Here is a 288,358-nt window from a genome sequence, read left to right as displayed (position 1 = left end):
TAGGGGGCACATTTGCTAAATTCGAACTAGGTTGCATAGGAGAAGGAATAGAAGAGGGAGACTACTGTGGAAGTGGAATAAGATCAAGCACATGAATGCCACCTAGGGAAGGTGCCAATTGAATACTCTTATGCAAAAAACCCCATAGGAAACAGTACTAAGTTGGCCCTTCTTTACACATTAAAAATGTTGATCCATTTTAAATAGAAAGGTTGTCCAGTTAAACTTAACCTCCTCAAGGATTTTGCCTAATGCAGTGAATAGTTCCTTGGACAAACATTGGATGTAGCTTGTCCGTGGTCTCAGAGAAATTGGCATAATAGCTTTTATAACGGAGAGGAAATATTGTCCACTAATACTCCTCAACTGGTGATAACCTTATTCGCTACCAAAGGAGTAGAGGTCTCATTCTACAATAGGGTAAGAATCTTTGCAGTGGATACTAAATGATTACCACTAGGCACAAGGGAAGCTGCAAAGGGAAAGAACATGGCCTCATTGATAGTGGCAAGGGATAAATAGAACTAGCGGCCATAAACCAAGCCCGAAAGCTTCTTATAAGTTTCCAAAAAAGAGCAACAAAGTTTCACATCCACTTGAGGAAACTTCAAGGCCACAAAAAGATAAAGATCAGACTTATAAATGCAATCAACGTCTAGCAAGAGAGAACAATCATGGACCAGAAGGGGAAGATGCTAAATCACAAGTGTAGAAGGTAGGTGTCATCCAGACTATTCAAACAAAAACACACAAAACTAGGAAAACAAAGTAGGGAATTCCTGCAAAACACCTGTACACAAACCACAAGTATGATAGAAAATTAAGGGAAAAAACAAGACTGACAAGACTAAACCAGACAACCCCCCCAAGCAAAGCATGGCCTATGGAAAAATTTCAACATGACCTATGCACACATGCAATCGAAAGCTTCATGATATGTAGGCAAACATGTACTCTAACCCCTCATAATCAAGCGATCCAAATTAAACGTAATCACGTCACACCACATCCTTGACTTGAACTTAAGCAAAGAAACCATAACAGAATCATGGTAAAACCACTGATAACATATAAGACTAACAAGAAGACCATTTGACTGATAAACTGCAGCCACCCCGTAAAAGCGCATGTCGTCATTCTAAGGTGTGGTGATGTGGGTGGGTGAGAATTACATAGATTTCTTTTATGGATAAAAATTTTACTTTTTAGTTTATTATTAAATTACCCATTAATGTATGGTGAATCAAATTACGTAACCCAATCCCACTTAGACTTAGATTGAACTTTGGTCTCTACTAATGCACTTCCTTATTACAAACTAGATTATGTTTGGCACAAAAGCGCATCCATGAGTGACGACAAGGGGTTCATTTTGTTTACAAGTTAAATGTGTCTACATCACATGTATATGTGCACTATGAACATTAGGGGTTAATTTTAATATACAAAAATATGTGGATTATTCTGCCATATACTTGTGCAACAACAAGGGTTCTTTTCATAAATTAACTATCGATTTATTTTAATTTAAAAATTTATGGGATGCATTACGTTAATTTTGTGGATGCAACAATCATGTTAATTTTATTTACAAATTACATGTGTGGTATGGTACACGTAAAAAATGAAAAATGAAAATGGAACCTAGTAATGTGTATGTGACACTTGCAAAGTCTATTGGCACTATGGAAAAAGAACCAGCGTGACTTCCATGTCCAAAAAACAATCTGCAAATAGGAGTATAGCAAGTCAATCCGCAACAGTCAGAGAGTCTACCTCCTAGATAATGATAATTTTTTTTAAAAAAAAGGATGACTAATACCCATCATATAAAAAAGACAATAAGAGTGTCTAGTTTTGTTTGGTAGCTATGGTTATTTTTTGTGATTTTTTTTCTTTTTTAAATGTGTTTATGTTTCTTTTTCTTTTTCATTTGTGATTTATAAGGGTGTGACTGTACTATCAATTTGTTTGTTGTGGTTTATTTTATTTATATAAATTGTACGTGAGTTTGATTATGTTTTATTGAGTTTTTATTCTTTTTTTAAAAAAAATGGTATTATGTTTGTGCTGATGTTTGTTTCAATGATGATGTCGTGTTGGTAGAAAGAAATGTTCAATTAAAAATGGGTCAAATTTGTGTAGGGAAGTGTGTTGGAATTTTTAAGAAATTTTTCATCTATTTTCGTGGATTTTGACATATTTTTCGTGAATTTTACCAATTTTGATTGAATTTTTCAAACTTTTTTCACTTTTTTGAAATGTAAAAATTCACGTGAACTGGATTGTCCCAATTTTCAAAAAAATAAATTTTCTTATAAATTTTTCATTCAATTTGAAATTTTTTATACTTTTTGCATTTTTTGGATTTATTTTTTATTTTTCTAAAATAATAAATAATAATATGGATAAAAGGCGTGTGTTAATGGTATTTTGAGAAGACTACAAAAGTGGAAGTGTCGGCTACTATTTTTTGTGGATATTATTTTTATGAAGCTTCAATGCCTTATTTTTGGGCACTTGGATTATATTTGAACTTCATGGAGAGACTAATATCAAATTATCATGGATGTATTACTTTGTGAGAATCGATCTCACTCTTGTGCAGATTGTATTTATCACTCACAATTTCACTTCTTGCAACCGCAATTATTGCATGGGTTGCACACATGTATTTGTAATTAGAATATCTTATGCTTGGTCTAATTAGTCTAAGGTTGAAGTATGCGATGATGATTGACCGACCTGAAGCCCATAAAGTGGGTAGGATGCCCAAGGAAGGGTGCAAACCCTAAACACAAAAGGGGTGCAAACCCTAACCCTAACCCTTATTATTGGTCTATATAAGGGTGGGAGGTCTCAGCTATATTTGACCCTTTTGGCGCATCCATACTGCAGAAGCTCTATCAATGTGTGACTACTCAAGCTTTTTATTCAATCTTTTTAGTCTATCATCGTGCTTCCATTGTGTTGAGAGTGATTGAGAGGCAGAGAGTGAGAGGTGTGTTGAGCGAGAGACGGAGGGAAGGTGAAGCTCTATGCCATTGTCTTGCTTTTCTCATCTTCTCTACTAGCTCTTCAACTCATTAATATGCTTGGTTGTGGATGCAAAGAAGTGATAGCATTAGATCGTGTTGATCATGGTCATGGAACCATCTTTGAGCCTTCAAGTTATCAAATGCAAGAAGGTAAGTTAGGTGAGTTCATTACAACTTGAGCTAGTCTTGTGTTCTTACTTTCTTGGGTTAGAGAGGAGGGTGCTTGGTTAGTCAGAGTGGAGTGTTGAGAGACAAGGTGAAAGGTTATTTTTAAAGTGAGTTACAACTTCTGAGACAATAGAAGTCTGTCCAAAGTCCTGATTGTTGGTGCATTAGGCTTGACATTTTGGTTTTGTTGCCAAGACCAAGGACGGTGCAATCATTGAGGTTCTCACACTCCTACCGTGTGGTGGAATAGGAGGCTTGTATATGGGCATGGATGGGATGGATAGGGTTCCAATCATCCGCATTTGTGGCTAGCATTCTGAAACCCATACAACTAGGTTAGGAAGGTCGAATCGAAAGGAACTGTTTCGTTGGATTGAGATTGCAAGGTAGGCACTGTTAGGGTAGGAAAAAACACAAAACACAAACTAAAGAAAAGCACAAAAAACTCAAAACTCAAATCTTAAACACAAAATGTAAACTCATGCTCTCCTTGTTGGATTTCTTAAGTGGAAAGGTTGGGCATATGCTATTAATTGTTGTGTCTTCCTGGAAAGCTTGCAATTCACCTAATGGTGGAAGAAGTATTCAAAGAAGGTAGGAAAGAAGGGGAGTAGAAGAAGAAGATAGGGTGTGGGAGAAGAAAAGAAGAATATTCGAGAAGAAGATTAGAGGAGAAGAAGAAGAAGGAGGAAGGAGGAAGAGGAAGAGATAGAAGAAGAAGTGAAGGAGAAGAAGTAAGAAGAAAAAGGAAAGAAGATGAAGAAAGAGAAGAGAAGCAAGGAGTGGAAGAGAGAAGACTAGAGGAGAAGAAGAAGAAGAGTAGGAAGGAGGAGGAAGAAGAGATAGAAGAAAGAAGAAGAAAAAGGAAAGAAGAAGAAGAAAGAGAAGAGGAGTAAGGGGTGGAAGAGAAGAACATGGCATGAGGGAGAAGGAGAAAGAAGAAGAAGAAGAGCAAGAAGAAGGTAAAAGAAGAGAAGAAGATAGAGTGAGAAAGAGAGAGAAGAGGTTGAAGAAGAAGAAGAAGAAGAGAGAAGAGAAGAAGATAGAGTGAGAAAGAGAGAGAAGAGGCTGAAGAAGAAGAAGAAGAGAGGAGTAAGAAGAAGAAAGGAAAGGAGGAGGAGAAGAAGAGGAAGAGTACTTGGCGATGGGGCTGATGTGCTCATAGCCATGCAGAGACGCCAAAAGCACCTTGATGTCGCCAGCTCCGCGTGGTGGTTGGCTGGCTGGCAGTGGCTAGCTGGCAGTGACAGTAGGCTGGTGGTGACAACAGCACGATAACCACAGTAGCATTGGATGACCTACCTCCTGCAGGCATTTTCTCTCTGGGCGGCAAGCTTGCAAGAGCTCCGGCGGAGCTGGCGACAGCAAGGTGCTTTTAGCGTCTCTGCATGGCTATGAGACACAGACTCGGGACGCCTAATGATGAGGTAAGTCATAAGCTTTTTAAAAATATTTTTTCCTTTTTTAAAATTTTATGTTATTACTTTCTTCTCACTCCCTATCACTAACACACACACACATACAAACATACACATACACTCCCTTGCTCACAATATTAGCAGTTGCACACACACCCCACCATATACTCTCCCTATCACACTTGCCATTTACACACTAGTATATACACTCCCCCTCACCCATGCAAACTTACATGTGCACTCACCCATTACACACCCGAACTCTCCCATTGCAACCATACTATCTCCACGGCCAAAAATGCACACCTTCGTAAAACCCATTCCCACTCTCACACACTCACACATTAAAACTCACCACTAGCACAAAGCACACACACGCACATACATTCACACACAACCACACACACACATTAATACACACTCATTCACCCATGTAACACCCATTCACACACTCACTCACTCACTCATACCTACCTCATTCACTCACTCATACTCTCACTCACACTCATTCTCTCATCACTCATCCCTCACTCACACCCACTCACTCACACTTATACCTATACTCACTCACTCATATCCATAACACTTAGATATCGCTTATCCTTCACTAACACTCACATCTCACTTATCCTTCACTCACACTCACACCTCACTTATCCCTCATTTATACTCACTCACTCACACTAACCAATCACTCACACACTCACTCACACTCCCACTTACACACACACTATGCCTCAAGGCTCACTCATACTTGTCTTACTCATATTCTAAATTTGAACATATTGCTTTAAGTATTTGCATCAAAGTGTCATCCTTACTTTCCATATTGTCAGCATGACATGCTTGTAATACTTTAAGGAATTGCTTGCACCCATGCACATTGCATTTGAAAGGAAGAAAGCTTGATTTCACACTTTGTATTTCTTTTAACTTTGAAAATGGAAATGATGAAGAGAATGTGTTGTATTTGACCAACATTGAGAGAACCCTTAAGGTACTTCACAATCCCATTCAACAACTAAACCAAACAACAAACAAGGAAATTTTGAAATATTTGACCCATCACTCACTAAAGACCATAGCCAAGGCCTAGGCTAAATTCTCACATTGATTTAATTGTATACACTCGTGAAACGGCAAGGTGATCCTCTCTCCTTCTAGGGAGCAAAGGCCTAGCCTCGAAACACTTAGTGTCCCAACAACCTTCAGAATGGATGAAGCAACATTTCTTGACTCTCTCCCATGAGATGTCCAAGAGTCCTTGGATAGCTACCAACTAGATGCACGTGTGGCTCAATGCAACCCCATGAGACTCTTGGTTGCTACCAACCTGGTCACATATCCACATGGTTCCTGCAAAAACAAGAACAACCAAAGGAGAATGAAGTTGATCAAAGGTGTCTTGAGTGTGGAATCACTCACATGTATTCCGATCGCCCAAAGCAGAAAGCTAGCTCTAACAAAGCTATAATACCCAATGTTCCCTTGACTCTCTTCGTAGTAGAAATGCTGAAAGATGAGGATGTAATTCCCATCCTAATTATTAATTCCATTACCCGAGCACAAGCTAAGCAAGGTGGTGTCAATATCCCTGGCCCATCTCTAGTTACTAGCTCTATCATTGGAAAGAAGAATGCAAAGAAGAAAACTAAGTGTGTTGCTTCAAGCTCAAGAGCGAGGAGGAGACCTTAGTTCTTGTAGTTGCTTCCAGTGTTGAGCAAGCTACATCTGCTCCACACACTGAACTGGATGCATCCACCAAATTAAGTGAACACCCTGACCCTGAGCCAATGGCAATTTACAGCTCCATGGCATCAATAGCACACTTCCCTTGGCCTCATCAATCGGCCTTAACACCTTTGGAAGATCTACTACTGAGCTTAGCACACAATTGCATGCCCAAGATCAGCCAAGAAAGTTATAGTATCAGGAAGTAGACACTAGGCTTTTAGCTGTCCTAGCCTCTACAAGTGTCCCCATCCCATTGGGCATGCTTTTCAAGAATAATCCTGCCATTTGGACAATGTTTAAGACTTGGATTGATGGAAGTAATGAAACCCAACCTATTTCAAACAATCCACTACCTCCATTGCCTAGCTTCCCACTTACGTGGTCCTTGGTGCTCTTGGATTTGCGATGTTCTGGGGGGGTGCTAAACAACATGTAGTTCTACCTGTGGAAGCTTTTGGTGATTCCACAAGAAGAGGTACTATAGATACCATAGCTAGTGTCAGTATTGTGAATTAGGCAGTGCTTAAGATGTGAAGCAACCCTCTGATTGAGCATGTCCACCTTAATCTCACTATTGCCGATGGTTCTAAGGTGTGCCCCTAGGTGTCTTAAAGGATTGGCCAATGAAGGTCACTAGTGTCAAGTTCTCTATCACATTTGTGGTCATGAAAGGAGTTAACTATAACCTCTTGCTCAGCCAACCTTGGATGCATAATGCACAACTCATTGAAGATTGGGGCAAATGCATATTGAAATGAATAGTTGGAAAACTACCTCAATAGACTTGGATGCTATTTCTAGATTGTTGAGTGGTGAATCACCTGTCCCCCAACATAGAAGCCCTTGAACAAATATGTTCCCTGCCCAAAAGATGAGCAAGATTGGCTTCATATTCTTACAACCTTGGAGTTTCCATTCACTAAAGAAGGAGAGTACAAAGAAGCTAATGAATGTTTGAATCAACATGGACTTAAGGAAGCCCCCATAAACAAGCTTAATATTCCTAGTGAACTTCCTTCTATGTCGTCGTTGATGATGCATGCTGGCCATCACGAAAATCTAAGCCAAAAGGCTTCTGTGCGCCCACTAAAAAACTTGAACTCTGTAAAATCCTCTCATTATGGAGACCAACCTTCAAGAATGTGGGCAAGGCTAACCTACTTATCTTTGAAGAGATCTTAACAAGTCCCATTTAGCATTGGACTGAACTACATCAACTTTTGTTTGATCATCATAATATCCTTTTTGTCTCCATGATGCCCCCTCATGACTCGGACACAGAGGAGGATAAAATAACCTTGACTTTGAGGCCACAGTGTGGGCAAGGCTAACCTACTTATCTTTGAAGAGATCTTAATAGGTCCCATTTAGCATTGGACTAAACTACATCAACTTTTGTTTGATCATCATAATATCCTTTTTGTCTCCATGATGCCCCCTCATGACTCAGACACAGAGAAGGATAAAATAACCTTGACTTTGAGGCAGGCTCTCAACGTAAGCCCTAGGATCTCTCTAAAAATTTTAATTCTTTCAAGAAAGAGGATCGAATTGTCATTATGCTTGGTGCCAAGCGCCAGGGTACAAGTAGTGAATCCATTCAAGGCCCAACAAAAGTCAAGGAAGTTGACCTAGTTGAGGAGGGGGAAATGCCTAAACCTGCCATTATTGCTAATGATTTAAGCAAGGGAGATGAGGAGGTGCTCATCCAATTGCTCAAGGAGTTACATGACATGTTTGCTTGGAACTACACGGATCTCAAAGGATTGCCACCTCAGGCACTTACTCGCACTATTCTCACATGGCCAGATGCTAAATGTATCAAACAGAGGTCCTACCCCATGAATCCTTGCTAGGCTCAACATGTGAAGGCAGAATTGGACAAATTGTAGAAAGTAGGATTCATTTATGAGATTGAGCATACTGATTGGGTATCACCCATTGTCATGGTACTAAAAAAGAATGGCAAAATTTGAGTATGTGTCAACTATAAGAAGGTCAATGCAGTGACCAAACGCGATCATTATCCACTGTTGAGCGTGGAAAAAGACTGAATTTTTGATTGATTTTTGTTATTTTTGAGGTCTGAATGATTGATACTGATGGATTTAGAGTGATGTTTGGTTGTTAATGGGAGTGTTTGGGAGTGTTTTGGATGAAATTGATTATTTTTTGGAAGCTCATGATGATTCTTAGTAGAAATATGAGGCTCTATGATGTCCTGATAGGCTCTGTTGAGGTTCCAATTGATTCTGATACCTTCTGTTTAGCTTCTGTTTTGTTCTGATTTTCTTCTGTATGAAGCATGGATTGATGATTGATGAAGGTTGAAGTCTTTTGAAAGCTTATTGAATAGTTTTTTATAGTTTGGAATGGTTTTAGTATGAGTTATGAGGATTTGATGTTCTCTGGTGACCTTCTGTAACCCTCTATAGAGCCTCTGTCTTCTCTGCTCTGTTCCTGTTCTGTAGATCTTCTGTAAGTGTTCTCTAGAATGTATGTGTGACTTTCAAAAAAATTTCTAACTTTTGGAAAGGATGAATCTAAGTTCAAAAGAGCTAAAACAAAGGGAAGAAGTAGATGTTGAAGACTGAAGAGAAGATTGAAGTGACAGTGACAGTAGTGAGCTATGAAGACACACTATAGTGGCTTTGGTGCCCTTTCATACCTCCCATACCTCTTGGGAGATGCATCCACGACCTAAGAAGGATTATTAAGTGCCATTATTGAGTATGGTATTAAGGAGATAATGTATTATTGATAGAGAGAGAGAGAGAGAGAGAGAGTCAAAGATAGCCAATTCTATCAAAACAATGTATATTTTTATGAGAGATCAAGAGATAAAACTGTGAAGACAATGAAGATGAATATTATGTGATTGATTTCCATTCAAAGTGGTGTATTCTTTTATGTTTTTTGTTCTATTGATGGATTCTGTGAAGACGTTGAAGATTATGGTTTATTCCATCAAATCCGTGGGAGGTATCTACTATGATGCCGCGTGAAGATTTATTATTTTCCTTGTTTTGGTAATCAAAAGAATGAAATAAAAGCTTATTGATGTTAAAGATAGATTTTCTTGCAGTAGAATCCCCTTTTACTTGGTGTCTCTCTTGGGGCTCCATGTTTTTGGTGCACAGCCGGGGAAACTTGCCATCAACAAGCATCACAAGAGGCTGAAAAGGAAAGAAATGGCATTGTCAAGAAGAGAAGAATTCAATGGATGTTTGGAAAGTTTCTTCTTCCACTGAAGAGTTGGAAATTCTTATTGCCAAAGCCACTTTCTACAAGAAGTTCATCCCACAATGGGAAAAACATATTACCATCATGATGCAAGCTCTATGTGGTGGACTATTTCCTCTTCCTGTTGAAGCAACAGAGACGGGCATCTTGGTGACAAATTGTCTTTTCCTTTTACATACTGCTTGGCAGCTCTAGGCATATCAGAAATATGCTGAAAACATAAAGTACTTTTAGTGGATACACCATAAACACATGAGAAAAAATTGCCACTGCCAAGAGGCGAGAGCTTCCCGTGACTCGTACCACCATCCTCTCGCAAGGTAGTGGTACCTAGCAAAAATCTAGCTCTCCTGCTAGAAGAGGGGATTCCCTCAAAGAATATTTATTCTGTTGATGATTAATACAAACAATCATGAACTGAACATCTCTCTTCCCATCCTTACTTTGGATCCATGCATAAGCAGATCCATCATCCAGAACTTTAGTCTCCATCCGAGACTCAGCAATAAATGGCTGCCCCAAAATAATAGGATAAGAACAAGAGTTTTGTATAAAGAAGTGATAGGACTCACCCACATCTCCAATGAAAATCTTCAGATTTGGGCAAGCAACATATAGAACCCCTCCAGTGTTGTTGGCCGCATGCATGCGCTAACCATGATCAACATCAACTGACCATCTACCATTATCATATAATCCTCGCACAATTACATTAATCTCGAAACCATGATCCAAAAGTGCAATGCAAGGAGTTTCAGTCTCGCCAAGCTTGACGATAGTTTTTGTAGTTGCACGAGCCCAGTGACCTCGAGAAAAATGACTTTGAGGCACCAATCTAGAGGCATCTTCCTTTGGGAACAAACTGAAGAGTAGAAACATAGAGAATGACCATCCATGGAAGATTTGGAATTCATTGAGAAGTTTCTAGGCATCATTAAGTGGGAGATTTGGAATTCATTGAGAAGTTCACGAAAACAAGAAGGAAAAGAGTTGGAATTTGTTCGTGGATGCTCAACAACAAGATACGTGGGATGCTTGGTGCACTGACAATCTTCTATTTGTCCAATTAGCAACCCACTGGAAGTTGGTAGATAGAGTGTTTTTCACAACATACACTATTGAAACCATCAGAAGCCGGCATTATTATGATGATGGCACAACAACGATCTTAAGAAGAATGAGTTTTGATACTTTCAGAACGGAATATCTCCCCCTCTATAGTGATCTGAAAGCCGAATACAGAGATGTTGAAAAGAAGGAAGTAGAAGAGATGTTGGCGAGAGAATCCTCTAGGGACTGAAGCCCCTCTCTGATTCTATTCTGTTGAGTATAGACCAACTGGTTGGAGCCAACCCCCTGATGAATGATGCAATCAAGAGGCAAGCGTTAGAACGAGTCCAAAGGTACGTGCGAAGAGAGAAGGCAAAAATCAAGGCTAAGAACGAGCTCGCAACAAAAGCCTCCTTTGACGCCCTAAAAGCACTCTTTACAGAAGTCCCCATGGCAACTCAAGGTCCCCTTCCTAGTCAGATTTGTCCTGGAAATATTGATGACAGGCCAACAAATGTAGCCCCATTGCCAATTTTTAAGGGAGAGTACAATGAAGACCCTGATCTTAATGTAGCAGAGTTTATGGTAGCATGTGTGGCTAACAATGCCAAAACCCCTGAGCATTGGTTAGCAATCTTCCCCACCACTTTTAAAGGTACGACGTTTTAGTGGTATGAGAGACAAGCAACAGGAACTTTTGGCACATGGGACGACTTGAAGTTGGTCTTCCTCACTAAATTCAGGCGTGAAGGTTTTGAAGAGCGGATGCGAGAGGAGTTCATGAACCTAAGTCAGTCCTCTGGAGAAAGAGTAGAAGCTTATGTCTCACGAATGGAATCCATCCTGAAGAGATGGACTAACCATCATTTGGAAGAAGGCATCCAGAAAGGAGTGTTCCTCAGAGGCCTACAACTAGAAAAAGTTCGTGGAATTGAGAAGACTAGTCAATTTGCAAGCTGCAGAGGACCCTTTGGATCAACCAAACCATGTATGCAGTAATTACAAAAGCTTCCCAAAACCCTACTACAAGTACTTCAGGAGGCGAAAATCTGAAGGACTGCTTATCCAAATCACTTTCAAGTATCAAGAAAGAGCTTATGGATGTGATTACAGAGCAGGTACAGACGCTGAAGGTGAATATCACCAATACATCCACCCTTGCGGGAGTTGGGAGAGATGTGATGTGTTCTAATACATGGTGCGAAAAGTGCCATCACGAGGGACATTTAGCCACTGAATGTACCCAAAAACCAACCATTCCTGGAGCCTTTTATTCCTATTGTTTGAGGAAGAACCATACAGAGGATATTTGCTCTCTGAAAGAGATGCATGAACGAAGACAGAAAGATGAAAATGCAAGATTCAACTTACTAGAATCTAAAATGACAATGCAAGACATTGGACCAAATCCTAGAGAGTTTGGTCATAATTTTGGTCCAAGGAGGTTTCCCTCTCAAAGTTACAAAGGATGATAGTCTGGCGATGGTCAGAGATTAGAGGTGGAATGTTACAGATGTGGAGAAAAGGGTCATATCTCCCCGAATTGTCCAAACCCTAGATCTATGGATTACAAGCCCTTATACAACCGATGCAAAGGAGAAGGCCACACTGCAAAGGATTGTCCAAGTCCAACCCATGTCAAGGCCAATGTCACTGATAGCCAACAAAAGGCACAAGAGCCTGCCTCCAATTTGGTGGAGTTGGAAGTTGCCGCTATCACACGTGCCAAGAAGAAGAAACTAGTTGTCCAGAAAGAGAATAATTCCCCTCCTAAGACTATGAAGTTCAACCTGCCAACAGAGGGACAGAGTAGTACATGATAGAACAGTGCAGTACAGAGCATTGCAGTGCCACAGAGAGTCACAGAGATAGTCCCAGAAACAGGACCAGAGGTCCAAGAGATAGATGATACAGAGGCACTTCCAAAAACAGAGGAAGTGCCGATGCTGCCATTGCTAGAAGAAAAAGAAATTATGAAAATGGGTGTAGCCCCATTCCCGAGCAGGCTGGAGAAGCCCATGGATCCTATCAAAGAGTATGACTTGGTCAAAGACCTAGACACCTTTAAACCAAACCTAACATTTCGGCAGTTGTTGCTGATACTGTCTCCCAGCTGCCGAAAGAAATTCAAAAGCATCTTGACAAGAAGATGCAGACTAAGGATTGCTCCCCCAATAACAACAAAGTTTAATGGAGCCTCAGAATCTATATAGGAAGTAGATGTGGCTAACGCCTTCCTAGATCCTGGAACCCCAGAGATTAGTGTATGGATAGAAGGATGCTTTATTTCAGATGCATTGATTGATGGAGGCTCATTAGTAAACATAATGACGGATGTGACAATGAAGGACTTAGGTTTGCAAGGAATTCAACCTACACAATGGCTTATCAGATTAGCAGACCAAAGTACAATTAAACCGTTGGGCATCCTCCCATACATAAAAACAACCCTTGCAAGAAAAGATTACTGGCTGATCTATCTGGTGGTCAAACCAAATTCATATAGGATCTCATACCCTCTGCTATTGGGAAGACCTTGGCTTTTTGAAGCGAGAGCCAAGACGGAGTGGTTCAAAGGAACCCTAACCCTAGGCAGAGGACCCAATAAAGTGGTATTGAAATTGTATGGATCGTAAAAAGGCAATGGATCCACATCCATCGAAGTCATAACTAACTCCTCCAACGAAGTAACAGATGGTACATCAGGAGACGAAGAGGCTATTAAATAGATCTTTCCCAAGAAAACAGAGGCACAGTCCCTAATAGTGGGCACTGTAAGCCAACTACCGAGAGAAGCAAAGTCTTTGTCCATGGGAGAATACCTCCTGCCTCAACCCAAATTGACTTCTGAAATCACCTCTAACAGCGAAATATAAGCATGGATGTACTGTTCTCCCTGTTACATGGCAGTTGCAGAGTTAGAGACCGAGTCAGAAGGAGAGACAAAAATAGAGACAGAGCCAGAGACAGAGGTAGAAGCAGAAGCAGACACAAAGACGGAGGACCTATTTTTCTCCTACATAGTCTCTACAGAAGCAAAGACAGAGCCTCCAGAGGAAGAGGATGAAAATAATGAGGAAGAAGAAGAAGCAGGTTATAAAACTATAGTTGAAGAAGTTTCTCTGATAGCGGACGATCTTGTTGATGTCCCTACAGAGACCTCAGAGGCCGAAGATCTTGGAGTGTTGGATGGAATGACCATGGTTCCATTTGGGTTGACCAATGGACCACAAAGTATGCAGAATTTGCATAAGCAATGGATCAAAGGTATAAAAATTAAGTTCACCAGTGGCTTCTATCGCCCTGACCATTCATTCTGGAGAAAAGATGATGATGATGCCCCTTGTCAATAGAAGCCAGAGCCATCAAAGCCACGGCTTATAGAAGGTCCGTGCTATGTGACATTCCTGGACGCATCCTCTGAAGATGAATCCCTAAGTCCAGAAGAAATTACCACTCATACAGAAGCAAAAAAAGCTCTGATACCTTTCTAGCAATCTCAACAGACAAATGAGTCATTTGTTTAGAAGGAGGACACTGGTTCTAGTGGAACATCAGACGATGACACTACTTCCTTGAAAGAGTCAGACCTCTATCCAGAAGCAATCCATGGGACATTTATCCGCAAAGTGGAAGGTGAAAGGCAAGTGGCATTCTTAGATACTGACGGTACTGAACATCACCTGAAAGTGGGTCTCAATTTCCGAAGAAGAACTAGTGGTCTTGCAAGACTTACTAAAGGAGAACTTAGATGTGTTTGCTTGGTCATGCAAAGACCTAAAGGGGATTGATCCCACAGTATGCCAACATCACATTGACCTAGACCCTGATGCCAAACCTGTGAGGTAGAGACAAAGGCGTATGAATCCTAATTATTCAGCAGTGGTGAAGGCCAAATTATTGAAGCTTCTTGAAGTCGAGTCCATTTATCCCGTAGCTAACAGTGAATGGGTTTCGCCCATTGTGTTTGTACCCAAGAAGAACGGGAAACTTCGAATATGTGTGGACTTTTGTATGCTAACCTCGAAGACGAAGAATGATAATTTCCCTATCCCTTTCACAGACCAACTGTTGGACACAGTGGCAGGCCATGAGCTATATTCCCTCTTGGATGGATTCAGGATATAATCAAGTCCAAATCGCAAAGGAGGATCAATCCAAAACAACCCTCACCACAGAATGGGAAACCTATGCCTATGGAGTGATGCCGTTTGGGCTCTGTAATGCTCCTGCCACCTTCCAATGAGTAATGATGGCTGCCTTCTAGAATCATCTGCATGATATCATTGAGGTGTATCTTGATGAATTCTATGTCTATAGCTTAATACATGAGCATTGGGGACACCTAGAGCAATGCTTTGATAATTGCCGAGAGTATGGGATTTCTCTCAACCCCGAAAAATGTGTCTTTGGCATCTCATCAGGAGTTCTTTTGGCCATATTGTCTCTGCACAAGGGATTGCAACAGACCCGGTGAAGATTGAGAAGATTTTTGCCTTGACAGCACCAACAAACCTCAAGCAATTGAGAGGATTTCTTGGCCATGTGGGCTACTACATAAGGTTTATTGCACATTTTGCAACCAAGGCAGCCCCTCTGCACAAGCTCCTAAGGAAAGATATGGATTTCCTTTGGACTGATGATTGCGAAAAAGCCTTTAGTACTCTAAAACAGTGCCTCATCCAAGCACCTATCTTGCAGCCTCCTAGCTGGACGAAGGAGTTCCATGTGCACACAGATGCATCAGTTGAAGGGCTAGGTGTTGTCCTATGTCAAAAGGGCCCCTCTAAATTAGATCAACCAATATCTTATGCAAGCCGAAAGGTCACTGATAGGGAATGAAACTACACAGTGACAGAGCTTGAGTGCTTGGCAATGGTGTTTGCATTGGAGAAGTTTCGACACTATCTACTGTCAACACATTTCAAGTTCTACGTGGATCATGGAGCCTTGTCCTTTCTAAAGAACAAAGCAGATGTTCAAGGAGAGCTGATGAGATGGTTACTCCTATTCCAAGAGTTCGATTTAAAAGTGGTCACTAAGCCTGGGCCATTCCCATATCCTAGCCGATCATCTGTCACGGATCCCTCAAACTGCAAAAGAGGAACAAGACCTTCCTAATGCTTCCTTGTTTCTAGTTGAAATAGCTACTCCCTGGTATGCAGACATAGCCAACCTCCTAGCAACTCAATAGTATCCTCCTGGCATCTCAAGCCATGAGAAGAAGAAGCTTCTGTTAGAATCAGCTCCCTACACCTTGCTAGGCGGTGCACTATACAAGACGAGCAAAGATGAAGTGCTGAGAAGATGTGTCGCAGGAGACGAAATCGGTATAGTATTGAAAGCATGCCATGACAAACCATGTGGTGGACACTTCGCAGGAGAACTGACAGCCAGAAAGGCTTGTCTTGTAGGATATTGGTGGCCAACCCTCCACAAGGATGCATATGACTACTGTAAGAGATGTGATACTCGTCGGCGAATGGGAAAATCCACCAAAACAAGTGCCATGCCACTGCAACCTATTCTTCCCCTAAAGCCATTCAAGAAGTGGGGGATTGATTTCTGGGTTCCATTGATCTGCCTACCAAACAGAAGCAGAACAGATACATCCTGGTATGTACGGATTATGTCACAAAGTGGTATGAAGCTAAAGCTCTAAAGTAGGATGATGGTAACAGCGTAGCCCTGTTCATGTCACCCATTTTGGTAGTCCCCTCCAGCTGGTAAGTGAAAGAGGTACTCATTTCCTTAACAAAATCATGTAGGAGCTGATAGAGTTGTATAAGATCCACCACCATCGCAAGTCCACTCCCTATTACCCCAGAGCCAATGGCCAAGTTGAAGTCACCAATCGCATCCTCTACTCGATCCTGACAAGAACGATTGTCGCACATCGTCGTGACTGGGACGATCGACTTACAGAGGCCCTCTGGGCATACAAAACTTCACATAAGACAGCTACATGATAGACCCCTTTCCAGCTAGTATATGGTATTGAATCCGTCTTCCTTGTTGAATTGGAATTGCCCTCTTTGCGAGTGGCAATTAAAGAGCTTATGAGTCACTACAATGCCATTTCCTGCACTTGGAATGTTTGGATGAGATTCAGTGGATGGTCCTACAATGTATGGAAACCACTCAAGCACAACGTGGGGCCTATCTTGAGAGTTTCATCAAGCACAAGGAGTTTTAAAAAGGTGATATTGTCCTGACCTATGATTCGAGATTTGGCAAGTTTCTTGGCAAGCTTCAAAAATGGTGGGTGGCCCTGTACAAGGTACTTGCTGTCAATCCTAATGGCTATGTCCAAGTGCAAGCTCTCGATACTTCTGAGGATCCCTTTCTGATAAATGGCTATCACATAAAGAAGTACTTCCATCCCTAGGGATCTTGACAATCACAGTCAATCTACCCTTTCCCTTTTGGGTGTCGCACTGTCTTTTTCTTCATGCTCCTGATAGCCTTGATGATCTTCCTCATGAGGCAGTCTCGTTCTGCTAGCCCCTCATAGATACCTCTCAACCCTACCTTGTTTTCTTCTTATCTAATTCAGCAACAGTGGTGAGGTTGGTCCTGACACATGGTGGAGCCCCAAGAGAGACACCAAGGAAAAGGGGATTCTACTCCAAGAAAATCTATCTTGTAACATCAACAAGCTTTTATTTCATTCTTTTGATGACCAAAACAAAGAAAACATCAAATCTTCACGCAGCATCATAGTAGATATCTCCCACGGATCTGATAGAATCAATCATAATCTTCAACATCTTCATAGAATCCTTCAATAGAACAAGGAACATAAAAGAATACACCATTTTTGAATGGAAATCAATCACATAGTATTCATCTTCAATATCTTCATAGTTTTCTCTCTCAATCTCTCATATACAGATACACTGTTTTGATAGAATTGGCTATCTCTGGCTCTCTCTCTCTCTCTCTCTCTATATATATATATATATATATATATATATATATAGTACATTATTTCCTCACTACAATACTCAATAATGACTCTCAATAATCCTTCTTAGGTCGTGGATGCACTTCCCAAGAGGTATGTTCGATGCAAAGAGGCACCAGAGCCACTACAGTGTCTCTTCATAGCTCACTACTATCACTGTCACTCCAGTCTTCTCTTCAGTCTCTTCAGTAGCTACTTCTTCCGTTTGTTTTAGCTCTTTTAAACTTAGATTCATCCTTTTCAAAAGTTAGGAAACTTTCCCAAAGTCACACATACATTCTACAGAACACTTATAGAAGATCTACAAAACAGAATAGAACAGAATAGGAACAGAGCAGAGACAGAACAGAGACAAATGCTCTACAGAAGTTTTATAGAGGGTTACAGAAGGTCATCAAAGAACATCAAATCCTCATAATTCATACTTAAAACCATTCCAAACTATCAAAAACTATTCAATAAGCTTTCAAAAGATTTCAACCTTCATCAATCACATCAATCCATGCTTCATATAGAAGAAAATCAGAACAAAACAGAAGCTATACAAAAGGTATCAGAGCCTCAACAGAACCTATCATAAACATAACAGAGCTTCATACTTCCACTAAAAATCATTATGAGCTTCCAAAACATAATCAATATCATCCAAAACACTCTCAAACACTTCCATTAACAACCATACATCACTCTAAATCCATCAAAAATCAACCATTCAAACCTCAAAAATAACAAAAATCAGTGAAAAATTTAGTCTTTTCCACTCTCAACATATCCCCACACTTAGAAAGGAAGTGTCATCGCGACCTAAGGAAAAGAAGAATATAAGTTCACTAAAGAGCTCAATTTAAGCTTCTGTAGTATCTTCAACAATCACTCCACCACCACCCCAACTTATCACCTGTATCTCTAGAAAAGAATACTACTAAAGGAAAACTTCATTATTCATTAACACTCTGATAAACAATAGAAAGTCATGACAAATTTGTAAAGGATATAAGAGGTTCTTTAGATTTCCATCATAGGCTTGCCATCCACCATCACCATCAATAGTTGAAAAGAGAGCTCTCGAACAAATTATTCAACCAGCATGAACTCATCACATACAAATTATTACAACACAAACACAAACACAACCATCTGAATGGCACCTCCAAAAGATGTCTCATTAAGAAGCACAGAAGATACATCCAGGGGTATCAATGAAGATGATCCCTCTTGAAGGCTTAATGATTTCAAAAGTGATCCAGGGATAAAGACTCATCTACAAAAGATTTTGGAGGATTCTGAAAGAACTGAAGGCAGCACATCCGTTCTAGCAAAACAAGGTATCTGCTAGATAGACAAAGGGCATGAAAATATAGGACATCCAACTGTTGGGAATCAATATTCACATTAACATTCATACAAAGCTTTGAAATGGCCTTTTGATTGTTATGGGAATGCCTATGCATATATGCTAAGTACCAAGCAAAATGGCCTGTCAATCTCACTCAAGGATCTAGAGATTGTGAATATTGTTGAGAAAAGTGGAGGTAATTTTGGTATGCTTGACTAGCAGTTGTCTAGTCCCCTGGAATTAATGGACAATTAATCTGTGGTCTCGTGAGAGAATCATTTGAGCTCCATCCTCTTCTTCTCGGAACCTGTTGATCAAATCCTTCGTACCCACTAACCAACTGAGGGGGTTGAGAAATAGAAGTGGCAAGAGATGAATGTGGAATAAGTAAAAGAGGATAAAGAGATGGGTAGGCTAAATCATAAAATGAGGAATAAGCTAAAGAAGGAGTGGTTGAAAATTTAAGCAAATCAGTTAGGAATGGTGTAAATTGATAAGCAAGAAAAGTAGAAGGTATATGGATAGATGGAGAAGGGCATGGTAGAGAAGGGGAAAAGACTCGATCTTCAATGAAAGAACAATAAGTAAAGATTGGAATTTGAGGAAAACCCTAAAGTTGGAAAATGAGAGGTAAGATAGCTACTGAGTTAGATTGATAAAGGGAAAAATAAGCATCATAGTGATGGGCCATTTGTTGATAGTACAATAAGCTAGGAACAGAGGGACCTAAAACAGATCGTCGATAGTAGGCATCAAAGAAGGATGAATCAAATGGTGGTTCTTTGAAAGATAAGCTAGGAGATCCACTCTCAGTTGGTTAGTTCTCTACACATAAGTAGAAGCTGTGTTCTGGTGTTGGTTCAGGACTACAAAATCAATCATTGAATGCCATGAACTATCAGGGCAAGTAGCCACTTTAGAAGAATAGCACTAGAACATATAATCTATCCTCAACTCCAAATGGTTGACATATAAGGCAGCTTGTAAGACCACATCCCCCACATATCAAGCTAGATCTACATCATCTGAAATTAACAGATTGCCTCGTAGATACATATAAGACAGCAACATGGTATCCGTCTCGAATCTTCAAAGACCATACGGACAACTTCTATCAACAAATCAAAAGACCAAGCCCCACTCCAACCATCCTCTGGAAGAGGGAGATCCATCGTTGAGAGCTTAATATAGAAGGCTAACTTTTGCAACTGATAGTGGACAAAAAAGGAATGGTCCGGAGGAACATACTCCTGAAAGTGCTCAAATGTAGACCATAATAAATCCATCCTGGACTGCAATCTTTCCACTTTATCTTGAAACAACGGACATAATGTGGCCTATCTATGGAGAACTGCCAAGTCTTGCTGAGATATAGAAGGAATCATAGGGACACTGGGGCTTGGAGGAATGGACCGTGACTATGCCAGTTGGTCCTGCAACTGCTTAATCTGGGAAGCTTGGGATTCCAATGTATTGTGAGCAATCTACAAAGCTGACAATTTCATATCTAAAAGAGTCTTAAACCCTTGAGCTTATTTGGACATTTTTTCTTTCTCTTCGGAAACTCTAGTGACCTTTGACTGAGCTTTTGCTAACTGAATTTTCAAAGAAGATATTTCTTCTCTCTGGATCGCAATCATTTTTGTATGCTACTCCATCTGCTTAAACAGATTAGCAAGAGTGTCTTTAGCAGAGGCTAACTCTGTGGTTGCCTTATGCATATGGTCTTTGGATTGCATCAATTCTTCATAGAAAGAAGCATATAACTGTTGAACACAAGCTGTCACTGAGAGTTCAATAGAATTTGGATGTCATTACAAAGGAAAGGAATGGCATCCCCTGACACTAAACTGTTCAGCGAAGGAACTGATATTTCCAAAGATCCCTCTCAATGTGCCCTGAATAAGTTGTTGCATGTGAGGTAGACATGGAGATCACTTTCAAAGGTAGCATGAACTGTTATTAAAGGAATGACTGGGGGAATTTTCTCTACTACACGCTTCAAGCACTTCCGTTGAATGACCAAGATCCTCTATGTCAATGGGTTCTGAATCCTCTGAAGGTAGAGGGGGAGGGACTTGATCAGATGGAGGAGGAGGAAGTACACCCTTCTTAAGGCCTGAGTATGTCAAGAAAGCATATAAATATGAACCATAAGTTACATTGGTTACATTCACTCTGGTCACTTTGACAAAATATTGGTCCATCTTCGTAAGAAGGTAAGTACTCCAGTCAATGGCAACCCCTTTTAACACCATCCGAGAAGTTGTGAAGAGCTCCTTAGACAAATAGTGGGATGGTGTCTTGGCAGGCATGAACCTGTCTTGGAGAAATTGGTAGAGTAGCTTCCAGAGAGGATCGATGATCATTGAGAAAGACACTCCTGAAGTGTTAACCACCTTCTTGACATCAAGGACCTCTTTGGTCGGCTTCTGTAATAGCTTGAGAATCTCGTCATTTGAGAATAACTGTCTGGTTGTAACAAAGGGTTCTCCTTTGTAGGAAAGCCTTCCCTAACCCTCTAGGTGTCAAAACCATGGAAGTACCATGAATCAAGCCCGATTTCTTACTATATGATGCAAGAAACTCATCACATAGGGCTGGATCATCTGGAATCAAAGGGAATGAAGCAGCCACAAAAGTTGCAAGGCCTGCTTTTGTGATAGGCTCAAAAGTTAGTAGGGAAGAATAATCCCTACTGATCAATAGGACATACTGAACAGGAGGAGGAGCTTGAGGCGCCATTCAGATGAAATATACATACACCACAAACACAAACAATCACAGAGAATGCCTGCAAAATAACAAAATAGCTATAAAAAAGAAATCGATCAAAATAAGCACACACAGACATAACTAACCAATTGACTACCCCAAAAAACCCACAAACAACCCATATCCTAGAAAAAATTTGGCATGACCCCTACATATATGCGACCGAACGCTTCATGTTATGCAATAAGCAGGCATCCAAGACCATGTATCAGGCAAAAAAAAAACTACAGACCACACCTATAATCGTATCACACAATCAAACCATAATAACTCAAAAATCTAATTAGGACATAACCAGAACTTTGATCAACAATGTCAGCTTAAAGGACTATATGTATCCATCCCACGAAGCGTATTTATTGAAAAGGAAAAAAAGTGCAGTGAGGGGAATGATTTTAGTGAAGGGTTTATTTTAATAAATTATTAACAATGGTTGAAATTTTATTAGGTTGTAAACCTTACTAAGAAAACAACGATTCATTTTTAAATTGTTAATTACAATTTATTAATGTGAAACGGTGCTTTTAATGAAACCCGGACTGTGACCCCTAGACTCAAGTCTCTAAATGCATATTCATTGATTAAAAATTTAATGTATCTGAAGCGCTCTTCTTTTTCAACACGTGTATTTTTTATGACAGCTAGTTCGTTTTTATTTAAAATTAAAGTGCCTCTGAAGCGCACGTAGTGCATGCAAAGTGAACGGCGGGTTGATTTTAAGTTATTAGAAAAATGTGTGTTTAGCGCGAGCGTGTATGAAAAAGTGGGTGAATAAAGTTCATTTTAACAATTAACGGTGGTTAAGGGATGACCAAAATAAATAAAGAACAAAAAATAGATACCTGATAGGGGTGTGTATGCAAGAGATTGAGGGTGCATTGAGTAGTCCCAAATGCAAGGAATCCAACAAAACAGCAAAAACCATTGATTGGAAAAAATAAAACACCTTAGTATTTGAAAAAAACAAAAAATAAATAAATATCAAGGCAATGTTAGTGGGATCACATTTGGGTTAGTTAATGTTGATTAGCGTTTGGGTGAGATTATTATTAGTATTATTTTTTTAATTGTAATTTAAATGTGTTTTGATTTTGTATTTTGTATTTTTTTTCTTTTTCTTTTTTTTAATTTTAATTTTATTTTTATGTATTTTTAATTAATTTTTCTCAATTTTTATTGAATTTTAAAAGGATTTTAAATATATTTTTTACAATTAATTCTTTATATTATAATCAGCAAGATCAACCAAAAAATTACCCAATTTAGTAAGGAATTTTTTAGTTTTTTTGTTTTTAATTGAATTTTTATGAATTTTTTAATATTTTTGAGTGTGATTAGGTATTTTTTAAATGTATTTTTCGCAGGTTTGTGGAAAATCAAAGGAGATACTCGGGCTACGTGTGAACAGTTGTGTGTGCTCGGGGACGGCACGCACCACCGCATGGAGAAGACCAAACACGCGTCCTCACGCGTGAACACCCGCGGGCAGCTCCCGTATGCACAGGCACACTTAGACGCCCGCAGGAACACGCGTAGACACGGAACGACCAGGCAGCAAGGGGCCTGCGTGTGGAAGGTGGGGATAGAGTGGGGTAGGGGTAGGAAAGGGGGCTAGAAGGGGGGAAACTGGGGTTAGGTGAAAAGGGAGGTTAAGTAGGGTGACCAGGGGAATCATAAGGGATATCAAAAGCACAAAGAGAAGGACGGTGCGATGCCCAAAAGGGAGAGGGTAGGTCGACTGTGATTGTCAAGATCCCCAGGGAGGGAAGTACTTCTTCAAATGATAGCCATTGATCAGGAAAGGATCATCAGAGGCATCAACGGTCTGCATCTAAACAGAGTCATTAGGATTGACAGCAAGTACCTTGTATGGGCCCATCCACAGTTGTTGAAGCTTGCCAGAAAACTTGCTAAATCTCGAATCATAGGCTAGGACAAGATCACCTTCTTTGAACTTCTTGTGCTTAATGAAACTGTCATGATAGGCCTTGCGTCACGCTTGAGTGGTTTCCATACATTGTAGGGCTATCCATCATATCTCATCCAAGCATTCCAAGTGCAGGAGGCGTTGCAGTGACTCATCATCTCCCAAGCATTCTTTAACTGCCACTCGCAAAGAGGGCAATTCCAGTTCAAGAGGGAAGACGGCTTCTGTACCATACACTAACTGGAAAGGGGTCTGTCCTATAGCTGCCTTATGGGAGGTTCTATATGCCCAAAGGGCCTCTGTAAGTTGATCGTCCCAGTCGTGACGATGTGCGGCAATCGTTTTTGTCAGGATCGAGCAAAGGATGCAATTGGTGACTTCAACTTGGTCGTTGGCTCTGGGGTAGTAAGGAGTGGACTTACGATGGCGGATCTTATACAACTTTGTTAGCTCCTCCATGATTTTGTTAAGGAAATGAGTACCTCTGTCACTTACTAGCTCGAGGGGACTGCCAAAATGGGTGATAATATTCTCGTACATGAACAGGGCTACGCTGTTACCATCGTCCCGCTTCAGAGCTTTAGCTTCATACCACTTTGTGACATAATCCCTACGTACTAAGATGTATCTATTCTGTTTCCGTCTGGTAGGTGGATCAATGGGACCCAGAAAATCAATCCCCCACTTCTCGAACGGCTTTAGGGAAAGAATAGGTTGCAGTGGCATGGCACTTGCTTTAGTGGGTTTCCCCATTTGCTGACAAGCATCACATCTCTTGCAGTAGTCATATGCATCCTTGTGGAGGATCGGCCACCACCAGTATCCTGCCAACAAAGCCTTCCTGGCTGTCGCTTCTCCTGCGAAGTGTCCACCACATGGTTCGTCATGGCATGCTTTCAATACTGTGCCGATTTCATCCCCTGCAGCACATCTTCGCAATACTTCATCTTTGCCTCTCTTGTACAGTGCACTGCCTAGCAAGGTGTAGGGGGCTGATTCTAACAGAAGCTTCTTCTTCTCACTGCTTGAGATGCCAAGAGGATACTTTTGAGTTGCCAGGAGGTTGGCTATGTCTGCATACCAGGGAGTAATTGTTTCAACTAGAAATAAGGAATCATCTGGAAGGTCTGGATTATCATGTTCCTCTTCTACAGTTTGAGGGATCCGTGATAGATGATCGGCTAGAACATGGGAATGGCCAGGCTTAGTGACCACTTCAAAATCGAACTCCTAGAATAGGAGCAACCATCTCATCATTCATCCTTTAACATCTGCTTTGTTCATCAGAAAGGACAAGGCTTCATGATCCAAGTAGAACTTAAAATGTGTTCACAATAAGTAGTGTTGAAACTTCTCCAGTGCAAAGACCATTGCCAAGCACTCAAGCTCTGTCACTATGTAGTTCCGCTCCCTATCAGTGACCTTCCGGCTTGCATAATATATTGGTTGATCTAATTTAGAGGGGCCCTTTTGACATAGGACAGCACCTAGCCCTTCAATTGATGCACCTGTGTGCACATGAAACTCCTTCGTCCAGTCAAGAGGTTGTAAGATAGGTGCTTTGATAAGGCACTGTTTTAGGGCATTAAAGGCTCATTCGCAGTCATCAGTCCAAAGAAAATCCGCATCTTTCCTTAGAAGCTTGTGCAGAGGGGCTGCCTTGGTTGCAAAATGTGCAATAAATCTTTTGTAGTAGCTCACATGGCCAAGAAATCCTCTCAATTGCTTGAGGTTTGTTGGGGCTGTCAAGGCGGCAATCTTCTCAATCTTTACTGGGTCTGTTGCAATCCCTTGTGCAGAGACAATATGGCCCAGAAGGACTCTTGATGAGACGCCAAAGACATTTTTATCGAGGTTGAGAGAAATCCCATACTCTCGACATTTGTCAAAACATTACCCTAGGTATCCCCAGTGCTCACAAATTAAGCTATAAACACAAAAGTCATCCAAATACACCTCAATAAAATCATGAAGATGATTCTGGAAGGCAGCCATCATTACTCGTTGGAAGGTGGCACGAGCATTATAGAGCCCAAATGGCATCACTCTATAGGCATAGGTCCCCCATTCTATGGTAAAGGTTGTTTTGGATTGGTCCTCTTCTGCGATATGAACTTGGTTATATCCGCTGAATCCATCCAAGAGGGAATAGAGCTTATGGCTTGCCATTTTGTCCAATAGTTGGTCTGTAAAAGGGATAGGGAAATGATCCTTCTTCGTCTTCGAGTTCAGCTTTTGAAATTCTACACATATTCGAAGTTTTGTATTCTTCTTGGGTACAACCACAATGGGAAAAACCCATTGACTGTTAGCCACCGGATAAATGAACTCGGTTTCAAGAAGCTTCAATAATTCAGCCTTCACCAGAGCAGAATAATTAGGATTCATACGCCTTTGTCTTTGCCTTACAGGTTTGGCATCAGGCTCTAGGCCAATGTGATGTTGAGGTTCCACTGTTGTTGAGTCGCCATTGGAGGAACTCTTTGAGGCCACTATTGTTGTGGTTGAACCATCATTTAAGGCACTATCGTCTGTGGCGACCACAGTGGATTAGGTGCATTACACTATGGCATTTTTTGCATCTGGGGATAGGGATAGGTAACTGTCCCTGGAACTGTATTTGGTGGTGTACCATACCTGGCATGGGAGGAGGTAAGAATCCTCTTCCTGGAGTCATTGACAGCCTTGCTTCAACTTTGTCATACAATCTTGCACCTTCCACTGCAGCTTGCAAATTGACTAGTCTTCTCAATTCCACGAACTTGCGAACTTCTAGTTGTAGGCCTCTGAGAAGCACTCCTTTCTGGATACCTTCGTCGAAATGATGGTTAGTCCATCTCTTCAGGATGGATTCCATTCACAAGACATAAGCTTCTACTCTTTCTCCAGAGGACTGACTTAGGTTCATGAACTCCTCTCTCATCCACTCTTCAAAACCTTCACGCCTAAATTTAGTGAAGAAGGCCAACTTCAGGTCATCCCACGTGCCAAAAGTTATTGCTACTTGTCTCTCATACCACTGAAATGCCGCGCCCTTGAAAGTGGCGGGGAATATTGCTAACCAATGCTCAGGGTTTCTGGCATTATTAGCCACACATGCTACCATAAACTCTGCTATATGAAGTTCAGGGTCTTCATTATACTCTCCCTTAAAAACTGGCAATGGGACTACATTTTCTGGCCTGTCATCAATATTTCCAGGACGAATCTGACTAGGAAGAGGACCTTGAGTTGCCATGGGGACTTCTGTAAAGAGTGCTTTTAGGGCATCAAAGGAGGCTTCTGCTACAAGCTCATTCTCAGCTTTGATTCTTTCCTTCTCTCTTCTCACGTACCTCTGGACTCGTTCTAATGCTTTCCTCTTGATTGCGTCATTCATTAGGGGGTTGGCTCCAACCAGTTGGTTAGTACTCAACAGAATAGAATCAGAGAGGGCTTCGGTCTCTGGGGGATTCTTTGCCCAACATCTCCTCTACTTGCTTCTTTTCAACATCTCTGAATTCGGCTTTCAAACCACTACAGAGGGGGAGATATTCCGTTCTGAAAGTATCAAAACTCATTCTTCTTAGGATATTGTTGTGCCATTATAATAATGCTAGCTTTTGAGGGTTTCAACAGTATACGTTGTGGAAAAACACTCTATCTACCAACTTCCAGTGGGTTGCTAATTGGACAAATGTCAGTGTACCAAGCATCCCACGTATCTTGCTATTGAGCATCCACGAATAAATTCCAACTCTTTTCCTTCTTGTTTTTGTGAACCTCCATTGACCATGAATCCTGAAGCTTCTTCACAATCTCCCACTTAATGATGTCTAGAAACTTCTCAATGAATACCAAATCTTCCATGGATAGTCATTCTCTCTGCCTCTGCTCTTCAATTTGTTTCCAAACAATTTGCCACCAAGATGCAAGTTTCTGCTGCCTCAATAGGAAGAGAAAATAATCCACCACATAGAGCATACATGATGATGGTAATATGTCTCCGCCATTGTGGGATGAACTTCTTGTGGAAAGTGGCTTTGGCAAATAAGAATCTCCAACTCTTCAATGGAAGAAGGAGCTTTGCAAACATCCATTGAATTCTCCTCCTCTTGGCAATGCCACTTCCTTCATTTTCAGCCTCTTCTGATGCTTGTTGATGGCAAGTTTCCCCGGCTGCGCACTAAAAACATGGAGCCCCAAGAGAGACACCAAGGAAAAGGGGATTCTACTGCAAGAAAATCTATCTTGTAACATCAACAAGCTTTTATTTCATTCTTTTGATGACTAAAACAAAGAAAACAGCAAATCTTCACGTAGCATCATAGTAGATATCTCCCACGGATTTGATAGAATCAATCATAATCTTCAACATCTTCATAGAATCCTTCAATAGAACAAGGAACATAAAAGAATACACCATTTTTGAATGGAAATCAATCACATAGTATTCATCTTCAATGTCTTCATAGTTTTCTCTCTCAATCTCTCATATACAGATACACTGTTTTGATAGAATTGGCTATCTCTGGCTCTCTCTCTCTCTTCTCTCTCTCTTCTCTCTCTCTCTCTCTATATATATACATATATATATATATATATATATATATATCAAAAGTACATTATCTCCTCACTACAATACTCAATAATAACTCTAAATAATCCTTCTTAGATTGTGGATGCACTTCCCAAGAGGTATGTCTGATGTGAAGAGGCACCAGAGTCACTACAGTGTCTCTTCATAGCTCACTACTGTCACTATCACTCTAGTCTTCTCTTCAGTTTTCAGTAGCTACTTCTTCCGTTTGTTTTAGCTCTTTTGAACTTAGATTCATCCTTTCCAAAAGTTAGAAAACTTTCCCAAAGTCACACATACATTCTACAGAACACTTACAGAAGATCTACAGAACAGAACAGAACAGGAACAGAGCAGAGACAGAACAGAGACAGAGGCTCTACAAAAGGTTTACATAGGGTTACAGAAGGTCATCAGAGAACATCAAATCCTCATAACTCATACTTAAAACCATTCCAAACTATCAAAAACTATTCAATAAGCTTTCAAAATATTTCAACCTTCATCAATCATTAATCCATGCTTCATACAGAAGAAAATTAGAACAAAACAAAATCTATACAGAAGGTATCAGAACCAATCAGAACCTCAACAGAACCTATCAGAACATAACAGAGCTTCATATTTCCACTAAAAATCATTATGAGCTTCCAAAACATAATCATCCAAAAAACTCTCAAACACTTCCATTAACAACCATACATCACTCTAAATCCATAAAAAATCAACCATTTAGACCTCAAAAATAACAAAATTCAGTCAAAAATTCAGTATTTTTCCACTCTCAACACATGGTATTTCTACCATTCCCTTTATTAGTGAAAAAAACAAAGAAAAAAATATTTTTTAAAAATAAAATAAAATAATTAAACTATTATGGGAGAAAAGGAAGAAATTTCCTGTCATAAGAGGCCTCATTCCAAGAAAAGGTGGTAACACCACGCAGTTCAGGATAGTTGATTCATCAGCAGAACTTTTCCAGCAAGTAATTTGAAGCCACCTCCCTTGTTGCACTGTCTCTGCAATATCAGCCAGTCTGCCCTCTTTAACAAACGACCTTTCATACAAATCATTGAAGTACCAAACTTGTTGGTTGCCTCCCTAGGTACGCCTCGTCTTCAATGTCCTGATGACAACAACAGACAAAAATGATCTTTATCACCAACCCCTTGAGTGATACAAGCTTTCATCCTAATAGGATGGGGACGTGAGTATGGACTGCCCTCTGTATCTTTCAACAGAGAGTGAGACAGAGGATGGGCTGAGTGACCAATCTTTCCCTTCAAATCAAATGAGAGGTGAGATGTGTGAATGGAGTATTGCACGCATGTGTTGGGCCTCTCAATGCTCAAAGCACGATCTGTTCCTGTGCATTGTATCATAAGGCTTCCTGGCCTTCCTTCTTGCACTGTATGCCGGCACAAGGCAGGATGCACCGTTGCACCATCAAATGTGCATAAGGCATACAACCTCTGCACAATTGATAGTGATGATTACATCAATGGGTTTCAGGGACGGGTTGCCCTGCTGTATCTTTCAACAGAGAGTGAGACAGAGGGTGGGTTGAGTGTGACTGGTGTTTCTTCAATCAATTATTGACAGGTGAAGATTGAGGGACGTTACGACAATTGGCGTCAAGTATGTTTCTGTTTCCCTATGCACCCATGGGATGGGTCTCTGCCATCCTCACAGGACATGCCACTCTGTTCTGTGTACTGCATTACAAGGCTCCTTGGCCTTCCTCCTTGCACCTATGCCAGACGGGTTGGACGCACTGATGCACCATCAACTATACATCCTAGCATACTCCCTCTACACCATTCCCTTGTCGATTCCTAAATCGGGTGTGAGATCTGGGTTTCCATCAATATTCACTCGCGTGATATAAGTTATGGGGCGAGTAACTCTTCTCTCATCCCATTTGAGTGCCTGTGAGTTGAGTGACTCTCCTTCATCAACGACACCTACCCCGACGGGCTTTATCAACCAGCTACCTCCTTGGGTATTGTTGCATGGTCCCTGCCATGCTAGCTGAATGCTAGAGCGAGCCGTGTTACCTCCTGCAGCCGACTCCAACCCTTCTGTAGCAGTGGCGGTTCCTTCAACCATACGCGAAACGGGCTAAGTTTTTTTAACCCTATCCTTATGATTGCAAGTGTACATTATGTTTTAAGTGTGGGGATGCCAGAGTCCAGTCGGTTTGCTGAGTCCTAGGCTGTGTTGCTACATCTAACCCTGTCTGTTAAGGTTTTCAGTGTGGGGATGAGTCCCTGCGCATCTATGATGCATACTCCCTTGCCTATGCCTCACTTTAATCCTACATGTATGCCATGACCCAATTTTACCTGGATGGGATCCCTTCCCCACCCACCCGTCCATGTTCACCCCACCCTTGGGGCCATTCCTTCTCTTTTTCCCTTTCTCCCTTGTTATAACGTTTTTCCATGTAAACACCTCCTATGTTCACCGAAACCCCCATCCAACCTTACAGCCCTGTTCGTCCCTTCGAATGGTACATTTTTCCTTTTCACCAACCCTTGTTTTGACCGTCGGTTCTTGCGTTATTAATTTTTGAAGTATTTTCCATACATTGGACAATTTTCCATGTGAATGTACCTTTATTATTTCGAAACAACACTCTGACATGCCAACCATGACCTTCATCTTCCCCCTGCCCTTTTTCCTTTTTGCTCCCTGTCCTTCTAATGCATGGTTTCTCTTATCTTAATTTTTGCACGTTTCCCACATCATGGTCCCCTCCCACTGATAGCTCCATAAGAGCCATCCTGAGACACTATATGCTGCGCCAAAGAGCTTCACAGATCAGGGCTACATGGAGTGCCTTAAAGTCATGCTCTAGCTCTCTACAATTTTCTCAACTTGTCTAGCATATTTGCCATGGCCTTTATCGCAAGGCTGTGCCTCTTGCTGCGCCGGAGCTTTATGATGTATCGGGTTAGGCATGCGATCTCCATTTATTGACACACTTAGGACAAGTTGCCCTTCCATTGGGCTCGACGATGGCATGATGTAGCAGCTTGGTTCCAAGAAGTGGTTGATTGTTTCAAGCTCGCAAGTGCTGCCGCACTGGATTGGCTTCATTTGCCCTTTAACATTGTATTTTGCAAACTGCAAGCAAGATTTATTTCCTTCTTCTACACATCACGAAGGAATCTTTCAAACAAGTGCTCGGTCCAAGTGGACGTGTCTTTTCGTGACTCCTGGTTTCACCCATTGAGTAGGGTGACCGGATTCTCTTTCAACTTGACAACATTTCCAAACAATTGTTAGGGAATTACTTTAAAAAGTGCCCCCAGAACCGGCCCCCTACCACCCACCACGCTGGCCCAAAGACCAAATGAACCACAAGAGTTTTTGCACAAACACCTCACAACGGAAGTTATCGTTGGACATCTAGTATCCAAGGCCCTAACAATTTTATCCTTATCGAATTTGTGATGAGATGTCCAGTCGAACGCTAGTCATCATGGAAAAGGGGTGCAAATAAGGTTTAGTGGCATTGCTCCAAAGCGTAAGACATGAGTTTTGACTAGCCAAAGGAAGTGCAGATCAACATCACCAGTGCCCCTTAGAAAATTTTCTTCAATTTGCACATAACTTGACAGACAAGCACATAACACCTAATATGCACGGTGTGAGCCCCAGTTCACTGGGCTTGTACCCCCTACCATGCACAATTTTGAGGGCTCTAAGCTTGAGGGTGGCCCCCTGTCCAAAGCCATGAATTGGTTGTCCATGGGTACGGCCTCAACCCCCAATGTCACCTTAACTACTCATTGTTTAGACCTCTTCTACATGCTACCACACATGCCGTCCTTTTATACATTTTGCATTTTGCATTACTCGACATATATGGCTCTTTACAAAACAACAAACCCAAAAACCAAGAAAAAAAAACAAAAAAAACACCACATAGAAACAACAAACAAAAAAACAAAAAAACGACACAAAAAAAAACCAAACAAACAAACCAAAAACCCCACATAACCCAAACCAAACCCATTAAACAACAAAATAACACTCAAACTAAACACGAACAACATAAACACCAACAACCACCAAACCCACCATTTTTTTTTAAAACAAAACAACAAAACAACCACACACACACACACACACATATATATACTGCTCATACTAATCATCCTAATAATAATTAACACAAAACAAAAAAACAAAAAAAAACAAACACAAAAAAATGCAAAAAATATTAAAAACAAACAAATAAACCAACCCACAAAAAACCAAAAACAACCTACAAAACAAAAACTAATAATACTAATAATTAACACACAAAAAAACCACAAAGAACCACACAAAAAAACCCCACACAAACCAAACACACACCATTTTTAAAAAAAGAAATAAAAAATCATTCAAAAGTAAAAAATTAATTTTAAAAAAAACTCAATACCGATTGACGTCGTGCGGCCTCCTCCCCTCCGTCCTCTTCCACGCCTGTTCTCCTTCTCCCTCCCCCTTCACCTTTGCCACCTTCCACCTTCTCCTTTCCCCTCTCCCTTCATCCACACCTGCTGCCACCTTTTGCCTTCTCCTTCCCCCTCCCCCTTCATCCACGCTTGCTGCCGCCTTCCGCCTTCTCCTTCCCCCTCCCCCTTCATCGACGCCTACCGTCGTCTTCCGCCTTCTCCCTCCCCCTTCACCTTCACCTTCGCCGCTCGCCTGCTGCCCTTCTCCCTCCCCCTTCACCACCACCCACTACCTCCCCTTCTCCTTCCTCCTTCCCCGCCGCCCCGTCCTCATCCTTCTTCTTCATCTTCTCTTCTCTCCCCTTCCAACCCTCCCACCCCTCCCATCAACCACCTCCAAATCCACCTCCAAAACCCCCCCCCCCCAAACCTACCCCCAACCAAACCCAACCCACCCTAGCCCCCTTACCCATCCCTACCCAGTTACCCCCACCCTAGCACCCTTTCCCATCCCTACCCAGTTACCCCCATCATAGCCCCTTTCCCACCACCCCCACCCGCAGCACATCCCTCCAAAACAAAATCAACCCAAAAACCCCCCACACGCAGGTCCCCCTTTCCTGCTCGGTGGTACCATGTGCTTGCGTGTTCGTGCGCATCTACGAATGTGCTTGTGATCATGTTTGTGAGCTGCTAGCAAGTGTTCCCGCACGAGGACGCGTGTCCACCAATCTTGTCCGTGCGGTGGTGCCTCCTCAACCATTTCCACGCAGCTGCTCACACGCAGCCCAGGTACTTATTTTTAAATTTCAAAACCCGCTTAAAAACCCGAGAAAACATCTAAAACCCTAAAATTTCCTTTAAAATCATTAAAAATTCAATAAAAACAAAAAAGTGACTGAAAAATCCTTTATCAAATTGAATTTTTTTTTTGTTTATTTTCCTGGTTAAAATACAGAAAATAAATTACACAAAAATTAAAAATACTAAAAATACTTCAAAATCCATTGAAATTTGCACAAAATTCATTAAAAAATCAATTAAAAACAAAAATGATTTCAAATTTTTTTTAAAAAATTCCACCAACTCATCTCAATATTTCTAGACTGTTTCACATGTTGAAAATGCTTTGTCAAATGGTCCAAATAATATTTTAAGGCAAAAATGCTAAATTCAATATCTAAATTCATGAAAAAATCATTTTCAATTTCGAAAATAAGCTGAAAAATACTAGATAAATCTAGAAACATTATTGAAAGTTGATGGTTCAGTTTTCTTTCATGGTGGACTGTTGAAATCTCACCATCAAAATTTACAATATATTCATGTGTCTCATTTATTCCATTTCAATCATATTTTTTAAAAAATAAACAAATAAACACATTTAAAAAATAATATTAAAAAATAAATAATCACCTAATGATACAATCATTTTTTTTAAAAAAATCACGTATACTAAACAAATATACTTCCACTAACCTTGCCTTGATGTGTTATATCATTTTTAGTTCATTTTTTTTTTTCTTTTTGGACTCCTAACTTGCATCTTGGGATTGAGACATGCGCATTCCATTTTATTGCATGCACACATACCCACTTGCAAGTATTTTTCTTTTTCCCTTCCTATTTTTTACTTTTTTTGCTACCCCAAAATTCACGATTAATTCTTAAAATGAATCCTAAACACCACCATGGCATGCGCGCTTGCGCCAAACACACATTTTTCTAATACTTTGCATGTGCCACGTGCGCTTCAAAGACACCTTAATTTTAAATAAAAATGAAACAGCCGTCACAAAAATGCACGCGCTAAAAAAGAAAAGCGCTTCACACACATTAAATTTTTAATCAATGAATATGCATTTAGAGACATGAGTCTGGGTATCGAAGTCCGGGATTCATTAAAAGCACCGTTTCACCTTAATAAATTGTAACTAACAATTTAAAAATGAACCGTCGTTTTCTTATTAAGGTTTACAACCTAATAAAATTTCAATCATTGTTAATAATTTATTAAAATGAACCCTTCACTAAAATCATTCCCGTCACTGCACTTTTTCTTCTTTTTTCAATAAATACGCTTCGTGGGATGGGCATGTGCAGTCTTTCCAGTTGTCATTGCTTATAAAAGTTCAGAATGTTATTGAGGTATTATGGTTTGATTGTATGATACGATTACGGGTGCGATCTACAGTTTTCTTTTCTACCCGATATGGGTCTCAGGTACATGTTTGTTGCATAGCATGAAGCTTCGGTCGCATATGTGTAGGGGTTATGCCGAATTTTTTCTAGGATGTGGATTGTTTGGGGTGGTCAATTGGTTAGTCACGTCTGTGAGAATTTTTTCTAATCGAATTCTTTTTAATAGCTATTTTATTGTTTTACATGCATTCACTGTGATTGTCTATATGTGTGGTGTGTGTATGTATTCCATCTGAATGGCGCCTCAAGCTCCTCCTCATGTTTAGTATGTCCCATTGATCAGTAGGGATTATTCTTCCCTACTAACTTTTGAGCCTATTGCGAAAGCTGACCTTGCATCTTTTGTGGCTGCTTCACTCCCTCTGATTCCAGATGATCCAGCCATTTGTGATGAGTTTCTTGCATCATACAATAAGAAATTGGGCTTGGTTTGTGGTACTTCCATGGTCCTGACACCTAAAGGGTTAGGGAAGGCTTTGTCTCTTCCTTACAAAGGAGAACCCTTTGTCACAGCTAGACAGTTATTCTCAAATGAGGAGATCCTGAAGCTGTTACAGAGGCAGACTAAAGAGGTCCTCGATGTCAAGAAGGTGATTAACAGTTCAAGAGTGTCTTTCTCAATGATCACTAATCCTCTCTAGAAGTTAGTCTGCCAATTTCTCCAGAACAGGTTCATGCCTGCCAAAACACCATCTCACTATTTGTCCAAGGAGCTCTTCACAGCTTCCAGCATGGTTTTAAAAGGGATTTCCATTGATTAGAGTACTTACCTTCTTACGAAGATGGACCAGTATTTTGTCAAAGTGACTAGAGGGAATGCTACCAACGTAACCTATGGTTCATATTTATATGCTTTATTGACATATTCAGGCCTTAAGAAGGGTGTGCTACCTCCTCCTCCATCTGATCCAGTCCCTCCCCCTCCACCTTCAGAAGATTCAGAACCCATTGACATAGAGGATATTGACTCCCCTCCTCCATTGGTCATTCAACGGAAGCACTTGAAGCATGTAGCAGAGAAAATTCCACGAGTCATTCCTTCAGTGTCAGTTCTTGCTACCTCTGGAAGTGACCTCCCTGCCTACCTCACATGCAATAACTTATTCAGGGCACATCGAGAGGGTTCTTTGGAAATATCAGTTCCTTCGTTGAACAGCTTAGTGTCAGGGGATGCCATTCCTTTCCTTTGTAACGACATCTAGAGTTCTATTGAACTCTCAGTGATAGATTGTGTCTAACAGTTATATGCTTCTTTCTATGAAGAATTGATGCAATCCAAAGACCAGATGCATAAGGCAACCACAGAGGTAGCCTTTGCTAAAGACTCTTGCCGATATGTTTAAGCAGATGGAGTAGCAGACACAAATGATTGAGACCCAGAGAGAAGAAATATCTTCTTTGAAAACTCAGTTAGCAGAAGCTCAATCAGAGGTCACTAGAGTTTCAGAAAAGAAAAAGAAAATGTCTAAAGAAGCTCAAGAGTTTAAGACTCTTTTGGATACGAAACTCTTAGCTTTGCAGACTGCTCACAATATAGTGGAATCCCAAGCTTCCCAGATTAAATAGTTGAAAGACAAACTGGCGCAGTCACGGTCTATCCTCCAAGTCCCAGTGTCCCCATGATTCCTTCTATATCTCAACAGGACTTGGCAGTTCTCTAGAGACAGGCCACATTATGTCCATTGTTTCAAGCTAAAGTGGAAAGATTGCAGTCCAAGATGGATTTACCATGGTCTACATTTGAGCGATTTCAGGAGTATGTTCCTCCCGACCATTCCTTTTTTGTCCACTATAAACTGCAGAAGTTGGCCTTCTATATTAAGCTCTCAATGATGGATGTCCCTCTTCCAGAGGATGGTTGGAGTGGAGCTTGGTCTTCTAATTTGCTAACAGAAGTTGTCTGTATGGTCTTTGAAGATTCTGTGATGACGGATACTATGCTTCTATCTTATATGTATCTACAAGGTGATCTGTTAATTTCAGATAATGTCGATCTGGCTTGGTATGTAGGGGATGTAGTCTTGCAAGCTGCCTTGTATGTCAACCATTTGGAGTTGAGGATAGATGACATGTTCCAGTGCTATTCTTCTAAAGTGGCTACTTTTCCTTACACTTTATGGCATTCAATGATTGCTTTTGTAGTCCTGAACCAATGACAGAATACAACCTCTACTCATGTGCAGCACTAACCAACTGAGGGTGGATCTCCTAGCTTATCTTTCCAAGAACCATCCATTTGATTCATCCTTCTTTGATGCCTGCCATCGACGATCTAGTCGGCGATCTATTTTAGGTCCTCTGTTCCTAGCTTATTGTATTATCAACAATAGCCCATCGCTATGATGCTTATTTTTCCCTTTATCAATCCAATTCAGCAGCCATCTTACCTCTCCTTTTCCAACCTCGGGGTTTTCCTCAAATTCCAATATTTACCTATTGTTCTTTCATTGAAGATCGAGTCTTTTCCCCTTCTCCTTCTTGTCCTTTCCCATCTATCCATATACCTTCTACTTTTCCTGCTTATCAATTGACACCCTTCCTAACTGATTCGCTTAAATTTTCAGCTAGTCGTTCTTTAGCTTATTCCTCATTTCATGATTTTGCCTATCCATCTCTTCATCCTCTTTTACTCACTCCTCTTCCATCTCCTGCCACTTGTATTTCTCAACCCGCTTAGTTGGTTAGTGGGAAGGATTTGATCAGCAGATTCCAAGAAGAAGAGGATGGAGCTCAACTGATTCTCTCACGGGACCACAGATTAATTGGCCATTAATTCCAGGGGACTGGACAACTGCTAGTCAAGCACACCAAAATTACCTCCATTTTTCCCAACAATATTCATAATCTCTAGATCCTTCAGTGAGATTGATAGCCCATTTTGCTTGGTACCTAGCATATATGCATAGGTGTTCCCATAACGATCAAAAAGGCCATTCCAAAGATTTGTATGAATGTCAATGTGAACATTGATTCCCAACAGCTGGATGTCCTATATTTTCATGCCCTTTGTCTACCTAGCAGATACCTTGTGCTAGAACAGATGTGCTACCTTCAATTCTTTCAGAATCCTCCAAAATCTTTTGTAGATGAGTCTTTATCCCTGGATCGCTTTCGTAATCATCAAGCCTTCAAGGGGGATCATCTTCACTGATACCCCTAAATGTATCTTCTATGCTTCTTAATGATATATTTTTTGGAGGTGCCATTCAGATAGTTGTGTTTGTGTTTGTGCTGTATTAATTTGTATGTGATGAGTTCGTGCTGGTTGAATAATTTGTTCGAGAGCTCTCTTTTCAACTATTGATACTGATGATGGATGGAAAGCCTATGATGCAAAGCTGAAGAACCTCTTACATCCTTTACAAATTTGTTATGATTTTCTATTGTTTTTATAAGATGTGTTAATGAATAACGATGTTTTCCTTTAATAGTATTCTTTCCTAGATACAAGTGATAAGTTGGGGTCGTGTTTGGAGTGATTATTGAAGATACTACAGAAGATCAAATTGAGCTCTTTACTAAACTTATATTCTTCTTTTCCTTAGGTCACGAGGACGCTTCCTTTCTAAGTGTGGGGATATGTTGACAGTGGAAAAAGACTGAATTTTTAATTGATTTTTGTTGTTTTTGAGGTCTCAATGATTGATACTTTAGAGTGATATTTGATTGTTAATGGAAGTTTTTGAGAGTGTTTTGGATTATATTGATTATGTTTTGGAAGCTCATGATGATTCTTAATAGAAATATGAGGCTTTGTGATGTTCTGATAGGCTCTGTTGAGGTTCTGATTGATTCTGATACCTTCTGTTTAGCTTCTGTTTTGTTCTGATTTTCTTCTGTATGAAGCATGGATTGATGATTGATGAAGGTTGAAGTCTTTTGAAATCTGATTGAATAGTTTTTGATAGTTTGGAATGGTTTTAGTATGTGTTATGAGGATTTGTTGTTCTCTGATGACCTTCTATAACCCTCTGTAGAGCCTCTGTCATCTCTGCTCTGTCTCTACTCTGTTCCTGTTCTGTTTTGTTTTGTAGATCTTCTGTAAGTGTTTTGTAGAATGTATGTGTGCCTTTGGGAAAGTTTTCTAACTTTTGGAAAGGATGAATCTAAGTTCAAAAGAGCTAAAACAAATGGAAGAAGTAGCTGCTGAAGACTGAAGAGAAGACTGAAGTGACAGTGACAGTAGTGAGCTATGAAGAGACATTGTAGTGGCTCTGGTGCCCTTTCATACCTTCCATACCTCTTGGTAGGTGCATCCACGACCTAAGAAGGATTATTACGTGCCATTATTGAGTATGGTAGTAAGGAGATAATGTATTATTGATAGAGAGAGAGAGAGAGAGAGAGAGAGAGAGAGAGAGAGAGAGAGAGAGAGAGAGAGAGAGAGAGAGAGAGAGAGAGAGAGAGAGAGAGAGAGAGAGAGAGAGAGAGTCAGAGATAGCCAATTCTATCAAAACAATGTATCTTTTTATGAGAGATCAAGAGAGAAAACTATGAAGACAATGAAGATGAATACTATGTGATTGATTTCCATTCAAAGTGGTGTATTCTTTTATTTTCTTTGTTCTATTGATGGATTCTGTGAAGATGTTGAAGATTATGGTTGATTCTATCAAATCCGTGGGAGATATCTAGTATGATGCTGCGTGAAGATTTCATGTTTTCCTTGTTTTGGTCATCAAAAGAATGAAATAAAAGCTTGTTGATGTTACAAGATAGATTTTCTTGCAGTAGAATCCCCTTTTCCTTGGTGTCTCTCTTGGGGCTCCATCCACTGCCTACATATATTACATAATTGAGAGAGTGGCCGGGAAGGAAGCTTATAGCTTTCTTGATGGATTCTTTGGGTACAATCAGGTTCAAGTTCACTCAAATGACCAATATAAGACAGCTTTTACCACTGAGTGAGGCATCTTTACTTACATTGTCATGCCATTTGGACTGACCAATGCCCCCACCACCTTTCAATGATTGATGAGCACCATCTTTAAAGGCATGTTGCATAAGTGGCTTGAATTCTTTGTTGACAACCTCTATGTCCATACCAGTTGTGGGAAGAGCACTTAACCAAGCTTCGCCTTGTCTTTGAAAGATGCCAATAATATTAACTTTCCTAAATCTTGTGAAATGTCAATTCTAGGTAAAGCATGGTATTATTCTAGGACATGTTGTGTCCAAGAATGGCATTGCCACTGATAGAGAGCTTCCACCTCCCACCAATCCGAAGAGTATTCAATGCTTTCTTTGGCATACTAGCTATTATCGTCACTTTGTTCTAAACTATGCTACTATTTCCAAGCCACTTTATAAGCTTTTGGTTGTGTGGGAATGGACTGTTGAATTCCAGGATGCCTATGAGGCCCTGAAGAAGGCTCTTGTCTTTGCACCCATTTTATGAGCCCCAGATTGAACAACAATCACATTCCATATTCATATTGATACATCCAAAATTGCCATTGGAGCTATTTTGTGCAAACCTGGTGAACATAACATGGACTTTCCAACAAGCTTTATAAGTAGGCAACTCAATAAGACTGAGATGAATTATTCCACCATTGAACAAGAAGGTTTGAAAATGGTTTATGTAGTTAAGAAGTTTTGACATTATTTTCTCGTCACCCCCTTCATGTTTCTTGTTGATCATCAAGCTCTACTTTATATTGTGAACAAGCCATGTGCTGTAGGCAAAATTGCCATATGGTCATTGTTTTTTCCTGAGTTTTATTTATTTGTGGTTCTGTGGAAAGGAAAGCAACATTACATGGCTGATCACATGTCTCGATTAACTAGTAAAGAAAAGGAAATAGCTATTGATGATAATTTACCCGATGTCCATTTTTTCGACTTCAATAAGAGGCCCAATTGTTCAAGGTTGATCTCACACCCCATTAGGTAGATGATATTGTTGCTATTTTAGAGAATGGCATTCCTGAATGCCCCATTGAGAAGGCTCATCTCACTTGCTTGTTAATTAAGACTCAACAACCCTACCATATGATTGCTAGTCAACTCTATCAACCAAGGTAGCACGGTCTCCTTCGATGATGCATGTGTGAACATGACATGGACTGTGTGCTCCAAAAGCCCATGGAGGCATTGCTAGTGGACATTTTGATGGTCAGGCTACAACATGTAAAGTTTTACAAGCCCAATTCTGATGGCCCACCTTGTTCAAGGATGCCATACAGTTTGTCAATCATTGCAATGAGTGCCAACACACCAAACTTCCTATTCGCAAGGACAAGATGGAGCTCTCACCTGTCATTGATAGACAACCTTTTGAAAAATGGGGGATTGACTTTGTAGGACCAATCACTCTAGCTATCGAGTATTCCCAAGCATGCTATATCATAGTGACAACTGACTATATGACTAAATGGGTTGAGGCTTGAGCCATCCGCAAGAATTATGCCCATACAACAACTAAGTTCTTGTGGGAACAAGTGATTTCTCACTTTGGCTACCCGATTGAGTTGGTTACCAATCACAGGGGACTCATTTTGAGAATGAGGTCGTTGATCATTTGCTCTCTACCTTTCTAATTATCCACCACAAGTCATCTCCATACTATCCTCAAGCGAATGGCCAAGGCTGAGGCCACCAATAAGATTTTGATGAATGTTTGACCAAGATTGTTTCTGCTTCGCGCTCTAATTGGGATAACAAGCTTATGCCTACCCTTTGGGCCTACCATACTACTTTCAAGACTGCAGTTGGCCAGACTCCATTTCAACTCACCTATGGTACTAATGTTGTTATTCCAATTGAGTTTCTAATCCCTAGTCTTTGCATTGTAGTTCAAGAGGTCACTGATCCCTAAGAAGCCCCCAGATAAGTGGGCAAAATGACTATATGTAAAGTCATTGTATTAATTAAGGTTTTGGGGTGGATATTTATGTCTTCTTTGTCCTCAAATTACCAACATAAAAGTCACATTGTCATTTCTCTTAGTAGTCCAACCATCAACTATTTAATAACCTCTTTACTTAGTTGCAATTCCTTAAACATTACTATTTAACCTCCCCAATTTGAACTACAACCCATAGTATACAAATTGCAATGTCCTCAAAACTTTAATCAGAATAAGAACTCACTTAAATACTCTTAATTCATTCTTAACTTCTGTTATTACTTTAATACAATAACTAATATCACTAATTACTATTTCAATCCTGAATGGTGTTTTGCAAAGGAAGTGTATGCAAGTGAAATCCATTGTCCATTAAAATTTAGGAGCATATTTTGAACAGAAAATGAACTATATTCTCTTTTCAATTTCCCTTCTAACTCCTTCATTATCAAAATATATTACTTTTTCTTTTTTACTACTCAAAAAATGAAAATATTTATAATAATTATATCCGAACATAACACATCAAATCTTATTAACCAGACCTTCCTCATGATGAATGTAGTCTGTGTACCAAATTTTTCCATAAATTCCTTCATTTTTTCTTAATATTCACTAATTATTCCTCTAAAACACCTAAAACCTACTATTTTCACCCTTGAAAATTTAATATCTTTAACTCCCAAGGTCCATTTGAACTAAAATTTGATAGGTGAGTCCATATTAACCTAATTCAACTCTATTTTTAGGTCTTGATCTTAATCCCATTAATGACTTTAATTTTTACTAATTATAGTCAAAAAGTGTTTTTTTGTACTAAAATGAATAAATATTTTACTAGATTCATCTCCAGGTTATGAAACTTCATTTCTAGATTCAATTCCATGTATTCTAACTCTATTTTGGTTCACTTATTTTTAATATTACTCAAAACTCTTAATTTATCTTAATTATGGCCTAAAAATACAATTTTTAGCCTATTTTCAAACATTTATCTACCATTTCAATGCAACCAATGCGAGAGCTCAGATTCCTTCTATTCATTTAACACTCAGAGATAAAAAACTTAATACATTCAACCACAAATCATTCATTCTATCCATTTTTTATTCAAATTTTAATGAAAATGAACATATCTAATTAAGAAGATAATTGAAGATTTTCCACCATATTTGGGGGTGCTGGTGCTTGCTCCTCCTCTCCCTCACTCCCAAAAATCTTCAAATTCCTTAATGTTTCGCTTCTTCCACTAATATGCACTAATCTCATCTTAGCCTTGCAAAAAATTCCTCTCACTACACTCAAGAATGCTCTCTAAGAAACGGGATGAGGATAGATGAGATGGAAGAGAGGATCAAATATAGCTAAATGATGCTGATTTCATGGACAAATTCTACAACAATCTCATCAATCTTCTCATGAATGTTGACACTCACTTTCTTGTTGTTTTCTTCTCTTCCTTCAACTCCTCCTTCACATGACACCCCTCTCCCGTCAACTTCTTGAATAACCGCTTTTCAAAATTGAGAGTTTTCCCACTTCAACCGATTTCTCTAACACCTTTCTGTTGAGATATCGAGCTCCACTCGTGATATGCCAGGGTGACTGTTGTGCATTTATGTCACCGACTTGTTAGCTGCAGATGCGGTTGGTACACTGCCCATGAATAATAGCTAGATGACATCTATCCTTATCTACTCTACTTTGTGGCTCAGTTAGTATGCCACCTTAGTTAGTTGAGTTTAGTTTGAGACCCATATATAGGGTTTTTCTATTTCTTTGTCTTTTTGGCTTACACAACTAAGAAGAGGAGAACTGTTTTCAATCTCCACCTTTGTGTGTATTTCCCCATTGTGCAAGCGAGAAAGCTACAAGTGAGACTCCTTCCTTCTCTCCCACAATCTTGACATGGTATCAGAGCCTTGTTCGTGGTAAAGAGCTCAAGAAAGCAAACCAAGTTCGCGGTGTTCTGGTAAGAGGACCAGTGTTGCTTTCATTTTTCTGTTTTGGGAGCAAGTCTCTGCAGGTAGCACAATCGGAAAGTGCAAGAGTGCATTGTCTCAGATTGAGACGTCTTTCGTGGTGTAGCAAGAGGGTAGTATATGCTACGAGAGTGGGCTTTAGCCCTTGGTTGCCCTGTTTTTTTTATTTGAGGCCATTTCGAGGCCTGTTTTGGAAGCGAAAGTTTTTCGCACGCACTCAGAAAAAGGCCCAGTTTTTTGTTGTGCGACCACTGTTCTACAAGTCGGTGAAAAGTTACAATAGAAATTGCATTGTATGCCTGTGTGCAGAGACATTGGGAGTTACAGAATCATCCTTGTTGCCTGTTGATGCAAAATCGTCACTAGGAAGTGACTGTGTGGTCAAATACAACTTTCGTCAGTTTTGTAGTTTTGCCCTTGTGAGGCTGAAGCTGTGTTTTTTGCAATGACAGATTTTTTTGCAGTGTTCTATAATGGCGTCTGATTCTCTTTCACAGATTGTCACTGAAAAGCTTGACAAGAACAACTTCTAAGCATGGAAGTTTAGAATGACGAATTTCCTTATGGGAAAAGGATATTGGGAATTTGTTGTAGGAAACGAAGAAGAACCAGTTCTTCCTGATGTTCCCAATCAACAACAAATGCAAGCATTTAAAGGATGGCATGAGAGAGCCAGAAAAGTTATGTACTGGCTGTCTATCAGTATTTCAAACTCTATGATTATGCATATTCAGGATGCAAGTACGCCAAAGGAGGCATGGGTTACTTTGTCAAAAATGTATAGCACAAATGCGCAAGCCAGGAAAATGCAGCTCAAGCAAGAGTTGCACAATGTGCAAAGAGAAAGTATGAGCATCAATGACTACCACATGAAGGTGAAGAAGATTACAGATGCACTTGCTTCCATTGGGTCGCCAGTGGAAGATGATGATTTAGTTTCTGTGACCTTGAATGGTCTAGGAAAGGATTATGCATAGTTTCGAACATCCATTTCCGTCCGTGAAAGATTTCCTGATTTTGAGGAGTTGATTGCTCTTCTAATTTCTGAGGAGCAGAGAAATGGTGGTGCATCTTCTTCAGGAGGAACTTCAAAATAAGCTGTCTTCTACTCAAATGCTGGAAAAGGTAGAGGCAGAGGTAGAGGAGGCCGATCTGGAGGCCGTGGTAGAAATCAGAATATACAGCAAACTCAAGAAAACCAGTCCTATGGAGGAGGACGTGGTAACTCTAGAGGCAGGGGGAGCCAAAGAGGTCGTGGTGGATGGCAAAGAGGCCAAAATGCAAACAGCAATGTTGAATGCTACTACTGTGGTAAAATGGGTCATATAGCTAAAGACTGCTATAAAAAGCAGAATGACATCATCAATGGAAAATTGCAACAAGAAAATTATGCATCTTCTAGTAGACAGGGTGATGACAGAAATGAGCATTTGTTTATGGTGCAGCACATGAACAATTCTATGACAAGTATAGAAGAAAGCAACGATGTGTGGTATGTTGACTCAGGTGCATCAAACCACATGACAGGTCATGCAGAATGGATGCAGGATGCAAGGAAAATGGAAAAATCAGGATTTGTGGAGACTGGTGATGATACTGCACATCCTATTGTGCAGATTGGAAAAATTCATTTGTCTATGCAGGATGGGAAAAAGAAATACCCGTTGGATGTATTTCATGTCCTGAATATCACCAAGAACCTGGTTTCTGTTGGTCAAATGGTTGAGCAAGGCTTACAGGTCAGATTTAATTCTCATGGATGCTTTGTTGAGGATATGAAAAATAAAGGTCGTTTGATAGCAAAAGGAAAGAAGAAGGGCAGAATGTTTACATTGGATGCAGACATGCCTGAATTGAGTGCAGCAATGTTTGCACATGGGACCAGTGTAGTTGCAGATATTGATATCTGGCATAAACGCATTGGTCATGTTAATGTACAGCGACTTAAATCAATGCAAGCCCAAAATATTGTTGCAGGATTGCCTAAATTCAAGGTTGCAGAAATTCATAAGGTATGTGAAGCCTGTCAATTTGGAAAACAGGCAAGGAAACCATTTCCTAGACATGTTCAAAAGGGTAAGAAGCCATTGGAATTAATCCACTCTGATGTGTGGACTACTAAAGCTGCATCTATTGGAGGCTGTCATTATTTTGTCACTTTTATTGATGACTATAGCAGAAAAATTTGGGTGTATTTTATGAAAAAGAAAAGTGAAGTTTTTGGGCATTTCAAAACTCTTAAAACTATGGTTGAAAAAGAAACAGGCCTGCAAATAAAATGCCTAAGGTCAGATGGAGGGGGAGAGTACCTCTCAAATGAGTTTGCAAGGTTCTCGCAGGAGCATGGCATAAAGCAGCAATATTCATGTAGTCGTACCCCATAGCAAAATGGAATTGCACAAAGAATAAACAGGCATATTGGAGAGGTATCTCGTGCCATGCTCAATGAAAAAGACCTGCCAGATTATTACCGGGCTGAGGCAGTTGCTATAGCAGTCTACATAATGAACATGACTCCCACTACAACAATACATGGCATGACTCCAGAGGAGAGGTATACTGGTAGGAAACCAGATATTTCTCATTTGAAAATTTTTGGTTGCATTGCCTATGTTCATGTGCTAGATGAGTTGAGATCCAAGTTGGATCCAAAAGCTGAGAAGTGCATCTTTATTGGTTACTCTTTGCAGCAAAAAGGGTATAGATGCTATAACCCTTCTACTCGTAAGTTTACAGTGAGTAGAGATGTTGTTTTTGATGAGATGAGTAGTTGGTATAAACCAGTAAATGTGATTGATAATGTAGATGCACAAAATAGTAATGCTGCACAGAATTCACAGCAGCAGTCACAAGATATTAGTGGACCTAGAGCGTCCTCTAGCAATGGTTCACATTCTTCACCATGGACAGGCAGATTGAGATCAGGAGAATCTTCTCAAAGCAATGCAGGTAGTGGTATGCAGGTATCACGAAAAGGAAAAGAGAATGTAGATCAGCCCATGTTTGATGTGAATGCAGGTCACTCTTATGTGGATGGTAAATCCAGTGGCTCAGAACAGAGCATTGATGATGAGTTGGGTATTCCTTCTATTGTTACACTTGGAGTAAGGAAGACCAGGGATGATTTGAGAGCACCTGGGAGTGAACCTACTTTGCGCAGGTCTACCAGAGCTAGGTATCCTATGGATAGGCTGAAATATGATGGATTTCTAGCCATCCACTATGCCTATATGGTCAAAATGATACATGAATCAGAACCCACTTCTTTTGAGCAAGCCATGGGAAAAGAAAAATGGGAGAAAGCCATGGATGAAGAAATGGATGCCTTGGAAGCAAATGCTACATGGGAATTGGTACCTTTGCCTAAAGATAAGAATGCAATTGGTTGTAAGTGGGTTTATAAGGTGAAACACAATGCAGATGGTTCTGTGAATAGATACAATGCAAGATTAGTAGTCAAGGGGTATGCACAAACATATGGCATTGATTACGAAGAAACATTCAATCTACTTGCAAGGATGGCAACCGTAGGAGCAATCATTGCTATGGCTGCATCAAAGGGATGGTCTTTACATCATATGGATGTAAAGAATGCCTTCTTGCATGGTGATTTGCAAGAAGAGGTCTATATGGAGTAGTCACCAGGTTATGTGCATGTTGTTCATCCTGAGTTTGTTTGCAGGTTGAAGAAAGCCTTGTATGGCTTGAAGCAAGCACCTAGAGCATGGTCTGACAAGATAGGACAGTATCTTGTCACTATTGGCTTTCAGATTTTCAAGGCAGATTTCTCACTTTATGTGAGAAAAACAGAGAAAGATATTATGCTTCTTGTCATTTATGTTGATGATTTGATTATGACAGGTGACAGTGATGAAGATATCCTTCATGTGAAAATAATATTGAAGTAGAAGTTTCAGATGAAGGATTTGGGAGAGCTGCGTTATTTCTTGGGCATTGAGGTGATTAGATCACCAAGTGGGATATGACTCTTGTAGAGGCAGTATGGATTGGACATGCTGTCCAAATATGGGATGACAGGCTGTAAGCCTATTTCAGTTCCTTTGGAGCAGAATGTGAAGTTGAGCGCAGATGCAGGTGAGCTTCTGGAAGACCCTACTATGTATAGATGCATAGTAGGAAGTTTGATTTATATGACTATTACCAGGCCAGATTTGAGCTATGCTGTTGGATTGGTAAGTCAGTTTATGCAGGCTCCAAGGAAACCGCATTTGGATGCGGCTAGACGCATACTCAGGTATGTGAAGTCCACATTGAAGTATGGACTACTTTATGAGACTGGGGTTCAGATACAGTTGCATGGATACACTGATGCTGATTGGGTTGGTAGTATTTCTGATAGACGATCTACCAGTGGATATGTGTTCTCTTTTGGGAGTGCTGTAGTCACTTGGAGCAGCAAGAAACAGCCTACAGTTGCCTTGTCGAGCACAGAGGCTGAGTACGGGGGCGCAGCAATGGCTGCATGTGAGGTAGCTTGGTTGCATAAGCTACTTTATGATATGCATCAGCCTACAGATGGGCCAGTTGTCATTTATTGTGACAACATGAGTAGTATATACTTGGCAAATAACCCAGTCTATCATGCTAGAACAAAGCACATTGAGGTGCATTATCACTATGTGCGGGAGAGGGTTTTACTAGGTCTTATTGATCTAGTTTATGTCAGCCACAGAGGATCAGGTAGCTGACATATTTATGAAGGCATTGGGCGCAAAGAAGCTACGCAAGTTTAGAGACCTGCTTGGTGTGCAAGAATTGGGATTGAGCTCGAGGGGGAGTGTTGAGATATCAAGCTCCACTTGTGATATGCCAGGGTGACCGTTGTGCATTTATGTCACCGACTTGTTAGATGCAGATGCGGTTGGTACACCGCCCATGAATAATAGCTAGATGACAGCTATCCTTATCTACTCTAGTTCGTGGCTCAGTTAGTATGCCACCTTAGTTAGTTGAGTTTAGTTTGAGACCCATATATAGGGTTCTTCTATTTCTTTGTACTAGAGTTCTTTTTGGCTTACAAAACTAAGAAGAGGAAAACTGTTTTCAGTCTCCACCTTTGTGTGTATTCCCCCATTGTGCAAGCGAGAAAGCTACAAGTGAGACTCCTTCCTTCTCTCCCACAATCTTGACACTTTCCACATCTCTAGACCTATTTTTCCCCCGCCCCCACGGCTTCTCAACCCAAAGTTTGTGTATCTACACTAAATCATACACACATTTCTACCCATCTCTAAAATGTCTACGCCTTTCACTAAAAAAATTTCCACATTCGCTTTTTAGCACTATTATTTTTCTCACTCCCTAAATTCTCCGTCTAAAATATCCCAACTCTCTACTTCTAATTCTACCTTGGCACAGCCCAAATATGGCTTTCGATCTTATTTTTTATTAAATTTTATGAAAAATAGTTATAATATAGAGCCAAAACTCATCAGTTTGCATGAAAAATAGTGTAAAAATAGCTCAAAATAAGCAATTATCAAGAGCATTGGGAAGGCATTAGTGCTTGGACAAATTTCCTTATGGAGTTGGAATGCTTCACTAAAACCCGTCTTTTGTCCACACATGCCCTCCTTCTTGAAAGGGCCTGACGTACGGCCTGGTTTCATAGATATGTGTAATAACATTCCTTTGACAAAGGTGACTTGGTTCTCTTGTATTCTCTTAAAGTCCATAGGCAGAAATTGAAATTTTGAGGCCTAGAACCGTATTATGTTCGTAGCAAGGCGGGCAATGTTAAGCTTGAAACCCTGGAGGGGGAAGGCATTGGACACTTCAATGGCAGTTGCATTAAGAAGTATTACCCCCCATTCCATTACTTGCATGAATGCCCCATGCATCCTCCTAATGTTCCTGTGAGCATGGTCATGGTGGTTGAACAAACATGATATGAGCAATTTGAGTAGCAAGTAGACACTCATAAGTTGTCTTCACCTAGTCCCCTACTGACCTCCTATTCATTTTCCAATGTATGGGCAGTTCCCATTTCTTTAGTTGACCTTGAGGATGACCCTATCATTCCTCCCACCTTTCTTTGAATCCAATTGACTATTGTCCTGCAAGTTACTATTACTGATGCTCTCATTGATGAAGCTTCTAATTTCAACACTCTTCCCTATAACCTTTGGATGGATTTGGGCCAACCCACTTCGATGCCCACTCACACTAAGCTTCACCCCTATGATGGCCAACCCTACTCGCTATTGGGCAAATGTAATCCCTTGCTCACTATTGCAACTGAGAGCATTCCTCTTCTTTTTTACGTTCTTATGAACCAAGAGGATGTGGGAAAGGAACTTCTCTTGGGTGTTGACCTTTTAAGTATCAGGTTCCCTGCACAATCAACTATGTTGATTGGTGTATATTACATTGCAATTTTTCAGTGCCCAGGTTGTTTCAGCTTTCAATAAAGGGGATGTTTCTACAAGGCACATACCGCTTCCTCATCTGCCCCTTGGCAATCTAGTAGCTCCATAATTCATCAATTGCTCCAAGCCCACCATCACCATGCTACTCCTATCAGTCACATTTCCAAGCCTGCACCTATGAAGTTTCCTAACTTCCAATGGCAATCTCATCTCCCATCACCAGTTCCATCTCCACCTTCACAATCCTCAAAGCCATTTCAATGCCACCAAACTCCTCCAAAGCCAAAAATTTTCTAATGTTGGGTGGCACACTCTCTCTTGGAGGCACAAGGCTATTACAAGGGAAATGCCCTCCATTTGGATTCCCAAATGATCTAAATTTTTCCAAGTCACATTTCCTTGGGCTTTGTCCATGCTTCACGTAGATCTAAGCACCAAACTTCCTCTCCATGAGCTTCTTGCTTATCTCCACCCCCAGTCATGACATCTCATGTATAGTTAGATTCTACATCCCCTTCCGCCCCACTTGTCTAATCACTTCCTAAGGAGTCACTTCTCCTACCTCCCTCTGACTCCCCATCTCCACCTTTTTCTTTGAGTCCCCCTCTTGATCCTATTTTTCTACCCCCCCCCCCCAAGACCCTCTGAATCATCTGATACATCCTCCTCGACCACGCCCTCACGGCCAGTCCACCAACAATTGGATCAAGTAGCCCAAGCTAAAATCCAATATGAACATGAGGACCTGATTTTAACTCATCTTCAAATTAGTTCCACCACTCTTGATCCACCTTCTGGTCTCAAACCTTTGCTCATCTATCACTCTCTCAGTGGCATGGCAACAAACTTGGCCATGAAAGACAACTCCTCAAAAGCTAGTTGGTTACTCCAATTTGACTCTATGTTTACCATTTTTGCAAAATGACTTCTATGATTGACCTGAGCCTTGCCAATAATGAGGCACTTGAACTTGCTACTCATTGGAATCCCACGTGGGAGGAGAATGAACATCTCTTTCACAAGAGTCCCTTAGTGCAAGGCTAAGTATGCCAAAACTCTTCCTTAGAAGATCTCCAACCTTCCTACTTCATCTTGACTTATGCCTTAGTGACCAAATGTGATGATGATGCTGAGATTGTAGACCTTAGTGCCAAACAAACCACTTCTAGTCCTTTCTTATGCTGCTAGTATGGCCACCGGCAAAACTAGAGATTGCTCATGCTGAGAGTCTCGCCTTATGACCACTGTTTAGAGCAACGACGTGCCATTAGCACCCTTCGGGCTGATCCTACATATCCTTCTAATGTTTCACTCCATGCTATTATTTTGGCTCATGATTTAGAAGTGCCCCCCCAGTCTCGAACACCATCCCTTATTTAATAAGATTCTTACAAAGGAGGAACTACACGTGGCTAGCCATTTTGATGGTCCTTGGTTATTCATAGATATTACCACTTATTTGTGCAGTTTGGCAATGCGACCATTTGATCTAGAAGCATTCACAAAATTGGAGTATAACCCCACACTTTTATACTTGGTGATTGTCCCCCTTTCTGCATCTTTATCTAACATTTAGTTGTCTTTGGATTTTCTTTGTACATAATTAGTCTGGGTTGTCTTTTTCTTTTTGTTGGTGTTGCACTAACACCTTCCCTGGTCCTTTGCTTGTTGCATCTACAAGCTAGGAAGCTTGCTAGTCCTTTTGTTTGCAAGGGGGAATTGGGCCACTTAATTTTGGCATTTTTTTATAAAAAGGTAAAGGTATGGCTCTTATTGTATTTTTTTGTGTTGATTACTTGGGAAAAAAATTTGTGTTGATTATTTGAAGATTTCTCAAGGTATGGTCTTATTTTGATTAAACGGATGGCAAGTTCACAATCTAAGATGTCTACATTGGTGCCTATTGAGGAGTCTCACTATGAGGACAAGGGAGTGTTCACTACAAAGCAATGCAAGGAGTTTGATCTAGAGACTAGTTAATGGATCTTGGGAACTTTAAAGTTTTGCCAACTTTCTAACTTAGAAAACATTGCCAACAAGTATCCTAAAGTTATAGAGTTGTTAGCTAAATTTGGGCTAAAAGACTATGTGCAGGCAACCAATGGGCCTATTCATTTTGCCACTTGCTACAACTTTGTGCAAAATTATGGTTCTAAAACTAGAACAAGTGTGCAAGGAAGTGGCACTCACTCCGGAATTGATAGAACGAGCCGTAGGTCTCCACCAAGGGAATGGGAAACAAGGTAAACTCCATAAAATTCCTTTGTGGATCAAAGGTGGAATGATAAGACTAGTGTTAACTCATATGGATTGCTATTTTTGGCCATTGAGGATGATGATCTTAGGGCCACATCATAGGTCTTCCACCATTTGTTCACTTACAACAAGACCAGCACCACTCAAATGGGAAGGAATCCCAAGGGCTTCATGGAGGATATTTTATCTAACAAGATACTTGAGGAGGATTTGAATAAGTTCTGGTTGGAACAAGTTTGTGAGACCCTCGCCAAGGTACATGTGGTTCTTTCCAAAAATCCTAATGAGAAGCTTACCTCTACTGAGGCTAAGTTATGTGTGATCAAATTTGGTGATGTTCTCACTAAGGTTATCACTATAGCTCTAAGACTCTCACTGTCATTATAGGTGGCTCCAACTTTAGTAGCAGGGATAGGTCATTTGAAGGACAAAAGACAAAGGGATAAATAGGAGCCAAGTACCAAATAGTCACTTAAGATGATGAGCCAAAATGAAAGTAAGAAAGGAAGATACCCCAAAGAGCACCACCTTACCATCAAGGAGTCACTAGAGGAAGTGCCACATAGGAAGGATACACTCCAAAAAAGAGAGACCACAATCATGCACAAGACATATCAAAGTGATAGAAATGAAGGCTCAAACTTATAGAAAATTGATGAAGAAATTGATAGGAGCACATGAGACTTTGACAAAAGAGTGGAGGACTTTGGAAGAATAATTAATGATTAGTCTGAGAGATTTTTAGATACTCATAACCACTCTCTAGACCATGCAAGCAAATATCAATCAGTTGGAAAAAAGAGTACACACAAGGAGGAGGTGACAATCACTTCCGATTTAAAACAGCAACAAACTGTGTAGACTTCATCTAGTTCAAAAGAATGCATGAGAAGGACCTTAGTGAATTTGGGTGGTCTTGGCACACTAGAGTTTTTATGTGAGGAGCTAAAATAGGATAAAGAGTGTGCAATCTAGGAGAGGTTGGAGATGCATGAGAAGTATGAGGAAGAGAGAATGGCACATCAAGAATTTTTGTGATACTCAACCAAACATTTACATGACTTACAAACCTAAATTGTGGAGAACAACAGGGAGATAGAGGGCTTGAGAGAACAGTTGCATGAAGTTGAGATTATGAGAAAAAGGGAACAACTTACCTGTGCTCAGAATGCAGATCTTATGATCCAGTTAGAGGAGGAAAAGGCAAGGTCTGAAGCTCTCACCAAAAGCACATCAGACTTAGGAGTAGATGAAGATAGCCTTCACACAAGGCTACAAGATACAATTGGAATGAGTCTAACTACTATTGTCAAACAAGTTGAAGAGAGGGCTAACATAGCTTATGAGAAGATGCTACAGCATTGCTCACAGACTTGGAAAATTTCATTCATAAGGAACACCAGTCTAAGCTTCATGCAGTTGCCTATAAAGGTGCAATGTCATTACATCAAGGGCTCTATCAATAGGCCATCTGCACTATGTTATCCAAAAGCATAGATTATGTGGAGGAACTCAAAGCTCAATTGAGAATTGCTACATGTGCCTTGGCCATTTCTAGCCAAGGGAAGGAGATCGCATTGTTAGGCTCAAACCCAACTAGAATCCGGATGATTGATCACCTGCATGATATGGACTATAATGATAAAGAGTTGAGAGATGTGGGAATGGTGCAACCTCCATTGAGCCATGTGACACATAACATGAGTCACTTGTTGAAGACCCTATTGTTGAAGAGCCTCTTGAGGCCATGGTTCCTTCTTTTGATTACATGGATTCCTAGGATTTTGTTGAACAGGAGGAGGAAGTCACGGAGGAAACTCAGGGACCACAATCAGTACTTGCCATGGCATCTAAGGTCCACAAGCACTTTGATAGGATGGTTCAAGTCCTTCAGGCTACCCCCAAGATGTGCTAGAGTATCCCATTGAAATGCAAGAGGTATTGAGGTGCAAAGATAAGATCTAGATGCGCCCATTAAGACTTATCATGAGAAGCAAAAGAAGGATAAGACCATCATTTTTTATTTCAATGTCTATGAAGATGCCAAATTTAGAACACCCTTGCCAATGAGTACAATGAAAAGGCTCATCAAAGTGGGAGAGAAATTTTCCAAGAAGTGGTTGAAGAACCAGGATAGATCAGCTTTGAAAGCATCTTGTAAGATTCCCAAGGAGAAGAATAAGAGGGAGTATCTCATAGAGAAGCCATGAGAGGTGTGGAAGCTTCAACCAGAATGGAGATATCCTATCCTCAAACTAGATGAAATGGCCCATTCTACCTTTTGCTACTCAAATTGAAAGACAAATATGCTCCATTGCCCTTACCCAAGAAGGTATGGAAGAGAGTATGATGCTAAGAAGCATGCGAAACATAACTTTCCCAAAATTCCCAATATCAATGCTTTGCATGAGAGTGAAATCTATCACTTCCAATTGCATGATCTATTACCCTCTTTTAATAGTTTCCTTAAACTGTACTCAAATTGCCTAGATCTTGCATCATAGTTACTTGCAATTATCTCTATCTCATAGTCAAGCTTTTACAATAGTCACCGACTCCTTATGAGGATGACATGCCATCCTTATTCTTTGACATCAACACAAGGATTGACTACATTGCTACTGCAAGAATTCTTCTTCGAGCTGTACTATTCCCATCTTACTATAACAGCCTTACTCGAGGATATGGTGGATAGAAAATTTGCCCAGTGTACACATCCTTTCTACCCAAAATCACCCATTGATCTCCACACCTTTCTTAAGACATGTCTTTTGAGCAAAGGGGTGTATTTCACTTACCTTATTGCCACTCCCTACGGAGTGAATCACTTGTACATTCACATGAAGAAAGGAAGTTTAAACTCAAAAAAAAAACAAAGAAGAAGAAAAAGAAAAAGAAAAAGAGAGAGAAAAGAAAAGAAAAGAGAGCAAAAACTCCATAATTAGTTAGGTGCACTCACCTTTCACTGCACCTAGGGGTCCTCAAGTTCAATGTGGCCAATGGCTTTGGTCGGCTAGCTTCGTCTCTAACCCCCTAGCCCTTCCCGCACTACACAATTTCAGGGGCCCCTCAAGGGCAAGACATCCTAGGCTTCCTCAAAGGCATGTCATCGTGATTTTTGCACCACACCATAACAATTCACCAGCTGGATCCTAAAGTGTGGGACAACACTTCAGGCTTGCTTGGAGTTCATCGACCCATCTCCCAATTGCACTTGCATGTGCACAAATCACTGCACATGTAAGTTAGCCACACCCCTTAGGGAGAGCACAAGTTGGCTTGCAAGATTTTTTATGAAGGACTACTTGAAGAACTCAAGAACCATCAATATCGATGGCCTCTACATCCTCACCATTCTATGATTTCTTCTTCAATAGAGCCATCCTTGATCGTTCATGTTTCCATCATTTTCCTCCATTGAGCTACATCTTCTGAACATCATCTACAATATTAACAAGGGCATCGTTTTTTCTTTTCTTTTTCTAGCACCAATTGTTTGTCACATCATTCTTCGTCGGGCACGTTTTTATTCATCAGCAACATCCATTTCTCCACCATAGGACTCCTACTTCTTCATCATGACTATTTTCAGCATTTTGTGTTCTTTGGTGCAAGCTCAAGCATGCTACCTACAACATGAGTGCCATGAGACTAGCACTCATCTAGGGAGGAAATAATGTTAACGATATTTTGATAAGATTGCAAAAGCAGAAGTGCCGACTACTATTTTTTCGTGGATATTCTTTTTGTGGAGCTTCAGTGCCTTTTTTTGGGCACTTGGATTATATTTGTACTTCATGAACATCATAGATTATCATGGATGTTTTACCTTGTGAGTGCCAGACTCACTCCTATGCAAGTTGTATCTATCACTCACAATTATGTTTGTTGCGCACCCAACTGCCATGTGGGTTACACACATGTATTTGTAATTAGAATATCTTAGGCTTGGTCTAATTAGGCTAAGGTTGAAGCGTGCAATGATGATTGACCGGCCCAGAGCCCACAAAGTGGGTAGGATGCCCAAGGGAGGATGCAAAGCCTAAACACAAAAGGCATGCAAGCCCTAAATGCAAAAAGGGCACAAACCCTAACCCTAACCCTAATTCTTAGTCTATATAGGGGTGTGAGGTATTAGTTGTATTCGACCCTTTTGGCACATTCGCGCTATGGAAGCTATATTAGTGTGACTACTCAAGCTTTCTATTCAATCTTTCTAGTGTATCATCTTGCTTCCATTGTGTTGAGAGTGACTAAGAGGGAGAGAGTGAGAGGTGTGTTGAGAGAGGGACTGAGGGAAGGTGAAGCTCTATGCCATCGTCTTGCTTTTCTCATCTTCTCTATTAGCTCTTCAACTCGTTGGTGTGCTTGGTTGTGGATACGAAGAAGTGACAGCATTGGATCGTATTGATCTTGATCGTGGAACCATCTTTGAGCCCTTGAGTCGTCAAATCCAAGAAGGTGAGTTAGGTGAGTTCATTACAGCTTGAGCTATTCTTGTGTTCTTTATTTCTTGGGTTGGAGAGAAGGATGCTTGGTTAGTTAGAGCGGAGTGTTGAGAGACAAGATGAGAGGTTTTCGTCAAAGTGAGTTGCAGCTTCTGAAACAATAGAAGTCCATCCAAAGTCCCAATTGTTAGTGTGTTAGGCTTGACAATGAGTATCGGTGACACAACGTGTGAACAGTAGTCTGCATGTGAATAGTAGTACATCCACCTCACGGAGAAGACCACATGTGCATCTGCGCACGTGAGGGGGGCTTAGATGGCATGCACACATGCATGAACCAAGAAAATCCATGTGCAAACGACCATGAAAGAAAACATATGGGATGTGCTCGGCAAACACAATCCACACGAAAGCCTAAGATGCGATGCAAGGGCAACCAGAGGAGGGGGTAGAAAATGCGAGGTGGAGAGCTTAAATGTGGAGGCGAGGACGAAATATGGGGGGAAATGCCAAATTTACAGGGGGGCTAAATTTAGAGGGAGGCAAAATGAGAATGAGGAGCATCGCAGGCAGGTAGGAGGACATCCGCAACTAGGGATGGTGGCACCCACTACAAAGTCGAAGGTGGAGGAGAAGAAGGGAGAGGAGAAGGAAGAGAGGAAGGAGGAGGAAGAGGAGGGAGGAGGGAGCGGGAGAAGCAATGGAGGGGGAGGAGGGAGGAGAGATGGAGCAGGAGGAGGCGATGGGGGGCGAGGGGAGAGAGAGAGAGAGAGAGAGAGAGAGAGAGGGGGGAGGGAATGGGAGGGGATGGGAGGGAACAATTGGAAGGGATTTTTGTTTTTTTTAAATGTTGGATTTTTAAAAAATGAAATAATCAAAAAAATAAGCACCCAACCACCAGTTCATGCATCTACATGAGGCAGGGGTAAAAAAATTTACCATGATGGGATCAGATGGGAGCGTGAGAAGTAGGCATGGGTCAGATGCAACTCGATGGATGCCCTAACATGTAGCATGAGGTGAAAACCAACGATCATATGGAAAAATGACAAAAATGCGTATGAAAACACACAAAAAATTTAATGTTTAAAAATCTATTGATCGGAATGAAGTGCAGAAACAAGGAAAATGTTTGAGCAAGTGCCGCATAAGCTTATCAAGTCAGAACACAATTCCAACAACAATAGGGCACATTCATATGAAAAAATAAGAAAAATAAAACTTGAAATCATAATAAAAATTTAATAACAAAAAATCAGGTAGTCATGATGGAATGAAACAAGAAGGAAAAGTGTTTGATTTGATAAGATGAATAGGGCAATCAAGTCAAAACATGATTCCTCTAATAAATGGGGGTGTTCACATGGACAAAATAAGAAAAACACACACAAAATTTGGAAAAAAAATAATTCCATACAATTTGTCGGGTGAAACAAGGGAAAAGGAAAAGAAAAAATGTCCAAGGAATGGTGATAGATAGGGCTGCCAAGTTAGAACATGATTTCGATGGAAGAAAGATGCATTCATATGGAAAAAGACATAAAAATACATAGGAAAACACAATTAACAATTAATTTAAAAAATCAATGGGAAAAAATGAGGGGGAGAAAAAGGGAAAAATGTTTGGGGGATTTAATAGCTCGAGGCTATCCAAGCAAGAGGCCATTCCGACAAGAAAAGAGTGAATCACATGAAAAATAGCAAAAAAAATAAAAATAAATCCACAAATACATAAAAATAGATACCGGCCAATCTATTCATAAAAAATATTGGTGTCAAAAATAAAAATTTTCCAAGAGAAGGGGAAGATCATGGCTATCACATCAAACTACAATTTCGGTGCAAAAAAGATGTATCGCATAGAAACGCATTTGATTCGTGTAAAATGCTTCAAAAATTAATAACTAATAAACCATTGCTAAAAAAAAAGGGGTAGTGAAAAAGGAAAAATGGAGAGTTCAAAGGGACACACTGAGTTATAAGATTAGATTGCAATTTCATTGAATGTAGCATGCATTCACACAAAGGATTGGCAAAATGATAAAACGGTCGAAAGGACAAGAGAAGACTATAAAAATGGGGTAGAATAGGGCAGGTGGATGAGGAAGGGACCTCAACATGGCAAAAAGAAAATATGATATCATCTCAGGATTAATTAGTGGGTGTTCATGAATGTATGCAGACGAGACACACACACACAGGCGCGTTCCCACACTTAAAACATGAACAAATCAGTTTGACTAATCAACACAAGCCTTGTGGGAGCTTCATGCTCGACCACCAAGACCCACGGACTGCTTATTGTTTCAAGCATTTCAATCCAAGTGCAATGGCTACCTCTCATATAGCCATATGCGCTCTCACACCTACAAGTATAGTGAGCTTACCTCTTTGCTTGATCGAGTTGCCTCCTCCCTCAAGCACTCTGGTAGCTCCACGATCCAAGGTGTAAGGTCAAGTAAGCTCGATCCTCAAGCTCAAAGCTCCATGCTCCATTGCCGTATATGAGACAAGAGAAGAGAAGAGAAGAAGAAGAGAGGAGAAGATTGGGAGCTTCTCCACCACAGTCCCTCATCCTCACACACTCACTCCCTCACACTCCCTCTCTCAAGCACAAGCTCAAGCGAGCAAGCAAGAAGAAGAAGAAGAAGAAGAAGAAGAAGAGAAGAGCTATTTTTGGCCACACACAAGAATGAGCTTCTTCATTCACTTTTTTTCTTTTATACAAAACTCTAATCCCCTTTGGGTACCCATCCCTTTTTTACATGACTGGCCATTTTAGCCTAGGTCCTCTTTTTCTATTCCCTTCCTATTTGCATTGTGCCTTCACCCATGCCCATCTACATTTACAAATTGCATTGGAGGGAGCCTAGCGCTCTTTTACAAGGATTTAGAGGGTGCTTTTATATTTAAAATGTGCCTTTCCTCTTTTGCACTTGCCCTAAACTTTTAAGGTTGTCCTTGTGCTTTTGGTCTTTTTTCCTCCTATTTCTTCAACCGTTGGGCCACCTTTTTTCACTTTACCTTGCGATTTTTTTAATTTTCTTTTTGCTTTCTTTGCACTGGGATTAATATTACCCCTCTCTTAGCTGTGCCAGTCCCATGGCACTTGCGGGCACTATTGATGAGGGATTGGGTGGTTGAAGGGTTGCCATATGTGGATCGATGATGGGGCTTCATGGAGATTGGATGGGAAGAATAAGCATCACAAAATTGGATAAGAGATAGCGAGGTCAAGGATAGATTTGAGTATTTAAGGGGGCCTCCACTGTCAGTGGTCGATCATAATTGTTGAGTGTACCTAAAAAAGAAAAAGGAAGTGCACTACCTAAGGATGTGTCTACTTCACCATGCAATGCAAGGTGTCCGTGCTAGTGAAACTAGGAGTTAGATTGAACCTCAAGGAATCATGTGGTATTGTCCCATAACTTGAGGACCTAGTTTGTGTACAGGGGAGGTGCTCTAGGTGTGACTTAAGGAGATACATCTAGCCATAGGTGAGCACAAACTCCCTAGGTGTGTCCTTACCTTAATGTGCCCTAAGTGTGAAGTGGGGGGATAGGAAGGGCTAGGGGGTTAAGCATGGGGCCGATCAACTAAAGCCACTGGATGCATCTAACTTGAGAACCCCTAGGTACAATGTTTTTGGTAGTCTAATAATACATGGGAAAGCTCATTGTTCCTTTCCTTTTGCTTTGTGTGGGTCTTTTCTTTGTTTTCTCTTTTTTTAATTTTGGGATACATTGGGAGGGAACATGCTAGACATCATCCTGATGCTCTCCAGTAGTTACGTTTCGAGTGGGCCTAAGAGATTTACCAAGGAATGCATGGATTTGCATGTACCCCTTTTGGTTAATCCTTACATTGAGAGGGATAGTAGAGAGGAAAGGATGATTACATTTCGAGAATATGTTATCACTCATATCTTCTAAAAGGCTCATGCAAAAAGCTAGCAAGAGAGTGGCCCTTAACATTAGGCGGATCATTACACAGCTATCTATCCCTACATTGATATCAAAATAGAAACTAACTATTGTAATTTAACTACTTCTAAATGCTCCTAACTGCTATAGTTGGCTACTTAATCTTAGTTAGAATATTTTCCTTGAATCTTGGAATTAAATCAAGGATTTTCTCCAAAGTTAACTGTAATGTCAATTTAGTGCAGCAAACAACTCATGGGAACCCTACAATGCCTCACGAGAGTCCAAACTTTGAGACTGTTACTAGATTGCATTCCTAACATAAACGTTTCTTGCTGACTCTCCTCATGAAGCATTTGACTGTCTTGAACTTCATGAGGCAATTTAGCATCTTTAGGCTGCTTCATATGCTGCTTCTTCTATAACTTCAAAACTTCTTTGGAGACTACTTCCCTAGCCTTTTTCTAATCTTCCCAATTAATATTTTTCTTAGCTTTTGCCCTGGTAACAGCCAAAACTTCTTGTCTTAGAAAAGGATGAATGGGAGCTCTATTCAAGCTAATTGAAGTGAAGAAGTAGCTAATGAAGATGCACAAAAGGTTACAAAACAACAATGACAAAAGCCAAATCTCACAGGATACTATGATGTCTTAGGTGCCTCTTCGCATCTAACACACATTTTGGGAGGTGTATCCACGACCTAAGAATGATTATTATGAGTGATTATTGAGTATTGTAGTGAGGTTTTGATGTACTATTGTGAGAGAGATCATATGATAGCTGATTCTATGAAAAAAAATGCATCTATCTATGAGAGACTGAGAGAGAAAACTATGAAGATGAATACTATGTGATCTTATTTCCATTCAAAATGCTGTTTCTTTTGTGTTCTCTTTGTTGCTTGATGAATTCTATGAAGAAAATGAAGAGAATGATGAATTTTGTTGAAGATAAAGCTGCATCATAATGACCATTGATGTGCTAAGTGGTGACGTGCGGACCTCTCTAAGTAGGCAGTCCATTATCAGTATCTGCACATGTTGAACTTACCATCTCAATACTCTCCCTCAAGCTCAATTGTATTTCTACAACTCCAAGTAAGCTTCAAAAGTATTGAAGCTTCTCTGTACCCAATGACTTCGTGAAAATATCAGCTATCTGATCTTGTGTGTTGATATATACTAAGCCAATCTCTCTTGCAAGCATCTTCTCTCTTAAAAGTGGTAATGCACCAAAATGTGTTTTGTCCTAGCATGGAATAGTGGATTTCTAGCTAGCTATATGCTACTCATGTTGCCACTGTGAATGACAACTAGACTATCTCCCTGTACATCTAAATCACCCAATTATGTTCGCAGCCATACCACCTCACATGCTGACATAGTAGCATCTCTATACTTAGCCTATGTGCTACTCGTTAAAGCAACTGTAGGTTTCTTTTTGTTAATCCATGTAACTATTGTACTACCAAGGAAAAATATAAATCTACTAATAGATCTTATGTCAGATATGCTACCAGCCTAATTTACATTTGTGTATCGAAACACCTATATATCCTTACCTGCCTCATAAAAATGTCCATAATGCAAAGTGGACTTCAATACTTCAATATAACTACATCCAAATGAGACTTTCTAGGCGTCTATATAAACTGATTGACAAGATCAATAGCATAAATCAAGTCTAGCCTTTTGATAGTCATGTACATTAGACTATCTACTATCCTTCTGAACATAGTAGGGTCTTCTATCTCGTCCCCAATATCAACACTCACTTCACATTTTGCTCCAATGGCACTAAAAGAGGTGTATACTTTGAACTTGTATTCCTCTTCCTTCAAGATTGAAAACGTCCCCAAGATAAATATTCATCCATCAGAACACTCATGGAAGCAAATAGAGGCTTATAAACCACGTATAGGAGCTCTACAAAACACTACAAAATGTCACAAAAGGTATGAAAACCAGATAGTTCAAACCAAAATCACTTCAAACCATCCAAAACCTTCTAACACACTCAATCATTCTTCAAACCACTTATTCACAATCTCAACCTCATCAACAGAAAGAAAACAGACCAAAACAGAATAAAACAACAAACCCTATTAGAACCAAATGGACAGTTCTTACAAAACCTATAAGAACATCATATCTTAAACTCCAAAACACTTACAAAATCAATCAATCAACCCTCAAATTCAACCTTTCAGCTCACAAAAATAATAAAAATCAACCCAAATAACAAGTCATTTCAATCGTCAACAGATATGAGTGCTTAATGAGTGACGTGTGGAAGGAACTCTTTAAGACTAGAAAAATAGCTTAGATTCTCATCACCCTTCCACCTTGAAACAGATAGGAAAATAGAAAGAGTGAACCAAGGATTTGAAGACTATCTTAGAAGCTATGCCAAGGTGGACCAAAAATATTGGGCCTTGTATCTTAATGTGCTCAAGTTTCACTACAATAGCTCAATCCATTTAGCAATAGGTTATAGACATTTTGAGTTAGCCACAGGGAAAGAAGTCATAACATCCTTAGCCTTAGCCTTAAGAGTAGCCAAATCCAAAGATCAAGATGCAAAAGACTTCTTGAAGAAATGGAGAGAGAGAGAGAGAGAGAGAGAGAGAGAGAGAGAGAGAGATGCAGCAGCCAAGCTGAGTTTGGAAAAGAGAAAAATCATCATGACCGAGCACGCCAATAGGAAACGCAAGGTAGTTCTCTTCACCACAGGAGACATGCTTCTCATCAACTCCAAGCATATGTCCCTTCCAAAGAATATGATCCCCAAGTTCAACCATTGATATTATGGACCCTATCACATTACCATGGTCCTGAATGAGGTCATGTGCAAGCTAGACCTCCTAGAAAGCATTGTAGAGGAGCATAAATAGCTTTTCAACTAAGGTTTCCTCCATGCCATCCTCAAACACTTGCTCAAACTTCCTGTTTCATGTCCCTAACATAGAACAAAAGAAAAAAGTGAAAATTTCTCCAAGCCAAACAAATCACTTTGAAAGAATTCTCACCCTCGTGTGTTAACAACCAAGTGATATGGGGTACCTCTGACCTACGGAGATCCCTCTCTTTCTTGGTGGTGACCCATATAGTATTTAGTATCCATGACAATCAACACCAAGCGATGTGGCAATCCTTCAAGCTAGGGAGGTACCTCCCTCACTTTGTGGTGATGCTCATGGGATGCTTGTCATGAATCATGTGGTGGGGGAACTTGTTGAGTTATTGTGCCAAACACACACCGTACATATAAGAGAATGCTCACTCAAGAACACAAAAAGAGAGATGGACATCCAAAAAAAAATTTAATTGGTTTCTTCTTCTTCTTCTTTCACACAGAATACAATGTACACAAAGTATAAATAAGATACAACATAAAGGAAAGTGGCCTATTAATTCAAGTAGTGCATAACTAACTATACTAATCAATTAGTGCTATAACTATGCCAATTGTAGGTATGTGTAATAGACCAAATATAATAAGTGATAATCCAATGGCCATGTGATGCTTCATTCCAATAGCCCCTTTGAAGTAGAAGCAATCCTTTGGCACCAACAACATAAAGGTTACCCTGAGTACCTCACCAAGTAGAATGGATGCCCTCTCAAAGAAGCCACTTGGATTTTGGAAATGGAGGTCCATGAACATGGCAACAAGGCCTTCACTACCTAGCTCAAGAAGAATTCCAACAATACTTCCAATGTACCTTGAGTCATCCCTTAGCTTACCATAGGACTTTCAAAGCCTCCACTCCTCAAATGTAATTGAGTTGAGGGTGGACTGGCATGACAAAAAAAAAAGTCCCAGCTTGATAGAAAAAGATATGTTAAGGCCCCCAAGTTATAGTGTGGCAGACACTAAGACCAGCTTGATATGAAGGGATACGTTGAAACCCCGCTAATGCATCATCAATAAACAGTGACCAACTTGATAGAAAGAGCTATATTAAGACCCCAAAATGAGTCAATAAGCACTGCCCTTATATTGCTTACGATTCCATTGTGGGGGTGAGTGTAAGGTCTTTGTAGCTATACCATGGTGTTAATGCTAAAAACACCTATATAGGGAGTAGTAGTGACTCTAAGCCCTACTTGGTTTCTACTCTATGTGTGATTCCTTATACCTAGTGGTGAACCCTCAAATAGGTGGTGTCATGAGGGTGTATTCTTGGGATATTCTTATGTTGTATCATTTATTTCATTGAATAATACAAGAGTATACCTTGCTCTCACATATCGTGTTACCTTTCTGTGTTGTGTCAAGTGAGTGATTGAGTGCAAGTGCATTACACCAAGATGGATATGAGAGCCTAGCCACACGTAGGCAAAAGGGGGGGAAAATAGGTCAATGTAGTTAAATCTTGCTATGTGTGGCTATTGTGCTTGAACTTTGTTCCCACATTTTATGGAACTTGGCGTGTTCGTTAAGCAACTTGAGGTAACTCTCGCAACTTGACCACCACATTTCGATCAAGTTGAGGGTCTTGCATTTCTAGTGCTCCCACCCTTCTATGTGAGAGAAAAAAGGGTACCTAAGGAACTAGAGGTAATCACTTCCTCTACTGTGTTGACTAGCACTTTAACTAGTTGTGTGGTCGTGACTCCAGATTGGTGCCAAAGGACACAATTTTAGTGGTTTGACTATGTGTGGTACTGCTCTAAAATAAGTGGTTGGAACTTAGCTAGCATTGCTTAGTTGGCTATAAGCTTGATGAATATGGTGCAGCCAATGCCAGACAAAGAGAGAAGGTTAGAAGTCTAGGTGCTTTTTTTTGGAAAAAATTGATGGATGTCACCATTCACATAGGCTCATTTTGCTACTTTGATGTTTAGGCTTGGTTCTTTTCTTTTAAAATATACTACGTGTTCAAAGCCTAGGCCATGCAAAGTGCAGCTACATGTGAATAAAAGTATGCTTCACTCCATAAGCCACACTCGCATGTCTAAATGAAGCTTTCAAAAGGTGAAGCTTAAGCAATAACTACATGGAGATCAAAACCACACATACTCAAATGAAGTTCTCCTAAGGTGAAGTTTAAGTTATTACATTGCATGTTTGACAATTAGCTTTCAAATATGCATGTTGAAGTTGGTCATATTGCATGTTGACATTGCTTCCTTCTACTTCTCGTGAAGGCTAGTGACAAATGGCCCCACCACATGATATTAGAAATACAACTAGTAATATTTCAGGCAATTAATTTGCATGGCAGCATGTGTGTATTGAGGATCCCATTGACTAGTGTGCTACAAAATTCAACTATTGATCATCACCTTGCATGTCACCAACACGATGACATGCTCAAAGAAATATATTTTTCGTGCTTATATATCTTTGTTGTTCTTACAATGATTGTAAGAGGTCATAACATGCAATGTTTCTACATTGAATGTAACATCTCCACTTCACGACCACAATCTAAAATATTTCATTTTCCATTATGTTTTTCTATAAGGTCAATTATTGTAACCTATTTGTACTCTATATATAGTTCATTTTATATTTTTCATTTTCTTTCTATCTATTTTGACTCAAACATGATTGCATATGCATATCTAGGTATATCAATGCATTATTTTGAAGAGGTCATTTAAACATTTATATATAGTAATTTTATGTATAAATAAGATATATGACACTTACTTACAGACATACAACTGTTAACCCCAACATGAAGAAAGCAAAATGAAATAAAAAAGATGGAGGGCAAAGGCGGAAAAAAGGTAGCCTAACTTAAGAAAGAAAAGGAGAAAAGGCCAAAAGCGCAAGGGCAACCTTAAAAGTCCAAGGCAAATGCAAAAGGGGAAAGGTGCATTTTAAAATACAAAGGCGCGCCCTGAAATCTTGTAAAAGAATGTCAAGCAGTGGAAAATCCGGAAAAGCGAAAGCAGAAGACAAAAACAAAGGCCAAGGCAAAGAGAAACGGAAGACAATGGCACATAAGGAAAAGCGCCAGTCAAAACTTTTGTAAAAGAGCGCAAGCGCATCATGGTTTAATTCAAGGAGCGCCGGGGCTCTCACCCGTGCAATTTGTAAATGTAGACGGTGGTGGAAAGGAAGCTAAGAAGATAGAAGGACAATGGGAAAAAGGGCCTAGGCTACAGCTGGCCATGTAAAAAAGGGGAAAAGGGGATGACCGCCCAAAAGGGATTTAGGGTTTTGTATATAAAGTTGAAAAGTGAATGAGAAGCTCATTCTTGTGTGTGGCAAAAAGTGGCTCTCCTATTCTCCTTCTTCTTCTTGTTCTTGCTTGCTTGAGCTTGTGCTTGAGAGAGAGAGTGTGAGAGTGTGAGGGAGTGAGTGTGCAAGGGTGAGGGACCGTGGGGTGGAGAAGCTCTCCATCTTCTCCTCTCTTCTTCTCTTCTCTTCTCTTCCCTTCTCTTGCTCGCGGTGATGGAGCTTGGAGCGCAGGGCTTGAGGATGGAGCATGCTTGAAGCTCACACTTGGATAGTGGAGCTACCGGAGTGCGCGAGAGAGGAGGTAACTCGAACGGCATGGAGGTAAGCTCACTACACCTGTAGATATGGATGGCGCGTCAGCTATGTGAGAGGTAGCCATTAGTGCTCGGCTTGGAACACTTGAAACAATAAGCGGTCCGTGGATCTTGGCGGTTGAGCGAAAGCTCCCACATTGGTTCCATTGCCGGGACAACGGATTCAAGCCTTGAGCGCTTGCGCGCTTCAAATTGAGCATCAAAGTAATGGTTTTCCCCGAACCAGTGCTTGAGATAGGTAGGAAGTGAGGGGGTTGAAGATGGTATTCGATCTCCTTGGCAAGTAGGTTTTTTATTTTTTTTGAGATTTATGTTGTGAGATGGAGTAGTGTAGGTATTTACCTTGTGATTTGGATGCATTAGGGTAGGAAAAAAACAAAGAAAAAGAAGAAAAACAAGCATCAGGGTTTCTGCTGTCATAACAGGGCATGAGGGTTTGATTCGTTTGCCGATTTGCATTTTGGAGTTTATTGGCTATTCCAGGTATATACAACTCTTTCCCTCCATCCATAGCTTTGATCTGGAGGTGTGTGTGACAGGCCATGACCTGAATCATGTGATTCGGCCAATTTATCGTTGCGCTGACAAAAAACGCGCCGCGCCCGGCATGTCCGAGTGACGGCGATTCTGGGCCGAGTCCCAGAATTGGCCCTCGGACCACTTGGCCATTCAGCCATCGGCCCACTACCACTCGGACCAATTGACTTAGCCCACTGGACTCGGACACCCACCGCTTGGCCCGCCCGAATTGAGCATTCGGACCAACTTCAAAATTCGGCCCTCGGCCCACTCGGCCACTTGGCCCTCAGACCATTCGGCCCACTACACTCGGACGCCTTTCACTCAGCTCGTCCAAGTGAAGTATTCGGATCAACTTGAAATTCGGCCCTTGGCCCTGCCGACTCAGCCCACTTGACTCGGCCCTCAGTCCATTCGGCCCTCGGGCAACCAAACTCGGATTGGCCAAATTTGACATTTGGACCAATTACATTCGGCCCTTCTACTCGGCCCTTGGACAGTCCGAATCGGGCATTCAACCCCTGTAATTCGGACCTGTTGGGCCGAAGTTAGATTTTCTTAAATTTTAACTTGAAGACAGTGAAACTAACCAAGAGACCACATAGAGCCGAAACCATATCATAGATCAATCACTGGGCTGAATCTTAGAGCAAGTAGTTCAAAAGTTGGCTATAAACGGTCTCTCAAATCACATATGGCATTTACCGTAACGGCCCTGTGGGCCGGGGGGTACTGCCCCCCGGACCCCCGCAGAGGGGGCTCTGCCCCCTCTGCACCTCCCCCAAGTAGGTTGGAGAGAAAACGCACGCCGTGATAGGTCCTCGAAATTGGACCCTAGTGTAGTAATGACTCTACACGAGCATGGATTCTCACTTGCAAAATAGCAACCAATAGCCCATACCCGAACAGAGAGAAACAGAGACCCTAGAACATCAATGGGCCAATCTAGCCATCAAGGGCAAAAAGGCCACACCACGAGAACACAAAGTCATTGTGTTCAGACCATGTCTAGTCAGAGCAAAATGCAACATCAGCAAGCTACAAGTGCCAAGATGACTAGACATGACACTCTTGATGAGAGATGTACCTTGAGCAACACTGCACAGATCACCCAAGACATTGGTGGAGAATCCACATCTGGTCATGCAAGTGGGGACTCAAGGGCATCTGTCAGAAGGCTTAAATTTACAAGCCAAGACCCGGAAGATGAAGACATAGTACCACCTGCTTATCTTAGGGTCAAACTCACCGCGAAAAAAGAGCATACTATCGATGCTCTGATGGATGAAGGAGCAGGTTTTAACATCTTGACCTATGAATCATGGACCCTACTAGGCCAACCAGAGCTCACACCGACTAGTGCAACTCTTAGCCCTTATGGGGGACACCCACAAGCACTCATAGGGAAGTGCAGAATCCTTGCGACAATTGAAACGGAAAGCTTGCCTATCCTATTTCATGTTCCTCCAAATAGTGCTAACTGCGGGAAAGAAACCCTCCTAGGAAGACCCTTCAAAAGGGCGACCAAGTGTGAGGTTGACTATGTAGTACAAAGGATACACCTGACACTACCAGGTGTGAGGATAGTCACAACCTTTAGCAAGGGTGCCGTCATCGAACCTTGGGGGAAAGTCAAGGAAGGCGCTGATGTGCCAGCCAAGCCTAGTAATGAGAGCAAGGAGTTGTGGGAGGAGTTGATGCAAGCGCAGGTTGAACGGAGAGAACCAGTGAGTGAGGCCATACTTGAAGCAAAAAGGTCAGGAGGCAAGGCCAAGGATAGGGTTTGGACTTACAAATATCGTAGAAGACCACGAAAGAAGCCCAAGCCTTATAGACGAAGGCATCGTTGGAGGGTCACCACAACGCCGCGATGGATATCCAAAGCATTGCTATGTGCTCAAGGGTATTACGCAGGTAACCGATGGATTTGGGTACCAAAATTCCCTGCTAAACCATCTCTATCAGCTGAAGGCAAGATTGCATCAAAAGCAACGAAGCATAGGAGGAAATCTAAGAGAAACTCTAGGTCTCAAGGCAAGAAACCAGACATGAGTGTTCGAAAGAAAGAGCCTCAGCCTAGCATGCTTAATAAGCAGATGTCATATGCATCCATTGAGCGTGCACAAAAGCCATTAGTGCCCAAAGAGCCTTTGATTTTCCAAGAGGATAACAGGCATCATAGGCAAAACATTGCTCAAGGCAAGTCTGATCTCTCAACAAAGAAAATGGCACAATTGTCTAATAGCCTCGAACAAATCATTCAGCCAATGCCAAGTCCACCTAAGAGTCCTAGATCTCCTACATCCTCTTTTTCCAAACGAACACAGGAAGCACAACAGCAGTCGTCAATGGCGGTTGCTCACTCCCAATCTCTATCTCCATCAAAGCTTCCAAATATCCAAGAGGGGGGACATGACACTAGCCGTAGCTCTCGGCCCAAGGATATGCCTGTGCAACCCAATGTGACCAGATCAACTCATGCTCGATCTACACAGATGAATGCTCAAAGGGCAACAAAAGACGTGACCACTTCCGATCGCCCTAGGGACCTGACACTGCAATCCACCAAGAGTAGCCAGCCCACTGGACTAGCCGCCACTACTTCGAATTAGGGATCACAGCAGTCACAGCCCTTGGCTGTGACAATGCCCCTCGCGGAACGTGTCCTTAGTAGTTTACCTGTGGAGGAGGTGTCGCAACCAACTTCATTGACAAATCCAGCACTTCCAAAGTGCCTAAATCCTAGGCTAGAGGAGTTAAACAGAAGGGAAGAGCTAGACTCTCCAAAAAGGGAGGCAGTTGTATCCTCACAACCTAGCAAGGCTATTCAGCAGGCCACGGCTATGTCCCATAAGGACACACTAGAGAGAGAATGCTGAGGCCCAACCAAGCACATCAATGGTTGACCTAGTCCAAGGTCCCGAGTCATTGAGAGATGCACCTTCACTGACCAAGAAAAAGAGGAGAAAACAGCGAAAACAACAGCAGCTACAGGTGGTTGTGGACCCCAAGGACATTGAGACGAAGAGTGTTGGAGAGCTGATGAATAAAGCATCGAGTCCATCCACCAATGAACCCATTGATGCCTCTTCTAATAACGGTGAAACCTCAGACACGTCCGTGTGTTCTGAAAAATCAAAGGAGCTGTTACCATCAACTGTTGCTTGCAACACTCAATCCACCGACAACAGAACTTGCATTGACCAACCAAGAGTGGATACAACACTGTCACAGCAGGGTGACAAATTTATACTAGTCACATCTAATGAGAACCATGACACAATAACAAAGCCTCAGGAAAAACATGAAAACCTCGAAGGCATAAGCAATCCTGGCATTGATCAATCTTGCTCATCTAGACCTGAGCCCCCAGCTATGCTAAAGCCTAAGGAAACCCTTAGAACTTTGCATGAGATAGCAACCGAGCAAGCCCTCATAGAACATAGAGATGTCGCAGAGTACTTGACCGAGTGGGACACTAAACTGAAATTATTCGCACGTGTCTATGTTCATGCAGACATGGGCATATTCCCTAGGGAGTAGCTTGAGGAATATCTGCCTTACTCGCTATCGTGAGAAGAGCAAGAATATCTTGACGGACATTATGACAAGCTCTTACATGAACGCATGTGACTCATCTCTAACGAGGAGGCTGACGAACTATGCTTAACCGTGGCATTTAATGAAATGCTCTGCCAGCCAAATCTCTTAAAGATAGAGCAACTAAAGCGACAATCAGATGGTAGAAGCCAATTTGAAAAACATTGGTTCGAAAACCGCGCTACAATGGCCGAACTTGGAGCCCAAATCATGACAGTCTTAGAGGAGCGACTGGCCAAATGGCGGTCCCAAAGAGACCCAACCTATGTGGCACCAACTTCATTTCGAGTTCTAGCTACAGTTCGAGGTATGGACTTAGCTGGAACTAGCCTAGAGAGCCCTTTGATTGATAAAGTTCTCACTGAGAAGGAGCTACATGTTTCCAGTAGACTCGGACAAGGCACCATGCTACTCAATGTTGCCAAATATTTATTATTGCTAAGTTGGCTACTAGAGAAGCTAGATATGTGTGCCACACTCGAGTACAATCCTGAGTTCTACAATTGGTTTTTATCCTCACGGAGTGACATGGTTTCATGAACATGTACATAAATAAACAATGTGTTTTGTGACTGTGTAAATAATACCAAAAGAAGCAAAGGCCAACACACCCCATGAGCAATGATGACCAAGTGCAGGTGATATGCATCAAGTCAAAACTAAGGGATTCAGGTTGGCGATGTCTTGTTTAGCTGGACATTTTCATTATGTTTGAAGCATGTGACTTGCATGTACTCTGACGCCTTTCCAAGTGAATGCAGAATGACACAGGTCAATGTCTAGAAGAGTTTAATATCCAAGTCACCACAAGACCACCAACACCACAAAGAACCATTATGGAGGAAGTGACAGGAATACCAAGAAACAAAAGCCATGATGGAAACGCCACTGGATGAGAACCCAAGGACACCTCTGCAGAAAGCACATATTGCAACTCAGCATGGCCAAAGCATAATCATCGATTACCTCCTCCTTCTTGGCCAAACTCTATGTTCGAGCAAGCCGAGCCACGCTCTCAACAAGGGCGAATGTCTCTTCATCATCCAGGATTCAATTCGCAAGATGCTCTGCCCTTGTCCATGCACGTCTCACTCCAAGTGCTACCTCAATTGTTCGATGTCTCACACGTTACAAAGAGGTTTGCAAAATCTCAAGTGTATCTCTTCATCTCAACAACAGTTCCTCTAGCATCAAGGCTGGTGACACAATCATCTCTGTAATATCCATTCTTCATAACCTTTGGATCCCAACATTTCTCAATCCAAATGAAAGGCTAACAGCCTCAATGTATGGCATTGATTGTATTCATTTTTTCCACCAAAAGAAAAGAAAAGAAAAGAAAAGAAAAGAAAAGAAAAGAAAAGAAAAAAAGCAAAAAGAAAAAAGCACACACGATCACAGCACCGCACCTAGGGGTCCTCAAATTAGGTACGTCCAGTGACCTTGGTCGGTGGCTCTGTCCCTAATTCCCTAGCCCTTTGTATGTCCCCCACAATTGTTCAGGGCACATTAAGGGCAGGACATACCTAGGGAGCTCGCCTCACCTATGGTTAGACCTGTCACCTTGAACCACTTGCACAATTCTTTTGCACTCCATCTCGATGCCATTACAATCAATAGTGGTAAGCAAGGCATGAAAGACAATGGAAAAGTACACCATACTTTTCAAGCACTACAAGTAGCCACTAGCTACAAAAAGCTAAGACATCAAGCAGCTCAATTATACTACATTGCCTTGACAAGACCATAATGATGTCTCAAGAAAACTTCAAGTGTACTCCCCGTCTTCATCGACAAATTTTTCCATCAACTTAGCCCCTTGCTTCACTGACCCATTGCTATACAAGGAACTAGGCCAATAGTTTTCTAACTAAGTAATACCTAAATACGCACGTGTACTCACTTAATATTCACACTATAACCTATACACGGTTTGGGTCCTCAAGTACAAGACAATACTCCAGGCTTGCTTAGAGTTTGACCTGTCTCCCAAACTAATCAAAATATGTCTTGTGCATGATAAGAAGACTAGCACTACCCCTTAATAAGGAGAGACCACATGAGAGGTTTTCCAATTGCAGGCATTGAAGACTCCAACGAAGGTGTCATTCGCTCTTCATCAACACTCAACTTTGAATTCCTATCCTTATCACCCTGTAAGCCTGCCAAGAATCATCATGTACAGAATCCCCAACAAACTGCCACTTGTACTCCATCAGTGTAGGCCCCCCAAAGAACAGCCCTACCACCAACTCCCATTGCCCTACCACTTAACCCACCAACGTGCCCCCAACGACCTTCCTCCCCACCACTACCAACACTCCGCCATGGCAACCACAGACATCCTTGCCACCCACGTCTTCGATGGATGCTAACGCCTGCTACCTACGACGGTGAGTGCCATGGGACTGGCACTCGTCTAGGAGGGGGGTAATGTTAACCCCAACATGAAGAAAGAAAAATGAAATAAAAAAGACGAAGGGCAAAGGCGGAAAAAAGGTAGCCCGCCGACTTAAGAAAGAAAAGGAGAAAAGGCCAAAAGCGCAAGGGCAACCTTAAAAAGTCCAAGGCAAATGTAAAAGGGGAAAGGTGCATTTTAAAATACAAAGGCGCACCCTCAAATCTTGTAAAAGAGTGCCAGGCGCCGGTGGAAAATCCGGAAAAGCGAAAGCAGAAGACAAAGACAAAGGCCAAGGCAAAGAGAAACGGAAGACAAAGGCACACAAGGAAAAGTGCCAGTCAAAACTTTTGTAAAAGAGCGCAAGCGCATTATGGTTTAATTCAAGGAGCGCCGGGCTCTCACCCGTGCAATTTGTAAATGTAGACGGGCGGTGGAAAGGAAGCTAGGAAGATAGAAGGACAATGGGAAAAAGGGCCTAGGCTACGGTCGGCCATGTAAAAAAGGGAAAAAGGGGATGACGGCCCAAAAGGGATTTAGGGTTTTGTATATAAAGTTGAAAAGTGAATGAGAAGCTCATTCTTGTGTGTGGCAAAAAGTGGCTCTCCTCTTCTCCTTCTTCTTCTTGTTCTTGCTTGCTTGAGCTTGTGCTTAAGAGAGGGAGTGTGAGAGTGTTAGGGAGTGAGTGTGCGAGGGTGAGGGATCCTGGGGTGGAGAAGCTCTCCATCTTCTCCTCTCTTCTTCTCTTTTCTTCTCTTCCCTTCTCTTGCTCGTGGTGATGGAGCTTGGAGCGCGGGGCTTGAGGATGGAGCATGCTTGAAGCTCACACTTGGATCGTGGAGCTACCGGAGTGCGCGGGAGAGGAGGTAACTTGAACGGCATGGAGGTAAGCTCACTACACCCGTAGATATGGATGGCGCATAGGCTATGTGAGAGGTAGCCATTAGTGCTCGGTTTGGAACGCTTGAAACAATAAGCGGTCCGTGGGTCTTGGCGGTTGAGCGAAAGCTCCCACACACACAAACTAGATAGACCTGTGTGTAATAAATGTATCACATATTTAACATTTATAAATTATATATTAATATCATATAAGTGTATATAAATAAATCCATAAATGTATATAAGTGTATCTAGATGTGTGTTTTTATATCACTTCATGCTCAGTAGTAGCCAGGTTGGGATTCCCCTTTCATCAACTTGGCTTCCGTAGCTTGGAAGTGATATGAACCATAGGGTTTAAATGGTCTTCATGTAGCTAGTCAGGAAAAGAGAGAGAGAGATAGGAAGCGAGATATGTGCCTTACCTTAAATGTTTCATGTGTAGCCAACCACAAAGAGAGAGAGAGAGAGAGAGAGAGAGAGAGAGAGAGAGAGAGAGAGAGAGAGAGAGAGAGAGAGAGAGAGAGAGAGAGAGAGAGAGAGAGAGAGAGAGAGAGAGAGAGAGAGAGATGTACCTTAACATGAATGCACCGCAGTAGCCATACACACACACACACATAGAGAATGTGCTATGTTAGGTGTTTGCTAACTAGCAATAAAGGTGATTTTTACACATACATCTATAGATTGTTTTTAATCTATCTTTTTTTAATTAATTTATCTTTTATTAATCTATCATTTATTTTTAACTCATCAACTTTTAGGTTGCCTTTTACGATTTTAACTCATCAGCTTTTTTGCCAGCTATTAGTTTTCTTTTTTAGGTTTTTAACTTATCGGTTTTTTTAAAGCTAACGTTTTTCTTTTTTAAGATTTTCACTCGTCAATTTTTAGTATTTTAATTCATCGACCTTAAAGAACACAAAAGTGGCATTGAAAAAGAGCATACATTGCTCTTTTGTTAAATTGTGCGAGGCAATGGGTATGCGAGAGTCAACAGATGTTCGACAACTTGCTGCCAAATGATGTTACTTGTTGCAACCCGCATACGTATGCTTGCTGCTGACAATGGGTAGGCCAATGTAACAAAAAGATAATTAACAATTTGTTAAATATTAACAACAATATATAATCACTAGTTGATTATATGATATATAATCACTCATTCGTAATTTGATCAGTCATTGTATAGTATAGATTATAGTTATATTATAGTTACATAGTTAATATAGTCAATTATATGATATATAGTTAATTATACGATGTATAATCACTAATTCGTGGGGTGTGTGTGTGTGTGTGTGTGTGTGTGTGTGTGTGTGTGTACATATATATGTATGTATATATATGTGTGTGTGTATATATATATATACATGTATATATATTTGTGTACACACACACACACACACACACACATAATTCACTATAGTCCGTTATATTTTATATAGTTTTATTATTATTTATTAAATTCGATAAGCTCACTATGGTTGATTATATAATTTATATAATTATGATAATTAATTATATTATTATTTATTAAATTTAATTAATTTAATTTTAAATACTATTATAGTCAATCATATATTTATACTACAGTTAATTAGATTACTATCGATTAAATTCAATTATAATTCATTTGATTTGTGGTTATTGGATTAGTCATCAAACCAAATAAATATTTATCCGATTAGTTAGTAATTTTAGTACTTGATACTTAAATAATTTGATTAGTTAGTCATTTGAGATAATTCAAATAGTATTCATTTGATTAATTCGATCATACTTAGTAATTAATTAATTCGAGTATCATTAATTTGGTTATTTTAATTTAGTAACTTATTTAGTAGTTTACTATTCCAATTATTTGATTAGCTACTTAGTAGTAATCCAATTATTCAATTAACTAGTTAGCAGTTACTAATAAGATTAGTTAGTATATGAATTCAATTAGTATTAATTGGACTATTTCAATGATCTAGTGATTAAATAGTTGGTTAAATTTACCTATACTTAGTTAATGTGACTAGTAATAGATTAGTTACTTATTAGAAATTTGATTATTCAATTAGTTAGTTAGTATTTGATTAATCAAAAGTTAACTAATTTGATTAGGATTAATGTGGTTATTATACGTTAGTTTTAAACAAGTAGCTAGTTATTATTAAGTAATACATGATTGATGGTTGTTATTTTCCAACATAATAATAATAATTGTTTTACTTAGAATTTATGTGGTTTGCTCATTTACTTGTGTGTGTGTGACCATTGCAGGCCTTAGCCAAAGAAACTTCAATCTTCATACATACAATCTTTCACAAGGTTAGAATCTACCTTCTCGTTTATCACTATCAACAATAAAGAAAAGAAATGAAAAGTACACATATTCTCCAAAGATAAGGGAATATCACATTTTCCTATAAATATAAACCAAGGAATTGACTTGTACTAGCTCTTTGGTATGTTGCTTATATAGCATCTTTATGTTTTTTTTTTTGTCACTACTATGATTTTACAAAGTTATAAGTTTAGTCTTAAACAAAACATGTTTTTTTATAATTGAAATGTAAAAACCACCAGTTCTTAGACTTTGATCAAGCAACTTTTTTTGTCTTCTATTTTATGTTTTACAAGGTGCTCTTCATCAATGCAAGGTCTCAAGCTATATGAAGTCTAAAACCAAATCTGATTAGCTCCAAAAACTTGTAAGTATTATTTACGTAAAGCATAATTTAAAAGAGATAATGTTTGATTTTGCTTAGGTATGATTGGAGATATTTTGTTATTTTTTCAAGCATAGAAATTGAAATGTAAAACTATATTCAATCTTAGAATGGTATTGTTGTGATAAATAGATTTATATTTTTAGCAACTAATAGAATAAGCAATAGTAATTTGCTCTATGCAAATGCCAAATCACAAGATCTCATTAAGATCTTCTAGGGAAATGAAAACTATGGCTTCTAAAAAAACATCACTAAAACCATGTGCCACAAGTTGGTGTGATATACACAAATTTGAATTGTGCTAATAGTATGCTCTTATGGAGTAGTCACAATGCAACATCAAAACAATGTCTCAGAAACTATTAATGTGTGGAACAAATGTGAGTTTCAATAGCTTTGTCAAGCACTATCCTCATTTTTTACATGCCAATAATACAATGTTGACATCATACCATATAAAAAAAGACCAAAATAAGCATGTAGTGGCCCTATTGCCAAACTATACAAATTTACATCAAACCGTTACAATTTTAGCTTTTGAGCATCATTAATGTGTTGATCTTTGTCTCCACGATGATAAACAACAATTGCAAATGGAATATTAGATCAACAATCGATTCTCAACAATCATATGGTGTCTTGGAATAATCCATCACTTGCTCAACCAATCACTGGACTTAACATCTACCATGGCTAATATGGTTGCTTTTAATATTATGCATAATCTAATGATCCAAAAATACATCACAATAGTGGAACATCGTTGTTTGACCCAAAGTTTGAAACAAAAAATGAAGCAGGTTATGCTTTGCTCAACAATATAGTCAAGACCAATCAAGGACATACATTCAAAAAGGCTTATAAACATGATTTTTTATCTATCAGTTTATAGGATAACAATTGGCTTCAAGAAAGAACATCAATGTTCAAAATAGATAGCTTACATGTAACAAGCTCATCCTACCTAGATATCACCTTGGAGAGCATACTATTTCCATTCCTTTTCCCACTTAGTCATGGCATATACAATGGTAACACATATCTCAGTGAATACATCAAGATGCGCACGCCAGCCCTATTCTCTGTCTATACCTTACACAAGCCTTATATTCTAATTTTATACCAACTAAAACAAATTGTGTTGATCACAAATAGTACAAGCACAACTTGCTTACAAAGAGACATTGATAACTTCAAGCTAGCAAATAAGAATACTTCCAATGAGGAAGCGATCATGCATATACTCCATTCCAACATACCAGCATCAATATCAAGCTCCCTTTCTTGGCACTAGCATAACTTGAAGGACCTTATCACAATAGTCGATGTGTGGGGCATGCCTCACTTATTTCTTATTTTCACTGCAAATTAGGTGACTAGTCTAAGGTGGGATAAGATCCACCTCGAAAGCCATTGCAAAAGAGTTCAATCAAGAATTCTCATGGAAAGATTTCCCCATCAAGTACACTATCCTCTTTCGCACCAAGTTCCAACTATTTTTCAATCAATCCATCATTGGGAATGCTACTTGCATGGGACATGACCAACATCATGTGATTGCAACAAAAGTAAACTTCACCTCTCTAAACCATTCAAAATCAAGCACGTGATTGTACGTGTCAACCTAGTTTAAATTCAACAAAAAAAGTGTATTTTGAGGAAAGGATAATGAAGGTTTGGGAGTACTATATACATGCCACGAGGGGTTGGATCTGACAAAACTCCCCTCCTCACTTTGTGGCTCAAGGTTTAGTAAATCTTTCAATAAGAGATAGTATGGATAAAAGATACTTTTTGTGATAAATATTTGTTTTATGAAAAGAAGAGCTCCATCACTTCACCTTTTTTGTGGAATTGTTTTGAAAGAATGTCATGAACCCACATATTTGCCATATACAGGGGCATAACATCCACATTACATACTATTTTATCTAGTTATATTTGTTGCACAATGCTTTTTTTGTTAGAAGATTTAGTTTTTCTGATTCCCCTTCTTATGCTTCAATTATCATTGAAAATACATTTTAAATAGACCTTATTACTAGTCTACCCACAACTCAAGCAAGAATGATATGATTTGGATCATAGTTGACCATTTTAGCAATCACACTTTAGACTCTCAAAGCCTAAGAAGTTATTGAAATTTTCTTTAAGTATATTTTGTACACTAGAGAATGTTAGATTCCATGACCTATTATAAAGACTTTACATTTTTTGCAATACACTTCACACCATACTTCTCAATAAACTAAGCACTCAAATTTATTTCACATCCACATTTCACACAATCCAATGGGAAATTTGAACCCATAATTACTACAATTTTTGATACTCTTGTGAGTTTACACTTCTAATAGATCAAGTACATGGAGTCCATATGTAGACCTACCTCAATTTGCATACAATAATACACCAATTCATTCATAAAAATGAAATTATTTTCAAGTAGTGTATGGTCATTCATCTTTCACTCTTATAAGCCAAATGTCTAATGAAGTTTCCATAACTCACAAGATTATCCAGAATTACTACATAGTTTTGTGTAAAGCACAACAATGCATTCAACAATGACAATAATATTATAGCTTAAAACTAATAGGAAAGCAAGGAAATGAACTTTAAAGAGGGATATTTGTTATGCTTCACATTAGAAAAGGGAGATTGGAAAGTGGTGAACCCATTCACTAGTTACTTGCCTCCCACACGACGTTATGGAATATTTGAGATCATGTACAACTTTGATAACAATAAATTTCAATTGACCATACTAGCTCTTGGAAATCTACAATGTTTTTTATATCATCCTTTTCCTATTGCTAACAATCCCGTCTTTCATATATGAAGAATCTAAAGCTCTCTAACCTAAAAATATCATTGATCATCAAGATAGCTCGAAATCATAGTGGATACCATTGATCATCTGATTGAAAGTGCCAAATGCATTCCTCTTATATTTTCATCTTGAATCAAATCAATTTGGTCAAACTAACTTCAATCCCCATTATAATTCTAGGGAAGGTACGACCTTGTTTAACTTTGGCTTAAGTATTTTGTAGGATACATTAAGCATGCACTAAGGGTTATTCCATTTTGTGTTATCATTAAATTCATACTTCTATGTCAGTATGAGTCTTTTTAGCTTGAGGTCGAGAATTTACAATTAGCCTTATGTCCTTTGTCATTTTCTAAGCACTATTCTTATTAGATATTATCTTGGCTTTGTTCAAGTAAGTTGTGTGATATAATTCCTTGATTGCTTTTATCAAACTATTAGTGTGATGATTACGAGATTCATAAAGGAGTTCGATTTTATATGGATGGTGACCATGATCTTTCTATACAAGGGTGTGCAACATTTGCTCTAATTTTTCTTTAATTACAACTATGGAAACTTGCTTGATATTGTTGCTATTCAACCAACAAGACTTCTACAAAAATGGCGATTATAAGAAACAACCATTTCTCGGGAAGAAAGAAATAATTGTTATCGATGGACTTATATTGCATGGTGGATGTGCACGCGCTATGTAAAACATTTATCTGATTTTTCCTACACCTTAAATATCTTCTTCCACCCTAGAAGAGTTCTTAGACATCCAATGAAGGATGTATTAAGCAAATATAAAAAGAGTATTCATAAGAGGGTTTTTATCATGGAAGCCTAACCATATGATCAGAGGTTAAGAAACAAACATTGAGAGATGTTAGTCTATCCCATCCTATGATCAATCCACTGCAAAAAGATTAGATTTGAAGGGAAATTTTTTCTTCATTTGAAACTCACACAAAAATCCATAGTCTTCAACTTGTGTTTAGTCTGAGCTTGTGGAGGTCAAATCCTTAGTAAACAAGAGAAATGGATTGTATCTTGAACATAACCTAAGAGTGTGAGCTCAAAATGGCAATATGAGTTCATCAAAGGTCATACAAGGCATCCTAAAAGATCCAATTAGGTAGAGAGAGATGTACTAGCCAAAAGAGAAAACTTAAGGCTTCACAATGCAATCTTCAATGTTAGCAAGTTGGTTGGCTACTTCCTCCTCATTGAGAAAGGGGCTGGACATCAACATCATCTAGTTGGCTTGCTTCCTCAAAAGATTTGCAAAAATCTTTGGTCTCCTTGCCTTCAAGAATCTCTTGATCAAGATAGGTTGTGAAATCCTGGATGTAGGACAAGAGAGACCAAGTGTTGTTCTCCAAAATTATTATTACAATTACCTTGAAAAATAGCATCAATCCTTTTAAACCCAAATAAACCACAAGTAAGTAACTCTAATCCAAGTCTAGAGTTTTGTAGGCATCCCATAAGTTTCCCAAAATACCATATCTTTGCAATTAAGGTTAAGATTGAAGGAGTGGTCGTACTTGTTGATTTTATGAAAAAATGACAAAGCTTCCTTGCCATAACTCCAATGAATCATGAAAAGGAAAAGTAACCTTACAATTTCCTTGGTGCACCTAGTGCACATACCACTGCTAGTTCCTTTAAGATCCTTGGCTCTATCCCCTCCTCTCCAAATAGCTTTGTGGACAATCTGCCACATAGGAGTTGGCGATTCAGCATGGATAATAAGTGCCCAAATAATTTTAGATGTTGAAACTCTAGTGATGAGAAGCATCCTAATTGACATGCTATCATTCACTAAGCTTGCTAGTGAGCTTCTCGGCCAGAGGAGGCACATCAAACAAGGGTAGCAAAGATTTGTTGGCTTCCCAACCAAAAGCTCTATCATTGAAGGAGCCTCTTAATTGAATTTCCCTAAACTTGTAAGGATCCCAACTGGTGATTCTAGGCACTATTAGGCTGAATTCAAGGGGCTTAAGTCAGACTCTATGTTAACGTAATAGAGAGTGAGGCAATACACATTGTGAAGAACCATAATCCCTTCCATTGTCTTCTACCATTTTCAGATATTTTAAATGCAAGCTTGCATTGGTGATCCATAAGAGAGGAGGTGGAAACTGAATCTTTTCAAAGCCATGGTGAATTATAGCTGGGATTGTTATATAGATTAATTAATTCTTTGTAGGCAGTCCAAAGGCTTTTGACCAAGGAGGAGCACTTGCCAATCTTGCACTTAACCTTATGCACAACCATAGTTACCACATACAAATTCTTCCACTTATTCAAGTTGCTAGTGCTCATATCTCCCACCCCCTAAGCAACAAAATGGCCCAACTTTTTCAAAGGGGAAGAGGATGCTTCTAGTTACATAGCACTATTCACAAATATAGATGTTCTTTAAGTATCTATGAAAGTTAGCCCCTCTTTAATCTTGTATGGACAAGAACATTTGGCAGTGCCATACAGAGCACTACAGTGTCACAGAGAGTCACAGAGATAGTTCCAGAAACAGGACCAGAGTTCCAGGAGATAGAAGAGGAGGAAGTGCCACAAGTGGCAGAAGAAGTCCCCATGATGCCCCTGTTGGAAGAAAAAAGGAAAATTAAAATGGGTGTCACCCCATTCCCTAACCGGTTAGAGAAGCCAGTGGATCCTATTAAGGAATACGATCTGGTCAGAGATCTAGATACCTTTAAACCAAACCTCACATTCCGACAATTATTGATGTTGTCTCCCAGTTGCCGAAAAAGGTTCAAAAGTATACTGACAAGAAGACGTGGCTTAAGGATTGCTCCCTCAACAACACCAAAGTCCAACAAAGCTCCAAAGCCTGTAAAAGAAGTGAACATGGCTAACGCCTTCCTAGATCCGGGTACCCCAGAGATTGGCGTGTGGATTGAAGGTTGCTTTATTGCAAATGCACTGATTGATGGAGGTTCATCAGTGAACATTATGACGGATGTGACAATGAAGGATCTAGGCCTACAAGGTGTGCAACCAACCCAATGGCTCATCAGACTGGTAGATCAGAGTAGAATCAAGCCTTTGGGCATTCTCCCATATGTGAAGACTACAGTGGCTGGAAAAGATTATTGGCTAACCTATCTGGTGGTGAATCCAAACTCTTATGGTAAATCCTACCCTCTGTTACTTGGCAGACCATGGCTTTTTGAAGCCTGAGCAAGGACAGATTGGTTCAAAGGAACCTTGACCTTGGGTAGAGGACCTAATAAAGTGGTGCTGAAGCTATATGGTGCTCAAAAAGGACATGGAGCCACCTCCTTGGAATTATCTTCTGACTCCCCTAATGAGGCTACGGATGGAACATCAGCAGAAGAAGATGTTGTCAAACAGATCCTTCCCAAGAAAACAGTGGCATGTTCCTTAACAGTGGATACTGTAAGCCAACTTCCAAAAGATGCAAAGCCATTGTCAATGGGTGAATACTTCCTACCTAAACCAAGAACGATTTCTGAAATCACTTCTGACAGTGAGATAGAGGCATGGATGTACTGCTCTCCCTGTTACATGGCCACAGCAGAGCCAGAGACAGAGGCAGAAGATGAAACAGAGAACCTGTTCTTCTCTTACAGAGCTCCTACAGAGACAGAGACAGAGACAGAGATCGAAGAGGATGGAGATGATATTGAAGAAGAAGGTTATGAAAGCGAGACGGAAGAATCTATCCCACCTGAAGAGGATATATATGAAGAAGAAGTTCCAGAAGCATCAGAAGCAGACGAGCTCAAACTTAGAAAATTGCAATCACACCAAGGAAACCAAAAACATTCATGCAATTTCAAATAACAAGAAAAAGTTCAAATTCTAAAAGTGTTAAATTTATTATATCAGCAAAAGAAAGAATTTAAACAAATTTTGGAACATAAAGGCAAGTATTAAGATCATATATAATACAAACAAAACTAGCAAAGCACACATAGAACTATCAATTGGAAAACTCTATATATACCCGCACACATAGAAGTAGAAAGCAAATTTTTACTTAAATCTTGGATAAGAATTTTATACCATGTAGAAAAATTCGACCTAAAAGCATAATCCCCAAAACTTTGCCTACAAAGATTATAGCATCTTCTATAACTGCTCTAAGTTATCATTATATGCTTATGGTGTTAATGCCTTGAAGGTAGCTCGTAAAGAGAGCCAATGAGAAATTTATTAAATCAATAAAGCCATCATAGAGTCATCCTTAAATTGCTTTAGGGTCACGTATATAAATGTCATTGAAAAAGGTAATACCGGAGTACCTCTATCTTGTTGAGCTACTTGGAAAACTAGCTACATCTATTTTGGTCCCTAGACCATGTAGTGACTCGTGAGTTTCACTTGCACCATGTACTACAAATGCTTGTGTTCACACAACTATCACCCTAGCATAGAGCATGAATCTCGATCCTACTAAGGTGTTACTCAACTTAGCTTGAAATATGTGCATAAGAAGGCTATTCCCTAGTACTCCACAAAAGTTTGTCTCAATCCAAATGGCCAATGTGGAAAAAATGATGGACATCCTTCCTAAAAATCAAGTCCTCGTGTGCTTGCTTGTGAACCACATGCTTATACATATTGAAGGATGCCCCATGCAACTGCTAGTCATGACACGAGTCGTACTAAAGATGTTGCCCAAGAAGAATGCTAGAGCACTTAGGCTTATCCCTAGTTGTGCACTTGCCACCACAGAAATTCAAGATCAATCCCAAGTCAACGAAATCAAATAAAACTGCAACTCTCCATGCCTGTTTTAGAAGAAATTGTATATGCATCGAGTTGACAGTGCCTGTAGGGATTGTCAAATCATGAGTAATGTAGAGTAGCAATGTACCAACAAAACAATTCAATCGAATCCAACTCATTACAACAACATCTCTATTATCTTCATCATTCTCTAATGTAACCTAGTCTACATCCAAAATTAGAGCATTTCCCCCTCTTGTATAAAACCCTACTCGAGAAGGAGTTTCACATAGCTAACCACTTGAGGGTCCCAACTTCTTGATCGATAATGTTACTTATCATTGTATGTTAGTAGCTCAAACATTCGATTTGAATTTTGGATCCTCTTGTTAAGTTAGGTTGGACCTCCTGAGAGATGCTCCATATAAATTTACTTCAACTATCTCAAATCTAAGCATCAAAGAGAGACTATCACATTTATTTAGGACAAAAATAGATGCACCTTTATTGATGACTACTGACTAAGATATGCTACATTTTTCCACAAGAATCTCTCAATGCTAGCCGAAGTTGAGCCAGCCCAAGAGTGTTGTTGATTGGTCCTAGTGTGTTGCTGAAATCTTGGATGTGGACATGGAGAGAGTCCTTGGCACCTTGCTGAAATTAGCTTACTCTTGGATAAACCATTCATTGAAGGGGAGGCATTATTTTTGCTCAAGTCTATGAAGAGGGGAAGTCCCTTAGCATTTATGGGTTTTAGGTAGATCTCTCTCTTGCTTTGCAACTTTCAAGATGCATGCTTCAAAGATCTGACTAGCTCAAGTTATTGAACCATGAGTATCTCAAACCTTTTGGTTCTAAGAATTGTGTATATGTATGTATGAATACAAGAGTAGATATAATACTGAGTAATGTGTGTGTGTGGACTCTGGAGGGGTGTGTGTGAGTCATGTGGATGAGTATGTAAAGAAGGAGCAAGGATAAGTAGTATGTAACATGTGTCTATGTATGTACTATGTGTATAAGTACATATGTACATGTGGCGAATGTTTTTATATATATCCTGTAACTTATAAATACTGTGGTAAATTTAATATATTTCTTTCAATATTTGTTTCACATGAATGGTGAAAGAGCCTTCAAAATCTCAATATACCTTAGAAATGTTAGTGAATACAAATTTTTGGAGTTATAACTCAACCTACTCGAGTTTCAAAAAAAAAATCCAAAAAAATAAAAGTATAGCTATTTTGTGACATATAGCTACTAAAATCATCTATGGTCACAATGATGGATTGCAGAGGCTTCATAGAATTATATAAACCTTTCTTGTTGGTCATCTGATAGGAGGCACCACTATCCGATACCCATGAGTCAGTGTTAGAGATATTTCTTACACTAAGGAATGGACTTTCTCAATGGTCGCCATGAAAAACTCCAACTCTGCTTGAGCTACATTGGCTATCTCCTTTACTTTAGTCTTCACGGTGCCATTCTTTTCATTTGCATTCTTCACATGACAATGTGCAATTGCGTGTCCTTTCTTCTTATAGTAGAAACACTTTTTTTAAAGCTTTTTCTTACTACCCTTCTTCTTTTTGTCATTGTTGGTAGAGGAACCATTTTTTTCTTTCGCATTGGGGGAGAATGCAACATCTCCAGCTACTTTTCTTCTTGGGCTTTAAGCCTCAACTCCTTCTCCATTAGTAGTGCATAACATTCTTCAAATGTCAAAGCTTGGGGTCTCACTTGAGCATGTAGGGCGGTAGTGACTAGTCCATCAAACTTTGGTGGACAAATCCAAAGATAACTCTGAGCTAGCTCCTCACTAGTCTTTGTATCCTAGCACCAACCATTTGATTGTGCAGATTTTTGATCCAAGTGATGAATACTTCAGTTGTCTCTCCTTTAGCAAACTTATTTGATGCTAGTTGATTTTCCAAGTTTTGAATTCTTATTTTATTTCACATTTCGTACCGACTTCTCAGTATGCTCCAGGCCTTTGATACATTGGTTATATATTGAATCAAGGTCAAAACACTATCAAAATAGCTTTTAACTAAGGCACATAGTACATATGTGTTCCTTCATTTCCAAGCTCGTAGAAGATCTACATTTGAAGGAATCATGGTACTCAAATTTGATGGGTTAGGGGTGGGTTGTGGTTCTAGATCAATCTCTAGCATGATCTCCAAAAGCTCATAAGAATCAAGGATAGTTGCAATTTTAAACTTTCATAAAGTTAGTTTGTACCATGTAACTTGTCTTCACTGAAGGTTGGTGGATGAATCCTCAGTAGTTCAATTATTGGTACAACAACAACATCACCTGATGTGCCAACACCGCTACTGATGCAACAAATGATATTTCTCCCCTTCATTGTTGAAACTCTTGCCTCTCATGTACTCTTCACTCCTCCTTAGAGCCTCTAGGCTCTAATACCATATAGAAATTACATGGCATGGCGGAAAAAATCTGAACAAGGAGTAGAGAATACACATCAAACATGAGAAGAATAGATACTGCTTTAATTTAAACACTTTGTCCACATCAAATATGAGAAGAGTAGAGACTTCTTTCATTTAAAACAAACTAATACAAAGATGGCTTCGTCCACTCATGCACTTCCACTATGAAAGCTTAGATAGCAATCTAGACAGGTGATAGGTGAAGAGCTTAAAGGTAACTAGAAGAAATCTGACTAAGTGAAAGATAGATAGACGATGTCCTTAGAGGGGCCTTCCTTTTATAGCCTGAAGATATTCTCGTCGACATGCCCAACCATATTATGAATCATTTTTAGTCATTTAGGAAATATTCCATGGAATATTCTCTTTACCATCAAGTCAAGGACACTATCCCTAGAGATCCCCATTAGGTGGGCCATTGACCATTGTACCTTGAGTTGCTACCAACATAACTATTCCATCTAACCCAAAGGCTAGATCCACAAAGGTCACCTTTTTGTCATCTAATAGACCTTATCTGACATACAAGTTAGGACCCACACAATTTTTGTGTTCACATATGGCTTCTCCTCATAATGAGAGCCTTATAACTTAGAGCACCATGGATATTTGGTGGCATCTTATGACAAGAGTGGGGCATTGAGCATATCTAACAAGATTTCATGCATCAATAATCATACATAAATATAAGAAAGTCCTTCTCTTTTTATCAATCCTAATGAGGATGTGCCATCAACAAAGATAAATGTATTGTACTACTTTGCTCAAGCTTTCCCTACTAGGTTTGTTGTTTTGATGGAAATGATAGATTGTCTCTAGTTTCTTCAGAATGTTCCTATCTACTTTGTGGATGTGAGAGCATATCATTGGAGAGACTAAAGCTTAGTATGCAAGTCAAAAAGAAATATGTTCATCCTAAGAGGCAATAAAATTATATTTTTGATGTATTCTTATTTTTAATGAAATACCTTCTTTTTTCTCTTATTTTTTTTTTTGGGAATGTGAGTTCAATTTTCGATGGTTGTTTTATTTGTGAAATGTATATGTGTGTGAGTTATCACAAGGAGACAAAATTGGAGTTAAATCTAATCAAAGTTAGATGATGGTTGAAGATAAAGTAACATATTTGTGTAAATGTGAAAACAAAGCTATTATATCCTTCAATAGTTTGTGTGTCTTTTGTTTGGTTGTTAATGGATTGGTTAATGGTGGTTTATGGTTTTCATTTTGAAAGGGAAGTGGAACCCAGGAGGAAGAAGCTTGGCGGTGAGAGCTATGGCGGATGGAGAGCAAGAGCCAAGAGAGAGAGAGACTCAAAATTGGGAACTCCAACAATCACAATGTGTGGCCGGGCCTTCCTTTATTCAAATTGTCACTAAAAGAATAAAGAATAAGTGACTGTGATGGGCGCTTGCCACCTATAGTGTGCAGTGGCGGGTACTGTCAGTGTAGTAATACACGGGTGGCTAGGTGGAGGCGCCTTTACCCCCAACAACCTCCCACTTAAAGGCGAATCTCCCCCAGTGAGAGAGAAAATAGAAAAGACAGTACAACATGTACACATGTACAATAGGATGAGGAAAAAGACGTCATCTCATCCAATGCCCATCAATCTCCTGAGAAAGGCAAAGCTCTCGGTAGTGAGGCTTTTCATGAGCAAGTTGGCAGGATTCTACTCAGTTGGAATCTTGATAAGGTCAATAGACTTGCCCTCAATGACCTCGCGAATGAAGTGATACCTCACCTCAATATGTTTCGTCTTTGCATGGAAGACTGGATTCTTGGCCAATTGAATGGCACTCATAGAATCTGAATGCAGTGTAGGCATAGCATCTGTCATACCAAGGTCTGCAATCAAACGTCCTAATAACCAAATAGCCTCCTTGCAAGCCTCTGTGACTGCAATATACTCTGCCTCTGTAGTAGAAAGAGCCATACACTTCTACACCCTGGACATCCAAGAGATAGCCCCTCTAGCATAAGTGAATATATAGCTAGAAGTGGACTTCCTACTATCTGCATGTCTTGCATAATCAGAGTTAGTGTACCTCACGACTCCTGCATCCTGGCTGCCATAGCAAAGGCACATATCTGTTATGCCCTTTAGGTACCTCATGATACCCTTCACGACATCCCAATTTTTGTTGCGAGATGTAGCCATATAACGTGCTACAACCCCAACTGCAAAAGCTATATCTAGACAGGTCACTATCGTGGGATACATAAGACTATCCACGGCTGATGCATAGGGAATCTTGGCCATCTCGGCCCTTTACTCATCTGTCTACAGACAATCGGCCTATGAAATCTTCACATGAGAAGGTAAGGTACAACCAATAGGCTTAATATTCTGCATGCAAAAGCGCTCAAGGACTTTATGAATGTACTCCCTCTGTGACAGATAAAGGAGTCCCTGAGATCGATCGCGTGTAATGTGTATACCAAGTATATGAGAGGCCTGTCCCAGATCTTTCATCTCAAAGCTCTTCTTGAGCTGAGCCTTAAGAGCATCTAGCTCCTCATGAGCTGTCCCTGCCACTGTGGCTGTAGCTCTGTGACTGCATGAATGCATCAAACTTATGGTACCATTCCCTAGGTGCCTACTTCAAGCCATATAGACTCTTCTTTAACTTGCACACTAGGTGTTCCCTACCAGGGTCTGAAAAGCCCTTAGGTTGCTCCATGTAAATCTCATCATTCAAGTCCCCATGTAAAAAATCCATCTTGACATCCATCTAGTACAAGTCTAGGTCAAGCTGTGCAACCAAGGCCAAGACTAAGCGTAGAGTGGTCATCTTGACCATAGGAGAAAAGACTTCATCAAAGTCAACACCATGCTCTTGCTTAAAACCCTTAACAACCAATCGAGCCTTATATGCCGGCTTAGGGTGTCCAAGGGTACTTTTCAGCTTGTACACCCACTTGCATGGCAAAGCCTTCTTACCCTGAGGCAAGGAAACCAAATCCCAAGTCTGATTCTTATGCAATGAGTCAAGCTCAGACTACATAGCCCTCTCCCAAGAGTGACAATCACCCCTGCGCATAGCCTCATCATAAGTGAGAGGCTCTCTCGCATCTATAACTAGTACATAATCCTTAAAGGGCGCAAAACGGTTAGGAGGTCATCTATCTCTAGTAGAATGCCTCAATCCAGGCTCTGCCACCTGACCAACATCCTATCTAACATCAGCATGTCTAGCATCTGGGCCATGAGCATCAGGTGATACTGCACGCTATTTAGCTAGCCGTGGAGTGGGCTAAATGAGAGTAGGGGGCTCCTCTTGAAAGATAACTCTGCATACCTCAACCACTTTCTCAAGCTGCATATGCATTTTGTCCTCATGAAAGATGATATCATGGCTGCGGATCACTTTCCGCGCCTGCGGATCCCATAAATGGTAACCCATCTCTCCTGTATCTCCATAGCCAATGAAAATGCATTTGACACTTTTAGGATCCAGCTTATTGTGTTTGTCCTTGGGCACATGGCAGAAGGCTTCACATCCAAAGACACACAAATGATCATAAGATGGGGGCTTGCCTGCCCATACCTCCTCTACAACCTAAAAGTCAATGTCACTGCTAGGTAGGCGACCTATTAATGAGATGCAATGCAGTAGTAACTGCATCAGTCCAAAAGTGTTGTGGTATGTAAGCATGCCACGGACCCTTTCCTAAATGGTCCTATTCATGAGTTCAACCGTACCATTCTGGGGTGGGGTGTAAGGGGCGGCCAACTAATGCTTAATACCCCGCTCATCACAAAACTTCTCAAAAGCACGTGATACATACTCAACCCCATTATCTGACCTTAGGCATTTGAGCCTTTTCCCAGACTGGTTCTCTACCAATGCAAGCCAATGTGAAATGTGTCTAAGACATCAGATTTTCTCTTTATGAGATAAGCCCAAACCTTACGTGAGTAATCATCTATGAAAGTAACAAAGTACTTTGCTCCACCAAGTGACTGACATGGCATGGACCCACATACATCTGAGTGCACAAGAGCCAAGGGCTCACCCATGCATTTCGTACCAGAATTTTTATGCGTATTTCTAGTATGCCTACCATACAAAAAATGATCACAAGAATCAAAATGCGAAGAGTCAAAAGGTGGAAGATACTACAAAGCATGGAGCATTTTAATTCCTTTAAGAGACATATTCCCCAAACAAGCATGCCATAGGGATACACGGGGAATAGAACCCACAGACAAAACATGATCCAATGTAGCTCTAGATACAAGTAAGGGATAGAGGCTGCCAGGCTTTGGCATCTCTTGCAAGTACAAGCCTGCCATGAGTAATCTTCCATGCAGAGTCTCCAAAGGACACAAAATATCCTGCATCATCAAGCTGTCCAACTGACATAAGGCTGCGAGTCAACGCATGCACATGGCGCACGGGCACCAATAAGATACAAGTCTCCTTCTGAAGAAGAGAAATGATCTCCTCACCTAATACAATAGATGGTTACCACTAGGCACAGGAGAAGCAACGAGGGGTAAAACAATGCCTCATTGATATTGGTAGAAGATAAATAGAAGTTGCACCCATACACCAAGCTTGAATGATTTTGTAAGATTCAAGAAAGAAATAACACCATTTAGCATCCACAAGTGCGAATGTGAGGGCAAAAAAAGGATCCAAACCAACTCGATAAATATCATTAGCTTCCAATAACAATAAGGAATAGTTGTGAACCAGTAATGGGACATATTGAGCCACTATCAGTGGAGGCACCATTCAACCTATCTAAGAAAATCCAAATACACACATAAACTAGAAAACAAGAATTGGAATCTTGCAAAAATGACACATAAACCATGACAAAGAAAAAATTGGGAAAAAGACCAAGATGGGCAGAGATTGCCCCAAATAATCCACAACTTACATAAACATTTTGATATGACCTATACACGCATGTAACTGATAGCTTCACGTCCACCACCCCAAATCGTCTCTAGATCTTGCAATATAGATATTTTTCCCTTCCCTTTTTATCTATGAAAAGAGGGGGAGCAACCATCATAACAATGATCATTTGGAGCTAATAAAAAGTAGATATTTTACTTTCCTTGAGAAACCATTGCCACATCAATAATTTGGAGCTAATAAAAAGTATGTCATTTTTGTGCACTTTTGTCTATCATTGTGTACTTATTTCTCTCTCTCTAGTCCACTCCATATTATAAGGATCACATCACCCACACTTTGCATCAAACAAGCTTTTGTTTCATTCTTTAGAGAACCACAACAAGGAAAAGAACAAATCTTCACATAGCATCATCGTAGATATCTCCTGGGGATTTGATAGAATCAACCATAATCTTCAACATCTTCATAGAATCCATCAAAACTAACAAGAACACAAAATAATACACAACTTTTGAATGGAAATAAATCACATAGTATTCATCTTCATTGTCTTCATAGTTCTCTCTCTCAATCTCTCATAGAAGGATACATTATTTTGATAGAATTGGCTATCTCTGGCTCTCTCTTTCTCTCTCAATCAATAGTACATCATCTCTTCATTAAAATACTCAATAATGACTCTCAATAATTTGTCTTTGGTTTTGGATGCCCCTTCCAAAAGGCACGGAAGGTATGAAAGGGCACCAAAGCCACTACAGTGACTCTTCATAGCTCACTACTGTCACTTCACTCCAGTCTTCTCTTCAGTCTTCAATAGCTACTTCTTCCATTTGTTTTAGCTCTCATCCTTTCCAAAAGTTAGAAAACTTTCCCAAAGTACACCCTCATATCATAGAACACATAGAGAAGCATACAGAGGATTTACAGAAGCTCTACAGAGGTTCAACTAAACAACAAACATTTAGCTCAACTAAAACCAAATAAACCCATCATAAATCACTCAATAAGCTATCATGCAACCTCAAAATTCATCATTCAATATCCCAACCTTACTTACTCAAACAAAACAGAGCAAAAAAAAAAGAAAACAGAAGCTCAATAGGCTCAATACGATCATACAGAAGCTATTAGAACATCATCAGAACCTATCACATCAATATATCTTCATCAAAAATTTAATGAGCTATCAAAATAAATCCAAACCTATCCAAATCATTCTAAAATCAATAAAAAATCATACCAAATCAAGTTTTCAGTCCACCAAAAACAACAAAAATCAGTCAAAAATTTAGTCTTTTTCCACTCTGAACACCTTGATACTTCTCATCTTTTTCCTTAGAAATGTTTATCTCCATACTTTTATGTCTCCAAACTTCTTGTCTCTTTCCTCTAGACTTCTCTGTCTTAGCACCTTCTCTGCTCTTCTCTCTAGATTATCTCTATTCTCTCAACTATTTGCTCTAGACTTCTTTGTCTCTCTCCTCTTTTGTCTAGACTTCTCTATCTCTCTCTTCTTCTAATAAATGACAAGAAACTCACAATAAGATCATTGAATAACTATCAAAATAGATAGGGACTGATAAGACCAAACTTTGAATAATAACCCAATCCTCGTAATGCATTTTGTTAATGTATGGTATAGTATTGTGAGCAGGTGACTACTAATTGTATTCCTTTTATGAGTTGAAAAATTAAATAGAAATTAATTTTAATTTACTCATTAATGCAAGGTGAATCGAATTTTGTAACCCAACCCCACTTAGACTCGGACTTGACAAGGATCTCTAAAATACGGTTCATTGTTACAATTATATGATCTTTGGTGCAAAGCATATGCATGCATGACGAAGAGGGTTTATTTTATTACAATTTTAATGTGTCTATAGCATGTGTGTGTATGCACATGTAACAGTAGGGGTTCATTTTTAATTAAAAAAATAGGTGAAGTTATAGTGCAATGTGCTCATGCAATGACTAGGTTTCCCTTTTACAAACTAATGATCGGGTCAAGTGGATTTTTTTAAATACTCTCCATGTTTTCTTTGGTGATAGGGGGTTCAAGTGTGGGAAAGGGAACCTAACAAGGGGTAGGGTGAGGGGTGCTATTTGGGGGGGGGGGGGGGGGTGGGGTGGTTTTAGGGGGTGTGAAAGTGGTTTATGGGGGCTGGTGGTAGTGGTAAACCAGGAGGAGATGGGTCGAGGGGGGGGTAGTGAGGGAGTGATAGAGAGGAAGAAGAGAAGGTGGTTTATGGGGGCTGGTGGTAGTGGGAAACCAGGAGGAGATGGGTCGAGGGGGGGTAGTGAGGGAGTGATAGAGAGGAAGAAGAGAAGGTGGATGGGGATAGTGAAAGTGGTTTATGGGGGCTGGTGGTAGTGGGAAACTAGGAGGAGATGGGTCGAGGGGGGGTAGTGAGGGAGTGATAGAGAGGAAGAAGAGAAGGTGGATGGGGCAGTGGTGGGAGGAAGAAGAGAGGGGGAAGACAAAGAGAGAGGAGAGGAAGGTTAAGGAGGTGGAGGTGGGCAGCCAAACAACAAGGGAGTAGCCAAGCAACAAGTAGGAGTGGATGTAGGTGGTGTTAGGCATGGATGGAGGCGGCCAATGGAGACAATACAACCTCTCAAGAGAAGAGGATCAAGAGGGCTCAAGTGGCATGGAAAATGGGCTAGGTAGGAGTAGTGTTGGGCACAGATGGAGGCAGCCCAAATGGAGATGGTGCAAGCAAGAGAAAGGGAGGAGAAAGGAATGAGGAGCATCAAAGGAGGAGGGGGGGGAGAGAGGGTGAAGGGGACAACATGTGCAAGGAAGGGGAGAGGGAGAGAGAGAGAGAATGAACAGAAGGGAGTTATAAGGTGAGAGAGAGGGAAAGAGAGAGAGAGAGAGAGAGAGAGAGAGAGAGAGAGAGAGAGAGAGAGAGAGAGAGAGAGAGAGAGAGAGAGAGAGAGAGAGAGAGAGAGAGAGAGAGAGAGAGAGAGAGGTGAAGGGGACAACATGTGCAAGGAAGGGGAGAGGGAGAGAGAGAGAGAGAGAATGAACAGAAGGGAGTTATAAGGTGAGAGAGAGAGGGAAAGAGAGAGAGAGAGAGAGAGAGAGAGAGAGAGAGGGGGGGAGGGAGGGAAGTTATGAGGGGAATAGATTTTTAATTTTAAAAAGTTAATGTTTTTAAATATGAGTCATATTTAGAAAAACAATGGGTTTTTTGTTAGAAACATGAGACTGACACATTAATCTAACTAATCTACGAAGGATAATAATGAAATATTGTCAAAGTAAAATGGACATGAGACTTAACTAAGAAATGAAATATACTAAATCTATTGCCAAATCCTCATCATACTATAATTCATGCTACACCAATTGATGTGACACTAGGAGATTTGATATTCGAGAAGGAAGGACAAAAATTGCTGATGCAAAGACATTTTGCCATGGAAGTACTATTGTAGAGGGGAGGGGCAAAGGAGAGGAGATGTGCCTATACCAAATGTAGATGTTATACTAGTACATGCATAGACTTGAACTACAAATTTTCTCTACTATAAATTGTTCTTCACCTTTGTACCACACAATGATCATAGGCTTGCCATTAGTTTGTGCAGCTCCTTTCACAAGTACCTTCAAAACTTCCACCTTGAGTAACATTTGCAAGGTATCACTTTCTTCCACAAACCATCGGATTTTGAAAAAAAAAAACTTGGATACCAACTTTCCACTCTCAAAAAATCACTTGTTGCAATTGCCTCCAACTCATTGACTGACATCTACAAGCCTGCTACTCATTATGACAATCAAAGAAAAAAGAAGGAATTTGCTCATTTTGTAGTCTTGTATTGCTACAATGCCTTGGTGTCCCAATCAAGAAAAACCTAGATGTTCCTCTCCATTTTTAGAATCCATTATAGTAGATAGACACACTTTGGCTTAGGAAAAGAGCATCAATTGGTGGAAAAGGTGCATTAGTTCTTGAAGACCATGGATTACGAGTCTTACACATGGGAGTTGCGCATGGTTATAATTGGATTATTTCACCAACATTGGCTCTTGGGGGTAAGATTTTGATCTATTGAGATGGTGGTTGATTTTAGAAGTCCTAATCTGGAATCTCACTCTATTTCTACCTGTCTTGCAACCTCAAATACCAAGCAAGATAAAATCCAAATAACACAAGAATGGTTGCCTTCTTGTTTCTTATGGTATCAAGAAATACAATTTAGCACTCCAATGTTGATGGCACATAAACATAAGGTAGATGATGTACTACTAAAGGAGGACATGATTCTTTAGATGGAGCTTGTTGTCTCAATCATTCTCCTCTGTGTGTGTGTGTGTGTGTGTGTGTGTGTGTGTGTGTGTGTTATCTTTCATATTTTTTCTCTATCTCGTTCTCTCTTCCTTTTCCTTCCTTCTTCTCCCTCTCTCCTTTTCTCTCTTTCTCTCTTAATGCATCGCATCCTCAAGAAAAACAAACAAAAGAAAAGAAGAAAGCACAAGAACAAAGTAAGAAGAGGCAATGTACCTACCACAAAGGCCCGATGATGGATTCTTTGTCTCCTCTTCATGATGTCCCCTCTTTCTCCCTCGTGCACTTCTCCCTCTTCTTCGCATACGGAGACGATAGCATTGAGAAGTTCTCCTTCTCTCTCTTTCTCTCTTGCTCTCTCTCAAAACTGTTTGCGGCAAAATGTCATGCTTGGGTTTTTGGTGCTTTTTCTTTTCTTAAAATGGCATCGCTATTTGCATCGCTAACAATGTCGCAAATGTGATGCAAATAGCGATGCCGTTGTTTTCCTTCAAAAATGACCGTCGCTATTTGCCCATTCCCTTGTAATGTGAATACATGTATGCACACACTCTCTCCCTCTTTCTCTTTTTTAATCGAACATAGATTATGATCATGGAAAGGGATAATGCGAGTCTTTGAAAAATTGTATGTGGTTCTCTCTCTCTCTCTCTCTCTCTCTCTCTCTCTCTCTCTCTCTCTCTCTCTCTCTCTCTCTCTCTCTCTCTCTCTCTCTCTCTCTCTCTCTCTCTCTCTCTCTCTCTCTCTCAATTGAATATAAATTATGATCATGGAAAGGGAAAATGTGAGTCTTTGAAAAATTGTATGTGGTTCTCTCTCTCTCTCTCTTTCTCTCCACTTTTTCTAGAGAGAGAGAGAGAGAGAGAGCAATTCCTTTTGAATTAGATATATGATATGATATGATATCTAATGGTTGAACATGTACATGCAAAGCGTATATAAAATAAAAGCATCCACAAATGCCCACATTATTTTTAAAAATAATTTTTACTTGAACATATAAAATGACATAATAATTTTAATTGCTAAACATTTAGTGCAATGCATACATTCTCTAACACCACACACAAATGCACATTACATCCACACATATACATGTATGCATGCACACATAGGTGCAAACACATATGTATATATATATATATATATATACATGTATGCATATATGCATATATGTATATATGCTCATACATACATAAATATATATGAATGAGAAAAAATCGATAGAGAGGGAGTATAACAGCAATAGCAACAACAACAACAATAACAGAGATAGGAGAGTTGAAAAGAAAGGAGAGATAAGACTCATAAGAGAGAGAGAAGAAAGAGAGGTGAGAAAATAATGAAAGGAGAGTACACATACTTATGAGAGCATACAAATGGACATCTATGTATAAGACACATACAAAATCACATAGATCTAGACATATATATGAGGGGGAAAAAGATCAACCACAAATCCACACACACACACACACACACACACACACACACACACACACACACACACACACACACACACACACACACACATAGGGCTATTTCTTGTGGGACCTTGAATTAAAGAAGGTAGAATGTAGCCATCATGTCATTTTCAATGAGGATAAAGTAAAATGATTGATATATGTAGATGGGAGAGGTGGATAAAAGGATGAAGTAAAGAGAGGAATGAGAGTGGAAAAAAAAGAGAGCTAGAAAGAGAAGGAGAGAAAAAGGGACAAAAAGAGGGAGAAAAAGAGAGATAGAGAAAACAACAAATAGAGAGCGAGAGAAAGAGAGTAAAAAACGGAAAAAATGAGAGAATTAGAGAGAATGAAATGATAGAAAGAAAATGGTAGAGGAGGAAGAGAGGCATGAGACGGGTGGGGAGAAAGAGTCTTTCAATGTCTTATTTTATGAGTTTTTTATTTTCTATTTTTTATTTTGATTTAACGAGATGCGTCGAGTGCGAGTGGAGAGGAAATAAGAGAAAGACATAGAGAAAAGAAGGGAGGGAAAGAAAAAGAGAGAAGTAAGAGTGGGGAAGGAATATAGGGAAGACAAAGAAACATTTACATAAACAGGGGGAGAGAGAATCAAAGAAGGATGAAGAGAGGCAAATAAAAAAAGAAAAAGAGAAAGAGAATGTGAAAGGTGGGAAGAGAAATAAGCAAAGAATGATGAAGAGAGGGAAATAAAAAAAGAAAAAAAGAAAGATAATGTGAAAGGTGGGCAGAGAAATAAATAAGGAGGAAGGAAAATAAATTAAAAAAGGATGGGGAGATAAATAAAAATGGGTATAGATAAAGACAGAGGGACATGGCGAGAAAAGGAACGGATAAAGAGATATAGAGGGAAACAAAAAAATAAAGGGAAAGGGAGAGAAAGAGGAATAGATATAAAAACGAAGGAAGATCATAAATGAGGGGAACAAAAACTTATTGTTTGTCGTAACGTAGACCAAATGGAAAACAATGATGGTTGTGATGTCCAAGATCGCGAGGTGTATCTTAATCATCGTGTCTCACGCTCTTGCTCTCAATGCAAGCTGGTAATCAAACAAAAGTGTCGCTTGTCTATAGAACATGTACGATGCTTTGGCGAGTTCCAATTGGAAATCATTGATCAGGCAATCTCAGACTTTGAGCGAATGGTAAGAAAAGTGTATATCAATCATTCTTTACATTCACAAACTAATTGAATATCATATATAAAAACATTAGACGTGCACGTAAAATTTATATAGGGAGGTGACGCCTCATCCCAAGGAGGAATGCACCTATTGCAGCCAATTAGAAGAGTTCGTGGGCATGCAATGGATGGAGTGCCTAAGCCAATCCATCAGTTGGAGGGCATGACTCAATCTACATCCTCGATACCAAAGGAGATAGTTAGCCTTTCGAACCTTCCTCCAATCTTGGAGCTTGAGATGGAGGCAATGATCGATGCATTGATGCCCATGGATGCCAAGTCATTTGATGCATTGAGAGAGAAAGCATCTATACCATTATATAATGGGTGCCGAGTATCTCACTTGAAGATGTTTCTTGCACTTCTAAGTGTGCACACAAAATATGGGTGGAGCGATGTGAGTGTGACCGAGTTGTTCAAGTACATTCTACGTATGTTTTGTTGATCTTTTTGACTCCATTATAAAAAACACATGTACTTTTTCAAGGTTTTTTTATGATTTTTTTAAAGGTTGCTAAAGTATCGTATATTACCACCTATAAATACAATGCCTGAGTCTTGTGCTGATGCATGTCACGTTTTACGAAAGCTTGGCATGGACTACAACAGCATCCATGCATGTGTCAACGATTGCGTGCTGTTTCAAGGAGACTACGGGACTATGGAGACATGTCCAAAGTGTGGTGCTCATAAGTATCGACAAGACTTGCAAGGGCAAAACATCCCTCAAAACTTCTTAGACACTTTCTACTTATACCACGTATATGTCACATATTTCGTGCGTCGAGCATGGCAAGCTTGACAACATGGCATGCACAGAATAGATCCACATATGGAGTCCAACCAATATCAGCAGATTCAGGTGTGTGGAGCCACATTCACTCTACCTTTCTAGGCTTGGCATGAGAGCCAAGGAATCTTTGGCTCGGTCTTGCTATGGATGGTGTGAACCCATTTGGTCTCCGCTCAACTTCTTACAGTGTGTGGCTTGTAGTAGATGTTGACTAAAACAACCTGCCATGGCTTTCTACGAAGAAAGAACACCTGATTCGTAGCTTACTCGTTCCCGGGCACTACAAAGTCAAGAATATGGATGTCTATCTCTGTCCATTAGTTGATAAGCTCAAGATTTTGTGGGAGGAGGGGTTGTCGTGGAAGATATGAGCAAGCACGATGGCTGACGGTCCGCCAATATACGAGCCATTCTCATGTAGACCATGCATGACTTTCCAGGATTCGGGGAGTGCTCAGGTAAGTAGGCTTCCGTTCTCATTGGTGATATCTAACATAGCTCATTCAAGTTTATGTTGACTAAATAGGGGTGTTGGGACATGTTTGGTTACCTTAGGTTATCATGCATGTCCATTGTGTGGGCCATAGTTAGATTCCCAAAGGTCATGAACCATGAAAAAGATGGTTATCTCAGGTTATCATGCATGTCCATTGTGTGGGCCACAGTTAGACTCCCAAAGGTCACTGTGTGAGCCAATTGTGAACAGGTGCATGACCTCTTTTTTGTTTTTTTCACAACATAGAATAGTCACAAACGTTGAATCACTTTTATATGTGATTTTGAACATGTGATTTTCTATCCAAACCCTCGACATCCGTCAGCTCCTCGGAGTGCAACAGTGTATTATGAAAGAAATGTTTCCAATGTAAATGAGGAGAGTATGCAGGTGGAGGGGTCAATATTGCAGAGGGTGGAGGTCGAAGAGGGATTGGAGGTGTAGAGAAGGCAGATTCGAGTAACGATGATGGAAAGATAGAAGGCCAAGAATTCTTTGAGAACGAATTGGACTCCTCCTTTTGTGGTGACCTATCTATAGACCTTCCATTGTATGCAGAGTTGTGCCAAGAGATTGACATGGGACCATAGGCTAGGCCATACTTGCTGCATTTGTCTACTCAATTCATTGATGAATCGCTTTTAAGGGCACTTTAGAATATGCATTTTAAGTAGCATCATATTTTTAGAGGTATATTACCATGCTTTACTTAAATCTTTATATTGATTATGCTAACATCATTTTCTATATGTGCAAGTACCTTTGATAATATTTGGAGAGCAGGATGAGTCAAGGGATGAGCGAGGAGAAGTTGTAAGAGATATTCACACGTATGTCTCCATATCAGATGGCTCGATTCAGAGATATGGTAGACTAGGAGCTATCTCAAACACCATCGGATCATTCTGTGAGATCTATTATGGTACATTTTGATGATTCGCTTTCCATTAGATGAGGTCAATGCTCTAGATTGGGCCCAGATGGAGGGAGTGGTTTTGGGAGGTGCTACAGAGATGTGGATTCTCTGAGCCCGCAGTCGGCTCTAAATAGGAGTGTTAGTCCTTACTCTTGTCTAGATTCCAGAGAAGGTGGCTCGGGTGGGTGTTGTGGAGGCCCCAATGTAGTGTCCCCGTCTCATTGTTCTAGTGGATACATGTCACCTCCAAGATTTGTCACACCTGTGGGGACATCTACTCCAATGACTCCGTCTTTTGCTTAGTTGTCTCTGTAGGTGGCACCCCTATGGATGCTACTCCGAGACATACTACTCTCGTGGGTGCACTAGATGTACAAGGGCCTCTTTTTTTTTACCTAGAAGCGTGGTCATAGGTGGGAGAGGACACACCTTAGACGTACCCCAGGGGGGTATGGATACCTCGTAGATAGCAAGATAGGTGTTGTGATCATGAATGATGAGGGGAGGAGGGTGATGTCTCGCATAAGAGAGTTGTGCCAACAATTTTTAGGCATAATGTCTTGGACCATTGGAAGAATATACATGAAGGGAGCAAGGACTATATATAGTGGCATCCTTGCACAATGAGTTTTTGGTACCTATCGCGGGGGCAAAGAGGTTTTCCAGTGGGTGGATTCGTGCATACATGTCACATAGGCGATCAGACGCACATAAGGTACTCAAGAGTGCCGCCTCAAAGCCTAAGTGGCTAGACACAGATGATTGGCAGATATTCATGGAGGAGGCTATAGATTCTGCAAGACGTTGGTGACAGTAGTGGGAGGCAGCGAGGGCACATATCGTGTATCATCTGGGGTGTGGTAGCCATAGGACTTATCTGAAGGACTTTGTAAGTTTTTCTTTTGTTCTTCTCGCTTTCTTATTTGCAATATCACTTGTACAAATAATCATGTTTCTAACAGTTATAGTATGTTTTCTTTGCAGTACTCCATCACAAACCGCGGTCCCACTGGCTTGGAGACTCGATATCAAAGAGACAGGGTGCCACTGCACTCATTGATAGACTACGCACACGTGGTGGCCCAGTAAGTCAATCATCTTTCGTGTCTGTAGTTACTATTATTTTTTTTAATGCATTATGTATTGTGAACTGATGCGTAGTTTTTCATTTTGCAGAGTCCATTCAATACTCCTTGGGACAAGCTTTCTAATGGCGAGGATCTGTAGCTTGCAATTGGATTCGTGGAGCGCACACCCTCTTCTTTTTTGGTCCTATGATTTGTGCAATCATCTTCTATGTACTATTCCTTAGATGTACTTATCATCTTTCGTATCTTGCAATAATTACATATAGAATTTCATGTTATTTTTGGCTCTCCTCTCTCTCCATGGTTCCATGTAATGTCATGAGTTTTCATCAGTGGCCTTGTACTTATTCAGTATTAGTCTTGTGGGTTCAAGTACATTTTGTGCTATAATTTTTTTTTCTACATAACCATCGCTATTAGCGTCGCTAATTTCTCTGCACATGTCGCTATTACTGTCGCAATTTACGCCACAAATTGTTGTTATATGCGTCGCAAAAGTAACAAAAATAGCGATGCATATAGCGAGAGGGTTTTGTAGAGACACTTATACTGATGCTTTTAGCGATGACAGGTGAAAATTTTTTAATGAACACTTGTGTCGCTTTGAACGTCAGTATGAGACCTGTATCTTGTAGTGTCAATTGAGAGAGAGAGAGAGAGAGAGAGAGGTTATAACCCCCCTCAAGTAAGTTGCTATGTATAAACCCTATGCATCATGTGCATTCAATGCATGTTTTATATATCCCTATGTAACCTATTTTGTAAAATTTTCTTGACCCTTATGTGACTTTTTAGTTGAACCATAGATCTTATTGCTAGTCTAGCTTTGCTTCTCATCCTCCTGAGTGCCCCATTTGCTTGAGCTTGAAGCCTTGTGTGAAGCTCTTAGCTAAACATTGTGAAGCAAAACAAATTGATCTCATGACCCATATCTCTATTTGAATATGGCAAATATGGTAGTCTATGTGCTTAGAGGTCTATGGGATGCTTGCCCTAAGGTTGTGTAAGCAAATCTTGAGCACAAAGAGCAAGAGAGAAGTTGGAAGGCTGTCCTCCATGGCTGTTTAAGAAAAAGCTTGCCAAGAACAGAGGGAGAATACATCCTTTCAAAAAGTAATAGATTTTTAGGTTGTCACTAACTCCTAAGAGTCCTTCTCGGCAAGTTTACCTCTAAATTTGAATGGGGGTTGAAAATGAGCTACCATTTTTGTCCACTTGCCTCTAATTTGTCTGAGCCTCCTGCCATAGCTTGTGGGATCTTCAAGAAGCTTCCATCCCTAGCTGAAATACTTTTGTGTATCTGTAATAAAATAGGGTTTTTATTGTTCTGAAATGGGAAAGGATCAAAGGCTGAAAAGAGGAGCAAATCTGAAAATAGGACCCAACATAGAAAAACTTGGAAAACTCTTACATAATGCAAGGAATTAATGGCTGAAAATACATGCTTTACATGTGAACAAGAGGGACACATGGCAAGGGACTATCCCAATAGGCACCAAGTTGAAAGTAAGAATGATTAGAGGTAAGTTTCTAAGTCATATTGAACCAACAAAAGTCTCTCCATTCTAAAGTGATTCCCACCCTAACCCTTATGGCCCTTACATATGTGTGCTTCTACACTTGCAAACCATAACAAATCACCACTTGCAAAGAAATCTCTGCCCTAGATTGGGTTTGTTTCTTAGACTACAAAACATGTCTCAAGATGGAAGGTGACACAAATTGCATGTTATTCACTCACGTTTGCACATGAATAGTAGGCCTTATAACTAGAGCTTAGTAATTGGAGGGCCATACCATTGATCGAGGCAAACATCAAAGAGATGAGATAATTGCCAATTTAGGAGGGATCAAATCAATGAGCCCACCTAATAAACTGAAGGGAGTGCATCCCCTTTAGCTTCTATGAAATTCTTTATCCTTGTCCATGGCATGTTCAACTTTGACATGCTATCCCATGTTCAAAGTGGCATGTTTATCTGCTTCCCCATTTTCTAAGGTTGTATCCCCTTTAGCTTCGATGACATGCTTTATCCTTATCCATGGCCTATTCAACATTAGCTCAACTTGCTTTCCCATTTTCTAAGGTTTCCCTTAGCACACACTTGTTATTGAATGCACCTGCAAGATATAGGTGCCCCCTTAATTCCTTTGTACGCACCATCATCAAAACTAGTAGTCATCCATGTCATTTGCTATACCTTTTGGGTCTTGAATCACCACCTCTACATATGTATATCGGTCAGACCATGAGAATATAGTGATAATGTTAGCCCCATATATCTTAGTTCCACCTGATATGATGGTCTTTGGTAACTTGAAGGATAAGACAATGAATGATAGTGTGCAGATCATTGAAGATTTATTGCATGAGACATTGCTCGTTTCAATTCTGCTTGATTATGCTTTCTTTGGTGATGATCCAATGGGTGGTATTGAACCTTTGATCTAAGTGGATGAAAAGGGTCTTGTATTAAACATGGTTTGATTCAGCCTACCCAAAGTTATGGTAGTTTTTCTATAGTAGGGTTTGCAAGAACAACATGTTTACTCTATTATATTACATTTCATGATTGAAGAAGAACGAATTAAGCTACCATTTCTCTGATTCCACACTGACGTATCCATCTGATTGTATGCTTATAGCCACACAAACAATCATTCATATGAAAGTTTTTGGGAGTTTGTAGTCCCTTTTGTAACACCTACATAGAGTATCCTATCCTCTCCATTACAACTTTATAACCCATGTAATAAATCTTTCATTTCTTTGTTTTTAAAAACAAAAACATCTAGGCATGGATGGATTGTAATGGAGGAAAATATTTGAATAATGCTTAGTGTCACATTGACATAAGTATAAAAGGTATAAAGGACAGTTGTACATGAATCATTTGAATAATACAACTTGTCATTTCACCTTCTTAAGCTTCTCTCCTGTCTATTCATGGATTTGAGTCATCTCTCACTCTTCTTCCTATCATTCTCTCTCTCTCTCTCTCTCTCTCTCTCTCTCTCTCTCTCTCTCTCTCTCTATTTCTAGTTTTTCTCTCTCCTCTACACTCTCCTCTCTCTTTTGCAATCTTCTCTCTCCTCTCAAGTCTCTTCATTATAGTGTGTGAGGATAATATGCATGCCATGATAGGCTCTATGTGAATAGAAATCACCATTAAATGTATTTGTTTTTGAAAGACTTTGAGCAATGGTTATAAATGTTCTTTGGAGATATAGTTTAGGCCTAATCCTATTAATGTTAGTCTTCTACTCCGCACATATTAGTTAGTGTCATATCCTTATATATTGCATTTTCATGCATTCAACATTGTATTAGTCTAAGTTGCCAAAGCTTTCAAAGTTCAGATTATGTACATTTTATCAATCTTTCATGAATTCTCTTGCCATATGAAACATGCTTTGGAACACTCACACAAAGTGCCAAGAAAGACTAGGTGTGGAGGGCCTAATTGAAATTTAATGGCGAGAAGATAAGCAAACATCTTTATTTACGAGAATTTTTAAATTTAATTTTTGAATAATATGGATTATCTAATGAAATTTAAATAAAATATTTTTTATCAATGGCCATATTTTAAATATTTTGGATGAATGAAGATCCCACTACATAGCTACACTAATGTACAACCATGCTAGTCTAGAAGAGATACTAGAATGACGATACTTGCAAGTAGGGTGTCAACGAGTGAATGGTTGCCATCTCCTCGTCCCATAATTTCTCTCGTTCTCGTGGTTTAAGGATTGCTCCCTCAATAGCAACAAAGTCCAACAAGGCTCCAGAGCCTGTAAAAGAAGTGGATGTGGCTAATGCTTTCCTAGATCCGGGTACCCCAGAGATTGGCGCGTGGATAGAAGGCTGCTTCATTGCAAATGCACTGATTGATGGTGGTTCATCAGTGAACATTATGACGGATGTGACAATGAAGGATCTAGGCTTACAAGGTGTGCAACCAACCAAATGGCTCATCAGACTGGCGGATCAGAGTAGAATCAAGCCTTTGGGCATTCTCCCATATGTGAAGACTACAGTGGCTGGAAAAGATTATTGGCTAACCTATCTGGTGGTAAAGCCAAACTCTTATGGTACATCCTACCCTCTGTTACTTGGCAGACCTTGGCTTTTTGAAGCCCGAGCAAGGACGGATTGGTTTAAAGGAACTTTGACTTTGGGTAGAGGACCCAACAAAGTGGTGCTGAAACTGTATGGTTTTTCAAAAAGGACATGGATCCACCTCCTTGGAATTATCTTCTGACTCCCCTAATGAGGCTATAGATGGAACATCAGCAGACGAAGATGCTGTCAAACAGATCCTTCCCAAGAAAACAGTGGCACATTCCTTAACAGTGGATACTGTAGGCCGACTTCCAAAAGATGCAAAGCCATTATCAATGGGTGAATACTTCTTGCCTGAACCGGGCATGACTTCTGAAATCACTTCTGACAGTGAGATCGAAGCATGGATGTACTGCTCTCCCTGTTACATGGCCATAGCAGAAACAGAGACAGAGACAGGAAAGGAAACAGAGAATCTGTTCTTCTGTTACAGAGCTCCTACAGAGACAGAAGCAGAAGCAGAAGCAGAAGCAGACGCAGAAACAGAGACAGAGACAGAAGAGGATGGATATGATATGGACGAAGAAGGTTATGAAAGTGAGCCAGAAGAATCTATCCCACCTACAGAGGATACATTTGAAGAAGAAGTTCCAGAAGCATCAGAAGCAGACGACCTCATGCTATAGGACAGAATGGTGATGGTACCATTTGGTCTAGTAAATGAATCTTCTCATATGCAAAATCTTTATAAGGAATGGATTAAGAAGAACAAGCCGTCTTTCAAGAGTGGCTCCTGCCGTCCTAACCCATCCTTGCCAAAGAAAGATGATGATGATGCACCGTGCCAACAAGTACCAGTCCCACAAACCCAACAGGCGTCAGAGGGTCCCTGTTATGTGACGTTCCTGGATGTATCATCAGAAGATGAGTCTTCAAGCCAAGAGGTAATTACTCTTGAAACCAAACCCGAAACAGCTTTAATCCCATTCCAATATCTTAAAGAGCAACCTAAGTCTCCACCAAACGAAGAAATTGGTTCTAGTGGGACATCAGAAGAGGACACCACTCCCTTGAAGGAGTCGGATTTGTACCCAGAAGCAGTCCGCGGGACCTTCATCCGTGAAGTAGAAGGTGAAAGGCGGTTAACCTTTGTGGATGCAGAAGGCATTGAACGCCACTTGAAGGTGGGTAGAAGTGTCCCAGAAGAGGAATTGTCAACCCTGTACAACTTGTTGAAAGAAAATTTGGACGTGTTTGCATGGTCCTACAAAGACCTAAAGGGGATTGATCCCACAATATGTCAACATCATATTGACTTGGAGCCTAATGCCAAGCCAGTACGGCAACGACAGAGGCGAATGAACCCGAACTATTCCACATTGGTGAAAGCGGAGCTGCTGAAGCTTCTAGAAGCCGAGTTCATTTATCCAGTGGCAAATAGTGAATGGGTTTCACCCATCGTGGTTGTACCCAAGAAGAATGGAAAATTGCGAATATGTGTGGATTTCCGAAAGCTTAATTCCAAGACGAAGAATGATCATTTTCCTATCCCTTTCACAGACCAACTGTTGGACACAGTGGCAGGACATGAGCTTTATTCTCTTCTGGATGGATTCAGCGGATACAATCAAGTCCAAATTGCGGAAGAAGACCAATCCAAAACAACCTTCACCACAGAATGGGGGACCTACGCTTACCGAGTGATGCCATTTGGGCTCTGCAATGCCCCTGCTACTTTCCAACGAGTCATGATGGCCGCATTTCAAAATCATCTGCACGACTTTATCGAGGTATATTTGGATGACTTCTGTGTCTATAGTTTGATCCGTGAACACTAGGAACACCTAGAACAATGCTTTGACCGATGCCGGGAGTATGGGATTTCCCTCAACCCCGACAAATGCATCTTTGGGGTCTCTTCTGGAGTTCTGTTGGGCCACATTGTCTCTGCACAAGGGATATCAACAGACCCTGCAAAGATTGAAAAGATCGTAGCTCTGGCAGCACCCACCAACCTCAAACAGTTGAGGGGATTCCTAGGCCATGTGGGTTACTACAGAAGGTTTATAGCCCATTTTGCGACAAAGGCAACTTCCTTGCACAAGCTTCTGAGGAAAGATGCAGAGTTTACTTGGACGGAAGAATGTGACAGAGCCTTCCACACTCTGAAGCAGTGTCTGATAGAGGCACCCATTCTGCAACCTCCTGATTGGACGAAAGAGTTCTATGTACACACGGATGCATCAATTGAAGGTTTAGGTGCTGTCCTCTGCCAAAAGGGCTCTTCGAAGTTGGATCAACCAATCTATTACGCAAGCCGAAAAGTCACTGATAGGGAACGGAACTATACAGTGACAGAGCTGGAGTGCTTGGCAATGGTGTTTGCCCTGGAGAAGTTTCGCCACTATCTCCTATCCACCCACTTTAAATTTTATGTGGATCATGAGGCCCTGTTCTTCTTGATGAACAAAGCGGATGTGAAAGGACGAATGATGAGATGGCTCCTTTTATTTTAGGAGTTCGACTTTGAGGTGATTACTAAGCCTGGTCGTTCCCATGTTTTGGCTGATCATCTGTCGCGTATCCCACAAACTGCAGACGAGGAGCAGGATGACCCAGACCTCCCTGATGCTTCCCTATTCTTGGTAGAAACTGTAACTCCTTGGTATGCAGACATTGCCAATCTGCTAGCAACCCAACAGTACCCTCCTGGCATTTCTAGTCGGGAGAGGAAGAAGCTTATGCTAGAATCAGCCCCATACACCTTGCTAGGCGGTGCATTGTACAAGAAAGGCAAAGATGAAGTGCTCAGAAGATGTGTTGCAGGAGATGAGATTGGGATTGTTTTGAAGGCTTGCCATGACGAGCCATGCGGAGGTCATTTTGCAGGAGAAGCTACAGCCAGGAAGGCTGTGCTAGCAGGTTATTGGTGGCCTACCATTCACAACGATTCCTATGATTACTGTAAAAGATGTGATGCTTGTCAGAGAATGGGGAAACCCACGAAGACAAGTGCCATGCCACTGCAGCCTATTCTTCCCCTGAATCCGTTTGAGAAGTGGGGCATCGACTTCGTAGGTCCAATCGATCCTCCTACCAGAAGGAAGCAGAACTGATACATCCTCGTATGTACGGATTATGTTACAAAGTGGTGTGAAGCTAAAGCCCTAAAGCGGGATGATGGTAACAGCGTGGCCCTGTTCATGTACGAGAATATCATTACCCGTTTTGGTAGTCCTTTGGAGCTGGTAAGTGACAGAGGCACTCATTTCCTCAACAAAGTCATGGAAGAGTTGACAGAGTTGTATAAGATCCGCCATCGCAAGTCCACTCCCTATTACTCCAGAGCCAACGGCCAAGTCGAAGTCACGAATCGCATCCTCTGCTCGATTCTGACAAGAACAATTGCCGCACATCGACGTGATTGGTGAAATATGGGCCTCTCAATGCACAAAGCACGATTTGTTTCTGTGCACTGCACCATAAGGCTCCCTGGCCTTCCTTCTCGCACCGTATGCCGGCACAGGGCGGGATGCACCGTTGCACCATCAAGTGCGCACAAGGCATACAATCTTTGCACAAGTGACTGTGAGGATTACATCAATGGGTTTCAGGAAAAGGCTGCCCTCCTGTATCTATCAACAGAGCGTGAGACAGAGGGTGGGTTGAGTGTGACTGGAGTTTCTTCAATCAAATACCGAGAGGTGAGATTGAGGGAACGTTACGACACTTGGAGTAAGGTATGTTCCAGTTTCCCTGTGCACCCACGGGATGGGTCTTTGCCGTCATCACAAGACAGCCACCCTGTTCTGTACACTGCACTGTAAGGCTCCCTTGCCTTCCTCCTTGCACCTATGCCAGACGGGTTGGATGCACTACTGCACCATCAACTGTGCACCCTGGCATACTCCTTCTGCACCATTTCCCCTTGTCGATTCCTCAATCGGGTATGAGATATGGGTTTTAATCATTCTTCCTCGAGTGATATTAGTCATGGGGCGAGTGACTGTTCTTTCATTTCGCTTGAGTGATTGTGAGTTGAGTGTAGTATCCCTCATCATCGACGAATTTCCTGCGATTCCTTCCATCAGCTACCTCCCTGGGTGCTGCCGCGTGGTCCCTTCCATGACGGACGTGTGCCGAGAAGATGCCTTGGTCCCTCCAGCGCCGACAACAACACTGGACGTGCCATCGACACTCAACCTTGCTTTTTGACAAAATGGGCCAAGTTTTTCTAACCCTACACTTTGGGTTCTTCGTGACGTTCATGTTTTAAGTGTGGGGACGTTAGTGGATGGTCTATGGCGTGGTCCTAGGTCCCTGTTGCTCGGTTAACCAAAATCCGTTAAGGTCTTAAGTGTGGGGACGCGTCCCTGCGCGTCTACATTGTATATCACCTACATATGCCTCAACCTGTTCATGCATGAATGCCTTGCCTTATTTTTACCTTCATGGGATCCCTTTCCACCCATCCGGTTATGTTCCACCCACCCTTGGGGCTGTTCCCCTGCAGTTTTCCTTCATTCCCTGATTTTGAGGTCCTTCCATGTGACTGCATCCTACGTTCACCAAAGTCCAAATCCAACCTTATAGCCCTGTTCCTTCCTTTGAATGGCCCATTTTTCCTTTTTACCTACCCCTGTTCCGGTGCACGGTTTTTGAGTTATTAATTTTTGAAGCATTTTGCACAAATTCGCCGGTTTTCCATGTGAATGCGCTTTTCTTGCTTCGGAACCGTGATATGCCATCATAGCCCTACCACCCACTTTTCCCCTGACATTTTTCCTTTTTACTCCGTGTTATTCCGATGCACGGTTTGTCCATTATTAATTTTCCGGTTTTTTACGACTTTTTCGTGCGTCTTTTTGACATTTTTCCATGAGAACGTGCCCTGTTTGCATCGGAATTTCAATTTGGTTTGACAGCCGTGTCCCCTGTGTCTTCCCCCACCTTTTTCCTTTTTCCTCCCCCGTCTTTTGACTTCCAGATTTTTACTTATTAATTTTTAAATGAGTTTTCGGGCGTATTTTTGGAGTTTTTCGCATGTCAACCCCTCCTATTTCCACCGGAACTACGGTTTAACGTGATAACTTTGCGCCACTCCTTCCTGCGGCCATTTTTCCTTCTTACTGCATGTCATTCCGGTGAACGGTTTGTCCGATATTAATTTTCGATCCCATTTTCGGGTTTTTTTTGGGTTTTTCCCATGAGAACACGTCTTATTTCAGTCGGAATTATGTTTTGAGGTGATAGGATTGTCGGGTACATCTTTCTGCACAGTTTTCCTTTTTTCTACACCTCATTCCAATGCATGGATTTTTCGATATTAATTTTTAAATTGCGTTTTTGGTTCGTTTTTTGTGTTTTTTGCACATGACCGCCCTTTCCCCCTCCTGAAACCTCTGTCATATATTTTTCTTGTTTTCCCCCTGCCGTCCTGCCCACTTTTTGTTTTTACGCTATTTCGTTTTGACGTCCGGATTGGGAGTTATTAATTTTTCTTTATTTTTACGTGTATTCGCGCGCCCGTTTTGCGCGTGAATGCGCCCTTTTTCGATTTTACGAGTCTCCACGCGCCCCGGTCGTGTCCGCATGACCCGCCCCGTCATCCCAGCGCCATTTCAATCCCGTCACGGCAAATTTTTTTACCCCGCCCCGCGCACGTGCACGGGACGGGGGTATGCGCCCTTGGACCCTGCCTAACCCCCTTGGCCCACCCTCTACCCCCCCTTGGCCCACCCTCTACCCCCCCTTGGCCCTGCCCACCCCCCTTGGGCCCTGACCACCTACCCTACCCACCCCTTCCCCCCAACCGCCCAACCCCTTCCCTCCTACCCCCTCCCTCTCCCTCTTCTCCCTGCGTACTTCTCCTACCCTCCTCTTCCATCTCCTCCTACCCTCCTCTTCCATCTCCTCCTACCCTCCTCCTCCCTCTCCCTCCTTCTCCATCTCCCTCCTCTTCTCCTTCCCTCCCCCCTCTTTCCCTCCCCTCCTCCTCCCTCCCCTTCTTCCTCCTTCTTTCTTCCTCCTTTCCTCCTCCTCCCTCTCCACCCGCTTCTCCATCTTCCCCCTCCTCCTTTTCTCCTCCTTCCTCCCCTCTCCTTCCCCTCCTTCCTCTCTCTCCAGTGCAGGTCGCCGCCGTCGCGTTCCGTCCCGCCGCCGCCGTCGCCCCAGGCGCCGTCAGACGCCCGTCTCGCCGCCGTCGGCCGCCGTCAGGCGCCGTCTCCAAGCCCAGGCGCCGTCAGATGCCCGTCGCGCCGCCTCCCCCGTCCCCTGCCCTGGTAGCCTGTGGACGCCGCCCTGGTCGCCTGTGGACGCCGCCTCCGTCGCAGGCCGCCCCGCCAGCAGACGCCGCGCCGTCGCTCCTCGCCAGCGTGCCACCGCCCGCCGCCGCCATCCACCTCCCCTTCCTCCTCCTCTTCCTCTTCCACCTCCTCCCTCAAGTTAGTGTTAACTAACTTAATTAGTGTTAAATCTAACCTAACCCTAGTTAGTTAACCCTAACCTAACCCCACCCACTAACCACCTAACCCTAGTTAGCTACCCCTACCGTAACCCTAGCTAGGTTAGTTCTAACTAACCATAGTCAGGTTAGTTTACTAACCCTAGTTACTAACCTAACCCCACCCCTAGTTACTAACCCTAGTTAGGTTACTCTAACCCTAAGCTAGTTCCACTAACCCTACCCTAGTTAAACTAACTGTAGCCTAGTTACCCTAACCCTCCTTAGGTTAGTCCCCACAGACCTAACTTAGTTTACTAACCTAACTTAACCTAACCTGACTAACCTACCCTGACTAACATAACCTGACTTGACTTCCTGTAACTAACCTGACTTACCCACACTAACCAGACTTAACTGACTTATTTCTAATTGACTTATCTGATTAACATGATTTATGTGATTTAATTAATTTTTAGGTGGGGTTAGGTTAGGGTTAACTAACTAGGGTTAGGTTAGATTTAACACTAATTAAGTTAGTTAACACTAACCTGAGGGAGGAGGTGGAAGAGGAAGAGGAGGAGGAAGGGGAGGTGGATGGCGGCGGCGGGCGGTGGCACGCTGGCAAGGAGCGGCGGTGCGGCGTCTACTGGCGGGGCGGCCTGCGACGGAGGCGGCGTCCACAGGCGACCAGGGCGGCATCCACAGGCGACCAGGGCAGGGGACGGGGGAGGCAGCGCGACGGGCGTCTGACGGCGCCTGGGCTTGGAGACGGCGGCCGACGGCGGCGAGACGGGCGTCTGACGGCGGTTGGGGCGACGGCGACGGCGGGACGGAACGCGACGGCGGCGACCTGCACTGGAGGGAGAGGAAGGAGGGGAAGGAGAGGGGAGGAAGGAGGAGAAAAGGAGGAGGGGGGAAGATGGAGAAGCGGGTGGAGAGGGAGGAGGAGGAAAGGAGGAAGAAAGAAGGAGGAAGAAGGGGAGGGAGGAGGAGGGGAGGGAAAGAGGGGGGAGGGAAGGAGAAGAGGAGGGAGATGGAGAAGGAGGGAGAGGGAGGAGGAGGGTAGGAGGAGATGGAAGAGGAGGGTAGGAGGAGTACGCAGGGAGAAGAGGGAGAGGGAGGGGGTAGGAGGGAAGGGGTCAGGCGGTTGGGGGGAAGGGGTGGGCAGGGTAGGTGGTCAGGGCCCAAGGGGGGTGGGCAGGGCCAAGGGGGGGTAGAGGGTGGGCCAAGAGGGTTAGGCAGGGCCCAAGGGCGCATACCCCCGTCCTGCGCACGTGCGCGGGGCGGGGTAAAAAAATTTGCCGTGACGGGATTGAAATGGCGCTGGGATGACGGGGCGGGTCATGCGGACACGACCGGGGCGCGTGGAGACTCGTAAAATCGAAAAAGAGCGCGTTCACGCGCAAAACGGACGCGCGAATACACGTAAAAATAAAGAAAAATTAATAACTCCCAATCCGGATGTCAAAACGAAATAGCGGAAAAACAAAAAGTGGGCAGGACGACAGGAGAAAAACAAGAAAAATATATGACAGAGGTTTCGGGAGGGGGAAAGGGCGATCACGTGCAAAAAACACAAAAAACGAACAAAAAACGCAATTAAAAATTAATATCAAAAAATCCGTGCATCACAATGAGGTGCAAGAAAAAGGAAAACTGTGCAAAAAGACGTGCTCGACAATCCTATCACATCAAAACAGAGTTCCGACGCAGATAAGACGCGTTCACGTGGGAAAAACCCAAAAAACAAACCAAAAAATGGGATCAGAAATTAATATCGGACGAACCGTACACCGGAATGACATGCAGTAAGAAGGAAAAATGGCCGCAGGAAGGAGTGGCATAGGGTTATCACGCTAAAACGCAGTTTCGGTGGAAATAGGAGGGGTTCACATGTGAAAAACACCAAAAATACTCCCGAAAACACATGTAAAAATTAATAATAAAAAATCCAGAAGTCGAAAGAGGGTGGAGGAAAAAGGAAAAAGGTGGGGGAAGGCACAGGGGACACGGATGTCAAATCAAATTGGAATTCCGATGCAAATAGGGCAGGTTCACATGGAAAAATAGCAAAAAGACGCAGTAAAAAGTCTTAAAAAACCGAAAAATTAATAATGGACAAACCGTGTATCGGAATGATGCGGAGGAAAAAGGAAAAATGTCAGGGGAAAAGTGGTGGTCAGGGCTATGACGTCAGAGCATGATTTGGAAGCAAGAAAAGCGCGTTCATATGGAAAACCGGCTAATTTGCACAAAATGCTTCAAAAATTAATAACTCAAAAACCGTGCACCGGAATAAAGGTAGATAAAAAGGAAAAATGATCAGTTCAAAGGGAAGAACAGGGCTATAAGGTTGGATTGGAACTTTGGTGAACGTAGGATGCAGTCACATGGAAGGACCTCAAAATCAGGGAATGAAGGAAAACTGCAGGGGAACAGCCCCAAGGGTGGGTGGAACATAACCGGATGGGTGGAAAGGGATCCCATGAAGGTAAAAACAAGGCAAGGCATTCATGCATGAACAGGTTGAGGCATATGCAGGTGATATACAATGTAGACGCGCAGGGACGCGTCCCCACACTTAAGACCTTAACGGATAGGGTTAACCGAGCAACAAGGACCTAGGACCATGCCATAGACCATCCACTAACGTCCCCACACTTAAAACATGAACGTCACGAAGAACCCAAAGTGTAGGGTTAGAAAAACTTGGCCCATTTTGTCAAAAAGCAAGGTTGAGTGTCGATGGCACGTCCAGTGTTGTTGTCGGCGCTGGAGGGACCAAGGCATCTTCTCGGCACACGTCCGTCATGGAAGGGACCACGCGGCAGCACCCAGGGAGGTAGCTGATGGAGGGAATCGCAGGAAATTCGTCGATGATGAGGGATACTACACTCAACTCACAATCACTCAAACGAAATGAAAGAACAGTCACTCGCCCCATGACTAATATCACTCGAGGAAGAATGATTAAAACCCATATCTCATACCCGGTTGAGGAATCGACAAGGGGGAATGGTGCAAAAGGAGTATGCCAGGGTGCACAGTTGATGGTACAGTAGTGCGTCCAACCCGTCTGGCATAGGTGCAAGGAGGAAGGCAAGGGAGCCTTACAGTGCAGTGTACGGAACAGGGTGATGTGTCTTGTGATGACGGCAAAAACCCATCCCGTGGGTGCACAGGGAAACTGGAACATACCTTACTCCAAGTGTCGTAACGTCCCTCAAACGCACCTCTCGGTAAGTGATTGAAGAAACTCCAGTCAAACTCAACCCACCCTCTGTCTCACTCTCTCTTGATAGATACAGGAGGGCAGCCGTTTCATGAAACCCATTGATGTAATCCTCACAGTCACTTGTGCAAAGATTGTATGCCTTGTGCGCACTTGATGGTGCAACGGTGCATCCCGCCCTGTGCCGGCATACAGTGCAAGAAGGAAGGCAAGGGAGCCTTATGGTGCAGTGCACAGAAACAAATTGTGCTTTGTGCATTGAGAGGCCCATTCCGTGCGTGCAACACTTCATTCACACTTCTCACCTCTCATTTGATTTGAAGGGAAAAGACTGGTCTCTCGCCCCACCCTCTGTCTCACTCGTTGTTGATAGATACAGAGGGCAACCATACTCACTTTCCCATCCGGTTAGGATGAAAGCTCACGTCACTCTATTGTTTGTCGATGAAGATCGCGTCATCAATTGTTAAAGAGGCGTACCCAGGGAGGTAGCCATCAAATCGAACGTTGTATTGGACAGGAACATGTCGTCTGCTAGAGGACAGGTAGTCACTTTGCAAAGAGACCCAGGACACAGCGTACCAAGGGAGGCAGCTTCGGAATTGGATCCTAGGGATATCAATTAATGAATCCACTTTCTGGACTGCTGGGTGTTACCACCTTTTCCACAGCCAGCCTCTCGCCCAAGGGTGTTTACCACCTTTTCTTGGCACGAGGCCTGCTATGACAGGGAATTGCTTCCTTTTCTCTCATAACAGATTTGTTTTGTTTTTTTTTATTCTTTGTTTTTTTTTTCTTTTTCTTATTTTCCCCTATTCCCGAGGGTGTTTCCACATTTTCTCGAAGAATAGGTCGGCATGACAGGGACCTAAGTCCTTTTCTCCCATGACCGATATGTTTTGTTTTTTTTTTCTCTCTTTTTTTTTCTCTCTGCAAATTGAGCAAGGGAATGGTAGAAAAACTATTTGTCAGAACCCACCTCGCCATTGTCGCTGGTGGAAAATAGAGGATAAGAGATCAAGGCTGGAAGGGGGGTTTGAGGGGACAGAGGGTTGCGCCCACTTCATCAGGAATGATTGAAGAACGGCTATCAAAAGTAGCATCATAAGAAGTACAGTGCCGCGCCAACGAGGAAAAGGATCAAGTGGCCGTAATTGTCAAGATCCCCAAGGAGGAAAGTACTTCTTCAGGCGATATCCATTGATCAGAAAGGGATCATCAGAGGCATCAACGGTCTGCACCTGGATAGAGCCATTAGGGTTGACTGCAAGTACCTTATAGGGGCCCATCCTCCGCTGTTGGAGCTTGCCAGGAAACTTGCCAAAGCGTGAATCATAGGCTAGGACCAAATCACCTTCTTTGAACTCCTTGTGCTTGATGAAACTGTCATGGTAAGCCTTACGTCGAGCTTGCGTGGCTTCCATGCACTGTAGAGCCATCCTGCGAATTTCGTCCAAACATTCCAAGTGCAGGAGACGGCGTTGCAGTGAATCATCGTCCCCCAAACGCTCTTTGATAGCCACTCTCAAAGAGGGTAATTCCAGTTCAACAGGAAAAACAGCTTCTGTACCATACACCAACTGGAAAGGTGTCTGTCCTGTTGCTACTTTATGGGAAGTTCTGTACGCCCAGAGGGCCTCTGTAAGTCGATCATCCCAATCACGACGATGTGCGGCAATTGTTCTTGTCAGAATCGAGCAGAGGATGTGATTGGTGACTTCGACTTGGCCGTTGGCTCTGGAGTAATAGGGAGTGGACTTGCGATGGCGGATCTTATACAACTCTGTCAACTCTTCCATGACTTTGTTGAGGAAATGAGTGCCTCTGTCACTTACCAGCTCTAAGGGACTACCAAAACGGGTGATGATATTCTCGTACATGAACAGGGCCACGTTGTTACCATCGTCCCGCTTTAGAGCTTTAGCTTCACACCACTTTGTGACATAATCCGTACATACAAGGATGTATCGGTTCTATTTCCTTCTGGTAGGAGGATCGATCGGACCTACGAAGTCGATGCCCCACTTCTCAAACGGCTTCAACGGAAGGATAGGTTGCAGTGGCATGGCACTTGTCTTCGTGGGTTTCCCCATTCTTTGACAAGCATTACATCTTTTATAGTAATCATAGGCATCCTTATGAATGGTAGGCCACCAATATCCTGCTAGCAGAGCCTTCCTGGTTGTAGCTTCTCCTGCAAAGTGACCTCCACATGGCTCGTCGTAGCAAGCCTTCAGAACAATCCCAATCTCTTCTCCTGCAACACATCTTCTGAGCACTTCATCTTTGCCTTTCTTGTACAGTGCACCGCCTAGCAAGGTGTATGGGGCTGATTCTAGCATGAGCTTCTTCCTTTCCCGACTAGAAATACCAGGAGGGTACTGTTGGGTTGCCAGCAGATTAGCAATGTCTGCATACCAGGGAGTTACAGTTTCTACCAAGAATAGGGAAGCATCAGGGAGGTCTGGATCATCCTGCTCCTCGTCTGCAGTTTGTGGGATACGCGACAGATGATCAGCCAGAACATGGGAACGACCAGGCTTAGTAATCACCTCAAAGTCGAACTCCTGGAATAGAAGGAGCCATCTCATCATTCGTCCCTTCACATCTGCTTTGTTCATCAGGAAAGACAGGGCCTCATGATCCACATAAAATTTAAAGTGGGTAGATAGGAGGTAATGGCGAAACTTCTCTAGGGCAAACACCATTGCCAAGCACTCCAGCTCGGTCACTGTATAGTTCCGTTCCCTATCAGTGACTTTTCGGCTTGCATAATAGATCGGTTGATCCAGCTTCGAGGAGCCCTTCTGGCAGAGGACAGCACCTAAACCTTCAATTGATGCATCCGTGTGTACATGGAACTCTTTCGTCCAATCAGGAGATTGCAGAATGGGTGACTCAATCAGACACGGCTTCAGAGTGTGAAAGGCTTTGTCACATTCTTCCGTCCAAGTAAACTCTGCATCTTTCCTCAGAAGCTTGTGCAAGGAAGTTGCCTTTGTCGCAAAATGGGCTATAAACCTTCTGTAGTAACCCACATGGCCTAGGAATCCCCTCAACTATTTGAGGTTGGTGGGTGCTGCCAGAGCTACGATCTTTTCAATCTTTGCAGGGTCTGTTGATATCCCTTGTGCAGAGACAATGTGGCCCAACAGAACTCCAGAAGAGACCCCAAAGATGCATTTGTCGGGGTTGAGGGAAATCCCATACTCCCGGCATCGGTCAAAGCATTGTTCCAGGTGTTCCCAGTGTTCACGGATCAAACTATAGACACAGAAGTCATCCAAATATACCTTGATAAAGTCGTGCAGATGATTTTGAAATGCGGCCATCATGACTCGTTGGAAAGTAGCAGGGGCATTGCAGAGCCCAAATGGCATCACTCGGTAAGCGTAGGTCCCCCATTCTGTGGTGAAGGTTGTTTTGGATTGGTCTTCCGCAATTTGGACTTGATTGTATCCGCTGAATCCATCCAGAAGAGAATAAAGCTCATGTCCTGCCACTGTGTCCAACAGTTGGTCTGTGAAAGGGATAGGAAAGTGATCCTTCTTCATCTTGGAATTAAGCTTTCGGAAATCCACACATATTCGCAATTTGCCATTCTTCTTGGGTACAACCACGATGGGTGAAACCCATTCACTATTGGCCACTGGATAGATGAACTCGGCTTCCAGGAGCTTCAGCAGCTCCGCTTTCACCAATGTGGAATAATTCGGGTTCATTCGCCTCTGTCGTTGCCGTACTGGCTTGGCATCAGGCTCCAAGTCAATATGATGTTGACATATTGTGGGATCAATCCCCTTTAGGTCTTTGTAAGACCATGCAAACACGTCCAAATTTTCTTTCAACAAGTTGTATAAGGTTGACAACTCCTCTTCTGGGAGGCTGCTACCCACCTTCAAGTGGCGTTCAGTGCCTTCTGCATCCACAAAGGTTAACCGCCTTTCACCTTCTACTTCACGGATGAAGGTCCCGCGGACTGCTTCTGGGTACAGATCCGACTCCTTCAAGGGAGTGGTGTCCTCTTCTGATGTCCCACTAGAACCAATTTCTTCTTTTGGTGGAGACTTAGGTTGCTCCTTGAGATGTTGAAATGGGATAAGAGCCGTTTCGAGTTTGGTTTCAAAATTAATTACCTCTTGGCTTGAAGACTCATCTTCTGATGATGACACATCCAGGAACGTCACATAACAGGGGCCCTCTGATGCCTGTTGGGTTTGTGGGACTGGTGCTTGTTGGCACGGTGCATCATCATCATCTTTCTTTGGCAAAAATGGGTTAGGACGGCTGGAGCCACTGCTGAAAGACGGCTTGTTCTTCTTAATCCATTCCTTATAAAGGTTTTGCATATGAGAAGATTCATTTACTAGACCAAATGGTACCATCACCATTCTGTCCCGTAGCATGAGGTCGTCTGTTTCTGATCCTTCTGGAACTTCTTCTTCAAATGTATCCTCTTCAGGTGGGATAGACCCTTCCATTTCACTTTCATAATCTTCTTCATCCATATCATATCCATCCTCTTCTGTCTCTGTCTCTGTTTCTGCGTCTGCTTTTGCTTCTGCTTCTGTCTTTGTAGGAGCTCTGTAACAGAAGAACAGATTCTCTGTTTCCTTTCCTGTCTCTGTCTCTGTTTCTGCTATGGCCATGTAACAGGGAGAGCAGTACATCCATGATTCGATCTCACTGTCAGAAGTGATTTCAGAAGTCATGCCCGGTTTAGGCAAGAAGTATTCACCCATTGATAATGGCTTGGCATCTTTTGGAAGTTGGCCTACAGTATCCACTGTTAAGGAATGTGCCACTGTTTTCTTGGGAAGGATCTGTTTGACAGCATCTTCGTCTGCTGATGTTCCATCTATAGCCTCATTAGGGGAGTCAGAAGATAATTCCAAGGAGGTGGATCCATGTCCTTTTTGAGAACCATACAGTTTCAGCACCACTTTGTTGGGTCCTCTACCCAAAGTCAAAGTTTCTTTAAACCAATCCGTCCTTGCTCGGGCTTTAAAAAGCCATGGTCTACCCAGTAACAGAGGATAGGATGTACCATAAGAGTTTGGCTTCACCACCAAATAGGTCAGCCAATAAGCTTTTCCAGCCACTGTAGTCTTCACATATGGAAGAATGCCCAAAGGCTTGATTCTACTCTGATTCGCCAGTCTGATGAGCCATTGGGTGGGTTGCACACCTTGTAAGCCTAGATCCTTCATTGTCACATCCGTCATAATGTTCACTGATGAACCACCATCAATCAGTGCATTTGCAATGAAGCAGCCTTCTATCCACGCGCCAGTCTCTGGGGTACTCGGATCTAGGAAAGCATTAGCCACATCCACTTCTTTTACAGGCTCTGGAGCCTTGTTGGACTTTGCTGCTATTGAGGGAGCAATCCTTAAACCACGTCTTCTTGTCAGTATACTTTTGAACCTTTTCCGGCAACTGGGAGACAACATCAATAATTGTCGGAATGTAAGGTTTGGTTTAAAGGTATCTAGATCTCTGACCAGATCGTATTCCTTAATAGGATCCACTGGATTCTCTAACCGATTAGGGAATGGGGCAACATCCATTTTCATTTTCCCTCTTTCTTCCAACAGAGGAATTACAGAAACTTCTTCTGCCACTTGTGGCACTTCCTCCTCTTTTGTCTCCTGGACCTCTGGTCCTGTCTCTGTAACTCTCTGTGGCACTGTAGTGCTTTGTACGGCACTGTTAGGCTCTGTTCTGTTCTGTTCTTCTGGTGGAAGACTGAACTTCACTGTTCTGGCAGGAGGGTTATTTTCTTTCTGAATAGGTAGTTCCTTCTACTTTGCACGCGTGATGGCAGCAACTTCCAATTCCACTAAATTGGAGGTAGGCTCTTGGGCCTTGGACGGACTATCAGTAGCACTGTTTTTCACTGGGGTTGGGCTTGGACAGTCTTTTGCAGTGTGGCCTTCTCCTTTGCATCGACTGCATAAGGGCTTGTAATCCACTGACCTTCTGGGATTTGGACAATTTGGTGAGATATGTCCCTTTTCTCCGCATCTGTAACATTCCACTTCTGATCTCTGACCGCCGCCAGACTGTCTTCCTCTGTAACTTTGAGAGGGAAATCTTCTGGGTCCGAAATTAGGACCAAACTCTCTAGGCTTGGGTCCAATATCTTGTGTTGTCATTTTGGATTCCAGCAGGTTGAATCTTGCATCTTCTTCCTTCCTTCTCCTATCATGCATCTCCTTCAGAGAGCAAATGTCCTCTGTATGGTTCTTCCGCAAACAGTAGGAACAGAAGGCTCCAGGGATGGTTGGTTTCCGTGTACATTCAGTGGCTAAATGGCCTGCTTGATGACACTTACCACACCAAGTATTTGACCGCATCACATCTCTTCCTGCTCCTGCAACGTTGGATATGCTAGCGGTATTCACTTTCAGCATCTGTAGCTGTTCTGTAATCACATCCATCAACTCCTTTTTTATGTTTGCAACTGAATTGGATAAATAATCCTTCAAGCTTTCTCCTCCTGACGTACTGGCAGGAGGGTTTTGAGGAGTTTCTGTAATCACTGCATAAACTGGTTGGGCTGGTACAGAGGGGTCTCTGTTCTGGTTCTGATTCAGAGCTCCTGTTTGAACTGTCGGCTGTTGGCTCCAGTTGGTAGGATTCCACTGTTGCTGCTGATTTGATAATGAAGAAATTGGTTGGGACCATTGTTGTTGTGGTTGAACCATCATTTGAGGCATGGATTGTGGCCACTGTGGATTTGGTACACTGTACTGTGATACCGGGGGCATCTGTTGGTAAGGGTAGGGAACAGTCCCTGGAACTACATTTGGTGGGTACATCATTCCTGGCATCAGAGGAGGTAGGACTCCTCTTCCTGTATTCATCGCCAATCTAGCTTCCACTTCATCGTACAGTCTTGCACCTTCTGTTGCAGCTTGCAGGGTGGCTGGTCTTTGCAGCTCCACAAACTTACGGACTTCTGGTTGTAATCCTCTGAGAAACACCCCCTTCTGAATGCCATCATCTAGATTATGGTTAGTTCATCTCTTCAGGATGGATTCCATTCGTGAGACATAAGCTTCCACTCTTTCTCCAGAAGACTGACTTAGGTTCATAAATTCCTCTCTCATCCGCTCTTCAAAACCTTCACGCCTGAATTTAGTGAGGAAGGCCAACTTCAGGTCGTCCCATGTGCCAAAAGTTCCTGCTGCTTGTCTCTCATACCACTGAAACGCCGCGCCCTTGAAAGTGGCGGGGAATATCGCTAACCAATGCTCAGGGGTTCTGGCATTGTTAGCCACACACGCTACCATAAACTCTGCTACATGAAGATCGGGGTCTTCATTGTACTCTCCCTTAAAAACTAGCAATGGGACTACATTCGCTGGCCTGTCATCAATATTTTCAGGACGGATCTGGCTTGGAAGTGGATCTCCAGCAGGAGGAGGAAGGGCTTGATGTGCCATTGGGACTTCTGTAAAGAGTTCCACAAGGGCGTCAAAGGCGGCTTCTGCTGCTAGCTCGTTCTCAGCCTTGATTTTTGCTTTTTCTCTTCTCACGTACCTCTGGACTCGTTCTAACGCTTGCCTTTTTATTGCGTCATTCATCAGGGGGTTGGCTCCACTATGTTGTTAGTGCTCCACAGAGGGTTAACAGAAGGCTTCAGTCTCTGGAGGACTCTCTTGCCAACATTTCTTCTACTTCTTTCTTTTCAACGTCCCTGAATTCTGCTTTCATGCCACTGCACAGAGGAAGGTATTCGGTTCTGAAGGTGTCAAAATGCATACGTCTGAGCATTGTGGTAGTGCCATCATCATAGTAATGCCAGCTTCTGATGGTTTCAACAGTGTAGGTTGTGAAAAACACTCTGTCTACCAACTTCCAGTGGGTTTCTAATTGAACAAACAGAAGATTATAAGTACACCAAGCATCCCATATATCTTGCTGTTGAGCGTCCACGAACAAATTCCAACTCTTTTCCTTCTTGTCTTTGTGAACCTCTACAGACCAAGACTCCTGAAGCTTCTTCACAATCTCCCACTTGATGTTGTCTAGAAACTTCTCAATGAATACCAAATCTTCCATGGATGGTCATTCTCTATGTTTCTGCTCTTCAGTTCATTCCCAAACAGTATGCCACCAAGATGCAAGTTTCTGCTGCTTCAATAGGAAGAGGAAACTGTCCACCACATAGAGCATGCATCATGATGGTGATGTGTTTCCGCCATTGTGGGATGAACTTCTTGTGGAAAGTGGCTTTGATTATGAGAAATTCCAACTCTTCAATGGAAGAAGGAACTTTACAAACATCCATTGAATTCTTCTCTTCTTGGCAATGCCATTTCCTTCATTTTCAGCCTCTTCTGGTGCTTGTTGATGGCAAGATTCCCCTGGCTGCGCACCAAAAACATGGAGCCCCGAGAGGAACACCAAGGAAAAGGGAATTCTCTTGCAAGAAAATCTATCTTGTAACATCAACAAGCTTGTTTATCATGTTTCATATGATCACAATGAAGAAAAGAACACCAGGCACAACAAATCTTCATGCAGCATCATGTAGATTTCCCACGGCTTTAATAGAATCAACCATATTCTTCAACATCTTCACAAAATCCATCAATAGAACAAAGAAAGCAAAGAAATACACCATCTTTGAATGGAAATACATCACATAGTATTCATCTTCAATATCTTCATAGTCTTCTCTCTCAATCTCTCATATACAATCACTCTGTTTGAGTAGAATTGGCTATCTCTGACTCTCTCTCTCTCTCTCTCTCCATCAATAATACATCATATCCTCACTACAATCTCTCAAAATTCACTCTCAATAATCCTTCTTAGGTCGTGGATACCCCTCCCAAGAGGTATGTCTGATATGAAGAGTCACAAGAGCCTCTACAGTGTCCTTTCATAGCTCACTACTGTCACTTCACTCTAGTCTTCACTTGAGTCTTTAGCAGCTACTTCTTCCACTTCTTTCAGCTCTTTTGCACTTGTATTCACCTCTTTCCAAGGCTACAAAACTTTCCCAAAGTCACACATACATTCCACAGAACACTTACAGAAGCATACAGAACAGTCTACAGAACAGTACCAGAACAGCTACAGTACAGAACAGAACAGAAACAGAACAGAAGCAGAAGCTCTACAGAAGACCTACAGAAGGTTACAGAAGGTCATCAAAACTACATAACTCATTCTCAAACCATTCCAAACTCTCACAAACCATTCAATAAACTTTCACAATATCTCATTCTTCATCAATCAATACTCCATCCCTCTTCACAGAAGATAATCAGAACAAAACAGACCAAAACAGAACAAAACAGAAGGTATACAGAACCTATCAGAACATCATAGAACCACCAACAAACATCATGAACTTCCAAAACACAATCATTATCATCCAAAACACTCTCAAATCTCTTCTAAACCAATCAATCATCTCATAAAATCAACCATTCAGCTCTCAAAAACAACAAAAATCAGCCAAAAAACAAGTCATTTCAACACTCAACAAAGAGGAAGGATTTGTCTTATCTGATTGAGTATTTAAGGTTGGGGCAAGAGGGGGGAGGGGTTGTGAATCACTTTTTCTTCTTTTTAAAACTTAAAAAAAAACTTACAAGCAAAAATTTTAAATATTTTTGCCTAAAATTGTCAGAGAGAGAACTAGGGAGAGAGAAAGAGGAGAGAGAAGACTGCAGAAGAGAGAGAAAGACTGCAGGAAGAGAGAGAAGAAGAGTGACGAGGAGAGAGAAAGACTAGATTTAGAGAGAGAAAGATAGGAAAGAAGGGGAAGCCATAGAAGCTGTGAGCAAGAAGGGAGAGAAAGTCTGTAATTGTATTATTGTGTCCAAAAAGATGTGAAAATTTACATCTCCTCTCCTTTTATACCAATGTCAGTGTGACATGGCATAATATCAATGTTATTACACTAATTTGTTATTCCCAACTTCTTACAATCCATCCCTTCCCAAAAGTTTTTGTCCTCAAAAACAAACCTGATAACGTCTAGAAAAAGATGGATAGAACAGAGTACTACTCTGTTTTTATAGCTTTACAAATGGGAATTGAATGAAATATGATCACTACATGAGCTAAAATTGAAAAACGGAAGTGAGCCCCAGTTATATACAGGATTTGGAATACTTCAAAAGCAAATGGAGCCATAAAGTCTTCAACAAATAATCCCGAAACAAAGTAGACAGCTTGCTGAGTAAACAGACCCTGTTGGACCAAATCTGCCATAACCTTTGATAGGAGTGTCCAAATGGGACGTACCATATATCAAAACAAAGCTCTTGAAGAGTACTTTAAGCTCATCTAGATAGCTTAACTCTAAAAATTAGGCACGATAAAAACTGTTCTAAAACAGTGTGTTGTCCTGAACCAGTCTGCATCATTACTAGCTCCATAAGCAATAGGCTTCAGCCACCACCAATGTCTCCCTCAAGTATGGATACTCATCTAATATAGAATCAGGTCTCCAAGAAGCCTCTTCAGGTGGTAAACCTCTCCACTTGATCAAATATTCCACAATAGAATGTGATCGAAGCTTCTTTTCATGCTGACCTATAATAGCCTCTGGGATGTACTAAATAAGACCATCTTCATCAATGGGTGGCAGCTCATCAACTATATCCATTGGATCACCATAATAGGGCTTGAGCTGACTAATATGGAAGACGTTATGAATCTTTGTAGAAGAGGGAAGCTCTAGTTTGTATGCCAAATCTCCAACTCACTTGAGGATCCGGTAAGGGCCATAAAACCTGTGGGCAAGCTTATTACTAGATCCATCTTTTAACGTAGAGTACTTGGATTTGGGCACCTTCAACAAAACCAGCTCTCCTTCTTGGAACTCTAAAGGCCTCCTCTTCTCATCAGCATACATCTTCATTTGATCTTGAGCCTTCCTTAGATTCACCTTGCATTGCTGAAGAAGGGTTTGCATTCTTTCCAACTCCTCCTTCCCATGAGGATTGATCTTTTCATTAAAGATGACTGTGGGTAAGGGCACCTTGTAACCATACAAAGCCTCAAAGGGTGAAACTCCTATGCTCGCATGAGTGGAATTGTTATAAGCAAACTCAGCCAAGTGTAACCAAGAATCCCATGAGGTTTGGACATCATAGCAAAAATAGCGAAGATAAGTCTCCAACCATTTATTAACTCTCTCTGTCTGTCCATCAGTTTGAGGATGATAAGCCGTAGATGGAGCCAATTTAGTGCCCATGATGTAAATACCGCCTGCTAAAAGTTACTCATAAATTTTGAGTCTCTATCATGGACAATCACCTGTGGTAATCCATGTAGTCTAAAAATATGCTCCATAAACTGGTTGGCCACTTGAGAAGCAGTAAACTGAATCTTGGTTGGAATAAAATGAGCTGCCTTGGTGAGTCTGTCTACCACCACATAAATACTATTCCATCCCTTCTTGGTAGTAGGTAAGCTAGTAATGAAATCCATAGTAATATAAGTCCATTTACCCATAGGAATAGGCAATGGCTGTAACAAACCTCCTGGCTTATGGGTCCTGTCCTTATTTTGCTGACAAGGCATACACTTCATAACAAAGTCCTTGACATCTTTCCACAGTCCTTTTCAATAAAAGCTTTTACTGATCTTGTCATAGGTATTGAAAACTCCTAAGTGTCCAGCTAGAGGCGAAGAATGTAACTCCTCCATAAATTTCCACTTAAAAGAAGAACTAGAGGGAATAACAATCTTGCCTTTCCACCAAATAAGACAATTTTTAAGCTAGTAATGCGAGTTTTCTTCCATAAGACCTTATTGTAATTTTTGAAAGATTTGGCTGAATTCCTCATCTAAAAGATAGGCCTCTTGTAGTTCTTCAATCCAGTCATTATGTAATTCTGTTATAGCTGAAACTTTGCAGGCCCACATACGAGAAAGAGAATCAGCCACTATATTATCTTTGCCCCTTGTATGAGTGATGTCAAAATCATAATTCTGTAATGTAGCTACCCAACGATGTTGCTTTGGAGTGAGATTTGACTGAGTAAGGAAATACTTGAGTACCCTGTGATCACTATGTACTCTGAATCGACTGCCATATAAGTAATGGTACCACTTCTTGATCGCATGCAAGATAGCCAACATCTCCTGGTCATAAACATTCATGGCCATTTTCTTATCTGTAAGCTTATGGCTCTCAAATGCAATTACTCCATGCTCCATACTAGCATCACACTGTATAGTAAACTCTTTGAAGAAATTCGGGCATACTAAGATAGGAGCAGAGGTAAGGAGTTCCTTTAACTAGTTGAAGCTGCTATCTGCAAGAGCATCCCAAAAGAAAGCCTCCTTCAACCTGTCAGTCAAAGGAGCTGCAATTGCCGCATAATGCTTAATAAATCGACGATAGAATGAAGATAGACCAAGGAATCCTCTAAGAGAGGTAGTAGTAGTAGGCGTTGGCCAATCTCTTATGTATTGCACCTTCTTGGGATCAGCCTATATTCCTTTTTCACTGACAATATGTCCCAAGTATTCCACTTCAGTTTGCATGAAAGAGCACTTCTTCTCCTTAGCAAAAAGTCTATGATGTCTCAATACATCAAAAACCTTCCTCATATGCGCCAAGTGATCCTGTAAAGTCTTGCTATAGATCAAGATGTCATTAAAGAACACCAAGACAAACTGAAAGAGGAAAGGTTGTAAAATCTTATTCATCAGGCTTTGGAAGGTAGCTGGAGCGTTTGTAGGCCCAAATGGCATCACCAAGAAATGATAGAGCCCACGATCAGTCCTGAAAGTAGTCTTGACTTCATCACACTCTCACATGCGAATCTGATGATACCCTGATCTCAAATCAATCTTCATAAAGAATCGAGCCCCCTTAAGCTCATCAAGCAAATCATCAATCTTGGGTATAGGATACCTGTTCTTCACTGTGATCTTATTGAGATCCCTATAGTCAATGCACACTCTGAAAGATCCATCTTTCTTTTTGACTAATAGGACTGGAGATGCGTAAGGTGAAGAACTTGGTTCAATGAATCCCATTTCAAGAAGTTCTTTGATTTGCTTGGCTACTTCCTCTCGTTCACACTTCGATAATCTGTAAGGTGGCTTATTGATTGTCTTTGAGTTGGGCTCCAAATCAATGGGTGGTCCACTGCTCTCTTAGGAGGCAATGAAGTAGGTACTTCAAACAGATCTCTATATTCCTCAAGAAGAGCTGTCAAGGCTGGATGGTTTGCTGAATTATTGGGCTGATCCTGTGTTTCTTTATTCAAATGCAAAACAAATATTTGTGAGCGCTTCTTGTACTCTCTTTTGAGTTGTTGGATGGTGATAAGCTGAAAATATGATCTATTAGGAATCCCCTGTAAATGGATAAGCTATCCATTGGAGATAAACTCCATATATAACTGTGAGAAATCCATAGTGATTCTGCCTAATTTCATCAACCAATCATGACCGAGTATAATATCTATAGGCCCCATTTCCAGAGTGATCAGGTTTACCTTGGCTTCAAAATTTTCAGCCAACTGTAAAGAAACCTGTGGGCAAATCTGTGTGCTGATTTCTTCTTCACCATTAGCCACTTGAACTCTAATGGGCTGATGTAAGTCTGTGGGAACACAATTTAGCTTGTCCATGATGGACTTATTCACAAAACTATGAGTACTGCCACTGTCTATCAGGATGAACACTAGCTTTCCACAAATGCTTCCCTTCATACGAAGTGTATTAGGGCTCTTAGATCCCGTCCAAGCATCCATAGAGATAGAACAATTAGTGGCAACAAGCGACCCATCACAAGATCCACCAGGGTCAAACGGAACACTTCCACCTGGATCAAAAGGAAAAGAGTCGGCTGGATCATAAAAATACTCCTGTCCAACTTCCTCCTCAAGATCTTCATTTTCAGCATTAAATGCCACTGCATTAGCTTCATCTATGTCATCTTCAAAACCCTCAAAAACCAACATACTCTGAAGCTTATGTTTGGCATTTTTGTATACACACTTTGAAGCATGATCAGGTGTATACTTTTCCCCGCACTTAAAACATAAGCCTTTGTCCTTCCTTTCTTTGTAAAGATCCACAGGAATAGATTTGGGATTTGTATTAGCTGAAATGGACTTAGACTTACTATCCCCTTGTTTGAAATCAACTTTTGGACTATTTGATGACTTGAAATTACTTTGAGGCCTACAAGCATTGAATGGAGGATAAGTTGATACCCGTAAGCTCCCATTAGGCACATAATTACTGCCATAAGTGTTACCAACTTGTCCCTGCTTTAAAATAGTCCTTGGCTGTCCAAAACCAGGCTGAAATGAAGATTCTTTTCTATACTTCTTTCCATAGCACTCCGCAAGCTCAATAGCCTTAAAAAGTGAAGTAGGATTTTGTGCCATAACATCAGCTGATAAAGATGGCTCCAGACCATACATAAACTTGTGAAGCTTAGCCTCATCACTAATGCTTTCCACATACATGGTTAGGTTGAGGAATTGGTTTGTATACTCTCTTACACTTAGGCCCCTTTGTTCCAAACCATACCATCTCCGTGCTAACTTCTCTTTCTCAAGAGGCGAAACAAAGACTTCAGCCATAAGTGCCTTGAAAGCTTCCCAATTCTCTACAAGTATATTTTCTTTCTTGATATACCTCCATCAAGTATGGGCAAATCCCTCCAAATGCAAGGAAGCAAAGTGAATCTTCATGTCATCAGTTTTAGGGTATATATCAAAGTAGGACTCCATCTTAGAGGTCCATTCCTCTAAATCAAATGGTAAAGATGACTGACCATTAAATTTGGCTAAAACAATTTTGTCCTTAAACTCCCTTTCATGAAAGGGTTGCTGTTCCAAAATTGGCTAATCAGGATTACCAAGTATGGAGCCTCCAAATTGAGACGTAAATCTTCCAACAGGTGGCTGAGAATTACTATGTAATCTTCCTGTTGGTAAAGCACCCCTAGAATTTTGAGTATGCCATCCAAAAGCTTGAGTATTGGCCCCATTCAAACTGCCCAAATAGTCATCATGCCTCTATGAAGCCTCTCCTACTTCATATTGACTATTTGGAATGCCTCTTCTTCCAATAATCTCATTTCCATGACCATTTTGGTTAGATGGATGAAGTGGGGCTGAAGGGCCACTGTTTGAACAAGCCATCTCATTAGCTTCTCTTGATGCCATTTGCAACTGCATGAGCTGAGAAAATTGTGCCATAAGTTGAGCATTAGATTCCACCAATTTGTCAATAGAAGCCTGGATTTGAGTAGTTGAATTCAGCAACTTATCAACGGAAGACTTCGTTTGATCAATAGATAAAACCATCTGCTCCATTATTGACAAAAGGGCCTCATGTCGTTCCCTATGTCTTTGTTCATGGGCACACAAAGTATTATTGAGTATACTGACTTCTCCTTGTTGTTGAAGCTCTTCAGGGCTCTCTTGAAGTGTACTATCCATCATGGAATCCCTGATTTGCTGAGCATAATCTTCCTGGACCTTATTTTTGCCTTTATGTCCTACCATATTAGTGTAGTCCTGCAGTACCCCCTGTCAGAAAAATGGCTATAACTTTTGCTAGGGAGCTCCGATTTCAGAATTTTTTAGCGCAAATCGAAGCTAAGAATGCCCTCTTCGAGATGAGCTATAGCACGCTATAATAGGTTTAGGACAGAAAATTCTGTAGCTGGATTTCAGAGTCTGAACTGTCCAGTCTTGCACCCTGTTTAGACCTGTAAGTGCCCTGTTTTGACCCTGTAGTGCAAGATAGTAATCCCAAATGGCTACCAAACCCTGAAAAAGGGTATATAGGACCTGTGGGTACCCTGTAGTACCTGTACCTATGCTTCAGTAATAAAGGGTGTACCTATAACCACCTGTAAGTACCCTGTAAGTGTCCTGTAAATTCCCTGTTTTACCCTGTTTTGGTCCTGTAGGTACTTGAGCCCTTGGAAAGTCTTCAGTCTTCAATTCTCCACTCGTTGTATCTGTGTGAGGGATAAAATGGCATGACAGGCTCCCTACACGATCTCCGAATCACCGGGAGGTAGGCAAAGTTCTCCCCGGGTCGGTTGGTTGCACCCCTTCGGGATCTTCGATAGTGAGGGAGGGTTACCTCTCTTTTGTTCCACTATCTCCCTCGGCATCCACCTTTTTCCTTGGTGGGAATATCAACATAGCAGAGGCTAGTATTCTAATCAATCAACATGATATGCATTTTTGAAATATTCATTCAGCCTTTCATGAGATGCAATTCATAGGATGAAGTAATGATTGAATCAAAATGAAATTCAATGGAATAGGCTGGAATCAATGAGAATTAACACTAATCTCTGATTTATTGATCAATCCAGTGAATTAATTGATCAATAATCCCCCATCAACAAGTGGAAAAGCCATTAGCAATTGGATTATTGAGAGATTTTAGAGATTAGTAAAAGATAATACCTCCATTAAGCTTGAAGAATGTGATGGATGTCAGCTTCAATCCCATTGATGCAAAAGTTCTTCATAATCCAAAATAAATCCGTAATAAAGCTTGAAATCTCCATAGAATCAGCCCATACAAGCTCCAATATGATGAAATCCTTGAAGAATCAATGCTCCAGCCTTGCTTGAACACTTGAACATCAAAGATTCAAGCCCCTTGATGAAAAGCCCCAAAATAATCCTTCCATTTGAGCTCCAATGTCATGCACGGGCTGAAATTTCTTCAATGTCTTCAATCTTGAAGTCTATCCGGCTTGTACTTAGCATTAGAGAAGCCTTGAAGGTCGGAGAAGTTCAAAATTTAGAGAAATTTGAGCTTCCAGGTCTGTGGCTATGGCTGCCATGCTGTGTATTAGGGTTTTGAGCAAGAAATGACTGATCATAGTTCCTCTGTGGATGAAGATGATTGTAAACAAGTGTTTGATGAAGCCTTCAAAGTCTTTGATCAATGAGCTGAAGGTTTGGAGCAGACTGAGCAAGGAGAAAGAGCAGGAAACTCAGCACATTTTTTGGTGCAAATTTCGGGCTATTGTTTGGCTGGTAATCTACAGCATGCATCAACTATGGTACTCCTCCTGAAGCTCATGCAACAAAGAACCTTTGCCCCATGCTTTGGCAATGAGAAATGTTCAGCAGAGAGAGGTATTTGGGAATTTCTTGACAGCTACCATGGAAGTTTCAGCCAAAAGCTTGAAAGAGAGAGAAGAGAAGCTCTCTTTTGAAAAGTAATTGTAGTTTAGCCTCCATCTAAGCCCGGTTAAACATCCTTTACCCTAGTTACCTCCATTTTTGCATGAAGTTTGATGATGTCCTGCCATTCAAGCCATTATCCACCATATCTGACCTTGGATATCTCCAGATGTAGTCTCTTACTAACTGTAGATGATCTGCAGCACTCCACTAGTCACTGTCTTGTACCATTTTTGTCTGAAATTGATTTTGAAATAGGAAAATGGGACTGAAAATGGAAGAAAAGAATGGATCAAAGACTCAAGCTCTAATACCACTTGTCAGAGAGAGAACTAGGGAGAGAGAAAGAGAAGAGAGAAGACTGCAGAAGAGAGAGAAAGACTGCAGGAAGAGAGAGAAGAAGAGTGACGAGGAGAGAGAAAGACTAGATTTAGAGAGAGAAAGACAAGAAAGAAGGGGAAGCCATAGAAGCTATGAGCAAGAAGGGAGAGAAAGTCTGTAATTGTATTATTGTGTCCAAAAAGATGTGAAAAATTACATCTCCTCTCCTTTTATACCAATGTCAGTGTGACATGGCATAATATCAATGTTATTACACTAATTTGTTATTCCCAACTTTTTACAAAAATTAACTGAAATCTAATTTAAATTTGAGATAGTTGAGGAAGATTTTCAACATAAAATTTTTTTGTAGACTTTTACAATAATATATAGAAATTATGAATAATTCTTGATAAAGTAAAAAAATTAATATTAAATTTAAAAATAAAAATAAATGAAATAAATTGGAAATTTTTATAAATAATTAAGATAAATTAGAAAATTTGATAATAAGTTAAAAAATATAAGATATCATTATAATTGAAGGTAAATTAAAGTAATTCCAAATAAAATTATGATCATTCAAAATATTTTAATTCAATTGAAAAAATTAAATTATAATAAAATATTTTAAGTCAAGTAAGTAGAAAATTGAGTAATATAAATTGGTTTGAGCTTGTACAATGATATACGAACATATGTACGCACGAAGAACTCAATGTTACATATGCAATGCAATGAGAATAAGGAATGATTACACGTGGTTGGTGGGTGAATTTTTAGGTATGTTATACATAAATAACTATTATTTTCCTCTCTTTATTATATTCTTACAAATTATCTATTAGGAGAAATGCAAAAGCTTTATAAACATATCTAGCTAGTGGTTGGATTAAAAATCCAAACATTCTAGGAAATGTAAAAAATATAATAAACATATATACCTAGTGTCTAGATTAAAAATCCAAATTTTCTAGGTAATTAAGTCATCCTTAATCTACCTCATGGAATGATTAGTTGTTAGCTCAACAGACATCAAGGAATGTTATGAGTATATCCCTCCCAATGGGGATAAGGATCTTAAAATTGTCATAACTACAAATATCAAATGGTCATTCAACTAAACAAAACAATAATATAAATCATATAATGAGTTCCCTTTTCACTTTTGCAAATTAACTTGGCCTAAAGTGAAAAGATATATTTTCTTTAACATAGAATAAACTATAGTTATCAATAACTAGTTAGTTCATCATATATATGCCCACCAACTTGGAACAAAGGTGTTTAGACAAGCTTATGGTATACCCCTAGTAGTTAACAACCGAAGATGGAACATCTTGGGACGGTTCTCCCACTATTACAAATAATATGCTGACATATGTTCTTTGAACATTCCAAACTCAAGAAAGCTGTTTTTTTTTTGGTTAAAATTAACTAAAATATAATTGAAATTTAGATAATTGAGGAAGATTTTCAACATTTTTTTGTAAATTTTAATATTAATTTCTAAAAATTATGAATAATTCATGATAAATCCAAAATTTATTATTAAATTAAAAAAATAGTAATAAGTTAAACTAAATGGAAAAAATAAATAAATAATCGAACTTTTTTATAAGTAATTAGGATAAATTAGATAATTTGATATTAAGTTAAAAAATATGAGATAAATCATTATAATTGAAGGCCAATCAAAATAAATCCAAATAAAATTGTGATATCTAAGAATACTTCAATTTAGTTATAAAATAAAAAATAAATTTTAATATTATATTTTAAGTTAAGTCAGTAGAAAATTGAGTAATATAAATCCATTTGAGCTTATACAAAGGTATACGAAGATATGTGCACGCCAAGAGCTCAATGTTACATATGCGAGGTGCTCATAATAAGGAATAATTATGCATGGCTGATGGGTGAATTTTGGGTATATTACACATAAATAGCTATTATTTTTCTTTCTTTATTTTATTCTTACAAATTATATATTTGGGAGAAATGCAAAAACTTTAATAAACGTATCTATCTAGTGGTTGGGTTAAAAATCCAAACATTTTAGGAAATTCAATAACTATAATAACCATATGCATCTAGTATAGCTAGATGCAAAATCCAAAAGTTCTAAGTAATTGAGTCATCCTTAATCTACCTCATAGAATCTTTAGTGCTTGCTCAATGGACATCAAGAAATGCTATGAGTGTAACCCCCACAATGGGGATAAGGGTCTTACAAATTTTAGAACTATAATTATCAAATGGTCATTCAACTTTAAAAAACAATACTATATATACTTTAATGAGTTCCCTTCCCACTTTTGCAAAGGAACTTGGCCCAAAGTGAAACGATATATTTTCTTCAACATGGAAGAAACTATAATGATTAATAACTAGTTAGTTGATCATACATATGTCCACCAACTTGGATGTACATACACTTGTGATACAACTATGTGTACTTGAACCTTGCACACCCCCCACTTCACACCACCATGCATGGACACAATCATAGGCACTCTCAATGGACTTAGGCTCTTGATTAATCCCTCAATCCTTTTCTCCCTTTGGCCAAGCACCCGCCCTATTTGTAAGGGAGGATCGACATGCAAAAGGAGGAAGGAAACATGCATCTTGTAGTGTTTGTGTGCCATCCCACCATTCAACATTGAATTCTCATTTTGCCAACATGTAGTCCATAACCAAAGATGGATTATCTTGGGATGGTTCTCCCACTATTTCAAATAATATGATTACGTATGTTCTTTAACATTCCAAACTCAATTGTCTTTGTTAACATTATAACATTTCCAATGGGACACTTTATCTCCACACAAATACTATTTCTCTCCATTTATATTGTATCAAATTCCTTCATTATTGTAGCACTAGACCTTCTTGGTGGTCACACAAAGTTATCCTCTCACAAGTACATGCATATATCTATTGAACTAGCTCTCATTAGGACTCATAATAGTCAATATTTGAGAAGTTGCAAAATATTTTGCAAAAATGGTTTTGATAAAGCTTGAATGTGGACACTCGTAACTTCTCACTTGACCAAGGACATCTCAAGGATCCTCCTTGACATTAGAAATTGGTGTGTGCTTCTTCCAAAGTGTGAATATAAGGACTCCATATTGTGTGAGAAATTCCCTCTATGCAAAACTTAGCCGTTTCATGGATACATCTCAGTATATGGTTTTAGGTTGGTACCTTTCATGCACAAGAACATTATACTTGTGTGAGTACTAGTAACTTATTAACTTATTATTTTTGTGAGAGGTGGAAATTAATCATGGTAGGGCGTATCCTATGTTTGGCTAGTGTAAAGATTGTAGGGTGGAAACTCTAACAGAGGGCGGGGGGGGGGGGGGGGGGGGGGCAAACTCTTATTTCTCTTCCTCTTCTCCCTCTCAAGAGATGCACTGTGATTTTTAAAAGGTGGGTGTTGTTTAATCATTCTTTTAAACCATATATGTAACTCTTTTGTTGACACTATTTAGACAAAGAATTCAAACTAATCAAGAGTGCAAGTTACAACTAATACATTGGTTTGTTGAGGCTCACAAGGAAGGAAATGAAGATATAGAATGCTATAATCCTGGCCATGCTATCAATAAACAAAATTTAGAAACAAATGTTAGAACACTACACTACTCTAAACAACAAGATAAATCTAAAGAGATAAGTAAAACATTTATGTTTTCATGTTCAAGCTATAGATTAAAAAAACTATCCAAACATGATTGGACTATCTATATGAGATCAACCTCTACATTGAAGAGAGCATTGTAGACTAGGGTGTAACTTCAAATAATGCACATTAGCAAAGCTCTAAAGCTGCGATATGGAAAAGGAGAAAGCCTATACTATCAAATGATTCATTTTGTATATTCGGCCTACATGATTTTTTTTTTAGTTTATGTGTTATTCCAAAGAGTCTAGATCAACAAAACTCCGTAGCTAGAATATTGACATAGGTAGAGACTACATGTTTTCATAACTATCGTATTTCTTCAAGAGGTGAAACCTAACTAAAATAATCTAATCGAATAATAATTCGCAATTGTCATAGCCAAAAGAGTAAGAATTATACTTCAGGAGCACGCTTGAGGTACTATCTTGGTCAGATTGGTATGTCATGGACTGTATTATTGTCTTGGTTAGTATTTGTTCACTACCTCTTCATTGTTGTTTAAAGCCTCTACATAGTTCAAAAACACATGGTTTAATGATTGAGATCTAAGAAGCAAACAAAATTATTCCAAGCTAGCAATATTCCTATGATTATTATAGTTTGAGAGAATAGCAACTAATTCACACGAAGCACAATAAAGGTAAAGTAGTGTAGTTTACTAAGCCAAAATTAATATAATCTTGAATAGTTCGTTTTCTCAGTAATTATCTCGTGCCAATATTGCTCTCTTTGAATACTACTCTTGTTCATTAATGAGAGTTAAACATGGTCTAAAGTGACTAATATAGTTCTCTTGTCAATCGCCTTTATGTAGAAGCAAAACACAAAATAAGTACAATTTTGAAGGTGAGAGAGAAAGAATGGAAAAATCAAAGCAAATGCCCTTGTCTTGACGATAATGGAAGTATTACACACAAGGCATACCTTGGCTTTGTCGTTCCTCACTTGTACGTTGATAGGGTGGTGGCTTCTCCTCTCTGGCAGCTCGTACTCTTCCCCTTTGGCCGACATTTGTAGCGAGCAACTGATGGTGGCGATGATGAAGGACACCGGTTGCGAAGTACACGCGACGATCTCATTGTAGCGATGTAATCTTGAACAGCATTGTTGTGGAGGCTGAAGGCGATGCGATGGCTGTACGTCCCGACGATGGAAGCTACTATACATGTGCCACGAAGGGGGGGCGGTCTCCCCTCATGCCATGCACATGTTCCTTTTGCTTTTCTTTTCTCAAACTAAGTTAATAAATTGATTTAAAAGGGGTCACTTACTTACTTGTCCATAGGCCCATTTCTCATACGGCCCAAATCCAAGACACAAAAAAAGGGGTCCTCTACTAAAAAGCCACCACATTGGTCTAAATGATTCACACCAGGCACACTCTTTTCCTGCCACCTCCTACATGGCTTACTAAGTCATAGTTCGGAGAGGGTATTCCTTCACCACCAAGAAACAATCACCCAAACACAAAATCATGAAGCTTCTTCCAATAGGAGGGGAGCTCCTTCTTGGCTTCATGCTCCTTGTGTTTTTCCCTTTGACGATAGGTGTTGATGGCTCCTATGATTGATGGGCATTAATGTTGCATAGAATAGTTTAAAAACTTCTCCTACCAACATCCTACTCTTTGCTTGATCTTCATCTGTCTTTCTTCATCTCCTCTACATACTCTTTCCGGTCCACCCCTCCATGGTGAGAGGTGATGTTGAGAGAGAGAGTGAGGGATTAGGAAGGTGGGTGTGAGGATGTGGATCGAACCAACTAACATCATGTAGATCATGGAGTGATGTTTATTGAGGTACCGCAACTACAACATGGTAAGTTAGATAAGCACGCTCTCTACACTTGAGCTTCAAGTCGATCTATTATTGTCAATGGTGGACATAGATTCTTCATTAGGTTCATGTTGTCTGAGTAGGCTATATGAGGGGGTAGTACTTGACTAAGTATGGTATGCCCTTTAAAGAATAATGGTTGTGTCCAATAGTTCCAACATCTACCTTGTGTAGCGCAACATTTTGGTTCCTTTTATGGGACCAAGGACACATTGGCCACAAAGTTACTTATGCACAACATGATGTGGAATATGAGAAGATACACTGATGCCAACTCCAAAATGTGCATGAGTAGTTAGTTTTCTGGTCATTACTTGATGATTGAGCACTTGGATCTCATTTTTATGAGTAAAGTGAAAATTTTACTTGCAAGTGTTTTATTAAAATACATCGTAGATAGAAATAAGGTAAGGGATTTTGAACAAGGAGAAGAAAAGGAATATTGAGCTATTGTGGAAAATGGATTTGGAAAAGAGATGGTTTATTCCTTTGAATTTTCAACTTAACAATATGTTAAAGGCACCTTCTCATATGTGAACATGGGGCTTATTCTAAGAATAGAGAAAGCAAGATAGTGAGAAATACCTTTGAGGACGTGAGACCAAGAACCACCTATAGGGTGAACAAGAGAGAGGAGTAGACATCCTCCACAAATGAAAGGGCTTTGGGCCAGGTGAAGTAAGGGAGTTCCTATATATGGTTGGATTTCCATTAATGCACACCTTTTTTTTTCCCCCTATTTTTTCTAGGCAAGGATTTTTAGTAGCTACCAATAAAGTGGCCATGGAGAGCTTTCACATTGTTTATAGATGACCCTTGAAAGCAAACTTCAAGTTGTTCGCCTCACCCTTTCACACTATTCATGGACAAATTGTTCAACATTCATTGAAAAGTGTGCCTTTTCATAACAACATGATATCTTCAACTACCCCAAACCAAAGATATTTAACTATTAGCAAATGCAATGATAATGCAACAATATGACAATAAAGGAATCCTAGTTTGAAAATAACAATGCAATAATAATAGGTTTCAAGCTGATAGCCAAATTTGCATTTCGTGTTAGAGCTAAAGTTGCAGCACATCATGCCTCCTTTTTTTGGAGCTACTATATATGGATTTTCATGGCGTAATATATCATTCTAATGCACATCTACATTTCTTCTACTAGTAGCAAGGATATAGTATGACCCTTTTGTAATCCTTACAAGATCAAACAGGGCCAAAAAAAAACTTGCTAGTGATGTATTGTCTTCAACTAGAGGCAACTGTGAAGAGATCAATAGAAAGATTGATAGAAGTAGGGATACATGCTTGTCAATGTGTATAACATGAAAGATAAATAGAAGTATGATTGCTTGTTGATCAGGCCAACATGAAAACCCACTTTTTTGTAGCCAATCCACAATGTTCAAAAGGCCCAAAAGCATGTGCACATTGGAAAGGTGTATGGTATGTCACATTTCAATTAGATGCTTGAAAGCAAAATGTCTTGGTGGAAACTAACCCACAATAATTTGTCCCACTAGTTTCACTAACAAGCTATGCAAAACTCATCCAATATCTAAGCATCATGTAAGCATAAAGATATAGCTAGCATTAAATATAGCATGACCATGTCATAATGATGTTAAATTTGTAGCTTATTGCGAGAGAAAACATATCAACATTTCATCTGATAGGCTAATAATGATTAGTTGTACACATGTACATTCTTGAATAATGAGTTTTGTGAGATATGTAGTATTCTTGATATGATGCACTTGACCACACATCCCCCCAAGATCCCTTAAATTGAACATTCTTAGAACCCTTATGGCACTAGCCTAAACCATTGCTAGAGATCCAAAAGATGCAGCTCCATGCCTCATAGCAGTACAAGAAGCGAAAAATTAGGCTACAAGGAGCAGCAAGATCCTGATGGAATGCATGTGTTACATCAATAAAAAGTGGTTTGCAGGGAGAAGTAGGGCTACAAGGAGCAGCAAGATCCTGATGGAATGCATGTGTTACATCAATAAAAAGTGGCTTGCAGGGAGAAGTAGGGTATAAATGGTATTGTATTGCAATTGCAACATCAATATAAATTTAGGCAAACACAAAAAAGCAAAAAATTGGGCTACAAGGAGCAGCAAGATCATGATGGAATGCATGTGTTACATCAATAAAAAGTGGCTTGCAGGGAGAAGCAGGGTATAAATGGTATTGTATTGCAATTGCAACATCAATATAAATTTAGGCGAACACAAAAAAGTAAACAATTGGGATGCTAGGAGCATCAAGGTTCAAATGGGCTGCAAATTACTAGATTACTAATTACTTTATGAGATCACCATGTAGATTACAGATTGCCTCAAGACCTTCAGCTATGCAGATTACCATGGAGATTATGGATTACCATGCAGCAATTGCAAAAGTTATACAAATTTATTACTACACAGATTACTAGATCACCAATTAATTTAATAGATTAGCATGCGAGTTACCTTGTAAATGCCCAAATTGGAAGTTATAACTTGTTGCAAATGGAAGCATAATAACAATCATAGGGAGGAAATTAAGATTGAAGTCAATTCTAGCATTGAAGATAGGAGAAAGATAAGGTAATAACAACATACTAAAACCTTCGCCTTGCAAAGACTTTTGTTGAAGTTACATCCCATTGTAATCATTGACAACTTGCTAAAAGGGAAAAGGAGTCAAACCTCTTCACCCTTCAAGATAGACATGTCTATTTCGAGTCCCTATTTGAGGTGGGAGAAGGGGTTAACTAATAGATTGTACATATCCCCTCCCCACCCTAATTGCAAATCACATGTTAGTACAAATTCTAAGTGAATCATCACATGAATATTACATGTTGACAAAACACAATATAGAGAACACACATTGATTATAGAGAAATAGTCCATATTAAATAGTTTCCATAGATTTTGGAAATTGCATTGCACATAATTCAAAGATTAATAAAGAAAAATCTGAAAAGAGTAATCCAAAATACGTGTATGTTCTAACCATCATCACATATATATCCATTCACTCTTTTCCTCTAGAGCTTCAGTTGAGGTCTTCATCATCATGATAGTCCTCATATTGTTCATCTTGTATGCAGTTGAGATGTTGGTTAAGGAATTCCCTATGCATTGACCTTGCTAGATTGCCTCTTCTCTTTGAACCTACATGCATAGTTTGATTTTGAACAACTTTATTCATTGGATTATTTTATACAACTTGCCCTCTTATGATATGTCACCCACATCTTGCACTATCATAACATGCACTTTGTTCAAGGTCAAGATAGCTTGCATTTGAGCCGCACTACTTACACATGAGTTGTGTAAGTCTAATGTTTCATCTTGTACCCAATTGGTTTGAATGAATCTCCATGCACTTTACACATATTATGTACCATCAAACATGTGGCAACCATTTGAGGGGCATTCCTAAGATCCATATCACACCTTTTGAGGAGAATCATAAACTTGCACTTCAACATGCCAAATGCCCCCTTTAGTAGCATATGGTGAAAACTGAATAGAAGATGGAAGCAGAAGCAGCTAAAAATGCTATGTTAGGATAAGTTGCTATTATGGCATATGTCAAATTGCCCGTACTGGATGCATACAGAACCTTAGCCATGCCAGACCGCTCATCATTTGACTATAGACAATAGGCTCGGGTAAGTCACTCATGAATATATGTGTGCATTACATGGGTTCAGGAAAATGTATTTTTAAAATACCATTTTTATACATTTTTTACATACAGAAGGGTGTAATATAAAGGCGTTATTTACATATTGAATAGAAAATATTATATTTTATTCAAGAAAAATCCATAGATAAGGATATTTATAAATAGGCCTTGAACACATGTGATGTAGAGAATATACATATATAACTTCCCCGAGACAATAGGTTTACCATGAAAAGAAGTACATCCATGAGAAGGTAAAGGATAGCAAATAGGCTTACCACCTGGCATATGGAATCACTCAAGTACTATGTGGATGTACTCCTAGGATAAGTAGAGAAGTCCCTTAGAGAAATTATGTGTAAGGTGCCTATCAAGTATGTGTGAGGCATGTCCCAATTCAGTCTTTAGAGAATCTAGCTCAACATGATAACTCTCGACTGTAAGCATGTCATCAACATAAAGCACCAAAATAATAAGGCTATCATCACAGAACTTATTTATGTGTGAATATAGATCCATATCATTGCGGGAACATTGTAAATGCATGAAAGTGTCAAACTTATGGTACCACTCCCTAGGTGGTTGCTTAAGCCCATAAAGCCTCTTCTTCAATTTGCACATGAGGTGTTCCTTGCCTTTCTCTGCAAATCCCTTATACAAATCTCATCATGTAAGTCCCCATGTAAGAAAGCCATCTTAACATCCATATGATAAACAACAAAATATAACCAGACAATCAAGGCCATGACCGAGAGCACATGGTAGTCATCTTGACTACAAGAGAAAAGGATTTCTCAAAGTCAATACTCTGCTCCTACTCAAAACCCTTTACAACCAATCTAGCTCTATATGCTAGCTTAGGGTGACTAGAGTTACTCTTCAACTTATACACCCACTTTCATGGCAATGCACATTTCCTAGCAGGCAAGGAAACTAAGTCCCACGTAAAATTCTTCTGTAACAAGTCAAATTCAAACTCTATAGCCCTCTCCCAAGAATGATAATCACCTCTGCATATAGGCTCCTCATAGTTAAAGTTGAGTTTTTCACCATGACATAACCCATAGAGGACTGATAGTGATCAAGAAGATGTGAAATTCTAGCACAACACCTCCCTCAGAGATGGTTGTGGGGCCTATACATGTCGTCTCTATCTAACAGCATGATTTTGCATAGTGGGTGGATCATGGGCCACTACATCATCAACTGTAGCAAGATGACCCATTGGGGATAGTTGTACAACAATAACAGGCTCCTCCTAAAAGATCACCCTATGTATCTAATTGCCTACTCAAAAGTATTGCAGTAAGTTTGCAACTATTAGCATACTATGAACTCTTTCCTAAATAGCCATATCATACAATTTGCAATACCATTCTAGGGTGGGGTGTATGTGATGGTCAATTGACGCTTAATACCCCTCTCATCACATAGCTACTCAAAAGTCTTAGAGACATACTCACTCCCATTGTTAGAGCGTAGGCACTTTAGCCTATACCTAGACTAGTTCTTAACCATGGCAAGAAGGTGCTAAAACATAGGCAAGACATACAATTTCTACTTATTGGGATAGGCCCAAATTTTATGCAAAAAATCATCTATAAATACAACAAAATACTTCAAGCCACTAATAGGGTATGGGACCATAAACATCTGAATGCACAAAAGTCAAAGGCTCATCCCCACATGTAGAACTAAACTTTTTATGCAAACTACAAGTCTACATGTCATTAAGATAATGATTACAGGAGACAAAACAAGAATAATATGAGAGTAGGAGATACTACAAATTAACCAAGACTGTCATTCCTTTTAAAGACATGTGCCCAAGGCATGATGCCACAAAGATATATGTGGAAGATCAGTCACAGTGTGAATACATGATCAACATACCCTAAAGCAAGTAGGGTAAGATTGTCAACCTTGGCAGCTCTAGCAAAAACCAAACTACCACGTGTGATCTTCTACGAAGAATCACTAAAGGATACATGGTACTTAGCATCATCCAACTATCTAGCTAAAATAAGGCTTTTTGTCAAAGTTGAGACATCATGAAGCAAAAATGGAGCACTAATACCTGACATGGCCTATGCCAATGATATCCAATGCATTGTCATCTCCTAGTCTAATAGAATCCATAACAATACAATAGCGATGAAACCAATAATGATGCAGGGTAATATGAAAGGAAGTCCCCATATCAAGAAGCCAATACTAAGAGCAAGTAGACCATGCATTGATCAGCCGAGTAACATCAAGAAATAAAGCTGTAAGAGTATAGTCATAAAAACCATACTCTAATATATTTATCTCCTCAATCTTCACACTGAACTTAGTCATTATTTCAGTGGACTTTGCATTTTTTTGTACTTTTCCCTTGCCTTTCTCATTGTGCCCGTCATTGTGCATTTTATGGCAGTGGACTTTGCATTTTTCTGTACTTTTCCCTTGCCTTTCTCATTATGCCCATCATTGTGCATTTTACGGTACTACGACCTAATATGACCTTGTTGTCCTCAATAGTGACATGTGAAAGAGAACTTACGTTAGCAAAACTTACTGTGAGATTGCCCACAAGACTAAGACTTTCTCCTATGAGTCTCTACCATGATTATTATTGCAATTACCATCATTTTTGCCTCTAACAATCAATGCATGAGAAGTGCAGGTTGCATCAATGTTCTTTTTGTTTACTTCTTCTATTAGTAGAGTACTCTCTACATCACTACATTTATAGAGCATTCATAGCAATACAAAAAGTGTTCCATGACTCAAGCAATATAACAAGCAAGAACAAAGACTTGATAGTATCTTCAAATTGAATGTCCTACAAGATAAGGTAATTGAAAATGAAATGAAACTCATTTAAATGAGTATATATAGGTGTACACAAGCTTCATCAATCTAGTATGGTTGAGATGTTAGATTTTTTTTGTTAATAAAGGTCAAAATATTTTCTCATAATGCATAAGCACTACCCTTTGTATCAATGACATTAAAATACACCTACTTTGATAATGACTAAATGATAGAGGACTTTCATAGTTCATCAAGTTCCACCCAATCCTATGCATCATAAAGCTCAGGCTTGATATCCTCTAACTTCACTTGTTTAACCTATCCCTTTTGAAGACTTTCCATATTTGCATCTTCCAATATTTGAAGTTATTGCCATGAAGCTTTTCAATATTGAAAATAGCACTATGAACCTACCATAATGATTGAATGTATCTACAAATGACAAGGATATGGGTTGGTGTGAATGTAGCAAAACAACCCTAAATTTATCCAAAAGGGTGGAAACAAATGAGAGCATAGCTATCCACAAAGTACAATCAAAAGAGTGCCAAAACAAACCATCTGATCTACAAAAGAATGTTGAAAACTGTAATTACAATAATGCTAAAATAAATATATCAGTATATATCAAACCTACTATGGGCAAACAATCAAGAAAGGAAGCTCCCATTACCAAGGATATTCAGGTAGCAATCAAGATATAAAGAATGCAACTAGCAATGAAAAAGCATAGACCATTGATACCAAAGATTGTCACAAAATCAAAGTATCAGTAAATCATACATCCCAAAAGCATATAGATCATGCATGTAGAAGATCTCAAGAGCAACTGTAGAGATATGCCAAATGCATAACTGGCTAAGAAAATAGTGATGGTGCTTAGTACGTAACCAATATGCATGTATACATTACTGGCAAACTATTGACAGAGGTAAGTACCAATATCCAAGGCATATGGAATCAAAAAAACCCACAAGTGGAGATAATTGCATCCAATATCGTACAAGACAGCATACACATGGACCAAGAGCAACTGCCTTAAAGAGACAATGTCTACCAAGTAGGTACAAGCATCTCCCATTGGAAGTGAATCTCTAATGCAAAGTAGACACAATAGGCATAAAACCTCCTCAATAAAAACTATGTTGTCCACATTGTTACAAAAGCGAGTACCCTATCAAAATTGAGCTAATGCAAGCTAAAATGCAACCCAAAAGTTTCTTAAAACATCCACAAATGATCCAACACCCATGCATGAGCATATGAGCATTGTACTTCATTAAGACATCCTTGAGGCTTAGTAGTAGCTAGTAAGAGCAATTGAAGTACAATGAAATGAAATCCTTTTGATTGAAATAGTCAGCATGGAAAATTGTTGAGGTGATGATAGGGATGTCTGTGCCATCCATTGCTCCCACTATAAGAGGTATCCCAAAGACTTCCTCAAAGTCTTCAACTATCATTTCCATTTCTCACTCATTTGACCATTTTATGTATAGGTCATGTAAATTAGACATATTTATTTCCATACAAAACTCATTCACAAATGTACAATTCATGCTTGTAGCGCATCCATGTGTGTCACCAATTACCTCAAGAATAGCACGTGTTTTGCTAATGTATGCCATGCAATGCACACATTTCTTTAGTGGTATTCACGAGACTAAAAATGTGTGCTTTTGTGAGTCATTATTGTAGCCACTTTCCTGTATATGAATTGAAATTTCCCTTTGTTGAGTTGTATGTGATGCTTAAATAAAATGTCCAAATAAGAGGCAAAAATGAAAATTTGAGGCCGAATGATTATAAGCCCAACAAGCCCACAACTCATACCATTGACCATGATGTATAGTACTACATAGTTGTACAACTATTTGTGATTGAAGTTGGTGCAAGACATATGTTGAGTGCATGTATTCTTGCATGTCACTTCCTATTCTTCCATAGGCTCTGAGGATGACTACGATAAGAACCTAGTCAATAGTACATAGATGGATGCACAAACCAAGGACATATCTCCATTAGGATTCATCATGATTGTTGAATTTCTTGAATAAGAGTTTCACATGGTTCAATAGGTAAGATGATCTCATTATTTGAACTATAGCCACATTATGTAAATCAAAGCACACAACCTTGAATGAAGTTATGGCTTAGAAAAACTCACATTATAGATGAATATGCCAACCTCAAAATATATGAATTTAAGCAAACCCGCATTGGATGAACTCAATTACATAGCTTTGCATTAAAATTTGCACCAGTAAGAGAAAATACCAACTATGTTGCTAATACAATTGGACACAAGCTTACAAATGTGAACATGGTCCAAGTACCATAAATGAGAAATGAGTAAAATATTGATGTAATAAGATGCTCATTATTCTTTTGCTTCATCCAAGTACTAGACCCGTTTTCCTCCCTTCATGCATGAACAACTTCCCTTTGATCATCCATAGCCTCTATCCATTTAAAAACATACAGAAGATGGGTCAAAACTCTAAATTCTGTTTCAATTGCTTGCGCAATCAAGCTTTCCAACAAAGTGTCATGCTTGTTGGCATGCAATTAACTTCTAACTATAATGGATGATAAAGAGTCACCTTGTAGCATGCATATTTGATCCAGTTTGTGTCACTATCTCATTTAATACTAAAGTTTGTCTTGTTGCATATGCATAACTATACACATGTGCATGCACTTAATCATGCACATACTCATCAACTACATCATTCCATTTGCCAAATTGTTGAAAATCATTGTCAAAAATAGAATTATGCAATTTGTTAACTTTATAGTCATGATAAACACATCCCCGCTTCTTGTGATAAGCCTAACTATCATTGTTGAAGTTTGGGAATGTGGAAGAAAACTTGCTTGCAATCTTGAACCACAAGTCCATGACCTATTTATGGGCTTGTTGAATTCATAATTCAAAGCTCCATGCTTGTGGTGGCAAATACTAACATCCCAAAAATCCTTCCATTATTGTTGCTTGTCAATCTCTTCCACAGTTTCCTACTCTATTCCTTTATCATATGTTTTGTTATTGCCCTTTGACTTTCTTAAGGGATGTCCAAATGCTTGTGGACTACCACCCTTTATTGATTTTCTACCTCTCTTGGACCCTTTCTCAGATATAGCTACTGCTTAGTACACTTGGCACTTTGCTCTTGCTTTTTGTGAAAGGAACCTATTTGCAAGTCAATTGGCATATGGGTGGTTGAAGATTGCACAAGGATCATGCTTGTAGGAATAGGGGCCCTTGAACTCCATAAAGATATATGCTACTATAGGATAAACATGATTAAGATGTCAATGCTGAATGGGGTAGAGGGATTGACTATAAAATGTGAGGATGGTTGTGAGCATGGGAATTGTGACATCTAAAGTTCAACTAGTTGATCTTCCATGTGAGGGTCATTCAACAAGCATGCATGGCCATAGTCTCACCTCTCACCTATGCAAAGAACATAATTGTCAAAGCAACCAAACGAGGAGAAGAACACATAAGTGGCATAAGCAACATTTACTCTTATTTGGGTTATTATTATTATTGAATGTCTAATAGTAATAAAATTTCCAATGGAGACTATAATTTGAAATGCATAAAACATGTAGGGGGTGAAATTCATCCTATTGGACTATAAGGCCAATCAAGTAGTGACGACTTTCCTAGACCTGAGGGCTAGTAGTATTGTTAGGACAAGGGTCCTGAGTAGACACAATCTGTAAGATAGCTCGATCGTAGTGCTAATAATAGGTAATGGACCACTGCACTAAGGCATTGATGGGGTTAAGGGTTTAAGAGATAGTCTACATTAGGGCACAAGGGTATATGGAACACAGGTTCAAAGGATAGGCAATCAGTGTAAATGGACTCACCAAAAGTCAAGGTCTAAAAATAGTCAATGGATCTGCCTAAAGATATCAACATGGTGATTTTTCTAACTTCTTTGTTGTTCATTAAACGAAAGCCACCCACAAGTGCTTTATAGTGGTATCAGAGCAAGGTTGCAACAAAAGATCAAGGAGTTCATGACATTGTTGTAGCAGACTAGCCCGACAACTGTACAACCAGTGCACTAAGTACCGACTATTGCAGCAAAAGATCAAGGAGTTTGCGACACTGTTGTAGCAAACCAAACTCGGCAACCATACGACTATTGCACTGAGGACCAACACGTTACCATGGCGTAGGACTAAGGTGTTGACCAAGGCATAGACCTTGGCATACCTGGCAACAAGGCTATGAAGGCTTCATTGGTGCAATTGGCTACACACGAGATGGAAGTGTTCACTTGAAGACAAAACTTCCTAGGAGGCCATCCATCCCACTGTTGTCTATACCCAAGCATGCTTAACTATAGGGCAACTAACCATGAAGTTAAGTCATGGAGTTGCTCCAAATAACAAAGGAAAATTTCAAAAGTATGGTTGGGAGGAGATAAATCAATTTTTAGGGACCTTTCAACTACCTTTGACATACAATACCTCTGGAGTTCTACCACATTGATCTTGTAGTTTTGTGAATTGTTTCATTGTGAAGACACTAAGGATGTGACAACTACTTACGAATACAGTGAAATATTTCCTCTAAATTTTCCTCCAAGTTTATCCCTTGAATGTAATGTAATGTATAGTATTGATGATTTACTAGGAAGTAAACCCATTAGTCAATCACCTTATTTACTTAGTACTAGTGAAGCTAGTGAAGTGGAGAAGCAATTGACTGATTGTCTTCAAAGAGAATTTGGTCAATCTAGTTCTTCTCCATGGGCTTCACCAATATTATTAGTGAAGAAAAAGGATGGGTGTATGTGTATGTGCATAGACTATCATGGTCTAAATGTAATCACCATTAAAAATAAGTATCTGGTTTCTTGAGTAGATGAGTTGCTTGATCAACTCAAAGGAGCATGATACTTTACAAAGATTTCAATCTCCCATCAAGTGTGTATACTCATGGAGGATGTATCAAAAATTTCCTTTTGAATGTGTTTTGGCCATTATGATTCCTTGATTATGCCCTTTGGCCTAACTAATGCTCTTTCCAAATTCATGATACTTAAGGATCATGTCTTTCATCTATATCTTGGAAAATTTGTTGTTGTTTTCCTTCATGATATTCTTATTCATAGTTGTTCCAAAGAAGAAAATTGGGAATGTCTTCACTTAGTCTTCCAATTGCTTAGACAACACAAACTTTATGCTAAGGAAACTAAATGTGATTTTTTCAAGACAAAAGTTCACTACCTTATATTATCTGAAGAAGAAGGTATTAGAATGGATCCAAAAAATATCCAAACTATATTACAGTGGTCTCATCCTACAAATTCAAAGGAGTCACAAATATTCCTTGGTTTGGCAAGATTTTATCATAATTTTATCAAATATTATGCTAAGATAGTTATTCCTATGACAAATCAATTGAAAGATCACTTTCTCTTGGGGTGAGGAACAACAACACAATTTTGATAAACTTAAAGTAGCTATTGCTATTGCTCCAATCCTAGCTATAGTAGATCCACACAAACCATGTCTGGTGGAAACTAATGCTAGTGCCATAGTCATTGGAGTTGTCCTCCTCCAAAAGGGTCAACGACCTATAGCTTCCAAAAGTAAAAATCTAGATAAGACTCAACAAAATTATTCTATTTATGAACATGAGCTCTATACAATTGTTTGTGCTTTGAAAAAATGGTGACATTATTTGTATGGAGCTATGTTTGAGGTAGTATTTGATCAAGAGAGTATCAAATGATTTACTATCTAAAAGGATTTGAAAGGAAGAAAGGCTTGAAGGGCTGAATTTCTTCAAGAGTTTGATTGAACACTACCATATCACAAGGGTTGATATAATGTTATAGCTAATGCTCTAAGTAGAATGCTTGAGATTGACACACTAACACACTCTCATTTACAATATTAAAGAGTGATATATTAGAATCTCTACGAGGTAAATGTGAGTATAATCAATCTTATGAAAAGTTGTTAAATGTGGTTGAATGAAGGGATCCCTCACCAACTCATGCACAAGATGTGAATTCCACATAGGGCTCCGCTGTTACCAGTGATGAGCTCACTTGATGGGAGAATTTTACTATTGATGATGAGTAGTTGCATCATAAAGGTCGAATATGTGTACCCTCAAACTTAGACAGGCAACGGAAAATTCTTGATGAGTGTCATGATAGTCCTGGTGTAGGTCATTTTGGGATACAAAAGACTTATGTACGTAGACACTTTTATTGGTCTGGAATACATAAGGATATAGAGAAATATGTTATTCAATGCTAAAAGTGTGAAGTGAATAAAGCCAAGTGCTTGAAGGTAGGTGGGCTTTTACATCCTTTAGATATTCCTAATGGCAAGTGGAAAAGCCTCTATATGGATTTTATTGTTTGACTTCCTACTACCAATCATGGTCATGATGCCATTTGGGTAGAAGTAGATAGACTCATAAGATGTGTAGATTCATTCCAACAAAGACAACTATTAAAACTCCTAAAGTAGCCCGACTATTTGTAGAGGATATTTATCGGCTCTATGGATTGCCAACCAATATCATAAGCAATCACAATCAAAATTTTGATAGATATTTTTGGAGAGCTATACTCAAAAGGTTAGATACAATGCTTAATATAGTATCGTGGATCACCCTTAAATAGATGGGCAAACCAAGTTCTAGAAGATATTCTATAAGCATGTGTGAGCAAAAAACAATCTAATTGGAAAGATTATTTACCCATATTAGAGTTTGCTTACAATAGTGCTAAGCACGTGAGTACATGGTTTAATCCATTCATGCTTATGTATGGATTTCAACCTCACTCACTAGTTACAGTAGGATTAGCTGATGAAAAAATCCAACATGTCAAGGTATTTCTTCAAGATCATTTTGATATGATAAAAGTAGCACACTTGAATGTTAAATAAGCTCAAGACCATTACAAGAAATATGTAGATGAATATAAATGTATGGCCACCTTTGAAAAAGGTGATAAGGTCTAGTTACATGTTCTAGAACATTCAAGAAGTTTGAAGTTTGGAACATTTCTTGAGATATCTCCATGATATTGTTGCCCATTTACAATCCTTAAACATATTGGTAAAGTTGCATAAACATTACATCTACCTAGAATGACAAGAGCTTCTCACTCTCACATTCATTCTCTCCCTCATGGATATCCATCCCAGTTCTATGGTCCTAGATTTGTCTTTTCAAAGTGCATGTACCCTACTTGGCCTAAATTTTATACCTAAGGTACAAATAATCGTGTGCATGTTCTAACCTTGTAGTGCTATCAAAAGTATTTAAACTTTGCATAGGAGAGAGTCCAGTCTTGTTTTTTTACATTAACTAATTGTGCATATGTCGTATTACAAAAAATAATAGTTTTCCATGCAATCGAAATTGTCCACAAAAAAATCACATGTGTCCTTCAACCGATCTTTGACCTTATTGCACATTACTATTAATATTATACAACCTTAAAAATTCAATTCAATTTAACCTTAGTCAATTAATTGAAATATCGAGAAGTTACAAACCCTCAATATCCAAAGCAACTACACCTTCAATCAATTACTAGAATCGACCATATCCAATAAAAAAGAAAGAGTGGAAATAGAGGAAAGTTGACAATGTCAAGAGGTTAGGGGGATTGTAGGGTCATTGAACAAGTACAATAACTTCTTGATAATCCCAAGTATGAACTCAAGTGGCCAATAACTTGCTAATAGGATTGGTGCCATATCTAGGACCAATGAGCTAACCAAAGTCTCCCTTATTACAAAAAAAAGAAGAACTATGTAGCAAGAGATGATCCCTACTACTTGAGAGAGTAGTTTGAGCAAGTGTGTGAGGCCAACATCCTTACGTGAGCCTCTAAAAGAGCACAATCCTTTGGATTCTGCTTAAGCAAGAAAAGGTAAACATGGGACTTGCACATTGTGGAAAAGTCACATATCTTTTTCCTCAAAGACCTCTTCATAATGTGCTTTAATATAGAAGTTAAATGTGGGGATAGCTTCATTGTACAACTAATGAACATAGAGTAATACAATAAAGAGGGTAAGATGGATTATGTGGTCAAGGTGCAAAGTTTGTATAAAAGAATCCCACTCATAGAAAGACATAGTGATAGACTTGTGACTAAGGCCTTCATCAAGGATATCCAAAATGAGAAGATCTACAAAGCCATGGTCAATAACTCAACTCTAAATCAATCAAAAGGAAATCATAATAGATAATAGCATTCAGAAAGAAGGATTCACTCCTTAGCAGTTGGCAAAAAATAACGACCACTGGAAATGATTGTGCTTGTAACAGTTGTATAGAGCACGGTTTGCTTTGTTTGCTCAAGGAATTAAAGGATGAAAAGATATCTAATGCTTTAGGTTGAAGGCCTGAAGGGAGAGGCAACTTCAGTTACCCCCGACTGCCTGCCTGACCCTAATCAAGGGGGTTGTTAACTGCGCCAGGGAGGTGGAACGAACCCGTCGCGAGAGGTCTCTCCGTTGAGCGCTACTTGGAGCAGGAAGACGCTTGGGTGCCAGAGGGGGCTCTGGCCATAAATCCCTTGCCTTCTGGGCCCTGCACAAGAGGCCAATATGACTCGCGATTGGATCTCGAGGCCCGCATACTAGTCTACAGGCAGAATCTTGGTATAGTAATCCTTGTGGATTGTTGGATAGCCTTCGGGAGGATTATGGATAAGCCTATGGGCTGGATGTTATAAATGTATTCCAAAGATAAATATGATAAGTTGTTGAAAAGGAACTTGTTTGACATTGCTTTTCTATGTCAAGTGCTATAATTACGTGAAGGAACCAGTGTCTAACGGGCTAATTAAGGAAGCTGATTGATACATGTCCAACTAAATGTGGTAGGTAATTAAATAACTAAAACAACCTGAGGAAAGTGCGGTGGATGTGGCCATGGGTCTGTCCTACGGATGGGTGATCCCGGTTGGCCAGGAACTTTTCTCAATCATGATGGACAGCAAGAAGACCGTTTTCAAAGGACACGAACAGCAAGGGCACTGACCTAGAGTCTAAGTTATAATAATCCCAATTTACGCTATTTTAGGGAAATAGAATGGGACTATGCCTTATGGCAGAGAGGTCAAGCCTTGCATCCCTCTCGTTTCCCATTCTCCTTGAACCAAGTGCAGTGTGAATCCGCTTCGACCCTGGTGTTTCTGCGTAAAGTAGTTTACTTGGGGTTTGACATTAGTTGCCGTTTAGGAAATGACCATTAGGAAAAAACCCTGATTCAGGTCGGTCCTAAGTGGGAACGGCCAGAATACTTCCGCTACATGGCAGATGCGGAAAGTCCTAGATCGCAAACCCCATGACATTCCATGGGAGTGCCGAGCGGAGCTTTCTAGACATCCTTTCCGATGGACTGCTAAGACATGTCCTGAAGATTACATGCGGACACGTTACAAGATCAACCATAAACACTAGTGAGGAAAGTAAGAAAGTGCTAAAGAAGAAAATGGAGCCACTTAGTAAAGCTCCTCTTGATAAAGTCAAGGAGAGTACTAAGACTACCAAAAGCAACATGACCACTCCTAATCTTATTAAAGCAAGACACCAAAAGACCCCATCAAGGACATTCAAGGGGCTAAGAGCTCATGGCTATAGGCATCAATAGAGAGCTAGCTGGAAGTCATTATGGGTTCCCAAAGACGTATTGCATACTCAATTTTACTATGTGGATAATCAATGTATTTGGTTGCCAAAGTCATCTAACAAAAACACCTTTGATGGAGACACAGCAAAGCTCCACCAAAAGGAAGGAATAAGAGATGTATTTGGTTGCCAAAGCCATCTAACAAAAACACCTTTGATGGAGACACAACAAAGCTCCACCAAAAGGAAGGAACAAGAGATTTAGACCTAAAAGTAAATCAATATTACCAACCAAGTCAACTAAAGAATCAAAAATGTCAAAATTAAGCAAGCCATTAGGACCAAAAAACTAGTGCTTATCTATCAAAAGAGATACTAGATCCTACAGCTATCAAATTGCAATATCCTAAGACAGTTGTGAGTCCATGTGAAGAAACAAAGGTGTCCAAGAAACCACCACCACAATTCGAGAAGAATAAAATAAAATAGCAATAGTTGAAAATGCAAAACTCTACATGGAAAAATGTAGAGTAAGCAGATACAAACAAGCAACCATGCATGACAAGGTAAGCCCCTCCATATATCTCAATATATTTAAAGAACCTTGATCTCCAAAATAGAAATCATATTGTTTGTCAAACAAGAAATCAAATCCTTAATAAAAGGAAAGGAAAAACCAATGGTCTAACAAAGATTATCCAGCCTTATTGTCAAATTTGCACTAGAAACCTTTATAAAAACACCTAATTCCAATCTATCCAAGGACCCAAGTAAGTAGACCATTGGTAAAAAATTGGCAATATGATATCATTAGTTGCTCTTATGTAGGCTAAAATTAGTATTTTGATTGAAGAGCACAAAAAGCTTCATAAAACTATGAATGATATGGAAAGAGTAACAATGCATCTACACATGTTACCTCCTAATTCTAGAAGAGCTCGTGGAGTGCATCCCCAAAATGTCTATGAGAATCTCCACTTGATTCCCTATTTCTCTACACTACTAAAATATCTTTAAGGAGGTGTAAGGATTGGAGCAATGAGCCAAATGACAAATCACATTCAAAAGGGAATGGTATACCATCTAAGCTTAAAAGCAAAAGTTTTCTAATGATTACCACAGAGCAAAGAAGAGTCATATGGAGCGTCATATGTGATTAAACATATGTAGCTCCCCCTTGCTTAGGTGCATTGACACTAATGCAAGACTTTCCATTACCTAAACAACTCCTACAACACTCTTTGCTTGACGAAATCCTCACAAACGAAGAGAATATGCCAAGATGATGTGATAATCGATGCAATTATTTGTGTATTTTCCTAGCCATGACACCACATCTTCTTGATACCTATGCATCTTTTCAATACAATCTACATTTTCATGAGTGGCTTATCCCAAGGCAACGTGACAATGTATCATAAACCAATATCATTCACTTGTACATATATAAAAAAACCATTCAGACCATATATAAATGATTGTTAGACAAGAGGAATCCACATATACCATGAGAGCCTAAAGCTGCAATGCACAGGAGCATTATGACATTGTTGCGTAGAGGGAGATATGAGTTACACTACAAGACAAACTAGTAAGAAGGTATAATTACACCCAAAATTTTTAATAGTTAGCTAGTATCAACTATATATTGCTCTTAAGGCTTTATTAAGTTTATATAAAATTAAGAATATGTGGCAAGTGGTGGAAGCTCAAGCTTGAAGAAAACATCATTAAAAGGAGGGTCTTTTCAAGATCTCAAGATGCAAAAATGTCCAAAGGAGGTAAGAACACTATGCAATCTTAGCAACTCCAAAAGAAATGCAAGAACCATCAATGCTGACACCATAACTTCTTCAACAATACACACCAATACTTTTACCTCTATAATAGCCAACTTCCTCAAAAGGAGTTGCAACCTACTTCATAAAAAACTCAAGTCTTCATGACACACTTAGTTAATCTTTAACAACATGTTCATTAGTATCAAGACTTTGTACTTAAATTATCTTAGCCTCACTACTTATTTTATGGACTTGAGTGTATGAACCAATCCTTAGATCAAACCCACTAAATGGAAGGTAGGGAAGGCAATTCAAGAAGGAAGACACTAGTCATATGAATTGCCATTTGAGGTGGCATTCAGTCCATGGGGACCAATCCATTGAACACTACTTGTATTAGACTCACAATTTTTCCATTCTACTTCCTATGTCTCCTTATAAGATCTTTTTCTTAAATTCCTTTTCTTTAGCAATGGAAATACTTCCTATTCCTCAACAATCAAGATACCTTCCTTCATCAATTAAAACTAGCAAGAAGAACCTCAATGTCTTCTAACTAAGTAGTAGCCTATGTGAGCATGTGCATTCACACATTATTTGTACCATAAACTGTACATGCATTCAGTCCTCAAGTATTGGACAACACTCCAAGTTGATTTGTAGTTTGACCCTTCTCACAATCCAACAAAATATGTGTTGTGCAAAAGAATACAAGACTAACACTCCCCCCTAAGAAGTGAATGCATGTGATCTTCTAATTTTAGGCAAAGAAGTTTGTGGAGAACCTTGAGTGAGCTATCACCTCTACTTCTGCAAGCAAGCTTTTCACCTTCTACACCCTATAATCCATTCACCCTAAACTGAGAGTTCCACCTAGCGAGGAAGGACCACTAGCCAAGTGTACCACCATCAATGCTGGAATCCTCTATAAAACATTATCACTAATTACAACCTTAGCCACCATCAATGATGCAATATTCTACAAAACCTTATCTCTAATTTACAACCTTAATCACTAATCTTCTTCTTCTTCTTCTCCTCCTCCTCCTCCTCCTGCTCTATTCCCCTATTGGTGGTGGTAGATGGGATGAAAAAGGGAGCAACAATGGATCAAGAGGAGCCACACTTAAATCTTGGAGCTTATAAAAAAACCATCTAATGGATTCAAGTATTACAAGTACTAAGGACTATGACAATGCTCACTACATTTATTCTTGAATTCTTTAGCTTATTTATCTTCATTGGATTGAGAGGAGAGAACTAGTTAGTTCAAAGTGAGAGTATGAGTCAAGTAGGTGAGAGATAATTGAGTCGAGATACAACTAGCAAAATTGGGTTTGTTGAGGACTCCAAGACCTTCAAAGATAGATATGGCTACATATCATTAGTTTTTTTCTTGGAAGTACATTTAGATCTTGAATCCTTCTAGGATTTAGACTATGAAAGGGAAAAAAACATATTTCTTTCCTTTTTCAAAATTATCATCCTTCTATGGACTTATTGTGGTTATGCCTAGCACATGAGCTTCTGATTTTGGTTGCTATCTTATGCACTTGTTGTGGCTATGCCTAATACATGGGCTCTTGTTTCCTATTAGGGTACACTTTTGGCATGGGAATATCATCACAATTCCCTTTCCTAAAGTTCCCCACTTGATGTGAAAATTTTAAAGTTACCTATCTCTAGAGATGCTAAAGCCACATTGTAGGCTTAGGAACCTTCTTTGTAGTTTACCTCACTCTTTCCAATCCATGAACGTTTAAATTTTTACAAGATTAGAAAAAAAAAAGACAAAAAAATAGGTCAGACCCTATGATGTTATGAGAGGGAATTCAACTCTTTCAAACATCTGAATCTCCACTACAACATCTAACAAGAAAGGGATTGTGCCTACAACTCTTAGGCTAACATATGATATGCATATAAAACTTTTAATATGCTTAAAAAGTATGCATCTCACTCTTAAACTAAAATGGGATAGGAGGAAACAGTAACTAGAGCCTTCGGCATGATGATAGAAACTTTTGTATGATTGACATAGCCTATGATGAGAACACTTAGAAACTTGAACCATGAAGCATTTGGCATGATTATTAGGGCTAGGGAGAGTTTATTTTAGGGCTTAGCAAGATGCCTAATGGATGATATAAACTATGCTAGGTGAAACCTTCAAAATATGAAAGTGAGTGAGGGATATCTTTTGAGGTCCAATCTAGCTATATCAATGGATGATAATGAGAGTAAATGCTAACCCCTTTTATAAATGTTCTCTTGTAAATTTTATTAAATAAACTAACCCCTTTTTTTTATTGCATGTGGTACACCTACATTTTTTTAGGTGGGCCCTTGAGATAGTACGTTATTCCCCTATAGACCTTTCTTAAGCAGAGATAAAGGCACAAGAGCCAAGTTATATTCCTTATTTCCCTTATAGCCATGGAATTATGAGTAATAAGGCATTAGATAGTAAAGTACCTATGTGGGATGGGTTGAAATTACACTTTTTTTCTCATTTAGGGATTTTCTTGACCACTTTGCTGTGTAAATTATTTTGAGTTCCAAAGTTAGAATCTCCATCGTTGGAAAGAAGGGTCGATTTCAGAAGTCATAAAATCAATTAAGACCTTTCTACAACAAAAAAATTGGATTAGACATAATGTGGATTTACCTTTGGAGTCAAATAAAAATTCTAGACATGTGATTGAAGAAATCTTATACTTCCAAGAATTAGTCTTAGGATCCACAAGTACAACAAATTCAAGAAAGCTTATACTTCCAAGAATTAGTCTTAGGATCCACAAATACAATAAATTCAAGGACACACAACACTAAATTTCATCATAAATTCCTCATTTATGAGAGGTATTTGCATGTTATACTTTATCATTTCTTTTTTATTCACAAACTTAATATTTCATGGGAAAGTTCATGTTTGATTAAAGGCCTAATGCTTCATGGGAATGTCATTAATTTAATGTCTACTTGAAAGTATAAGTTTTCATTGAATAGTAGGTATGAAACTTCATACAATATAATGCCAATGTCAAATTAAATAGACTCATTGATTCATTGGATATTTTATGTAACATCCTCAACAAAAGATAGTTTTTGGAAACCACACCATCATAATGGACTTAGTTTTCAAGAACCTTGAGTATTGAGTATACATAGAAATTCACAATCACATAATTTTAGAAAGTCTTATTTTGACACATCTTAGGGAAATAAGAGGACATCCTTTTTATGAAAGTAATGTTAAAGAGACAAGATATAGTCAATCACACCATTATTGTTAAGATCGAGGTGAAAAAGGGTTTAAAGCTAAAAGATGATGGGTGGTTGCCAATGATGTTGTAGCCCAATTGGTTCAAGAATGTGTAAGTGTACATGGGTATCTGAGTCCAAACCTTGTGAACATCCTTTAAGCCATCTTTCAACGTTCATGGCTTCTCAAAGAAGAAGAAGAAGAAGAAGAAGAAGAAGAAGAAGAAGAAGAGATTACAATTACATTTGTGTACTTGCATGATGGTAGTCTTGAACATGTAAGAAATAGATATAGTGATATAAGACAAATTATCTCATAGTTGAGTACAAAATGGATAGCTTGATGACTCAAATCTATGCAATACCATTGAAAACTCAAATTCTTTGTAGAATAGCATGCACATTCAAGGAGTTTGCCCAATTTAGTGTGGAAAGCCCTTCATCTCAATACCTCTCACGCTTAAAGTTTGTCTTATCTTTCAAAAGCTTGGTGTTTCGAGTGATATCATAATCTTTTCTTTATGGTAAAAAGCCATAAGAGGATTTTTTTTGTATGACCCATTCAAACATTGTATGGCATTTTGAAGAAGCAACATAGAATGAATGTGGATAGATAAGTAGTTCTCTACATACTAGTGACCACATTTTTTATAAGCGGTACTATGAGTGATATCCTAATCTTTTGTTTATGCTAACAAACCCTAAGAGCCTTTTGTTGTACTACCCATTCAAACCTTTATGGCACTTTGGAGAATCAATATACAATGAATATACATAGATATCTAGTTCTCTATACACCAATGATACTACCTTTTTGATAACTCATGATTTGTACTATTCAAGTTCATCAACTATTTGTTTCCTCCTATCCACCACTTAAATATATTATTAGCATGATGCTTATTAGAAAACCATAATCAAACTTTGTAACTCTAATGCACTATGCATAAGTTTGAGTTTTGGCATAATGCTTACAAAACTTTTGGGACTTTCAGTACCAATGCTTTTTTATAGTGTTAGGATAGAGCCATTTATGAAAAATATTTTTGGGTCATCCCCACAAACAATAAAATGCCAACTTTTGGGTGATATCCATCCTATTACTTGCAACAAATAATTCTAATTGATTGATGAATAAAATTATACATACAATCCTATCCTCTAGTGCCAAAGCTTTGCTTGCTAGGAAAAAAGTATTTGATTTTCCATATTTTATGAATCCTATTTGATTTGCATCTATATGCAATGTAGGAGGAGGTTCTTTGTTTATACTCATAAAGTCAACAAAGCATTGATTTTGTGTGTCTTTTAGCTTGTGTTTAAATGAGGCTTGCTAGTTTCATATTTTGCACTCAATTGAGAATTCACCTAATGAGATTGATGTTTGCTACTTTAATTTAGAAGAAAGTAAAAGCTCAAATATGGTGATAATTCTACTTCCAATCAACTACGATTAAATAGAGTAAGGAATATTAATGTGAAAATCACAATATCTGAATGTAGATGTAGAATTGATAAGCATTACTTTGTCTCAATTAAATATATATTATGCTATCAAGATTGAATATGAATGTGATCTAGAAAGTGAAATAAAAACACCAATTCATGCATAGATGTAAAAGGAAAACCACACTTATGTGAAAGATAACAAAACAAGCATATTGATGCTAAAATAGGATATGCTTAGGTGTGAGAAAGCAATCCCAACATATTAACCATCTTTCAAATATTAATTTCAAAATTTTTGTTAAGGAATTTCAATTTGACGATTTACATTGCTAATATATGTTATGTTCCCTGGTTGAGATACTTTCTTGTGCTATAAACTTCTCCCTTTAAACTCACAGTATCCCACTCTGCTTGCAAGAAGCCCTCATATCTTTTGACCTACAATCAATAACACTAAGGTTGTTTTTTTCTCAATTGATCATCAAATTTTGAACAAAACACTCACAACCTAGTAATAGCTTGAAAATTTTGGCAATAGTCACAAGTATTCTAAATACGATCCTTGTAAATGTCTTATCTTTTAATCTTTGCAAGTTAACTAGGCATGTTTAAATGGCATGTAAGAGAGCAATTACCTCCTCTTGTAATGCATGAATTTGCTCAGTTAGATCACCAATTGTTCGACGAAGCCGGTTGATCTACAATCACATGACCAAAAAAGTAAAAATATAGCATTAGAATGGGGATAGACTACAATAAATTTTTTATAAAACATCATCAAGTTACGCATGTACCTAGGGAGTCCATCTTATAGAACATGTAAGATACCATGTGAGTTCAAAAGAAAGGGTGTTATATCTAGTGAAATTTATATGATTATATTTGCAAAAGGGTTTTTTCATTACAATTTGAAAGAAATTCGTAAGTTTAGTAAAGTAAAATGGGTCATTTTAAGGCCTTATAACATGTAAAGAAAGGGTATTTCTTAATATCCTTTGAATGCAAGTTATATATATGATTTCTTATAGTCTCCCCCCTCCCCCCCCCTCCCCCCAAGCACTTGTATGCATATTCATGAAGCTTCTCTTCAAAATCCTATGATAAAATGAGAATTGTGAATGCAAGGTCATAGTTATTGATTCCTCCTTTTTTTCTATTTCAAAACCATTTTCAAAATGACCATGAGTCGATAATGAACCATAATAAAGAAAGGGTTATTACATTGAAAAGTAGAGAACTATTGAGGTTTTCTAAAGCAAGTACAATTTTTGTATCTTGGGCCTCAAGAAATATTCTTTAGAAATGCCTTAAGGGATTGCTCATACATTGGCACACTCATGACTAACTAAGGACATGGGCTTGAACTTGCCACGATTTCCCCTTCATGTATCAATCATCCTCCATGGCTTAAACATAATTTAGGGCCATCAAAAGAATAATAGATAGATCCCATCTAGAGTCATGGTGCCAAAGAAGGGTGACAAGCTTAGAATTCATATGAATTTCCAAAACTTAAAATTTTAAAGGCAAATAAAGATATCTTTACTATGCCTTCCCATTGATTAGTTTCTTCACATAGTTACAAGGCCTGAACTTTGTGAACTACCAAGCACATCATTTGATATGTTATAGTTTTCTATAAAGATTCAACTAGAAATTATAAGTATATGAGTAAGAAGCTAAATCCTTTTGAGTAGCTCAACTCCTTAATCTGCTACAATGGTTTTTCTACTTTAGTCATGTATGCTTTGATTAGCCATGGCTTCTCTATTTAGAAACCAAACATTCCCTTCTAGCAATTATTACCTCCTATTCCTAGACATGGTGAGAATATAAGCTCCCACAAAAGAAGGATTGTGACCTTAGTCTCAATCATGAAACAAAGAATGTTGAGCTCTCAATGTGAGACTTTTGACAAACTCTTATTCTTCCAAGTGTTTCCTATCAAATGTAGAACATGGCTACCTCTTATATAGTTGATATATGCTCTAGCTCCAAGCTTCTCTCTCTCTCTCTCTCTCTCTCTCTCTCTCTCTCTCTCTCTCTCTCTCTCTCTCTCTCTCTCTCTCTCTCTCTCTCTCTCTCTCTCTCTCTCTCTCTCTCTCTCTCTCAGCCCCAAGGAAGTAAAGAAATAAAGAAGGCTCAAATATTGTAGTTGGCTCACCAATATTCTCCCTCTTTTATTTATAGTCCAATTTGCTAAGAGTACAAAACACAACCAAGGTAAAGAAGGTGAGAGGAAAAGAAAGTAATGTTGGGGTAAAGGCCAATGGCCAAAGGTCAAGAAAGTACCCCTTGTATAAATACATAGTATATAATCATATATAAGTGAAGAGAATAAATAATAAGTACACACTATGTAGTCATATATAAGTGAAAATAATTAAGAATAAGGGTATCTAGTGTACCCACTAAAAAATTATTCTCTCTCTCTCTCTCTCTCTCTCTCTCTCTCTCTCTCTCTCTCTCTCTCTCTCTCTCTCTCTCTCTCTCTCTCTCTCTCTCTCTCTCAATCCATTGAATCTACATCCCACTATTGCTTCAACTCAATTGGTATGAGAGTATCTTCTATGGGAGCTCGTGCTTGGAGTGGGGAGCACGAGGAATCAAGGTTTACCACCAAGAGATCAAGGAGTCCTACTTTAATGTGCCCTTTGATCTAAGTCAAATAGGTGCTACAATTAAGGGAGCCATTGAGGCTAAGTTTGGGGGGCTGCCATAGCCTAATTTCCAAGTGTTTGGATAGCCAACAATGGCTAGATACAAGGCAAATCAATTGAATATTTGTAGTGCATAAAGAAAGATTTGTTTCATGGATTGATGTGTGCAAGCATAGGGTAACTTATTTTTGAGAAGCAAGGGGTCAATTTAACAAGTGAAATATGGGATCTACTTAGTCTCACAAGCAAGGAGCCTATTCATTATTATCATATAGAGGTAAAAGGAAGAGATTCCTTGCTATATTAGTATTGGCTTGTTGAAAATGCTAGCTTAAATATCATCATCTGCTACTACTACCTAAGGACACCATTAATGGAATCAAAACCACTACAACTTACCATAGGCCTCGCACATTTCAAGCCACTAAAAAATGGATGGCCACTTGTCCATTGATAAGGATTACTCAACCTTATTAACAAATGCTTAATCTTTGGTTGATAACCACTTTCACATTTGATTAACTTGAACTAGTTTAGTCCACCCAAACCCTTTTCACACTCATCATTGGTTGAAATTAGTTTTTCAAAAGTTGGTTTCACACTCATTTTAAGAGCCATTGATTCTTGAAGATAGAATCACACTATAGTTACCTGCATTAGAACCACTTACATCCAATAGGTTCTATTCACATGGTAAAGCATTGTAACTAGTTATTTTTAAGTTGCATAAGTGGTTTACTTTGAACCAGCTATGCAAGAAGTTGTGTTCACACTCTCAAGGATTGGAACTAGTTTTTTTTAAAGTTGCATGATGCAAAAAAGTATTTTTACACTTGGATGCATGAAAACTAGTTATTTTATTGAATTGGTTAAATTGATTTGTGTTATACTATAAAAAGAACTATTTATTTATTGAAAGACCTAAAATGCAATTTCTATGCAATCTTGTAGGGGTTGTTCTTTATTGGAAAATATATCAACAGATTACCATGCATCCACAAGTTCTTAGAGCATTTTTTGGACATCTAGTTGGGCTATTCGGGCATTGTACTTGCCATTGCTTAGTTATTTTTGTGAGCAACTTGATCTGCATCTTGATTAATCTTCTCGGTTGTGCAATTGATATAGTCTTGGTTGCTTCTGCTTCTTAGTGTGTACCTATTTCAATGGTTATGGCTTCATTATCTGCTTTAAATTACTAATTAAATAAGCTCATTGATCTTTTGTGAAAGAGGAGACATCTGTGTCCATCTAGTTGAATGATTATAACACTATCTTCAACTAGTTTTCCACTCAAAATATTTCTTTTAAGGACTCTATCAAAGTCATGTTTTTCCTTGACATGGCATTGCCTAAAAGTTAGGATGCTTTTAGGATGGCTATGAGCAATTCAATTCCTACTAGGGCTTGATATATATTTATCTTGGCACCACTATTTGGGTCATATGTCTGTAACAAGAATAAAAGTTCTTTCTTGTTTGTAGTATCTTTCTTTTTTTAACTTTTCAAATTTGAGATTTGTGAGCATTGTATGCATGGAAAGTGAGCTTACATATAAGATAAGAAGAAATGATGTGTGTGGACTTATTCTTAAAGTTTCATTGGGAGCAGCATCATATATCATCACTCTTTTTTAGAAGAAGGTTCCTTTTTTGGAAAGATGCAAACTTCTACAAAGAAATTGACTTACCTTATCAATTTTATTGATACTACAAGGAAATTAAGGGCTTATCCTGTTTACAAAAGAAAGTGACATGTTTGATGCACTCCAAAAATTATTGGCTTATATAGAGAATCAATGAAACAAGAAACTCAAATGCTTGAGGATTAATAATGGTGGGGGGTATACCTCTCATATCTTCCAAAACTTTTGTGAGATGCAAGCTAGGAAATATTGAGGTATATAGTCTCATATTCAATAAGATAGATGGGATAGCCACATGTTAAGGTTGACTAGGTATGGAGACAATCATGAGAGTCTCTAGACCTCCACAAAGATATACTCGATCTCTAAATTATGTTATCATGACAAAGTGTAGAAATCCTTCATGTTATGAGGATACTATGTCTAGGGATGATAGTCATAAGTGGAAGAACACTATGTGATTAGAGATGGACTCTTTCATAAAGAATGCAACTTTCTTCACCTTGAAAGTTGGTTCAATGGCGCATGCATTACCATGAAAATGGGTTTATAACTTGAAAGTGTCTCCATCAAATGCATTGCCTAGGTATATGGCAAGATTAGTAGCCAAAGTTTTTAAGGCAAGATTGGTAGCCAAAAGATTTAAGTAGGGGAAGGGTATTGAATTTTATGAGATCTTCTCACCAATAGTCAAAATGATAACACTTTCCACTATGCTTTAATTAGTTACCAAGGAGGACATGGAGCTTATCCAGACAAACGTTAAGATAGCTTTTCTATTGAGGATTTGAGTGAGGATATCCACATACAAGAGCTAGAGGGATTTGCTCTATCGACGAGCAAGGAACAACTAGTATACAATGTTTACAAAAGTCTATATGGAATAAAACAAGCTACAAGGGAGTGCTACCATAATTTTGATACTTTTATGAGGGCCTAGGGATATATACACAGTGAGGTAGATTATTGTCTTTCATAAAGAAGACTAGGATGGTAGTCTTATGATCTTGACCATTTATGGGGATAACATGCTTGTTGCCAAGGGGTTTTATTGGACATGGATTCATTGAAGAAGAGGTTGCATGAAACCTTCAACATTAAGGATTTGGGGAATGCATACAACATATTTGTTGAGATTGCAAGCTCAACACGTGCAGACATTGATGACGGACTGCTTAGTTAGATGGGTTTGCATGTCTATACTTAGCATGTCGGTGATCATTATGATCATCACATGGCCACTAACTTATCACTTGTTATATTTGGTTTATTGCACCTACCTACAACTAGCATAGTTATAGTACCAGTCAATTAACATAGTTAGTTATGCATTGTTTGACTTAATAGGCCACTTTCTTTTATGTTGTATCTTATTTATACTTTGTGTACATTGTATTGTGTGTGAAAGAAGAAGAAGAAACCAACAAGAAAACATTTTGGCCTCCATCTCTCTTCATGTGTTCTTGCATGACCTTTCTCTTGTGTTTATGGTGTGTGTTTGGCATAGTAGCTCAAGCAAGTTCCCTCACTGCGTTATTTGTGGCATGGTATCAGAGTGGAGCCACTAAGAGAGGCTAGTTTTGAATGTTGAAGTAAATCATAAGAAGTAAGGATTCGAGAAAGCAAGCAACAAGTAAGAAACTCTCCCATTCTTCCACTCTTTCTCTTAGATAGTACACGTGGAGGCACTAAAAGCAAGGTAGAACAAAAATCTCAAATTGCTATGAAATTTGGTGAGTGAGTAGAGCATCCGATATTTTCCAAATAAACCCTTTACGGTATGCACTATTTTTTGGGCCATCTAAGGCCATTTTAGGCCCCATTTGAGACCCACAAGGTTGTAGACAATAATTTCAAGATGTACTATAATTTCTATTGTGTCGATTGAAAGTGGATGTACAAGTTATAGATTTTGAATCTATAGGTTTTGAGGTGTTTGTCAAGAAGCAAACACGAGCTTTATCTGCTAACAAGTTACAAATTGTTGAACACTTGGTGAAAAGGGCTACTTGATGTATTACTATATACTTAATATAAAAGGTTGCAAAAAGCTTGCTTGTTATTTTCGTGTCAAGTTTGTGATAATGGTACAAAAAAGTGAAAACCCCATCATTGAGAAGTTGGACAAGAACAACTACCCATCATGGAAGTTTCATGTGACTACACAAGGATTAAAGGCATTGAGAGAATGGAATGCAAAAGACAAACATGTAATATATTGGCTATTTGTAGTCATTGATAGTACTATGTTGGGGCATATAAAAAATATAAAAACTTCACATGCAACTTGGACAATCTTTGAGAATATATTTGTAGTAAACACAAAGGCTTTAAAAGATTAAATTCAAGCAAGAGTTGAATACCTTGAAGAAAGAAAAGATGTTTGTAAATGAGTATATTTTAAAGATGAGAAGCATTGCAAATCCCTTAGAAACTATTGATTCAATACTTGATTATGATGATTTAGTTTTATCTACTTTGGGTGGCCTTAATAATAAAAAGGCTTGAAAATCATTTGTCACTTCTGTATATGTAGATAAGTTTTTTCCAATTTTTGATGAGTTGGTATCTCTCATGATCATTGAAGAGATCAACATGTAGGGTAAATCATCTAAAAGAATTGGTGAACAAGTCCAAGTATATTACTCAACTTCAAGAAGGGGACACGATAGATCTTCTTCAAGAGACCATGGCATGGGATGTGCTAGAGATAACAAGCAAAACATGTTAAATCAACAATTTGGTGAAATGCAGGTTTTAGGAGGCCATGAAACTTTGGAGCCAGGAAGAACTCTAGAGGAAGAGATGGAGGGTAGAATAGATATTCTAGTGATTTTGGTATTATTTATCATTATTGTGAAAAAATAGGTAATATTGTCTCCTAGTGTTATGCTAAGAAGGATGTTATTCACAGTGGTAAATTGTAGTAAGGAAACTATGCATCATCTTTATGTGACAAAATGAAGATAAAAATGAGTATCTATTTGTTATGTAACATATGATGAATGTTGTTATAAGATATGTGATACCTAATGATGTATGGTATGTTGATTCAAGTGCATCTAATCATATGACTAGCCACAATGAAGGATTTGGAGAGATACATGATTTACTTTATGTTATGTATAGATGAGTGATGATTCATATTACCCAATTTCATACATTGAAAATGTTTCCTTGTCCTTGCATGATGGTTAGACAAAGAGTTTGTTAGATATAATAAATGAGCTATCCATCAAAAGTTTTTAGTGTCTATTGGCCATATGCTAGAGCAAGGGCTATAGGTTCAATTTAATGTGAAATGTCATTTTGTGGAAGACTTTAGTGATAAGTATAGGTTGGTTACAAAAGGAAGTAGAGTTAATCTCATGTTCACTTCAAATGCTAAAATTTTTACTATGAATGCTACTACTATGTATACTAAAGACAAAGGAGTGATTGCAACATTGAAATACGGCACAAATGTATTGGACATGCAAATGTGCAAATGATAAAATTAATACAATCCAAGGGTTTGGTTACAAGGTTGCCTATTTTTAGAGTTGCAGAGCTTCATAGAGTGTTTGAAGCATGTCAATTTGGTAAGCAAGAAAGAAAACATTTTTCACATGATAGAGATGTGAGCAAGAATATACTTGATGTTGTGCATACAGATGTTTGGGGGTCTAAACAAAACATATCTCTTGGTGGTAGTAAATGTTTTGTCACATTTATTGATGATTGTTCAAGAAAGTTATATGAATGTATTTTATGAAGGAAAAGAGTGATGTATTTGAGCACTTCAAAACTTTCAAGGCTAATATTGAAATAGAAAAAAGCTTGAAAGTTAAGTTCTTGAGGTCAAATAGAGGGGAGAGTACCTCTCTAATGAGTTCAATGACTTTTTGAGATCACATGGGATAAAGAGACACATTACTTGCACATATAACCTCTAGCAAAATAAGGTTTTAGAAAGAAAAAATATGCATATTGCAGAAGTTGTATAGGCATTGATGACTAAAAAGGATTTGCCAAAATATTTTTGGTCTAAAGCTATTCATAATACTGTCTATATTATGAACATAACTCCCATAGTAGCAGTTCATGGGATGATCCCCAAAGAATTATTTATAGACAACAAGCTCGATGTGTCACACTTGAAAGTATTTTGTTGTATTGCATATGCTTATGTGCTACAAATTCATACTAGTTTGGGTGAAAAATCTTTTGATATTAGGTGTTTGTTTCGAAAAGCCAAAGCTTTCATAACAATCTTATAGATCACATTAAGCATTACGAGTAGCCTCCATTGGTCCAATTGAATCAAATTTAACTCTCCTAGGAATCAATTTGATGAATCCCTAATTTGCAAACCTAGGAATTTCTTCGATTCTCGAAACTTCATTAGCATAGTCACATATGTCATGGCCATAGATATCCCATATGACCTTGCAAAACTTTGTTGGGAGTCCATGCCTATGGGGAATCTTGGCTTTCTTCATTTTCTTCCTTCAAAACATGTTGAGAAAACTAAGGGGATGAGTAGTACACCTCATTAGGGAGAGAGCATTTGCATAGGGCCAAAGACTCTTGTAGTTTCCTATCATAAATGTTTTCTTTTGTAGGTTGTGGTGAGCAACTACTATTGAGTAGAGGTGCTTGACGAATGTCTAAGCAATAGAGAGGCCATTTGTTTGGAGGTGTCCTTCCTCACCTTGGATAGCCATAATGATCTCTTTTTGTTGCTTAAATTTTAAACATTGGAAGAAGGGTATAGCTAGGGCATCACCATCTATATCCCATCTTGCCTTTAGTGGCACACTATTATACTTTAATATAATCCTCAACTTCTTGTAGGAATGACATAGGATAGCTATTAATAGGATGCAAAGTAATAATATTTAAGTAATTTTTTTTACAATCAAGAATATGATACATAGAAACCTTTCTTTTTTTAGCTTTAATCACTCCATAGTTTTTACATAATCAAATCATGGCCCAGATCATGCTATAATTTGACGGCTAGTGATGAAGTAGGGAATCTTGCTTGTTGCAAGACCTTTTTAGACTCTTTCACTTTGTTCTTTCAAAAGCAAGTATCATAGGCCAACATCATGCTTGCAAATGACTATAGGCACCCTGAAATTTCCATTAGTGGAATTATTCTAGTTAGTGAGAACCTCCAACTTAGTATTAGGACCAATAATCCATCCTCCCTAATTTATGACCATTTTGTCAAGTCAAGCAACCCTCTAAGCATCTTTGCAGGTGATTATGCCAAGCAAAAAGACAATCAATTGAATCTTGTACAATTGTCCAAAGATCAACTAAATCATGGGTGGCAAAGGAGGTGCCAACTAACCTTTCTTTCCATATCATAGCACTCTCTATTTAGGATCTATTGCCTAATATTCACCTTATCATGTTCCAATCCTCCATGAAGAATATGGCTTCATAAGAAACCTATCCTAAGAGAACCCCATCTTTGGGCGCTACTACCGATGTGTTAAAAGGGCATACACCAAAAATAGAGAAATTTCTCACATGCCAATCATGAATGAGATGGCAATTGGCTTCATCCTTTCACATTCCCCTTTAGATGTAGGTAAAGCTCCTCTTCTTTGATGATGATCATTGTACCTCCTTCTACAAGCTTGATCTCTTGAAACCAAGGAGACCATGCTTTCTATAGTAAAATATTTTCTTACAAATGATATTCCTTGTCTCCAAACAAATATATTTGGTATTCCATGTTTAAAATGAGTTTTCTTGCAAACTTATTCATATACAAATTCAATATCATCATCCTCTCCATCCATTATAGAATTTATGTTTTGATCCACCAAAAGAAGATGAGCTTATTTGGAGTAAAGGTATACTTTTCATTCATCACTAGATTTAGATAGTAGCATGTCCTCCTTACTTCTCTTATGCTACACTTTCTTCCATTCAGCTTGCAGCATGAGGGTGTCTTGTCCTTCTTGTCTTTGTTTGCATGTTCTTGTGATGGTGCCATCCTTCAAGCTTGATTGCGGCTATGATTTTGCTATTTTAGCCACTAGTTTTGCTATTTGAGCTTTTGATTGTCTTTGCATATGCTTGATGACTAACTAGGTAGCTTCATTTTTCCTTCATCTTTCGAATGCACGTCTTGAGGGGCAAGCCTTGGCATGGTCATTTATTTTGTGGCATAGGTAAATGGAAACTTGGGGAGTAGATAGATTGAATGTCCACCAGGATGTTGAAACTCTAGCATGATAGCCTTCCAAGAAATCAAGTATCTTAGCCTTGTAGTCCCATAACGTGCATGCTTTCTTCTCAAATCAATGACACCATAAAAGTAGTAGGTACATGGAGTACCTTCCCCAAAGCCTAAACCAAAGATGCAACCTCAAAATTCATCCAATTTGGGAGACCCAAGAATGTGATTCAAAAAGAGAACTATAATGAGACTATCATTGGGAGAGAAATGAGATGACCAATGCATCACACATGCATATTTATTTGTGTATCCCACTGAGGATGCCAAGATGCAATTGCACTCTATTTTTGAAGAGACCAAGGTGACATAAAATCTTCAACCAATAGATCTAAATTACTAAAGCATTAGATGAGCTTGATATGTTTGCAGAAACTAAGATGCAAACTCAATCTCAAGGGGATATGCGTCATGAAGAAGAAATAAACCCCCAATAGTAAGAAATCCCCATACCTTTTCTTGAGCTTGTTGAGGGAGAGGTGGTGCCATGTTAGGATGCCAACAATGCCTTTTCGCCTATCCCCCTTCCAACTCTCCTTGCAAAACATCCATTAAATTTATCTCTTTATCACTACTTTTGTAATCAAGACATTTAAAAAAGTTTAAAATGCACAATTCTCCCAAAATTTCATCTTTGTGTCTAGGTGTAGCATCCTTTTACCTTTACATATATCCTACACTTTGTATTTAGATTTGTTTTTGCTGTAGTATTTCATATTATTTGACTAATTTTTAGGGCCCTATGGTGGCTTGTCAAGTGAGGTTGAGAGAAAGAAAGGGAATATCACATTGAGCGAGGTGTTCATCGAGGGATTTGCAAGTTATAAAATGTTCTCAAGGAAAATAAATTTACATTTCTATTTGCAATCTTTATTGGGAATTTGATCTTATTTAAACTAGAAGCAAGTTGGAAAGTAGCCCAATGCTTTTAGTTTTCAAGGCTAAGAGAATGACTCTATTTTGTATGTAATAACCTATTATCAGGTCAACTCCTTAGCTATAAATGTTTCTAAAGATGGGCTTGCTCTTTGAAAGATATAGAGCACACTAACACCTTGAAATTTATTTTTTTCTATAGTTGACCTTTCCCCCAAGGTCAATGGTAGGGTGGAACAAAAAATTTATCTTCCTATATCTCCATCATCAGCCATCTTACTCATTGTCTTTCCATCTTTCTCGTTGGAAGTGTTGTAGGGTGACAACCACCACTTTGTGTCTTCCTCACAACTAGCACATGTGGGATGCTCTAAATCCTCATAACCTACTGGCTACTCCATATGCACCTCTTTTTGTATTTCAGCATGCAAGAAGGCATTCTTTACATCCATTTTCTGCAAACTCAAACCTTTGGTTTTGTTGCCAAAGCAATCACACATTTAAAAGATGCCATCCTAGCAACTAAATTGAATGTCTCTTCATAATCTATGCCATATATTTGAGCATAGCCTTTTGGAACCAACCTAATCTTATACCTATTAACATAACCATCTACGTTATGCTTAGTTTTGTAGACCCACTTATAGCCAATAGCTTGGTACTATATCCTAAGTCTTATTGACCTTTAAAGCAACCATCTCCTCATCTATTGCTACATCCCAATGAGCATGAGCAACAACATCCTCAAAAAACGTGGGCTCGACATCCTCAACCACCTTTACTATATAAGTATAATGGTAAGCTACATAACCTTCAAAACCAAATAGATATTTGACCCTACTAGACCTACATACCACTGGATTACTTAGTGGAGCCTTTACATTACCATGTGCTCTCTATACACCTAGTGTCCTGACTAAAGGAATACCAAGTCATTATCCAAACTCTTCAAACCACTAAAATCTCTATAAAATCCCAAATGACTAGCAGATGCATCATTACCATCGAACACTTTTTTCTTCCCTTTGTCTTTACCTGTAGTACTTGTAGATGCACATGAAGGTGTGGGGCTGCTTCTCTCCCAGACCAAGGGCTAACTATAGATATAGTACCATATGATGTTTCTGGTCCACTAAGGCTCTCTAATTCTTACTTTTCTATCTACACATAACTATCATGATCATCATCCAATGCATCACCACTAGATGCATATCAATTGCTCATCTCATAAAAAATAACATTCTTGCTCACTCTAAACTCACATGTGTTAGGGTTATATAAAAATGATACCCTTTCTACTCTAAAGGGTATCCAATGAAAAAATATTTTTCAATCTTTGGATGAAGCTTCTTTCATTTGGAAGTTCATCCATGATTCGATCTTAGCATGATGCTCTCTATGGACTTGGCATTAGAGAGAGATGGTCACCTTTTCTTAGTGAATATGGATTTTGAAGAGGCTTATAACTAGGTTAGTTAGAGATTTATTCTTGAGGTGTTGAAGCTATTAGGATTTGGCTAGCAATTTTTGTCATGGTACTTGCATTATTTGAGTAGTGATATGATTGTATTAAGCATCAATGAATACATATTACATGACTTTCTACTAGCTATATCAACTAGAAAAGGGTGTTCTTTAGCCCCATTTAATTGCTATTGTCACTGACCTTTTGAGAGTGATTCAATTTAGACTACGGACAGATGATTTGAGAGGCTTCTAGCTCCCTAATGGATCTTAGTTCTATACACAACTATTTGGTGTTGACAATTCAAACTTCCTAGAAGAGAAGAAAGAGAATCATGCTAGGCCATTGGATGATGTTCTAGCTCTATCATCAGCAAAGTGAAGATGGAGATGATCTATCTCTCTTACAATAAGCATGGGAATTGGCTCTTTGAGTATGATTTCAAGATGATCATGTTGGACTCCAAGTAGTTAGGCTGGCCATTGGGAGTGAGAGTTAACTTCTAATAAAGATTCACTTACTTGATAGATAGACTATGTCAATGAATAAGTTAAGCACAAGACTCTTTCTACATCAACATAGTCGGTGAGACAACCATAACCAATTGTATATTGGGACCCTTGATCATTTTTATCTCTATTGTATGCCCATTCCCTAGGGAAAAAAGGAAGCATTTGATGGAAAGTGCTTAAAAATCCCAATAGAAATGGTGGGACAAGTATCAAAGTTTCAAGCTTGAAAAGCAAGGTTGAAATGGTGCGATAAGTATGAAAGTTTCAAGCTTGAAAAGAGGCTTGAAATGGTAGGACAAGTATGAAAGTTTCAAGCTTGAAATACAAGTACTTCAAATGGTTGAAGGTGCTTAGAAGAATCTGAACAAGGGGAATAAGTTCCTTGATTTTAAATTTTCCATCAAAATTCCTCAGTTAGAGGTAGCTCTCAAAAGTTGGTGCAAGACTAGCACTCTTTAATCCATGCTATTTGGATTTTCCTATATACTTTTAATGACATGAAAGCACATGTTGCAAAGAATCTTAAGCTACCTAAGAGTCTGAAAAGCAAAGGTTTGTCTAGATGAGGTGATATGCAAGATGTTAACAAGATGGAGCCTTCACCCTTAGAAGATCCAGCTAGGCAATTCCCATGGTGGGATCAAGAAATAAGTTTTCTATAGCAAACACTAGCTCAAAGAATGAGGAACATCATACCCTAATGGCACAATAGTGTGCTTACCCACTAAAGTCCTTTGTTAGCAATAGTGGCAAGCAAATGCTCAATCTCAAAACCAAAAAATACTTTGATAGAAACAACAATGATTTTTTCTTGAAGATTATGAAGGAGTTGAAGAACTACTTTTCTAGCACTCAAACAAGAACTTGGAAATTCAATTGCGAAGAGGAATGAAAGTGCGCTCCCTTGCTTAAGCTAAATCTTTTGCTTTAGAAGGTTACAAGTAGAAAGTCCCCAACAAAAGACAAACTCTCCAAACTCAAGAAATCTTTTTTGTACATGTGCTCTCTCAAAAGAGTCTATACTGCATTTTTTCTAGTGGTGCACTTTTGTAATCAAAATTTTTCTCCTAGAATGCTTGCTCTACTAAATATTTTTTGTATTATTCCATGTGCTCTCTCAAAAGAGTCTATATTGCACTTGTTCTAGTAGTGCACTTTTGTGATCAAACTTTTACACTCAGATGAAGAGAATGCTTGCTCTACTAAATTAAACTAACATTTCATCCTAGAAAAAATGAAATGGAATAGGGAATTGATGATCTTTCATTAGTCAAAAGCTACATGAATCCATTGCAAAGTACAAGAAAGTGCAATATGTAACAACTAATGCTAACTAGGAGATCTTCTTGGATTTCTAAAAAATGAGCAAAAGTATTTACAATGGAACTAGGTCCCCCTATTATAATCCTAAAACAATACTCCCTATTTACACTCTCTTCTCCAATTATTATCTTTCCAAATTAATAATGGAATCCTTCATCCTTTGTTGTCCTTTGTTACAGACCATACTCTCCTGATATTGCATTGTCCTTAGAGCTTAAATGATGGAATTAGAGGAATTCCATAAAGAACTGAAGTACAAATAAGTCTATTGAATGGAAGCATAAGACGGTGAGTAGCTCTCATGAGAAATAAGGTTCACAAATATGGAAAAACTATAGAAAACCTAAGGGGTGCTGTCCAAAATAGGGCTGTAAGAGAAAAATGGTGTAACTTTGGATGGAGATGTCCAACTCAGGCATATGAGGTATAACAATAAAGTAGACATCATAGGGTATCCATTCATGTCATAAAATTCCAACTTTGATAAAGATAGTACAAATATTTTTATGATAAAGAATTATTACAACATATCTGCATATACACCTTGGATATATCTAACACACATGTTAAATGCTTTCTAGACATGTACCCATGTGGATACTGACCAAGATCTTCATTACCATGCAAAGTATGTGAAATAAAGCTTTGGCCACCCCTATATCCTTGAGATTGGTACATACCATCATTGTGGGGATAGGTACCCTGAATCAGGTTGTTGATACTTAGAAGTAGTACAACCACCTTTGTTTGCTAACTTTGAGGTAGTTGTACTTGTTGCAATTGTAGTTGTGATTGGGTTTAGACTCGACTTTGAGATGAGAGTTACAATAATTAACTCATAGACCTACATCTGTGAATAGATTCAAGTTAGACATACCTTACTATTAGAGAAAGAATCTTACCAAGTTGGAAAATTAGGAGCATATGTAGATTAAGAAGTAATAATGGATGAAATATTAGCCACTTGCAGCTACATTGACCCCGTGGGGGAATAAGTTTGATGTTGCCTCAACATTGTCAAATAAGACTTTCTACTTTTCAACAAGCCCAAGCTTTGTCATGCCAACCACTTGTATTTCCCTCCAAGATGATTCCAATCCAATGTAGTAGCCTCAAAATTCCAAGTATAGTTGTGTAGTTGACGTCAATTGAGGCAACTAAAGTTGATCTATGATCATGGAATCGGATTGAGATAAATCCCCATAGTTTGCAATTTTAGTGACATGCGGTATCTCCCATTGGAGTCACATCCCCTCTTGCATTGAACATTAGCATTGCACTTGTAGGAGAAAATGACACAATCTATTGTCTTGTAAAATCTACAGTTATTACTATGTCATTAATTTTGCTACAAATGTTGCAATGGGAATCAAAGAGGATGTGGGTGAAGTAGCAACTTATGTAGGTGCAAGTTTCTACCAACCACTCGAAACTTACTGATAGGAGAGAACTAAAGAATTGGTGAAGCACTCAGAATCATGTGGAGGCTGCTTCTGCCTCTTTGATGTATTGATTCTTGAATAAGATTCAAGTCATGAGTCCACACACAGTCCTAGTAAGGTTTCAATAAGGATTCAATGGCAATTAGATATGATAGGGTATTAAGGGCTAAGGGGAATGAGAGAGAGTGTAGTTGCTACTGAAGTTGTCCAATTTGGGGATTTTATATCAACCTTTATCAATAAAATTTGAGATATAGTGGAGCCCTCTAGTGCATGTGGCATATGTTGGGAACCTCTCTTCCTTGCAGTCACATTCGAACTTTTGCAAATGAATTGAGGTCTAAAATAATAGTTTCTTGGAGAGTTAAGAGATATCTGAAATGAAGGAAGATCTACTCATCTCTTATTGTATAAGCACTCAGTCGGTCTTAGAAGGTTAATAACACTCAAATTCTAGTTTTTAGAATCCATTTGTATAGATTTTGTTGTGTGTTAGATGATGAAAGCTATTGATTATTCACCCAAGTGTCTAAATGTGCAATAAAAGTAGGCCTAACACTTTTTCATGACCATCTATGATACAAGCACTCTACATTCCTTGAATTCCTAGACTTGTACTACTACCTTTAAGATAATGCAACAAGAATAATGTTGGTTATTGGCTTCGTGACACAACACTCTTTTGGTGAAGATTCAGGAGGTAGTCTCATTTGCTAGACATTTAAGCTAATGCAACGAGAATAATGTTGGTTATTGGCTTCATGAGACTACACTCTTTTGGGGAAGGTTCAGGAGGCAGTCCCATTTGCTAGACCTTTAAGCTAATGCACTAATAATAATGTTGGTTATTGGATTCATGACATTACACTCTTTTGGTGAAGGTTCAAGAGTAGCAGTCTCCTTTACTAAACCTAGAGGCTTTTGCATGTCATTATGTAAAGAAGGCCTTAGCAAGCTACTCAAAGGCTTGTGATGGATGTGCATTGGCTACTTTTGGAGCTTGTACTTGAGATCTTCAAAGATCATGGTTTCAGTGTATTCAATTATTCTATCTTGTGATTTTGATACTCTTATTGTGCCCCCCATGATCCTAACAATGAAAGGCTTGAGGATTGAGATGAGTGAACAAAAATTCCCTATTCTGATGCCACAAAACGCAATGATTGGGATGAGAATGCTCCTATGAAGATTCAAGATCTAGATGCTATGAAAATAAAACATTGAATTCAATGGAAATGGAGATAAATCTACTCTTGCTTGCCTATAAAATGGCACAACCACCTGCATATTTAAACAAGTGGAGGCGGCTACAAAACTGCTTTAACGATAATATATCTTCAACTTAGGCTTATTCAATAGGTTGTCCTTGTAGCCAAGAAAGCATCTCTCCATGTTAATATGCTGCCAATAGACTATCAACATAACAAGAGCCATGTAATAAAGCTCTTAGAGCTTGAATCAAGAAGCAAAATAGAAGTTGAGGCCTAGAATGTAGGGCAAAATGCACCAAATTTGTAGAGCTATACACAAGGCTGATTCTATTCAAAATGGTTATGAACAAGCTCCATTTGGCAAGAAGAATCAAGATAATTAAGGTATTTTAGCCACCATGAAAGCCCTAGGGAAGAGGTTTGAGTGAAATTCTACTATGAAACCTTGCTGAAGGGCTCAAGAAAAATGAGAAAGAAGAATGAAACCCTACTTTCAAAAAATAGCAGGTCTTTTAGTATCCTCCAACCTCTTGTAGCCCCATTTGGATCACATGCCTTCAAAATACCATTCAAAAATGGTCGTGACCTGCTAAAATGGCAAGAAGATCACCATTTTTTCCAAGATTTGCTTGAAATGGTCTCAAATCTAACCACAATAAACTTTAGAAGTCTACCCCATCTATACTAGTCATAATAACCAAAATCTAAGAATCTAGTTACTTGTCCTAACGACTACCACCATATCTAAGCGTGAAAATGACTTCATGACACAACCTAAAACTAATCTTCAATACCAATGAAAAGAAGGTTTGTCTCTACTGAATTATACTAACATTTACTCCTAGAAAATATGAAATAAAACAAGAAATTGATTATCTTCCAATCCATGAATCCATGGCTGCTACAAAGGAAAGTACAAGATGCAAAGACTAATGCTAACTAGGAGATCTTCTTAGATTTACAATGGCACTAAGGCCCCCTTTTATACTCTTGAAAATACCCCATATTTGCACTCTCTTCTCTAATTATTGTCTTCTTTCCAAAATTAATGGCTCCTTCATCCTATGTTGTCCATTATATTGGAAGAAGATCAAGTCATGGTTCCATGGAGGAGGCCATAAAGCAAGCATACCTATGAGACTAGCACTTTTTGGGGACTCCTTGAGTTTTGAGCTTGTTCTACTAGTGGAATGTGGCAACAACTATAGTAATCTTGAGTCTTTGGAAGGATAGAAATAGAGTCCTCTTACAAAATTTCCCCAAGAACATCTATTGGATAAATTTGTAGTTGAGTGTACTAGGGAAATACTTGCCCTTTTGAAAAGCTTTAGAAAGTGTTCATATACCTTTAAGGTTGGATACACTCTTCTTAGCAAGACTAGAGTTAAGTGATTTTTTTTTCTTGATGCATCTATATGATGTTGTTAACATCATTTTTTACATCAATGTTTATCTATTTTTCATTAAAATAGAGGATTTTGATGAGTCTACTATTAGCTTTTTACTTTTGTTCTGTGATATTACAATGTTGACTAATGATGTGAAGTTCTTTAGCAAACTATTGATTGAAGACCAAGCAAGATTTGTAGTACATTCCCTTCTTTGCTTTTCACATTACTTGTCCCCCATGGTGTTGTTTTTGTGACCCATCAAGCTACACACTCCATGGTGTGTTACACGTGTGAGTGACTTGCCTTAATTCACATATAAAATTTACTTGCACATGGCATGGCTCTAAGAAAGCAAGGTTATTGATTAACATTGTGCCACTAAGACTACACAAAGGAGTTGTTTACATGAGCAAGCTCTTCAATACCACTTTTCAAAGTTTTCATCGCAAACAGGAAACTATTGCACGACACATTGGTGGGTTTTCAATTCTTCTCAACTGGGAACAAATAGAACTGTCAGATCTTATTTCAGAGGTTCGTTTCCATGGCTAATATAAAAACAGCATAAGAATTTGAAGGTATTGCAATGTTAATGGGTGGCTCCTTAAAACACACAGGAAACGTTCGAATGACTAATTGGAAGGTAGAAGAAAATCAGCTTACAGTTAGGCGTTGTAAGGAGTCCTTCTTAAAATGGTCTTCGGATATACTGGCGATCTTGCTCCTTAGCTCCTCCATCTCGTTTCGTTCTTTCTTACTGGGAAGGTGTGATAACAGCTTCGCTTGTTTCTCAAGTCTGGATCTCTCTCTCCGCAATCGTCGCGTCTAATTTGCCACATCGAGGACAAAGCATTCTTAATGCAACACTCTCATCGTTTGCATTACATAACCTAGCTATAACTGCTACTATTTACTACATGTGTTAAATGCTATAATTGGGCCTCCAAAACTTTGAAGATACAAATATTGCCATTAGATGATTATCAAGATTAGAGTGAGCTACACGTTCTTTTGTGTGGAGTATGATTAATACAACTGTCATGATGATGAAGAAAATCAGTGAGGTACAGGTTTTTTTGTGTGGAGTATGATCTCTTTAATTATCACGATGATGAAGAAAATCAATTATGTATACGTCTTTTTGTGTGCACATGATGAACGTGCTGATAGTTAAGACCTTTTGTTGAACTCGGGGTAGTTGAAGATGTTAGCTCGTTGTGGAAAGACATACTTTTCAACGGAGGTTAAAGAGCTTGTCCATGGAAAGTGTGAAAGGGTGGGATGGACAACCTAAAGTTCACTTTTTAGGTTTTTGTAAAAGGCTTCCCTGGACACTTTTTTGGCAACTACAAATATCCTTGCCTAGAAAGAATAGGGACTAAAAGAGTGTCCGCGCTCTGATGTGAATCCAGCCATACTGCTACCCCCCCAATGGCACTTAGATATAGAAATCTATAATGGAAGGGTCATCCCTAATTTTTTCCTACCCTCTACTACATATTTTTTCCACCTTTGCATGCTGCCTGTTAGGAGTAGAGGCACTTCCACCTAGCCGATCGTGTATTACTACATTGACAATACATGCGCCTACACATTGCAGGTAGCGGGCGCCCATCACCGTCACTTTATTCTTTATTCTTTTAGTGACAGATGAATAAAGGGAAGGCCGGTCACACATTGTGACTATTGGAGTTCCCACATTGTGAGTCTCTCTCTCTCTTGCCCTTGCTCTCCCGTGCAAGCTTCGATCCTTCTCACCTTTCAACTGGTATCAGAGCATGGTTGCTTGAGCATTCAAGCTTGGTCGGTGACTCCTTCAGCATTCATTTGAATCCCTACACCATTGGTTCTCACTCTTGGCAGCTATATTCAACTCCTTCAAGCTCCCGATCACTCCCTGGCTTCCCGAGCACCTACTATCAAAAGATGACATACCAGCGAGGCAGTAGGGTTGGCGGGGAGGAACACGGAGTGAACTTGGCAAACATGGAGAAGAGAAGAGAAGAGAGAAGAAACTCTGATAAATGGAATGATGAAGTTCTGAATCATGGAGTGAATGTGATACAAGGGAACAAGGGTGCTGTAGCACAAGGAAGATGATGAAGACAACCACGAACCACGAACCACAATGTCCTCCTGAAGAGGTGTGAGGGTAGTGGAGAGGCTGGAGAGAAGAGGTGACGGATTGAATATATCAGCCGTAAGGAATGAATGAGAGTGTGGCCTATAAATAGGCATAGTTAGTCTAGTATGGTGCCCCTTTTTGGGATTGCAAACCCTAAACGAAAAACACAGAAACACAAAGACACAAACTGCGGGTGAAGGGTTTCTCAACACCCCCTCTCAGGCCCAAAAAGGGAAACAAGAGAAGAGTGAGGTGGAGATGCAATGCTACATGTTGAAGAATGCTCATGCAGCAGGTGCCACTTGAATAGTGTCCCTTGTGGGGAAATTGTTCACTTGCCCAAGCGCCCTAGTACAAAGACGATGAAAACATGCAATGCATAGGAGGAATGTCGGACTTTGTGTGGTGCCGAGAACCATAAGGATATGCCCATACTTGATCTCGGGAGGTGGCTCCATGCTAACCGAGTGACGAAGGCAAGAAGAGAAGAGGAGAAAGAAGATGTAGAGAATCCCTAAGATCCAAGATTTCCATCGGAAAGGGAACCTGCAGTAAAGACCAATAGACAAAGTGAACTAGAGAACCTGAAACACAACCTCGTGAGAGAAGCCACTAGCTCCGTGCATTCATGTTGGAAGGAATACGAAGGCCTCGTCACCAAGTTGTGACTGAACCTTCGAGGTCCCGATCTAGGTGGTACTTGAAGATCCTGGATATCAGTAGAAGAGATGACTAGTCGAAGACACACCCCAAGAAAGTAGAGGATGGGTGAAGAGCTTTATGTGGAGTAGGTTCCCCCTTTGAGGTGGGAGGTGGAGGGGCCCCCACTGAAGTTGAAGAAGAAGTAGATGCCCCCTCTGAGGGCAAAGAAATAACACCCCCCTCTGAATCCCCCTCTGAAGTAGATAGGGAATTCAAAAACTCATGGATCACGGACTCCGAAATGCCTCATGATAAAGGAAGTGCTGTTGGTCGTATTGAAGAAGGTATTTGGGGTGTCGAAGAGCTCCAAGAGGTAGCCTCTCGAACCTGAGTAGTCGAGGGTGGGGAAGGGTGGGACTCAGAATGAGCAAGAGCTGGGCAATAGTTGCTATCTCTTAGTGAAGGAGACTGGGTAGCTGAAGAAGAGGAAGGAGTCGAGTAGCCACTGTCTCTCAAAGGAGTAGACTGACGAGGAGACGGTATCAAACAATCACTGTCTCTCGATGGAGCGGACTGCAGATCCATAGGTTGTGGAAGCCATTGTACCTGAAAATAAGTGGGAGAAGACTACCGCTGGCATTGCGATGATCTCTAGGAGGTCGTAGCGCTAATCGATCCTCCATGTGCTCGAAAGGACTTAGTGCGCATCGGATGTGTCTTATTGCCTTGAGCATAGTACTCTGATAGCCAATGCAGAACGATCTCTATGGCCAAAAAAGGAGAGGTGGCACAAGGAGTGCCTAGTGGAAGACACATATACTCCGGGGTGGGGGGGTGGGGAGCAAAGGTCAAAGTCGGCAAGCATCGATGGTGTGTCCGGTGATGCCACAATAGGAGCACCTAGTAGTCTGGTCATCTGTCGGTAAAGAAAAGACACATATACTTTGGGGTGGGGGGGTAGGGAGCAAAGGTTGAAGTCGGCAAGCATCGATGGTGTGTCCGGTGATGCCACAGTAGGAGCACCTAGTAGTCTGGTCATCTGTTGGTAAAGAAGCCATGGATACCAGTGTGCCTTACTGAAGAAGGAAGAGGTCAGCCACCATGAACCACGAACTGCAATATCTGCCTCAAGGGGTGTGAGGGCAGTGTGAAGCACAAACTGCAATGTCTGCCTCAAGGGGTGGGAGGGTAGTGGAAGGGCTAGAAGTGAGCTGCCAGTGGGAGGAGGATGTGACTAGTAGTAAGAGATTGCAACCAGTAGAAAAATGCAGATGAGGAGAGAGAAATACTAAAAATGCAAGCATGATAGCCTACAGGTGAGAGAATGACTAAAAATGTAGGCAGCATGTGAGAGAAATACTAAAAATGCACAAAAATAGGAGAGAGAAAGACTAAAAAAGCAAGTAGGACAGCCTACAGAAGAGAGAAAAACTAAAAATGTAGGTAGGACAGCCTGCAGGAGAGAAAAATACTAAAAACGTAAGCAACATAACTATGATGATGTGGCAGGTTGTACAACAATAGGTCTGCACATGAACAATAGTCGCCTGGCTAGAATTAGCTCCAAATTGTGTGAAGAGGGCTGGAAATCAGGCGCCAACTGATGGAGACAGCAATGGACAGCTTCGGCTGAGATGTCCTCCATGAATGAGTTGTGGGCAGTAAGTTGAAACACCTGAAATATCTACAAAAATGAGATTTTGATGTAGCAGAAGAAGAAGAGAAGTGGATGCCGAACCCGCCACTGGTCTTTGCCTTCACTAGAGTGGAGGAACTTCGCTGCTAGGTGAGCAGATCCAGCTCTGATACCATGTCAAAATATGACGTACCAGCAAGATAGTAGGGTTGGCGGGGAGGAACACAGAGTGAACTCAACAAACATGGAGAAGAGAAGAGAAGAGAGAAGAAACTCTGATAAATGGAATGATGAAGTTCTAAATCATGGAGTGAATGTGATACAAGGGAACAAGGGTGTCGTAGCACAAGGAAGATGATGAAGACAGCCACGAACCACGAACCACAATGTCCTCCTGAAGGGGTGTGAGGGTAGTGGAGAGGCTGGAGAGAAGAGGTGATGGATTGAATAAATCAATCGTAAGGAATTAATGAGAGAATGGCCTATAAATAGGCATAGTTAGTCTAGGATGGCACCCCTTTTTGGGGCTACAAACCCTAAACACAAAACACAGAAACATAAAAATGCAAATTGTGGGTGAAGGGCTTCTCAACACCTACCCAGCCCATTTGGGCACCTCAGGGCATTCTTTCAGAGGTATTAAAGCATTCTTTTGAATGTTTATTTCAGTTTGCAAGGTACAATAGGAAGGGGCAGCCATAGCTCCAACCATTGAAGCTCTCCCATTTCATATCTTGGCTTGTGCCTGATTAGGCTTGACAAGGCTTTGTGTAGGCCTTCTTTAGGCCCCTTGAGCCCCCTTTCACCCCATTAATGCCACGTGGACCAGCCTTGACGCTTATGTCTTTTGTGCCAGTGGGAGTGTCTTTGTATGCTTATCAGACATTAAGCAAAGTGTGGGTTATGCATATTGAGTTTTTGGATCTTTGAGACCATGATCTCCTTGTGGATGATGTATGGTTGATATGCCTTGATCCGTGTATATGCACTTGGGTTGATTTGGTTTTGTATTCATTGAGCAGACACCGATTTGTGTCAGGTATTGGCAGTGGTATGTATATTTTGCCTTGTTGATTGGGGGGTGTACCAACTTTATTGATGGACTTTTTCTAAAATGCTTGGGTGTTGGCTCATGTGAATTTGACTATTACATGCTTGTTTATGCCCACTTAATAATGGTTTTACATTGGCAATCAGTTATTGACTTTGAATATTGGGTTTTGCCTACTGTCAGCTCTCATTGTACATTGATGTCATAAATTACAGCAAGCATATATCTTCGGACTGTTATGTATTTTTTATTTTGAATCATCTTGATTTGATGTACTTTTGATGGTACTTGGTGGGCAGCATCATTAAATAGTCGTTGTTTGCCATTTTGTGTTGGTTTTAGTGGGTTTTTGGTCATTTTTTGCAGTTTACAGCAAGCAGTTTTGAACTGTCTACACCATTTCAGCTTGCAGTATGGCATCTTCTTCCACTGACAATGCTATCTTCAACATCACTAAGCTTGATGGTACGAATTATACCTATTAGAAGGGCCAAGTTTGGTAGGTATTGGTGCAAAAATCGTAGATAAAGCCTCTAAGGTTGAGTGGAAGCAATTTGAAACTATGACTAATGACGAATGGATGGAGCTTGATGAGTTATGCAAGTCCACCCTCATCTTGTCTCTCACTGAACAGGTGCATTACAATGTGGTTAAGGAAGCACAAAGTGCTTGGCAGCTTTGGGATAAGATTAAGAATCTCTATGACAAGCAAAGTCCTGCAAGTCAAATGTATTAGCTAAAATAGCTTATGGATCTCTGCATGAAAGAGAATGTGACCATGTCAGTTCATCTGAGCCAGTTTCATGCTATTCTTAAGAACTTGGTTTAGCAAGGCATTGATTTCAAAGAGAATGTCACTTCGTTGTTCTTGCTTGGAACTCTTAATGAGTCTTGGGATGTATTCTACACTGTCTTATGCACTTTTGTCACTACTCTGAAGCTATCTGATGTTGAGAGCTCTCTTCTACAGGAAGAAATAAACCGTAAGAATTTGGATGCCCCTCATGTGTCTCATGCTTTGACAATTAGAGGCAGAAATGATGGAAATGCAAAGAATGACCGTGGTAATGGTCATGGATGTGATTCATAGAAATCTCGATCCAAGTTGCTTGGCAAGTCGCGCAGTAAGTCTCATGGGAGAAATGCAAATCTAACTTGTCATCATTGTGGGGAGAAAGGCCAGAGTGTCATTAATTGTGTGATGAAAGGCACAAAGACAAGGGGAAAGAGAAAGTGCAAGAAAAGTCTTCTGATCGCAGCATAGTACCTGCTAAGTCAAGTGTTAAAATTGAAGAGATCAATGTTATGCAGCCCGGCAGCCCGAGGATAGTGATGGGGATTATATCCTTGCACCAGCTTCATTTAGTGCTTCGCAGATGATAAAGATACACTCTATGTATGCACACTGTTGGCTTTTGGACTTAGGTGCGTCCTTTCATGTGACACCTTGCCGAGAGTGGTTCCATTCATACCATTTTGTTTCGGGTTCTATGTGCTTGGGTGATGACAGGTCTCTTAAGATTGTTGGCATTGGCAATGTTAGGCTGAAATTTCCTTCTGAGAGCAGTTTTGCTATGCAGGATGTACGCCATGTACCTACATTGACACGTAGTCTCATGTCCACTAGACAGCTTGATGACACATGTTATCATGTATCTTTTGGAGACTCTACATGGAAGATTACTCGTGGCAGGCTTGTGCTTGCAAGAGGTGCCAAGGCTGGCAGCCTCTACCCCTTAGTTGTTTCTGGATCTACAGTTGATCATGCTTTGTCTATGGGGTCTTTACCTCATGTATCTCTTTGGTATGCTCGTCTGGGGCATATGTCTATTAAAGGAATGAAAATGCTTTCTGGTTTTTGCAGTACTTACCGCCCTTTGACTATTTTCATTTTGATTATTGTGATCATTGTCTTCATGGTAGGCAGACTAGGTCTATGCATAAGAAGTTTGATATGCCACGCATGAGTGAGCCCTTGGCTTTGGTACATTCTGATGTCTGTGGGCCCATGCCTTGTTAGCCTTTGGGTGATGCAAAGTATTTTGTTACTTTCATAGATGAATTTTCACATAAAGTATGGCCTTATACCATAAAGCAGAAGTCCGATGTATTGGAAGTTTTTCAGAGATGGCTTGCTTTGGCAGAAAACCAATCTGGGCATAGGTTGAAATGCCTAAGGACAAATAATGGGGATGAGTATGTCTCATGTACTTTTGAGCAGTTATGTGATGAGAGGGGTACTAAGTGTCAGTTGACCACCCCCTACACCCCTCCCCAGAATGGTAGGGCTGAGCGGATGAATAGGACCATCCAGGAGAGGGTTCGTAGTATGCTTAGCCATGCAAGCCTACCCCAGCACTTTTGGACCGAGGCAATTACGACTACCGTGCACATCATTAATAGATTGCCCTGTAGTGCCATTGATTTCCAAATTGTAGAGAAGGTATGGACAAGATAGCCTCCCTCTTATGTGCATTTATGTGTCTTTGGATGTGAGGCATTTTTTCATGTGCCCAAGGACAAGCACAACAAGCTGGATCCTAAGAGTGTTAAATGCGTATTCCTTGGCTATGAAGATGCAAGAGAGATGGGTTACCATTTATGGGATCTACAGGCGCGGAAAGTCATCCGCAGCCATGATGTAGTCTTCCATGAAGACAAGACGCATAGGCAGCCTGAGAAGATAGTGGAGATACGCAATGTTATATTTTAGGAGGAGCCATGAGCTCCCGTATAGCCAACTAGACAGCGTACATCAATAGAAGTAGCAAGTACTCATGGCCAGGGTGTTGGACAGAATGTTGAGTAAGCAACAATAGAGCCTGTAGTGCAGCGTTCTACTAGAGATAGACGCCCACTTGACAAATTTGAGCCCTCTATGCACCGTGTCTTGGTTACAGATGCACGAGAGCCTCTCACCTATGATGAGGCTATGTGTAGGGGTGACAATCACTCCTTTGGGAGAGGGCTATGCAGTCTGAAATAGACTCCTTGCATAAGAATATGACTTGGGATTTGGTTTCCTTGCCTGCTAGCAAGAAGGCTTTGCCATGCAAATGGGTGTACAAGCTGAAAAGTACCCTTGGACATCCCAAGTCAGCATACAAGGCTAGAGTGGTAGCAAAGGGTTTTAAGAAGCATGGTATTGACTTTGATGAGGTTTTCTCTCCTGTGGTAAAGATGACCATCGTGCGCTTAGTCTTGGCTTTGGTTGCACAGCTTGACTTGGACTTGTACCAAATGGATGTCAAGACGATTTTCTAACATGGGGACTTGCATGATGAGATTTACATGGAGCAACCTAACAGCTTTGTAGAGCTTGGCAGGGAACATCTAGTGTGAAAGTTGAAAAAAAGTCTTTATGCCTTGAAGTAGGCACCTAGAAAATGGAATCATAAGTTCGATGTCTTTATGCAACCACAGGGCTATAGCTATAGTGCTATGGATCCATGCTTGTATACAAAGAAAGCCCGTGATGGATCTTTTCTTATTTTGATGCTATATGTGGATGACATGCTATTAGTAGGGAAAGCTCGTGATGAACTAGATGCTCTTAAGGATCAAGTCAAGAAGAGCTTTGAGATAAAGGATTTGGGACATGCCTCTCATATACTTGGTATGCGGATTAGACGCGATAGGCATTAGGGACTCCTCTACTTGTCACAAAGGGAGTACATTCATAAAGTTCTTGAGTGCTTCCATATGCAGGACGTAACGTAAAGCCTATTGGCTATCCATTGCCTTCTTATGCGAAGGTATCACATGCCATCTTTCTGCAGACAGATGAGCAAAGGGCTAAGATGGCCAAGATTCCCTATGCATCCATAGTGGGCAGTCTTATATGTATGCCATGATAGCCACTTGTCCAGATATTGCCTTTGCAGTTAGTGTTGTGGTATGCTATATAGCTACACCTAGCAAGAAGCATTGGGATGCCATGAAGGGTATCATGAGGTACCTGAAGAGCACTACAGATATGTGCATATGCTATGGCAGCCAGGATATAGGAGTCATGGGGGACATTGACTCTAATTATGTAGGATATGCAGATAGTAGGAAGTCCACCTATGTTGGAGGTGCTGTCTCTTGGATGTCTAGAATACAGAAGTGTATGGCTCTTTCCACCTTTGAGGCTGAGTATGTTGTGGCCCCACTGACGCTTCCAAGGAGGCCATATGGTTAGGCTGTTTGGTTCGTGACCTTGGTACTGATGTTATCCCTACACTGCATTTGAATTCTATGAGTGCTATTCAGTTAGCCAAGAATCCGGTCTTCCATGCAAATACGAAACACATTGAGGTAAGGTATTACTTCATACGCGGGGTCATTGAGGACAAGTTTGTTGACCTTGTCAAGATCTCAAATGACAAGAATCCTACAGATTTGCTCATCAAAATCCTCTTTACAGAGCGCTTTGCCTGCCTTAGGAGATTGATGGGCGTGGGATGAGATAACGTCTTTCCTCATCCTATTGTACATGTTGTACTGTCTTTTATTTTTTCTTTTTCACTCCTCACTGGGGCAGATTCACCTTTAAGTGGGAGGTTATTGGGGTAAAGGCGCCTTTGCCTAGCCACCCATGTATTACTACACTGACAGTACCCACGCCTGCATATTGTAGGTGGCAGGTGCCCATCACCGTCACTTTATTCTTTATTATTTTAGTGACAAATGAATAAAGGGATGGCTGGTCACACCTTGTGACTATTGGAGTTTCCACGTTGTGAGTCTCTCTCTCTCTCTCTCTCTCTCTCTCTCTCTCTCTCTCTCTCTCTCTCTCTCTCTCTCTCTCTCTCTCTCTCTCCCACCATAGCTCTCCTGTGCAAGCTTCAATCCTTTTCACCTTTCACTGCCTCCAAAAGTTGTGGACTTTGACTATTTGATTTGAGACTTCTGGCAAATCTTGTTGTGACTTGTGGAAGCCTAGGGTAAAGGGGCCAATAGAGTATCATCTAACAATCCTCCATTAAAACTTTTTTTCCAAGTGAGTTCTTTAAATATTTTTTAATGGTCAAATTATTTATATTGTATAGAGCTCAAATAAAAGACATTGGGATATTTTGATATTTTAATCAAGTAGCCCTAGTTATAATGAAGGGTTCATATATAAAGTGACACTCAAGGATACATTGCTTTAAATTTTTCCATAATCCAATATATTTTAAAAAAATTACATGGCTCAATTGTTTGACTCACATCAAATCATCTCTTTTTAAAAAAAATTTATCATACTATAAAGTAACTAAAAAAGTTACATCTTTTTGACAAATTTGTCACTCAATTCGGGTGGGGTGCATTTTTCTTTTGGGAGTTGTCACTTTAATGGCCCCTTTACTTATCCTTAGTGTACATTGGAAGCCTTGAGGGATCTTTGTTTTGGCTTTTAGAATTTTCTTTCGGGGGGTGTCACTTTAATGTCCTCTTTACTGATCCTTAGTGTACATTGGAAGCCTTGAGGGATCTTTGTTTTGGCTTTTGGAGTTCCTTCCTTTCAATACATAGCATGGTATGGTAGAACTATACGTGGGGTGACAAATGGTGGCCTAGTGAGTTCTTCATAGGCAAAGCACTTTATTGGTGCTCTTAAGTTGACTTATTGCACTTGCAAGGTTATCCTTGGATGACTGGTCTTGTATCTACTTCTTTGGAGAGGATTACTACACTGTTTTTTGTCCTTCGACTACATGCCATATGCTTCTTCGCTTTCCATCTCCCCTTCCCATGGCTTCCTCATTCTTGGAGGTCATCCATATGGCTCCTCAATCTCTAGCATTTGTGAAGTTGGCTTTTGTGTGTCCAATAATAACTGACGTGTTCATTGATGTTAAGCTTATACGATGATTCCTAGTGGAGGAGGCTTTGCATGTACCGTGTTGCCACATGGTGCACAAGAAAGTTCTACCTAGATGGTAGCAATTTGCACATTTCATTTTTTGTAGTCAGTTCTCTTTTGGGCTGCCCATGGGAGAGCGAGTGCAATGTCGATTTGCCTTCTAGTAAGGCATGGGATTTCCCAAGCATCAAATTATGTTTCTCTTTCATTGATATTTTGGTTGCCTCCCCCTCAAGCCATTCAGGGGAGTCTATAAGATTTCCAAGGATCTCTATTTGTGAGCGCCACAAAGTAAGGGGGACGTTAGGGTGCCTTGGGCTTAGGGTTTCTTGTTTGGGTGTTTTGGGCGAGTGGATACCTTGATCCACACATTAGAGTGCCTTTGGTTTAGGGTGTGTTGTTTGGGTGCTTTGGGCGAGTTGACCAGACACCCACACCTTGATGCGCAATTACATCCCCCTTATATGGCAAGGATGTCCGCGTTGCTCGGATTGCCATCAACAACGCATTGTTGATGTCCTTCTACCAAGGAGAGCTATTGGATCTACTATGATGCTATCACTGAGGCCTTGTTATAAAAGGTCATCGACTCCTGGCTTCCACCAGCGCCATTTCTCGACAAGCTCATCTTTTGCTTCCTTGGAAAGGTGATTCATCAGCCTCTATTTAAATTTCACTAGTCTCTATCATGTGGGTGCAGCTCCTGTAACTTTTCGAGTATGCCGCTGAATTTCTGGGGTTGAAGCCAGTATTGGTAAAACCATCTGCCCCACATCCTATTTCTTCTCTTCCTCCCTTGAATCTGTGGCATAGATTGTCATTTCCCTGCTAAACCATCTGCCCCACATCCTATTTCTTCTCTTCCTCCCTTGAATCTGTGGCATAGATTGTCATTTCCCTGCTAAACTCTCTGAGTGTTGTGTGACCTGCTGGCTCACGTTCCATCTCAAATATCTTCAATGCATGATGTTCTTTCTTCTTGGCTCTTCAGGCTGAAAAGTTTCAATAGTCATCATTGCCTCATATCCTGGACCTCTAGCAATGAGATGGCACAACAGCCTATGGTACCAGTTGCAGATTTTTGCAAAGGAAAGATGTCTGGCCTTCAGAAGTGGGAACAAGAACAGTAAATGGAGGCTGCCGCTGTTCAGAGACGTATGAATGCAGAAAGATTAAATGTTTACAGGTTGCCAGCTAACAGATCAAGTTGGGACTATATTTGTACGAGAGTACTAGTAGATTGAACACAATAGGCATTGTCGTGCATACAGTGTTTACCTCCTCTTCTTTGAATCTGTTGAACATACTGATGTCAGAAAGCTTCTTTTGCTCCCATAAAACCTTCTCTTTTGCAAAGTTCTCCACAATCTGCTCATTTTCCTAAAAGGTAACAGGAAGCCTTCACAAAGTGTTACTGAAAACTTTCAAGTTTTCCGAGTCCATCTTTCAACTCAAATAATATGGTAAATTTATGTGCTTATACAACAGTGAGAAATAAAAATGTAACAAATCTCTCTTTGTTGTTACAGGTAACGATCAATTATTTTCTATATTTTGCACAATTGTCTCATACAAGGCCGCACATCCATGCATGATTCACAATTTACAAGCATGATTGAGCGAAGCAACATAAGACGGCTATGTCTACAACTTCCGTGGCAACCAGGAGCCATTTATCTACAGTTCTTCTACCTTTATTAAAAGAATATGCACAGGTAATGCTAAATATTAATGAAGATGATATACACAACCTCCATCAAGGGAGAGTTCGTCCATGAGACTAGCTCAAAACTAACGGCTTTCTAGGCTACCTTACTCCATGTCAGCCTCAAAAAGGCTTTTCCAGCGATTCTAAAAACGTGTTTCTTCTTCCTAATTGACCAAAACAGGCTCTTGACATCTTTCATGACTTGCTCAAAGGCTTGATTTATGTCGTTTTACCCCTGCTCTCAGCGTCCCATGGAGCTTCCTATTCCTTATGGACCAAACTGTGTTGCATAATATTGAGGCTCTTATGATACCCCACAGCTGCCAAGCTTCTTCCACCATCGCTCACCAATCACCCCAACAGCGCCTGCTAGAGAGTGATGGTGCTGAAGAAGCCCGCCTGAAACATTGCTTTGTCCATTTTAGCATATTGCAGGTAGAGAAAACCCCGTGGCTAACATGCTTTCACAAGTGAGGTTTGAAGATGAAGAGGAGTTGATGGAAGATGAAGAGGATGATGTGATAGCTATTGAAAATGACTTTATGACAATAAGAAATGAGTATGCAGCTGTTGTTACTATAGGTACAACTGTTGTAGCAGGGATTTCAGCAGTAAGAAAAAAGCTTACAGCCATGGAGAAGAAATGGGCAGTAGAGAGAAAGCATCATCATTGTTATGCTTCAGTGAGAACACAATTTTTGGAAGAGTTGTATGAGGATGATTAGCTGAAAATAGGTCAATATCTCAGCCTCATGACAAAGAAGGCTGAATGGTCTAAATCTAAATTCAAAAGGATTAAAAGAAAATCTTATGGGTTTTTCGTAAAAGATGGACGTTTATGGAAGCATGCAAAGAAAAAGAGAGGAGCTCCAGTACGTGTTTTGGGAGATAGGGCTTCTCAACAACAGGTGATGCAGGAGTTTCATGAAAGCTTATGGGTTGGACATAGAGGAGTTTGGACCACATTTGCCAAGATCAAAGAGAAGTATTGGTGGTAAAACATGTATAAAGATGTGGAACATTATGTGGAATCATGCAATGTCTGTCAGATGTATTCCATGGTAAAGCATAGAGATGGGTTGCAACCGACCTATCCATTGTCTATGCATTACAAATGGGTAGTTGAAGGGCAACCTATTGATTTTGGCTCTTAGTGGTTCGAGTCCCCCCATCCTCCCTCTTCCTTAGACATTGCAATTTGAGCCCATGGGGGTGCGCTTATGGTCTTTGTATGACCAGAGAGAGGACCTAAAGAGCTTCTCTATCTTCTCCCACTTGGACTTGGGGAAGCGAGGGATGGTACCCAAACCCACAAACAAGGTGAAAGATGAGATAATTGTTGGCCTGCCTGTCAATCCCCAGGTCTGACCCATCTAGCTTTGTAGCTTATTCTTAATCTTCTCCCAAAACCATTGGAACCTTTGGGCCAATGTCACCCCGTGGCCTATCGGGCAACCTAGGTACCTCAACACCTATCCTGGGTGGATGACCTTGACTCCCAGGTTTGTGAGCCAATACGTCAGTTACTCCCATGATAAGTACATTGGCTTATTCTTGAGCCAGAGGCCGTAGAGAAATCTTCACATACCGTCAATAGATTACCCACTAATATTTTCAGCTATGGATCATACAAATGATAAGCCTTGGCCTCAAAAGATAGCTTAGAGATATGAGAAGGTCAATCTGAAAGAGAGATTTTCCTATTATGTGCATGTACGCACAACAGGTGAAGATACAAATATGGAAAAGAGAAGCCTTTTAGCCAAAGAAAGCCTCGAACAAGGTCAAGATGTGGTTTAGAAGGTACACCAGCGTATTAACAGCTTGAACAAAGGTGGTCCAAAAGCTCGACTACCAGCAATATCGAATAAGCCATAACCAAATGCTTATTGCGATTTGCCTATATCTTTCGAGAGGGCGGGGGTGAGTCAATCAAGGTGTTAGAACTCATGTGCAATGCCATGTTGCTCCAATAAAACGGTAAATTGGTGGGAGATTAGCTCTCCATCGCCATCATGATGGGTTGTTTCAATGTGAGCACCCATCTCACTTGTGACTAGCCTAATCTCCATAGTTTAATAAGCAAAATAGCTCAATCTCTCTCTCTCTCTCTCTAGGACTTGATTTTAGAGCTAGATATGAGAACTTTATCTCACCACCACCTAGCTGGTGCCACCCAAGTGAAGGCCACTTAGCCAAAGAAGTAAGAAGAGATGTTGTTTTGAAGGAGGAGTTGCCAACCACAAGGTTTGGTCTCATGAGCTTCCCAACACATACATTCTCACACACAACCATGTGGCAATCCTACATGCCCACATATAGCCTCTCTCAACCTTGCTTGCCACCTCTCTCATCCCTATTTGCCATTTCCTCAACCCTACTAGCCCTTTTTTGCAGAATGAAAAAATGCTCAAAAACCCTAATTTTTGAATTTGGGGGTTTTTAGAAATTTGTACAATTCATAGTTTGTCTTGTTCATATTCACCATTTTTACTTGGTGAAAAAAACTTAGAAACCCTAATATTTGAGTTTGGAGGTGTTCACAAATGTGTGCAATCTTTTACCCATCTTAACCATCTCATCCTGAATTCCAAAGAAATTGTCAATTCCATATAGTCGATGCTAAAAAATTTGGGGGTTTTTGAGTGGCCTACCATTTTTGAGATTTTCATTTAAAAATTTGGGCCTTTTGATTAAAAAAACTCCCATTTGTGCTAAAATCTTGAGATTCATAAAAAACATTTGTCATTAGTGGTAGATAATTTGAATGTATGCAATTTCTCAAACTTTATGTAGGAAAATTTGGGGCTTTTGGCTCTTGGCTTCAGGGGTACACTACATGTGGTACTACAATATCAACTTGCTATTTAAAGTAGTTTGGGCACAAAAATCAAGACATTCACAATCACTATTTGGCTATTTAATGATTCAAAATTTGACAATATTGGTAGAGTAAATACTCTTGTTTGTTTGCATTGGGGTCTCTAAGAGGATATTAGTCATTTATGGTTCTTTTGTGTTGGGAGCTTTGGTTACAACTTCCCTTCAATTTTTATTTGACTATGGTAGGGAATAAGATATTTGGGATTATATCATAGGTGAAGAGGACATGTAGGGACTACTCTTGATACAACTCCCCCGATACAAGAGAGAGGTAGAGGATAGCCTATTGCTAGACCCATTGTTATTACACTGGAGTAGAAGAGATGGATTCTCGGGACACACGAGCTATATCATTGATAGCTCTATTAGTGAAAAGAGCTATCATATCTCACACTTGCTCTTACAAGACCTCACCTGTAGCTTAGATGATCTTGGAGTAGATGTTTCTAGACAGGGATGAGGCTCGCATCTCTTTATTGTGGAGGGAGTTGGCCAAGGCTCACATGAATGAAGGGAATTCTATGATAGATCACATCACATACATTCAAGATTTGTGTGAGTAGCTACTTATAGAGGCGAGCTCACGCTCACAACCGCCAAGACCCACAGACTACTTATTGTTCAGGCATTTCAAGTGAACACCTATGGCTATCTCTCACCTAGCCGACGCACCCTCGATCCTATCGGGGTGTAGTGAGCTTACCTCAATGCCCAAATGAGTTGCCTCCTCTCTCAAGCACACCAGTAGCTCCATGATTCGAGATGCGAGCTTAAGCATCCTCAAGCCTCCACCTCCAAGCTCCATCCTCCATAGCCATACATGAGACAAGAGAAGAGAAGAGAAAAGAAGAAGAGAGGAGATCATGGAAAGCTTCACCTCGAAGATCCCTCACCCTCACACACTCACTCCCTCATACTCCCACACTCCCTCTCTCAAGCACACACAAGCAAGCAAAAAGGAGAAGGGAAGAAGAAAAGAAGATGAGTCCACTTTGCCACACGCCAAAGAATGAGCTTCTCATTCACTTTTTGAGTTTATATAAAAAACCCTTATTTCTTTTGGGCGGTCATCCCCCTTTTCACATGGCTGGCTCTACCCTTACAATTTGCATAGGAGAGAGCCTGGCGCTCTTTTACAAAATTTTCAAGGGTGCCTTGCAATTACAAATGCGCTTTTGCCTTTGACTTAGCTTTTGATGCCGCCCTTATGCTTTCGGCCGTTTCCCTTCCTGTTTCTTCCGTTGTGTCCGATTTCCTTCTGGCCCACCTCTTTGATCTCCCAACTTGCACTTTTTCACGTTTTCTTGTGTGGAGGTTAACATTATCTCCCTCCTGGTCGAGTGCCAGTCCCATGGCACTGATGGATAGTAGTTGGAAGATGGGATGGGTGTAGCCAAATGGCTTTTTGAGTTTGTATACATGCCCTTGTTTGCAGGGGATGGTGTTGGATGGATCGGCCCTTGAAATTGAAGATGGTGTTGGGGCTAGTCCCTCTTTGATGCTGACGTTGGGTGGATTGGGTCGTCCTTTGAAATTGTAGATGGTGTTGGACGGATCCCTCTCTTGGAGAATGGCAAGTGGGCAGATCAGTCTTTGAAATTTAAGATGGTGTTGGATGGATCCCCCCTAGAGGATGGTGGGTGGGCGGATCTATCTTTGAAATTGATGATGGTGTTGGACAGATCCCTCCTCTCACCCTCCGAGGTTGCTACGATGTGATCTTAACATGGCTTTTCTCTATTCCCTTCAAGTTTCCTTATCCCTTCACCTATGTCTATTTAGACTTTACCACTTGCACAGAAGAAACATGGCACTCTTATAAAATGAATTACATTGTGCCTTGCGCTTTCCTTGTGAGAGCCCTCCAAGGTTCTCCCTCATCCTTGAGAGAGCATTGCTAGAATATTCAGTGCTTTCATTCATCCTTGAGAGAGCATCCTTCATCCTTGACAGGACCTCGCCAAAATATTCGGAGCTCCCCCACGCTTTTTATGAGCTTGCCATCTCCTACACTTTTCCTGCCTGAGCAGAATGAGCTTCTTCATTCACTTTTTGCCTTGGTATTCCTTTTCTTCGTTTCGGCTACATGGTGACATGTCGTGCAACATCGGTCATGTAAGTCGATGATGATGGGGTTTCGCGGGGATTAGTCTTGGGAAGAAAGTGATCAACCGACTGAGGTGGTGGGAGTCGAGAATGAATTGAATGGATGATGGGGCCTCTGAAGTTTGTGGGTTGTAGCATTTGTATTTACTTGGAAAGAAAAGAAGGTGCACTATCAGGGGTGTGTCTACCTTATCGTGTAGTGTATTAAGCTCCTACTAATGGAACTGGGAGTTGGGTCGATCTTGGGCATTGTCCCACATTTGAGGACCCAGTTCATGCATCATTGTAGGTGTGGTGCACGACTTAGGGAGACATGTTTGGAAGCCCTGCCCTTGAGGTACCTTAAGCCTGAAGTGAGGAATCAAAATGGGCTAGGGGTTTAGGATGGAGCCAATTGATCGAAGCCACCAAATGTTTCTAACTTGAGGATCCCTAGGTGCAGTGACTGTGACTACGTGTCTTTTTTTTTCACACATTGATCTAGCCATTGCACAAATATTCTTGCCGGCATTGAGGTAAAAAAAGAGTAGTGGGAGGCGACATTCTTGTGAAGTAGGTTCTTGTCTTAAAAACCTCCCACTAAGGAGCCGCAGCTTGCTATCCCCTTTCAAAACTTGGCCATGTGTCTTTAGTTGGCATTTGCCTCTCTTCTCCCATGTGCTCTGGTGGCTCTACTTCTTTGGGCCTTGCAATTTGCGATTGGACATGTAGCCCATGCCTCAGAGCCCTGTGGGTGATCTCTAGCTTTTTTCTTAATGACTCAATGACCTCCTCTTCCTCAGATTGTGTGACGTCCACGAGAGTGCGGAGGAAGGCGAATTGTTGGGATTCCAAAGTTACTTGTGCGGCCTCTGCCTTGCTCTGTGGTAACACCCTATCGCCTTCTGCAAGGGCTAGCTGGCACGCTAAGTCACTCACTTTTTCTTCGCTCCTGTTCACCCATTCACCTGTTTTTTTCTTCATTTCTTCCAAGCTTTCGTTGTGCCTGCAGGGCTAACGCCCTTAGCCTCCTCTCATATTCTTCAATCTCTCTTTCCAAGAGTTGTTGCTCTCCAAGCTCCGAGGCTATCCTTTGTTCTAAATTTTCTATACGCTTTTGGTGCCGTCAGCTTATCTCTTCTTCTAGTTGCTAGAAGCTCCACGACATCTTGGATCTTTTCATTTTCCTTTTGTAGGTCTTTGTACAGCACCACCAGGTCATTGAAATTGCATTGTAGGCTTATGAGGCTCCGTGTTTCCGCCACAAGTTTTGCTTGCCACCTCTCTTCTTCTCCTCCCTTAGCCTCGAGCTTCTCCTTTTGCTCCTTGATCTCTCTTTGATACATGGCCACTTGATGGGTTCTCTCTAATTGAGAGGTTGTCATCATCTCCCTTTCGGCCTCGAGCTCAACTACGGCTATTTTCTTGTCTTCCTTTTCCCACTTCAGCTATGATAGGAGTTCATGTATGTAGTCATCACAGTTTGTAGACAATGGCAGTGCAGTGGGACTAGTGGTTGTAGATGCCTTTATTTTCTCCCTTTGGGATCCCATTTGGATTCCACATCTATAGCACCAACTGACTGTCTTTTTGCTCCCATCATAGGGGTTCTTGCACTTTGTACCTTGAGTTGTCTCTTTATTGACCAAGAATTGCACCCAGGCCACAAGATTGCTAACATCCATCGTGGTAGAGGAGTCTTGGGTGGGTACAGTGAGACTGGGGTGACGGGCAGTAGGACGGGTGGGATGGGGTTGATTAGACCCTTGCCCTTTCCCTCCGTCACTAGTGTGGGAATCTTTTGGGTGCTTTGGAGCTAGTGCTTGTACCTTCTTTTCTAGGTGGACTCATGGGAACTAGCTCTTCTTGCCTTGAAGGTTGCTCCATTGAGAGGCGGATAGCTAGGGCTATGTCTTCTTCCTTTTTTTTCCTGAGCTCCACATCTTCCTCCTCAATTCTTCTCTTTCTCTCCTCCTCATCTTTCCTGGATTCCTATTTTATTCTCTTTGCCTCGTCCCTTTCTTTTCTCTTTCTTCGTTCTTACATGCTTTTGGACTTACTTTAGGCTCCGTGTAGGTCTACTTTCTCTTTCTTCCCACTCTCTTCTTTGGCCTTCTTTTGTGTAGTCTCTTTCTTTGATTTATTGGCCCTTCCTTGGCTAGATTGTGCTTCTTGCTCTCCTTCCTCAGTCACAATTCTTTCGGTGGATTGCTCATGTCTTGGGTGCGGAGGGGACCTATCTGGTGTCTCACTGACTGCCTTTTCTTCTTGTCTTTTCCTTAGTGCCTCTCTTATGAAGGCTCTCAGACCCCTCCGAAGCCAATGGTAGAGGCCTTTGACGATGATGACTTTCTAGCTTTGGAGTTCGAAGACTCTCCCCCCGCGGGTCTTCCGCTAGTGGCCAATGCTTTTACTGACATTTCTATCATCTTTCTCACGAAGCATTTAGGTTTACCTCGTCGAAGGACTGGGCAACAATGCTCTCTAACATTGGCACGTTGATTTTGTTCATCAATGCATTGTACCTTTGGATGGAGAATAGGGCATGCACCATTTTGGCATGAATTTGGACTTTGGGGTCAGGGATGTCAGCTAGACTGATGCCGTTGTTGGTGTGGACTATCACTTTGTCCATTCCCAACATGTCGTACACATCCCTTTTTGGCCATCTTTCCACTTTGTTGGGTAGGCCCAGTGATTTCTATACCAATTTAGGGATTAGTTTAATTTCTACTTAGCGGGCTTCGTTCCCTAAATGTACCATGACAGTGACATGGTTCCTATTGAAGATTCGAAGGAATTCCGTGCACTTCTCATAGTCGACAACTTGGCCCACATTTTGCATGTACTCCTGCAGCTTGCACTGCTTCACCAATTGCTTGATGGTTGGCTCTTCCATTATGATGTCTTTCAAATTCAAGATGTGCCTGAATTCGAATTGGTTGTAGGCCCTTGTTTCCACTGAGAGGCCATACTTCGCTTGCTCCTCCTCCCAGAATGGAAGTTTGTTGATTTTCTTTTGGCCTGCCATTATGGGTACCTATCATAATACCATAGTTCACCACCAATAGTATTCTTCATATCATTTTTGCAGAAAGACATGTAGGCAATGAAAGAAATGATTATGGAAATTGAAATGCTCAATTAAAGAAAGAGAAATTTTCTCTTAGCTAGTCCATGCTTTTTCGCAAAAAAAAAATTGTTACTTTTCCTCCATCACAAGTTGATTTTTATCCATTCCTTTTCACTTTTGGCATTCATCTTACATGTGTTACATTCATCTTACATGTTTGCTTCACATTACCCCCTCCCCTTTGGAATTGAGAAGAATCCTTCCTAGGATTAAGGCTTGAGAGCTCAAGGGCATTGAACGTGTGTTCACAGTGTTTTACTTTCGCATGAGCCAATCATAGAAGTTGAGATTGCATTCTGGATTAGCATAGCTATCCATGTTGAAAGGAAAGATGCCTACTTGAGTGATGTAGGTGAGAACATATGTGAGGAAGTCACTGAAGTCTATTTGAATGGAAATGTGCAACTCCTTCTCAATCAGAATGCGATCTAAATATAGATGGATCAGGAGTGCTCTTCTAGGGGTTGGCTACGAATGGTGGTCAACACCCTATAGGAGATTGAGCTACATAAGTGGGGTCATACTCCGAGGTTTTGATGGCACGTCATTGTTCAACGTTAGTCATGATTTGGCAGCCTTTTTGCTCCCATTGAAGTCGGAGAGCATACCATTTCCTCAAGGAGGAGTTAGAGTTGGCTAGCTTTATGAGCTCTTCTAGCTCTTGGCCTATTGCAATGACTTTGCTCCTGCGATGTGATGGGATTAGTCGTTGTGTGCAAGCTTGCTCTCGAGAGATCTCATTGTCAAAAAATTCCTTGGCTACTTCAAGAATCTTGACGAACACGACCTCATAGTTCTCCCAAGTGTATGGTAAGGAGTGCATTTCCATTACTAATGTCTTATTGAGGAGGCCTAAGTCCAACTGTTCATAGTTCCTGGGCTAGCGTGGTGAACATGGCATCCAAGTATCTGATGTAACTGACTAAATCATTCCTCGTGTTTGTAGCTAGGTCCATGGCCATTGTAAGGATAGATTTACGCTTATAGGAGGGTTTGAGGTCTGCGAGAGGTTGAGGTTTGGTTGAGCTAGATAGCTCAACTATTGATGCCTGTCTTCTAGGCTATTCACTGGGGAGTTTGTCAGCCACTTGTATGATAGATTGGTCTTGCGGCTCGGTTGACATACTACTCTTGGCCTGTGGAGCAATTGGGACATTAGAAGTGTTAGGTTGAGTTGACCTAGGGCCGACTGGTTGCAGCTTTGGTTGATAGACTCCATGAGGGTTTGGATTGAGAAGCACATGTACCATTCCTAGACTTGGGCAACCAAATCCAGTTGTTGCCTTCATAGTGCCTTGAACGCGCAATAGGTCTTTGGGTACCCATTGTGGCTTGATTGTTCGTCTACTTCGATAGCGCTAGCTTTGCCTTTTAGGCCTAGATGTGATATTATGTGGTCATGGGTTTGTGAGGGTTGGCTTCTAGGCGGCTAGTGTTGTTGTTTTGGGCACCCATTTGAGCTCCTGCTCAATGGTCTTGAATGTGTCTCCTTTAGGATGTAGCCAACTTGTCTTCACAGGATGGGTCAAGTTACAACCCCCCTTCTTAGACCTTACATTACGTTCCTCCATCGCTGGCATTCCAGGCTTTGATGGGGCTGTGCTACCCTTGCTGAAAGCCGTCACACTATCTGGACATTGCAATGGCAAGGTGAATGCGCTGTGAGTCATAGTCCATACTACTTCTATAGCAACCAAATTCCTTGGGGTGTAGTTACTACCTCAATGCCAAGAAAATACTTTAGCTATCCTAAGTCTTTCACTTTAAACTCAACTTGTAGCATGGATTTAATTTCAGCGATACCAAAGTCATCATCCTTAACATTAGGAAAAAAATGAACTCACAAATGGGCCCTTAAAAATAATATAGTTTAAGACGTGGGCCTTTTGGATTGTCCAATAGGAAGGCTAGATGTTGACATCCATAGAGGGTGAATCTTGTCTCTCCAAATCTTGGGTTTTTTAATTAAAAAAAGGGATAGTGGGGGATTTAAAAAAAGGGAGAATGAATAGTACACAAAATTTGAGTTTCTCTCATCTCATATTTCTCCCCCTTTTTTTGAGAATTTTCAATTTCGCTTTTTCCCCTCTCACAAACTCAATTTGACCCAAAAATTGAGCAACGGACCACTTTCCCTCTCTTCTCTATACTTGTGAATTTTCATTTCCATTGAAGCTTCCTAGTGAGATTAATCAAGGTTTTGAGTGTTCTACTTACCTCTGCACTTTCTTCTCCATACAGCTCCAGATTTTAGGCAAAACACAGGTGCCCATCTCTCTTTGCATTTTCTCTTGTTTGATATTTTTTCAATAGGGTTTGATATTGTTTCTTATTTTTATTGTTGTTTTATTGTAGAGGTTGTTTTGGGCGGGAGGTAGAGGTGCTAATCTCTCTCTCTCTCTCTCCCCTCTCTCTATGTGTTGTTTCTCTTTTATGTTGTGTTTTCAATAGAATTTGATGTTGGTTCTAATGGTTGTTTTCTTGCAGAGTTTATTTGGGGCAAGAAACAAATGTGTTTATCTCTCTCTCTCTCTCTCTCTCTCTCTCTCTCCCTCTGTTTGTTTTTTTTTTTGCTGCTATCTTTTCAATACAACATTATGTTAGTTCTAACCTTTGTTGTTGTTTTATTGCAGAGATAATTTTGGGTGACATTATATAAGTGCTCATTTCTCTCTCTCTCTCTCTCTCTCTCTCTCTCTCTCTCTCTCTCTATTATTCCTCTTTTCTACTGTTTTTAAAGTATACCTTCATATAAATACTAACTCTTGCTATTGTCTTTTGTAGAGATCAATTTGGGCAAGATTGGATAGGTGCTCATTTCTTTCTCTCTCATGCGTACTCACACACACTCTCTTTCTTCATGTCTGCATTTTCCCTTTTCTACTATCTTTAATAGGGTTTGATGCTAGTTCTAACTTAAGAATCAATTGTTGTTGTAGCACTTAACATAAGGTAGAGCAAAGATTCTGTAGCTCAATTACAAGTAAATCTACCATATTTTTTGGTGCCAAAATTTATTCATTTAATTAGTGACTTTTGTGTTTGATGGGATTGATGTTATCTTTTGTCCATTTGCAATGGGTTTTAATCAACAACGATTCAATCTTATCTTCAACAAATCAGCTTATTGGTAAATTGGCCCTATTTTGTATTGCTTCTATTCATGCAATTATCTAGATATTTTTTGTTAAAATGGATTCATGCAAGTATTTTTGTTAAAAGGGATTCATATAGGTATTTTTTTGTACATGCAGGTATTGTACAAGCTTTAGGTGAAGCACATAATTCTCGATCGACTATTTTGATGTGGTGAGTGATTCCTTTATGCTAGAGGATACAAATCTACTCGAAGTCGATGGTTCGAAAATCCTCTACTTTATTGCACCTGTGTGTCCATTCGAATCTCCATGCCAATTGGCAATGATCCATGAAACTCTTATATCATATCATCCATATAATACACAATGTGTTGAGTAATAGAATATCTTAGGTGTCAATTTAATGTGCCTATTAAGATTTGCATACTATGTGGCTGCTATTCTTGTAACAACTACTCTATAATACCCATGTTTCATACAATGTAGTGAGTCAAATCAGACTCATATTCATTATAATATAATTTATTGGTAAAATTCTCTGAGTATTCTTATGCTATTCTTTTAATTATATTTCATGTAAATGATGGTATGATTAAAGTGATGCCTTGAAATTGAATCTATACTTTGTATCGATGTACATATCCACATGTGTTTTGATATTGATGTTTGTGTCTGTTTACAAAAGTGTAAACATCTCTTAATGCCATGTTGATTTGTATGGCATATTGGTGATTACTAGACAGACTTAAAATGCTTATTTTTTAGGGGTTAATACATATTTCTTTATATCTAATGCCTAGATTATAATGCATGAGAGAAGAACAAGCATTCTCTCGATAGAAGTATGTAAGAGAAAAGATGAAGAAGGGAATTGGATCACTGATACGTATCATTGCTCGTCTTGGGTACATATGCGTCCAAGTATGAAGGAGGCTTTCAAGGTGAAAGCATCTACAATTGCAGATGTATCAAAGCACTCGAAGGGTAAAATTTTAGCTCTCAGACAAAGGAATGTTAATTCTCACCTTGTAACAGAGGAATTTATACAACATGTATTCATGCAAAAACAAATACATATTGTGCCCACCATGCCTGTTCAACGAAAAACTGCAAACAGTAAGTATTTGCAACTCATTGAGAATGAGAAATTTCATGATATCTACGTAACTTCTTGTCTCATATTTATAGAAGTATACCCTTCTGATTGCTGTGAGTAGCAAAATATCAAGAGTTTCACAGGTTCTTTTAAGTGTTACCACCTCGAAATTGATAGATTGCTCTTTGAGGGGAGTACAACTAAGCAGCTCGTAGAGGACCTTGTTTTTTTCTATAACTCCAAGTACATATTTCCCAAGGGGGGTCGAGAATATGGAACCCTTGAGTCTATACACATATCAAATCTCAATAGCATAGAGTGACCATTGTGTAGTAGCGACATTTTGCATATGTGTAGCACAAAAATTTCAACAGACATATTGAACTCTATGAAGCCAAGCACTGGCTCAAAGAATGTACATCTAAGATGGTTTATACCAATTGCAATTTTTGCACATATGTTCAAGGAATGTAAGGGTTTGAGATATATCAAAAGCAAATACGTCATAAAAAGTGCATCGGAGGATTATGTAACAAGGATTCTAGACAAAACTTGGACATAAAAAACGACTTACAGTCCTGACACAGTGGAGTGTCGAGTCACAATAAGGGACATAGCTTTTAGGTAAAACTTTTCTCTCTTAGTTGACCATTATCTTAATTTGGGATGGATCAGCTAACTTTCCTTTCCAATTACAGGTACTTTGTCACATGACAGACTTTATGCTTAGTATTCAAGTATCGTAGATGGAGGATGTGCCTTGATCAAGGCACACGTGAAAGTGCAGCTGTGAATGTTACTGTCATTTGTGAGGGCCACAAGCCCTAAGTGTTGCAAATGGAGGATGATTGGCCCTTGAGTATAATGCGTCATGAAATTACAATGTTAATGTAGAATCCACGTGTTAGCTTCTATTTTAAACTAGATGGTAGGAAAATTCGAAGCCGAGCTGAGGATACTGTTACCAGCGGAAAGTGTGTGCCTCCACATATTTTAGAAATTGTAGAGTCTCCCTCAAAATTCCAACACCACAAGTTGTAATATCCAACACTTGTAAATTTATGGATTTTTTTGGCTAATGGAATATTGCCACTTGCAAACTTGTAATATTTAAAAATTATGGTATTTATGTAAAAGCATACACTTGCTATACACTTTTCACATCAACACATTTACATATGCATGTAAAATTTACAAAGACGTAAGCTGAGCCATAACTAAATATCATATGCAAACAACCCTTAATGGTTTAAAACTTAAGGTTTTTAAGGTAGAGCTAGTTTAGTTCTTGTTTCATTATTTAATTTCACACTTTCTCTCTTCATCTCTTTATATCCACCACATCCCTCCTACCTGTTACGATGGATACTCACACACACTTTGATGAGTGGATCCGTGATGCTATCTTTGCCAGCCAGGGCAATGAGATATTTCAAGTTTTCTCTAAGAACTTCAACATTGAAAGCGTGCTCTCATCGTTGGATCCCCCCTTCAGGTTTTTGAAGACTTTGTGAGCACCATTGCTACTTGCACATACTCGATTGAGGGATCTGACATGACTTGGGTGCCTCTGGAACAACTCATGGTATTTCAGGTAGGGAAGAATCACCAAAAAGTGGTGAATAGGTGTCTGGACCATGTGGATCCTTCGCACAGAGTATGCATTGTTCCCATGGGCAGTGCACCAGGTACAACACCTTTGGATCTCATGGAGTGTGATTGCGCATTGAAAATTTACCTCCTTGCATTGGATACACCCCTAGAGGAGGAGAGTGATGAAGATACAACTCCATAGGTTGTTGTTATCACATACACAAGATAAAAACCAATTGAAGAGCTCATAAATGTTGAAGAGGAACATCGGGTGGTGGTAGAGTAAGGGTTGGCTCTCATGGTGCCATCTTCTTCAAAACAGCCACAAGTCGACAAACCCAACCTTGCCTCCTTGACGCTCATTAATTTAGTAGATGGTGTACAATACTTACTTCTATCAGATGTGCTACAATACTTGGAAATGAAGGAAGAATAGTTATTTTCCATCCTAGTTAGGGATTCGATGGAAGACCTGATCGATTATGATTACATGGATGTGCATCCAACGATGGCAGAGATTGGAAGATATGATGGCACAAGCTTAGATACAGTAAGTGCCATCATAGTAGCACATGATCATATTACCTCAGTTGAAGAAGATTACCTTGTGCCGGATGCTAGATTTGAAGCACTACACCATGTTCTGTTCGGACCAGGGCCCCAACTTCCTACCAAGGAGTTTGTAGATCCCTGTTCCCAAAGAGGTGCCTCACTGATACATGAGGAAATAAAGATACAAGATGATTTGGAGAAGGTGAGATTTCTAACTACCATATATTTTTATGCGACGAAACTTGACAGTAGGGTACATCTGGTCCCTTGGAGTCTACCGGTGAAATCTTGGCCAAAAATGTTGACTGCAGCTACCTTGTATAAAGTCCAGTGTCTGGGGCCACTTTCTATACGGGTCCTAGAAAGTGGCCCCAAATACCAGAGACTTCGGACAGGATAGCTATAGGCATCATTTTTTGCCAAGATTTCACTAGTGGACTATGGGAGACTCGATGCACCCTACCGTCAAGTTTTGCCGCTTTCTGATAACTCTAGGTTAGTTGCTAAATATATTGTTTGATTTGACTTTGTCATTTAGGACATACTATATATAGATGAGTTTGCATCAAGGCAAGGAGGAGCTCGCCATGCGGATCGACATAAGGATTCATCTTGTGAAGAAGTACATTGACAACCTTATTGCAGACTTGGTGGTCTTTCATAAGAAGTGCTCACCATGAGGGCAAGAAACAATCATAAAAATTTGAGCTTTAATCAAGTTTAGACCTTTTGAGCAATACTTGTGACATCTAGCTTGGGGAAGATGGTGCTAATCAAGCGGTAAAAGCTTCTTTACTTGTTTGACCAAACACGTGGTGGAGCAATGTGTGTGCTTACTACATTAGGTGACCTTGCTAAAGTGTCAGATTTGCTTCTGCTAGAGAAAGAGCTGAAGGGGGAGCGTATCATTTTTGAAGTAAAGAAGGAACTTCTATTTTCACCGAAAGCTGGCCCCTCCTCTCCACCAATGAAAAAGCCAAGGAATGAATGAGAGTTCTTATTGGCTATCGGCTTTTTGTATCTGGCATCACTATCAGCTATCGCATGTATTTTTCTTGATGAATATAAGATATTTTACTTTGTCTATATAAATAAATATTTATTGAATAAATATGTGGTTCATGTAAGTGTGATGACAATATGTCGTACGTGAATGACACATTCGCATACGTTAACATAATCCAATTTAATTACGTCAATGCATAGTACTGTACTTGCCATTGTGCATAAGCAATAACCTAACTCGTATCCGTACATATTACTACTTTCGATGCATGCATATGTTAAACAAAAATTAAGAAAACAAAACAAAATAACTTATATATATATATATATATATATAAATATTCCAATGTGGCAGAGTATACAAAATTTTTTGGCCTTCCAAGATGCTATGGTGCTATAACCCTCATTATAAAACCTTGTATCATTAATCTCATAACTTATGGAGGAGTCCCCTTGCCGTATCAAAGCCGAATGATAAAGTTCTTGTCTTTATCTGTGATTGTGATGCACTTTGCATGGATGGCCGCTAGTTGTGTATCATCGAACAAGTCAATGAGAAACCCCTCTGCAGTTGTTTGCAGGGCCTCCATAGTTGCAGCAGTCCACCTTCCTACTGGTGGGCCATCACTCACTCGCACTCAAAATCTTCCCATCCTTTTTAGCTCCAAGTCTTGCATGACTTCCTAAAAAATCTTATGAAAATATCTTTTCGGGATGAGAAGCTCGTATCCGCGATGGATTCTCCTTATCTCCCGAAGGGTAACAATGCTCGATTTTCATCTCCTCTTCTTATGTGGTGGTCATTGTGCTCTATGGGGAGCACCTGCTGTGCTGCACTAGACGAGGCTCCACCTTGTGCTCCAGGTGGTGGGCCTTAGTGTGAGGCCTTCTCATGGCTAGAAACGAGGACATGCTTGCTTGGTGCATGCCATGCAAGCTTGAGGAGGGTAAGATGGAGAAGAGATAGATATTGGGGGTGTGAGAATGGAGGAATCAAAGAAAGCAAGATGTGAAAATGAGAAGAAGAATGAACTTTTAACCCATTTAAACCTCGAAATCGGGTTAATGCAGCTTCATGCGCACTGTCCATCATGTGATTGTAAATCCATAACCTTATATCGGAATGCAACAAAACTTCACACTGCACTCGTTAGGTGGCCAAGAGCCCAAATTATTTTTTTTTGGGAAAAAAAATGCATATAGACCCCTGGTACGAAGTCTAGCGTTTGAAAGGAAAGTGGCTCCAGACACTAGCCAGAGGTCTACATGCATTTTTTTCCAAAAAAAAAAAGGCTCTTGGCCACCTAATGAGTGGACGTGTAATGTTTCATCACATTCCGATACAGTTTAGCATTTTGAAAAATATCTCACACCAAAATTATGGATGGATTGATAATCACGAAATTAACATCGTGACTACTAGTCCTTAGAAACTTCGCACCACATAGACTATATAGAGGCATTAGGAGTAAATTCTGCAATAAGAAATAGCAAATTTTTATATGTTTTTCCTATTGAAATTGGTATTGCTAGCAAAAACTGAGTAAGAGTTGGAAATATAACGAAGATGCACAATCAAAGTTGAGAGCGAAGGACAAGAGTAAAAATTTAATTTATATTTTAAGGGCGCGTACAATAGTTTTGCACTGGGACATAGTCATATGTCCAATGCATGAGGAGAATACTATGCCAAAAAAGATGACATTACAAATTGTGTTTATTCCATTGGAATGAATGCATCCTTCACTGCTTGAAGATTTCTTACAAGTTGGAAGTCCTTGGGAGTTATATTGATGCACTTCGCATGTATTACACAATACTGAGCATCAACCATCAAGTCAACTAAAAAGGCTTGTGCAACACAATGTAGAGCATAAAGACATTCTTTTGTAAAGAGATCAGTTCTGTCCTGACCTTGTGCCAAAAACCACCTCCTACTTTCTGTGCGGTAGAGGTCTTGCACAATCTTATGAACAAGTCTTGAGAAGCTCGCATTCGGAATGATGAGATCAAAAGAGTGTTGATATCTTTTTGTTTCTCTCAGGCCACTGTACATGGATTCCACTTGCGTTTCTTGTGGGATGTTGAGGAGGAATCTTGTGAGGGCGGCTTGAGGAAGCTGGGTTAGGTTGAGAAGGGGTTGCATCTGAGCTAGTAGATGCTCCAAGGGACCGAACACAATATGGGGCTCTAAGCGGAAGCTTATTTGGAACTACCTTAGGCCTAGCCATCATTCTTGCACAAGAGATGTGAGAACTCAATGAATAAGATAGAAAGTAAAACCCTCTTTTATATAACCCTAAACTGTAAGACTCATTCACATAGATGTATACTCTCTCTTTCTCTCTTAAACTATGAATTGCATTCACATTGAACACATTGCTCATCTTACTATCTTATCTCTCTTTGAATCTATTTGCTGCCTTGTCGAAGCCTTGTTTCTAGTCACTTTGCATGGTTTTCTTTGGCACTTGAGGCTTCATAACACACTCTTTTAGTGACATGACGTGATTCCATCATGTTTGCAACCCAATTCATCAGCACTTTCATTTGCTCTCTTTTGCGAGAGTTTAATTTCATCCGCTACTATAATCCTATACCACCAAGATAGCAATTGGATCATTGGATTGCTGCCATTCACCCCTCCATTAGGATCGGTTTTTCTTTGGTATACACCACATGCGCTATCCAATGTGAATTTTCCATCCCTTGTGTGGACAAACTTTGATGCTTTCCTTTTCTGCAAAATATGGCCCATGTGCCTCAAGGATATGCTACAAAGACACATATCACACATGAGTAAAACTATGCTCAATAGTTTATACAATTCATACAATTTTAAGATATTAACTTAGTATGTACCATGTGATGTGTGATAGAGCTTTTGCCCCACGCTTCCACCATGTTTTCGTAGAAGCTATGCACATCATTGATAAATTCTTGCTTATCTTCATTGTTAAACACCATCTTGCAAAGTAAGAGAGCCAATTTGTTAGGACTTATCCAAACCTTAGCTTTGGCCAACCTTGTTTTTCCTCCATTACTTCGATCAGGAACTACAAAATATAACTTTTTCCACCCATCATAGTCATGTGACGGCCTATGAACCATGACATTCCCTTCCTCATTGATGGGTGGTGAGAGAAACTTCCTAGCCTTTGCTCCTTCAAAGCAAGGCTCTTTTGGTAAGCTACCAAATTTTCCAGATCTCTTTTCATCTTTTTCAAGAATCACTTAATGCTTATGTAGCCCAATTTTTGATAGCACTCACTCCACATTCCTACACATTGCAATGGCTTCTTTTTCTGGTTGCATTCTATAAGCAAATCAAATATATTCATATACAAGTTTCTCTATGATTCTAACAAAAGCATATAATGAAAAAATGTAAATCTAATCCAATGGAATGTTGAAGATGGGCTTCCAAGTGGGATCTTCTCTATTGTGTGTCGGTCCATCACTTATCACCCTTTGCCAGTTCTTCTTTTTGTCCTTTCCTTCCATCCTCTCTGTCAAGCAATTTAGACATGGATTCTTTGTATTTGCACCATTAGAGATTCCACACATGCATTTTAAAGTTTTCAAGTCTCCTACAAGATGCCATTAACCAAGTATTGACCATACCCTTCAATTGAGAGCATCTCACCATGTTCCTGATTATCAATGATGCTTGGAATGCTTGTGTGCATAAAGGACAGTTGCAACACCTCAAATGTTTCCTTAGGAACTTCCAATGCACTGAGCCACCACACATGATGCTCGAATTGAACACTAAAGTTCCTTGGGTTATTCTTGTCGAATTTTCAAGCTCTATTCATTAGGGTTACACTAACTCTTTCAAGATTTACTACTTTGATGACCTCACTTTCATCTACTTTTATAACAAACTACAATTCACCATAACATTCCTCAACCGACATATTGTAGTACATCACCATTGCCCATTGCAGCTTGTACAAATCTAAATTGTAATTATTGAGTTCGGTGAACTTCACCTCATATGCATTTTTGGTCCCAACCTTTAGTGTTTCCATGCATTAAACATGCATGGGATCTCCTATCAGCTCCAAAACCTTTGTATTAAGTTGTCATCCTGCCTCTATTAACTTTGAAGGTTGAGGAAGAGGCACGATTCTATTTCTCTTCAACACATGACCAAACCCAGCCTTCACACCTTTGAATATCTTTGAGTAAGTCATTGTGCTAATACCGGCCCTGTCACAAATGGATTATGCATCCACAGCTGAGAACTCATTTGATACATCTTTTAATGTGCACTCAATCACCTTTTCCTTTATAGCCTTAAACTTAGGATTGCTCAAAGCATTTTTTAATGTACTTGCCTTCAGCAATCTACTAATACATGATCCAACCTCAACCTCACCTAGGTTCTCATTTTGAGCTACCTTACATGCTTTGATACGGTGCTTCCACTGATCGCTATTCACAATTAGCTCATTGATTGGCTTCTTCTTTTGTTTGTGCTCATGTGTTAGCTTGCTGTTGATCTTTCTCAGGTCGTCCAATTGTGCCTTTGCCTCCTCATATGAGATACCAGTGTCATGGATAGTGCCTTGCATTGAAATAATTTGATTGTTTTGTTGAATTATAGTGACATTCAGCTGTACCACTTGTCCTGTGAGCTGTTGTATATGAAGTTGATGTGCAACGATCACATCATAACAATTTTTAATGGTTGCTTAGCAAGTTGTAAATACTTTGAATGCCTAATCATTGAGCCACCTAGTATAACCGAGCAACCCATTTTCACCCTCACACACATACTTCAGCAAATTTGCGATTCCTGAGAAAGTTGGAGGTCTATTGTTTAAGGGGTCAATTGGGTAGATTCCCCCATCAACCCACAAGTCCACATGTTTCAATCCCATTTGCCTATAATTCTGCAAAACTTGAGGGTCGACACTGGTGCAGTGGGTTCTTTTGAATAATGGATCGTATCCAATCACTACCTCAATATGTAGCTCCTTCTTTCTTGTATTCATTTTACTATTAATAGAAACATTGAGTCTACTTGGTTGTCACAAGAGGTAGAGTGGAGGTGCACAGAGAAGTACACAAAGGTACCAAGGAAAAGGAGGGTGTAAGTAATTCACTATGTTAATGAAGGTTGCATAAACATAGAGAAGAGATCACAACAGAGCCATGAGAGAGTATAGATATGGAGAAAAAAAGCTCAGAGGATAGGGATGTCCAAGACTTTTCATATTTTAGACATTTCTATTTTACCTCCAAAAACATTTCTAAAAAACATGAAATTTGACCTGTTTGTTTGTTTTTTGACCAAAAGCTAGAATATAAAAAATCCCCAAAATATCTTAAAAAGAACTTTTGAAATTTCATTTTTCTTCTCGATTAAAAAATCAATTACCTCATATCTACTAATCATTTTGCATTGAAAACAAAGCACCATACTCCCGTAACTAACTCTTTTTTTAATATATAATTTGGTTGAAAAAGACTTCTTGAATGAGGAGAGAGAAGGAATCTCAGTATATCTTGTAGATAATATAAAAAAGGTAAAACAAGATTGCAAAAGTGGAGAGAGAAGAGGATTATTTTACTATTCTTCTCTCCTCTTTTCCTTGTTTTAAGAAGGAGAGGAGGGGGCTAAAAGGCCCATTTGTGAGTTCATTTTTTTCCTAATGTGGCGATCAAGTCATCTACGTAAATGACAAAAATGTATAACCTGTCTTCTTAGTGAATAGACTATGATATGCATTTTCTATTTGAAATCCAAGTTTCTCTAGATAAGAGTTGATCCTAGAATTCCATACTCTCGGTGCCTACTTCAAATCATAAAGTGCATTTTTCAACCTATAACACACATGATTTGAATAATCTAGATGTGCATAACCCTCAGGTTATTCCATATACGCTTTCTCAATCAGATCCCCATTCAAAAATGCATTTTTGGCATCCATCTACCAAAGCTTCCATCCCTTAGATGCTATCATCGTTACCATAGTTGTTATTTTAGCAACTGGGTTGAAATTTTCCTCATAACAAGGCCATATTGCACATAGCTTTAGCAACAAAGTGTGTTTTGTATCTCTCCAAAGATCCATCTACTTTGCATTTCACTGTAAACTCATTTACAGCCAAGGGATGTTTTGTATTCATGCAATTTGACCAAATCTAAGTGTCATTTTCAGCCAATGCAACTATAATACTTCCATGTAATTAAAAATTAGTTGGTTAGTTTGAAAGTTAGTTAGTCAATTAATAAGTTAGTAAGGTTACTAACTAAAGTAAAAAATACTAACATTAATAACTAACCAATTTTATTTAATAAAAAAATAAAAAAATTGAGAGTCATAATCCGACATTTTTCTTAGATTGACAATGACTGTAGCCACCCTTCACAGAAGTTACAACGTGAATAAGAGCTATGATCCATAGTAATCACTAGTATTAATGTGTGTAGTATGGATGGTCCAAAAATATTAGATTTTTAGAAAAAACTAGCATATTTTAGATATTACTTATTGTAAATATCCTAAAAAGCTATGGAGATTTCTAGAATAGGATGTCATGTAAAAAAAAGTAAGTGGTTTTTAAAGCTTGTTTTGGAGATTTAATGCAAAAAGTAAAAGGATTGGCAAAATCGTGTACGTCGCAATCGTAGTTTACAAGCAGCAAACAACACTTCGAACATGAAGAAGAATGAGTGATCTAGAAGATTTCTAATCAAGTGTCTTGGGGTTTTACCCTCCTTTCAGAGCCAATGAAACTATCAGAATTGTGATTTGAGCATTAGATTGTTGATTTTTTCAAAATCCCCTCCATAAAGAGCTCTTCTTCTTAGCCACAATCCTTTTTCTCTTGTTTAGCTATAAATATGAGGCATGGGCAACAATCAGAGAAGCATAAGGAGACCCTGAGAGGCTACAAGAGAGAGGTAGAGAGAGGGAGGTAGAAGGATACCCCTCCAAGAGATTGCGAGAAGGAGCTTCAGAGAGAGAGAGAGAGAGAGAGAGAGAGAGAGAGAGAGAGAGAGAGAGAGAGAGAGAGAGAGGTTACCCCGAGAGGTTGCGAGGGAGAGAGTTAGCTCAATTCCCCCTATCTCGGTCTTCAACTAAGCCATCTTCTCTTACGCTCTCCCATCTCAAATCCATTCCTCCTTTATCTCTCAAATCCACTTGCAAACTATGGGCCCTAAGTGAAAGATCTCTCTACACGCTGAAACTCTCACCACAAACAACGGGACCACTAACCAAGGGACTACAACTACAGGAAATACATCTCTTATGAATCAGGTGCACCATGTTGTATTAGGGAAAAGAATGTTGTAAAAAAGAATGTTTACATTAATTATCGCAACTTAATTGAGCATGTTTTATGATAATGAGCATACTAGGAAAATTTTGTTCATCGTATTCATCTCAGGTGATCGATTAAAATTGCACTTAGAAGCCATTAAATTGCACATATTTTGCATGAAAATTTCGTGATAATATATATATGAAAAGTTTCAAGAATACGCATTAAACTACAATTAAGCTAGATAGGTTTTATGCATCCGCATTTGTTTTCTTGGTTGAAATAATAGGAAATCCGATTACATCTCACAAAACATAGATTGAACTTGTAATAGAATACGTAGGCTTCCTAGGAAGTTGAAAGAATTTCAAACCCTAAAGAGTCGAAGGATTCTTCTCAAGGCCCATCTTGCTTGAAGTTGAAAGGGATTCAAAGTCCTTAAGTAACTATATGAATTATGTGACAAATCCTAGTTCAAATAAATACAAAAGGTTTCTTTGTAGGGAAGCCAATGTTCCAAATTGCGGTCATTGCAAGGATACTCCTTCATTCAAAAGAATGAGAAAATTAAATTGGTTTATCTCTGGAAATCTTGAACAATAACAGGAATAAAGCTGAGACTAGATGCTATCACATCAAATCAAAATTTCCTTCGGCAGAGAGAATAAAGAATTGTCTAGTACATATTGTGCACTTCTGCTTGTGTTTGTACTTAGAAACACCTATTTGGAAAATGAGTCATCTAACAAAGGAAGTGATAAGAAAAAAATCTTTCAAATTGGATTCAAGTTGAAACACTTGGGAAAGGCGTATTGAGTATCCCTAGCTAGCTGCCAACCCTATCCAAGGGGGTTTTTAATAGCCATGTCAGGAATGTGGACCAAACCCATCATGAGAGGTCTCTTCGTGTAGAAACATCTGTTTGTAGGAGGATGCTCGGGTGCTAAGGAGATCTGGCTGTAAATCCCCTGCCTCGGAGTCCTACTCAAATGGTCCATGTAACTTGGGAAGGAATCTCGAGGCCATGTTACTAGTGCAAGGGTGAAAGCTTAGAGGAAAATAAGACACATCCTTATGAATTGCGAGAATCGTCCCATGGATAGGATTTGTATCTCAATCGAAATTTTAATATAAAGTTTACTTTCAAGGAATTTGTCTAATATGTTTTCATTTTATTGCATAAAATTACGTAAATGAACATGTGACTAATGGGTTAATTAAGGAAGCTGCTTGTATGTGTTACTACTAATGTGCCCTTAGGTAAGTAGGAAACTAAAGCTATCAAGGGAAGTGGGTGGGCGGAACCCTTGATGGTGGGTCCGCAGGGTGGTCCCAGAGAACTAGGAGGCTTCTCAACATTCAAATTGTGATGATGTATTGACCTTAGATAATGTAGGGTAGAACCCTGACTCATATTGTTTTAGGGGACCAGAATGGGACTTTACCCTACGGGTAGAGAGGTTGAGCGATGCATCCCTCTTGTTTCCCATTCTCTTTGAACCAAGTGCAATATGAGTCCACCTCGGTTTAGATGCTCTGCGCAAAGTAGATCGATGCTAAAAGGTTGTAGAATGAGTTGACCATTAGAAACCTAGAAAGATTCGGATCGATCCTAATATGGCTAGCCATTACGTTTCATTGCAAAGTAGACTTGGGAGTTGCTAACCGACAAACCCCATGACATTCCGTGGGAGTGCCAGGTAGCATCTTTTAGATCTCGATGGACTACTAAAACGTGTCGCGACCATGGGGAATTCACTAGTAGTAATAAGGAGACATCACCTACGTGCAAGAAATATATGAAAATACCCCTTATCTACCCCCTATTTAAGGGACCTTACCTTATAAAATGTACCTTCCTTCCCTTAGATAACCCTCCTCCCTTACACTCATGTGGTACCATACGGTAAACCCTAGTGGACCCCCTGGGGTTGCGACCTAGGCACATTACAACAACATACTTTTCATCCATAGTTGCACACCCATTTTCATTAATAACTGCTTCATTGAGCTTTGTCAGCTCTGTATGACTGATTACTTTTGTCATGTAAGAAAAGTGTTTGGCTAAATATTCACTATAAGTCAGTCTATCAATTGGCTTTATGACTCTCTCTGACCTTCTCAACTACAGTGCATTATGAGATTCCCTCTCATGAGGTGATATATACTTGTTTTGCCTAACTCCATGTGTAGTAACTGATGGTATACCAAGTTTACTATCTATTCAGTTGTCACTCCCATGTGATATATACTTGTTTTGCCTAACTCCATGTGTAGTAGTTGATGGTATACCAAGTTTACTGTCTATTAAGTTGTCATTCCCATGTGACTCATAGCTAGAAGTAAGTGGTGCAATAACATATTCAAATATCTTTACTTTGCATTTATCTAATCTCCCCCTCATTGACATATCGGTATTAATGGACATAGAACCATGAGTGCACAAGGAGCCTATAGTAGAAGGCATTTCACATGTAGGCCCACTAACAGTAGTATTATCTAAAGGATAAATTTTAGCATCAGTGTTTTCTTCTAGTCCATAAAAAATAACCACATTTTGACTGCCATACAAAGAAGAAGCTAACTCATCAAACACAATATCTTTGCCAACCAATGTCTCACGTGTAGAAGGATTGTAGCATTTGTATGCTTTTTTGTCCCATGCGTAACAAATACAAACTTGACTAACTTTGAATCTAGTTCCTTCCTTTTATCATCTGATATATGCACATAGGCAATACATCCAAAGACTTTTAAATAGTTGATATTAGGTTTATGTCCATACAGTTTGTCATGAGGTGTAATGTCATAAGTATCACCTATAGGAGTCCTATTCAAAACATACATTACAGTGACAATTACTTCAATCCATTGGTAAATTCTTCTCATTCAACATAGCTCTTGCATCTTCCATAAGTACTTTACTTTTCCTCTCTATTGCATCATTCTATCGCAGTGTATAGCTATATGTAAGCTACCTTTTGATTCCATGCTTAGCCAAAAACCTATCAAATTCATGAGAGACATATTCATCTCCTCCATATGATATCAAGCAAGAGATATAAGACCCAAACTCTTTTTCAGTATGACCTTTGAATTCTTTAAAGACATCTAGCACTTCATCCTTGTGCTTCAAAATATACAGCCCAATGTACCTGCAATGAAAGATACATAATACCTTGCATCACTAAATGATACATTATGTGTCAGACCCCAAACATCTGAGTGCACTAATTGCAATGTTTTAGTGTTGTTCTTGGCATGTCTCTAAGAAATGAAAACCTTGCTCTCTTTCCAAACTAACAAGTTGAGCATACATGTCCTAAGTCCATATACTTAAATCGTAAAAGGCCAAGTACGATCTCTTTTTGTTGCATAGTTTTCAGTCATTGTATATTAACATGCCCAATGTGCTTATGCCATATTTTAACATATTTGATTACTCCACTATCATATGCAAACATGGCTACCTTTAGTTCAAGAATAATAACATCGAAGGTAAACATACAACCATCCCTTTTTCCTTTTGCAGTCAGCTTGCAACCATTTCCATATTCTTCAATATAACCAATGTCTCTATTGAATCTAACTTGCAGATTCTTCTTGACCACTTGTCCAACAAACAACAAATTTTTAGTGATAGATGATACATGTAGAACATCATAGAGACTCTTTTTCTTCCCATCATGCATGATCAATGGTACAACACCTATATTCTTAATGTCATGATGTGTATCGTCACATCTACATACATAGCTATAAGAGCATATAGTCATCTCATTAAACCACTCTCCATGCGAGGTCATATAATTTGAGGCACGTGAGTTCATGTACCACTTTTCATCAGCCTTTCCTTGATTAGGTATATCCTTCAATACATGTGTCATGGCAAACAACCTATCTAATGGATCATCAGTAGCATCACTAGAGGATGCATTGTTACCATATTGTCTGCCCTTAGCTTTCATATCAATCTACTTCTTATGAGATTCTTTTGCTATATGTTCACTTCCACAATAATAACAATCTTTGTCTCTATTTAACTGTTCATTAGACTACTACCAACCACCTCTACCTTTTGGTGATCTCCCCCTACCTCTAAAAGATCCAGATCCTCTATAACTTGTACATTTTGATTGTTCCAAGCATTTTATTGCTATTGCTCATAGTTATTTTCGATGTCACCATGACCTTGATAGGCTCCTCGAGCTGCCCTACCACCTCTAGCTCTCTGACTAGAGTAAAAGATAGTATCTCTACTTTGAGAGGTACTTGAACCTATATTCAATCCAAGCTTTACTTCTTCATGTAGCAACAATGCAAGTAACTCATCCCAATCAGGGGGTTCCAATCTTTATAGATGTGCCAAAGGTTTTGTACTCTTTACCCAAACCATTCAAGGTAACTGTAACCTTATCATTATCATTGACCTTTGATCCAATAGAAGCAAGCTAATCAGTAATAGTTTTAATTTCAATGGTGTAAGCATGTATACTTATGCCATTTCTAATCATGTTATTAAACTACTGCTTAAGCTAAATTTTCCTTGCATGTGTTACATTCCCATAAATTTTCATAAGAATCTCCCATACATTCTTTGGAGACTGACAATCAATGATTTGCATGGCCTTAGCATCTGATATGCATAATAAGAACCAATGTAAGACTTTACTCACTCTTTCTATCCACTGTCTATGAGCTTTGTGATGCTCAAGTGTTGGATTTCTATTTGGTAGTTTTGGTTCAGCTTTATCTCTAAAATACATAAGTCCTAATAACCTCTTCCAACAAGAAAGTTCTATATTCTAAACTTCCACAAGGCGAAATTCTTATTGTCCAATTTCTCCCCCACAATCTGGGTAATATTATTTATACTTGTTGCATTTGCCACCATGATGCTGCAGTCAACTATACATAGTAGTAAAGTGGATGTCCATAGTAATGCCTTCAATAGTTTGCAAAGACCTATCATGGTTTACTAACTATATCCACAAATATTTTACAACCAAGATTCCAACAAGTGTCAACTACTAAAGACATATAAGATTAAGTAAGCTGGTTGTAGTTCAATGTAGCTCATTATGAGCATGCATTTACTGCTCAGAATGACATAAAAGAGATGTATATGTCATAGCCCAATATCAATTCAATCAAGCTCCAAAATATCAAATGCAACTCAGATTTGCAGCTTAAAGCATTCCATAAACATCCATGTATGTGTATATGACAACTAAGGTATTAATATATCCAATGGACATGATCCAATGTCATCAAACTGATTTATACATAACCTATCCCAAATAAGTGCTAGTTGTATATTGTATTACAACAGTAAAATGATAGTTAAAACTAAGTAGAATGCAAGCTCAAATCAATCCAAAAGCATCTTAAGACATCACGATAGTATCCCAACTTCAACACATGTTCATATAAGCATCGATAGTTGCATATATATCATGCAAACACGAAGGAGATCCTTTCCAAGAATAATAACTAGTATAAGACCTACTATAACCAGTACCAAAGTAGCTCTAAACTTAGCAAATAATTCTCAAGGCATCAGACATTACAATATAGAAGCATCTGGAGCATGCAAAGAGTAAATTTGCAGTCATGACTATTAAGCATAGTTCAATGTCTTTAGCCCTCAACTAGTGAGATATAGTAGCAAAATATCGCCTAGGAGCTCCAATACATAAATATATTCATCATCCATAAGCATTCTTAAGCGTTTACAAAATATATTGCTGATATCTCAAGCCAAAATGAGAGTACTTTCCACTACAATAAACAACTAGTCTGCATATGTCTGTGTTGAATATCTCATAATCCGTGCAAAATTTGGAAAAACTTTCTTCTGCAAAGTTATAGATCATGTCTAAAAAGGTGAGATCTACCAGCAATTTTTCCAAAATTCATTTTTGCAGTAAGATATAGCTTCTACTAAAAAAAGGGTTGTTGCAGGATTTCTCATAGACTCTAAGTTCACAGACTAAAGATCAAGTCTAGTTTCATAGCTCTAGCTCTTGCAAAGTCGAGCTCTGATACCATGTTTAAAGAGAGGGGAAGAGATAGACAAAGAATGGAGTTGTCAAGTCAAAGGGCAGTGAACTCTCATCTTCTTTATTATTCCAAAGATGTAAAATAACATACAACAATAACTAAGTCACACACTATAGTGAAGAGATAGGTCAATAAACTGACCACACATACTAATTGTGGTTAAGTCAAACTGACTCATTTTGTATGTGTAGAGACTAGAATAGTTCTAGTGTCTACTTTTAATGGAAGTGGCTTTTTGGTCATCTTCAAGGAATGACTAATGCATTACATGTGATAGACAGGATGATTATGCATCAAAAGCTTTGTAGAACTTTGTACAAATATCTCTTTCTTTTGGATGATGATGTAAATAGATTATATAGAGCATTTTCAATTTGCTATACTCACTCTTGCAATGAAAAATATAGAGTTATAGCATGCTAGATATGGGCACATGAGCTTTGGTAGCCTTATAACCCATCAATAATATTAGATTATTGATGCCTTGCCTACTTTAGATAATCCCCCTCCCCATGCTTATAAGGGTTGCATTCATGGTAAAATGCATCAGTTTACATTCAAAAATAATGATGTAGTGCATGTTGTCTGAGAATTGTAGCTTATACATAGCCATGTATGTGGTCCCATCTAGACCCGTTCTCTTGGGGGTCATTTTTATTTTGTTACATTTATTGATGACCGCTCTCGGTACACTAGGGTATATAGCTTGAAGACACTATACTTGGGGATAGCCCTTTATTTGGTTTAGTAATCCACTCCAAGAAAGTCCTCTTAGTTACGTGCTCTAGATCTTCCATCAAGTATTCCTCCTTGAGCACCTTCTTGAAATTTTCCCAATTGTTAGCAATGCATGTTGTATCTCTCTAATCCTTGTTTTTATCTCCATAATAACAACCAACTCAAAATTTGTTATCACTTTTTGCTATGAGATCCTACTCAACTCCATCTTTTTTGCATATGTCTTGAGATACTTAGACACATCATGACCTTCAAATTGGTCTACCTTGTTTATCACCGATTGAAGTCCCTTTGTTATAAATTCTTCCATCCTCTCCATGCTTTGTTGTTGTTGCATATACATTATTGCAAACTCCCTAAACATGTGCAATATGTCTTCTTGCTGCACAACACCTTCATCGGTAGCTAGACTCGTCATAGCTTTGAACTCCCACACCGCCTGCTTCACATCGGATATTCATTAAAAATATGTCAATATAATCTATGCATATGTCGAGAAGACACCGAGTCTCTAGCTCTAGGAGTGAATAAGAGTAGTAATGGATAGATAGATGTATAGGGATTGATAGTAGTAAGAGATTCGGTAGATTCTTGTATGAGAGTAGAGATGATGATAGATATTACATATAGTAGAGAGAAATGAGAGATGAAACAAACATGCAAGAGACTAGAGGCTCAAAGTATTCAAAAACCAATCCTTGATTAAGAAAACATGTTCTTCCCTTCACAATGTCTTGTTTCACCCTTCTATACCCAAAAACTTGCACCAAACATAAGCTTCTCCTTTGTTACTCAGATGGAAAACCTAATGGTTTTGTTGGCTTTGAAAGGGTGGTAAAACCATAGGACACCTACACCGAACTCTCTCGGATCGCTCCTCTTTCCTCTTGCCATCCTCTGAAAGTGTTGTTTTGCTTGTTGGGAAGCCATGTCAATTGTCAGAGAAGAGGATCAATAGGATTAAGTGGGCAGGCAAATCAGAGACATGGCCCCCCTTTCCCTTAGGTTCTACTTGCGAGCTCAGTGCTTGCAAGCTTAGGGGTTGCGTCATTGAATAGCAACAAGACACAGAAAGAAAAGTAGGCCAATAGTATAGATTGACATGAGAATGAAGAAGATGTGGCCCACACACCTATTAATGCTACAGGCACCACGTGTAGCACAAGCACAATTATGAAGAAAATGATGTAAAGGATAAAATATTTGAAGAAGAAGAACTAGATAAGGGTTAAAAAAGGCAAAGATGAAGAAGAAGATAGAGAGAAGAAGATGAAGCAGCCACAAAGCATTATCACTTTTTTTAAAAAATAAAAAAAATCTTTCTAAAGTATTAAATCAAATTTGGCTTTGTTTAAAGCATGGTCACACACACAAAGAAAAAGTGACTTGTAATTGCCTTCATGATTCACATTTATATCATAGGTCATTGTACCTGAGATATATAGCTCAAAATGATAATTTGTATTCACCCATCACATGAGGCTACTCCTACTTGAGCCGCATAGAGCTAAAAAATGGTTGTTTATATACATGTAAATCTTGATATGTATTCGAGCTATATTGCATAAGAATTGGCTTATATTGGGTCCTCTGCCCAAGATTGAGATCTCAAAAAGAATTTGCGAGTGTGATGGTGTGTAAAGTGTGCATATGGTTGTTGCACATGTGGCTTTGTCATGCCTTTCTTGAACACTATTGTAGTTAAAAAAGATATGTTGTATTCACTCGAGCAAGTGGTGCTCAAACGAATATTGTACATGCACATAAAGCATGCATATGGTAGACTAGATGTGTCTAGCCATGTAAACACTCCAATATAGCATTGAGGGGGAGTGTTGAAATATTAAGGGGTAGCAATTACAATTTTGCAATGCTACATTGGATGGGTGAAAGATTGAGGGCAACACCTTGCTTAAGAGGGGGTGTTGAGAATGTAAGCTTCGGTGTTTGCAGGTGTGTATAGGTGAAAGCACTCTCATGTGCTTAAGATGATACGGTGCATGAATATGGATGAGAGATGTGGAGCAAAGTGTGCCACACATGGCACACATGTAAAGTGTGGATTGTATGGTGTCACATGGGGACATACATAGAAAGTGTGAGGGATCATTGATGGAGCATCTCCTCTGTTATATATGTAACTAGCTTATGCAATGAAATATAAGAAAGAAAGAATATAAGTTGAGAGTGCATACTATCTCTTCTATGCCATGGAGTTCCTAGTCTACTTTAATCTACCTTGATCATATGCTAATCATATGTATATACCACGATCAACCCCACATTGGGATTCTTGACACCCACCATGCGAATCGTGATAGGACAAGGTTGGTTGCAAAGGGATATATTGAGAAAAAGGGCATTGACTATGAGAAGGCATTTGTTCCTACATCCAAGATTACCACAACTAGATGCATGATTGCTATGGCTGCACATTTTAGTTTGGGTACACATCAATTGAATATAATTACAATATTTTTAATGGATTTTGAAGAGGATGTGCATGTTGCATGATCTCTAGCTGGCTTCACTGTGCAACTCCAAGAGCATAAGGTTTGTGAGCTAAATAAAGCTTTGCATGGCTTAAAAAAAGGCTCTTGTGCTTGATACTCCAAGTTAAATGCATTTTTGACTACATAATGATTCCAAAACAATCCAATTGAACCCACCTTCTACATTAAGAAAGAAGGGGGGATTCAATCATCATCATTCTTTACATAGATGATATAGTATATAAGATATGGGACTGATTCACTATTATTTGGGGATTCAACTCACCCAAAACAAACACGATATTGTTATGTCTCGGTCACAATATGTGAGGAAATTGTTCATTTAGCACCTACTACACTAGCATTTGTGTGTTGGTCCCCCTGCATACTAAACCTTGGATGAGCATTGTGTATATAGATATGTATTGCATGTTTGGGATAGATGAAAACCTATAAGAGTAGCATCCTTAGAAATGGAAAACCTTGCATTGCGTAGCATGATTTCCCCTTTTACATCATTGAGTGGAAATTTGTCTGCACATCTCTCACATATTGGTCCTAGACTTGCCAAAGGTCACTGATGCAGTAGTCACCCTTGCCTCAATATCTCTTCATGCCAACCTTTGGAAGGTGTTCTTGCATGCTCATGCCTTTCTCAGAGAGTAATCATCTGTACATATGAGCCCAATCTCTACTTGTCAAAATAATATTTCAAAAACAAAAAACAAAACAAAACAAACCCATAGAAGTGTTTGTTGCATTTGCAATCATTACATGCCTTGGGGAGTCTATTGCACCACCCTTGGTCTAATGTCTTATCTTCATTGAGGTGACCTCTACGATGACCGAAAAGAAAATATCCACCTCCTTTGTGATCTTGGTAGGCCCCTAGGCAACACAAAGTGTCACCCTGGGTTTGATGCCTAGCCTCTTTGGGATAGGACTTTCTTGGTCTCAGCATATGAGGCTACCTCCCTTCGAAAGCATTTTAGGCCTAAGAGGTAGTGTTGCACAAAATAATTAGGTTTACATTATTTCAATATTATTTGGCTGATTATTGGCTCTTGCTCTCAAAACAACTCGAAGAGCATGGTTCATTCACCAACAATTATGTTAAAAAAGTGAGGACAAAGGCTCTTAAAAAGGAGTGGGCGTGGATCACATTACTCATGCCTTTAATCCTAGACAACCTTTTTGGGTTTACCCTCCTTTATTAGCCTTTCAATTCAGCCTTCGACATCTTGTCGCTATTGCGCTTGGAAAGCTGCCGTCTAGGCATCATCATCGCACGTCAGTCCTCTACATGCTGTCCTTGGACCTTGCTGCCCTTTTCAGCTGATAGTGGTGTTTCTCCGCTTGTTGCAGCCTCGGGCTCACCGCCTTTCCATTCGATTATGGCGAGTTGTACACTGTGTTTTCTCTGCAAACGATAGTGCTTCGTAGCGCCTTTGTTTATCTAATCACTCCCTTTCATCGCACCAACCCACATGGCCTTGGATGCAAGACCCTGTGCGGAAGTTTCTTGAATCTAAGAGTGATCGTTTAAATTGGTAAAAACTTGTAGACGAGTGGCATAAGAGTGATATGTCCCAATGTGAGAGAGGTTGACAAAGAGTCTTTTAGGTACTCGAAGAACCATTGAAGCCTTCTTGCCAAGACGCGTCCCAACCAACCATTGTTGATTTGCCGTTGGCAACATCATTTGCCTGAGCATACAAAATCGCACAAACTACTCAGCTGTGAACCCATCTCAGCTCGGAGATTTCCATTGCCCCAGTGATTTCAATTCACTACACAGCTCAATGGCTCAAAATAGCCAAAGAGTTGCCACTTACAGTGGTAGAGCTTTTGAATTCTCATGTCAATTTAAACACGTTTGTGAGCTTCTACCCACAGGAGTCTCTGCTCATGGATATTGTGCAATTCAGAAACTGTTTCCCTGTCTTGGCTTCTGGTGGATGTATGGGAGAAGGGTTACCTTTGTACTCCTGTCTGGCAAATGTTAAAACCTAATGGAGGCTACTTGTTTGCTAGTCCATGTTGACAGAAAATAGGCTATTCGAAAGCCAGTACTGTTTTCGTTTGTGCTAACACACAGAGAGACACCTAACAAGCCTTAAGCTTAAACGAATGCATGTTTCTCGAAATGCTTGCAAATCTCAAATATGCACTAGTAAATTGTATGGCATTTACCTTGAGGGATCGTTCCAAGCTTCTATTCTGCCTTTTTAAATCAAGAAGCTCTCTTTGTAAGGCTTCAACGTCGTTTCTGAGAACCAGTTGATCACCAGCAAATTCTTTCTCATTCTTGCGTCCTATATCGGTTTCATGCTGCCAGTCCTCTACTTTGCTGTCATCACATTTTTGCGATGCATCTTCTGGACTTATTTCTGAACTTTGAGCACGGGGTGGAGGAGGTGGCGGATTTGTGGCCTCCTTTGGAAGCTGGTATAGAAGCTCCTTTGTTGTTGCAGTTGCGGCGGCATGATCATGATGAGGGTGCTTCCTCAACGCGTCTGAAACTCCGTCGAGCTCAACAAGGGATGTGGTTGTATTCGATGCTTCACTGAAGTGATTGGACGCCATTGCCTGTACACACCAAACAATATACAAATCCAACACCGATTTCAAACGTGGTACGTCGGCAAACGCAGGGTTAGAAAGCACACTGCAAATTCTTCATGTTATGTGATTGAGAGCCTCCGAACGACGCTGCACGGCCTAGACCAAGTGAAGTTTTGAGGAGGACATGCAGCAACGCATTTAAGATATGCTTTTTTTTCAAATTATTCCCCACATGCCGTGGACGGGGGGGGATGCAGCATGCACTCAAGCTAAATAGATTGCCATACCCATAATATAGATACATATCCATCTGTCAAGTCTCAAACTTGCTCTATTAATTCGATGCTTCCCTTCAGCCCTACTCAGAACTGGTCCGAGGAGTAAGATCGAAGTAAACAGAGCTGGAAACTTTCAACGGATTGAGCGCGGGCTCCCAAGGGCCACACAGAAGATGGACAACGTTGTACATCGCGACCCAACAATTACATTCACAGGTAGATGAACAAGGCAAGGATAGACCGTGGCATCCCAAGCCCCAGCAAGGATAAGTAGTTACCAGTGACAACCACGCCACCTTGGCACGAGAAGGTTGCCATTCCCACACACCATAGGAAATACATGTTGTGTTTTCAATACATGAGTGAAAATAACCTCAGCTAACATGACGTAATATACAACTTGAAGCTTAGCATAGGCAATTCCATCTTAGGCACTCAACACATGAGTGGAAGTGATTTGGATGAGGTAAAGGTAATATACTATACGGTGCTTAATATGACATGGCCGGTAATGTGTGCCCAAGCTGCTGCTATAAAGATAACTAGTAGAGAACTTGGTCATGAATGTATGGAGGGTTCCAAGTTTGTAGCTCATGATCCATTTAATGAATATATGTGCGGCAATTTAGAAAATGCTAAGAGATACTCTTGGGATTCACCAAAAGCTTTGTGTGGGGATCCATAACATGGTGTTAGTACTCAATGCCTAGAAATCACAAGACTTATGCCAATTTATTTGGGCTCTCCATTTCCTCTTTGACAAAACCATCAAATTACTCTAAGTTTCTTGAAGATAACTTGGTACTTCCTCTATAAACTCCAGATCAAGAGGAGTTCATCAAGGATCCAAATGGGTAGGCATAGTCCTCATAGTCCAATGGAGTTGGCAACAAGCAATGGCTCCTATCCTTGATGGCAAGAGAAGTTGTTTGATGGGCAAACTATTTGATGGAGAACTAGCAGCCCTCTAAGCAAGGTCTAACTAGTCATAGAAGAATGCACCCCTCTAAACCATAGAGGAGCACTTGAGAAGAAACTATGTAGGAACGATACATGCCTCCAGCTTTTTATTGTCATAATATTTCTTGTTTATCCAATAGCAAGTATACTAAGTCCTCTTGATTGAAAGCAAGTCTATTGTTGCAGTCTCTCAAAAAGTTGAATGCATACTTTATGAAGAGAATTATGGTCTCCCAAGAAAGATGAATGCAAAATTTATAAAGAGAACTCTAGGGACAATGTGTGGGAGAGAGCGCTAAAGGCCAACATGGATACTTAGCTAAAACTCAAAACTTAGTGCGAGTATTACTTTAACCTACCAGGCTTATATCCACATTAGTAAGCATGGCCCTTGGGCTAACCATACAATTATGTTGTTTGTGGATCCCCTATTGGGGGTAAAAGTACATGTGCCTAACGGCATGTGAATTAATTACATTGACAATGCATGTATGCCTATACACTGTAAGTGTTGGGCACCCATTGCTGTCACTTCATTCTTTATTCTTTATTCTTTTAGTGATATTTGAATAAGGGAAGACTGGTTACACATTATGACTATTGGAGTTCCCACACCCTGTGTCTCTTGCTCTTGCTCTCTTACTCCTTCCACCATAGATCTTGCTTTCACTCACATGCTTCCACTTAGGGCTTCTCCCTTCAATTGGTATCAGAACCATTACACTCAAGAGCTTCCTTGGCATTCTTCTCAACTCGTGGTGAATACCTACACCAATTCACTCATGGTAGCCATGGCTTCAACTTGAAGAGGAATCCATTCATGCTCCTCTTCTTCCCAACCTTCTTGCACTTGTGTCAGGGCTTCCAAAGGCTTGCTTCAATACTAGTAAGTGCTTCTTACTCCCTACACGTAGTAGCACTAGTAGCATAACCCTCCTATTAGCCTAGCATGACCTACACCTAATTTAGAAGGCTATTTGGATAGCACATGTGGGTATGCATTGTGCTTTCATTTCTTACATTATGCATGGTGTGTTAAATGATAGTGCTATCTTCAATATTGACAAGTTGGATGGCATAAATTATAGCTATTGGAAGGCACAAATCTGGTAGGTCCTAGTGCAAAAATTACAAATTAAGCCATTGAGACATGAGGGCAAAAAGCCAAAACACTTTGAATATATAGAGGATTGGGGCATATTGGATGAGTTATGTATATCTAAAATCTTCTTACTCTCTAAGCAGGTCTACCATAATGTTGTCTTTGATAGGCAAACCGCTTGGTAGTTATGGAATAAGATTTGTGATGTCTATGATAAGGAGAACCCTACTGCTCATATGTAATGGTTGAAGCAACTCATGGACCTTTGTATGAAGGAAACTTCTTTGTATGCCCACTTCAATGAGTTCCATTTTATTTTTAAACACTTATCTTCACAAGGAATTGAATTTAAGGACAATCTTCCTCCCTTGTTCTTGTTAGTTACATTACTTGATTCATGGGATATATTATGTGTGAAAATATGCCTACTAATGGTCTGAAATCGCAGGAGAGGGTGCGGTGCGCTCTTGAATGAAGAGGTTAATAGAAAGAATGTAGATGCTTCCTATACCTCTCATGCTTTGACAATTAGATGCAATAATGGTAGGAGTGGTAATGACTGTTGTGGAAGAGACTCTCAAAAGTCTCGTTCTCTGTTGCATGGACAGTTTCGCAATAAGTCCCATAGCTGTAAGTCTGCATTGATTTTTCACTATTGTGGGAAGCAGGGTCATATTGGGCACAATGCCATTAAATGCATGATGGTGTAAGGAAAAGAAAAAGGATAAAGTGCATGAAAAGAATGATGATTGTAGCATTGACCCTAGCAAGTCCAACATCAAGATTGAAGAGATTAATATCATGTCGATTGATTCTCATGATGATTACATACTTACTGCTTCTTCTCTTAATGTTTTGGAGTTGATTAATGCCTCATCCACCTATGCTCAGCATTGGCTAATTGATTCAAGGGCTTCATTTCATGTCACCCCTCATCGAGAGTGATTTAGCTTCTACCACAACATGACAAGGTGTGTTACATTGGGTAATAACTTGGCATTAGATATAATTGGTATTGGAGATATCCAGCTACAGTTTCCTTCAGGTAGTATGTTTACTTTGCATGATATATGTCATGTTCTAGCTTTGACTAAAAGCCCTCTTTCAGCTTGATAGTTGGATGATGTAGATTATGTTGTATCTCTTGGTGATTCCTCATGGAAATTTACTCATAGGAATCTTGTCCTGGTACGAGATGCTAAGTTTGGAACTCTTTATCCCCTACTTATATTTGGGTTTATCGACTATGTTTTGACAGTGGCTATTGTACCATATGTATCATTATGGCATCGTCACCTTGGGCATGTGCCATTAAAGGGAATGAAAATGCTTACTTGCTTGTAGTATCATTCACCCCTTGACTATAAGTATCTTGATTCTTGTGATCATTATCTTTATGAAAGTGAATGAAAATGTGTAACATCCCGAAGGCACGCGTGAACTGCCTCAATAAAAGATAATGGAATTGGATAAATGACAATTTTTTAAATTCCCCTTATCCCCCCAACCGATTGACAAGCTAGAGGGGGAGGGGAATAGAAGGAGTGATTAAGCTCCTTGGTGGAGCTTGGAGTGAGGGAGAGCCATGTGTGATGCCATGCAGGGGAGGGAGGATCCCCCTCCCCTCCCCTATTTAAATCAAGGGTGGTGGTCGCTGCCAGGGGAGAAAAGAAAAAAAGAAGATTCTGATGGCCGTCTAACTGCCGTGAGGGAGGGAGAGAGTGACTACATTGCCACGCCATGAAGCCGCTGGCGGACAACCAATGCTGTCAAATTGCAGGGAGGGAGAGAGTGAGGCTCGTGGTGCAAGAATCGGGAGGGAGAGAGAGATTGAGGACGTCATAAGCTGCCATATCAGCCGCCGTTGCCGCCTGCACACCATCACAACAGCCCTGGCCATCGCCACACTGCTCAAGGGGAGCCACCTCCCTCCACGTGGCTCCACATAAATCCTTCCAAGGGGCCTCCTAAGCCCCCTTTTCACACCTTTGCCTATAAGCCCCCTTTCCCCCCTGAAGAAGGCCTTACCTTAAAAGGGCCTTCACACGACCCTTAAGCCTTTTTTTTCCTCCCCCTCAAATTTCCCCCCTTGGAACCCTATAAGCCCCTTTTCCCTCCCAAACCTTGGAGCCCTATAAGCCCTTTCCCCCCAAAGTTTCCTTGAAAGGCCTTAAGCGGTCTTTTAGGTCATTTTTCTTCTCGTATCTTAAATCCTTCTAAAGGCTCCCTAAGGGCCCTTTCCCCCCTCCTGAATTGCCATTAAAGGTACCCTCCTGTGGCCTTAAGGGTACCCCCCCCAACAAGTTTCCTCCCAAGGGCTCCATAAGCCCTTCTCCCCCCCCCCGAAAGTCGACTTGAAGGAGCCTTCATGTGGCCTTAAGTTTTTCCATACAAAAAAAAAATCCTTCTTAAAGCCTTTGTTTCCCCCCCCTCGGGATTCTTCCACCCAATTTCGTGTGAAGTCCACCTAAATCCTTTCCGTGTTCACATACGAAGGAGACGGACAAGATCATAACTCCGCGCCCAAGGCAAAAAGGCTACATTTGTGATGGCTCCTAAGAAAGCCCAAGGCGCAACCATAGGAGGATCGTCTCCTAGCATCCACATGGACATCTCACCCCAAGTCCAGGTTTCCCTTCCTAATTTTTATTTGGTATTGATATAATCGTGCGAGGATAATTGTTGGAAATAGGATACATTTTTTGTCTTAAATGCTTTAGAAAATTAATATGCATTTAGTCCATATTTACAAAAACGGAATTAAGATAGTGCACTCCGTTTAGGCATGGAAGTATAAAATTGCATATCACATTATTAGGCCATATCTTCTTCGCAATAAGTCATCATGGGAAGTGCTAATAACTCATAGGGAATTGCAAGGCATGAAATGATTCTTGCGTTGCATAACCCTAGTCAATTATCGTTTTCCAACATCATAATTACTAGTAAAAGGTTGCTTGTTTAGCGGAAATCTTGTTCGCAAGTTATAGGATGATTAGATGGAATTAGGTTATAACCTAACCTATGCTTGATTTTAAATCGATAAGTTAGGGTTGAAAATCAATTTACGTGTAGACAACGAGTCATGTGTTTATGGAAGTGATAATGTAATTATCTTCAAGAATTAAACAAATTGGCATAAACCTAAACACCAAAACCTGTAGAGTACTCATTTTAGAAAGAGTTAATTCAATTTCAAAGAACTCACTAGGATTTAATATGTGACCTAGTCACACGTATTGCTAAAACCGAAACTCCTATACCCTAAATACTTGCCCATATTCATCGAATGTAGGGACAGTGTAACATACTTAAGAAGTGATCTAGGGTTGTCCCTAAGAATCTTACGCTAAAAACATGGAACTTGGAACCCTATGACTGAAACATCAGCCTAATGTAATCACAAATAGATTGTTTCGTGACTCCATTTGATGAGTAGAATAGTCTCATAGTTCGATGCGACACCTGTGCAACAAGTGCGGAGTCGTATGATCTTGTGATTGGATCACAAGGGAATGGCTAATTCTCGCAATGAGGTTGGCAGGTCCTTACGCAGGTTATCTTGCAAGAGAATGAATAATCATCCTAATATAGTATCTTTCTTGAGTAAAGATAATTGCTTGGAAGCAAAAAACCAGCCGATAAATTGGAATAATCTATGAACTTAAGGTTTGACCAAGTCGGGTTAATAGGGTACGCCCTAACCCAGGATATAGGGGATCTTGCCAAGTCGCAAGTCATCCCGGATCGAGTGCTAGACGCATTCGAAAGGAAGGATTCATTCCTTAGTAATTGGCCAACAATAAACGACCAATGGAAATGTTTGTGCTTGTTACAGATTTAATAGCATTGTTTTGCTTTGTTTGACCAATGAATTAAAGGATAAATGGATATGTAATGCTTCAGGTTGAAGGCCTGAAGGGAGAGACAGCTTCAGTTACCCCCGACTGCCTGCCTGACCCTAACCAAGGGGGTTGTTAACCGTGCCGGGAAGGTGGACCGAACCCACCGTGAGAGGTCTCTCCGTTGAGTGCTACTTGGAGCAGGACGCTTGGGTGCCAGGGGGGGCTCTAGCTGTAAATCCCTCACCTTCCGGGCCTTGCACAAGAGGCTAACGTGACTCGGGATTGGATCCCAAGGCCCGCATACTAGTCTATGGGAAAAAACTTGGATTAGTGATCCCTATGGATTGCTGGATAGCCTTCGGGCGGATTGTGGATAAGCCTACAGGTTGGACTTTATGTATTTCAAAGATAAATATGATAACCTATTAAAAAGGAACTTGTTTGTCATTGCTTTTCTATGTCAAGTGATATGGTTACGTGAAGGGACTAGTGCCTAACGAGCTAATTAAGGAAGTTGATTGATACATGTCCAACTAAATGTGTTAGGTAATTAAATAACTAAAACAACGTGAGAAAAGTGTAGAGGATGGGCCATAGGTCCGTCCTACGGATGGGTGGTCCCAGTTGGCTGGGAACTTTTCTCAAAATCACGATGGACAGCAGGAAGTTCGTCAAAGAATACGAACAACAAAAGCGTTGACCTAGAGTTATAATTAATCCCGATTTACGTTGTTTTAAGGGAACGGAATGGGACTATGCCTTATGCCAGAGAGGTTGAGCTTCGCGTCACTCTCATTTCCCATTCTCCTTGAACCAAGTGCAGCATGAATCCACTTCGGATCTAGCGTTTCTACGTAAAATAGTTCGCTTGGGTTCGATGTTAGTTGCCGTTAGGAAATGACCAATAGGAAGACCCTAATTTAGGTCGGCGGTCCTAAGTGGGAACGGCCGGAATACTTCCGCTACGTGGCAGACTCGGAGACTCCTAGATCACAAACCCCGTAACATTCCATGGGAGTGCCGGGCAGAGCCTTCTAGATATACTTTCCGATGAATTGCTAAGACGTGTCTTGAAGATAATAGGTGGACATGTTACAGTTGGTATCAGAGCGAACCAATGAAGGATTTGTTTTTTTATGAAATCTTAATAAGATAAAGTAAAGCAAATGTTGCTGTCCAAACATTTCCTTACTTTCAAGGCTGTCTTGTAGAATTATGAAGCATGGAACAAGTTCTTAGTATTCCAATTCATGTTTATGACTGCGATGCATTCCCCTAATTATCGACAAAGGGTTGAGATGATGAACATCCTAGAGCGAATCTATAATCCATCGCCTTTGTACATGGAATGAAGATGGACGGGTGCCTCAGGAATCTACTATATAGGCGCCCACGAGTTTGCTTACCTACAAACCAACCTAAAGAGGATCAAGTGGTTGGAAGACCTGAAAGTCGTGAAGCTGTGCATTTTTGTGGAAGCTCACGTAAACTCAACTTTACATATTCGAGGTCGAAGGGTTGAGATGAACTCATATCTATATGAGGAAGTAACCCGTGTGATCCCCGCCGACAAGATTAAAGTGTTGGGGCGCCATGAGAATAATGGGTTCCAAAGGAAAGGATACCCTCAACTTCCAATGACTTATCGATTCCTGAAGATCCATGACCCGAAACCATACTATTATACAGTTTCTGTAGATAAATGTAATACAACATTATTCTCCCCAAACTAAATGTAACAGTTGGCTTATCATCACAAGAAATGCTGTATTCCGAAAGGGCTATGCCCATATAAATACAAATAAGACTTCTTTTTAACAATGTCTGATTGTGCATAAGAATTGAGTAGTTAGATTGCTTGGGTGAGAGCGGAATTGAAGATGTAATATAAATCAATAACGATTATCGTGTAATAACATTAAGAAACCTTTATCTAGGTACAACCCTAGGTACAGGTTCCTAGTTCGCCTCCTACATCAAGTACTGCTGTAATCCAGGAGAAGAAGTTTCTTCTCAAGCAGATTAAGATGCCCGAGTTTGATGGGAGAGGCAGGTCCGTTCAAGCAGATGCTGAAATTTGGATTGAATCCGTGGAGGATTACTTCGAAGCAGCCGGTACTGCACCCGCCAATCAGGCTATGGTCGCCAAGCTAAAGCTCACCGGTGAAGCCAGGCTTTGGTGGAAGCAATGGTGCAAGGATCAAGGGATCACTGAAGGATCCATTACCTGGGAGAAGTTGAAGAAAGCCGTGCAGGGAAGATATTTACCACCTGCATATCGCACACAGAAAATGAACGAGTTCTACGAGCTAAAACAGTTGGGACTCACCCTTGATGCATACTATTCTAAATTTGTCTCACTTCTTAAGTATGTGCCACAGATGGACATGACACAGCAGGTATCCAAATTTTGTGCTGGTTCAAATCCCCCAGTAAATACCCGTCTTGAATCTATGTGTCCATCAGATCTTCAGGACACACTCATTAGATCTGGCCCTATAATTCAGGAGGTGCAGGCTAGACCAAAGGGCAACAAAGCTTGGTCTTATAATGACCCGAATAGAGGAGCATTTAGGCCTCAGATGAAGAGAGTTCAAGGTCAGAGTCAGGGACAAAGAAAGAAAGCAAGAACTAATAACGCCAACAACTTTGTTTTTACTCAAAGCAATGGCCGAAACCTCCGTTGTTTCCACTGCAACGAGCCTGGTCACTTCAAGAGGCAATGTCCCAAACTTGGAGGAGGACATCCCCAAGCATCTTTCCAAGGAATGGGACGTGGTCAAGGAGCCGCTACCCGAGGCAGAGGAAGAACCGCCTGCGTTGCCAATAGGAAAATGTGCGAAGAAGAAGAAGATCCGACCATGGAAGCAGATTTTGAAAGGGCGACAGTCCATGCCGCTCTACACAAGAAAGGCCGGAATCGCCAGTTCTCAGTGATTCAGACACCATCGAGCTATCAAGGTAAAGGTTTCAAGACCTTGATTGATTGTGGCAGTACACATTCCTTTATCTCACCAGCTTGTGCAAAAAGATTAGGAATAGCCACAGTAGAAGCACCTATTTTGCTTGTGGAATTGGCAAATGGTCGTGAGGTTACTTGTACCAGGCAAATTGCTAAGGTGGAATTCTTTCTGGGAGGAAAGAAGACTTCGGTCAAATTCAGAGTCATGAGTTTAGGTATCCATGAGTGCCTACTCGGAATGGATTGGCTTAAGCCTAACGACGCCCACATTCATTGTGGGAAGGGCCAAGTTTCCTTTCGGAACTTTGAAAGGGAATTAGTCACAACTCAAGGTGAGGCTGGAGTGCCAAAAATCCAATTGGCCAAAGCATCTCAGATCATAAAAGGAGTCAGGAAAGGATTACCTGTCTACTTGATTAAGCTCAACAAGTTAGATCAGAAGCAAGAGTCTAATGAAGGACCTTCTTGGCTAAAGGAATACGCGGACGTATTCCCTGAAGAGTTGACAGAACTCCCGTCTCAAAGAGAAGTGGATCATGAGATTAAGCTAGTACCAGGAGCTGCGCCAATTGCAAAGAGACCTTATAGAATGTCCATACCACAAGCAATTGAGTTGAAGGAACAACTCAAGCTGCAACTGCTAGATCAGGGCTACATCCGCCCTAGCAGTTCACCATGGGGAGCTCTAATACTGTTCCAGAAAAAGAAAGATGAAACAGTTCGACTATGTATTGATTACAGGGGGTTGAATCAATCGACTATCAAAAACAAGTATCCTATTCCTAGAATAGATGAGCTTCTTGATCGTCTTCAGGGTGCAAAGATATTCTCCAAGATTGATCTCAGGTCGGGTTACTATTAGATAAGGATCAAGGAAGAAGATATCCCAAAGACGGCCTTCAACACAAGATATGGGCACTTTGAGTTCCTAGTTATGTCATTCGGGCTTACGAATGCACCTGCCACCTTCAACAGGTTAATGCAGGATATTTTTAGGCCATGTCTTGATGACTTCATGCTCATCTTCTTCGACGACACTTTAGTTTATTGTAAACATGAAGAAGATCATGAGACCCAACTTCTGATTGTCCTTGAGACAATGAGGTCACATAAGTTGTATTCCAAGATGAAGAAGGGTGCATTCTTCAAACATTAGATTGAATATCTGGGATTCATCGTATCAACAGAAGGAATCTCAATGGACCCAGCCCCAGAGATGTGCTCGAATGGCCAATACCAACATCTGTCAAAGAAATACGCAGCTTTCTTGGATTGACAAGATGGTATAGGGTCTTCATAAAAAACTATGCTTTGATTGCAACACCTCTGACAGACTTACTAAAGAAGCAAACATCCATTACATGGTCAACTCCTGAACAAACTAGCTTCGATAGATTGAAGCAAAGTTTGGTATCAGCACCTATCCTAAAGCTTCCAGACCTCAGTAAGGAGTTTGAGGTAGTAACTGATGCTAGCACACTTGCCTTGGGATGTGTGCTCATGCAAGAAGGTCACCTGGTAGCTTACTCTTCAAGGAAACTGAAGAGTCATGAGAAGAATTATGCTACCCATGATTTGGAATTGCTAGCTATCATCCATGCTCTAAAGCTTTGGAGATACTACCTGTTGGGTAACAAGTTTACTCTAGTAACTGACCATAAGAGTCTCAAATGGATCTTTACCCAGAATGAGCTCAACATGAGGCAACGTCGGTGGATTGAAGTACTGGAGGAATATGACTTTGAAATCAAGTACCGACCAGGAAAAGAGAATGTAGTTGCCGATACACTCAGTCGCAAGGTATTCCTTAATTCCCTAATCTTGCAGAATCCATCAACAGCTAGATCTTTAGCTACAAAAGTGTCTATGCCAAACAATCCAATACTTGAGTTAGCTAGAGAGGATGCATGCCATGATCCAGCCTACCAAACTATGCTAAGGGAGATCTCTATCAAGGATCAGAACCAAAAGTTGCAAGCTAAGTATCATGAATTCTCTATCAATAGCGAACTTGTCTACTATAGAACGAGGTTGTATATATCGGCAAATCAGTCACTTAAGCAAAAGATATTATGGAAAGCTCATGATTCCCCTTTCTCAGGACATCTTGGCTATGCCAAGACTCTCAATGCAGTTAGAAAAAAGCTACCATTGGGAGAGGCTTAAAGGTGACGTTCTCAAATATGCCACCGAGTGTTTGTCTTGTCAACGCATCAAAGCCGAATATGTCAAAATGCCAGGGAAGCTACAACTGCTTGATATTCCCCAAATGAAATGGAAATTCATCAGTATGGATTTTGTTGTTGGCCTACCCCAAGTTCAGGGAGGATACAACTCCATCATGGTTGTGGTTGACATGCTTACTAAGGTTGCATACCTTATTCCAGTTAAGACAAACTATAAAGCCTTGGACATTGCAAGATTGTTTATCAAGGAGATATTCAAGCTACATGGGCTACCAAGAAGAATCATTAGTGATCATGATTCTCTCTTCACATCACACTTCTGGAGAGCCATCTTTGAAGCCATTGGAACTCAACTCTGTTGTAGCACAGCTTACCATCCCCAAACGGATGGCCAAACAGAGCGAGTAAATCAAGTCATCGAGGATATGCTTAGGGAATACTGCTGTTGTGAGCCGAAAAGGTGGATTCAATACTTGCCTTTGGTTGAATTTGCCTACAATGCTTCTTACCAACAAAGCATTCAGATGACCCCTTTCCAAGCATTGTATGGCCATGACTGTCGAAGTCCCCTAAACTTCTCAGATCCAACCTTAAGGGTTGAAGCTTCGAGGCAGATGTTGGGAGAGATGGATGACCAAATAAAGTCAATAAGACAGGACATCCAAGCTACCAAGGATAGACAGAAGGCATACGCGGATTTGAAGCGTCAAGATAGAATCTTCGAAGAAGGAGACATGGCCTTCATTCGCGTACGCCCTAAGAAAAGTTCCCTATCCTTAGGAAATTGCAAAAAGCTAGGTATTATGGACCATACAAGATCCTCAAATGCCTAGGACCTAATGCTTATAAACTGCAACTCCCTGAGAATCTAAAGGTTCATAATGTATTCCATATCAGCCTATTGAAAAAGTATGTACCTAATCCTAACCATGTACTTGATAACCAACAAGTTGTAATGCCTAGTCAAGGAGTCCTTGAACCAAGGCCTGACAGGATCTTAGATATTAGGGAGAGACAATTGAGATTCAGAACCTTGAGAGAACGCCTCGTCGAGTGGAAAGACTATCTCAAAGACGATGCCACTTAGATAGATGAAGGCACTCTCAACCATCAATATCCCCAGCTTATCTCGAGATGAGGACATCTCAATTCCTCCAACAGGGAGAGAATGTAACATCCCAAAGGCACGCGTGAACTGCCTCAATAAAAGATAATGGAATTGGATAAATGGCAATTTTTTCAATTCCCCTTATCCCCCCAGCCGACTGATGAGCTGGAGGGGGAGGGGAATAGAAGGAGTGATTAAGCTCCTTGGTGGAGCTTGGGGTGAGGGAGAGCCATGCGTGATGCCACGCAGGGGAGGGAGGATCCCCCTCCCCTCCCCTATTTAAATCAAGGGTGGTGGTCGCTGCCAGGGGAGAAAAGAAAAAAAGAAGATTCTGACGGCCGTCTAGCTGCCGTGAGGGAGGGAGAGAGTGACGACATCGCCACGCCGTGAAGCCGCTGGAAGACAGCCAACACCGTCAAATTGCAGGGAGGGAGAGAGTGAGGCTCGTGGTGCAAGAATCGGGAGGAAGAGAGAGATTGAGGACGCCGTAAGCTGCCGTATCAGCCACCGTTGCCGCTTGCACACCGTCACAGCAGCCCTGACGTCCCCACGCTGTGGCTCCACAGAAATCCTTCCAAGGGGCCTCCTAAGCCCCCTTCTCACACCTTTGCCTATAAGCCCCCTTTCCCCACTTAAGAAGGCCTTACCTTTAAAGGGCCTTCACACGACCCTTAAGCCTTTTTTTTTCCTCCCCCCTCAAATTTTCCCCCTTGGAACCCTATAAGCCCCTTTTCCCTCCCAAACCTTGGAGCCCTATAAGCCCTTTCCCCCCCAAAGTTTCCTTGAAAGGCCTTAAGCGGTCTTTTAGGTCCTTTATCTTCCTGTACCTTAAATCCTTCTAAAGGCTCCCTAAGGGCCCTTTCCCCCCCTCCTGAATTGCCATTAAAGGTACCCTCCTGTGGCCTTAAGGCTACCCCCCCACAAGTTTCATCCCAAGGGCTCCATAAGCCCTTCTTCCCCCCCCCCCCCCCCCCCCCCCCCCCCAAAAGTAGACTTGAAGGAGCCTTCATGTGGCCTTAAGTTTTTCAATACAAAAAAAAAAATCCTTCTTAAAGCCTTTGTTTCCCCCCCTCGGGATTCTTCCACCCAATTTCGTGTGAAGTCCACCTAAATCCCTTTCTGTGTTCGCATACGAAGGAGACGGACAAGATCGTAACTTCGCGCCCAAGGCAAAAATGCTACATTTGCGATGGCTCCTAGGAAAGCCCAAGGCGCAACCGCAGAAGGATCGTCTCCTAGCATCCGCGTGGATATCTCACCCCAAGTCCAAGTTTCCCTTCCTAATTTTTATTTGGTATTGATATAATCGTGCGAGGATAATTGTTGGAAATAGGATGCATTTTTCGTCTTAAATGCTTTAGAAAATTGATATGCATTTAGTCCATATTTACAAAAACGGAATTAAGATAGTGCATTCCTTTTAGGCATGGAAGTATAAAATTGAATGTCACATTATTAGGCCATATCTTCTTCGCAATAAGTCATCATGGGAAGTGCTAATAACCCATAGGGAATTGCAAGGCATGAAATGATTCTTACGTTGCATGACTCTAGTCAATTATCGTTTTTCAACTGCATAATTACTAGTAAAAGGTTGCTTGTTTAGCGGGAATCTTGTTCGCAAGTTATAGGATGATTAGTTGGAATTAGGTTATAACCTAACCTATGCTTGATTTTAAAACGATAAGTTAGGGCTGGAAATCAATTTACGCGTAGACAACGAGTCATGTGTTTATGGAAGTGATAATGTAATTATCTTCAAGAATTAAACAAATTGGCATAAACCTAAACACCAAAACCTGTAGAGTACTCATTTTAGAAAGAGTTAATTCAATTTCAAAGAACTCACTAGGATTTAATATGTGACCTAGTCACACGTATTGCTAAAACCGAAACTCCTATACCCTAAATACTTGCCCATATTCATCGAATGTAGGGACAGTGTAACATACTTAAGAAGTGATCTAGGGTTGTCCCTAAGAATCTTACGCTAAAAACATGGAACTTGGAACCCTATGACTGAAACATCAGCCTAATGTAATCACAAATAGATTGTTTCGTGACTCCATTTGATGAGTAGAATAGTCTCATAGTTCGATGCGACACCTGTGCAACAAGTGCGGAGTCGTATGATCTTGTGATTGGATCACAAGGGAATGGCTAATTCTCGCAATGAGGTTGGCAGGTCCTTACGCAGGTTATCTTGCAAGAGAATGAATAATCATCCTAATATAGTATCTTTCTTGAGTAAAGATAATTGCTTGGAAGCAAAAAACCAGCCGATAAATTGGAATAATCTATGAACTTAAGGTTTGACCAAGTCGGGTTAATAGGGTACGCCCTAACCCAAGATATAGGGGATCTTGCCAAGTCGCAAGTCATCCCGGATCGAGTGCTAGACGCATTTGAAAGGAAGGATTCATTCCTTAGCAATTGGCCAACAATAAACGACCAATGGAAATGTTTGTGCTTGTTACAGATTTAAGAGCACTGTTTTGCTTTGTTTGACCAATGAATTAAAGGATAAATGGATATGTAATGCTTCAGGTTGAAGGCCTGAAGGGAGAGGCAGCTTCAGTTACCCCCGACTGCCTGCCTGACCCTAACCAAGGGGGTTGTTAACTACGTCGAGAAGGTGGACCAAACCCACCGCGAGAGGTCTCTCTGTTGAGCACTACTTGGAGCAGGAAGATGCTTGGGTGCCAGAGGGGGCTCTAGCCGTAAATCCCTCACCTTTCGGGCCCTACACAAGAGGCTAACGTGACTCGGGATTGGATCCCGAGGCATGCATACTAGTCTACGGGCAGAAACTTGGTTTAGTGATCCCTGTGGATTGCTAGATAGCCTTCGGGCGGATTGTGGATAAGCCTACGGGCTGGACTTTATGTATTTCAAAGATAAATATGATAACCTGTTAAAAAGGAGCTTGTTTGTCATTGCTTTTCTATGTCAAGTGATATGGTTACGTGAAGGGACTAGTGTCTTACGAGCTAATTAAGAAAGCTGATTGATACATGTCCAACCAAATGTGTTAGGTAATTAAATAACTAAAACAACCCGAGGAAAGTGCGGAGGATGGGCTATAGGTCCGTCCTATGGATGGGTGGTCCCGATTGGCCGGAAACTTTTCTCAAAATCACAATGGATAGCAGGAAGTTCGTCAAAGAATACGAACAACAAAAGCGTTGACCTAGAGTTATAATTAATCCCGATTTAAGCTATTTTAGGGGAACGGAATAGGATTATGCCTTATGGCAAAGAGGTTGAGCTTCGCATCCCTCTTGTTTTCCATTCTCCTTGAACCAAGTGCAGCATGAATCCACTTCGGACCTGGCGTTTCTGCGTAAACTAGTTCACTTGGGTTCGACGTTAGTTGTTATTAGGAAATGACCAATAGGAAAACCCTAATTCAGGTCGATCCTAAGTGGGAACGGCCGGAATACTTCCGCTACGTGGCAGACGCGGAGAGTCCTAGATCGCAAACCCCATAACATTCCATGGGAGTGCCGGGCAGAGCCTTCTAGATATACTTTCCGATGGACTGCTAAGATGTGTCCTAAAGATAATAGGTGGACACGTTACAAAATGCTTACTTACTTTTAGTATCTTTCGCTCCTTGACTATAAATATCTTGATTCTTATGACCATTATCTTTATGACCGACCGACTCATAATTTACGTAAGAAGTTTGGCATTACATGCATGGATGAGCCTTTGGCTCTTGTTCATTCTAATGTTTGTAGACCTATGCCCTACAAGTCATTAGATAGCATGAAATATTTTGTTACTTTCATTGATGATTACTCATATAAGATCTGGTATACCCCATCAAGTAAAAGTCAAAATTCTTGTATATCTTTTAGCGTTGGCTTGCTTTTGTTGTGAGAATGAGCATCGGTATAGGTTCAAATGCCTACGATCTGACGATGGGGATAAGTATGTATCTAAAGCCTCTTAGTAGTTTTGTGATGAGAGGGTAATTAAGTGTCGGTTGATTGCCCAATTTACCCCCACCCACATTGGTATGGCTAAGTGTATAAATATGATAATTCATGAGCGTGTTCATAGTACACTTAGCCAAGAAAGCCTACCATAGCATTGTCTAAGGAAGTTACTACTATCATAAATTTGATTAATCAATTCCCATGCGGTATTCTTGACTTTTAGGCTATAGATAGAAAACCTCCATCATATGCTCATTTGTATGTCTTTGGTTGTGAGGCTTTCTGCCATGCTTCCAAGGACAAGTACAATAAGTTGGATCCGAAGTCCGTAAAATGCATCTTTCTTGGTTATGGAGATGTAGGCGAGATGGGCTATTACTTATGGGATTAATAGGCTCGAAAGGTCATTCGCAACCATGATGTTTTCATAAGGAGAAAAATGCATAAGCAACCTAAGTAGGTCATTTAGATACGTAGGGTGATATTTTAGGAGCCTCTTATTACTATATAGCCAATTAGACATCTTGTAGTAGCTAATGCTCTAGTGGCTTAAGACCATGATGTTAGATAGGAGGTACAAACTCCACATCCTATTTTGAAATAATCTACTAGAGATTGATATTAGCGTGATCAATTTGCACCCTTTATGGACTAGGTTATGGTGACAAATGCTAGTGAGTCTCGTACCTATGATGAGGCTATGCATCGAGCTGATAGTCACTCTTGGGAAAGGGCCATGCAGTTAGAGTATGACTCACTGCATTAAAATCATAAGTGAGATTTGGTTATTTTGTGTAGTGAAAAACATACTTTGCTATGAAAGTGAGTGTGAAGAGTACTCCGAAATGCCACAAGCTAGCCTATAAGGCGAGATTAGTTACTAAGGGTTTTAAGTAAGAGCATGATGTTGACTTTGATGAAGTATTCTCTCTTGTATTCAAGATGACTACTCTATGCTTGGTATTGGCTTTGGTTGCATAGCTAGATTTGGACCTTTATCGTATGACTACTCTATGCTTAGTATTGGCTTTGGTTGCGTAGCTAGGTCTGGACCTTTATCAAATGGATGTTAAGAAGACTTTCTTACATGGGGACTTGTATGATGAGATTTATATGTAGCAGCCTAAGGGCTTTGAGAAAAAAGGCAAGGAACACTTAGTGTGCAAGTTGAGAAAGAGCCTTTATGGCCTTAAGTAGGAACCTAGGAAATGGTACCACAAGTTTGATGCTTTCATGCACTCATTGGGGTATACTTGAAGTGATATGGATTCATGTTTGAACAGAAGAAGGCCCACGATGATAGCCCAATGATTTTGCTACTCTATGTGGATGATATGTTGATTTTTGGGAGTACTCCTGATGAGCTAGATGCCTCGAAAATTCATCTCAAGAAGAGCTTTGAGATGAAGGACATGCCTCAGATAATCTTGGGATGCGCATCATGCGTGATCACTCTAAGAATGAAATAGTAGGAAGTCCACCTCTAGCTATATCTTCGTCTTTGCTGGAGGTGATGTTTCTTGGATATCCAAGGTGTGAAAATGCATGGCCCTATTTACTAGAGAGGGAGAGGATATTGTAGCCACTCAGGCTTGCAAAGAGGCTCTCTAGTCAGCTATCTCATTAATAGACCTTTATATTTCTGATGTGGTTTCTACACTACATTAGAATTCTATGAGTGCTATTCAGTTGACCAAGAATTCAGTCTTCCATGTGAAGACAAAGCACATTGAGATGCATTATCACTTTATCAGAGAGGTTGTTGAGGACAAGTCCATCAAGCTTGTGAAGATCTTAATTAACCAAAATCCTACAGACATGCTAAGAGTCTCTTGAGATAAAGTGTTTCTCCATCATTAGGAAGCTTATGGGGGAACTTGGATGAAATGATACATTTCCTCATCTTGTTTTCCTTTATGTATATTTGTACTTTGTCACTTTTTTCTTGTTCCCTTCTCACCAGGGACACATTGACCTTTAAGTGGGAGTTTGTTGAGGGTAAAGGCACCTACATCTAACCACTAGTGTATTTATTACATTGATAATACCCACATACTTATACACTATAGGTGGCAAGTACCCAACATTGTCACTTCATTCTTTATTCTTTCAATGACATTTGAATAAGGGAAGGCCAGTCATACATTGTGATAGTTGGAGTTCCCACACCCTATGTCTCTTACTCTTGCTCTCTTGCTCTTTCCACCATACCTCTTGCTTTTCTCTTGCTTCCACTCACATGCTTCTACTCAAGGCCTCTCCCTTCATCTCCTAAATCTCTTTCACACATAGAAGGTATGATTTTGTACAACTCTTTGAATAATGCTTGATTTTTCATTGGGTCAAGGAGTGGAATTCCATTTGTACTTCTATATGTGACAACTACTCATGCATTGTCACCTTTTCCATCATTGCAAAACTTCTTTCCCCTTAAGAAGAGTCATCCACAATAGGTTCTCTATGGCCAAGGTTGGGGATCATAACATGACTTAACACTTTCAAAGATATATCCTTCTTCAAATCTTTCCACATAGCTAGGTTGCCTCTTAAGATCATATGCATTAGTATGGATCTCTAGAATTTGTTAATGCTTTTGTGGTTGCATAGGAGTTCTACGTGAATGAGCTTCAATATCAAAGAGATTATCCTCAAATTCAAGCTTTTCTTCAATCAACTTACACCAATGATGGAATGTATCTTTGCAATATTTGCAAGTTTAACTTATAAGGTCCATAAATTATCATTTAAAGCATTCTAAATTGATGCTACCTAGGTGATAACATTGGGCATTGGCTTATCTTTAGAGATATTGGAGTTGTTTGAGACTTTTAGACAAACCTTCTTTCCCTCTTATAAAAGACATGTCTTCAATTTTTTCTTAGCATAAAGGTGAGCATGACCTTGACCATGTTCCATATTGTCTTTTGCAAATTTAAGCATAAGTATATATATATATATATATATATATATATATATATCCATCGCCCTTCAAACCCTTTTCTCCAAGTTCCACAATGATATGAGGTCTAGTCTAAACTCAATTACACACTCTAAATATTCTCTTTCTCAAGTGTTATCCCATAGGAGTCTAGCTTCAAATTGATACCTTAATATGAAAGGATTAAACCCAGCTAAAAGCTTGTACGAGAATGATTTGAACTATTGTAAACAACGTTTGACTACAATAAGCACTCTGTCCACAACTAGACTGCATTTTTCCACACATAAGCTTTCAACCATATATTCTAGGATCTAATCGATGTGCTTAATTGAACCATCATTTTATGGATGATAAATTGTACTCATGTGCAACAATTCTTGTAAGACTACTCTCAATAAATGACTATTAAACTTTTCCATCTCTAGATTATCTAGAAAGGGTCAAGTGAAATCTAGCATTTTTACTTGTATCTTATTAACACAATTACCCATTTTGAGGTGACTACTTCTAGGTAATCCTATTATGAGACATGGCTGAAGGGGATGCAATGGTGGTGGAGAAGGAGAAGAGGAAGATGCGGGAGAGAAGAGCACACAAAATGTAGGTGCTGTCCAACTGAAGTGACAGCCTTATTGCACTATCATATTATATATGAATAAAGAATGGGTGGTCACAGAATACACGGGTAGGCCCAGATGCCTTTTACCCCAACAACCTCCCACTAAAAGGCCAATGTAGCTAGGGAGTGAAAACAAAGAAAAGAAAAGAAAAAAGACAAGGTGAGGAATCATAACATCTCACCCAACGCCCAATCGAAAAGCGAGCTATGCAAGAAGTGTCGGGAACCTCTACAGAAGAAGAGTCAAGCATCCCCGAGTCCATGACATCCAGGAGATAAGCGATCCCGCAGCTCCATACAACGGAGCAATCCAAGAATGCTTCTCATGAAGCAAGCACAACTCATCAGTGCACAGCTATAAAGCATCAGAGTCGTGCATAGCATCAGCGTGGCACATATAAGACAGTGGAGAGCAGCCAAACTCTCCAGAGTCAATCATTGTAAGAGGGTCAACATCCCGGACACTCGTCCGACGGGGTCTCAAGATTACATGTGGCCTCATTGAAGCGGAAGACTGACATATGGCTGGCTATCTAGCTTACAAAACTACAAGAAAATGGCTCTCATGAGCCTGCAAGGGGTCTAGCAACTGACCACCAACATCTTGACCTTGACTGCTATGCATAGCTACGTCATCTGGGCCAATAAGTGCCTCATTTTCAGCATAAACAACTTGTTGTAATGGCATTGTAGCTGTTGTAAAATCAGCCATAAAGCATACTTAACACTCATCAAGAGGGCTAAGAGGTGTCTGCGTCTTACAGAAGACTGCATGACGGCTGCGTATGACCTGCTGGGCATCCAAATCCCATAATTTGTAGGCCTTAAAGTCACCATCTCCATAACCAAGGAGGATACATCAATTGACATAGGATCATGTGGCATACGTACAAATGCTTGGCAGCCAAACATCCTCAAGTAATCAGAGGGTTGCATGCCACTCCATGCCTCATGGGGTGTAATACCATCCAAGGTCAAGCACGGCTTTTTGTTAACCAAATAGACTGTTGTCATAAGGGCCTTAGCCCAAAAGCCATAAGACAATCCAGCTGTGGTAAGCATAGCAACAACCTTCACCTATAAGGTCAGGCACATGCCATGAGCAAACCCATAATATTGTGGGCATAAGAAGTGAATGCCATACTACTGACAATAGGAGTGAAAGCTGGGAGAGAAAGAAAAACTCTCATAATCCATCTGCAAGCATCTAGGCCTGCTACCAGTGGAATCCATAAACCTGTCAAGCATAACTGCGGCATCCTCAACCCGTACCAAGGGGAAAGCCCAAACACGGTGGGTAGCATGATCAACAAAGGTCACAAAGTACAATGCTCCACCAAGTGATTGGGAAGGCATAGGTCCATATACTGCACAATTAACAAGATCTAGAGGAGCATGCCTCATACGATCGCCATAAGCCAAGGGGGCTCTGCAAGGACCAAGAGTACAATTGGGGCAAGCATTAAGATCTGTAAGAGACATAGGAGGCAACAATGAGTCTGAACAAGACAAGATCTCCATCTCTCTATGGTGCATATGGCCTAGGCAATAATGCCATAACAATGCATGTGGTATCTAGATAATTGCAACCATAGAATCTCCCACATGAGAGACATGCACTGGGTAATGAGAACCAACTCAAGAACCTCTGGCCAAAACCAAGCAACCATGATAGATCTTCCATGACCTATCCTGAAGAGAAACAAAGTAACCTACATCATGCAATTGACTGACAAAAATGAGGCTCTTACTGAGCATGGGAACATGTAGAACATCCCTGAGCATAAGAGAAGTCCCATTAGGCAAAGCTAGGTGTATGTTCCCTGTACCAACAATATCATAAGTCTGCTCAAAGCCCAGATCAATACATCCATCAACCTCCCTATAAGAAGAGAACCATGCTCTATGAGGGGTAACATGACAAGATGCCATAGAGTCGAAAAGCCAATCAAAGGCATGGGCCTAATCATTGAGCAAGTAAGCTGTAGGGAAACTAGATGACATGAGGACATGCTCAACTGCATCATCATGGGTAACTGCATGTACCTCACCACTAGAAAGAGTGGTAATACCTATTGTATCGCTGACTCTCTACTCGTGTCGAGTCCATCTCTGTCTCTGTTGCTCTCTAATCCATCTAAAGCATTTTCTTTGAACATGCCCAAGCTTCCCACAATGGAAGCAAACAACATCTGAAGTAGAAGAACGTGTAGAAGATGATAAGGAATCCAAGTCATCATGAATAGGGCTATCCATAGCATCCACGGAGCTCAACATGTCCCAACATAGGAAACATGCTCATAAAGACAATAATCTGCTAGGACATCAGTGGTAGAAGCATGATGCAAATGCTCATGAAACCTCAATGGATGGGAGGACATTAAGGCATCAATCAAGGATGCAAAAGCTCCCACATGAAGAAGAGTCCTAGCCAACTCCATATCATAACCAACCATAGTTCAATAAAGCATAAGACATCTGTCATAAGAGCATATGATATTCATCCATGAAATCAGCCCATAACCATATGCATACGCATAGCGATGCAGTACATCATGCCACCAAGGAACATCCAAGCCAAGTAAAGACCGACAAGTGGCAAAGCATCCTGCAAGAGTCAAGCTCCAGGTGAAGCCCAAATATCTATACAATAACATCCAAATAATTGGCTCTGTAAGGTATACAACAGTAAACCATGTGAATAGACGGGTAAGCATACATAGCATCTACTCTCTAACATGGACAGGCAACAGGAGCCCAACTATCATAGAAGCTAGACAACAGAGGAGCAAGAAAGTCATAAATGTAAATCCCAAGCACTATCCAAGTCCACTGATCAATAAGTATCCCGCATATCAAATGCAAACGAGTAATCACAGCTCAATAGGCAACTTCCAAAACAAGGAAGCAGTTCACTGCTCAATACCTGTAAGTCCATCCAAGTAATAGCCAAGATCCATAATCGGAGCATCAAATCCCATATAGCATCCAAGGTCATAACGGAAAAAGTCAAGTTGTAATGGAAAAATCCAATTCAATGTCCAACTGCTCAAGGGAATACTCAAATAAATGTCGAGACGAGCTCAAACAACTGCCATCCACAGCCAAAGCTTAAAGCATTCACCAAGACATCATAACCCATACTGGGTAGCCTAGGCATAAATCATGTCATAGATGAAATGCCAGCTGCAAAGAAGTAATAGTCAAACCCAAATCGAGATCTAATATCAGCTCAAAAGCATTCCGGAGCATAAACAAGACATGTGGCATAGTCCAAATACATCATGATATCATACCGGGTAGCCGGGAGCACCCCGTGACCAATAGGCATAACCTAACTGTAGCATAAATAACTTCAGCCCTGAAGTTTCCAGCAGCATATAACCTCTGTAAACTGAGAAAATCAGTGCTCAATCCAATCTCAAATCCATAGGCAAACCATAGGCATACATTCGTGTATGTATAGGCACCAACCGGGCATAATCGGGCATCAAATGCCAAGACTTGTAAGCATAACATTGAAGTAACAGGTGGCTACACTGTTTTGGACAGATCTGGGATTGTTCAAAACAGTCAATGGCTGAGCTAAATCAATTTCAAATGTGTCTCACATAAGAGTCATAACATCCACAAGTGATCCGGTATCAATAGACATCAGTAGAAGCATCACATAACCCATAGGCATACAAATACATGCTGTTTCAGACCTGAAATTTGTTGCAGAATATTCTATCATCAGAATTTGGAAAATTCGACATCACCATCATGTCCAGAGCGTGCAAAACCCCAACTTAGACTCTTACCTTGCCTGAATCAGGTTCCGAATGCCTAAGATATGACAAAAAGAGTGATTTTTGGGCTAGATTTTGAAACAGGCACAAAAAAAACGTGAGCTGGCTAGGGGTTTTGCTGTCCCACATGTCAACAATGGGGCCCAAAGGGGGTACAAATGGGGGCCAGAGAAGGCCTACACCAAGCCTCAGCAAGCCTTGATAGGCTGGAAGCAAGATCCAAGTGAAGGAAGCTCCAAGAGGTGTGAGCTATGGCTGCCCACAACATGTGAAAACCCTGTTGAGTTGAAAACTGAGTGAGAATGAAGATCTCATACCTCATGTGGAAGGCTAGGATGAGGTCTTGAAGACCCTCTCTAATACCAATTGAAGGGGATGCAATGGCAGTGGAGAAGGAGAAGAGGAAGATGCGGGAGAGAAGAGCACACACAATGTAGGTGCTGTCCAACTGAACTGACAGCCTTATTGCACTATCATATTATATATGAATAAAGAATGGGCGATCACAGTATACATGGGTAGGCCCAGAGGCCTTTTACCCTAACAATGGCAATAGCTTTCAACTTATTGACTGAAATCTCCAAGAATTGAACTAAGATGCTTAGGTGCTTGCCTTTATTGACATGACATATCTAGAATTTAAGCACATATTCTTGGGCTTCCTCACACTCAAATGTGTTTAATAAAACTATCTCTTTATTAGTGTATAGGTCTTATATCCCAGTAATTTCTACATGGACACTATCATGACACTCGTCTAATACTTGGGACTAATAATCACCATTCTTGGATACCCTTCCCACCACTAGTCACCCCAGGGAACATCAAGGGCAAGGCATCTTGAGTTTACTCAACAAACATGTCAACTTGGATCCACAACACTACAACATAATCAATTTATTGATTGGATTCTCAAGTGTGGGGATATACTTAGGAAGCTCTACCTTACCTGTGTTAGATATAATGCCCAAATTGTACACTCACCCATTTATGCCCTAAATAAAGTTGGATACCATCCTCACAAAATAAACGTTGTGACTTTGCATTTATCAGGCATTTATGTTCATCAAAAGATAGTGAACCATCTATGATAATAGCTTGAAGACCCCTTTCATATCTTTAGGAATTCAATGAGTATGAAGACACTAACATGGTCTAGAAAGGAAAGTTATGTTAAGTGATTTAACCAAAAGGAGTAACAAAAGAGCTATCAAATATAAGGAGAAATATATAGAGCTTCAAAAGAGAAAAAGAAAATATTAGTTGCTAAAAATAATAGCTTTTAAATCTAGCAATTGATAGAAAAGAAAGTTGCCAAAAATAGTGAGGGAAGGGAAAGCTACTAGGAATGGTAAAATGGAGATCAAGTTGAGGGCTATAAGCGAGCATAATAATTAAACATTTATCTTTGTATTATATATCTATTTATATTTTGACTCATGTCTCATAACACAAAGACTAGTTATTGTGAATTTCAAGCATTGGGATCACTCTTATGTAAATTTATAAGCTAGAAAGAAAAACTAAATATCTTACCAATCATGTGTACATTGTTTATACCGTAGGTAGGGTTGCACTCATACATTACATAGATCAGTTTGTATAGTAAGGTTTTCTTGGGGGATAAAGGTCGCATGTGCCTAGCCACCTACATTTACTTTTACTTATTGCATACACACTTGTACACTATAGGTAGCAACCACCCATCATTGCCACTTTATTATTTATACTTTACATGAAAATAGAATAAGGGAAGACAAGTCACAAATTGTGACTATTAGAATTTCCACATACCATCTTGGTCTCTCTTGCTTGAACCTCCATAGATGTTCATTCTCTCTTGCTTCGACTCTTGTTCAATGTTCGTGGGAGCTCATGCTTGGAGTGAGAAGTGTGAGGAGTGAAGCTTTGTCATGAAGGTCGAGGATTCAGGCTTCTTCTTTGATATTAATGCTTGTTGTCCACACATTGATAAAGGTACTATTCTCAAGCAAGTGCTTGATCCATTGAGGCTCAATTTGGAGTTACAATAGCCCATTTGGGCATTACTTTGGGTAGTCCCCCACTGGACTAGAAATGATGCAAAATGATGTGGCTTTGGATACTCGAAAAGATTTTTGGATGCTTAAAGAGATTGAGCCACATTGAAGAAGAGATTGAGCCACATTGAAGCCAGCCTTTCAAGAGAAGAGAAATTATCATTCTCTTCCATTTTATTCCTCTCAAATGTATGCACATGAGAGGAGAAATTAAAAATACATTTCAACATTTCAGCTTGGAGGGATTCAATCCATTTTTGAGTGGATATAGAGCATGATGCAAAAGTCGTGGGGCAGCTGTGGCAACTTGACAACACCTTTGTATTTTGGCCATAACTTTTATATATGATATCAAATTGAGGTATTTCTATAGCTTAAAATGAAAAGTGTGACAAGAAATAGAGAGTTAAGCAATCATACAGTTGATCTTGTTTAGTCTTCAATTCTCTATTTCACATAGAATAGAATAGTTTTGGTTTGGATAGCAAGCTTTGATAGTTAATGTCTATGTATTGAATGCCTATATACTAGTTGAGAATGCTACATGGTTATGTTGATGCTTGGAATACTTGTTTGTGCCTCCTTATGCTTATCTTGAGGTCTACATCTTAGATTTGAGCTCCGTTGGTTGCATTTGGGCAGTAGCTATTTTCTCTAGTGATTTCCACTTGCAAGGTTGAAGACTTGTTAAGGGTTATACTCTCAGATATATACATGTACTTTGGGCACCCTAATGCTATGAGCTTCCTTCGCTACTTTGGATACTCTAGATTTGCTCAAGTGGAAGCACTTGGCATTTTTGTGTAGAGCTTGGTTCATTTGAGTTGGTGGGAGACTCTCTCATGCTTAAGTTGTTTGTGCATATATTGTCACTATAGAGCTTTATGATTGTGGGCTAATTTGCCTTTGATTTAAGCACCTTCTACCGCTATTGTCAATGGGTTATGGCATGCATTGTGGCATACATCTATGTACCCGACATCTTGGATGCTTTGATAGTTTTTGGTACTTGGTAGTTTATGCTACACTACTAGTTGCATTGTTCATTTGAATTGCTACTTGGATTTTCTTGAAAGTGGGAGTTTATTCTTTTGCATGTTGGCCTACAACTACATATTGATTTACTGTAGTTTTATAGGTAGTCATGCTAAAAATTAGTTTTAAGCATTCTTTTGAGAGCAAGTACTTGTATTCACCACTCTAATGTTTCATACTTGTGGATAACAGCATATTGGGTTAGTATTTCTTTTGGTACACTCTTTTTGGCTTATATTTTGGAACTGATTGTTTGGGAAATGTGATGGAAAGTGCATCAATTTCTTCAAATGATAGTATTATCTTCAAATAGAGAAGTTGGATGGCAATAACTTCCAATATTTCAAGACTTGGATTTGGCTGATATTGGTGTAGAAGAAGCAAGTCAAGCCATTGAAATTAAAGGGCATAAAGCATGAACTTTATGATGTAGAGGAATGGGGAGCTTGATGAGGTATATAAGTCTACTATCATTTTGTCATTGTCAAAGCATGCATACTTCAATGTCATTGAGAGTAAGGGTGGTGCTTATGCATTATGAAAAAATATTTGTGATCTCTAAGATAAGAAGAGTCCTACAACTCAATTGTATTGGCTCAAGAAACTCATGGATCTTCACATGAAGGAAGGGACATCTATGTCTTCTCGTTTAGATGGGTCTCATTTCATTGTGAATCAGCTTATTTTGCAACTCGGGGGGTTCACTATATATATATTCTCTATATAACGTGCATTCATGGCCTATTGATAAATATCCTAATTTTCTTGAATAAAACACAACCCTTTTCTATTCAATCTGTAAAGTAATGCCTTTATAGACACCCTTCTATATGTAAAAAATGTATAAAATTTGTGTTTAAAAACCCCTTATTTTGAACTCACGTTATATATACATATATTCATGAGCGGTTTTCAGTTCAAGGATGTAGAGGGTGCTTTGCTTACAAAGAAAGTAAATAGAAAGAATGTTGATGCAGCTATACTTCTCATGCACCCACAACAAGAGGCAGACAAGGTGGTAATGGGAATAATAATTATGGTAGAGACTGATAGCCCAATAGGGGAAAGCCTAAGTCTCATAAGAAATCATGCAATAAGTTCCATGGTCCTAAGTCCTCTCTTTTACTGGTCACATTATTATGTGCAGTAGGATCACATAAGGTCACAATGGCATAAGATGCACAATGATAGGCATGAAAAAGGCAAAGGAAAAGCATAGGATAATACCAAATCTTCTAATGATCAAAACATTATTCCTAAGTTTAGTAGTAGAAATAGAAGAGATAAATGCCTTCGATTATAGCTTGAATGATTACATACTTACTATTTCATCACTTGATCCTACTTAGTGAACCAATGCTCCATCTTCTTACTCTTAGTTTTGGCTACTTGATTCAAAGGCTTCATTTACCTAGATGATTGACTTGTTAATTATTCAAATAGATTGCCATGATTGCATGAGCAATGAAGGAAAAAAGCAATATTAACTAGAAGATCACAAATTGCAAAATGGATTCTATCTTTGTCAATGTTTTTCCATCCATTGCACCTATCACCATTTTCATGCCTACTACCATTTAATCATTTTTGGGCATCCATTCCACCCTCCAAACACCATCTCTATTGTTGCCATCTTCTTATGACTATTATTTTATCACAAGCCACCAAAGCCTCTGTGTGTGTGTGTGTGTGTGTGTGTGTGAGACTGACTCATCGGCCACAACCTATTACTGATTCCACCCTCCAAACATCATCCCTACTATTGGCGTATTCTTATGGCTATCCTTTTGATCATAAGCCGAAAAAGGAAATCGCACAGATGTTTAGAAAGAACCTTGACAAGATTGTCAATCCGAATAGCCCACTAATGCAATGAAGATATAGATGGCCTTGAATGATGTTTCATGAGCATCATGTCTATTTAGAATGAGAATCATCTCAAGTGAGGCTCAATTTTAAAAAATTGAGCCTCTCACAAACATTTAGAAAGACACTTAACGATACTCCCAATCACGACAAACCAACTAAACTAATGCCATGAGGAAATAGATGGCTTTGAATGATTTTTATTGAGCATCGTGACGAAGCCATCATGATCACAATGAATGCAAACCAAGAAGTAAGAAAAATAATGTTACTTGCTCCAATAAAAGACCAAAAATATTGCAATGTAAGTGCTCATGGCAATGCCAATCAATGGCAATCAAAGTGCCAAATAGTCATATTTTGATGCCCTAAAAAATGGTGCAAACACTCCACAATACATACTAATTTTATGCAATGTTCCAAGCAAAATTTGTCCTCTAATGATTGCATACAAACCTCTTTGTAGGCCTTCCAAAACAATACGCTTTCTCCTCTCTATAGTGTGAACATAGACCAACTCAACCTACTTACTGAAATAACCTATTTAGATTCCTCATAGTGTGAAAATAATTATCTACAAGTGGCTCAACAAATGACCATTCAATTTCTACTGTTGTGCAAATATGGTTTTTTATCCAAGTGGTTCAATTTTAACAAGTTTAGATGCATCCAAGTGTGATATTAGGTCTTAAATATCTTATTTCAATTCTATAATAGTGTGAGCATATCTTCCAAAATAACCAATTTAGACAATCACCAGTGTAAATGGGTCTCACTTATCCAATATGAATGTGATTGTTTTGATTAAGGCTAAGAATTTGTTAATAAGGTCTAAGGTTTTTCGATCTTTATCTTAATGAGCCAAGCCACTGACCTACTATTAAAAATGGTGCAGCTAGTAGGACAACAATATAGGCTAGTTTCATTCGATATAATCTTGAATCCAATGCAACAATAGGCAACTAAATCGGGGGCACAAAAGGTCTTTAATAAGCCATAACAAAAAAAAAAACTATCTATGTGACAGTTATGAGCAAGTCCCCCCTGCCTCTCGAATTAAGTAGACCATGTGTTTTTCTAGCAAGCTAACCCCTTGCTTCTTCAAACAAGTTGACCCCCTACTTCTCAAAAAACAAGTTGCCCATGTGCGTAAGCAACCCCCATGATTGCATACATAAATAAATGAACTCAATCTCTTGTTAAGAAATTCAAAAACCCAACTGATTAACCTTGATAATAGCCTTCAATGGTGGTCTAAACACTTCAAACTTAGGCTATGGAGATCCCCAAATCAAGCTGCAATGGCTCACTTGTTTCACTTAAATAAGAGAGCTTTGTGATAGGATTTATACCTCCATATTTGAAGATTTGGATAGCAAGCATCCATCCCGTAGTATGCTTTAAATTCTTGCGCTTCTTTCTCTAATCACGAGATCCCCGGGATGATGCTCTGATATCACTTGATAGGATGGGAAGCAAGATAGAAAGGGAGAAAGAAGAATAACAGTACTAAGATTACCCTTATTCTTCATTATCTTCACTTATGCACAAACCTCCAATATCCACTCATACAAGGGGTGTCCACCTACTATTTGGCCATTTGCCTTCAATAAGCTAGCCAAAAAAGGAAAATCACTAACCTTTGGTAAATAGTATTAGAGCATTGTAAGTAGGATCTCATCAATGCTACAGTCATACCTTCAAAAAAAATATTTGTCTTAGGCATTCCCCTTCTTCCCCTTACTTATAAGCTTAGTACAAAACCTTTGAGCTTGATTAAAAGTGGAAACTTCCAAATCTGTCAAAGTGGTGATGGGATTCTGTTTTTCACATTCAAGAGAACTAGATACTTTGTTGAGCTAAAAATGAAATGCAATTTTAAAATTTTAAATTTACTCTTTAAAACAACACAAAATATTAAATAACCAAACTTTACATTATATTTATTAGTGTCTCATAAGCCAAAACCTTAATTTTGGGAGGATCCACATGTATAAGTAGAAGGATGTCACTCAACCTTCATCTTGTCTAGCAGATTGTTGGCACCTTGTTCACTACTATCTATACCCATCTCTAGGTGGATATCTTAGGTCATGGTATTGTCTATCAACCTGATGCCTATATTAGCCTCCTCTATTGCTGCATTTGCTACTACAACCTAGCCATTTCTACCTAGTTTGCAACCATGCAAAGTCTAGGCTATCTTTTGCAATCTAAGCATGCATAAAACTACCACATCATCCCAATTGTCGCAAAGTGTTTTCAGTCTTTTGTTTTTACTAGTTGTTTTGCCCACCCTACTCATCCTCTACCGCCAAGAGTTGACAACTTCTATCAAGAACTTTCATCTTCAGCATATCAATCACTTTTAGTCTCAGCCCTGGGCTGCCCTGGGTTGTTGGGACAATGCAACCTACACTATTATTTATAGTAATTAGTCATCACTATTTAGAGAGTCCTTACTATGATTTGGGATTCATTCAAAATATGATACACTCTCCAAATCATCTCTAACCTAGTCCAATATGATACACAAGTTTGAGGTTCTATATTCACTTTGCATAGTATGTTTACCATTAAGCATTGTATTATTGATTCTTCAATCCCCAACAAAAGAGGTAGGATAGTGGCAACCAACAAAATTAGGGGTTATCAAGTGTTGCAAGAATTCATCATCATCTTGCACAAAATTGAAGAAAATTTATAAACAACTAATTAGCAAATAATAGAGTTGAGAAAGAAAAGTACACGAGACTCGAGAGACCAATTGGGTGCAATCATCCCCCCATGTATGTATTTATTAAACTTTATTTTCTTTGTGCTTGAAATACAAAGGACATCCCAAAAATAGGCCACATATTTCTCTTCCTTGCACAACTCATCTTTTTTTATTATTTTCTTCAAATTAAAATATTTATCCTAAAGGTAAAATCTAAAATATCAATCTTAATCTAATCAAGATATACATCAATAAAATAATTATTCCAAGCTTTTATAAATCAGCCTGAAAGTAATTACTAGTGCTCAACCATTATGCTAAGGAGCGTGCATCCAAAATAAATTTCACACTACTCAAGTACCCAATAAATATTCTTTATATACCATAAATGCTCTTCGACAAAGTAATATCTTTATTTAATAATCTACTACACCAAGCATAAATCGCATTAGTCCCTACCATTTAACTACTAAGCATGAGTAACTAGTGTCATACACAAGCATATGCATGATAAGCTAATCATGTAGTCATTAAATAATATTAAAAATATAAAAAATTAATTAAATCATCATATTTTTTGTAGTTATTTTTTGGATGAATGTTACCAAAAGTACATGAATAATTATAAAAAAATAAGATAAGGATTTAATTTATTTTAATGGATTTTTAATATGTTTAATTATCGCATGATTGTAGCTTGTAAGACGTAGGCCTATTTAGAACACTAGTTGATCATGCTTGGTAGCTAAATGGCAGAGATAATATTATTTTTTTGGTGTAGTATATTATTAAATAAATATACTATTTTTTCAAATAGCACTTATGGTACATAAGGGATATTTATTAAGTACTTGAGTAGCATGGAATTATTTTATTTTGGATGCACACTTCTTAGCATAATGGTTGTATGTGCACAAACACTAGTGATTATTTGTAGGCTAATTTATAAAAGCTTGGAATTATTATTTATTTATGTATATCTTGATTAGATTAGGATTGATATTTTAGATATTACCTCTAGGAAAAATAATTCACTTTGGAGAAAAGAATTGAGAAAGATGAGCCATGCAAGGAAGAGAAACGAGTGGCCTATTTTTGGGTTATCTTTTATATTTTGAGCACCAAGAGAATAAAATTATGTAAATATATGCATGATGGATGTATTTACCCATGTATGGGGAGATAATTGTATCCAATTGTTATCTCATGCACTCTTCTTTCTGAACTGATCTATTCTTTGGCAATGAGTTGTTTATGAATTTTTTTCAATTTTGCGCAAGTCTATGGTGAATTCTTGCAACATTAAGATCTCAAATGCACATAACAATTAGTCAGTCACATCACAATCGGCATCATTCTCAACTCCAAAGGACATGTCTAACTGGTCTACTAGATCATCAATGGACTTTTGTCGCCTATCTCGTCTCTGAAGAGGCATTTGAGGTTTAGAGCTTGGTCCATATTTGTGGAGTTGCCATCTCATGAGACAATTACACAAGCCCACCCCACATGACCTAGTTCCTTGGATTGTGAATAGTGGAGTCACACATCACAGGACCTTACTAGATGACATATTCATCTTCCAAGTCCCTGCAAATGAGAATGTCAAATGCGAGAATAACTCCTCAACCAAGATCCAAGGTCTCAATCACTTCAAGTTTGATATTGATAGGGGCTCTGATCTCTCTTCACTAGACGATGTCTACTATGTCCCCTAGGTTTTGGGATGAACCTTTTATCCATCTAGTAGCTTTGTTGATTGGGGTGAATAATTTTCTTTACACTAAGATTAAAAATAAGCTATTTGCTCGTTATTTGCTACCAAGATTGGCTTAGTGATTGCGCACAGTGAGGCCTAGGATAATGGCCTCTATATGATGATACACTCTCTTTCCTATTGACAACTGAGGACTTTGAGTTCCACCGATTCCATGCCCTAGCCACCACTAAAGAGGCTACAAACAATGATCATTTCTAGCACTTCTACTTGGGTACCTTAGGTATGACTTTCTTTATGAGTTGTTATGCCAATAGATGGTAGAGGGCCTTCCACACCCAAAACTATCCAACATCGTATGTAAAGCTCGACAATGATAAACAAAGTACAGATCACTAATGACAAAGGATAAGTGAAATGCAATGTTGGTGATAATTTAGCATGCTAACGAGTGTGATGTTGTAAGGCTAAAATATCATCAGTTATATGTGGCGTGATATCCGTAAGGGAAGAACCAGTTTGAGGTGGTGCCGCCAGTCGATCCCTGAAACGATTCCTACCGCCACTTGGGAAGCACCTGGTTATTGATGGTGCGGTAATTAGGTCAACGTGGGGTCGAAGTCGTTCTTCAATCAAACTCTAGTAACACGCTACATTTATAGCATGCAGCGAAGACGTCGATGGCAGTCGCCCAGTCAGTACATGCTTGCCATCAGGCGCCTTCATTTGTTGACAGTTGAATTGCAGGTCGGAAATGCTGCATCCGAAATGAGCATCGACTGCGTGGATACCCATTTGGCACGGCACGTACGGCTACTCAAATTCAAGCGAGGAGTCGCGGGGGGCTACTAATTACAGCAATATATATATATATATATATGTTCCCCCCCCCCTAAGGCACCGGACTGAGGTCAAGATAAACCTAATTAAAGAGGAGCGGAATCGGGGATTCTGTAGCCCCAGAGTTTTATATGCTGTCGACGAATTCCTTACGATCTAAACCATCGAAGTTATTTGAGAACAAAGGAAGCGTGCAGCAATTATATAAAAGCGCCGGATTAAAAAGTTGAAAATTTGGGCCTGAGGATCACCTCTGAATTGCTCGTGGACCAAGAGCTTGTATCATCAAAGCATATATATTGCTCTTTGGTTTCCTGAGGGCATTTCTTCTCTTCCTCATCTTTGAATTTGTGCATGCGACTTGGTATGTCCAAACTAGCCAATGCTGAATTGGAGTGCAGAGTAGAAGAATGGTCCAGGAAATCCCTTCCATGTGTTTTGATTCCACAAGTTTCAACTGTTTTCTCAAGGTTGCAAAATTCTGTGGCGGAAGGAGACATACAGAGAAACAACAAACCGACACATCAACAGTCATGCTTTCAGAATATTTAGCAGAGAATTGGAAACGAGAATGGACAGCTCAAACATGCAGAAAGCCCAAACGAATATGTATGAAGATTAAGATTCCTTTCAGAATATTTCAAAGAGAAATTGTTGAAATGATCAGAAAAGGACAGTCCAAAACTATACTGAGCTGCGCGCACACCTTCGCGTTCAAATTCTGCCAGTACATCAGAATGTTGAAACAGAAAATCCACCTCCTGTGAAGACAAAGTGCCAATTTTTCCTTTGTAATCCTCATGATCAATGTACCATTGAGTATCAACATCATTGCATTTGGTTGCATTCTCACCGTTAGGTGCAGGGATCTCGCGAAATTGCTGGTTTGGAAGCCAAGCTCTTATATGATCAATCTCTGCATAGTGCCAGCAGCTCTCAGCAATCATGACAATGCTCACCACTGTAATAAATACGAAGTTTATACTGTACGCCTAGATCAGGCATTTGTACTACTTAGCATGAGCGAACAGTTAAGAGTCTTCACTAGGTGGTATTTGTTACTTAGCGAGAGATTAAACACTTGAGTCTTCACTGGGTGGTATTTACAGTTATTAGAGGAGGAGAATAACTTATGTTGTATGGGATTTTGCCCTCAATCAAGACAATGTTTACAAACAAGCTTCAACTTTCAAGGTGGAAAGGAAATAATTATATTCGACTGTTGACGAGCCGCAAAGAGTCACGTTGATGTTCACTTTACGGCGGCACATTACTAATTTGGAATATGAGCTTATCAAGGACATCGTTTCCTAACGGATGAAGAAAGCGCCGGATTGCAAAACAGTACCGTTAGAGCAGCAATGGCCTTCAAGTTCATGATCAAGGAGCCCTGAAGTTAACTTCATTTGCTGAGACTTGTTGTCGCCTGCATGATGATACTCGCCATTCTGTTCTCTGCAAAGTGTCTCGCTGTCCAGATGTTGCTGGTCACTTGACGTCTGTGGCATGTGGTAGCTTCGCTGATAGTTCTTTGGCTTCCTGCTGATAAGTCGTCTTGGACTAATTACATGATGATCTTGGAAACTTCTGCAACCAGCTCCCGGGCTGCATTGCAATTCATCAAGTTTCTGTACTAAATCAAATTCGCAAGCGCTGGTTATGCTGCTGGTCCCCGATGTGGACATGCTCTCTGTGATGTTATTATTGTCGAGCCTAGGTGATGACAGGAAGGGCAAATGCCTCATCTCATTATTACAATAGTTAACTGCTGCATCGTCATCTCCTTCCTGTTCAGTAGTAGTATTAGTTGTAAGGCCATGAACGGCATATTCGATGGCCTGTCGACGTGATCGATCTGCGTTCCGATCTTCGTCTTCTTCAAGAGGCTCAGCTGTACTATTATTAATCTTCTTCCCTTGAGGGACGCCGAGACGCTGCTCGGACCACAGGGGATTCTTGTAAACCGAGAGCATATGGCTGCTTATGGACGTGGTGTCTGGCCGAGTTCGACCGTCGTCAATTATATCGGGCGCATGGCCGCCTCCTCCTCCTCCTGCGATCGCCGGATCATCCATTCGACCGTCGTCGCCGTTATGTAGGATATTAAACGGCAAAGGCGACAGCGACGTCTTCTCAATTATATGATCAGCAGGCGCATGAGCTGCTGCTACGGCCCGCGACGTCCATCCTTTGCGGATGAGGAGGCGGCTCGACGACCTCTTAATTGCGTGGTGGTGACGATTATTAGAAGCATCTTGCAATGAAGAAGTGGTGTAGTACACCATTGGCTCCGCCTTATGTATAATGTAAGGATCACCACAGACAGACAGACAGACAGACAGAGACGAGAGAGAGAGAGAGAGAGAGAGAGAGAGTCTGATGCTTCTCCTGCGCGAGCCGAGGTAAGTCGGTAGGCTACCAACTTTTTTTTCAAAAAGGCGTTCGAGGCGCCTTCCCGGGTTTCTTGAACTTCACGTTGAGAAGGCCGTTTCACACCGTCCCTGTGGTTTTTATAATTTTCCTAGTTTCACATTTGTTGAGTCAATCATAGCCCAATGAATATGTGGTACACAAAGTTCACTCTTTCTGCCTAAAGCAGCCTAATCATCCACACATTTTCTCTTTCATCGTAGTTAAACACCCTTCCTTCCAGCAAAAGATTTTCTCTTTTATTATCATCAAGAATTCTTTCTCTTATATATATATATATTCGAGTCTGATTACATGACAAAATGTAGGAAAATAAAATAAGAAATTGTGATTGTAATGAAGATCTTTTCCTCATCTTTATGTATTTTCCACCATATGATTGTAAAAAGCATCTCCCAAAAGATGCTTTCCAGGAACCTTGGACTTTGAAAATGTGAAATTCTCTCCTCAAGCTCATACCATCAACCACACTTTCACATACATGATCATCAATTGTTTTAGGAGATGCATCAAAGTTAATCAAGGCATTCACTTCTTCGATCCCATACATCTTAAAAAGTTGTGCAAGGAGGTAGGAAGAGGGACATAACGTGTTTAAGCTCTTCAAGATGGAGTTCAAACCTTTGTCTCAAAGCAACCAACAATAAAGTGCATTACTTTTTTTTAAAAGCAAGAGTAATATCAAATTAGTCCCTATGGTGCATCTTTATAACTTCACACCACGAAAATAGTCACATTTTATAAATTACCTCAAAGGTGCCAATTGACCAGTCTTAGATCCATAATCAAGAATAATAGGATATCCTTTGCTATCATGATTCCATGCATTAACATCCACAACCAAGTCAATAATAAACTCTAACTCAAAGGCCCCAATAGTAGCATTAACAATACTAGGAATGGTTGTGACGTCCACAAAGTTAGTCTAAAATGTGTAGCTCAAATATGACACATGTTTCAACAAATCAACAAGAAAATGCACACTATAAACAAACTCAAAGAATGATACCTACTCAAAAAGCAATAGATTTTGAACTCGTGAAAATTCCAAAAGTTGTTCAAAAGCCTCACAAATGGTTTGAAGAACTTTGTGCTGACTTAGCCATCTAACCTCATGAATGTTTTCCACATGAAGTGTACAAAAATCAAACTCCTGCTCTAGTTGTTCCAACATTTTTATACATGAAGGGCTTCATTTTATGAAGATGCCAATTGCATTAACAATCATATCTACTTTTGCATGCATAATCACTTCCCCCCATTCCATCACCTACACATAGATGCAATGGATATGCAATGCAATGGATTGTAGTAAGAAATGGACTACCTTTCTTTAACACAGTAGCAAGGCCATTTTATTTTCCCACCATTACTAATGCACTAGCTGATGCAAAGCTGACCATCTTCGATACATCAACTCCCGTGTTTTGTAAAAAAATTCTAAGAGCAATGTATACAATCCTTTTGCTAACTTGTCATATACTTAGCAAACCAAAAAAGAAAACATGTGACTCATGTCTCCACATATGGCTAACATACACAATCATATGCGAAGTAGCTAAGACATTTCTAGACTCATCTACATACAATCCAAAAAATAAAGAAGATTGCTTTACCTTGTCAATAATATCATTTTTCATAGAATCATCAATAAATTACACAAACATGGCTTCATCCTTGATATTGTTATACACGTACTTTAGGATATTTTCAGTGCCACAACAATACAACAGTTTCAACTTTGGAGCAAATTTCATAAAAGATATATTATGCTTTGCAATGAAGTAAGCTACTCTAAATAGACATAGCACACTACCATCCGCATTGTCTTAATGTCTTTGTGACCCGTTTTCAAATGCCTTTTGATTGTGTCCTTGCACATAAGCTACAAACTTGTGTGCCACTTTGGATTTTGCATGTTGATTTATCACACTAATTTGAATATTACCAAACCTAGTAGTGGCATACCCTTTACACTTTTTATGATTTTTACATATGTTACAAAATACTTTTCCTAGCGATTTGTCAAAACATGCCCACTCAAAGAGAATTAATCGATATTTATTCCATGTGTGCCTTGCTTTTTTAACATGAGTCACCACTTCCTCGCCCAAATTTTCTATAATGCATGCATCTACCTCTGAGATACTACCATTGCTTTCAACACTCAAACGCTTAGAATTTTCTACTTTTGTTTATGAAAATCCTGGTACAAATAAGAGCAACATTTGCCTTTCCTTATCTTTTTTTGAATATCTTTCATTTTCTGCTAAAGAAAATTATGGTTGTTATTATTTCTATTTTAAAATTTACTCATAAGTATTAATGCCTCCTCATGCAATCATTGGAGACCGTTTGCAAAAGGGGGTGTAAGCTAGTATACAAAAGCTACTTCCATGTAGATTAATTTCTGATTAGCAACATTTTATTGCATACAAAAATCCAATTTCTAAATTTATACAATGGTGTTTGGAAACTAACAACACTTTGCTCTTTCTTAACATAAACTTTTTGTTTTAAAATCCGTTTTGAAATACCATGACAAGAAAACCAAGACACATAATAATAAAGTTGTGTCAAAAACATTAAGATAGGCATTTCACAATGGCAATGTTCCTACCCCATGCAAGGTACAATGCAGGGTGAAGAAGGGCATGATGAGGTTATCTTTTGCAATTGTCTACTAGTGCAATGACATTATAGATGTATTACAACATTGTGTTTATTGTTATGGAATATAAACACAATTACTTCAATCTTTTCTTAACCAAACATTCTAGACAAATAAAGACCTCACCAAAATGACACTATTAGAACACATAATGTCACTATAGTCAGTAACACCCCTTACCTGCAAGAGCAAAGACTACATAGACCTAACAATAGAAGGAAGAATTCCTATAATGATTGCTATGTAAAAGTTAAATCATCACTAGTTCTCCCAACCACAAAATGCACAGTTCTATTGAACTTGGCTAGTGTCCAAGCTAAGTGCACACACAACTCAATTTATCACAACAAAATTCATAAGTGGTTGTCTTGATAAGCTACGTCAAATGTTCGCAAACTCCTCGTAAAAACACAAGTGCAATAGAAGAAATGACACGCAGAATTATAAAATTTAAAAAGTTACCTTGCTAGAACTCTATAAGAGGAGAATCCAAAGGGCAAGGCAAGGCTAGGCCGTTAGGGGAAAATGTAGGAGGATGAGGAGCAAAAGAAGAAGATGGAGGTGAGGCAGGGCTAGAGAAAGATAGATGAGCCTAGGGGAGATGGAGGAAGAGGAGGAGGAGGAGGAGGAGGAGTTGAAGAAGAATATTTTACTAGAAGTACTTGGCCTTGTGGTTAGGATGACAAAGTTGTTTCAAGTGCCTGTTATGAGGAACTTCATCCCATGGCTAGGCTTCCTAAACCATGGTGTCAAGGGAAGCATGGACAAGCTTAGCATGGGCTTCAATGCCCTATGGGAGTGCTTGATACAAGAATGTGAGAAGTAGCACGGCGATGATACACAATACATGAAGTTATAGGAGGAAGAGGAGGAGGAGGAGTCTACATAATTGAGAAGTCGAAGATGATGGAAGAGAGTTGGAATTTCTCATAATCAAAGCCACTTTCCACAAGAAGTTCATCCCACAATGGCGGAAACACATCACCATCATGATGCATGCTCTATGTGGTGGACAGTTTCCTCTTCTTGTTGAAGCAGCAAAAACTTGCATCTTGGTGGCAAACTGTTTGGGAACAAACTGAAGAGCAGAAACAGAGAGAATGACCATCCATGGAAGATTTGGCATTCATTGAGAAGTTTCCAGATATCATCAAGTGGGAGATTGTGAAGAAGCTTCAGGAGTCGTGGTCTATAGAGGTTCACAAAGACAAGAAGGAAAAAAGTTGGAATTTGTTCGTGGATGCTCAACAGCAACATACATGGGATGCTTGGTGCACTGATAATCTTCTGTTTGTTCAATTGGCAACCCACTGGAAGTTGGTAGATAGAGTGTTTTTCACAACATACACTGTTGAAACCATCAGAAGCTGGCATTACTATGATGATGGCACCACCACAATGCTTAGACGTATGCATTTTGACACCTTCAGAACCGAATACCTTCCTCTGTGCAGTGGCATGAAAGCAGAATTCAGGGACGTTGAAAAGGAAGAAGTAGAAGAAATGTTGGCAAGAGAGTCCTCCAGAGACTGAAGCCTTCTGTTATCCCTCTGTGGAGCACTAACAACAGAGTGGAGCCAACCCCCTGATGAATGATGCAATAAAGAGGCAAGCATTAGAACGAGTCCAGAGATACGTGAGAAGAGAAAAAGCAAAAATCAAAGCCGAGAACGAGCTCACAGGAGAAGCCGCCTTTGACGCCCTTGTGGAACTCTTTACAGAAGTCCCAATGTTAGAGAGAGAACCAGGGAGAGAGAAAGAGGAGAGAGAAATACTGCAGAGGAGAGAGAAAGACTGCAGGGAGAGAGAGAATAAGAGTGACGAGGAGAGAGAAAGACTAGATTTAGAGAGAGAAAGACAGGAAAGATGAAGAAGCCATGGAAGCTGAGAGCAAGAAGGGAGAGAAAGATACTATGTCATTTTCAAAGTCCTCAAGAACTAGCATACTCTGAAACTTTGGCTTGGCATTTTTGTATACACACTTTGAAGCATGGTCAGGAGTATACTTTTCTCCACAGTTGAAGCATAAGCCTTTGTCCTTTCTTTCCTTGTAAAGATCCATGGGAATATTTTTGGAATTTGTATTGGCTGAAGTGGACTTAGGCTTATTGTCACCTTGCTTAAATTCAACCTTTGGACTGTTTGCTGTCCTGAAATTGCTTTGAAGTCTAGAAGCATTAAATGGAGGATAAGTTGGTACTCATAAGCTCCCACTAGGCATATGATTGCTGCCATAAATGTTACCAACTTGCCCTTGCTTTAAAACAGTCCTTGGCTGTCCATAGCTTGGCTGAAATGAAGACTCTTTCCTATACTTTCTTCCATAGCGCTCTGCAAGCTCAATAGCCTTGAAAAGTGAAGTAGGATTCTGCACCATAACATCAGCTGACAAGGATGGTTCTAAACCATACATAAACTTGTGTAACTTGGCCTCATCACTGATGTTTTCCACATACATGGTCAAGTTGAGGAATTGGTTTGTATATTCTCTTACACTTAGGCCCCTTTGTTCCAAACCATACCATCTTCGTTCTAACTTCTCTTTTTCAAGAGGTGAAACAAAGACTTCAGCCATAAGTGCCTTGAAAGCTTCCCAATTCTCAATAAGTACATTCTCTTTCTTGATATACCTCCACCAAGTGTGGGCAAATCCTTCTAAGTGCAAGGAGGCAAAGTGTATCTTCATATCATCAGTTTTAGGAAATATGTCAAAATAGGACTCCATCTTAGAGGTCCATTCCTCTAATTCTGATGGTGAAGATGATTGACCATTGAATTTGGATAAAACAATTTTGTCCTTGAATTCTCTATCATGAAAGGGTTGCTGTCCAAAAACTGGCTGATCAGGATTTCTAAGTACAGAACCCCCAAGTTGAGACTGAAATCTTCCAACAGGTGGCTGAGAATTTGGTGCGCAGATCGGACGCAGATAGCTCACGTGGTGAATCCCGGAAGGTCCCCAAGAACAAAGTACTCTACTTTTTAGCACAAAAACCCATGTAAAAGCAAGCACGACATGAGACAAGAGACAAATTGGGTTCAATCTCCCCCATGCCTTGTGTGAGCGCTTCACAAAGCATGTATTTAATGTATATTTCCAATCTTCATGCTCAATAATAGCCCAATTAGAAAAATATGACAAGCTTTTAGCTTTTGAGTTTGCTTTCTACCAAAAATAGGAAAATAAAGCTAATGGACGGTGCCCATAGTGTCTGGCACGCCCAATCTCAATGTCCAAATAGAAATAACATATCCAGGCGCATAAGCGCATACAAAATAATAATAAATAATCGATGTCTCAATAGACATAACAAAATATAGGCGTGGCGCCTATCAAAATCTAATCCAAGAGTCGAAAACCCGCTAGACTCCAATGCTTTCCTCCGCCACTGCTGCTATCTCTACACATCAACTGAAGCATTCACAATCGTTAGTAAAATAACACAATTAAATCGACAAAAGTGAATACCTAGCAGTCTTCAGCTACATAAATAAATCAACTGGTTAGAAATAAATCCTAACCTTAATTTATTACGAGTGCGCACTCTAAACTCATAAACGTTTATTAATTTAATATGCATTTTGCGGAATCACCCGCTATGGAATCACCCATGTACACACTAAATTAATGAAACGCCCGAAAAGGACAGGCGTCCCCATCAACTTCTCGCACAAAGAATCCTCTTTGCGTATGAGCCCCGGTCATCTAAGTTTACGGAATCCACCGTAAAACCTCACGGAATCCACCGTGGAATATGCCTCCTGGCATCATACCCCCGGGGTGGGATAGCAATTGACCTCAATTGCTATTAGCTCAATGTGGAGCTAACAGAGTGGGGAAAGCATTTAAGTCTCTAGCGTGCATCCATTGTGCTTCCTCTACAGGATGGTTCTTAAATTTTACTAGATATCTAGAATACCTTTGGCCAGTTCTAGTGGTCATGTAGTCAGTGTCTATGATGGCTTCTGGTTCAAGTATTTCAGTCTCTTCTTCTAGTAAAGGTGGGTTTTCATAGACAGGGTGGATAGGTAATTGTCCTCTAAATGGTCTCAATAAACTAATATGAAATGTATTATGAATTTTCCAATGAGATGGCAGTTCTAACTTGAATGCATTGTCATTAATCTTATGAATGATTCTAAATGGTCCGTAGAATCTAGGAGCTAATTTGACAACTGGATGTCTATCTACACTTTGCAGTCTACGCTTTTCTATTCTAAGCCAAACATAATCATCAACTTTGAAATTCATGGCTTGTCTTTTCTTGTTGGCTTGTTTGGTATATGATTGTTGGGCTTTAGCAATCATATCCTTTACCTCATCAAAAATAGTATTATGCATAACAGCAATATCATCGGCACTTTGTATTCTATTAGACAAAGAGGCAACAGGTGTAGATAATCTATATCCATAAATAACTTCAAAAGGTGCTTTCTTTGTAGATGTGTGCGGTGTATTGTTATATGCAAACTGTAATAAATGTAAATGAGTATCCCATGTCTGAGGTTTAGAGATAGTGTATGCACGTAAAAGATCTAGAATGGTGTTATTTGTGGCTTCTGTTTGTCCATTTGTTTCTGGATGAAATGCAGATGAGAAATCAATCTTTGTGCCTAGATTTGCAAACAGTGTAATCCAAAAATTATTACAAAATCTAGAATCTCTATCTGAAATAATCACTTTCGGCAATCCATGGTTGGTAAAAATAGTTTTCAAAAATAACTGTGCTGCTTGTGATGCTGTTAAAGTTTTCTTACATGCAATGAAATATGCTTGCTTACTAAATCTATCTACAATTGTCCAAATCATGTCATGGTTAAATTTAGTATTTGGTAAGCCAGTAATGAAATCCATAGATATATGCTCCCAAGGTTTAGATGGAATAGATAAAGGCATTAATAATCCATACTGTTTACCATGATGTCTCTTTATTCTTTGACAAATCAAACATTCAGAAACAAAATTAGATACATCTGCATCCATATGCGGCCAATAAAAATCTTCAGTTAACATGCGTAATGTAGAAATGATACCTCTATGACCTTGATATGGGGGACAATGAATTTCATTCAAAACAAAAGATCGGAATGGAATAGTAACACACAGTCTCTTTTCAAAGAACATGAATCCATCATTATATGACAATGAATCAACAGGAATGAAATTATTTTGAACTAATTTTTGCCAATCAGAATGAAAAGTAATATCCTGGTGATATGTGTCTTTCATAGCAATCAAAGAATCAAAAGATATGATAGAAATATTATGAATTGCAGGTCTTCTACTTAATGCATCAGCAACTACATTTTCTTTTCCAGGTTGGTATTGAATGATAGGATGGAAACTTTGAATGAATGAAGCCCATTTGATATGACGATCAGAAATTTGGGGTTGGCTAAGTAGATGTCTAATGCTTTGCTGGTCGGTCTTTATCATGAATTCTGAACCCATTAAATAATGCTTCCATTGTTTTAATGCTTGTATAACTGCTAAGAGTTCCTTGTCATAAGTGGAATATTTGAGCTCAGAGGGTTTCAGCTTAGAACTAGAATATGCTATTGGATGGTTGTCTTGCATTAGCATGGCTCCTATTCCTGATCCGCTAGCATCGGTCACAACTAAAAAGAATGGTCTATTAAAGTCAGGCAATTGTAGAACAGGAGCATTGGTCAATGCACGTTTGAGTAAATCAAAGGATTTCTGCTGATTTTCAGTCCATTGATAAACAATGCCTTTCTTAAGAAGTTTGGTCAATGGTAAAGCAAGTAATGAGAAATTACGTACAAACTTCCTATAGAAACTAGCAAGACCAAGGAATGAGCGTAATTCATGTACATTTTTAGGAACAGGCCAATGCAATATTGCGTCAATTTTCTTAGGATCAACTTTTATTCCTTCTTTTGATACAATATGACCTAGATATTCTATTTCTGTCTTAAAGAATTCACTCTTGTCAGGATTTGCAAACAATTGATTTTCTTTCAGTAATTGAAAAACTAATGATAAATGCTCATAATGCTCTTTTTCACTTTGACTGAATACTAAAATATCATCAAAGAAAACAATCACACAATATTGATATTTTAGAAAAATACGGTTCATCATTCTACTGAAAGTAGCAGGTGCATTAGTTAATCCGAATGGCATAACTTAAGAATTCGTAATGGCCAAACTGTGTCCTGAATGCAGTCTTAAATATGTCGGATCTATCTAGCCTCACCTGATGATATCCAGACTTAAGGTCAATTTTACTAAATATAGAAGATCCTTGCAGTTTGTCCATAAGGTCATCAACTCTAGGTATAGGATACCTATTCTTTACAGTGATCTTGTTTAATGCTCGGTAGTCAATACACATCCGATAAGTATTATTCTTTTTCTTGACTAAGAGCACAGGTGCACCGAATGGAGAACTGCTAGGTCGAATTAAGCCTCTATTTAGTAATTCTTCAACTTGACTCTGGATTTCTTTTTGTTCTATTTGATTGTGCCTATATGGGGCTTTGCAAGGTGGTTGTGTGCCAGGTATTAGGTCAATCTTATGGTCTTCTGGACGTGATGGAGGTAAACCTGGTGGTAGGTCTTCTGCAAAACAATCCTTAAAATATGCAAGAAATTCCTTATGCTTAGGGTGCATATGATTTTCCTTTGCGTGCAATTCATTCACCCAAATGAGATATGATTTGGTATTCTTGCGCAGTGCACGTTTTGCTTGAGTATGCGAAAGTAGTGGAAACATATGAGATGCATGCATACCAAATAATGTAATAGATTTTCCTTGAAAATTTATATTCATTGTGTGTGTGGAATAATCTATATTGGGATTATGTTGGTGTCTCCATGGCATTCCTAGGATAATGTCACTAGACTGTAATGGGACAACTAAGAAATTTCTTCTTTCAATATATGGACCAATTTGAATTTCTAAATCTTGAACTTCTTGTGTGCCATTGTACCTAGTGCCTAAGAATGCAGCTTTTATGCGATAGTGCGTAGGTACAGTATGCAATTTTAATTCCTTTACCAATTTTGCTGAAATAAAGTCATGGGTACTACCGTCATCATGCAATATAGTTCTTTCTTTTCCATGCACCATACATTTCATAGTCAACAATGAATGTGAAGTAGGCATACCTGGTAAAGTGTCGGAAGTAGTAGTAGGATCATCTTCTTCTTCAGTGAAATCCGGCATATCCTCATGCTCGTCTTCGTCCATAGCTCCAAGGTAGTTGATATGTGCTGATGGCTTCTTTGAATGACAATTTGCTGCGAGATGCCCTGGTTGGTGACACTTGTAGCATACGATTGGCTTGGCTTTGGTCACATTATTTGCAATGGCTGGGAGTCTGGGTATATTTGGATTTGCTTGTGGAATAGGTTTAGGATTTGGATTGACAGTGGATGGTAATGCAGGTGGTTTAGGCCAATTCTTGCGGAAAGATGGTGATGAAAAACGACCTGGATTAAACCTTTTGAAATTGGAATTGAATTGTTTAGATCCATAATTACCGTTTGCTTGAAATGGCTGTGGTCGTCGATCTCTTCCGCATAACTTATCTTCAGTGTCGTGAGCTAAGGAGATGGCGTCTTCAAGGGTAGCAGGCTTGAACATGTTCACTTCAGCGTAGTAATGTCCAAGAAGTCCAGACATATACTTCCGCTTATGTGTCGTCTCTGGTACGTCTTCAAGCATGCGTAGCTGTAAGAGTGCATTCCAAAAACGCTCTGTATACTGTGGAATAGGCTCACGATCGCGCTGTTGGAGTAAATCCCATTGCTTGATAGCCTTCTCATGAAATTGCGGTGGTAGGAAATTTTGCATGAACTTCTTCTTGAAATCTTCCCATGTAAAAGCAAGCACGACATGAGACAAGAGACAAATTGGGTTCAATCTCCCCCATGCCTTGTGTGAGCGCTTCACAAAGCATGTATTTAATGTATATTTTCAATCTTCATGCTCAATAATAGCCCAATTACAAAAATATGACAAGCTTTTAGCTTTTGAGTTTGCTTTCTACCAAAAATAGGAAAATAAAGCTAATGGACGGTGCCCATAGTGTCTGGCACGCCCAATCTCAATGTCCAAATAGAAATAACATAAAGGACAGGCGTCCCCATCAACTTCTCGCACAAAGAATCCTCTTTGCGTATGAGCCCCGGTCATCTAAGTTTACGGAATCCACCGTAAAACCTCACGGAATCCACCGTGGAATATGCCTCCTGGCATCAGAATTACCATGTAATCTTCCTGTTGGTAAGGCACCCCTAGAATGCTGAGTATGCAGTCCAAAAGCTTGAGTATTGGCTCCGTTCAAACTACCCAAATAGTCATCATGCCTTTGTGAAGCTTCTCCTACTTCATACTGACTATTTGGAATACCTCTTCTTCCAATGATTCCATCTCCATGACCATTTTGGTTGGATGGCTGAAGTGGGACTGAAGGGTCAGGCTATTTGAACAAGCCTTCTCATTAGCTTCTTTTGATGCCACTTGTAATTGTAAAAGTTTAGAGATTTGTGCCATGAGTAGGTCATTGGATAATACTAACTTTTTCATAAGGGCCTTGGTTTGATCAATAGATTGAACCATCTGATCCATTCTTGACAACATGGCCTCATGTCGCTCTCTATGCCTTAGTTCATGAGCACACAAAGTATCATTGAGTATACTAATTTCTCCTTGTTGTTGAAACTCTTCAGGGTTCTCTTGAAGTGTACTTTCCATCATGGAATCCCTGATTTGCTGTGCATAATCCTCCTGGACCTTACTTTTGCCTTTATGTCCTGCCATACTAGTGCAGTCCTGCAGTACCCCCTGTCAGTAAAACGGCTATAACTTTGGCTAGAAAACTCCGATTGTAGAACTTTTTTGTGTGAATCAACCTGTGTGAGGGATTAAACGACAGGACAGGCTCCCTACACGGGCTCCGAATCACCAGGAGGTGGGCAAAGTTCCCCCCGGATCGGTTGGTTGCACCCCTTCGGGATCTTCGATAGTGAGGGAGGGTCACCTCTCTTTTGTCCCACTATCTCCCCCGGCATCCACCTTTTTCCTCGGAGGGAATATCAACATGGCAGAGGCTAGTGTGCTAAGCAATCAGCATGATATGCAATTCAAAAATATCCATTCAGCCTTTCATGAAATGCAATTGATTGAGATAAGAAAACTTGAGATGGGAGAAGGGTTTTACCTATGCAATTCAGTGACTCACTAATTGCTAGTACTTACCCTTTTACAATTTTCCAATTTAGGCAAAAGAGAATGAACCAATCAATTGGATTAGAGTAAACAAAGGCACCAATCAATGTATTTAGTTAATAAGATTCAAGTGTTATGCTGAAATCTCAGATTGAGGCCTTTAATTCACTGATTGAAGCTAATATGCATTAGGCAAGCATTGCATTCATGAATAGACGAATTCAAGCAAAGGTTGGCTGAGAATTTGATGAAAATGTTCAATTCTTTAATCTCTCAGTCAAATGGCTTAAGCTTAGCAATTGGATTAATGAGAGAGATTAAAAATTGAAGAGAAATACCTTGACATGGCTGAAAATGACTTGCCAAATGCTTGTTAGGGCTCCCGGTTGTCCAATGTTAGCAAAATAATCCATAAGGCTTGCTTATCTGATGGTTGAGACCAATCTTGAAGCTTCAAATGCTTGAAATTGAAGCATTAAACCTGTTTCCCCCAAATTTTTGCTCCATAGAAGCTCTTGATCCTCAATCTTTAGCCATCCCGTGCTTAATCCTTGCAATTTATTGAAGAATCCTTGCTGAAATGATTCCATGGGCCAAAAGGATGAAGAATCTTCAAGAAATTGTCAAGAAATGGAAGCTTGGGCTGAAGCTTTCATGGCTGCCCATGGACTGTTCACCTAGGGCTCAAGAGAAGCTGAAGAATCATGAATGGAGCTGAATCTTTCCTTCTTGCTGAAGATTTCTCTTGCCAAGGATCAGGAAGAATGTCAAGAGCTGGAGATGAAGCAAGCTGAGCAGGAGCAGGGCTGGAATCAGCCCGAAAATTGCGCCGCAACTTTCGGGGCTGCTCCTGGCCTGAATGCTTGCTCAATCTTGAGCAATCTGGTGCTCAACTTGAAGCTCCTGATGAATAGGTTCTATTCCAGGTGGTTTTTAGTCAAGAAGATCAGAGATGAGAGAGATATGAACAGATCTTGGGGCTAAACCTCCATGGAACCTGTAGGAATTTCCAGGAAAGGGGAAAGAGAAACCCCTCTTTTCAAAGTAACCACAGTTTGTTCTCAAACTAAGCCCAGTTAACCATCCGTTACCCTAGTTACCTTTAGTTTTGCATAAAATTTGGTGACGTCCAACCATTTAAGCCCTTATCCTCCATATCTGACCTTGGATATCTCCAGATGTGGTCATTTGCTAACTGTAGTTGTCGTGCAGCACTCCACTAGTCACTGTCTTGTACCATTTTTGTCTGAAATTGGTTTTGAAATAGGAAAATAGGAGTGAAAATAGAAGAAAATAATGGATCAAAGACTAAAGCTCTGATACCACTTGTCAGAGAGAGAACCAGGGAGAGAGAAAGAGGAGAGAGAAAGACTGCAGGGAGAGAGAGAATAAGAGTGACGAGGAGAGAGAAAGACTAGATTTAGAGAGAGAAAGACAGGAAAGATGAAGAAGCCATGGAAGCTGAGAGCAAGAAGGGAGAGAAAGATTGTAAATGTATTGATTTGACAAAAGATGTGAAAAATTACAACTTCTCTCCTTATATACCAATGTCTGTGTGACATGGCATATTATTAACATTCTAACTATTCCCAACTTTTTACATCCAATGGCACATCAAGCCCTTCCTCCTCCTGTTGGAGGTCCACTTCCAAGCCAGATCCGTCCTAGAAATATTAATGACAGGCCAGTGAATGTAGTCCCGTTGCCAATTTTTAAGGGAGAGTACAATGAAGACCCCGATCTTTATGTAGCAGAGTTTATGATAGCATGTGTGGCTAACAATGCCAGAACCCCTGAGCATTGGTTAGCAATATTCCCCGCCACTTTCAAGGGTGCGGCGTTTCAGTGGTATGAGAGACAAGCAGCAGGAACTTTTGGCACATGGGACGACCTGAAGTTGGCCTTCCTCACTAAATTTAGGCGTGAAGGTTTTGAAGAGCGGATGCGAGAGGAATTTATGAATTTAAGTCAGTCCTCTGGAGAAAGAGTAGAAGATTATGTCTCACGAATGGAATCCATCCTGAAGAGATGGACTAACCATAATTTAGATGATGGCATTCAAAAGGGAGTGTTTCTCAGAGGATTACAACCAGAAGTCCGTAAGTTTGTGGAGCTGCAAAGACCAGCCACACTGCAAGCTGCAACAAAAGATGCAAGACTGTACGATGAAGTGAAAGCTAGATTGGCGATGAATCCAGGAAAAGGAGTCCTACCTCCTCTGATGCCAGGAATGATGTACCCACCAAATGCAATCCCAGGGACTGTCCCCTACCCCTACCAACAGATGCCCCCAGTATCACAGTACAGTGCACCAAATCCACAGTGGCCATAATCAATGCCTCAAATGATGATTCAACCACAACAACAATGGTCCCAATCAATTTCCCCAATGCCAAATCAGCAGCAACAGTGGAACCCTACCAACTGGAGCCAACACCCAACAGTTCAAACAGGAGCTCTGAATTAGAATCAGAACAAAGACCCCTCTGCACCAGCCCAACCTGTTTATGCAGTGATTACAAAGACTCCTCAAAACCCTACTGCCAGTACCTCAGGAGGAGAAATCTTGAAGGATTATTTATCCAACTCAGTTGCAAATATAAAAAAGGAGTTGATGGATGTGATTACAGAGCAGCTACAAACAATGAAAGTGAATACCGCCATCATATCCAATGTTGCAGGAGCAGGAAGAGAAGTGATGCGGTCAAATACTTGGTGTGGTAAGTGTCATCAAGCAGGCCATTTAGCCACTGAATGTACACGAAAGCCAACAATCCCTGGAGCTTTCTGTTCCTACTGTTTGCGGAAGAACCATACAGAGAATATTTGCTCTCTAAAGGAGATGCATGATAGGAGAAGGAAGGAAGAAGACGCAAGATTCAACTTGCTGGAATCCAAAATGACAACACAGGATATTGGACCCAAGCCTAGAGAGTTTGGTCCTAATTTCAGTCCAAGGAGGTTTCCCTCTCAAAGTTACAGAGGAAGACAATCTGGCGGTGGTCAAAGATCAGAAGTGGAGTGTTACAGATGCGGAGAAAAGGGACACATTTCACCAAATTGTCCAAATCCCAGAAGGTCAGTGGATTACAAGCCCTTATGCAGTCGATACAAAGGAGAAGGCCACACTGCAAAAGACTGTCCAAGCCTAGCCCCAGTGAAAAATAGTGCTACTGCTAATCCGGCCAAGGCCCAAGAGCCTACCTCCAATTTAGTGGAATTGGAAGTTGTTGCCATCACGCGTGCAAAGAAAAAGGAACCACCTATCCAGAAAGAAAATAATCCTCCTGCCAGAACAATGAAGTTCAATCTTCCACCAGAAGAAGAGAACAGAACAAAGCCTTACAGTGCCATACAGAGCACTACAGTGCCATAGAGAGTCACAGAGACAATTCCAGAGACAGGACCAAAGGTCCAGGAGATAGAAGAGGAGGAGGTGCCACAAGTGGCAGAAGAAGTCCCCATGATGCCCCTATTGGAAGAAAAAAGAAAAATGAAAATGGGTGTTGCCCCATTCCCTAACCGGTTAGAGAAGCCAGTGGATCCTATTAAGGAATACGATCTGGTCAGAGATCTAGATACCTTTAAACCAAACCTCACATTCCGACAATTGTTGATGTTGTCTCCTAGTTGCCGAAAAATGTTCAAAAGTATACTGACAAGAAGACGTGGATTAAGGATTGCTCCCTCAATAGCAACAAAGTCCAACAAAGCTCCTCCAGAGCCTGTAAAAGAAGTGGATGTGGCTAACGCCTTCCTAGATCTGGGTACCCCAGAGACTGGTGTGTGGATAGAAGGCTGCTTTATTGCAAATGCACTGATTGATGGTGGCTCATCAGTGAACATTATGACGGATGTGACAATGAATGATCTAGGCCTACAAGGTGTGCAACCAACCCAATGGCTCATCAGACTGGCGGATCAGAGCAGAATTAAGCCTTTGGGCATTCTCCCATATGTGAAGACTACAGTGGCTAGAAAAGATTATTGGCTAACCTATCTGGTGGTGAAGCCAAACTCTTATGGTACATCCTACCCTCTCTTACTGGGCAGACCATGGCTTTTTGAAGCCAAAGCAAGGACAGATTGGTTCAAAGGAACCTTGACCTTGGGTAGAGGACCCAATAAAGTGGTGCTGAAGCTATATGGTGCTCAAAAAGGACATGGATCCACCTCCTTGGAATTATCTTCTGACTCCCCTAATGAGGCTACAGATTGAACATCAGCAGAAGAAGATGCTGTCAAACAGATCCTTCCCAAGAAAATAGTGGCACGTTCCTTAACAGTGGATACTGTAAGCCAACTCCCAAAAGATGCAAAGCCATTATCAATGGGTGAATACTTCCTGCCTGAACCGGGAACGATTTCCGAAATCACTTCTGACAGTGAGATAGAGGCTTGGATGTACTGCTCTCCCTGCTACATGGCCACAGCAGAGCCAGAGACAGAGGCAGAAGATGAATCAGAGAACCTGTTCTTCTCTTATAGAGCTCCTACAGAGACAGAGACAGAGACAGAGACAAATACAGAGACATAGTCTAAAGAGGACGGAGATGATACGGAAGAAGAAGGTTATGAAAGCGAGACGGAAGAGTCTATCCCACCTGAAGAGGATACATATGAAGAAGAAGTTCCAGAAGCATCGGAAGCAGACGAGCTCATGCTGTGGGACAGAATGGCGATGGTACCATTTGGTCTGGTAAATGGATCTTCTCATATGCAAAATCCTTATAAGAAATGGTTGAAGAAGAACAAGCCGTCTTTCAGCAGTGGCTCTTGCCGTCCTCAACCATCCTTGCCAAAGAAAGATGATGATGATGCACCGTGTCAACAAGCACCAGTCCCACAAACCCAACAAAAATCAGAGGGTCCCTGTTATGTGATGTTCCTGGACACGTCATCAGAAGATGAATCTTCAAGCCAAGAGGTAACTAATCTCGAAACCAAACCCGAAACGGCTCTAATTCCATTTCAACATCTCAAGGAGCAACCTAAGTTTCCACCAAAAGAAGAAGTTGGTTCTAGTGGGACATCAGAAGAGGACACCACCCCCTTGAAGGAGTCGAATCTATACCCAGAAGCAATCCGTGGGACCTTCATCCGTGAAGTAGAAGGAGAAAGACAGTTGAGTTTTGTGGATGCAGATGGATATGAATGCCACCTGAAGGTGGGTAGCAACCTGCCAGAAGAGGAACTGTCGATCTTGCATAACTTATTGAAAGAGAATATAGACGTGTTTGCATGGTCCTACAAAGACCTAAAGGGGATTGATCCCACTATGTCAGCATCATATTGATTTGGAGCCTGATGCTAAGCCAGTACGGCAACGACAGAGGCGAATGAACTTGAATTATTCCACATTGGTGAAAGCAGAGCTGTTGAAGCTTCTAGAAGCTGAGTTCATCTATCCAGTGGCAAATAGTGCATGGGTCTCACCCATCGTGGTTGTACCCAAGAAGAATGGCAAGCTTCGTATATGTGTGGATTTTCGCAAGTTGAATTCCATGACGAAGAAGGATCACTTTCCTATCCCTTTCACAGATCAACTGTTGGACACAGTGGCAGGACATGAGCTTTATTCCCTTCTGGATGGATTCAGTGGATATAACCAAGTGCAGATAGCAGAAGAAGACCAATCCAAAACAACCTTCACCACAGAATGGGAGACCTACGCTTACCGAGTGATGCCGTTTGGACTCTGCAATGCCCTTGCTACTTTCCAGCGAGTCATGATGGCCGCATTCCAAAATCATCTGCACGACTTTATTGAGGTATATTTGGATGACTTCTGTGTCTATAGTTTGATCCGTGAACACTGGGGACATTTGGAGCAATGCTTTGACCGATGCCGGGAGTATGGGATTTCCCTCAACCCCAACAAATGCATCTTTGGGGTCTCTTCTGGAGTTCTGTTGGGCCACATTGTCTCTGCACAAGGGATATCAACAGACCCTGCAAAGATCGAAAAGATTGCAGCTCTGACAGCACCCACCAACCTCAAACAGTTGAGGGGATTCCTAGGCCATGTGGGTTACTATAGAAGGTTCATAGCTCATTTTGCAACAAAGGCAACCTCCTTGCACAAGCTTCTGAGGAAAGATGCAGAGTTTATTTGGACAGAAGAATGTGACAAAGCCTTCAATACTCTGAAGCAGTGTCTGATTGAGGCACCCATTCTGCAGCCTCCTGATTGGACAAAGGAGTTCCATGTGCACACTGATGCATCCAGTGAAGGGCTAGGTGCTGTCCTATGTCAAAAGGCCCCCTCAAAATTAGATCAACCCATCTATTACGCAAGCCGAAAAGTCACTAATAGGGAACGGAACTATACAGTGACAGAGCTTGAGTGCTTGGCAATGGTATTTTCCCTAGAGAAGTTTCGCCACTACCTACTGTCTATCCACTTTAAATTTTATGTGGATCATGAGGCCCTGTCCTTCTTGATGAACAAAGCAGATGTGAAAGGACGAATGATGAGATGGCTCCTTCTATTCCAGGAGTTCGACTTTGAGATAATTACCAAACTTGGTCGTTCCCATATTCTAGCTGATCATCTATCACGTATTCCACAGATTGCAGACGAGGAGCAGGATGATCCAGACCTCCCTGATACTTCCCTATTCCTGGTAGAAACTGTAACCCCCTGGTATGCAGACATCGCCAATCTGCTGGCAACCCAACAGTACCCTCCTGGCATCTCTAGTCGGGAAAGGAAGAAGCTTCTGTTAGAATCAGCCCCCTATACCCTTTTAGGTGGAGCACTGTATAAGAAAGGCAAAGATGAAGTGCTCAGAAGATGTGTTGCAGGAGATGAGATTGGGATTGTTTTGAAGGCTTGCCATGACGAGCCATGTGGAGGCCACTTTGCAGGCGAAGCTACAGCCAGGAAAGCTCTGTTAGCAGGTTACTGGTACTAGACCCTCCACAAGGATGCCTATGATTACTGCAAGCGATGTGATGCAAGTTGTCAGAGAATGGGGAAACCTACCAAGATCAATGCCATGCCACTGTAACCTATCCTTCCTTTGAAGCGTTCGAGAAGTGGGGCATCGACTTCGTTGGCCCAATCGATGCTCCCACTAGAAGGAAACAGAACAGATACATCCTGGTATGTATGGATTATGTCACAAAGTGGTGTGAAGCTAAAGCCCTAAAGCGGGATGATGGTAACAGCGTGGCCCTGTTCATGTACGAGAATATCATCACCTGTTTTGGCAGTCCCCTAGAGCTTGTAAGTGACAGAGGCACTCATTTCATTAATAAAGTCATGGAAGAGTTGACAGAGCTGTATAAGATTCACCATCGCAAGTCCACTCCTTATTACCCCAGAGCCAACGGCCAAGTCGAAGTCACGAATCGCATCCTCTGCTCGATTCTGACAAGAACAATTGCCACACATCATTGTGACTGGGACGATCGACTTACAGAGGCCCTCTGGGCATAGAGAACTTCTTATAAAGTAGCAACAGGATAGACACCCTTCCAGCTGGTGTATGGTACAGAAGTTGTTTTCCCTGTTGAACTGGAATTGCCCTCTTTGCGAGTGGCTATCAAAGAGCATTTGGGGGACGATGATTCACTGCAACACCGTCTCCTACACCTGGAATGTTTGGACGAAACTCGCAGGATGGCTCTACAGTGCATGGAAGCCACGCAAGCTCGACGTAAGGCTTACCATGCCAGCTTCATCAAGCACAAGGAGTTCAAGAAAGGTGATTTGGTCCTAGCCTATGATTCACGATTTGGCAAGTTTCCTGGCAAGCTTCAACAGCGGTGGATGGGCCCATATAAGGTACTTGCTGTCAAACCTAATGGCTCTATCCAAGTGCAGACCGTTGATGCCTCTGATGATCCCTTTCTGATCAATGGATATCGCCTGAAGAGTTACTTCCCTCCTTGGGGATCTTGACAATCACGGTCACCTGATCCTTTTCCCCGTTGGCGTGGCACTGTAACTCTTATGATGCTACTTTTGATAGCCATTCTTCAGCCACTCCTAATGAGGTGGACACAACCCTCTGTCCCCTCAGCCCCACCTCCCGCCCCTGATCTCTTATCCTCTATTTTCCACCAGCGACAGTGGTGAGGATGGTTCTGACACATGGTATTTCTACCATTCTCCTTGTTACTTGAAAGAAAAAAAAAAGAGAGATACATATCGGTCATGGGAGAAAAGGACTTCGGTCCCTGTCATGCCGACCTATTCTTCGAGAAAAGGTGGAGACACCCTCGGGAATAGGGACAAAACAAGAAAAAAAGAAAAAAAAACAACAAAGAAAAAAAAACTGTTATGGGAGAAAAGGATGCAATTTCCTATCATAGCAGGCGTCGTTCCAAGAAAAGGTGGTTAACACCCTTGGGCAAGAAGCTGGCTGTGGAAAAGGTGGCAACACCCAGCAGTCCAGAAAGTGGATTCATTAATTGACATCCCCAGGATCCAGTTCCGAAGCTGCCTCCCTTGGTACACTATATCCTGTGCCTTTCTGCAGAGCGTTTGACAGTCCTCTAGCAGACGCTATGTTCCTATGTAACACAACGTTCGATTTGATGGCTACCTCCCTGGATATGCCTCTTCAACACAACTGACGACGCGATCTTCATCGACAAACAATCAAGTGACGCGAGCTTTCATCCTAACCAGATGGGGACGTGAGTATGGTTGCCCTTTGTCACTATCAACAGAGAGTGAGACAGAGGGTGGGGCAAGTGACTAGTCTTTTCCCTTTAAATCAAATGAGAGGTGAGAAGTGTGAATGAAGTGTTGCACGCATGGGATGGGCCTCTCAAGGCACAAAGCACGCTCTGTTTCTGTGCACTGCACCATAAGGCTCCCTGGCCTTCCTTCTTGCACTGTATGCCAGCACAGGGCGGGATGCACAGTTGCACCATCAAATACACACAAGTCATATAACCTCTGCAGAAGTGACCGTGAGGATTACATCAATGGGTTTCAGGACATGGTTGCCCTCTGTATCTTTCAACAGAGCGTGAGACAGAGGGTGGGCTGAGTGTGACTAGAGTTTCTTCAATCAATTACCGAGAGGTGAGATTTGAGGGACGTTACGACACTTGGAGTCAGGTACGTTCTCGTTTCCTTATGCACCCATGGGATGGGTCTCTGCCATCAACACTGGACACGTCACTCTGTTCTGTACACTGCACTGTAAGGCTCCCTTACCTTCCTCCTTGCACCTATGCCAGACGGGTTGGACGCACTAATGCACCATCAACGGTGCACCCTGGCATACTCCTTTGCACCATCCGCCTTGTCAATTCCTAAACCGGGTGTGAGATATGGGTTTCAATCATTATTCATTGAGTGATGTCCGTAATGGGACGAGTGACTGTTCTCTCATCCCATCTGAGTGCTATAAGCTGAGTGACTCTCCTTCGTCAGTGACATCGACTCGACGTGATTCATCCATCAACTGCCTCCCTGGTGCTGCCACGTGATCCCTGCCATGAAGGATGTGTGCTGTGAATATACCTTGGCACTTCCTGCAGCCGACAACGACAGTGGACATGCCATCGACAGTTAACCTTGATTCTCGACAACATGGGCCAAGTTTTTCTAACCCTACACCTTCTGTTGTCAGTGATGTTCATGTTTTAAGTGTGGGAACATTAGCGGTTGGTCTGTTGTGTGGTATTAGGTCCCTGTTGCTCGGTCAACCCTACCCGTTAATGTTTTAAGTGTGGGGACGCGTCCATGCACATCTATATTGCATACTGTCCTGCATATGCCTCACTTTGATCATGCATGTATACCATGACTTTCTATTACACTCCTGGGGTCCCTTCCCCACCCACCGGTCCACTGTCACCCCTCCCTTGGGACTGTTCCTCCTCCATTTCTCTTTTTCTCTTATTTTGCTGTGTTTCTATGTGAATGCACCCTACGTTTAGCGGCATCCCCATCTACCTTTATAGCCCTGTTCGTCCCTTTGAATGGTCCAATTTTCCTCTTTACCTACCCCTGTTCCGATGCACGATTTTTGAGTTATTAATTTTTGACAGATTTTGCGTAAATTGGTCAGTTTTCCATGTGAACGCGCTTTTCTTGTTTCGGAACCATGATCTGACGTGATAGCCCTGCCAATCACTTTCTCCCTGACATTTTTCCTTTTTACTCCGTGTCCTTCCGATGCACAGTTTGTCCAATATTAATTTTGCGGTTTTTCGGGACTTTTTTTTGTTTGTCTTTTTGACATTTTTCCATGTGAACCTGCCCTGTTTCCATCGAAATTCCAATTTGACTTGACAGCCGTGTCCACGTGCCTTTCCCTACATTTTTCCTTTTTTCTCCCCCCGTTTCGACTTCTAGATTTTTAATTATTAATTTTTAAATGTGTTTTTGAGTGTCTTTTTGTTGTTTTTCACATGTGAACCCCTCCTACTTCTGTCGGAACTGCGTTCTAACATGATAATCCTGTGCCACCCCTTCCTACGGACATTTTTCCTTTTTACTGCATGTCATTCCGGCAAGCGGTTTGTCCAATATTATTTTTCGATTCCATTTTTGGGTCTGTTTTTTGGGTTTTTTCCATGTGAACGCATCTTATTTCAGTCGGAACCATGTTTTGACGTGATAGGATTGTCGGGCACGAGCTTCTGCACATTTTTCCTTTTTCCCGCACTTCGTTCCGATGCACAGATCTTCCGATATTAATTTTCATTTGTGTTTTTGTACCCGTTTTTTGTGTTTTTTGCATGTGAACGCCCTTTACCACCCCCTCCCTCCCGGAACCCCCATTGCACATTTCCTCCGTCTTCCCCCTGTCGTCCTACATAATTTTTGTTTTTATGACATTTCGTTTCGATGCCCGGATTGTGAGATATTAATTTTTCCTTGTTTATACGTGTTTCGCGCGACTCATCCCGCGCGTGAACGCGTCTGTTTTCGATTTCACGCGTCTCCACACGCCCCGGTTGTGTCCGCGTGCCCCGTACTGACATCCCGACGCCATTCCGATCCCGTTACCTTTTTTATTTTATTTTATTTACTTCCCGTTTTTTTTAAAAAAAATTCCCTCCCCCTGACGGTCACCTCCCCCCGCATCCCAACCCCCCCTCTCTCTCTTCTTTTTCTTCTTCTTCTTCTTCTTTCTACCTTCTCTCTCCCCGACCCCTCCATCACCTTCCTCCTTCTGCGCCCCTCTTCCTCCTCTTCCCCACCCACCCTTCTCCTCCTCCCTCCTCCCTCGCCCCTCCTCGGACGCCTTCCGCCTCCCCTGCCTGGGCCCTCGTTGCCTCCCTGCCCCGGCGTTCGCCTTGCCATCGCCGCCTGGGCCTTGCCATCTCTGCCTGGCCCTTGACGCCTGTCGCCGCTGCCAGGGACGCCCACCACCTCTGCCGTCTTCGTCGCCCGTAACCAGCACCGCCGTTGTTGCCTTCCCGCCGCCCGCTGTCCTGTGCATGCCCCCGGCCACCTGGCCTGGCCTCCCTGGGCCCGCCTCCTACCGCCCTGATATCCCACCCACCCCATAACCCACCCCCCGCAAGCCCCCATTCCCCCCCACCAATCCCACCCACCCCATAACCCACCCCCCACAAGCCCCCATTCCCCCCCACCAATCCAACCCACCCCCCAACCCTGGTTCCCCTCCCCCAACCCCCCAGTCACCCCCTTTTAAGCCCCTGTTCTCCCCAAACCCGCAGGCTATGTTTAACAAAAAAAAAAAACCAACCGACCCACACACCCCCTTCCTTTCACACCCCGGCCTCCCACACAACAGGATGTTCCCGTGCGGCTGTTCCTTTGCGGTGTGACGTGTTCGTACTCTCTCCTCACGGTCGTTCACGCACAGGGACGCGCGTTCGCTTGTCCGTGCGGTGGTGTGCACCAGCTAGCTGTTCACACGCAGCTGACA

General features: G+C 40.1%; 1 protein-coding gene and 1 long non-coding RNA gene across 5 annotated transcripts; one reads left to right on the top strand and one right to left on the bottom strand.

The window, feature by feature from the left end:
* Positions 1–162,132: 162,132 nt before the first annotated feature.
* Positions 162,133–264,552, bottom strand: LOC148019508 (uncharacterized). 4 transcript variants are annotated; one of them, XM_087700767.1, is made up of 9 exons: positions 263,536–264,552; positions 262,894–263,103; positions 262,439–262,668; positions 227,864–228,259; positions 193,222–193,323; positions 181,320–181,481; positions 172,890–172,972; positions 162,529–162,591; positions 162,196–162,331 (listed from the first exon to the last, which is right to left on the bottom strand). In XM_087700767.1, exons 1-8 carry the CDS (start codon positions 264,470–264,472, stop codon positions 162,558–162,560), a joined length of 2,154 nt encoding a protein of 717 aa, XP_087556893.1. In that variant the 5' UTR covers positions 264,473–264,552; the 3' UTR covers positions 162,196–162,331; positions 162,529–162,557. The 4 variants fall into 4 exon arrangements, with proteins under 4 accessions (XP_087556891.1, XP_087556892.1, XP_087556894.1 ...); XM_087700765.1 differs by lacking the exon at positions 172,890–172,972 and having other exon boundaries at positions 162,133–162,331; XM_087700766.1 differs by lacking the exon at positions 172,890–172,972 and having other exon boundaries at positions 162,133–162,331; positions 193,222–193,311.
* Positions 192,382–193,733, top strand: LOC148019509 (uncharacterized). The gene is made up of 3 exons (XR_015694973.1): positions 192,382–192,590; positions 192,935–193,330; positions 193,473–193,733. It is a non-coding gene; the product is annotated as an uncharacterized LOC148019509 (long non-coding RNA).
* Positions 264,553–288,358: the final 23,806 nt, after the last annotated feature.

This window comes from Lygodium microphyllum, chromosome 19 (assembly GCF_053477565.2).
Source record: "Lygodium microphyllum isolate KBCC chromosome 19, Lygodium_microphyllum_v1.1.10, whole genome shotgun sequence".
Lineage (NCBI taxonomy): Eukaryota > Viridiplantae > Streptophyta > Polypodiopsida > Schizaeales > Lygodiaceae > Lygodium > Lygodium microphyllum.
Note: the sequence above shows the minus strand (reverse complement) of the source record. Positions and strands in the feature narration are given on the sequence as shown.

Bases quoted from the DNA above. Each gene is read 5' to 3' on its own strand.
- LOC148019508 (XM_087700765.1), bottom strand. From the start codon at position 264,472: ATGGTGTACTACACCACTTCTTCATTGCAAGATGCTTCTAATAATCGT. The intron at 262,669-262,893 runs GTGTGCGCGCAG...CTTCCGCCACAG, and splicing joins GGCAGAATTTGAACGCGAAG to AATTTTGCAACCTTGAGAAA. The intron at 162,332-162,528 runs GTAATTGCTCTC...TATTGATTGTAG, and splicing joins TTCATGCATTACAAGAGGAG to GTCAAAAGATATGAGGGCTT.